Raw genomic sequence first — 288,358 nt, 5'->3', positions numbered from 1 at the left:
TCAAAGAAGTTCACGAATCTGAGGACCAACAAAGACACCTTCCTCTATCTTAGCTTCACTTAACCTTGGAAATTTTCCACAGAGGTACTTGAAAGCTGCTTGTGTTTTCTCAATGGCCTTGACAAAGTTCTTCATCAGACCCAGCTTGATGTGTAAGGGTGGTAACAAAATCTTCCTTGATTCAACAAGTGGTGGATGCTGAACACTTTTCCTCCCAGGCTCCAATGACTGTCGGAGTGGCCAATCTTTCTTGATGTAGTGGGAATCTCTTGCACGACTATCCCATTAGCAGAGAAAACAGCAGTATTTTATGTATCCAGTCTGCAGACCAAGCAAGAGAGCAACAACCTTCAAATCACCACAAAGCTGCCACTGATGTTGCTCATAGTTTATGCACCTCAAAAGTTGTTTCATGTTGTCATAGGTTTCCTTCATATGGACTGCATGACCAACTGGAATTGATGGCAAAACATTGCCATTATGCAGTAAAACAGCTTTAAGACTCGTCTTCGATGAATCAATGAACAGTCTCCACTCATCTGGATCGTGAACGATGTTGAGGGCTGCCATCACACCATCGATGTTGTTGCAGGCTACAAGATCACCTTCCATGAAGAAGAATGGCACAAGATCCTTTTGACGGTCACGGAACATGGAAACCCTAACATCACCTGCCAGCAGATTCCCCTGCTGTAGTCTGGAGCCCAACAGCTCTGCCTTACTCTTGGGTAGTTCCAAATCCCTGACAAGGTCATTCAGTTCACCTTGTGTTATGAGGTGTGGTTCAGAGGAGGAGGATGGGAGAAAATGTGGGTCCTGTGACATTGATGATTCAGGACCAGAAGTTTCATCCTCTTCCTCGTCTGACTCAAGTGAGAATGATTCTGGTGCATCAGGAACCGGCAGTCCTTCTCCGTGGGGTACTGGGCGTATAGCTGATGGAATGTTTGGATAATGCACAGTCCACTTTTTCTTCTTTGACACACCTTTCCCAACTGGAGGCACCATGCAGAAGTAACAATTGCTGGTATGATCTGTTGGCTCTCTCCAAATCATTGGCACTGCAAAAGGCAGAGATTTCCTTTTCCTGTTCAACCACTGGCGAAAATTTGTTGCACAAGTGTTGCAGCATATGTGTGGGGCCCACCTCTTGTCCTGATCTCCAATTTTGCAGCCAAAATAAAGGCGATAGGCTTTCTTAACCATAGTGGTTATACTGCGCTTTTGTGATGCAAAAGTCACTTCATCACAAACATAGCAGAAGTTATCTGCACTGTTCACACAAATACGAGGCATCTCTGCTCACTTTGGCTAAACAGAAATGTGTCCCTTTGCAAAATCAAACACTGACAAATAAGAGAGCACGACACTGTATGATTTCTAGAGCTGATATAGGGCAATTTGTTCAGCAGAGTGATGTAAGCTTCGTTATGATTGCATCATCCATGACTTCTAGGAATAACATGATGCAATTCATATCACGTATGATGCAATACCAACTTCAGATTGCATCATTCATTGTTTTGCCTAAAAAGCTAGTACTGTCCAAACCCAGTTATAGATTTATTCATAGATCCAGTCCAAGATGTATTTTAGTCATTTCTGGTTTAAATTGAGATCCCTTCCCTTTATAACTCACTTATCCTCCGCCATTCCCAAGTCAAGGGTCGTATATACTGACCCAATAGCATATCTTGAAAACTAGAGCCAATCAACAGTTTTAAGCATCATTTTCATTCTCAGTGACCCAGAATTAGTAAAGTTTGACTACATTTATTTCAGAAGCATTTTGGCTGTAGAGCAGTGTAATCTATCATTTAAATCAGCTTCTGTACCAAATGACTGGAGGATAGCTAATGTGATGCCAATATTTATAAAGGGCTCCAGAGGTGACCTTGGCAACTACAGGCCAGTAAGCCTCACATCAGTACCGGGCAGATTGGTTGAAACTATCGTAAAGAACAAAGTTGTCAGACATGTAGATTAACATAATTTGTTGGGAAATAGTCAACATGGTGTTTGTAAAGGGAAATCATGCCTCATCAATCTACTAGAATTCTTTGCCGGGGTCAACAAGCATGTGGACAAGGGAGATCCAGTGGATATAATCTATTTAGATTTTCAGAAAGCCTTTGACAAGGTCACTTATCAAAGTCTCTTAAACAAAAAATGGAGTCATGGGATAAGTGGGAAGGTTCTCTCATGGATTGGTAACTGGTTAAAAGATAGGAAATAAAGGGTAGAAATAAATGCTCAGTTTTCAGAATGGAGAGAGGTAAATAGTGGTGTCCCCCAGGGATCTATACTGGGCCCAGTCCTATTTAACATATTCATAAACGATCTGGGAAAAGGGGTAAACAGTGAGGTGGCAAAATTTGCAGATGACACAAAACTGCTCAAGATAGGTAAGTCCCAGGCAGACTGTGAAGAGCTACAAAAGGATCTCACAAAACTGGGTGACTGGGCAACAAAATGGCAGATAAAATTTAATGTTGATAAATGCAAAGTAATGCACATTGGAAAACTTAATCCTAACTATACATATACAATGATGGGGTCTAAATTAGCTGTTACCACTCAAGAAAGAGATCTTGGAGTCATTGTGGATAATTCTCTGAAATCATCCACTCAATGTGCAGCAGCAGTCAAAAAAGCGAACAGAATGTTGGGAATCATCAAGAAAGGGATAGATAATAAGACAGAAATACTGCGTGCAGGTGTGGTTGCCCCATCTCAAAAAAGGTATACTGGAATTGGAAAAGGTTCAGAAAAGGGCAACAAAAATCATTAGGGGTATAAAACGGCTTCCGTATGAGAAGAGATTAATAAGACTGACTTTTCAGCTTGGAAAAGAGGCGACTAAGGGGGGGATATGATAGAGGTCTATAAAATCATGAGTGGTATAGAGAAAGTAAATAAGGAAGTGTTATTTACTCCTTCTCATAATACAAGAACAAGGGGCCACCAAATGAAATTAATAGGTAGGAGGTATAAAACAAACACAAGAAAGTATTTTTTCAAGCAACGCACTGTCAACCTCTGGAATTCCTTGCCAGAGAGTGTTGTGAAGGCCAATACTATAACAGGGCTCAAAAGGGAGCGGGATAGATTCATGGAAGATAGGTCCATCAATGGCTATTAGTCAGGATGGGCAGGAATGGTGTCCCTAGCCTCTGCTTGCCAGAAGCTGGGATTGGGTGACATGGCATGGATCACTTGATGATAACTTGTCTGTTCATTCCCTTTGGGGCACCTGCCATTGGCCACTGTCAGAGGAAAGGATACTGGGCTTCATAGGCGTGCGCACGGGGTGTGCCTAATACAGGGGTGGCAAATGGCTCCACTCTCCCGGCGCAGCAAGCTGCTGGCCCCTCCCCCATCTTCCCCGGAGTCATGCTCCAGGAATATTCAGGGTCGGGAGCTCTGCTCCATCAATATTTGGAGCTGGATCTCTCCCCCGGCCCTGCCTGGAGCGGCCCCCCCCGCGTGGGTCTCCCCCCCTACCCTGCCGCATCCCTGCCTGGAAGAAAGCAGGGCTGGGGGGGGAGGGGGGAGTGTGTCTCTGGAGGGGGCAGTCAGGGAGCAGGGGGGGTTGGATGGGGCATGGGAGTCCCAGGGTCTGTCAGGGGCCAGGGGGTGGATACGGGTCAGGGCAGTCTCGGACAGGGAGCAAGGAGGGTTCTGGGGGGGTCAGTTAGGGTGGGGGGGGTCTATGGAGGGGGTGGTCAGGGGACAAGGAGCTGGGGAGGGTTGGATGAGTCGGGAGTTCTGGGGGGGGGCTGTCAGGAGGCAGGGTGTGGAGAGGGGTTGGGGCAGGCAGGGAGCAGGGGGGGTTGTATGGGTCGGGAGTTCTGGGGGTCCTGTCAGGGGGGGCAGGGGTGTGGATAAGGGTCAGGGCAGTCAGAGGACAGGTAGGGGGTAGGGTCCTAGGGGGCAATCAGGGAACAAAGAGCAGGGAGGCTTAGATAGGTGGTGGGCTCCTGTGGGGCAATTAGTGGCAAGGGTCCCAGGAGGGAGTAGTCAGGGGACAAGGAGTAGGGGGGATTGGGGGTTCTGAGGGGGGCAGTCAGGGGGCGGGAAGTAGAAGGGAGTGGATGGGGTAGGGGCGGGGCTCCCCTAATGAAATGTGCTGCACACACCTATGCTGGGCTTGATGGACCTCTGGTCTGACCCAGTATGGCCGTTCTTATGTTCTTCAATGAGACATGAAGATTTAATCTAAGTATGGTGGTGCCTCAGAAGGCCCTAAGATCATGCAGCACTGCAGCATGTGTAACGCCCACTGAAAAAGGCGGTATCTTTGCTCAGATACAGACCACAGGGATAGAGGAAAGATTTTGTGATTTATTTTTACATAAGTACAAAAGGTCATCCACATTGAAGTGGTGAGATATTTCTACACTGAAACAGTTCAGCCAGTCTGCACCAACTGAAAAAGTTTACAAGTTTGTTTTTCTGCAGAGAAGTTAGGGCTATTGATATGTTCCCCTACAGATCTAAACACCCCTACTTATAGATTACTCATTGCTTATTTTAAAGTTTGACATTTTCATCTTTTTAATCATTAGTACAAGCAGGCGGAGGCCAGGTCAGGGATTGTCTTTATTTCTGTGCACATTACCAGTGCTAAACTAATAATGATAGTAATTAATATTTATATTGTATCAGTGCCCAGGGACCCTAATCAGGATCAGGGCCCATCATGCTAAATGCTGGCCTGGCTAATTATACTTTTACACTTGACTTGCCAGAGTTTATGCTCCTTTCTAGTTTTTAAAGGATATCTTTTTGTCTCTAACTGCCTTTTTCACCCTGTTGTTGAGCCATGATGGCATTTTTGGTCCTCTTACTGTTTTTATTATTATTATTTAGTTTGAGCCTCTATTATGGTGTGTTTAAATAGTTTTCAAGCAGCTTGCAGGCATTTCACTCTTGTGACTGCTCCTTTTCATTTCCACTTAACTAGCTTCCTAATTTTTGTGCAGTTCCGCTTTTTGAAGTTAAATGTTACTGTGGTGGGTTTCTTTGATATTTCCCCCCTACAAAGATATATTATTAAAGATAAATTTACTTATATTATGATCACTATTACCAAGCAGTTCAGATACACCTCTCCCCCGATATAACACTGTCCTCGGGAGCAAAAAAATCTTACCGCGTTATATCGAACTTGCTTTGATCTACCGGAGTGCGCAGTCCCGCCCTCCTCCCCGGAGCACTGCTTTACTGCGTTATATCCGAATTTGTGTTATATAGGGTCGCGTTATATCGGGGTAAAGGTGTATATTCAGTTCTTGGACCAGATCATTCCCTGGTGGATTCCAGGATTAGCTGCTCCAAGAAGCAGTCATTAATGGTGTCCAGAAATTTTATCTCTTCATCTCTTCCAGAAGAAATCCCCAATTATTATTGACAAATTTATTTGGGCATAAGCATTGTGTTCTGCATGGCTGAGGTTATGGGGCAACTGATGCTGCTTTTCAGCTTGTGCACGTCGACAGAAGCACTCTATGTAGAAGTCCACTCTGTTGTTTCGACCATCAGGAGGAGTCCACGCAGAATCCTTCTTTTTGTAGTGTTGGTAAAAGCTTCCTGTGTGTCAGTGTGCTGTTCAGTGGTGTGTTGGAAATATTCCTTGAGTTGGAGACGTCAAAAGTAGTATTCTAGGTCACTGCAGAACTGTATCATGTTTGTGGGGGCAGTGGTGTAGAAGGAGAGACCCGGAGATAGGACAGACTCTTCTGTTGGGCTAAGAGTATAGCTGGATAGATTAACAATATTGTTAGGTCAGTTAAGGGAACCACACAAATCTGACATCAGGAATCATAACATTCAAAAACCAGTAGGAGAACACTTCAGTCTCTCTGGTCACTCAATAACAGACCTAAAAGTGGCAATTCTTCAACAAAAAAACTTCAAAAACAGACTCCAACGTGAAGCTGCAGAACTGGAATTAATTTGCCAACTGGATCCATCAGATTAGGCCTGAATAAAGACTGGGAGTGGTTGGGTCATTACAAAACCTAAACTTAATTTCCCCAATACTAATTTCTCCCTACTGTTATTCACTCCTTCTTGTCAACTGTCTGTAATGGGCTACTCTCTTACCACTTCAAAAGTTTTTTTCACTCCCTTGGTATCCTGCTGTTAATTGATTTATCTTGTTAGACTGACCTCACACTTGGTAAAGCAACCCCCCATCCTTTCATGTATTTATACCTGCTCCTGTATTTTTCATTTCATGCATCTGATGAAGTGGGTTCTAGCCCATGAAAGCTTATGCCCAAATAAATTTGTTAGTCTTTAAGGTGCCACAAGGACTCCTTGTTGTTTTTGCTGATACAGACTAACACGGCTACCACTCTGAAACCAATTATTATTGGGTTGTCTGTTTTTGTAGCCTCTCTAATCCATCTCAGCATTTCACAGTCACCATCAGCATCCTTGTCAGACGGTTCGTAGTATATTCCTACTACTATGCTCTTATTATTCAAGCATGGACTTTCTATCTATAGAGATTCTATGGTACTGTTTGATTCATTTCAGATTTTTACTTTCTTTGACTCTGTGCTTTCTTTCACGTCTAGTGCCTCTCCCACACCAGCATGACACACTCTGTCATTCCTATATATTTTGTACCCTGATATTGCCATATCCCTTTGATTATCATAATTACATCAAATTTCTGTTATGCCTATTATATCAATATCCTCATTTAATACCAGGAACTCAAATCCACACATCTTTGTATTTAGACATCTTGCATTTGTATACAAGCACTTATAAAATTTGTCAATATTTAGTTGTCTCCCTTCATGTGATGTAATTAAATGGGGCTCTTTTTCATTTGATTGTTGTTCTTCAGTTCCTACCTGTCCTTTATCAACTTTCCCCTTTACTAGGATATAGAGTATGCCCTTTAATAAATCTTCCCCAAAGGGATGTGTCTGTCCACACTGTGTGCTCCTCCACACCTGTTGGCTTTCTCCCAGCCCTTAGTTTAAAAATTCCTCTATGACCTTTTTAATTTTACATACCAACAATCTGATTCCATTTTGGTTTAGGTGGAGCCCTCCTTCCTTTGGGAATGGAGAAGCCTATAAAAGCTTCCTCAATTCCTAATAAAACTAATTCCCTCCTCTGAACACCATCACCTCATCCAGGCATTGAAACCCTACAGTTCTGCCTGTCTAACTGACCCTACACATTGAACGGGAAGCATTTCAGAGAATGCTATCACAGAGGACTTTAATCTCTTACCTAGTGGCCTAAATTTGGCCTCCAGGACCTCTCTCCTACCTTTCCCTATGTCACTGGTACCTACTGTAGTAAGATGAGGCCCTGAAACATAAGTTCTTGTGTCAGAGGCCCAGTCTGAGGCCTGAAGCCTGAACCAAAGTACTTCCAGGCACTGCTAAGCAAAAGCTGGGCTGTGAGCCAGAGGCAGGCCCCGCTCACAGAAGTTGGCGAGAAGAAGGTTGTTAGAAGCAGGTGCTTAACATATAAGTGCTAATAAGAGGAACTTGTGCCAAGATGGCACCTGGACAGTCCGATACAAGGACACTCCATAGACATAACAAGGAACAGGCAGGTGTATCTTGAAGACAGGGTAGAAAGTACAGCATGCTGGATAGGTCTGTTTATCTGAAACAACATGATCAAAGGGGGAGACAGCACCCTAATGAGCCAAGAGGCTGTACCTCAATACGTCAGTAGGGATGAGTAATCTGTCCTGTAACTGTATAAAAGTAGGTCCCGGAGTGCGCATCTTTGTCTGGCCTAGGGGGCAGTGGAAAGTCCCGCCACTGACTGAGCTGGTACATTGCCAGGGGGCACAAATTCGTAGTATGTCTTGTAGAGTCTACGGGAAACTATTACTGTGCTTCGTTTGACAATAAACCTGGTTCGGGTTCCTTCGTACCTTACTAGAGTCTGTGGTCTTTGGGGGTTCTCTTGGGGTCTGCTGTGTCAGCTATCTGCGCAGAGCTGGGGCAGCACACAGAGGGAACACGCACGCAGCCGACTGTTATCATCATCGAACAAGAAGCAGAGCACCACACCGGTAGCTACTGACAACACCTACATGTACCACAACCACTAGTTCCTCCCCAACACTGCACATAAATCTATCTATATGTCTCAAGAGGTCCACAACTTTCACACCTATCAGGCAATTCATTATGCTGTTGTCCCAGTCATCACAAACCCAAATCTATATTTCTAATAATCAATTCCCCCATTACTATTATCTTTCTCTTACTAATAACTGGGGCCTCCTCATCTGGACAGGTATCATTAGTTTAAGAAGATACCATGATATCATCTTGAAGAAGTGTCCCAACTATGGGACCATTTCCCTTCACTCCAGCTTGATGTTCTCTTTCCCTGAGACTTTCATCCTTCTCAACAGCACAGAGGCTACCAGACTGCTCTACTATATCCCAGAAAGTCTCATCCATGTATTTCCCTTCGATTGTCCAGTGCAGTCATTCAAGGCTCAAGAGCCTGTACTCAGTCTCTGTAAGCCATGAGTTGTTTGCACCAAATGCACATCTGATGAGGTGCTTACCCCCAGGGCCGCCCGGGAGGGGGGGCAGGTGGGGCAATTTGCCCCAGGCCCCGGGCCCCACAGGGGCCCCCACGAGAGTTTTTCGGGGCCCCTGGAGCGGGGTCCTTCACTCACTCTGGGGCCCCCAAAAACTCTCGTGGCGCCCGAGCTCCCAGAGCTTCCGCTCCAGGTCTTTGGCAGCAGTTCGGCGGTGGGGGGTCCTTCCGCTCCGGACCCGCCGCCGAAGTGCCCTGAAGACCTGCGGTGAGGGGTCCTTCTGCCCTGGGACCCGCCGCCGAAGACCCCAGTCCCCCTGAATCCTCTGGGCAGCTCTGTTTACCCCCACACCAGGTAGAGCTGATTAAATTAGGTTAATTAACCTGACAGGCTGCACTTGAGGGAAACCCAGGGTTTGAAAGGCCAATTGACAATGGAGCCCAGTTGAGAAGGAACCAGCAGGACTGGTATAAAGTCAGGAAGTTGGCAGCAGAAAAATACTGCTGGGGAAATAGTCTGCAGTTACTCCCTGGGAGAAGGAGGACAGCCAGAAGATAGAGGAACAGGGTCTGGGAGAAAGCAAGCCACAGTTGCTAGACACAGGGTCCTTGGATGTAATCTAGAGTAGAGGGTGTGCCTGAGTTCCCCTACCAGCCACTGGAGGAATGGCCAGATAAGGACAGTGAAGGGAAAACTGCCATTTTGTATGGAGAGACTTTGATACCCTGGGACTGGAAACCACAGAGTTACCTGGTCAGAGGGCCAAGTCACAAAGAGGAAGCTGCAATTCCTGGAGTGAGAGGGGCCGCAGAGTGAAAGAGGACAATTGTGGGAGAGAACACAATGGCAGGCTTTGGACCTGGAAGAGAGCTAATCCCAGAGTAGCTAGTAAACGGTGCCCTAGAAGTGAGTGGATGCCGTTACAGCACATGTAGGCAATCATATGGGCTATATTCAGTGCAATAAACTGGATAGCCTCCACTTTCTGGCTGGACTTCTGTCTGCATTATTTTTACTTTCCAGGGGGTTTTGTGTGTTTCTGTTTTTTGGGGAGCAAGGGGAGTTATTTGCCTAAGTTTAGAAAATGTTTGTTTGGTGTATCTGGCTCTCATGCTCCCTCTCTAAAGTCCCTCAAAATCCCTTCATTGCTAGTTCCTCTGGTGACTTAGGAGCTGTCTTTTTAAACCCCTGTTCTTCCTGAGTTAGCCCTACTCCCTTGCCAAGGGATTAGGAATCAAAGAATGGCAGGCTAAAGCCTCCTTAGGAAGCTACCACCCTTGCCTAGCAGGCTGCTGTGCTCAGCACACAGACCCCCAAACAGACCATGGCAAAAAAGCAAGCATACAGCAACAAATTAACAGACAACCCACACCTTCACCAAGAGAGCTCCCTTGCAGAACTCCCCTTTTTGCTGCTCCTGTTTGCTAGCTCAAAGACAGCGTGAGACAACCAAGGAAGGAGAGAGGAACTGCATTAAAGGGTGAGGCAATGGGCTATGATACATTTATGTTAGCATTCCAGACTTTAAATTCCTCTGGTTTTCCCACAGCTCTGGTCTGACGGTTCTTGTTTAGCAGACTCCTAAGGCCTCAATAGCTTCACATCCTGGGCCTTACCATAGCTGGGAGAGTTCCTCAAACTAAAGAGTAAAATGTTATTCTACTGCATCAACATTCTGTAAAGAGGTGAATTTTGCCTCTGAAACTAATCAATTCAGCCAGTATAATCACCGCGGCATTAAAGTGCCCTGTGTCATAATAGGAGCAGGAAGGCCTTTCAAAAGTCACGCATATAGGGTTTGTTGGGAGTAACCACTTCATTTACTCAGGGCTAAACTCAGCTTTCCATGGGAGCAATGATTTGCAAACTGTACCTTCTTGCAGAGCCTGGTCGGCTGAACCCCATATGGGGGAAATCACATGAGATAGGGCAGATGGCAGTAATGGTTTCCACCAGTGTTCCCTCTAATTTTTTATGTGCATGTGAAGAATGAATTTTGTTATGTGCACCATTATGGAAGTGATGTGGAGTGGGGCTGAGGGGTTTGGAGTGCGGGAGGGGGCTCGCTACCCCCTAACACCGGCTCTGGCTTTTATTTTCAGAAAACCCGTTATTGTGACACAGGTGGGCTGTGGAGTTTTTATGCATGTTGGTGGGGCGGCGCCTCAGAAAGAAAGAGGTTGAGAACCTCTGCCCTAGACCATCCGTGACAGATGTTTTTCTAACCTGTTCTTAAAACCTCCAATGACAGTGATTCCACAACATCCCTGGTGAATCTATTCCAGCACTTAACTATCCTTATAGTTAGAAAGTTTTCCCTAAGGATGCTCCATATCACTGCAATCCTCTTCCCCTAGGCAGACTTTCTACTATGGGTCATCCTTGTTATACTCTGGGTGAGTCTAGCCCTCTAACTCTCTTAACATTTTTAGCAAATGACCCGGTTGCTGCAACTTATTGCAACAGAAACTGTGATATGTCATTTTTACATTTATATTGCACCTTTCTCCCCTGAGGAATATACATACAACCAACACAGAAATGCAGCCGGCTCTAGGGTACAAGTAGCAAAATGGGCAGTTGGCACATTGCACAAAATTGGGATGGAGAACAGAATATTTGAGTTAAGTTGAACATTCCCGCATTCTATCAAAAAGGGCCATGGGTTTTTTAATGTCAATGCATGGACAACAGCCAAATACTCAGTTGTTATAAGGTTTTGTCCAAAACACACATACTAACTTGCAAGCAGCTGAACATATCTTCCTTGCAAGGCTGAAGAGATGAACCAATCCTACTGGTATATGAGCTTTTAGTTACAGCAACTCTAAACATTTCAAACTTGATGCCTGGATAACTAAGCCATCATTCCCATCTATTTTTCCAGCAGTGCCCAGAGGCTTTGCTTCTACAGGCGTGTACCCCAATATACTGCATTACAATTTTGGACCTACATGTATATAAATCCTACGTGAGTTGCAGCACAAAATGCTAGGACACCAGCTGAGATTTCAACTCACTGAGGCACCAGTCATGTTCGAGCAACTCTTGGAAAAGCAAAAATCTGCCTCTGAGTGCATAGGAAAGCAAACAATATGCAAGACAAATATTGTACTAACCTTCACAAGCAATCTGATAGTTATTTTGGATATCTTTCTCTGATATATTCTCTAGGGAAGTCAGTACTGATTATGAAAACATATTTAACTACAACATGCCACAAGAAAATGACAAAATATACCAGTATTTCTAACTTCTAAAATTTGTTTAGGTTTTTAGATATATATTTGATTTTAATTAGTGAAATTATCTATACATGACACCCCATCCCCAAATTCTTCCTATATAACCCATTCCTTGCTACTTGGAAGACCCATGTGTTTGGCAAACTATCATATAAATACAGATTCACATACAACAGATTATTTTTTTCCAAACTCGTTTGTGAAAATACAAATGCAATTACAAACCACAACTGGCACATACTGCAATGTCTGTGATTACAGTTCTGATTAAATACCTGTTCCTATTGCCAGGAATGTTCGTTGAGCTCCACCTTTAATAGAAGCAATGTGAAAGCAATCAGCTGTGACCACACCCAGGGTTTATTGTGGCAGCAGCAGGATACAGCTGTCAGATTCAGGACTTGTGTTTCATGGTGTGTAAATGGCCTCCCACCTGGTTATTCATAATTTTTTTCCCCAATGTTTGATAGCCCCAGCATTAGTGGAATTACATTTGCAGCAATGTAGGGAACAGTGATTTGGCTCTTTGTTTCTTGCTATTGATAGGTATTAAAAGAAAAACAAAGCTATGTGTTGCTTTAAGTATAGCTGATTTTCACTATTATTATTTATTATTACTATTACTGTCTTTCTGCCCTGTTTAAGAAAATGTTCAGAGTACATACTGTACTGACTTGGTCTTGAAAGGCACGGTCTAGTAGGTTCAGCCCAAGACCAAACAGCAGGAACTCCTGGGTTTTGAGTCTAGTTTGGCCACAGAGACCTCCTCTGTGACACGGAGCAAAATCACTTGATTTTAACCTCTCTGTGCATCCAATTCTGTCAGTAAAATGGAGATATCCTTCAAGGGGGCTAAATTAATATGTTTGAAGTACTTTGAAATCCTATGGTAGACAGCCTCATATACATGCAAAGTTCTGCTATTAATTAGTGGTTTCAACGCACAAAGTTAAGCACTAAATATTATTAGTTGCTCTTCAAAATTCAGACAATGTGCACTTTGATTTGCTCTACATATATAGCTTTTAATCTTTCCTCTGAACTATAATACTTTTGCATATGGAGTCCAAATGGCTTTAGCATTGCATTGCAAACTGGTATACAATTTCCTTCCACTATCACACCTAGCTCTCTTTCAGCATTACTGATTGTAAGGATTCTGCCTGCCACTGCAACTCTGGATATATTATTAATTACACTTTCTGTATTAGCCCGTATTTTCCAAAATGAATCACATTTTGTTATATTCTGCATATTTCTTATCTCACTAGTTCCTTTTGCATTATTTTCTGTCCTAATGTTCACAGCTCATCCTCGTAAACTTATTTAATATGCTTTTTTTACTCTGCCTCCCCGTCTACTCTTTGATAAGAGACATTAAAACCAATTTTGCAAATATGCTTTTTAGACATTTTTCTATATTCCTTTCTCCAGGAGAAACTATAACAATTCCAAAGGCATTATAGCCCTACACTCTCCCATGCATTTACATATTAGAAAACTTAGTCTGTTGAAGTCTGGAATCAACAGAGAGAAACCAGGAAATGTATAGTTAAGACTTAATCTTTTGTCCTAACTGTGCTTGGGTTTTGCAATACACATGATATGTCACTATGTTATCACCGTATGTTATCACCAAGGACCAAGCAGTAGCCAGGCACAAGTACTCTCAATTTTCTTGCTTTTGTAGATTTAAGATCTTAGTGATGCAGCAATAGCTTTTTGTTTGAAAATATAAGCTGGTATAAATGGCTCTAGTGAGTAATTTTCCCGTAAGGGTAGCTGCATAAGTCTGACATATTTTCTGACTATTCATATTATTGAAGGTTGTTTACAGCTCTGAGCAAAACAGAGAAAGTACTGCAGCCCTCACGATCAAGCTATCTGAGAAGACAATTGTTTTAAGAGCTACAGAAAAAGAAGTATATCTAAAATCTAAAAGAAGTATATTTCTAGGGTTACCATATCTAACAAATAAAAAAAGAGGACCCTCCACGGGCCCTGGCCCCGCCCATTTCCCCAGCCCCAGCCCCGCCCCAACTCCGCCCCTTCCCCACCCTAACCCCGCCCCCTCCTCCCTCCCACTCCCAGCCATGCGGAAAGGGCTGCCCGAGCGCTACCGGCTTCACGGTTTGCCGGACAGCCCCCAGACCCTGCGCCCCCGGCCGGCGCTTCCCCAGCGCAGCTGGAGCCCGGGAGGGGAAGCGCCCAGCCGGGGGCACAGGGTCTGGGGGCTGCCCTGCAAACCAGTGAAGCCAGTAGCACTAGGGCTTCGGGCAGCCCCCTTGCCTCCGGACCCTGCGCCCCCAGCCAGGCACTTCCCCTCCCGGGTTCCAGCGGCGCAGGGTCCAGAGGCATAGGGGCTGCCCAAAGCCCGTAGCGCTCAGCTCTTAAACAGAGCCGAAGAGTCGGGGAGGAGCAGAGCCGCCGCAGCCGGAGCCCGGGAGGGGAAGTGCCCGGCCGGCGGCTAGGGTCTGGAGGCAAGGGGGCTGCCTGAAGCCCATAGCGCTCGGGCAGCTCGGCTCTTAAACAGAGCCGAAGAGTCAGGGGAGGAGCAGAGCCGCCACGGCAGGGGAAGTGCCTGGCCGGCATTTTCCCGGACATGTTCGGCTTTTTGGCAATTCCCCCTGGACAGGGGTTTGAGTGCCGAAAAGCTGGACATGTCCGGGAAAAAGAGGACGTATGGTAACCCTAATATTTCAGACTAAAACTCAGATCCATACAATGCATTCCAACTTTGCTCCAGAATTCCAATAGTTAATACTGCCACAACAAATAGCTTTTTATCCAAGTCAGGTATCCATGTGCTGCATCCCTAGAGATTTCTCTCTCTTAAAAACAAAAACACAAATCTGGAATTTAACAGCCAGAGATATATTTTTCCCCAAAGTATTATTTTATGGAACTTTCTTGTTGTCCGCAATGGGATACTTGAAAGTGCTTAATCTTATTTTCAAGATATGGAATGTCATTTGCTATTACCAGCCAATTCAATGGTGCAGTAAGAACATAATTCTTAACAGTGCATCTTACTGTTTGTTGCATACTATTAAAATGGTGGTGTCCTTACAAGAACAGCTCCATGATTGAGAGGACGCAGGGAAAACACTGATTTAGCTGACGAGCCCTAAAGCAGCAGCAGTTCAGAGTTCTGTCTCCAAAAGAAACTTGCTGGGAGCCAACTGCTGCTTCTTCTTTCCTTGCTTTCTGTTCCTGACAAGACTGGAATTATTTTGTATTGACATGCCACTTACAATGTGCTGTGAAATGAAGACAAAATGCAAAGGGAGATCACAAGTTTTCTCAATTAACAGGTTTCAACATTTAGAAATTATTTTGAAATGCTTTGAGTTTATGCAGCATGGGGGAGGGTAATATACTGGTTTAGCTCTTCAGTAGCCATAGTTTTTGCCACATCTGCCAATACTTTACCTACAGAGAAATGTCAGAGCTATGAGATTAACTGCTACCATACCTGACATAATTTTCACTGTATCTTTAAAATTAGAGTGCTGTCAATAGGGATAATATTATAGTGATTAAAGCACACGACTGGGAGTCAGGAGACCAGGGTTATATTCTCTGCTTGGCTACTGACTTCTTGTGTAACTTTGGGCAATCACTTAACTGAGCCTCAGTTTACTCATCTGTAAAAAAGAAGTAGTAATAATACTTACCCACCTTTGTGAAGCACTTTGAGATCGTGGGATGAGAAATGCTTAAGTATTATTATTATTTCTCCCATCCTATGTCACATTCATTGTTTTCCTCTCTGTCTCCAAGTGCAATGTAAAATGACTCATAATTTTCCAAACCCCACAAAATTACCTTGATTTGCTCTGATTTTAAATCCAGCTACCCCCTGCTTGCTCACTCCATTCCTCCAATCTTGTTCTCTTCTTTGTCCCTTCTAATCTTCAGCTCTTTCATTTATGCTGCTCCATCTATCTAGAAATCATTTCCTCCCTGACTTTGAATTATTGAGCCATTTCCTCACTTCAGGATCGTATCTACAAACTTTCCTGTTCACTTTAGTCCATGATTGACTGTTCAAACGCATTTCCCTTCCCCCACCCTAACACATGCTCATTTTCTCCTCATTGGAAGTAGAATGCCAGGATGTTTACTTGAATCCGTACTGCATTTCAATTTCAGTTGTTCTCTCTGCATCATTTTCCCTTTTGCTCTCTATGAGATTTCCTGCATCTACTTTGTTGGAGTTTTTCTCTCTTCATTCTGCCTCTTTCTGTAAATCATTTGGTAGCAACTCTGAACAACAACAAAAATAATGTTATCTAAGGATTCAGTTACTTCTGGGTGTATTAATAAAATGTAGCTAAAACACATTTTTTGACAATAATCCCAGCACAATATAAAGCACATTTCAGGAAGAGCACTATATTAAAATAAACGAGGGGATTCTAGAACAAGGGTCCTCGGGTTTTTTTTTCACACAGTGCTGGATTCTGCCACCTCTACTCATGAAGAACAATCTTACTCCCAGAATAAGATCCTCTGTCAGGTGAGGAAGACTAGCAGAGTCTGGCCCTCAAACTGGTCTTCATTTTAACAGATTGTCCTGTGTGGAAACCTTCTCTCCTTTTCATGATAGTGCATGCCATCTCTGTGGTAACTACAGCAATTGCCTCAAAGGGAAATATTATCAGGAAAGTATTTAAGGAATGTTTAGCAGTTAGTGGTTGGAAACAAAGACAAAAGTCAGAACCAGTTCTCCATGGCCCACAGTTTGGAAATGTCTATTCTAGCGTAATGTCTAATCTGTAGGAATAACATCAAGGGTTGCTAGAGCACCTGGACCGGCAGCCTTTTTTAGCCTTTGTATAAATCCAAAGTAAAACAACCATGTAATAATAAGCACACACAACACTTCTGATAGGAGAAGCAGTAGGGTTTAGAACTGAGCATGGGACAAAGCTCAAAGACTTTCAGAGTTCTAATCCCATTTTTACAACTCTGGGTGACCCTGCATAACTAAAATTAAACTTCTCTGTGTCTGGTTTCTCTGGCCTGCATTCAGCAAAACACCTAAACGTGTGCATAACTTTAAGCACATGCTTAAATCCCTTGTTGACTTAAACACTACTGATGCCTCCTTAATATATTGTCATTTAGCTCCAGATTCAGAAAAGCACTTAATCATATACTTAAGAGGTGGAGTAGCAGGGCACTGCAGGGCCCCTTTGGCTCCTGCCCCCGCTGTAAATTAGTAGAGTGCTACAAACATGTCCCATCCAGTCCTCAGTGCACCTCCTACAATGGGAGTTACAAGCAACTTGCATCACCCCTATGCTGTTTCTGGGCCAGGGACTTCTCCGTTGGCCTCTTGCAGGTTTTCTGTAGCTGCTGCATATTGCTGCAGCAGATTATAGAGGCTGAGGTGAGGGCCACAATGAACCTCCCATCTGTCAAAGGGGAATAATAATACTTATCTAACCAGGATAACTCACAGGGAGTCGGAGTGGGTTGAAAATTACAATCAATAATATGTCCAGTGCCTTGAAAACAAAGCACTGTGTAAGTGCTATTCTATGGTCAGTTTAGACATGTATGCAGCCCAGATATATCTAGCACAATATGCTGGAAAATAACAGGAGGAACATAATATATATGATGATGACTCTCTTTCCATTCCAATAGTATCTGAAGAGGACGTTAAACAGTAGCTAAAGTTAGACATTTTAAAATCAGCAGTCCCAGATAATTAGCATTCAAAAGTTTAAAAGGGCTGGCTGAGGAACTTGTTGGATCATTCATGTTGATTTTCAATAAATCTTGGAATACTGGGGAGTTCCAGAAACCTGGAAGAAAGCTAATGTTTTGCCAATATTTAAAAAGGATGACCTGGGTAATTAAAGGCATGTCAGTCTGACAGTGATTTCGAGCAAGATAATGGAGTTGCTGATACAGGACTCGGTTAATAAAGAATTGAAGGAGGTTAATATAAATTAATGCCAATTAACAAGGGTTTATGGAGAATAGATCCTGTCAAACTAACTTAATATCTTCTTTTGATGACATTACAAGTTTGGTTGATAAAAGTAATAGTGTTGACGTAATGTACTTAGACTTCTGTAACTGTTTGACCTGGTATCACACAATATTTTTATTAAAAAACTAGAACAATATAAATTTAACATTGCACACACTGAATGGATTAAAAACTGTCTAACTGATAGGTCTTAACATATAATTGTAAACAGAGATTCATCATTGAGCAAGTGTGTTTCTAGTGGGGTCCCGAAGGAATCAGTTCTTGGCCCTATGCTATGTAACATTTTTATTAATAACTGGGAAGAAAACATAAAATTATCATTCATAAAGTTTGCAGATGACACATAGGTTGTGGAAGTGGTAAATAATGAAGAGGACAGGTTACTGATACACAGTGACTGGATCACTTGGTACCCTGGATGCAAGCAAACTATATGTGTTTTAATATAGCTAACTGCAAATGTACACATCTAAGAACAAAGAATGTAGGCCACAGTTACAGGAAGGTGGACTCTATCCTGGAAAGCAGTGACTCTGAAAAAGATTTAGGGATCCTGGTAGATAATCAGCTGAACACAAGCTTCCAGTGCAATGCTGTGGCCAAAAGGGCTAAAGCAATCCTTGGATGCATAAACAGGGGAATGTCAAGTAGAAGTGGAGAGGTTATTTTACCCTGTATTTGACACTGATGTGACCGCTACTGGAATACTGTGTCCAGTTCTGGTGTCCACAGTCCTAGAAGGATGTTGATAAATTGGAGAGGGTTCAGAGAAGAGCCATGAGAATGATTAAAGGATTAGAAAACTTGTCTTATAGTAAGAGTCTCAAGGAGCTCAGTTTATTTAGCTTAACAAAGAGAAAGTTAAGGAGTGACTTGATCACAGTTTATAAGTACCTACTTATAGTGGGGAACAAATATTTGATAATGGGCAGACAAAGGTATAGCATGATCATATGGGTGGACGTTGAAGCTAGGCAAGTTCAGACTGATAATAAGGCATACATTTTTAACAGCAAGGATAGTTAACCATTGAAACAATTTACCCAGCGTTGTGTTGGATTTTCCATCATTTGCTATTTTGAAATCAAAATTTTTTGTTTTTTAAGATATGCTCTAGGAATTATTTTGGGGAAGTTCTGTGGACTGTGTTATACAGGATGTCAGATGATCACAATAATCCCTTCTGGCGTTGGAATTTATATGTTGCCAAAGAGCTCCATAACTATGAATGCAGTGCGGTTCAGATATTTTACATTTATGTTTCTTGTTAAGATCCAGAGTTCTCTTGGGAAAATTTTCTTTCATCTGCTCTGTTTTTAACTGCACAATTTTTGTAATAATAATATGAACATTTTCAACTTTGCAAAATAGATAATATGTAATATGGTTCGTGCCTTACAAAGACATTTTTTAATATGCTACAGGAGATCCTTTTTGTATCACCTGCTCGAACTATTTTATTGCCCTCCTCTTTAGACAAATCATTTAAGATAAACTTGACTCAAAAATAGTGTTCTGTAATCTGGGTTCATTGCCGTGTAGAATAAAGAAATGCACTATATGGTATTACAATTCTTCCAGATTCCCACTCTACAGATGGTCATTGTGTTTTCCATATGACTCTTACTGTAATACCAGAATCACATGAGTCATTTATAAGAAACTGATATGTCACAACACCTTACAGGCTGCTACATGGAATGCAGGGGACAATAGGCAATCTTTTAGTTGTACTTGTACAGGCACAAAAAATATTTAGTGTGCTTTCCTGTTGAGTTTATAGGAGCATAACATATACACACCTACACAGAGATACAAGGTGGAACAAATATTGAAACACCAACTAACATATGGAAATGTTAGAACTTTTAAATTTAATATGATGATGATGATCCAAAATGTAACAAAAATAAAACGGAGACACCCAAAGAAAACAAACCCCCAAGGTTGCTCTTCACTTTCAAGGCTGGGTGCACTCAAGACACTGTACCTGCTGCTCCCATTGATCTCTGTTTTTTGTTGAATGTAAATTGTTATACAGTTGACAAGTACATTGTTATTAGAGTAACAAAGTACCTGGTTGCTCAGACAGCCCTCCACTCCCTGATTTCCACTGTTTCCTTTCTGTATTGTTCTACTTTTAATATCCCTTTGTGCTGCATTTATTCTCTGTTCTTGTCATTATTTGAAGATCTAAGGAAGCAACATTTTAAAGTAAGTATTTATTAGTAAGTGGGGAAGAAGCATGGATGTGGACTGAGAATAACTCAAAAGAACAATGGAAAAATGCAACATACTTTTGGAATGTTATAAAAGATATAATGTAGGGAACAATGTTTACTGCCTTTAATCTTGTAACTGTCCAACGTCATCAACTAAAAAATTAATACACAATTTTCAACAAAGGATTCACATAAAAATAGTAGACATTCCTGTTGACTGAACTCTCATTTATAGCACACATGGGGAATTAACTTTTTTTGTTTTTAATATTTTATGCCTCCTTTTGCATATATCACTTGATCCTGATACAGAGCTTCAAGTTTTCATTTCTTCTTTAGGCTCTCTGCAATGAAATTCAGACACTAAAGTTTTAGGTGTTGGTAGTTTTGGCCAGAGGCACCTCCAGAAATCTTTCACATGGTACGCATAACTGAGCCACTCTCACTTTAACTTTGTACAGCACCACACAGGTTTGTCCTAGCCACCTCTCCATTATGACAGAAGGGCTGTGGGGCCAAATTGCAGTAAGTGGCATTGTGACCTGGCATGCCAGGCCACACTGCCTCTCAGTTTAGGGGTACTCTCAAACAGGGATCCTGTGAAAAACTGCTCTTTTTGCACCTCCCCTAGAAGCTCCTGCCACAGCCAATGGAATGCAGTGTGCAGGTGCAGGTGATACTCTTTTTGGCAGACAAGAAGATAGAATCTGTAGTATGCTCATCACATTCCAGTCACAGCTCCTTATGTTATTTTGAATCCATCAATTGTAACTTAATCTCAGAAAGACATGAAAGATTGAAAGATTTTTGAAAGACATCAGAAGAATTGATCTGAAGTATATGAAACGTATGGAAGGACTAGGACACCTGAAACCAAATGGTAAGAGTATCTGACATCATTAAAACTGCAAAACTACAATCAAATTATAATTCAAGTCCAAACTGACAATATGATCCCTCTCACAACCTTGACACATCTCCAATGTGCCTTGGTGCAAGAATAACAGTCAGACATCAAAAGATTTTAACTTGTTTTGGAAATATGTTAGCATATGGGTGCCAACATGCAGGTTTGGCCAAGATTTCAATTCTGCAAACAAGGAGGGCACTTTTAGAGTGGAAAGTAATCCCTTACGAGATCAGGCACTGTTCAAGGGTACCATTAAATGGATGGAATATCTTTGTTTCAACTTCATATCACAACTCACTGTTTTTTATGAGGCTGGAATCAGCAATTTTTAACTGATACAAAAACACCACTGACTAATAGAATGCAGATCATGAAAAAGGAATTGGTTGCTTGTTCTGTACATGGGGGATAAGCTGTATGGCTCTTATGTTAATGGGGTTCTGCAGATATAATCTTCAGTCCTAGTGATATCGACTAGATCTTCAGCAACCCCAGAGCTCTGATCTGAGCACAGATTGGTGAGCAGGTAAGATTTAAGCTATCTTTGTGCTCCCCTGAAGTTTGGACCCTAAAGGCTTCTGCCATCATAGCTATGTCGGCCAGTGGTGTGAAGAGGTGTGATTCTTGAGCAGCATAACTGTACTGGTAGAAGTCCCTAATGCAGATACAATTAGACCAGAAAAGCTGTGCTTTTCTCGGTATAGATTTTTTCGCTCATGAGAGGTGGTTTTATTATACTGGTAAAAAGAGCTGCTTGTATAGCTGTGTCCACACTAGGAGAGCGTTGCCGGCATAGTATACCACTATTCCTATACCAAGAAATGCTCCTAATTTAGACGTGGCCTTAGAAATGCTTCAAACCTACTTCTATGATGAGATAACTGGCTCTGTGGATGAGGGGAAAGCAGTGGATGTGTTATTCCTTGACTTTAGCAAAGCTTTTGATACGGTCTCCCACAGTATTCTTGCCGCCAAGTTAAAGAAGTATGGGCTGGATGAATGGACTGTAAGGTGGATAGAAAGCTGGCTAGATCGTCGGGCTCAACAGGTAGTGATCAATGGCTCCATGTCTAGTTGGCAGCCGGTTTCAAGCAGAGTGCCCCAAGGGTCGGTCCTGGGGCCGGTTTTGTTTAATATCTTTATTAATGATCTGGAGGATGGTGTGGACTGCACTCTCAGCAAGTTTGCAGATGACACTAAACTAGGAGGCGTGGTAGATACACTAGAGGGTAGGGATCGGATACAGAGGGACGTAGACAAATTAGAGGATTGGGCCGAAAAAACCTGATGAGGTTCAACAAGGACAAGTGCAGAGTCCTGCACTTAGGACGGAAGAATCCCATGCACTGCTACAGACTAGGGACCGAATGGCTAGGTAGCAGTTCTGCAGAAAAGGACCTAGGGGTCACAGTGGACGAGAAGCTGGATATGAGTCAACAGTGTGCTCTTGTTGCCAAGAAGGCTAACAGCATTTTGGGCTGTATAAGTAGGGGCATTGCCAGCAGATCGAGGAACGTGATCATTCCCCTTTATTCGACATTGGTGAGGCCTCATCTGGAGTACTGTGTCCAGTTTTGGGCCCCACACTACAAGAAGGATGTGGAAAAATTGGAAAGAGTCCAGCGGAGAGCAACAAAAATGATTAGGGGTCTGGAGCACATGACTTATGAGGAGAGGCTGACGGAACTGGGATTGTTTAGTCTCCAGAAGAGAAGAATGAGGGGGGATTTGATAGCAGCCTTCAACTACCTGAAGGGGGGTTCCAAAGAAGATGGAGCTCAGCTGTTCTCAGTGGTGGCAGATGACAGAACAAGGAGCAATGGTCTCAAGTTGCAGTGGGGGAGGTCCAGGTTGGATATCAGGAAAAACGATTTCACTAGGAGGGTGGTGAAACACTGGAATGCGTTACCTAGGGAAGTGGTGGAGTCTCCTTCCTTGGAGGTTTTTAAGGCCCGGCTTGACAAAGTCCTGGCTGGGATGATTTAGTTGGGAATTGGTCCTGCTTTGAGCAGGGGGTTGGACTAGATGACCTCTTGAGGTCCCTTCCAACTCTGATATTCTATGATTCTATGATTCTATGATAATTAAACCTGGCAAGTAGAGGTCCCCAAGTGACTATTTCACAGCTGGGTCTGAGGTGGGTATTTCTATGCTGGTTCTATGCCACAGTGTCACTTGAGGAATCCCTAAAGATTAAACCAACTTCAAGGCTACTTTGTGCCACTGGAGCATACAGCAAATCCCACTTACCTAGCAATTTCAAAATGTTGAACATTACACATAGGGTGACCAAACAGCAACTGTGAAAATTTGGGACGGGGGTGGGGGGTAATAGGCTTCGATATAAGAAAAAGCCTCAAATATCGGGACTGTCCCTATAAAATCGGGACATCTGGTCACCCTAATTACACAAGTTCTTCCTGTTTTTCATCTGTTTGTCAATGAGTCAGCTGGGTACTTAGCACTTCTGAAAATCAGACCACTGATGCAGATGCCTAAAAATGGATTTAATAGCCTAACTTTAGGCACCTATTTTTAAAAAGCCTTGGCTTTTGTTTAAGTCATAGTTATGATGGAGGTAGGGTTGTAAAGAAACATGAACATTTATCAGAAAAACAAAGAGGTTAACATTCCTTTTTGATTATGTGAACTCCCCACATACTATGTCATGAGGAATTTGTGTGGGTACTTGTTTACTAAACTAGAACTCACAGTCATTATAGTGCACTAATGCAGAAAAAAAAATTAACATGCTGTAAGTCAAATGTCACATCAGAACTTAATACACTGGAATTCTTGGAAAGTGTTCCAGAGCTATCAGCTTGAACAGTGGATGTTGCTTTTTTACAGCCAGGAATTTTAATTATTATTAATTTTTGGCAATGCTCATATTATATTAGGCACTTTCCAACAGAAATGAAGGAACAGTCCTTGCACCACAAAGCTCATAACCTAAAAAGAGAGAGAAGGTTGTGGGAAGTAAAAGAATACCGAAGTAAGGTGGTCAGAGTGGTAATTAGCCATGACTTGGTAATACAGTGTAATGTGAGCATGGTGTTAGGGTGCAAAAACTCTTCGCATTTACCCATGACATTTAGTATTATCAGTCAACTGGTTTCTTGTACGTGTCAGGGCAAAAGTAGGTCTTCAGGAGGGGCTGGATTTCAGAAAGGATAGTGGCTTTGTGAATGAGCTCAAGTTGGATGTGGTAATGGGGATGTTTGAGGAACAGATAAGGGCTTAGGAAATGCCAATTCACTCTATTGCATTGTTATTATTTCTGCAGTATCATATGCATGCATAAGTCTATGAAGTTATAAGAAGGCTAGTTCCCCTGAAATGCTTACACTCTAAGATTGAAATTCACTGAGATGCTTGAATAAGCAGAACTGATCTTCTGCTATATGGGGTATAGGAGGCCAGGAGTTGGGAAGCATGGGGACCTTGTGGAGGGGATAGAATTTGATAAGCTGAGTGACGCAGAGATTTGTTGCCCTAACTCAGAATGAAGATTGGTGGGGGCAATATGAAGTTGGGCTAATGGATCTTTGGCTACACAGACCCACTGGTCATAACACCCTAGAATGCCTATAGGCACAATAGACACAGTAACAAACTAGGACAGGAGGAATCTGTTCACTCCCTACAGCCATTGCAGATCATCCAGCACAGTGCCCATGTTTCTCAGTCTGTGTTCTAGAAAGAGGATTTGCTCCTAAATTAGACATAATTCAGAAGAGAAAAAAAAGTAGAAGAGATGTAGCAGAATAAATCATGTGATTTCATTTATATTCCTCATACATCTCCTTAGTTCCAAGTTTCATATACATATAAGATATACTGCATCAGAGGAGGTGGTGTCTGTGTCATAAATTGCACAGGCATGTGATAAACTGCAGAGGTGTGTGATCACACAGCTGGGCTCTGTCTACTATCCAGAACTTCTTTTAACTTCCAACCTTTCTGAACAGCTGCCATTTAAAAAAATTCAACCTGCCAGAAAAATGTATATTTATTGTCCCCCAAAATCCCATCTGCCCAAGATATGCAAGATTGCTAAAGTGGTTTTTTTCTGTGACATGTGTGTCACATGCAGATTACGTGATGGCTTGGGGTGGTGCAAATGTTTAATCAGCACTCGTTAGAATTCAGAAGCAATGCCTTGGCAGGGAACTCTAGCACTCACAGTACCTCTGAGCCAAAATGGAATAGGGAGAGAGAGAGAAAGAAAAAGAGAAGAGATGCTAAGGGAAGAAGCAGAACTTTCTGGTGGTCCTAACTTCTAAGGGTTTATGATTTGGCTTGAGAGAAGGGTGGAGGCATGGTTCCAATGACTCTCCCAGAAGAGTTTTGTTTAGTCTATGCAATCCATTATCTCTTTTCCATAAGCAATAGAAATAACACAATTCCCTTCTCTTCTGGCCCTTTGTCTTTTAATTTTTACTTCTTTCCTCTCTTGGATTAGATCACTAGGCACTTTTCCATCCTTCTAGCACTTCCTAAGACCTCAAATGTTCCTGAATCCATTTCTCCACTGTTCATTATTCTTCCTTAATGCCTCTCTCTTCCTTTTTCTGCCTTTTCAGTTCTTGTTTTTCTTCTTTCCTTTTCTGCCTATAGTTTCTCTCCTCTTCCGTCATCTTGATCTCCTGTCATCTTTGTATTTTCCCCCTGGATCAAACCAAATCCCTTGCTGTCCTCCCCTCTCTCTTCCTTTCCTATTCATACTTTCCCATCTTCCTTTTTGTATAATGCTCTCGCCTTCTTTGATTTGACTTCCCATCCATCTCCAAACAACTTTAAGATCAGAATGCCACTCCAACCCCCTGGCCTCTTCTCCACTAGAAGGACAGTGAGTAGATCTGGGGAATGGGCTAGGCCAGACGTTTAGAAGCAGATAGACTGGTGTTCTGGGAAGGTGAACACACAACTCAACTCAGGAGTATCCAGGCTGATTTGTGCTGGTGGCATCCAGCTCTGCCTCCTGCAAAAATGTGCATGCACTTCTGTGTACAAAACCCTGCTTTAGACAGAACATAACAGCAAGATACTACAGTACTGGACTTTCCAGCATTTACAATGTGCAACACAACATACAGACCTTTCAACCAGGCTTTCCCTGATTTGTTCCCACTTCATTGGGGTGCTACAGGAACTATGGTTCAAGCCATGTAAAGGAACAGTGTTTAATCTGTGCCCACTAAACCAGTTTCTAACAGTTTTGCCAGTCAGTGGAAATAAGACTAAACTATATTTGAAAAACATGCTCTAGCCTAACAGTGTTTAAGTGCAGTCCCCAAACTCAATTTAAAGGCCACTCTTGATATGGCTGACAAGTTCAGTGTTGTCATCAACCACCTCCACATACAGAATTTCTCCAGTAAAATACACCTCTACCCCGATATAATGCGACCCGATATAACATGAATTCGGATATAACGCGGTAAAGCAGCGCTCTGGGGGGACGGGGCTGCGCGCTCCGGCGGATCAAAGCAAGTTTGATATAACGTGGTTTCACCTATAACGCGGTAAGATTTTTTGGCTCCCGAGGACAGCGTTATATTGGGGTAGAGGTGTATATACAAAGAGGCATTTGGGGGAATTACTGTTGTGATGCCAGGTATCACTTCTAAAATGTCTTATTGTTGCAGAGACCAGCTTTATCATATCCTATAGACAGTTGACCAGGTAAGGGTACATCAGCTGATTACATCCAAGCTATGACAACAAGCTAAATTTGAAAGCAGTAAAACTTTATCTGTCTACCAAAGTACTTCCAACCTGTCCTCTGCCTGCCAAAAAATAACCCTTGAATGCAGATTTCATATGACTTGCCCCCCTCAACTATAGATCCTGTCAACTTGCATTATGCGTGGATAACAAAAATATTAAAGACATACCCTCTAGTAAAAAGCTTACACAGCTTTTTTGGCGTGAGCAGAATAAATAGCAGATAACAACAGCGCCAAGAAAGTATCTTAAATCTTGATAAACAATTGGAAGTAGAAAGTATTTTCATTTATCATTTCTTAAGCATATTAGTATTGTAGAACATATCAGTAATGTTCTTTTTATATTCATTTTTTAAAGTCAGCCATCCTGTTGATTTAATGGCAGAAAGTTTTAAAAAGAAAGCAAATGAAAATAAATAAAAGCTAGATAGTCTTGGGGAGCTAATTCTTCCACCACTCAAAGTACATTTATCCTTCTCCCCCCTATTTGAAACTCTGTATGATCCTAAAAGACATGTCTGATTGCTACAGTGAACTTTTAGTCCAACACAATGTAGTAATGAATAATCCAAACACAGATTTTTAAATCTTCATTTGAAAAGTCATTCACATTTTTCAGTGCCAAAAAAATAAAAATAAAATGGATTGCAATATGGAGGGGACTCTTTGAAATGCATATTTTCCATTAATTTTTGCACCAAATCCATACTTTCAGGTGGTGTGAAACCAAAAGCTGATGGATTTATTGTTCTTCTTACAATGTGCTTTGCTGCTGATATTTAAAAACAAACAGATAATGCCAAATAGGCTTGGTAATATTGATTATACTTGGGACATGCCAGTTATGTTTTGGTCTTTTTTTTTTACTGTTGTCAAATTTGTTGGAACAATGTTCAACAGAACAATATCTCAATTTTGTACAATCTTCCTTGATTGAGTAACGGAAATATAATTAAATTATTTCAGCTTTTTCAAGAATGAGACAGGTTTACATTTTGAAAATCTGTGAGAACATAACATGATAATTCAGATCCAAAATTGACAAATTAAAGAAATTAAGCCAAAGAAGGCTCCAAATGTCGCTAACATAGGGAAAAGTGGAGCGGAGGGTAATTCTTCTGTTGAGAGACTCATGGCAAGCATTTTTTAACTCCCTTCATGCTGGAGAGAGAGAATTGGCATTTTAACTGCTATAATAGAGAAGTGACTGCATTGACATACATATTATGGGGCTAAATTATGTGGTATGGTGCCTGAAGGCAGACATAAAAATGTCCCCCAACATGGAGGCGACCTACTTCCATTTATGTCAATAGAGGTTTTGTCACTGACTTCAACGAAAGTAGAATCCAGCCATAAATGAGAACACATATACATTGGAAAAGCAGAGCTAAGTGTGTTTGTGTACTGACCAAAACAGGATCCCTCCTGCAATCTGTTCCTACTAAAGCCAGGAATAATTTCCCCCCAAATATGTGCATAGGAACCATTGCTGGGTCAGGAGGCAACATGTCATAAAGGAGCAGACAATACTCCTGATGATCTGTCTACAGCTCCTGTCGAGAAGGCATATGGAATTGCTAGGAGCACAACATGTTATAAGGATGTGAAGGAGTTTACAGACCCCACATGGAGACTAAGGAAGGGAAGGAGCAATACTGGCCCAAGAGGATCGCACCCATTAGCAGCTGTGGAGAATGCTCCAAACAGAGAAGCTGCTCAAAAGAGGACTCAGAGTCAAGCAGAGAAGTGAAGTGAAGGATAGACTGTTTGAAAGAGACCAATTTGTAGCTTCTGGAGACAAAATGATCCACAGGAGAGGGACTGGTCCATGGATAGGACCCAAGCAGGAGATAGGAACCTGACCTTTTTCCCTCCCACACTCGCTCCTGAGGGAGAATAACTGGACACGAGGAAGAAAACCGGGGAATGCTTATTTGACTGACTGACCTGCTGAGACTGATTGATTGGGAACTCCCAGGGAGTGAGTAGTAGGGGGTGGTGACCATGCCCCAAATCAAAGAAAGCGTGGGGAGGTCAGAAGCGGCCAAAGGGAGAAAGGTCAGGTGCACTTGGAAGAGGTGACTGAGACTCTTTACACTTCTCCGTCTTGGGCCCTGGACCATGACCTGGTGGAGAGGGAGGGCCAGTTCCTCCTACCTTTCCCCCACTTCCAGGGCCTTGGGAGTGGAAGAGGTGTTGTACCATGGTCTGCCCCTGCATGAAACCCAGTAGAATGGGCCAGACTAGGCACAGCACATTTCCATCCCATACTCTTGCAACTGGGCATGGATTTCTTGTCATGTGCTGATGCATATCATCCTCCAAAATTTGGTCCATGATCACTAAGTAGGCAAATTTTAAAAAGCAACCAATGAACAATGCTGTGAATATCACAATGGAAAAAATATGTGCATTAGAAATCTATGAAATAATTTACAGGCATTTCTATTTCTGTCTTGTCATGGGCTCCAAAGATACATAAAACATCTTGAATTTATATTTTAGGTCACTGAAAAGGCACAAACATGACTACTGAGAGTGCCTGAAACTCTGCTAATGGCAACAAAGAGATGTCTAAAAATATCCCTTGGAAATCAAGACAATGGCAAATTTAATAGACACTACAGACTGTTTAAAAAAAAGAAAGAAAAAGAAAAACTTTACTTCTGTTCTATTTAAAAATAGAATAATGCAACATTAAGGTGCAGTATTTGAGAGACAACAAAGACAATCAGGAAAAATGGGAAACTGAGAACAAACCTTCCCAGAAACATTCATCTTTCTTCAAACAATAGACATGAAGGTTGGGATTCTCTTCTGTTAACATACAACTATCGTAAAGGAGCCACTCGCGTAAACAACCATTGTTCCATTGTGAAAATGTATGGAATAAATATCAGGGTTTCTGCTGCTTTGCTTGTTTAGCTCAGTAGATGAATGGTTGCCCAAAGACCTTCATGCCAAATCCTTCGTGAGTTCTCATCAATTATTTGTAAATAAGTATGTATTGTTCATTTAGGGGATGGTCCTGATGCCACTCAAGTCAATGGAAGTGTTGCCATGGACTTCAGTGAGAGCAGAATTAAGCTCAAAAGGAGTTTTGTGATGTGTTGCACTGTTTATATTAGTGTCACAACAATAACTCCCAGACTGAGGATAATTCCATTGATGATAATGAGACTTATCAACGCCAATTCCATTTACAGCTTGGCCTTAATCCGAAATGTCTGCAACAATGAAGTAAGTGACAGTTAAACAAGTAAAGAATCAATTCACTAATCAAGTTTTTATTTCTTTCAAATTTCTATCAGGATAACTTTGTCTGTAATGGGGTTCAAAAATTGTATTAACCAAATCTACCTGTCTCACATCACATACACAAACCCTACAGGAAATTCCTGTTGAAAATGTTCAGTTATTTCCTGCTGGTTTCAGCTAGCTGACTACATTTTGGAACAGAGCAAATGATCTTTTCTACATTGTCTCAGTATTGATACAGTATATCAAACTGGTTATAATAGCCCTGAATTATGTTCTAATATGGTTTCCTCTGGTAAATAAGAAGGTTTGGCTAAATCTTAATTGTCATTAAAATCATGGAGCCAAATTCTGGCCCATCACATAAATGACTATTAAAACGAACCTCCATTCTGATTAGCAGTAGGCTCCATATATTTTGTCTCCAACAAATATTATTTTGCTAGGAACACGAAGTATTTGTGAGTATGTGGGTGAATAGAGCCCCTGGCTGGATGAAGGAAAGTCTACACATACTCATGAGCAGAACTTGGCCCTTATACCCCTGCTGGAATGTCACACCATGACTCCTGTAGAGAGCACTTCTCTACAGGTTTTTGGAGGAACTGGAATAAAGGCAAAACATTTCTGCCCAGAATCCACCTCTACCCGTGGATCACACAACAGCCAGAATTTGGCTCTAAAAGCTATTAAACCTATTAATATTAAATTGTAAACAAATACATCTCCCTCATGGTTATGTACATAGAAAGTAAAAAAGAATGGTTTACAATTGTGCTAAAAGATGTAGAGCAGCAAACAAAGTTATGCATTTTACAGAACTCCTACTTAGCTCTTCAGCATTACACATGTCCTTTCCTTCATATCGTTTCTTGGCAAATCATCCTGTCTAACCAAAGACTGTACTGTGTCTATAACAAAGCACTCTTTGTAGCCCGCATAATAAACTAACTTCTATACTGTATCAAATATTATGGGGTTGTTATTTTTTTGTTTAAATAGCAAATTTTTACACTATTATATAATTATTTCCATAAAATACACTGCAGCATTCATTGCTAGTATTAATGCCTTTATCAAAAGATTTAAGAGAATTACACAAAAGTGGACTCAAATGTAATACATGTATGGGCATAAGACCTTGAGGATGAATAGTGCTATAGCACAAGGTATTTTGGGCCAACTCCTTTTGCACTGCTACAGTAAAAAGGACAGTTACCTGTTCCATAACTGGCGTTCTTCGAGATGTGTTGCTCAGGTGTATTCCACTATAGGTGTGCGTGCTCGCCATGTGCACCAGTGCCGGAAGTTTTTCCCTTAGCAGTATCCGTAGTGGGGGAGCACCGCTGCGACCCCTGGAGTGGCGCCGACATATCGCGCCATAAAGGGGGCTGCGCGCTCCCCCCCACCCTCAGTTCCTTCTTGCCAGACAACTCCGACAGAGGGGAAGGAGGGTGGGATGTGGAATAGACGGGAGCAACACATCTCGAAGAACGCCAGTTATGGAACAGGTAACTGTCCTTTCTTCTTCGAGTGATTGCTCATGTGTATTCCACTATAGATGACTCCAAGCTATCCCTGATGGAGGCGGGTAGGAGTTTCAAGTGTAAAAATTTTTAGGGGTTACCTGGGCGGAGCACCGCCCTACCAAACCCGGCGTCGTCCCTTGTCTGGGAGACGATCGCATAGTGCGATGAGAAAGTGTGGACAGAGGACCACGTAGCAGCCCTACAAATGTCCTGAATAGGGACATGAGCCACATAGGCCGCATACGAGGCCTGGGCTCTCGTCGAATGCGCCTTCACTATAGGAGGCGGGGGGACCCCTGCCAGGTCATAGCAGGTGCGAATGCACGAAGTGATCCAGCGGGAGATCCGCTGGGTGGAAACCGGTCGCCCCTTCATGCACTCGGCAAAAGCAATAAAAAGCTGGGGGGACCTCCTAAATGGCCTGGTTCTGTCTAAGTAAAAGGCCAGTGCTCTGCGCACGTCTAACATGTGCAGGCGGCGTTCCTCATTGGAGGAATGGGGCTTAGGACAGAGGATCGGGAGGAAAATATCCTGATCCATATGGAAAGCCGAGACTACCTTCGGCAAACAGGCAAGGTGAGGGTGGAGCTGAACCTTGTCCTTATGGAAGACCGTATACGGCGATTCAGAGGTCAGGGCCCTGAGCTCGGAGAGCCGGTGGGCTGAGGTAATAGCCACTAAGAACGCCACCTTCCACGACAGGTGGGACCACGAACACGTGGCTAACGGCTCAAAAGGAGGCCCTGAGGCTAACGGCTCAAAAGGAGGCGGGAGAGTACCAGGTTTAGATCCCAGAGCAGGGCTGGGGGTCTGGCGTAAGGGAATGCCCGATCTAAGCCTTTCAGAAACCGGGCCGTCATGTGATGTGAGAACACAGACAGACCCTGCACTGGGGGATGGAAGGCCAAAATGGCTGCCAGGTGCACCCTGATGGAGGAGGGCGCCAGGCCTTGCTTCCAAAGGGACGGGAGGTAATCGAGGACAAGCTGGATAGGGGTGGAAGAGGGAGAGGAACCTCTATCCCTCGCCCACATAGAGAAGCTATATCACTTAGCCAGGTAGGTTCGCTGCGTGGAGGGTTTCCTACTTTCCAGCAGGACTCTTCTCACATCCTCAGAACACCTCCCCTCCTCCTCATTTAACCACGAAGCAGCCACGCTCTCAGACGGAGCGCGGCTAGGTTGGGATGGAGGAAGCGACCTTCCTCCTGGGAGAGGAGGTCCGGGCGTAGTGGCAGCCTGCAAGGAGGGGCTGCCAAGACTTGCAGCAGGGACCCGTACCAATGCTGACGGGCCCAATCCGGGACTACGAGGATCATCCTCGCCCCATCTGACTTCACCTTCTGTAGGACCCTGTCTATTAAGGGGAAGGGCGGGAAAGTGTACAACAGGGGCCCCGACCATGGGAGCAGGAACGCATCTGATATGGCTCCTTCGCCCTCTCCTGCTCTGGAGCAGAATCGAGGGCACTGTCGATTCTGGGCGGTGGCGAACAGGTCTACCTGGGGAGTACCCCACTGTAGGAAGATCCACCTGGCCACCTCCTTGTGCAGGGACCACTCGTGTTGCTGGGAGAATACCCTGCTCAGGCGGTCTGTGAGCGTGTTGCTCTTGCCGGGCAGGTAAAAGGCCCACAGGAGTATACTGTAGGCTATACAAAACTCCCACAGGAGCTGGGCTTCCTGGCATGAGGCCCGGGAACGTGTGTCCCCCTGTTTGTTGATGTAGTACATGGTGGTCATGTTGTCCGTGAGGACTCTGACCATCTTCCCTTGTATGTGCTGGCGAAATGCCATGCACGCCAGGCGTACGGCCCTGAGCTCCCTGACATTTATGTGCAGGGTTAGCTCCTCTGGTGACCACATACCCTGGGTCCTGAAATCCCCCACATGGGCTCCCCAGCCCAGGTCCGAGGTGTCCGACACTAGATCTAGTGAGGGATGGGGCTCTCAGAAGGGGATACCCTGGAGCATGTTGCTCGGGAGGGACCAACATTGGAGGTCTGCCACCACCCTGGGCAACACTGTGACAACCTGGGAGTACTGGGAGGCCAGCCAAAGCTGGAGGGGCCTCATCCGAAGCCTGGCATGTCGCACCACATAGGGGCATGCTGCCATCTGGCCTAGTACTTGAAGGCACACCCGTGCTGTGGTCATCGGCAAGGCCATGACGGAGGCGACGAGAGCCTTGAGTGTCTCGAACCTGTCCCGTGGGAGGGAGGCCGTGGCTACTCGGGAATCTAGCAGCGCCCCTATGAATTCTATGCACTGAACTGGAAGTAACGTGGATTTCTCCTTGTTTACCAGTAGGCCTAGAGCCGCGCAGGTGTCTAGCAGGAAATTCATCTGCTGCTGCACCAGAGTGCGAGACCGGCCCTTGAGCAGCCAGTCGTCGAGGTAGGAGAAAGTCTGCAGCCCTTTCCTCCTGAGGTGGGCCGCTACCACCGCCATACACTTTGTAAATACCCTGGGGGCAGTAGAAAGGCTAAAGAGGAGGACCGTAAATTGGAAGTGGTCCTGACCCACCAGGAAACGAAGGTAGCACCTGTGCCCCTGGAAAATGTGGATGTGAAAGTACGCATCCTGGAGGTCCAGCACCGTAAACCAATCCCCCTGGTCTAGGGATGGAATAATAGAAGTCAGGGACACCATGCGGAATTTGCAACGCACCAGAAACTGGTTGAGGTTCCGCAGGTCGAGGATGGGTCGAAGCCCGCCCTTGGCCTTGGGGATGAGGAAATACCTGGAGTAAAAACCCCTGCCCTGATATTCCCAAGATACCCTTTCCACCGCTCCCAGAGAGAGGAGGCGCTCTACCTCCTGGCAGAGGAGGAGGGCATGCTCCGGGGCCCCGTCAGATGGGGGACAGTTGGGAGGGGTTGAAACAACCTGCAGCCTGTACCCTTGGGAGATGGTACTGAGGACCCATTGGTCCAACGTGATATGGGACCACTGCAGTCGGAAGTCCGATAAATGGTTTAGAAAAGGTAACTTTATTAACTGGGTGGGGGGTACACTGGCAACAGGCCCGGTGACCCCCCTCAATGAGTCAAAAACGCCATTTTCCCTGCCGTTTGGCCTTCGAGGCCCCAGGCCATGGGGCCGCTTGGGATTGGCGTTGTGAACTACGTCTTTGATCCCTCTGCCGCTTAGGTGGTGGTTCATATCTGCCCCTAGCTTGTGGAGCAGAGGATTGAGGCCTGGGTTTGTCCTTAGCAGGCGAGACGTACAGGCGTAGCGTCTGTAGGGTGGTGCGGGAGTCCTTCATCCCGTGCAGACGGGTGTCTGTCTGGTCCGCGAAAAGGGCCTTGCCATCAAACGGCAGGTCCTGCATTATGGACTGGGATTCTGATGACAGCCCCGAAAGTGAGAGCCACAATGCCCATCACCTGGAGACGGCGGTAGCCATCAAACGGCGGCTGTGTCTGCCGCGTCCGAAGCCGCCTGGAGAGCCGCTCTGGCGGCAGTCACACCCTCCTCAACCAACGCCCTGAACTCCTTCACATCCTTGTCAGGAATGAGGGGCTCAAATTTGGGGAGGTATCCCCACAGGTTAATGGAGTAATGGCTCAGAAGCGCCTGATGATTGGCCACTCTGAGCTGGAAACTCGTTGACGAATAAACCTTTTTACCAAAGGGATCAAGTCTATGAGCATCCTTGTCCCGACTCAACCACTAGAGAGTTTGGAGCTGGGTGGGTATAAAGGAACTCGAGACCCCTCGCAGGGACGAAGTACTTCCTCTCGGCCTTCTTGGAAATAGGCCCAAGAGAGGCTGGAGTCTGCCAAAGGCCAGTGGTGATGTTGGGAACTCCCTGATGGAAAGGGAGCGCCACACACCCCGGTACCGAGGAGGTGAGGACATTGAAGAGAGTGTTGGAGGGCTCCTCCATCTCCTTGGCCCGGAGCTCGAGGTTGGCTGCCACCTTTCGAAGCAGCTCTTGATGCGCTTTAAAGTCCTCTTGAGAAGAGGGAGGCGGTACCGCAACTGAATTGCCCTGTGCCGAAGAGGTGGGCGGTGCGGTGCCTTCGGTGGCCGACGGCATCGTGGGATCCATATCGGGGTTCAGTTCCGGAGTCAGTGCTGGGGGTTCGGCACCCACGGCCAGATCCTGGTGCCGGGGAGGCGACGCAGGTCGGCCCTGAGAGGCTCCTGCCACAGAGCGAGGTCCCGACTGCGCAGGTGCCTGAGGCCACGGTGCCCACTGGCACCATTGTCCCTGCCAGGGCATGGCCTGGAGCAGAGGTGGATCGGGTGCCGGCAGGGCAGGTTGGTCCTGTGGTTTGGTGCCGCACTGGGAGAGACGGCTGCGCACCAACGCCGAGGTCCGGGAGGAGTGCACGGTGCCGGAAGAACGGCTGGAGCGGTCCCAATCATGATGGCTCCTGCCCCGAGACTTCGACACAGAGGAGGTCGAGACATATATGTCCAAGGAGCTGTCCCTGGACTCCTTATGGCGCCTGTGGCCACGATCAGGGCCGCCTCTAGGCACCAGCAAAACAAGCTGGTGCTTGGGGCGGCACATTTTTAGGGGCGGCATGGCCGGTGCCAGAATGCCGCCCCTGCCGCCCCTAAAAATGTGCCCCGGCCACCCTAGCTCACCTCCGCTGCTGCTGCCACGGCGCGCGAAACAGTTGATTCGTGTGCCGCTGCTCCTCCTCCCTCCCAGGTTCTCAAACCTGGAAGGGAGGGGGAGATCCCGAGCAGCCGCAGCGCGCGAAACAGCTGATTTGCGCACCACTGCTCCCCCTGCCTCCCAGGCTCTCAAGCCTGGGAGGGAGGGGGAGACTCCGAGTGGCTGCGGCGCGTGCGCCGCTTCTCCCCCTCCCTCCCTAGGCTTGAGAGCCTGGGGGAAGGAGGCAGGGCTGGGGGTTTGGGGAAGGGGTGGAGTTGAGGCGGGGCCGGGGGTGGGGTAAGAAAAAAAACATGGGGAGGGGCAAAATTGTTTTTGCTTGGGGCGGCAAAAATCCTAGAGCCGGCCCTGGCCACGGTGCCTCGGTGCCGGGGACTCTCGGGATATGCTGCGAACATGGCCTCTGTGATTGCGGGCGCTTGAGTAGGAGCGTCGGTGCCGACGGTGTCGCAACCTGTCCCTCTCTGACTCGCTGGAAGAGGAACGGCGCTGTCTCTTGCCGCCTCCTCGATGGCACTCAAGGCTGGAGGAGTGGGATCCGCTCCTGGAAGAGTTCGGACGCGGAGTCAAGGCGCGTCACGGGACTCTGATCAGCACCTCGACCCGGGAAGGTGCCTCGGCCTCTGACACCTCCGGGGAGTGCTGACGGGTGCCCAAGGGCAGCTTCCCACGGGAGCGGAGGCCCGACTGCGGCAGCGCTCCCGGCACTGGAAATGTCAGTATATCACATGCGACCTGAGCTGCCTCTAGCATCGAAGGCATGCGTACCTCAGGTGAGGCTCGCGCGGACGGGACTGGACTACTCTGCTCAGTGCGAGTCAGAGGTCTCTGTCCGGTGGGGATCGCGGGCTGCCCAACTCGGGTCTGGCCTCACCCCTGTTCTTCTCTCGGTGCTGCTGAGAGTTCCCTGGCTTCTTAGCTGGGGAGCGGTGCCGGGTGCCAATTCGGAATGGCACACTGGAGGCACTTCTCCACGTGCCGATGACGCAGAGCCCGGTGCGGTGTCAGCTTGATGCGCTGGTGCCGGGGCCAATGCAGACTCCATTAAAAGCGCTCGGAGTCAGATCTCATGCTCTTTTTTCGTCCGCGGCTTGAAGGAGCGGCAGATCTTGCACTTCTCACTAACATGAGATTCGCCCAGACAGCGAAGACACTTATTGTGTGGATCGCTTCTGGGCATGGAGTTGTGACCGGAGTCGCATGACTTAAAGCCTGGGCCACGGGGCATGTCCCGAGCCAGGCACTCTCAAAAGAAAGTTCAGTAATGGAAGAGATCAGTGAAACTGGGTACCACTAAGCTAGATACGCTGCAGCTACGCTAAGCTGAAGCAAGTTCCGACTCCCTTCACTGGCGGCAAGAAGGAACTGAGGGTGGGGGGGGAGCACGCAGCCCCCTTTATGGCGTGATATGTTGGCGCCACTCCAGGGGTCACAGCGGTGCTCCCCTATTACGGATACTGCTAAGGGAAAAACTTCCGGCACCGGTGCACGTGGCGAGCACGCACACCTATAGTGGAATACACATGAGCAATCACTCGAAGAAGAACAAAGAGATTAGAGAGCTTCCCTTGTAGGACAACTGGGGATTCCTCTTGCGTTGGGAAAGATCCAGATGGTATAAAATGTATATTGTTTGCTCTATGCCACCTATTTCTGGGCGCTCAGCCAAGTGCGTGTGCAGAGGTGAGATGGGGAGCAGCCAGAACATGCTGCATTCCAATGATCTGGAGATTATGTGAGGGCTTCCTATTCCAATTATGGTAAACTAAATTAGCCCTGAGACTGTTGTAACTTGCACTGTAGGGCCAAACCAGCCCCCAAGAGCCCCAAAGAATATGGGGAGGCAAAAGATAGCAGAAAATCACCTATGAACCCTCTTATATTACACTGAGTGGAATTCAAGCGCATCTCAGGATCTACCTTTTAACTTTTATTCTTGCCAATTGTTCTGTTTTTCTCCTGGTTCTTAAAGACACATGCTGTTTAGTTTCACTGAAATAGTGTAATTTTTATGAATCTGACATTCAAATATTGCATATATTTTCACAGGCAAATTTGTTACTACTGCAGCATAATTAGGAGTTGTTAATTGTGTCAGAATATAACTATGACCTATGACTTTATGCAGGCTTGTTTCTCAGCATATAAGAGGGCTCACAAAGACATAAGATACAGCTCACTGGTTTTGAGGATTGTGGTTTAGTTGTTATCCTACTAAATGAATCAGGAACAGGTGCAAAAATAAATGACTGTTTAGAGAACAGTTACTTTCTTTGCACAGTCATTTTTTGCAGCAAAATATTTAGTTAGGCTTTTAGATAAGGTATGCAAGGTTTTTTGTTCTGCCTTTTTTTTAGTATGATTGTGGACTTAACATTTTTCCTAGCAGCCTCTGTTTATTTGTATTTATTTATCTAACTCAGAGGTACAGACAAGAAGTAAATATCTTTCACAAGAATGCCATGAGAGGAGCCTCAAGAACAATTATGGTCCATTTGTATCAAAAATCTTCTGTTAAACAAACCTCCGGGCACTTACTAACATCAGGTCAAAAATCTCCTTTCTAAAAAGTCTGTAGATACACATGTAGGGTCTGATCCTATGATTGTATTTACTATTGTGTGTAATCCCACTGAGGCCAATTCTGTTACTCATGGTAGTAAGCACTACATCTGACAGAAAGTGTTTGGAGGATCTGGTCCTTAGATTGTAACAATGATACTGTGTATCAGATACAATATTTTCAAAGACCCTAGATAAATAAGACATATTTCAAAATGTCCATCTATGACACCTAGCAGTATCTGGGCATATTATTTACAGTTTTACCTTAATGTGAGTCTGTCTGAAATCGAGATATATCTGCTGTATACCATTTATGATTTCTACTTGATATTTTTTTGCTAAATAACCTCAGCCATAGTTTACCCACCTCTGCTTTAGGGACTGATGGAAGAATAAATAGAGTTGGGCAAAATGTTTTGGTTGAAGATTATTTTTACTGGAAAATGCAGATTTAGGTCAAATGAAACATTTCAGGACTGTATGTCTGTTTTGGTGAATTGTTTCTGTCAAAAAAAAAAAATGGAAATGTTGGGCTAGGTTCACAAAATGGAGAAGGAGGTGGTACTCCCAGCCCCTTACACTCTATACATAGAGCACTCACCTGACAGGTTCACATCCCCACTCTGCTTTCAGAACAGGGACGTTAACTTGAGTCTCCCACATTGTAGGTAAGCGCCTGAAGCACCAGGCTATGGGGTCTTCTGGGGTGGGCTTTTCTTAAGCTCTTCTGTTGAAGCTGTTCCACAGCGTATAAATACTTAAATATTCACTGGAGCAGGACAGGAACCTTGGTGCACCCCCCCACACACACCCCGTTCGCCCGCCCTCCAAGGTTAGTCTTCTAACCATCGGGCTATAGAGTCATGCTCATCTTTCTCTGGTCTCAGAATACCCATTAGCTTGGGGCAGTCACCTGCAATGTAGGAGACTCAAGTCTTTGCTCTAGAGCAGGGAAGTTTCCCACATCCAGGCAAGTGCTCTTACCACTGGGCTATTGGTCACAGGGAACCCCAACCCCCTTCTCCTCATCATCACTATTGCCCCTAATTTCACTTACTTTTTTTTAAAAAATGCCCAAAATTGAAAAAAAACACACTTTTGGGTCAAACAAAAATTTCAGGTTGGCCAAAAAAAATTTCTCAATTCATAAAAAAAATTGTCAAAATTTTGGTTTCGGATTGACCCAAAACACATTTTCCCATATTTTTCAGAACTGCCAGCAAAACATCAAACCAGTTATGCCCAAAGCCCTAAGAACAGGCAACACAATGACTCCCCAGGTAAGAACATCCTAGCGCAAGCCTGAAAGACAGTGGGGCAGACTATTAGCTTAAAAGATCCCATATCCTCTCTCCAACAAAGAGGTAACCCTTGTTTTGCCAAGCAGGTACCCCAGAGATTTGAAGGACACTAAACAGTTAAAAATCCTTCTCAGGAGGGGAGGTGTGCGCCAGGGGTTCTTTAGGAAAGGCTGACAAGGAGAGAAACTCTTCAGAGGAGTCTGAAGAAGTTGGATCTACCAGACTATTTTCTCTTCAATACTTTTGTTATATTAAAAAAAACATTTTGCTTTAAGAAGCTGTTGGGTTACTGGACACCATTGTCATTGCTCCTGGAGAAAGAAAACTGCAGATGCTGAAATAAGTCAGACCTGCTGAGTAGGGTTGCCAGGCGGCCGGTTGTCGGAACATCTGGTTGAAAAGGGACCCTGGCGGCTCCAGTCAGCACTGCCGACTGGGCTGTTAAAAGTCTGGTCGACGGTGCTGTGGGGCTAATGGAGGCTAGTCCCTACATGTCCTGTCTCCACACTGCGCCCAGGAAAGCGGCCAGCAGGTCCGGCTAATAGGCGGGGGGGCTATCAGGGCGCTCTGCGCGCTGCCCCCACCCCAAGCACTGGCTCCGCACTCCATTGGCTGGGAACTGTGGGCGAGAACAGCACCCGGAGCCTCCTGCCCTCGGCCCCACCTAGGAGCTGGATCTGCTGGCCGCTTCCAGGGTGCAGCGTGGAGACGGGACAGGCAGGGAGCCTGCCTTAGCTCCGCTGCACTGCTGACTGGGAGCTGGCCTGCTCTGAGAGTGGGAGAATCACATGATTTCATCCTGAGTGAAGTGACTGCTACATGCCTCAGCTGGGATGCACTGGAAGAAACCAGGAGAGGTGAGAGGAACAGTTACCCCGCTCCTGGGGGAAAAGGTAGGCTGATTGGGGAGGCAGCCACAGCTGTTGCCACACCCAATCAGGCGCAGCTGGCCCTGATATAAGGGCTAGGGGAGGCACTGAGTCAGTCTCGCTCTAGTCTAGTCTAGTCCTGGGAGTACAGGTTACATGAAGCAGAGCAGTGCTGGGGTGCTCCAGCCTGGCAACTCCCCAGAGAAAGGGGGCTAGATGATTACTGGCAGTAGCCACTGAGGCCAGGTGGGCATAGGGGGAGGGGGTTCCCCTGGAAGGGGAAACCCAGAGTGTGGGGTACTGTGGTGGGCAGAATCCCAAAGGTAAGGGGCACTGGGGTCTGGGAGGGACATAGGGGAGGCTTGAGGCAGGAGAGACACTGGCCAGCAGGAGGTGCTCTGAAGCTGGAAAGAGCTAATTCCTGGAACAACCAGCAGGAGGTGTCGTGGCAGTGAGTGCTCAACCTGGTAACTGTGACATGGATATTTTCAAGGGTCTCTTAACCAACTAGAGCCTTACTCAGCTGGGGGATTGGGGATGACTTAGATCTACAGTGAGATTTAGAATCAGTGGCAATAAACCCTGAAGCTACAGAAACTGTTACCTCCTCGCCAACAGTTTTTATCTGTGTCTCAATTATGCTTCTGAAGCACAGCAGAATTCCTTCTAGAGCATGAGGACACCCAAGGGTAGCACTCCCTGCTGCTCTTCTCTAGGGGGTGCAGAATATTCCACTCTATGTGCCCAGCTAGCTCTGCTAGTTTGTGGCAGGGAAGGGGAGACCACCACCCTGCTCCTTTTGGAATGTCTTGAGCCCTGGGGGGCACATAGGGGAACAGTCCCTGCACTCTTGGGAGCACAGGGAATATAATTGTGTCCCACTGCTCCATAGGGCACAGAAGGAGCTTCGTTTACTCTCTTCCCACACAATCAGAGTTGGGGTAAGCCTAAAAAAAATTATTTCTAGAAAATGAGTGCAGTAGCACCCTCAGATTTCCTCTACACCTTGGGTCCGATATTCACTTCCTGGCACCTTGCGTCTACATTTAAGTGAGTGCTACCATTCTGATTGGTAGCATTTTATCTCGCCTTTTCCCCCACTTTCCACAGGTGTAAATGACTACACAAGGTGCAAGAGTGTGGAGAATCCAGCCCATTGTATCTTAGCTCATAGGGAATGCTGCAACCATTGGCTCCTATGAGCTTCAGGTTTCTGGATTCTAAGTTATGTTCCAAGTGGGAGAAGCATGGGCTCCTTCACCCCTCCTTTCTCTGTGCATCACTATGATGGTTACATATTTCATTACTTCCAACAAAAGTTAGGAAACAACATCTTGTTCCCAGATAATCTGATCATGTAGTGTATAAAGAAGTTACTATGTGTCATAAACATCCCGCATATCCAAAGAAGCTGAGTTTCTAAGCATCTGTTACAGCTGGAGAAGTGGGCAGCATGATCCAAACTCTGAAGCTTGGCCATGCCAGACATATCAGCTTCGTAGCCAAAAACTTGTTCCCAGAACTGTCTTTCATATATTTTTTGGTGGTTTGTTTCACGTGGTTTTTATTGAGTCAAAAATGGCAAATTTATATTTTAAAAAGCTGAATTTCTTTTCCTTGGAGATGTGTCAAGTCATGTATGACTTGTTCATAATTCCCATCTCAGCCCTGACCTCTCTGGGAACAGTGCTGTTCAACATAATCATAAATGAACTGGAAAGGGAAGTGAACAGTGTGGGGGCAACATTTCAGATAATACAAAATTACCTCAACGGGGAAAAACTTTATCACAAGCATTCAAACATGGACCAACACACTGGATCAAAATTATTATAATTATATTATGGTCATCCCTAGAGGCCTCAATACATCAGGACCCCTTTGTGCCAGGCACTTTACAAACACATGGTAAAAAAACAATCCTGCCTCAAAGAGTTTATAATCCAAGTTGATAAGAGAAATAAAAGATGAGGGAAGATGGAGGCATACAGACATGAAGTCATTTGCCCAAGGTCACCTAGCAGGTCAGTGGCAAAGTAGAACCCAGATTTCCTACTCCCAGTCCAATGCCTTAAATTACTAGACTATACTGCTTTTCCTGAAATTATCTTTTGCTTCTTTAAAGCCCCAGTATGCCTCTACCTCATGCCAAATGTTACAAAGAGAATAGCTTTTAACATTATTTTCATTTTTGAAATTGCCAGGCTTGGAGATATACCGAGTGATCTTTAAATATGGAATGAGTTGCATGCCCTAGCTAGAAAAAGAAACATAAGAAATCTAAGTGAGCTACTCAATGAAATACTCTTCTGGGAAATCTAGAAAAGTTGTGACTAATTTCTTAAAATGGCGTTGTGAATTTTATTCTTAAAGATCATGGAAGTCGCTTATTTAATAGGTTTCAGAGTAGCAGCCGTGTTAGTCTGTATCCGCAAAAAGAACAGGAGTACTTGTGGCACCTTAGAGACTAACAAATTTATTAGAGCATAAGCTTTCGTGGACTACAGCCCACTTCTTTATGCATCCGCAAGTGCCACAAGTACTCCTGTTCTTTTTGCTTATTTAATAGATTCTAATAACTGGGAGGGAAACCACAAATGAAAGAAGTTTGTCGTCACATAAGGCTCTTTCATTTTTAGTTACCCCGCTATGTCTCCAGGCTTTGGGGTGTTTTCTGAGTTCACTTACATCAGCATAATTGCACTGGCTTCAGTAGAGTAACTCCTGAATTGCACTGCTGTGAGAGCAAAGAGAAGCCCTTGGCATACGTCTACACTGCAGCTGGAGGTATGATAGCGTGGGTGGACAGACTCATGCTAGTTAGATGCACAGCAGTTACAGCACTGGGGCAGTTTAGGCTAGCCGTCCAAGCTTAGACCCAGGGGATCAGGCAGGTTTGGACTCTGGTGGCCAGCCTGAGTCACCGCTCATGCAGCAACATCCACATTGTTATTTTTAGGATGCTAACCTGAGCAGAGCTAGCACAAGTCTACCTGCACTGTGACTCACCTCCCAGCTGCAGTGTAGGTCTACCCTTAGTGGTGGTGTGAGAATATGCTAGCCAGGCGAATGTACTCGGTACTATATTTTCATCTGATCATCAGTAAGGCCTCAATTCAGTAAAATACCTAAACACATGCTTAACTATAATCATGCAGATAGTCCTATTGACTATCAATTACATACTTAAAATTTAGCACATACGTTAGTGCTTTGCTGGATCAGGGCCCAAGTTTTCTAAAGAATGTCATACATACAGCTCTATATTAATCAAATTTTCCTCTTCATTGAATAATAGTCAGACACATACTTTCTAAAGAACCCAACCTACCTATTTTGTATAAACAAAAAATAATTAGGAAGGTGAATTGGAAAGGGCATGGAAGAGGCACACATTTGCACCTTAGAAGTGAAGTGCTTTTTATCAGATTTGTTTTCTGTAATCAGCATTTTATCATATTCCTTTTGATATTGGACACATAGATAAGCACAATATGTTGGGGAAGAGTCAACATGGCTTTTGTAAAGGGAAATCATACCTCACCAATCTATCAGAATTCTTTGAGGGGATCGACAAGGGTGATCCAGTGAATACAGTGTACTTGGACTTTCAAAAAGCCTTCAAGGTCCTTCAGCAAAGGCTCTTTGCAAAGTAAGCAGTGATTGGGTAAGAGGGAAGGTCCTCTCATGGATTAATAACTGGTTAAAAGATAGGAAACAAAGGACAGGAATAAAAGGTCAGTGTTCACAGTGGAGATGGGTAAATAGCAGGGTCCTCTAAGGATCTGTACTGGGACCAGTGCTGTTCAACATAATCATAAATGATCTGGAAAGGGGAGTTAACAGTGTGGTGACATTTCAGATAATACAAAATTACCCAAGACAATTAAGTCCAAAGCTGACTGCTAAAAGTTATGAAGGGATCTCACAAACTGGGTAACTGGGCAACAAAATGGCAGATGACATTAAGTGTTGATAAGTGCAAAGTAATCCACATTGGAAAACATAATTCCAATTATACACATAGAAGTGATGGGGTCTAAATTAGCTGTTGCCACTCCAGAAAGACCTTGAAGTCATTGTAGATAGTTCTTTGAAAACACCTGCTCAACGTGCAGCAGCACTCAAAAAACAAACAAAAAAACTAACAATGTTAGAAACTATTAGGGAAGGGATAGATTAAAAAAACAGAAAATATCATAATTCTATTATATAAATCCATGGTACACCCACACCTTGAATACTGTGTGCAGTTCTGGTCAGCCATTCTCAGAAACGATATATTAAATTGGAAAGGCTATAGAGAAGGGAACAAAAACAATTGCGGACATAGAACAGCTTCCATCTCAGGAGAGATCAAAAAGACTGGGACTGTTCAGTTTAGAAAAGAGATGACTAAGGGGCAATATGACAAATATATAAAATCATGAATGGTATGGAAAAAGTGAATAGGGAAGTGTTACTTGTCCTTTCACTTAACAGAAGAACTAAGAGTCACCTAGGCAGCAGTTTTAAAACAAACATAAAGGAAGTACTTCTTTATATAATGCACAGTCAACCTGTGGAACTCATTGCCATAGGATGTTAAAGCCAAAATATATTTGGATTAAAAAAGAATAGATAATACTCACATCTAGTGCACAGTCTGGCATTTTTTCCAGTTTAAATAGCAAAAGCGAGCATGCTTAATAAGTGTGGCAACTGTAACTCTGAAAAAGATTAAATCCATATTAAAATTATCCTGGCCATAGGGTTTGCTTAAGGACATTCCCCTTAATTATATCTTTAATTTATCATAGAGGCACAGGCCTAATTATTTCTTTTCTCCTTTAGGAAAAATTGAGGGAAACATGGTACTGGATTTAAGGCTACTGCTTCATCTTAATAGTTTTTTTTGCTTGTTTGTTTTTTTGGGGAGTAAACTTTACTTTTGTAATATCTAGAGTCTCAGGAAGATAATGGCCTTGTAAGTCATTAATAGCAGCAACCATTGATTACCATATCAGATTTCAAAAGTCAAGTCAGAAGGTGGCCAGTTTAGTTTTGATACACATGCTTTCATCTGTGCTATGATCTGACTAGCTTTGTTAGTATAAGTTACTCAGAGCAGTCTTTGTACCTGAGAGCTCCTTATAAATCCCAGGTTTAACTGAATCCTGAGCTGAGACAATTTGGGTCTCCAATAGTTGGATTATTTTCCCCTGCTAAATGACTTGAGCTGTAATGCATTTTCAAACAATACAATATCATACAATTTTTCTACTGCTTTAAATATACATAAATGGGATATTTTAGTACCATTTACTACTTTGTGTATGCCTGATAAACAGAGATTGGGAGAGTTACTATATGAAAAAGTATGCAATACCCTGCACATAGACATCATACTACAAAAGTGTAACAAGTTATAGTGAAGGTATGCTTTCATTTGCAGAAGTTTAGAATTAAATTACAGTACTAACTCTTTCAATGATTACTACATTATTAAGTGTTTCATTAATATATTACTGTGTATAAAAATCATAATTCACTGTTACTCTGTGGTACTTTATAATGAACTGTCCTGCACATCCCAGCCTGTCTGGGCATTACTATAGCAGTCTTCTATACTGTGCAGAGGAAACTTGTATCCATGTCCTTATAAAGTCCATAGGAATCCTTGCCTCAGCCTGACCCTAGGTGGCTATCCTGTTCCCTGAAAAGTTCATTTAGATGTGCATGCATGTACAGCCAGGGCCGGCTCCAGGCACCAGCTTAACAAGTAGGTGCTTGGGGCGGCCAAGGGAGAGGGGCGGCACCTGTGACAATTGGGGGACGGCAGGTCCCTCACTCCCTCTAGGAGCGAAGGACTTGCCGCTGAACTGCCGCCGCCCATCGCGGCGTTTTTTTTTTTTTCTAATTGCTGCCGATTGTGATCGTGGCTTTTTTTTTTTTTTGCTTGGGGCGGCAGAAATGCTGGAGCCGGCCCTCTGTACAGCATATCCTTTCTTAGATGCACACTTAATGAGCTTAGCAAAAACAAAAACATGCCGCCTCCATCCTACTGCACATGCTCAGAACCTGGTTTTCAAATGCTCACAAAGCAGTCAAATCAAAACCAATTTCTTATGGACTAAGACCATGCACTGCTCCTTGGTGAAGTCTATTTAAATGCCAGATTCAGCCTTCCGCCCAGCAATAAGATTGCTTTTAAAAATGTTTGCTCAAACTTTCTAGAAAAATTCATTTTGGGGCAAAAATGAAAAATGAAAAAAATTTAGCCCAAGAGGGGAGGGGTTTAGGAAGTCAAGAGCAACTGTAAGTAGGTGGTTATAATGCAAAGTATTATGCCACCTAATTATTTTGGCTGGTAACCAGCCTTCTCTTATAACAATTTGTTCATCCGCACCTAAAGTAATGCTATGATGATGTATATCATATTTATTATTTGTTTTTAAATCTGTCATGAATTAGAGATCCCTGTTCAAAAGTTTAAAAAATAGGTCACTACACCACTTTGAATAGACTGGTAAGAAAAACTGATTTACAAATAACTAGATAAATAGCTTGGAGCCTGATTTTAAATGAAACAAGGCAACTTGTGTAACTTGCAGTATGACAAACCCTTTATCATGGAAGTGGACTTTGAGACCCACCCCCCCAAACAAATGATAGTTTGTTTATTGAAAACATAAGAGATAATCTTATAACGATGATAGGATGTCTTTCCTATGTATAATAAAGTATGACAATCATATGTCACAATCTGAAAAATCAACAATGTCTCCAAATCCCCATTTGTGATTACCAGAATAGGTCTTGGTCTAGTCAGGTATTTAAAGTCTGGCTCCTTTACACATAACCTACTAATCATTCTTACTATTAATACTCACACAATAGGACTATAGCCAGTTGATTAGGATATGCTTCTATTACATAATTCTTTAAAGAGAATGAGTATACTATAAGTTAAGTCAGGGGTAGGCAACCTATGGCATGTGTGCCAAAGGCAGCACGCAAGCTGATTTTCAGTGGCACTCACACTGTCCGGGTCCTGGCCTTGTGCCAAAGCTATAAAAGGGGGTGGAACAGAACCAGTGGTTTCCCCAGGAATTGAAATGGGGGGTGTGTGTTCGAATTTACAGGGGGTGTGTATGTCAGAGCTGATGAGGGGCGAGACTGTGAGGGTGAAGGTGGGCTGTATGGCAACATATTAAAAACTGAAAAATGTTTCATGACCATTTTATTAGATTTAAGTCATGTTTTAAAATCATCACACAAATTAAAGTTGGCTACTCAAGCCTTCTATGAAGCACTACATCTACATCCTTCTTGGTTTCTTGTTATAATTTTGCACAACTCTGTTAATGAACTTCTTGAATGCATTGCATTCATCTTTGGTGGCTTCTCGTGTGTCTGGTACTTCCATTCCTTCAATTGATATGCTCATTAGTTCATTCACATGATCAGGCAGAAGGTGACTTCTTTCAGAACACAAAATTCTATTCAATGATGAAAAAGAACCCTCCACTGTAGCTGTTGTGACTGGGAGTAGCAAGAGATGAATTCCTACTACTTTCATCCCAAGAAACAGAACACAAAGATCGGGTCGAGCCACTAGTGATGTTAAAAAAAGAAGTTGAATCTTCATTCATTCGTTGTATGATATTCCATTCTGTGTTCAAATTCTCTATTCTGTCCCGATCACATGGCAGCCCCATTGCTGGTAGTGCCTCACTCCACTCAACTGTTGGTGTTTTATAGGACAAGCATCTGTAAAAGCTATGTAGAGGTTGAGTAGAATCTAGAAGTCACTGTTGTAGATTTTTAAGAATCAAGTCTGTGTACTTCTTCAGTTGTCTTAACAAACACTTCTTGTCTTCTTCACTTAAGGATTCAATATAAATGCCTTCATTAGTCAACTTCTGGACTGAAGTCTTTGCTTCTTCCAGTACTGTTTCAATGGCTAGCTCTCTGATCCAAATGTAGCTTCTATTGCTGAACAAAGATCTACTACTGTTGTAGTAGATGCCTGGATGGCATTGTTTAATGACCCAAGTGGTTTCAACAGTAGACTTACAAGAGAGAGAATGGCAGTAGTCTTCTCTGAACATAGTAGCAAAAGTAATCCACCAGCCTCACTACTTAGATCCATCCCATCTTGGTAGATACTTTCCAAAGCCAGTAATAATGGCTGGAGTAATTTTAAGACAACAGCCAAGGATCGCTCATGAGAAAGCCAGCGGGTTTTCCCAGGTTGGACTAATTTGAACTTCAGTCCCAGTGTATTGTCTATATTTTCCAAGATATTCAGTCTTTTTGGACTTTTGCTGAAAAAAATATAATGAAGACATTAAATTTATAGCTTTTTAAATGTCTTTTGAAGAGTCTGCAGCTTGTACTAGTGCTAGTTGGAGTAGATGGCCTCTGCAGTGTGTATAGGAGAGATTAGGGTTACCCTTTTCTCTGAGCAAAGCTTGTACTCCACTATGTCTTCCAGAGAAGTTTGCAGCTCCATCAAATGCACAAGCAGCCATCTGTTTGGCGTCCAATTGACAAGCATTTAACTCTTCTAAGATGTGCGTTGTCACAGATGCAGCCGATGTGCCTTCTATAACTTGAACATCTAGAAATGCATCTATTGGCCTACCCCTGACGTCAAGATAACTTACACAATGACTTAATACTTGATGCCCATTTGCATCGGTGCATTCATCAGCCATGTATGCAAATATTTTGAATGTGGTGAGAGAGTTCTTCACTTTTTCAACTGTTGAGTCTTTCACTGTTGCACCGCATGCCTCTAGCCAGTCAGTTGAGTTTCTTGCAGAAAGACAGTGAGCATTTGCTGGTCTTGTTCGGAACCAGTGTTCAACTTCAGGATGAACAAGTGACAATGCACTTAACATTGGCCTCTAGTTTGTAGTGTGTGGTATCTCTTGCTTAAATAGAAAGTAGGATGCTACAGCCATGTTTGTTCGCATTAACTGTATTGTGTCTCTAGCATTCTTAACAGCCTCATTAAGTACTTCTAAAATTTGCTTTGAAAGTGGGCATATAAGGCTTTCTGCATGTTGATGCACTCCAGAGGCCTGGTGTTTTGCAGCCTTTTCACGTAGTTTGTCAGCATTGGCTTTGCTGATCGGTTTGAGAAAACAAGCTCCTCCACTTTTACCAATTATAGCATTGGGAAGCTTTCCTTCTTCTTAAGCTTTTTTGCAAGAGGTGCACCAGTAGCCAATCTTTTGTAACTTCAATAAATGGGAATACTTTGACCGACAAACATCGGGAACTGCCTTTAGGTTTTGGAGACACAGTTTCTTCAGTAGGTAGCTGTATTTGTGCTTCAGGCTGGTGGGATGTAGATATATACCTCTACCTCGATATAACGTTGTCCTCGGGAGCCAAAAAATCTTACCACATTATAGGTGAAACCGCATTAGATTGAACTTGCTTTGATCCAGCGGAGTGCACAGCCCCACCCCTCCGGAGCACAGCTTTACCGCGTTATATCCAAATTAATGTTATATCGGGACGCGTTATATCGAGATAGAGGTGTATCACTTGAACCTTCAGATGACTTGTTGATATGTTCTTGGTTCTTGATGTGTTCTTCACAGTGGTTAGTTTTTGAGGCCTTTGAGTGGAAAAATTGTTGTATTGTTTTTTGTCTTTCATTTTCACTTTGATCTGCAACATATAAAAGAGATATGAATTAAGTAAATGTTTTTGTTAGGATAATGCAAATTTAACATAAGGATAATGCAAGTTACACCAAAACACATAACAGGTCTAGATTTCTAAAAAAATATAATTAAAAAAATGTATTTAAATTGACGTTTGAAAAGTAAGCCATCATGGAATAAGAGGGAAGTCCTCTCATGGATCAGTAACTGGTTAAAAGATGGGAAACAAAGGGTAGGAATAAATGACCAGTTTTCAGAATGGAGAGAGATAAATAGTGGTATCCCTGAGGGGTCAGTAATGGAACCATTACTGTTCAACATATTCATAAATGATCTGGGAAAATGGGTACACAGTGAGGTGGCAAAATTTGCAGATGATACAAAACTATTCAAGATCGTTAAATCCCAGGCAGACTGCAAAGAGTTACAAAGGGATCTCACAAAACTGGGTGACTGGGCAACAAAATGGCAGATGAAATTCAATGTTGATAAATGCAAAGTAATGAACATTGGAAAACAATCTCAACTATACATACAAAATGATGGAGTCTGAATTAGCTGTTAACACTCAAGAAAGAGATCTTGGAGTCATTGTGGATAGTTCTCTGAAAACATCCACTCAATGTGCAGCGGCAGTCAAAAAAGCAAAACAGAATGTTGGGAATCATTAAGAAAGGGATAGATAATAAGATAGATCTGGTCACCCCATCCCAAAAAAGATATATTGGAATTGGAAAAGGTACAGAGATGGGCAACTAAAATGATTAGGGTCTGAAACAGGAGGAGAGATTAAAATGACTGGGAATTTTCATCTTAGAAAAGAGACTAAGGGGGGATATGATAGAGGTCTATAAAATCTTGACTGGTGTGAAGAAAGTGAATAAGGAAATGTTATTTAATCTTTCACATAACACAAGAACTAGCAGTCACCCAAAGAAATTAATAGGTAGCAGGTTTAAAAAAAAAAAAAAAAAGGAAGTATTTCTTCACACAACATAAAGTAAACCCTTGGAACTCTTTGCCAGGGGATGCTGTGACGACCAAAATTATAATAGGATTAAAAAAAGAACTAGGTAAATTCCTGGAGAATAGGTCCATCAGTGGCTATTAGCCAGGATGGTGAGGGATGCAACACCATGCTCTGAGTATACCTAGCCTGTTTGCCAGAAGCTGGGAATGGGTGACAGGGGATGGATCACTTGATGATTACCTGTTCTGTTCATTTCCTCTGAAGCACCTGGCCTTGAACACTGTCGGAAGACAGGATACTGGGCTATACGGACCATTGGTCTTACCCAGTATGACCATGCTTATGTAAAAATTAATTATAATAATAAAAATGTTTAGTACAGAAACTCCCCAACATAATGACCTCTCAAGATAGCAACAATGTGAGATAACAACCTTGGCAAATAATGCATTTTAAAAATCTTGGCCTACTAGGAAACGTATTTATAAGTTTCCATTCCCAGTCACAAATCTAGCATTCTGGAACAAAGTCACTAAAATATAGTCCAACAAACAAATGTTTATTTAACGTGTCCCTCACTTTTCCCTCCACCGCACCCCACTCACCGGTGTTGTCCTTGGTCAGTGGAGACTCAGAGTTCAGAGGTACTTTCACGTGAGTACACCTCCCAGGTGGGGGGCAAGAAGGCACCTTGCTCATTCCTCCAGCTGCTCACTGTTCGCTCTGGCCACTGCTGTTTGTTGTGCCACCGTTCACTCCACCACTTTGTTGCCAATGGCCCTGCGCAGTCACCTTCTGCTGCCACTGTGACCTCTGCAAGTTGGTCTCTTGAGGTTCCACCAGCTCTCAGTGATTTCAGCTGAGCTCTCAGTGGGGGAACCTTGCTGCTAGGGCAGTCTGGGCCGTCTCTTCCACAGAAACACTGTCCCCACAGCAGGACTAAGCACTTAGACCTGATTATCAGTGATTTCAGCTGCAGTGGTCACTTAACAGAACAAAAGAGTATCTATGGAGCCTATCAGCTCTGTCTTTAAACACAAGAGAGAGGGACAGGTCCCCACCCTCTCTCTTGATGCCCTCAATTAGCACAGGCTAAGTACAGTTCTACTGCCCTTTACTCACACAATAAGAACAACAACATTTCATTCCCTCCCTTTAAGTGATTTTTAACCCAACCCCAGCCAAAATCTATCACTTGGGCAACACAGCTCTGTTTGCTGGATACCTAGGTAGATTAGGTGTGAATGTAAATACAATCTGGTTCTGAAGCCTTTTCCCCCAGTCCCCAGCTCATCATTAGCTGTCAGGGGGAGCTCATTTAGACTTTGCTTACAAATCATCATTTGAAATTATTAGGTTGGCCAACATCACCAAAATGAATGCACTGATATTGTCATAAAAAACAGCTGTATAAGAAAGCTAGTCTATGTTCATACTTTTCAAATCTATTATACTTTTTCAGATACATGTATTTTCATACACTGTATATGCTTTTAAAGTGTGTATTAATGTTTCAATTTCAATTCAAATTTCCAAACAGTCACTAAATTGGCATGTAACTAGTTCACAAAACTGGGGGGGCGGTGTTGGGGAAATTCAGGGCGCGTGTAGGGAAATCCCTGAACAGAACAAAGGTGACTGCCAGTCATGAGAACACCCCTGCTTTCCACCTAAGATTTCTGCTGGAACTAACAAGGATTATACCGGGGAAAGGATTGGTCCCAGATGAAGGAGTCTAGTCTGTGAAAGAAGCTTATTGGAACATAGCTGAGTGGAGATTTTACCTGTAAACAGTTTCTTAATGTACTAAGCTTAGACTTGCGTGTTTTTGCTTTATTTTGCTTAGTGAGTGACTGACTTTGTTCTGTCTGTTATTACTTGAAACCACTTAAATCCTACTTTTTATTCTTAATAAAATCACTTTTGTTTATTATTGAACCCAGAGTAAGTGATTAATTCCTGGGGGAGCAAACAGCTATGCCTATCTCTCTATCAGTGATAGAGGGCAAACAATTTATGAGTTTACCCTGTATAAGCTTTATACAGAGTAAAATGGATTTATTTGGGGTTTGGATCCCATTGGGAACTGGGTGTCTGGGTGCTGGAGATAGGTGACCTGCTGAGCAGTTTTTGGTTAAAGTTTGCAGATTTGGGGGTGTGGACCAGACCTGGGTCTGTGTTGCAGCAGGCTACCATGTCTGGCTCAACAAGGCAGGGTTCTGGAGTCCCAAGCTGGCAGGGAAAACTGGCTCAGACGTAACTTCAGCACATCAGGTGACAGTCCCAAGGGGGTCTCTGTGACCAAACCCATCACAACCTCTATGACAACCCAGTTCCTGTTTCTCTGCCCCTCCCTCCTAGAACTCAGCCACAGGGCTCCCCTTGCACAGATATATGCACCCTCTCCCCCTCAGAGCCTAAACACCTTCCCCCTCTCTCTCCCAGAGCCCAGCCCAGGGATCTAGAGGGAGAAACAGCCTGATGCTCACTCCCAGGCTTGCATGGAGTTTCCTGCGTGCCACTGTCTCCTTCCCTCAGGGTGTGCTGGGACCTGCAGCTGCCAGAAGCCCTCTAGCTCCCTGCCCCGTCCCACCCCCCCAGCAGTGTCTTCTATGAGTGAACTGGGCTCTGCCAGGTCCAACAGCCCCTAGTGGTGGCCAGCAGCCCTGCAGCCCACTTCTGTTAGGGAAAGGAAATTCTGTGCCCACATTAATTTTGAAAAATTCTGCATTGGTGCAGAATTCCCTCGGGAATAACAATCCTCCATAGGTAATAGCTCATGAATTTGGTTAAGCTCTTGGGCTGGATCATGTCCCTTGATCCATATAGAAAGCAGTCCTTTGTGTGTAGAACAGTCCCTTATGCATGAAAAGGTGACTCAGCTGTATCCACAACTCTGTAGTCCAGGGCCTGTGCTGGTGGGGCAGAGATTGGGTGGGAGTAGTAGACAGGCTAAGGACCATTATTTCCCTTCTAGCGCTATGGAACTTGCCTGGAAAGATAATACAGTTTCAGTCTGTTCTACCTATTCCATATAGGCCCCAGTCCCTGCTCACATGTTCAGACTTTATAAAAACAGGGATCAGGGACAGAATGAAAGGCTTCCATGAAAATTGCCAGAGAAGCAGAATTTGCTTCGCTAAGGATAATTCTCTTACGTGGTGGATGCTCATCTGATCACATGTGAATTAAGTCTGGATGCTAATGTGATCTTAATAGGAGATTTCTTCAATTTCTAATGACTCCATTGATGGTAAATGCACTTAAGCAACCTTAACGATAAGTTAACTTTTTAAAATATGGGAATACAGATGTGGAGACAGGATATCTCCCACACACAGACTGCCATCTCACTCCTACGGCATCAGTGTAAGGCCAATGTCAGTGAGATCAGAATGGGATCCGTCACTGCTGTATACAGAAGGCATGAGTCACCATTTCTGTCAAGCTCACATGACAGTGAATTAGTACACTAATCACTTGAGCTCCCATAAAGATAATACTTTGTCAGCATTGGGTCCGAAACAGTCAAATGACTTGTCATTTGCTGAGGGGAGGACAATAGAAACAGAAGCTGAGGAGACACTGGACCTCTGTCATCTGAAGTGAATGAACGCAGTGGAATGCTAGCAGAAAACAGGAATTTCTAATGGACCCAGGAGAGGGAAAATAGCAAACAAAAAATAAATAACTTTGATAACTGGCTTACACAGTGACTACAACTGACAATACTAATTCAACACTAGTGTTTTTAAACCAACTTGTTAAATTGTGTCTATGCAGAACTCTGGAATACAAACTCTGAAAAATACTTCCTTTGAACATGATGCAGGAAGCACTAATTCGTCTTTTATTGAATTTGGAGGGTAACACTGAGGAGCTCTGAAACTGCAACAGTAACAGGCCTCATTTTCTCTAATTTTTTATTTGTAAAAGATTTTGTGCTCACATTGTGCATTTGGAACTTTGTTCTGTTTCCAAATATTGGTACTGTGCAACTTCATTTTAAATCTATTATCTACTGCTAATGAAAAAATAATCATAGAAAATTCCCAATGAATGTTAGTTTAAACAAATGTTTACCAAGGCAGGATCACTGCCTGCTTTTATCTAAATAACCACATTCTTCACTTACCCTTATCCATAATATAACATACACTGAAAATGGCATTAACTTTTTACATGTTGTTACCCTATTCTATCATGGAAACATTTCTATATTGTTGAAGTGCTTGAGAGCAGTGAGCCCCTCTATAAACTCTTTAATGGGGAATGGATATGCCATAAAGGATTTCTCATGGTGGTTGGTAGAAATAGAGCAAGAAGACTCCAAAGAGGTACTGCATAAAGGCAAAGCAGAATGACACTAAGTTTACATACTTCTTCTGAAGCTGCTGATCAGTGAAACTGCCAATCCCAGCTTTTGCTCATATAAACATAGGAAGACAGTTCCTATAACAAACTTGCCCCAATGTGCCCTGCAGGGATTCATGTTGCAATTCTTTATTGATCCATGTTAGGCATTACTTTGCCAGTTTGTAACCCTGCAGTAGGGTAAGTCTGTATAAAGAAGCGCTTAGCAAGAGCTACAATAGCTCATCTTTCCACATGCTGTATATACCAAATACATGGGGAACATTTTGCAGATATGCAATTGACAAAATAGCTAAATCTGACTTTATTTATTTATTTTACAATTAATATATAGACAATGGGCCAGATTTGGGGCCCTGCTTCATTGTGCAGCTCCTGAGGCTGTGTGCTGTCAGTTACACCACAGGACTGGCCCAGCATTTAGTAGGCTGAAGATCAGGAGGGCATAAAGCAGAGGTGGCCAAAATACGAGCCGCAGAACAGTCCTGGCCTGGGAGGCCAGCCCCCAAGCTCCTGGCCTGCTGTTCCCCTTCCCCTGCAGACTCAGCTCGCTCTCTCTGCTGCCGGCTCAATGTTCTGGGTGGCGGGGCTGTGAGCTCCTAGGACAGCACAGCTGCAGAGCCCAGCCTGACCCAGTCTCTGTGCTGTGCGGTGGTGGTGGCATGGCCCGGCTCCAGCCGGGCAACACAGCTGTAGCACCGCCAGCCACTGGTGTTCCAGGCAGCGTAGTAAGGGGGTATGGAGTAGGGGGGGTTGGATAGAGGGCAGGGGAGTTCGGGGTGGTGGTCAGGGGGCAGGGATGTGGATGGAGTCATGGTGGTCGGGGGGAACAGGGGGTTGAATGGGGGCAGGGGTCTCGGGGGTGCAGTCAGCAAGGAGGGGGTTTGGATGGACAGGGAGAAGGAGTGGTTGGATGAGGCAGGGGTCCCGGAGGGGTTGGATGGGGCAGTCAGGGGACAGGGAGAAGGAGTGGTTGGATGAGGCAGGGGTCCCGGAGGGGTTGGATGGGGTGGTGGGAATCCCGGGGCGGTCATGGGACAGGGAGTGGGGGTGTGTGGATGGGGAATAGTAAGGAATAGAATGTGAGTCACGTGGTAAGAGGATGTGAGATAGCTTAAGGCACCCAGGACAAATATACTTGTTCAATGTCACAGTATACTGAGGAGAAGCACATTTGTCCTTAGGATCCTAAGGATACAATTTTAACAGAAGATACAACAGTCTATAATGCAAGTCTATTCTTTTATGCATTTAAATTACTTGGAAAACGAAAGTACTCACACACAGACCCATGCACACAGATACACACACACACACACACGTTTGTATTTGAAAATAAAACCAGAGCCACCCTCACAGCTGTCTGATTGGTCCTTTGGTTTTGGGCTCAGAGGATGGAAGAGAATTCTGAGAGCCAGTTAAGCCTCTGAACCATTAAACTACAGTAAAGTAAAATTGTTTTATGCCGAGCTGGAATCAGACTGAAAAGTATGTATTTTCTATTCATACATATGAAATATATCATGACAGTTATTTCATTAGGGTCATGCAAGTTCAGCAGCTACAGAGGATGGAAACAAAGGCATCCAGTGTACCACTACATCAGTTCTTGGAAATCTCAGATCATGTGTGCATGCTTAAGAAAATCTTCTAAAGTAGATTTTGCAATAATCAACTCATCGCTGGCATGCTGGTCTAAAGGCATAAGCCAGCACTGGAGAGGGGTTAGAAATAAGGTTAGATGGAATACACTTTCACGTCTGGGTGTTCTTGTCAAATCATTATCAGATCTTCCTAGAGACAGTTTGCAACAACAACATGTATGTTGTTATTTTATTTTGTTACATAATGTGAATACATTTTAATGGTTGACAGCAGTGACCACACTGAACAGTACTGTTCAAAATTTCTAGTGCCATTTACAAGAGCCCTTTTAAAGTTTAATCGTGTAAAAACAAGGACAAAATTTTTGTCCATATAATCAGAATTTAATTTGCCTAGATTTGAACGCAGAGTGGTCCATGCAGTCTCCTTAAAATTGCACGTAAAACTTTCTCCTGTCATTTAAAAGGAGGGGCTCTTCCCTGCTGCATGGTGCTCAGTACAATAATACAGATAAACAACAGGCATGTCTGTTTGTGGAAATATCTGAATAATGGAAACAGGGGTTGGGGCTGACAGCTAAAAGCAATAGGCTGGATTGTAGCTTTACAATCTACCCTGAGCATGCTGCACTGCCCCAGGAGAAGAGCACTGAATGAATTGTGATTCAGAGGCTACCAGTTCCTCTTCTGCAGCCCCAGATTTCTGGTGGATGAGGAATAAATTATTTCTCTCCTTTTCATGGAAACAGTTTGTTCCCCTTCCTTCTGTTACAAGCCAGTTACTTTAGCCTGTGAGCAGGGGAGGGAGGGATAGACCTAAGGCTTCTCCTATTCCCTGTCCTTCTCCACTATCCTGACCACTTATTTGCTCACAGAGGCAATCAGTTCCTGTTCCCCTGGCCCTGTGGCCAGCTAGAATCACAATATAAGCAGAGGTATAAGGGTGTGGGGAGAGCCTTGCTCCCAGTGCAGAGGAGTAAGAGTTGTGACAATCATCCCCACAGTAAACAACCCTGAACCTCCGCTGATCCTGGGATCCCTCCGTCAGCCTAGTTTGTAACAGTATTCATTAAATAATATTGCTTGCAATGTAGCTCAGAGTTACCTTTGTTTCATTATCGCTCTACTGATATGGTAACATTTTTCAAGCTAAAAAACAATGGTGCCCTGTGCAGTTCAAATAAATCTTGGACGTTGCTCCCTGTTCTAAGGGGATACTCTCCTGGTGGCAGCTGTGAACAACTATTGCTCCCCGTATCGTTCCCCCCAGCCAATTGGAATATGTGGCAAGAAGTTTAAAAATGTGCACTGTGATTCAGCCTCCGTGGACTGAAAGCTCCATTTATCCCCAAAGATAGGTCACCATCCTACCCCATAAAAAATCAGTGACAGAGGGATCCGGCCTAGCAGATCTCCAGTTGTGTGTGTGGTGGGGGGGAGGTTCTGATACAATTAGACTGCGTAAGCAGAGATTGGAAAGTCATTCTGTCACTTTGAAACTATAAGAACCCTTTCCTTTTTGCATCAGGATCTGTGCAAAAGAATTACTGTAGTCCAGGATTATAGGAATTTTTGCAGGTTGCACAACCTTGTAAGAGGGAGAGGAATGGATCTAGCACAGGGAATTGTGTGGTATGTGGGAGGCAGAGAGCTAATTTACATGGGCTCTACTCCCCCTGAATATACTTGCAACTCCCTATCATAGAGCTAGAGATGGAGGGTGTCCTGGTGCAGCAGGCCAGCCTTTTCCCTGAAAAAGTTGGCCTTTTATGGAGCCAACATCCAGAAAGCAGCCCAGAAAACCACAGGAATATTTTTGCTGCCACAGTCTCACACTTACTGTACATACAAAAATATACATCAAAACTGTTTCAAGACTCTGCTACTTACTTGCTTGGAATACCTTTAACCACAGTAGAAACATCTATGTCTGACAAAGTAATGTGAACCATTAAGTACCTGAAAACATTGGAGTTGATATTTGCTACCCAATCATGGTCAATTCACAATGTATGCAGGCAATTGATGTAAAATGTCTTTGTACATTATTATATTAGGCTAAGATTTCTGAGAAGGAAAAAATACTTATTTGCTAGGTCCACTATCTCCCTTTATAAATTAGTAAATACTGAGAATAATTTAGCTGCTATTTCTACTTAGATAAAAAGTAAAATACCTTTCCCACCCAAGTTCAAACCAAAATACTTGAATCTTTGCCAAATTGTTTGGCATATTGCTAGACAATACTAAAGCTCTGCACTGTTTTCCAGCACTGGTCTGCCACTCCTTTGTACTTTTCTCTTTCCAAATATTTGCTCAGGACTTTTTATTACAGTATTTTTTATCTCTTTCTGCAGACAAATAACTCAAGCTATATTTAACTGCACAACTTTTTTCCTGAGTAAATGGTACTGTTATTGTTTGCAGTTGAACCTATTAATAATGCAAACAACGCTAGTCAGTACATATAAAGATCCCCCCGGCCCAAAAGATTTTAAATTTTCATAAATCAAACAAAACAAAAAGATTTTTGCAGTCAAAACTGCAGGAAAAGCACCTCATCTGTGAGCTCTCTCAGACCTGGTAGCGTTAGGCTGGATAGGTTTGGGAGGCTGTCATGGAGAAAAGCCTGTTGTTGCAAGAAATGATGATTTAATATGCAGGTCTATTCCCTTTGACTCAATACTGAACCAATGCCACAGCATGGGGTATTAAAAGTGCAGCTGTCCTTTATACAAGACATAAAAACTAGGTCCTGGCAACCTGTAGTCATTAAAAAACTCAAGGCGTGTGTGTGTGTGAGATTAAGAATGTCAGCTTTGATGCCCTTGCCAAATTTTAAACATGGATAGCTGCCTTCTACCTTTCCTTGCAGTTACAAGTGGCTCAAGCATTCCTAACTGCTGTATGCAGTTGTTGCACACTGTTAAATTACCATGTTCCAGCCCAGAGGTAGCCTCATTTCAGTGATGGCTGAAGTGTTTTTTTTTATTATTATTTAACTTGTATAATTCATTAGTTAGCATGATCAGATTTTTGAATTGTGAAACTAGGACATCTGTCACTGTGGGGAAGTGGTGGGGAAATCGTGTAGTGTGTTTTTGACAGCTGTGGGAGTGTGGTCACAGGAAAGGTGACTACTTGTTTTCCCTAATCTTTAGCTTTCCACCCACCCACCCTATGTCCTTCCAAATTCTCTTTCCTAGCATGCTCCATCTTCTTCTCTAGCTACCAATACTCCCTCCCTACTTGTTCCTCAGCCCCTACCTTCAGTGCCATTGGCACTCAACTACAGAGGTTGGATCCTGCCAGAGATGACCTGTATCTGCTGATAGTGGGTAGGGGCACAATTTAAAGGTTCGGTTGCCTCTGGAACAATTTGAGTCATGTCTCCCCTCCCCGCCCAGGTAGTCCCCCCTTATCCTCAGTCGCTCTTCCCAGAAAGCGGCGACCCCTCCCTGCAGCTCCCAGGTTGCCGGCTCCAGCAACTGCCACGTTGGGAGGGGCCTGGCCTCACTATGTAACCAATTGGGGCTGGCAAACCCTGTCAGAAATCTGAGGGGGGGAGCGACGGATGGGACGGACATGACCCTGCGTGCTCCTCCCCCCCCCCCGCCCCACACACGCAATGCCTCTACCTGCTGCTCTACCAACTCCCAGCTGTGCCTTTGCTAGGTCTTCTCTCTGCAGGTCACATCTTCACTGAATTTGTCATGCCACCATACAATGGATTATGCAGTGTCCTGTCTAACACTGTATATAGCTTAGCATAGTAGCTGGACCAATTGATAATGTAGCAGCTGGCAGAAAGAAAGATGCTGGGTTTGGTTCTAACACAAGCAAAGCTGTGCCCAGCAGAAGCAGAGAGCAAGTAAGGAGACAATGAAGAAAAGAACAGGGAGAAGGTAACCAAATAGACACCTGGTCACTCCTAGCAAAATAAGAACAGCACCCTGATTTCACTAGAACTAGGCAGGTTGGTGAGGACAGTTCTTCATCACTGGGACATTTTACCACCAACACTATTTAAGGCTGTAATTTTCATTGGAGTTTATGGGAGCTGAGACCCAAATCCCATTGCAATTCAATAGTATTTGGACACTCAACTCCCTTAGGCTCCATTGAAGTTTCTGGTTTAATTCTATAAAACACTCTTTGGCTACACAAATGCAAGAGCAGATCATAAGGGTGTTTGTACTACACACACACACTTTTACTTTGGATCACTCACTCTCATTTCTGTTTAGGGTGATGCAGAGATATTGCTATTTTTGCTCATCCACACAATATGTTATGTGATTATGCAAACCAGCTCACTCTAACCCAGGAAATAGTTGTTCCCTCAATTGAAAGCGACACCTCAGCTTAATAAGAAAAATAATATAGGCTACCAATATGCTTTGTGAAGGGGCCCAAAAATCCAGCTGATGGTTTACAAGTCACAGCCCTAAAGGGTTAGCTAAAGAGGCTGCACAATGTCACAACGCCCCTCCACACAGAAACACACTAAAAAAGGTCAGTGTGCAGAGTGATGTTGAGGGCCATAGCAAGGCCCTCCACACCAGTAAAGTCATGCATAGGAAGTGTGAGGGAATGGGACCATAGGCAGAGTGGCTGGAAACTCTATATATGCTGCAGAAAAAACATCTTCTTTTTGGAAGGCCACAGTGGGGCAGCACATGGGATATCCATGCAAATCTGTGTTTAATCGTATCCAGTGGCCCCAATACCCAAACGAGGGCACTGCAGGCACTATTCTAACCCAAAGGGATAGTCAGAGCCACTCAGCCTGGCCCCAGCATGAGGATGAATTTCATCTCCTAAATCTGCTACACTCTATTTGGATACCACCTGTATACTTGAGCTCCATGGGGATGGAATGAATTTTCATCCTTATTCCTTAAGTGGAATGTTTGTTATAAGGTAGGTTAAACCTTGTTATAAGTTGAGTTAAAGCCTCGTTGAAAATTATGTGTGAATGTGCCCTTCATTTAAGATTGTTCTAAGAGAACAGTTAAGGGGTCACACCTAAAGCAAGGCATAATGGAGTCTGTTCAGAAAGGCTTCCACTGAGTATTGTTCTGACCTGTGTTTGTGTGTGCGCGCATGTAAAAGGCTGGGCGTGGGAGGGCCAACAAGAAACTGAGAAAGATTCAGGGATAAGAGAAGCAAAGCCAAACAGCATCCTGTAAGCAAGCAGAGTGTGACCCTGGAGAAGCCTAGAGGAAGGTTCTGGGTCTGATGCTGGAAAAAGAGGCTTGTGGTTGTAAGCTGAGAAACTAGTCCTTTTGGTTTCGGTCCCTCCTGCATTCAGAGAATCAGGATTTTGTACATTCCTTGTAAATAAGCAAGATTGCATTAAAGAAACTACCAGACTCCATCATCAATTTCTACTCCCAGTTGGAACTTCCCCAGAGCCCCGAACTTTGACTAGCCACTCAGGTCAAAAAGGGACAACTCATTAATCCAGCACCAAATATATTTCAGGCAGTAATTTTCCAGCATCAGTGTTTCTCGCAAAGCCTTTGAGAGTGAAAACTCCACTGCACTTTCATTTTCTTTCCTCTGCGTTTTTTTCTGGGACAGCTCTCTCCACCTCTAGCCCTAAGCAATAACAAGATAGATGATAAGCTGCAGTTCATTAACTTTCTAACTTTCTCCCACTTTGAGGGTGCATATTGAAATCATTTGTTGGCCTTCTCCTACCCTTCTCAAAAACCATGGGTAAAACAAAACCAGCTTCCCCATAGCCCCTTCCATAGAAATTATTTAAGAAGTAGTTTTTGTTATTGCATTCTATTATTTATATAGTCCATGTGCCTGTGCTGTCATTAATGCTCTTACTTACATTTATCTTGTGAGAGGTTATCTTATCTTCAGTGCTGTGGTATTCTTGTTTCTTATTGAGAAGACTTGAATTAAGGACTAGAAACATCTGGAATAAACAGGAACTACACGGCAATCAAAACTGCAAAATCCTTTTGGCACTAAGGAAAATTCACTTAGTACACAGAGAAATTCCCTTGTAACAATGGATTCTTTACAATATTTCCCCAGTGGCCATATATCTCATCTGATCACTTACCCAGAATCATGCATGTCTCAGGAAAACACAACACACAGGAAGCTGTTCTATTTGCATATCTTGCAATGCATTAATTCACTTGGAGGATTGCAATACCTAACTTTTTCACTTGTGACCTTTGCAGGCAAATCTGAGACTACTCTGTAGGTTCTCCTCACCCTGAAATACTCCTGGCTGTAGACACAGGTACAACACATGCCATAATCATGTTTGAATGTAAAAATAAAAAAGCAGTTGATAAAAAGTGCTTCAAAGTGACTCAGTAAAGAATTCCCCCCCCCTCACAAAACGCCTGCTAACCACCATGATAACACAGAATATTTGTATAGCATGGTGAGATGGAGAAGGAATGATATTCCGTCATTCACATGGAGGAGTTTAACATGCACATCTGAGTCAAGCAGACTCAAAAAATAGCAACCAAAGATAAGGCTACCCTTTGAGGGCTTATCAACAGCTCTGTTTGGATTTTTCCACATGCAAGAATGTAACTAGTCAGTGTCCCGGTGAGTAGAAATTCACTCAGTTACTGGATGCTTACTATAGCAACCAAATATACATAGATCCCAATCCTAGAAGATCCTCAGCTGGTGCAAATTAGTGCATCTCCTTTGACTTCAAAGGACCAATGCCAATTTATGTCATTTGAGGATCTGGTCCTTTGTGTGCAGAACTCCTATGGCTTCATTGAGAGTGTGAAGGGCTTACAGAATCAGATCCATAGGTGGTGCATTTTGTACTATTAAATGGTCTGTCAGTGTTCCCAGCAAAATGTTAATTTTAGCAGTTATTTATAAGTCAACCATTAAAATTTGTTTCAGGCTGAAACTTCTAATGCAGGGTCACAAATCACCTTGGGCTGAAATTTGTTTTCATATAACACGGGGGAAAACTGTTTCAGTTTTAAGAATATGTTATAATCAGCTTAATATGCCAATTCACGTTTCACACTTTTACCTAACAGATTCATTTTTTAAACACAATTCTGTCTAAACTATTTGATAAGCTTCTACAAATTTGAACAAAAAAGTTTGTTTAGAAAAATATGTGAGTGAACACGTGCAAAATGACTTTACACTGAAAATTTCATAAAGATTTTTTGCCGGTGGTGACTAGCTACATGCTTATCACCCACAGTGACCCAAAAGACCATAATCATTCCATTGGATTACTGAACCATGAAGCCAAGCGTCTCTAAATAGAACTTGATATGTTAGACTGTGAATTTAGCCACAAATAGCTAAATTTAAATAATGTTAAAGATCTGGCTTAAACACACAGAAGCAGAAAAAATACTTAGGACTTACATGAGCATCTGATGGAGACTGGCCTCTGTCAATCCAAATTTTGGTTCTGAAAAATGAAGGCCAAAATTTGTGGAACTGGCTTCTTAAGTACCGTTTTATTTAATATGGATGGGGTACCTACCTTGGTGTCCAAGGTTTAAAATTTTGGCTGTGGCTTTTTAGAAAAAAACTGGGAACCCAGAGAAATCTTTCCATATGTTTAATTCCAATGGAAACAGTTAAAAATAAACAGAAATCCCCAGCATGTTTGCAACACTAATATTGCATCATTGTGATAGTGCATGAGAACCTGAAAGCTAAACAGTAAATTCACTATACAGCAAAAGGTGAAACTGACATTGTCTAAGTGAAATGGAAAATGAAAACAAAAATAGAACTAGTGAAAAGTAAACTTCATTTTAAAGATTTTCTTTTTAATAATCTAGGGTATTATTTTAACACACATAAAGAATTTCTTTTAAAATCATGATTCTTAATCTCTTTCTTTAACACTGGATGTTATGACTTTTGGGGGGGATTTAGGCCAAGTCACCCTGGTGGTTAGTAATACTTTACAATTTCCTGGCTTTTGTAAGTTTTAAGTTAAGCCCTTAAAATAAAAGTTTAGGAATTCCATGCATGCTAACTAAACTCTCCCAGCTTTGGAGAGATGATCCTTCTTTTTCAGCAATCTATTAACCATTTTTCCACTCTGCCTCTACATGTAGCTGTCCTAACCTAACACATTTGAAATGAGTTGAAATGGATTTTCCCATTTTCTCCCCAAATCTCTCTGTTTATAACTTTAGCAGATATGGAAGGTTTTTGTGGATAAATAAGATATACAGCCAGATTCTGATCTCATTTACAGTGGTCTATGGCACCAATTCAGCAAAACACTTAAGCACATGCTTAATTTTAAGAATGTGAATAGTTCTATTGAAGCATTAAGCCCGAGTCCTGCAATCAGATCATCATGGGTGAACCCTTGCACTTATGCAGTCAGAGCCCTGAATTTTTTTTTAATTTGAAGCTTTTATACACATTGGATTTATATTGCTAAATATAAGACAGAACAATTCTTTTCTGACAGGCTTTACTGAATCAGTGGAGACAGTGAATATTGTTAATTTTCTACAGTAGCACCTCACTAAAGCAGCAAATACGTTTACATTCCTATTTTTTTCAGATCCTTATTTCTTCAGAAGAAAATTGTACTTTATCACTTTTAATTTGGGGTGGCTAAAGCAGTTCTCTGGCAATTGAGGGCTATGTTCCACTGAAATGTAAAAACTGCCAAGGTAAGCTTCAATTTGGTTCATTTTACCTATTTTGTTCCAGATGTCTGATAGAAAAATAGTGCTTTTCTCAGATTATGGTATGTCATTTTAATGCATACTCGGAGGTTATTTTGAGAGACCTATGTGACGTGCCCTTTTGAAATTAATTCAAGAAGATCATATCATGTAACACTTTACTGTTCATTTGCAAACTTGAGCTTTAAAGCTTAACACTGCACCTGAAATTCTAACCAAATAAATATTGGAATTATGCAGCAGAATAGTAAAATGTGCCTTGCCACACACCTAAAAATGTTCATGTCCATTTTTAACCCTTCTGCACTAATCACAGCTTTTGTTTGTCATAGCTGTAAAACCTATGGCAGGAACAATCAAGTTGATATGGGAGCTTAAGTTGATTAGATGTTCAAAGTCTTCTTTGCAGCAAAGAGCACACCATTAGAGTTGGCTGATTACTGAGACTGATAAATTATGGCTGTGAGCCAGATGGCTGCTTATGTTGTTGCTTCCTTTCTAAACAACTGATATAGGTAAAGAAGTTGGAGTTCCTTCTGGAATCAGCAAAAAATACACACAGAAAGGAGCAGAGATATGTAAAAAAAACCTACAAGAGTATGAATGAAAAGACTGTTAATATTTAAAAAGCTTAGCCTGTATTTTTTTCATATCTCTGGATATGGGGGAGCAGGGACTGAAAATGTACATACACCATAAATCTAAACCTAATCCTAACTTTCTCTGACCAGTGGATGCAGCCAGAAACACATGTAAAGGGATGGAAGAATTTACTAGTTGTTTCCTTCTCCAGAGAGATAACTACTGTTTCTCTGTTTGCATGCATCACTTCTCATCCAACTATTCAGCTGATTCCTATTGTCACAGTCAATACAGCGATCACCTGGGAACTGTGGTCATGATGCAATGTCAGCATTCTAAAGCTAGTCCCTAGTTTGCTGAGCCAGCACGGCCCAGCTGTCCTTTATCACTGCAATGTCTGTTTGCCTACAGCTCAGATAGCTGTGCATCCAGATGTGTCACAATACCTCACAAAGCAAATATTACATTTTACCAAGTCAGAACTCTGGACAGGCATTGTCCTTTCAAGACCATTTCATATTTTATTTAACAAAATGGGGTTTTAGAAATTGTTGACCTTCCAGGCCTTAAAAGTAACTTTATGGAGAGCAGCATGTTTTTGCTACTTATCTATAAAAGAAGCAGTATGGATCTGTGGGTTATCAGAATGGCAGTGATAGTCCAAACCTGTGGTATGTGGACCACTAGTTGTTGGAAGAGTTCGTGCTGGTAGTCTGTGGAAAGCTAGATGGTTACACTGGTCTACAATTTTTGAGATGTCGTCTGCTTCAGAGATAAAATGTGCTATTTATTATGTATTTTGAGGTGCTGAATTCAAATATATGACAATTAAAACAACTGATTGGCTACTGTTTAAGATATTTAAGTTTTTACATTTTATGTCTATGTATATTGTGTAGATAGAGTTTTAATCATAAATTGTAAACCTAGGTCTTTTCATGTGTTTATGGTCGCTTTACATGATATTTCACCTGTCCTGTTTATGTAACACTTTAAAAATCAGCAAAAGGGTTATATAAATAAAATTTATTATGAAACAAAAGGCAAAAAAATAGAGTGATGTAAGCTTAGTTATGATTGCATCATCCATGACTTCTAGGAATAACATGATGCAATTCATATCATGTATGACGCAATACCAGCTTCAGATTGCACCATTCATTGTTTTGCCTAAAAAGCAAGTACTGTCCAAACCCAGTCATAGATTTATTCATAGATCCAGTCAAAGATGTAGTTTAGTCATTTCTGGTTTAAATTGAGATCCCTTCCCTTTATAACTCACTTATCCTCTACCATTCCCAAGTCAAGGGTCGTATATACTGACCCAATAGCATATCTTGAAAACTAGAGCCAATCAACAATTTTAAGCATCATTTTCGTTCTCAGTGACCCAGAATTAGTAAAGTTTGACTACATTTATTTCAGAAGCATTTTGGCTGTAGAGCAGTGTTATATGGTGCTAGCTCCTCCTTGTTTCTAGCTGCCAAATTGCATTAAAAGAAGCTAGAAATAAATGTAACACTTTCCTAATACAGGTTTCAGAGTGGCAGCTGTGTTAGTCTGTATCAGCAAAAAGAACAGGAGTACTTGTGGCACCTTAGAACCTAACGAATTTATTTGGGCATAAGCTTTAGCCCATGAAAGCTTATGCCCAAATACATTTGTTAGTCTCTAAGGTGCCACAAGTACTCCTCGTTCTTTTTCCTAAGGTAACATTTCCATATAAACAATTATTTTAGCCACAGATAGTATTTGATTGCCAATAGGAGGGGTTGTGGTACACATGAATGGGAATGGACTACAACTATGAATAGGACGGGACATAAGGTGGTCTGACAATGTTTCTCAACCTTTTTGATATAAGAGACCAGCTTGCTGCCTTCCTAGACTGGTGTCCGAGAGAGATCTTAGGGATCTGCAAAGATCCACAGATGGATCATTGAGAAATACCAGTCTATGAGATAATCTAATTAAGATGCAGTCCACATCAGTGGGATAATAATAAGTAAACCTGGAAGTATAATGTAGGCAGAGGTGTAATGAATAAACAGAAACAAATGGCAAGCCTACCTAATTTTATACTTCACACAAATGTTAGGTGAGAGATGTCTTTGAAGAAAGGAGAGAGTTGATTTGTCTATGACAAACATTGTGCATCAGAGAGAGATAAGTATCAAAACAGAAGCTACTGCAAACTCAATTCAGTCTTCTGGGTGTCTTTCCTTACCATCTTCAGAACACTATTATCTTAGGCACTAAATGGAGTGCTAGTCCTGCGGAACTGCCCTATATATTCCTACAATATCTGTCATATTTTGTGTTGTTGTTTTTGTTGTTTCTTGATCCTTTTAAGCCACAGCATGTCAGTAAATTTGATTCTGGGTTATAATTATTTCAAAAAGAATAAGCTTAGGGGACTTAGTTAACATTAACTTAGGGTGACTAGATGTCCTGATTTATAGGGACTGTCCCGATTTTTGAGTCTTTTTCTTATATAGGCTCCTATTAGCCCTTACTCTCTGTCCCAATTTTTCACATTTGCTGTCTGGTCACCCTACAATAACTTCATGGTGTCTGAATCTGTCACTGAATCTAGTTGAGTTGCATACTTCCTTACAGTCTGAGTCAATATCCCTCTGAATTTTTTTTAGAAAAATAACAGCTATTATATCAGTTATAATCCCCAAAATGGAAATGTGCTGTAGCAAGGGAAGCAATTACATCCCCACCTACTGTACATTCAAGCAGTAATTCTGCCATCTGGAGGATTTTTTAAAATGTTCTCCAAACTCAAACACAACACTGTCTGCTCAAGAATGTATTTAAAAGACGGTCATACTGCAATGTCTGGGCTACAGATTATCATTTTGAGAGGCTACTTCTCTATATTTATGCCACGTTTTCATATTCTTGAAAAGTTTGATGTTCTCTTGTAGCAAACTCCCATTTATCATCCTTTACAAATTGCAATACAATCTAACAGCTGTGTATGTTGATCATCTTAAGCTTTCTTTGGTGTTATCATATAGGAGAATTATGTTCAAGAATTATACTTCAGCTGAATTCATATTTCATTAACTGTTTTCTGTCTGTCATTTTCTATGTTCTGAATTTTATTCTAATTAGAGTGAAGATCAATTAGCACATCAAGCTCCCTCTCTTCCTCTTCTGATCACCAGAAAAATCTCAAGAACCCCAATTGTTGTTTCCTTCTTAAGCACCCTATGTTATCATGCCCCTTAAAGTGGCTATCAACCTTTAGGATTTAGGACAGGATGAGGCAAGGTTGTAACAAGGCTCCGGAGGGCCTTGGTACAAGAAGAGGTTAGGAGCCCCTTTCCTGATTTCATCCCCAAAACTTCCCACTTAGTGCACCAGTAACTCGCACCCAGTCCCTCCCCACTAGGAGCGTCAACATTGTATTTCAAAAATAAGGGACTATTTTCTTAGCACTCCTACCCCACCCCATCCTTCTCTTGATATTATCATTATTATTGTTATTAATAATAATAAGCAGTACTCACGTACATTCGCCTGGGGTATTTCTTGCTGCTTTTTGTAGCACTCAGCAACTCTCAATCTCAGTGTACAGAGATGGAAAAATGAAAGGATATCCCTTGTAATAAGGGACAGTTGGCAACCCTACTCCCCACCATCCTTGGTACCTTTCTGGCCACTCACTGACACTTCCCCCTGCCCCTACCGGTTGAGCGCTGCACTTGTGATCCCAGATGCTCAGTAGCTGTGCTCGTTAACATTGCCTGTCCCACACTCACGCAACGCAAGCCAAACGTGAGTGAGTGGCGTTGTGACCTGGCCAATGGGGTTGGAGCACCACTCAGGTTTGGCCCAGCCACCCCTTTGTCATGAAGAATGGGCAGTGGGCCAAATCTGAGTAGCCCTGCGACCCTGTGCACCAAATTGCAACACTACTCACTCAAATCTGGTCCCACTGCCCCTATGTCCAACAGAGGGGCAGCCAGGTGAAATACTGGAGCATTGCTCCATCTGGTTGGAACCCCATAACCTTGTGGGTGCTAGCATGACTGCACCACTTGCACCATTGAAGCTACGTCAGTGGGATGAGATTCACTTTAGAGGTTGTCAACACTAACCCTAAATTGTCTGGAAAAGGTAGCTACTGAAGCCCTTTCTCTATGGATATTTTTCTTAGCCCCCCAAATATGAGAGAGCTACATTTGAAGTGTTCCTAGTGCTTGTTTGTTTTTTCTAACTACTGCTTGGTTCAAAGAAGCAGTCTTTTCTAGTGGATAGAACAATGGTCTGGGGGTCAGGAAACCTGGATTCTATTCCTAGTTCTGCCCTGATTAGGCATATGACCTTGGACAAGTGACTTTACCCCTCTATGTCCATTTACCCTCTCACATTTTGTCTTTCTATTAATAATGTAGGGGGCAGGGACTATCTCTTAGGCCAGATTTACACTAAAACTTTTGCCAGTATAGTAATGGCAGTAGGGGCATGATTTTCTGTGTCATTTCTATTCTGGCAAAAGCCCCACTGGAGATGCAGTATAAAAGTACTTTTGCCAGTACAGCTTATTTTGCTCATTGAACTGATATAAGTTATACCAGCAAAAGCACTTTTCTGGCAGTATAAGCTATGTCTATAATAGAAGGGTTTACTGGTATTGCTATACTGGCTATACCAGCACACCTTTTCAAGTGTAGATGTGTCGACTGTACTTATTACTTAAGTACAGTTCCTAACATAATGGCTTCCCAGCAGGGATGAAAGTAACTTAAAGGACTTACCGGTATGCTGGATCCTGAGTAGGGGGCGGGGCTTCAACTGGAAGAGGTGTAGCCTCAACCGGAAGAGGCGGGGCATTTAGAGCCCTGGGCCTTTTAAATTGAGATTTAAAGGGCCCAGGGCTCCAGCTGCAGTAGTGGTGGCGGGGAGCCCTGGACCCTTTAACTCACTGCTGGAGCTACCAGCTGTGGAGGTGGCTGGGAGGCCCAGGGCTCGGGGGCCATTTAAAGGGCCCGGAGCTCTGGCCGCTGCTACTGCAGCGGAGCCCCAGGCCCTTTAAATCACCACCTGAGCTCTGCTGCCGGAGCCCCGTGGTAGCAGCGGTGGCCAAGGGTTCCAGCGGTGATTTAAAGGGCCAGGGGCTCCTGGCCACCGCTACCGCAGCAGAGCCCCAGGGCCTTTAAATTGCTGAAGGAGCCCTGGGGGCTCCCAGCTGCTGCTGCTACCACCCCAGGGCTCCAGCAGCAGGGCTTGGGCAGCGATTAAAAGGGCCCAGGGCTCCGACCGCCGCTGCCGCTACCGCCCCAGGCCCTTTAAATCGCCACCCGAGCCCCGCTGCTGGAGCCAGCGGAGATTTAAAGGGCCCGGGGCTCCAGCCGCTGCCGGGAGCCCCAGGCCCTTTAAATCACTGCCTGGGGAAGCCAGTCCTGTATGGCATACTGGCTCTTGCTGGCTTATACCGGCTTACTTTCACCTCTGCTTCCCAGTTCAGTTGAGGCCTCCAGCTGTTACTAATACAAATAAATACTGTTATGATGGGAGTTGCTAGATGACATTGTTACAGACAGCCTTACATATTCTTTTTTTACCACATGAACAGTGAACAGTCTTTGAAGAAATGCTGTATTGTTAGTTTGTGATGCAAATTCTGTAAGGGGGGAGCTGTTGCAAATAGCAAGAGAGTTTGCACTTGACTTACTCTCTCTAACTATAATATATTATTGGTATAGAGTTGCTTCCTATGAACAGGACATTGATGTATGGGCTGAGATCCCTACAATGCCTACACATTTGTGACACACCGTTCAAGGACTGGTCTATATAGTGTAATTAAACAAGTTACACTAAGAAAATGCCCAGATTCCACATCACTGATTTCTCCCCCAAAGGGAAACCGATCTGCAAGACCACAAATTCTGATACTACTCAGCAGATGGGCAGCAATACTAATAGAATGATGACTTGTCTTCACTATCCTTCCTCAGTTGAAAAATGGGATGATTAAACACCATTGTAATGGATACACAATATATAGATAGATCATAGATAAGATAGTATCCTGCTTTGAGAGAAGACGGCAGAGAATCTTCATGCCAGTTAATGTAGTGTGTCATCTGATTGATCTGTATATTTGCTGTTCAGTAATTTGCATTGAAGTAAATTGAAGTACAATGTCTAAAATCATTCTCAGAAATAAGTGCAGAATGCCCAAGGCACTTACGCTTTGTATCAAAAGACCAGCATGCTGGAAGAAAGGCATATAAACTCAGGATTATTGAGTTATATATATATAAACTGTAGGATTATTACACAAGACTTGTCATTTTTATGTGACACAGATATGTCACACACTTATACAAGTTCTAGAGATCTTCTCTTTTGTACTAGTGTCATCTTGTGAGCCGTTTGGGAGAACCAAAGGACTGCAAAATGAAATTTAGCTTGTTGATCAAGATGACACTAACACAAGAAGACAGGCTACTGAGAGTATATATAAATGTATCATAAAGACCTGATTTTTTTATTTTAAAAAATTAACAAAACACTAAGGACTTTAAAACTGAGCAGGTTTTGGTGCTGCTTAACCCACAACACAAAGCAATATCTCTTTTTAAAAGAGAGCTGAATTTTTCAATTTATATTGCACCCAACGAACAATTTGTTTAGTATAAATTCATTAGTACTTACAATTTTACAAACACACAATCATATGTTAAAATATTGTGCTTGTGTATAGTAAGAGAGAAAGCAAGATAAATAACTTTGAATAAAGGGTTCCAGGCAACCCTAACTTAGCTTAGCAGTTATAACCAGAATATAAATATTCTTGGGAAGCATATGTATTGCACAGCCAATGGAAAACCAGTAGTATTAATTTTCACTCCAGTAGGAAAGTTTGAATTTATACTAAGTATGCGTACAGTATTTTGTAATTCTATCTGCATTTATAAAGCACTTATCACCACAATATTCAAGCTAATTCCATATATAATGTCACACATTTTTAATACATTAGGATGCCTCAACATTGGAAAAATGGTACAGGTAATTCACAATTGGTGCAGCTCCATCAGTGACATAAATGGAAGAAATATAGTATTAGATAGAACACTTGAGCACTATCTTTGATCTAAGCAGAGCAAAAAAGCAGTGATGAAAATGCCAGAGTCCTGTGTACACTACAGCTTCCACTGCTTCTACCACCAGTGGAACTACACCAGTGGTGAATTAAAGGTTCCATTTTTGCCAAGGTACACAAAATCACCATGAGTTATAGGTAGGAAAAACGTAAAAATGTTTTAAAGTATAGAACACTTGTGAACACTGGCCAAAAGGGGACCTGTAATTCAGCTTCTAATTATTGTAGATTAACATAGCCTCATTTTTTAATTACATCCCATCAAAGTACACTGTTCACAGTATTTACAAAGAATATTCACCAAACATCTCTTTCATGTGAACAGTGTGAAAACATCCACCAAAAATGACTACTCACTTAAATGGGGGCAGGAAGGGCATTATTACAAGGGAGTAAATAATGCACAAAACCTGATACATGAGTTAAAGACTTAGGCTGACTTGCTTCCAAGATACTATATGTGCTCTCACCATACTGTACCCTTCACAAACAATGTCTGTGAAATCCCAGGTGTATTTGGAAGGTCTCTCTTAATAAATACAGATTTGTGTAATTCACCATCAATGACTAACAGCAGTATGATTTGGATTGCATAATCACATTTAGCTCTTCTAGCACTTTTCTATAGTATTTCTCAAAACATGTCAGAGGGAGGTAAGCATCATTATCCCCTCTTTGCAGATGAGGAAACTAAGGTACAATAGGCTAAGTGGTTTCCCAAGGTCACTCAGTCTGTGGCCAAGGCAGCTAGAGCTCTGTCCACTAGGCCACCCTGCCTCCTAAGAGTTAAGGGCCTGATCATACAAATGTGCTGAGCATCCTCAATGCAAGTCAAGGGTAGTCAGCACCTCTCAAAGGCATTCAGAACCTTGCAGATCAGACTGTTAAATTGCAATGACATGTTTTTGCTTTCCAGAGACCAAGGGTAACATTTTCTAAAGCACCTAATTCCCATTTTCAAAAGTGACTGAGGGACTTCAGAGGATATAAGCCACTTTTGAAAAAGGGACTTAGGGTTTTAAATAATTACGTGCTTTTGAAAATGTTATGTTATATAATTATTAATCCACCTGGAGGTGGCAGGGAGGGATTAGAGAGGAAAGAAGATAGAGGCATATAATTTTTTTGGTAAATTTCTATATAGTTCCTTAATCATCTCTTACTGAAAAAAGCTGGAAAGGTAAGGATTAGTGAATCAGCAGAAAAGAACTGACTTAGTCTACACTGTAAAAAGTATATAGAGTAAGACATTATTCTATTACAGGAAAAACTCACCAGACAGATTCTGAATACACCATGATAAACTGTCTAAGGAGTTGTGGAATTTTAGTGGATAAAAGGTCTAACTATTGTCAAAATTATTGTTGGGCTGAATCCTCCTGTTACACCTATGCAGCTCCATGGAAGCAAATAGGATTTCATAGTTTTAAATGAAAGAAGTTGACTCATTCTATTTCTATGTCTATGAGGTTGATTTTAGTACCAGTGAAGCAAATTCTTTTCTCAGTTACTCCTGTGAAACCCCACAGTCCTCCAAAGAGAATTAAGGTTAATGATAGTAAATGTATATGCAGCCACTTGCAGTCAGAACCAGTCTATAAATTGGCCGTTTTTATGTAACACTGCTAATCCTGGGAGGAGATTTTAGATGTTTGCTTTATGACTAATTGGATAAGCCCTTTCCACAAGGAAGACACCGGGCCAGATTCTGGCAGCATATAGGGGCTGTAAATGAGAACTAAATGAGCCACAAATATTTCTCCATAGGGAGAAATAACGCAGTGCAGGACCAGCAAACATAGCCCTATGCTACCCACGCTTGCGGCCTCTGGCAAATGCCTGGAGCAGGACTGGGGTGGGAGTGGAGTGGCCACAGTGCTTTCCACTGTCTTTATTCTGGGCTGTAGAGCAGCCCACAGGTAGTAGGAGAGGCAGCAGTAAGAGCAGGAAGAATCAAAACCAGCCCCCAATGCTGGCAAAATCCAGGCGTAACAAAGGGGACTTAAAGCTACTTCCACACTGCCATCTATCCCACCTGGGCTGTGGCTTCTATGCTATGCTTACTGAGAGCATAGCACCCAATCTGTCCCAATATGGATAGTTTGGATCAAAATCTTAACAAATAAAGACACTGGACATGCTTGAGACTTGGGAACAATTGTTTCCTGGGGAAAACACTTCATATTATTCTGTAGAGTACAATGTTTATTCTCACTGTCCCCAAAGTTTTATGCAACTTTACCCTCCATGTCCTCCCTCTCTGCTTATTAAATCTGCAGCACTTCTCCAAATCCATGGTCCAAAATGTACAACCTATAAGCAAACATCTTGAGAGATGAGGACTTCCTTAAATATAATGTTCTAAAGATAAAACTGTTCTTTGAAGAGGAAAAAAATTCCATGGATCTCTCCCTTGAGACGAGATGAGCTGCTTTTAAAATGATCACACAAGGTTATGTGTTATCCTTCTCTACTTACTAGAGAAATGTAGACACCCTTCTCTGTCAATTAGAGCATAAAATATAACATTTGAAAAGAAGCTGTCCAACTGGGAATTCTCTCCCTATTACAGAGAAGCAGACTAAACTAAAGACAGAGTGCTCCTGCTTCACATCAGACAGGAAGAGAAATTGTTGATGAGATTTAAAAGTAGGGTTCATCAGCAGGGTAACACACTTGCCAATATTTTTACATATGGGTCACCACAAAAGAATGATGGCTTGTGTGTGTGTGTGTGTGTGTATAGAAATTAGAAAGCATATTGAGTATGTCTACACTGCAGCTGGGAGGGTGCTTCTCACCCTAGGTAGACAGACACATAGCTAGCTCTGCTTAAACTAGCACACTAAAAATAGCAGTGTGGCCATGGCAGCATGGGTGGCAGCTCACACCAGCCACGTGAGTACAATTACACCAGACCCTGTGGATATGTAGTTGGGTGGCTAGCCCAAGCTGCCGCTCATGCTGACGTGGCTATAATGCTATTTTTTGCATGCTAGCTTGAGCAGAGCTAGCCCGTGTCTGTCCACCTGTGCTAGGAAGCACTGCCCCCCAGCTACAGTGTAAACATATCTATTGATTACGTCCAAGAGTGGTGTAATTTTGTAATTTAACAACAGTTTACCTTCCCAATAACAGAAATCAGAAGTGGCCATTGGCTTGTTTTTATTATGAAGCTTGTACTTGTGTATCTAAATCGATTTAAAATCACTTTAGTTACACCAGTGCACATCTTAATGTAGATGCATTTAAACTGGTTTCAGCTGCACTTCTACCGTGTTAGCTTAATTTGATAAATTGCTGGATTAAATTAAACGGCTATGACTGTGATTTAAACTGGTTCAAGTGTGTCTATATTAGAGGTCTGCACTAATGTAACTAAATTGATTTAGTGCACCAGTGCAAGGCTCCCCCCACCCCCAACTTCCCCCTCAAAAACAAACAAGCACCAATCAAGTACAAACAAGGCTTCAGAGGTTTCTGAATGTATTGTATCACTTCTGGTTTTGACAATATCTATATGTTCTTCAAATTTATTACATCATCCTAGCAAAAGACATCCCCTTTTCACTCCCTGGAGATCATTACCATACTGCATACTGATGTGAAAATTCTGGCCAAGATTTGGCCATTTATATTGAGTAGAGTAATCAATAAAGCTATCCACTCAGATCAAAATAGCTGTATCCCCTAAGTTTAACCACTCACATAGGCTTTTTGCCATCTATGAAGTAGTCAGCTACACAGAATGTTCTTCAATTATTGCTGTGCTAGTTGCTGAGTTAGGAGTTTGACTCATTCTAGTGTGGGTAGATATTAGAACCCTGAAGAAAGTAGATTTCTATTCCAGTTTTAACACCTGGGTTCATTTGTTCTTATACTACCCCTGGCTTGGGGAAAGCAAATCTTATCCGTTAAAATGGGGAGAAACACAAGTCAACATATTAAAATGCTGCAGAAGGAAGGAGAAGAGAAGTTTATTTGCATATTAGCAAGTGGGGGAAGGAGAAGCCCCTTACTTCTAGCCTGTCTAAAGCTGCTCCCAGGTGGGAATGTTAAGGCACTGGTTATGATTAATCATAGATAGTGATTTGAACTTTCAGGCTCCTTCCCTAGACACCAGGGCACACAGCAACTCCTCCCCTGTTTTAGAGAAGCTCTGTTTATAAGTACAGCATACTGCAAATCCAGTGTATTCTATGTTCATCCTGTTTCAGCTGATATTGCTAGATATTAGGCATAAGCTTATTCACTTGAAGGAGGTGAATAGATTACCCTTTACTAAGAAGGAAGTATGGTTTAGTTGAGTATACACATATCTGGGAGGCACAATCTCTTGAGTTTCAACCCTACATCTGCCACTGATGCACCAGCTGGTTTTGTGCAAATCACTTAATCTCACTGGGACAAATTCAACCCTAGTGTAGCTCCACTAACTTCAGTGGGGTTGTGCCTGCTTATGTCAGGGCTGAATTTAGATGTATGTACCTTTCTACCTCTCTAGGGTGGCGTGAGGATTAGATAGGCCCCAATAATCATCTCCACTACTATGAGTGAAGGGGAGCTTAGATGAGTGAATCTCATTTTGGAAGCATACATGTGGATGTATGTGCTATCTCCCTGGCATTATTCCCCATCCTTCCACCTCAAAACACAAGGAGGCTTATTTGCCACAGCTATTATATGCTGTTTGGTTCTTTACAGGATTTGGAGGGTGTAATGGGTTGGAGCAAAGATTTATGCAGCGTTGTCCTTTGCTGACCTTGCACATTTTTGCCATGGAAGGGGACAATTTGACTTAGTGTTTTGAGCAGTGTTCGGTAAAGTGCTATAAACGCTTTTATTAGTATCTTTCTTACTGTCATATATAAAGTAGAAAGAGCCCCATTTTTTGTGTCTTAAGAAAATCTAGCTGTGTTAGGACAGTCTATATTAAGAACATTTATTAACTACATTAACTGCTACAAACCGCTAATGCATATGAGCTGCACTAGCATGAAATAGGTTTATGCTGGTGCTGCCTCCTTTGGTAAATTACCAGATTAAGCAACACTAGTGCAAGCTCCACTTTGCATCACTGAAGAGTGTCTCGATAGGGGGTTTATGTTATAATTACACTATCAGTGTACATATCTCTTTAATATAGGCAAGCCTCAGCTCATGGCCCAAACTTTACTGCACTCTGATCTTATGTAATCATTAAGACTTGTGATTAGTGAATGCAAGGTGGGTGTGAACCTCTGCCATTCTGATTTGGTAATGTTTTAAAGCTGGTTTGCTCAGGTCTGATTGACTACATAGAGGGTAAGGCCCTATTTTTAAAAATATATTTGTGTAATTGTTTTACAGCACAGACCAGCTACAAGGTTTACAGATAATCTCTAGGGTAACATATAATATTATACTTGAAGTGGTGCTAGCCTTCTTGGGATGCCAAGGAAATCTTCCATTAAATAGCAATCTCTAGAGCTGTCAACATACTAATTAAATACCCTGATAGTAAGACTAATCTTTCAAAGAAATTAGATAATTTACCATTGGCCAAAATCCAACAGACCTGATAGAATAGCCCTAATGGAAGAGGCTGTTGACAGGACAATGCAAAGGCTATAAACATTTATGATATATGACAGCTCGTTATAGATTTTGTTTTAACAAGAAAGGACAACTGGACCCAGAAGACTGATGTTGCATTTGTTTTATACTTAGTTTAAACAAAGTGGTATTGTGATTGATAGAATGTCAAATTTAGGGACAAATACTCTCCATCACAAGCAAACAGCCCCATTTAAGTCGATGGGATTGTTCACATAAGTAAAATGAGCAGAATTTGCCCCCACCCCCCTATGAAAAAAGTGGATTATGGATTTTAAATAGTGAAACAAAATAATGATTTCTTCTGTAGTGGTTGTACATAAACAAAACCGTTACAAATGTAGAGTGGGAATTTCAGAAGTGGTCAGTGTTGGCCTAACTACTCACAATGAAATCAATGGTGTAAAGATTTGGGAATCTGTACAGTGTATGAATCCGGTGTGAGATTATGAACTCTATGTACGTATCTTTACCAAGCTGCAAACTATTTTGAATGGGCAGCACTTTGTAATTCCAATGCAACATAAAGGTAGATGCACAAAAGAGAAGGCAAAGATGGATGGCAAAGGGCTAACAAAAGAGGGTTGTTGACTTAAGTGCTCAACCACTGAAATGTAATTGCTCTAGACAGAAGGCTGGCTCCTGCCCAGAGGAACCGGCTTTGCATGGGAGAGGTCACCTAGCAAGTAAATCACTTGGTAGGACTCTGGGGTCACTTGTTGAGGCTGACTAAGGAGTCACCTGACAAAGGGATTGTAATATTACTGAAGGGCAGAAGCTGCTCTATTTGGTCTGTCTTCAGCTATTTTTCACCATCTTAAAATGGAGGGAAGCTGCTGCAGGTACTGGATGAGGCAAGGAGAGTGGAACCCTTGCCTTGCTCAACACAGCTAATTCCCCCCAAAGACTTCCAAGGGAAGAAGAAGATAGAGCGAAGGGAAATGCATGTAGGCTTTATTATTTTTGTACAGTTAAATAAAGCGCAACAACATTGTAGAACTCTGTGCAAAGTGTCTGTGTGTATTATATTCTCGACCTACGATATGCCCCCTGAGTTAAATTAGAACCCAGAATGCTTATGCCCTTGGTAGGATTTTGGGAGAGGGTGTTTTTAAGCAGCAAAGGGAGTCTAAAAATCAGCATTGGTTCCCGGGGCTAGGCAGCTGGGCTGCACTGTCACAGCTCTCAGGAAGGGATGTTAGATAGAGGGTCTGCACTGTGCATGCCTAGCTAGGGACTCCATCCATGCCTGGGCTCTGTTCAGATTCCAGAGGCTTGAAGCATCTGGGGATCCAGAGGTGAATTCCCCTCACAGCAGTCAAGTGGCCCCTGGCAGGGAGAGCCCAACCAGATCTGTGGCTCCCTGCCAGGTATGGCTATGTCTTCACTGTAAAAAAGGGTGTTTTTACGTCAGGTTAGCTATTTCAATGTAAAACCTTGGTGACGACAAGGCAAAAGTAGTTTTTAACTGAACAGTTTTTTAAAGAAAAAAAATGTATGTATTTGTGGTAAGGAAAGTCTAAACTAATCCAGGGGATGACAAGAACCTAAATAATGAAGTGGTGAAGGATCAGTGCTCTTCTGCAGTGCCGTAAGTTTCTATAATATGCATGAGGAGGGATAAAAAAAAATCAGTCAGGCAGCAACTATGTAGCAAAAAGCTACTGTTCTTTATTTTCATTCATTAGGCATCAGCGACAGGTTCTGCTGCACTAACAATCACATTCTCTCACAGTAAATGCAGTAACAAATTGGGGTGGAAGGCAGCGGAGTTTTCCATCTGGACCTGCCCACCTTTCTGTCTTTCAATCTTTGTTACCCACTTTTTCACTTACTTGAGATCAGTTACGAAGACTCCTAGGCCTCTGTAACCTTGAATTCTGTTTATATGAAAGGAAGAAAAGTCGCACTATACCTTTTTGCTTTTAATTTGCTGACAATTCACTTTTTACTATTCAGCATAATACCACATTGTAGCTCACAGCACACAACAAGCAACAAATACTCAATGTCCTCACAATCACAGCAAGGTCTGGCAGACAGCAGTATGAATCCACCAACAACAGTGCTATCTGAAAGCAAGAAATCTGCATGTCATCAGCTTCTGATACAGAAATGGCAGCTGATGAAATGGGGCACACTGAGGTTTTATTCCTCAGCAACTACACTCAACTCACTGTGAACTTGCTTACCAGGTTCTGCTTCCACAAGAGGCTTATGGTGGAAGTAGAGGGGAGGATAGATGAAGGAGGCATCCACCCAGCCTTCCTCACCTATTCGTAAGTCCTGCATCCCCTCTGGCCTTCCTAGCTGGATCTTCACCCTGCAGGCTTGCTTATCCCAAGCCTTCTACCTAGAAACTAAGGCAAGTCTATCTGTATACAGCAACTCATATAGCCCTCGTATGCCTTGGAGTCTTTTTCATCATGACCACAGGGTGCTCATTATATCTCCCAGCAGGCTTGGTCTGAGTCACATGTACCTCATGGCTGTCACATGATCCTTGTACTCATTTCCTCTACCTGAGGAGGTGGGCAAAACCTGGCAAAGGGGAGGCTGGGCCCCAAACCACTTAACAAGGCAGCTCACACTGACATGTCTAATAAACTTCTGTCCTATGCAATACCACTGATACAGTTGTTACCAAGATCAAGTTCAATGAGAAGGCCAGAGGAAAGTGGGCAGATAAAGTGTTGGGCAATGAGGCTGCAGCCTCCACTCTGTTGGCAACTGGAGCAGTCACTGAGGGTTCATGGCAATTTTGTTCTAGAAACCCCACCAAATTTTAAAAGAGGGACAGATCTGAAAGAGACACCTCATGCTATCATGATCAGTGAAAGGACTAAAGCTAGCTAGTGAACTAAAATCTGCCACAGACTACTGACAGAGCAGCACCCCAGGAGGGAGAAAGACATGAACTCTCTGCCACCAAACAAAGACTTTAAAAACTGCTGTCCTGTTAGGTATAGTTGGAAGACTGAGCATAGTGAAATGAAGGTGAAAAACATGAGGGGCAGGGGGAAATGAAGCTAGTTAACTACAGCATCCATAAAACTTATATTCATGAATGAAAAACTAAGACATTAAACCCCTGAACCTAACCGGATCACAGAAGGAATATTTTTATATGGACGTTTCCTCCTTGATCACTTTCTCCACTGTATTAAGTACCAGGCACACACAGCCTCTTTTCCATATCTTGCTCATTAAAGCAATATATTTAATTAGATTAGTTAATGTTCACAGCATGTTTTAAAGATGTAACATGCCATGTAAGTACATTGGGTATATGTAGTATACTCAGTGTCTCCACACAGAGGAGACCCTTGCCATATGGACCCTATGCAGCACTGTAATAACAATGAATACTTACAATCTGCAGATCTCAATGCACTTTAGAAAGGAAGTAATTATCATCCCCATTTTACAGATGGGGAAGCTGAGGCATATCAAAATGAAGTGATTTGCTTAAGATCACCTAATGCAGTGTTTCTCAAACTGGGGCCACCGCTTGTGTAGGGAAAACCCCTTGCGGGCTGGGCCAGTTTGTTTACCTGCCCGTCTGCAGGTGCGGCTGATCGCGGCTCCCACTGGCCGCAGTTCGCTGTTCCAGGCCAATGGGAGCAGCTGGAAGTGGCGGCCAGTATTTCCCTTGGCCCATGCTGCTTCCAGCAGCCCCCATTGGCCTGGATCGGCAAACTGCGGCCAGTGGGAGCAGCGATCAGCTGGACCTGCAGATGGGGCAGGTAAACAAAGCGGCCCGGCCCGCCGGGGCTTTCCCTACACAAGCGGCAGCCCCAGTTTGAGAAACACTGCCCAATAGGCTAATGGCAGAGTCAGGAATAGAACCAAGGTCCTCTGAATTTCAGCCCAGTTTTTCTGTCTACTAGATCATGCTGACCAGGTGCTTGTTCTCCACTCTAGAAACCTTAGAAAGTGCTTCACAGGCAGTGACCAGAATTTTAAGCGTTGATAGGCAGAAAAAAAAGTGACCCAAGAAAAAAAAAAAAAAAAAAAAAAAAAAAGGGCCACCCTCCCCCCCCCCCCACCCCCACCCCCTGCGCATCTTTATGAAAACCCAAAGAAAATAAATAGCCTTTTCTCATCCTTTTCTACATTAGAAATTTGATCCTTGTGTATCCAGGAAGGCCTTTGGGTATGAGGAAACTACTGAAATCAAAATAATTAAGAGACTGAAAGCTGAGTAACTGAGAAGGGTTTTTAGTCAGTTTAAAATTCGTGGTTTCATTTGTTAGGGTTGTTTTTTTTGTTAACTATCAAACTCCAATTTTTGTTTAACATTTTAGAGAAATTATGTTTATGTTAAATCTTTAACACCCACCCCTTCAATTAAGGCACAAGTGCTCATAATAGACATTCCTAGGCATTAAAGTGGTTCTCTCATAAAACCAAATATTCCAGTAATATCTATGTTAAAAACCACCAAGAAAATACTTTTTGAACAAACCTTTATACATGATGAAAAAACAAAAGGGCACACACCTGATTTTTAAACAACCATGGAAAGTCACCTTTACAGCACCATTTATCCTAAGCAAGAAATACCATGATTCATAGACTCCTGGCATTCTCATTACATTAGGGTTACTGATCTTACTCTTTGTTAAATAGTGGGAGGAGTAGGGCTGGGCAATTACTGGATTAGTAATGTTGTCATTAGAGAGACAAAGTGGGTGAGGTAATATCTTTTATTGGAAAAACTTGTCAGTGAGAGAGACAAGCTTTTGAGCCACACAGAGCTCTTCTTCATATCAAAAGCTTGTCTCGCTCACCGACAGAAGTTGGTCCAATAAAAAAAATATTACCTCACCAGCTTGCCTCTCTAATTTCCTGGGACCAACATGACTACAACTACACTGCATACAATAATGTTGTCATTGTAATTCTCCCAAGCATTTTCACCTCATAACACCACATTTCTAAAAGCTCTACTAGTAAAGCCATTGTCACCACCATCTCTGAATGAACGATGATAGGAAAGGTAAATAAACCCATCCAGCAAAACTAGACTTTTGCTTTCCTTTTGTTATTCCCATTCAGAACTGGTGGATTCCAAACTTACAAGTGATAATGTTACAAATGTATGATCAACTCTTACATATAGAAACTAAAGGATTCTACAACTGATATAGGCAATAATCTAAATTCTTGCAATTTGTCTTTCAGAAATGATTTAAAGGGACACTTAGTTTTAAATTCCAATTAACAGTGTCCCTTTAATGTCTGTAATATGTAATAAATTACATGTACAGAAATGTGTAGTCAAATGGTTATAACAATGTGATTTTTCTTTTCTTTGTATTTTTTAAATGAAATATTCTGAAAGCAGCATAGATTTTGGATAAGTATCGGAAGTGATGTACTTCCAAAAATAATGCAATTTAAACTCTACAGCTCAGTTTCAATTCATTTTTTTATTTTACATACTGTGAAATGTGCCCTGACAATGGACAAAATTGTCAGTATTAATACTCTGTAAGAATACAAATAATTTGGATTACTGTATTTTTGTATTACTGTATTCTCTCTCAAATGGATATAATTTCTTAAAGTAGTTTTAAGAGAGACTGGATTAGTAATGTTGTCATTAGGGAGACAAAGTGGGTGGGGTAATATCTTTTATTGGATCAACTTCTTTTGGTGAAAGAGACAAGCTTTCGAGCTCAAAATAAAAGATATTACCTCACTCACTTAGTCTCATCTCCTGGAACCAATATGACTACAACAACACTGCAAACAATTATAGTAGTTTTGTTTATCTTTGGGCTGGGTTGAGTTACAAAGACATAGCAAAACTGTGAGAAACATCTCTTTTTTCATAGAAAATTGCACACAATTTTCCTGTTTTTGCAGAACAGGATTTTTCATGCATGCAAATGGGCCACTTCCAAATATTGTGGATGCAGTTAGTGAGTGTCATGTTACACCTCATATTTGTCATAGAAATATGGCATAACTAAGATATACTTAATGCAAGATGGCTCATGTAAGATACCATTGGAAAATTTAGGATTTACTGAATGTGATTATCCAATTTGTATGCATGTATCATTTCTGTATCTAAAGTTAGGAATATTGACTATGAAACATATTACAACTGTATGTGTGCTGGGGGGAATGCCCACCAGACAGTAGGCAATCATCCTGAATGACCCATTTAAAAAGGACAATAGAACTCTGAAGATACTTTTCTCCCACTTTCATGATGTGCTTCCTTGGATGCTCATTGACACTACAAGGTCAGGTGATAATGTCACCTGATGAAAAATACCCCCTTGGACACTGCTGGTACTTTTCCACTGTAGGAGGATGGGGATCAAACAAAGGATTCCTGCCTTAGGTAAATAATTTTTAAGGCTGGAGAGGGGATTGATCTGGACTCTCCTCCATTGCCTACCCAAGAAGGACTGCTGAAAGAACCTGAAGGGACAAAGGAACTAACCTGAAGGGAAAGGCAAGGGTGAGTCCAGACTGAGACAGGGGTACAGTCTGTAAGAAGAAATAACTGGAACTCTAAGCTACTTGAAACTCTTCAACTTACCTAAAATAACATTTAGGGTGAGAAGTCACTTCTTGAAACCAGTTTCTTTAAGATCTTAAGCTTAGTATGCATGTTTTGTTTTATTTGCTCAGTAATCTGCTTTATTCTGTTTGCTATCCCTTACAATCACTTAAAAACTGCCTTTTGTAGTTAATAAATTTGTTGTGTTTATTATTAAACCCAGTTTGTGCAATTTCTAACTGTGGGGGGGGGGCAAGAAGGTTGTGTATATTTCTCTTCACATTTAGGGAGAGGGTAACTTTTTATGAGCTTGCGCTGTGCAGATCTTTCTATACAGCACAAGACAGTATTATTTTGTGTTTATTCCCCAAAGGGGGTGTGCATGTGAGTGCTGGGTGAATCCTCTCAGAGTTGACTTCAGTCTGTGTCTGCAGCTGGGCGTGGTCCTACCCCTACCTGTGTGTGCTGGAAAAGGCTGGAGAGCTTAATTCAGCAGAACAGGGAGAGGGAATCCAGGCTGGTGGAGCAGGAGGGGCTCAGTGAAACCCCAGTACATCAGGTGGCATCCCAGAATGGGGGTCTAACTCAAAGTGAGGACATTTGAAATATTGGCTCATTGTATGAATGGTCCTTCCATTAAACTGTATAACCTACACACTGAGGTGCATCCAAGCCATGCATTACCCATCTCAAAATGTGGGGGACAAATGTGACTCTACACTAACTGTTGGGATAGTTGGATGTTGATCTGGTCACCATCTTTGGTTAGAGAAGCTAGTAGGCTACTCTGATTTATGAATGGCTGTTCATCATGAGACTAAGGGGTTGTACCAGTATCCAGGGATATTATGATATTGCCCACAGACCCCAATCAGGATTGGGTATCCATTGTTCTGGGTGGTGTACAAACACAGAAAAGAAACAATCTATGTCCTTGAGGGCATGCTCTACAGGTGCTGTTTAGTTCTAGTTGCTAACACCACAGAAAATTTGGCAATCTTTGCTGAGATTATTATGCTAAATTCATAAAACTATTTATGTTTGCAGTGTTGTTGCAGCCCTGTTGGTCCCAACTTCTCTTCTTCAGTAGCTTGAAAGCTTGCCTGTCTCATCGACAGAAGTTGGTCCAATAAAAGATATTACCTCACCCACCTTGTCTCTCTAATAAAACTATGTCCCTTCAGCAATTCACTTTTTAATCCATCCTTCAGCTCTACTTATAAGAGTATATTTTTAAAAGACTGCATCTGAATGACTATATAACAATGCTACATTTAATATTTAAGAAATCCAATTTTGCAACATCAAAGTATCTTGCTTTGATCTGTCCTAAGCTTTCCACTCCCAAGGCATCTAAGAGGTTAATCACTGCAAAGATTAATTAGTTAACAATTGTACAGCACTTTGAAGTGCTAAATATTATTAATATAGGTATTTGCTTAGTCCCCAATGGTGCACTGCAGGTCATATCACTCCTCAGCATCTTATGCATGGTGTTTTGGGCAGCTGTTCAAAGGTGACCTGCAATCTTTCTAGCAAAATTAAATGGTTTGGGGATCAGTCCCTGGTGATGACCCATTTGTGGGAGTTGTTTCAGAGGGTTTGTCTACACTTAAAATGATAGAGTGGCACAGCTGTGCCTCTGTAGCACTTTATTGTGGACACTCCCATAGGATTCTCCAGTTGGCATAGATAACCCACCTCCCCGAGAGGCGGCAGCTAGGACGACAGAAGAATTCTTCCTTTGTCCTAATGCTGTCTACATAAGTGTGAGTTTTAGGGGATGGAACATTTTCTTAGGTAGTGTGCAGGCACCTGCATAGCTGGGCCATTGCCCATGTAGCAAGGATTGCCATGGACCTTGTGGCCAGTGGATCTGTGTAGTGTTTTGACCCACTGGACACTCTTCCCATAATCCCAAAGAGTCCAACTACTGAGGTAGTGTGCAGGCACCTACATAGCTGGGCCATGGCCCAGGGCAATCCTTGCTATGTGGGCTTTGTGGCCAGTGGATCTGTGTAGTCTTTTGACCCATTGTGCATTCTGTGACGTTGTGCAGTCTATATGGTTTTATAAAAACATAAGTGAATATAATGTAACTGGGATAGCTTTAGAAAAATATGGTAAAAAGTGAATATAATGTAACTGATATGCTTCATGCAAAAGGTCTCTTGTAAGGTATCATTACAAAGCTTATAATCTACTGAGTGTGATCATCCGATTTGTATAAATGTACCACTCTTGTATCTAAAACTAGAAATATAAAATATAACTGAGGGCCTATTGTAATTATGTAAAGTGTGGGCCATTAATGATGGTTTGGAATCTTGAGGACTCCCATTGTCTGCAGATGGCTGTCTTTACCTGCGAGTCTTCCTGTATGTGTGTGTGCTGGCAAGTGAGTAATGAAGTCTTGCAGTGACATGTGATCATGTCACCTGAACTGGAATCCATCTTTAACCTGGTGCTTTTCCAGTGAGGGGGGGTGGAAACCCAGAGGAACAAAGGGTTCCTGCCTTATGCAAAAGATATATAAAGGGGTGGAAGAGAACAAAGGAGGGAGAGGAGCCATCATGAAGAATCCCCTAGCTATCACCTGAGCTGCAACAAGAGCTGTACCAGGGGAAAGAATTGTGCCCAGGCCTGGAAGGTGTCCAGTCTGAGAAAAAACTTACTGAAGCATCTCTGAGGGTGAGATTATCTGTATTCAGTTTGATTAGGCATAGATTTGCGCATTTTATTTTATTTTGCTTGGTGACTTACTTTGTTCTGTCTGTTACTACTTTGAACCACTTAAATCCTACTGTCTGTATTTAATAAAATCACTTTCTATTTAGTAATTTACTCAGAGTATGTATTAATATCTCTCTCTATCAGTGTTATAGAGGGCGAACAATTTATGAGTTTGCCCTGCATAACCTTTATGCAGGGTAAAACGGATTTATCTGGGTTTAGACCCCATTGGGAGTTGGGCATCTGAGTGCTAAAGACAAGCACACTTCTGGGAGCTGTTTTCAGGTAAACTTGCAGCTTTGGGGCAAGTTATTCAGACCCTGGGTCTGTGTTGGAGCAGATGGGAGAGTCTGGCTCAAGACAGGGTGCTGGAGTCTGAGCTGGTAGGGAAAACAGGAGCAGGGGTAGTCTTTGCACATCGGGTGGCAGCTCCCAAGGGGGTTTCTGTGATCCAACCCATCACACACTCTACCCACAACCCCATGAGGAGACCTACTACTGAGGTCAGACCCATGATATGGAGGGAGTTGCAGAGAGTCACCCTGCACAGCCTAGAGCCACCCTGGAGAGTAACCATAGTGGTTCTGCTATCTTTTGGTACTTCATATACAGTAAATTCCATCTAGGATACCGAAGAATAAGTCTTTGGCCTGAGTCCAGATAGTTTAGCTAAATTATTGGGCCCTAAACATATTATTTGTCCCCATTTTCCATATTTTATTCCTTGCAGGTTCCATCAAAAATATATGTAGCTTAGCAAAACAGTCTATGTAACCAATATGTACGATATTTTTTGTATAAACAAAAAACCTGTGAGTACATGGGGCCATAAAACAGCCTATAATACAGACACCAATGATCTAATTTTGATCCAATTTACACTGGTGTAAATCAGAAATAACACCTTTGACTTGTATGCAGTTAGACCAATATAACAGTGGCATGAGTGAGATCAGAATTAATTCCCCAATTTAAAATCATGAAAAGTAATTAAACAGCTATCAGTAATGTTAATCCTAATGACAGAGAAAGGTAGTTAGCTGTTCTTTAACGCAGGAATGAAAATTGCTTCAAAATATTTTATAAGCATTTTGTTGTTCTTACTCCGTTCCTAACAAAAATAACCCCATTAAAATATATCTAGTAATATCCACATCACTATGGTGAAAAGATCTGGTTCTTGATAACAATTAAAAGTCAGATTTTAAATCTGGAACTCCTTCTTACAAATGTTTAAACTTTTGTCTTTAGAAAGAACTACTCTTTTATTCAACAGGGCAAAAATGGAAGACTGCCAATCTGTTATCCAAGATAATGAAGCAATTTCTCAACATGGGGTAGATCACATGAAAGCACATGAAATACAGAGGGATTAAAATGTAAGGAATGTCAGAAGTTTTTACCTTCCATAACTATCATAAGTTACATAGTACTTTTGTTTCAAATAACTTGTTTTGCCTTTCAGGACTTTGAGAATACATAATAAATTAAGGACCTTCTTACATTCCCTATATATTATTGTCTGCCCAAGGATTGCAGGTTCAAATCCTAAATGGATTGGAAAAAGAAAAAAAGATACCTCACTGTTACATGACTTCAGCTGTTGACATCACTTAGCAAGGAGGTTAGTTGTTGACATTGTAAGCTGAAGAGCTCTTTACCTAGTCTTTGTTTCTTTGTGCTACAAATGGATTAAAGTTAATAAAGCTTTAAGTTTCTGTCTTTCTACATCCACAGCTCTTATGAAATAACATAACTAATGTTTGTTAATTTGTCTCTTAGCCCCTGATCCTGCTACTACATCCGTATGGGCAGACCCTTACCCCTGATGGAACTCCACTGATTTCAACTGGGGCTTTATGTGAACACAGGGGTCAGCCCAGGAAGTTGTAGAATTGGGACCCTATAAAGCTAAATAAGAAGGAAAAAAATTTTAAAGTTGTGTGTGTATGTGTGTGCGCTTTTATTTTATCTATGCAAAAGGAGATTTTATAAATAGCTGCTATTATTTCAATATCTCCTTTCAGTGAATGAAGTTAGAGCTACTCTCTTGGAACCAGTTCCTGGGAGATGTGTTCAGCACCTCAGAGTTGAAGCTTAAAACCTTGCAGGATCAGTCCCTTAACTATAAAACATTTTAAGCCTTAATTTACTCATGTTAGTAACTAAATACAGTAGTTGGAACTTTTTTACATTATATATCCCTTTAAAAAACTTTCCATATGCTTTAGGGAGGATAACTTTCTACTCATCTATTCATTTTAGAGTGTAACTATTTGCATGATAATTAAAGGCAGTCACTGTCCCTACAGCTTGCCAGCTTGTAGGGAGAACTACTAGTATAAAATTACTATGTGCAGTTTACAAATTACATTGTACAACCAATCTTCAATTTAAGTGTTACTGTACATCTTTCCAAAGAAGAGGCTTAGAAAATTTAGTTAAGACCTCACATACCTGAATTTTGCACAGCATATTTTTAGTTCATTTTTACGGCAAATAAAAATATTTTTGAACTAAAATATATGTATTTTTAACTGTGCTTACTTTGTAATCAACCCCAATATGAAAAGCTATGCTCTAAGTATAACAATAGAGCTAGCAATTCTCTTTTAAGTCATCATGCCATGGGCTCTGAACAAAGTTAATTCAAGGCTTTTGTCAGGAACACAGACTTCAATCTTTCCCAATAATGCTATCCCATATTTATTTATTTAAAATCTTCATGTACTATAAGTGATTTTCTTATCTGTAGATCTGCAATGTGACATACTGTACTGCAGGTTAGTTAACTTAAGGGTATCAGCCAGATTTGCTAACTTCAAAATTGTACCAGAAATATTATGTATTTGAAAAGACAATCACTGATATATTAAACCAATAAAATCACTCACTGATGTTCAATTCCTTGGCAAGAACTGCCTACTGGTCCAGAAAAAAAAAAGTCTGTTAAATAATTCTGCCCTTCTAAATACTTCTAGTGGATATCTTCTGTTATTTTGCCAGTATTCATTCATGCTTTTTGCATGACACCACAGTCATCCTCATGCCCTGGATCTACAGTTAGTCATAATTTGGATTGTTTCCAGGTCAAAGTTCATATGAACACAGAAGAAATACTTCCAGAAAATACGGTGTCCCTGTGGAAGTGTATCAGCAATTGGGCTTTCTAGCTGATGGGATTGCAGATCAATCCTGAGTAGGCAAAGCACTATAACTATGCTGTAGGGAACAGTCTTCCACTGACAAAGAGATGGACTAGATAATCTAATAGGTCTTTTCCATCACTAAAATCTATAATTCCATGAACTTCCTGCCAGTTGACAATATTACAAGGTTTGACAGGCATTTATCTTCAGAAGAGGGACAAAGATCACTAAGAGTCAGCATCAACTAAAAAGTTCACAAGAGGCAACAGTAGTGGCAGTGGGCAAAACAACCAGAAAACCCTTTCACATTCAGAAAAGCACTCACTACTTGCCACTTTTGTACATGATAAACCAACAGTGATCAAAGCACTAAGTGGAGGAGAAAGGGCATGAGATCCATGTAAAGTCAGTTCTCTACATCAACCTGACTGTAGTAAGGGCAGAGAGGTGCAATGTGGAAATAAGAAAAACATTAAGAGCCAAAAAAAAAGCATAAAATTGTATTGTTCATAATCAAATGTATGCAAAAGAGAAAATTAAAACCCAAACCTAACTTCTTACAATGAAGCAGGAGCTAGGAAAAAAAAAAAAAAAAAAAAAATCAGCTACTGCATTCATCAGGTTTCACCACTAAAGGAGCAATCCAATGCTCACTGAATTCAGACTCTAGAAAAACGTTACATACCTGTTCGGTAACTGTTGTTTTCAAAACACATGTCCGTTCCACTTTAGGTGCACGTGCACCAGAGCCAAAGATCTTTTTCTCATAGTGGTACCTGTCAGGGTGGTGTATGCACCCTCGTGCTGCCAGCCAAGGATGTACAGGAGGTGGACCTGCCCCAACTCCCCTCAGTTCCTTCACACTGGAAGCCATATTGGCTGTTACTCCTATGTAGAGGCAGGAGACACTGGGTCATGGATAGACGTGCAATTCATTTTGCAGAACAGTTATTGAATAGGTATGTAACCGTTTTTTCTTCTTTGAGTGCTCGCACCTGTCATTTCCACTTTAGGTGACTCACAAGCACTTCCAAAGGGAGGACAGTATCTGACTACCTACAGAAAGGCTGCAGCACTATTCTCCCAAATTGAGCATTGTGTCTTGAGGCCTGGGAGAGAGCTAATGAGCTGCAAACGTATGAACAGATAATCAAGTCAGTCCTGTAAATGTCATTTAGTACCTTTGCCAGATCTGACGAAGAGCTCTGTGTAGCTCAAAAACTTGCCTCTCTCACTAACAGAAGTCAGTCCAATAAAAAAATTACCTCACCCACCTTGTCGTCTCTCTAATAGCCTGCGACCAAAATGGCTACAAAAATATTGCACACAACCGATAGGAATGTGAACCAAGAAAGCAGCCAGTGCTTCCTGTGCTCCCACGGTAGGCAAAAACTTTGAGGTAGTAGAATGTTAGCAATATCACAGCATAAAAAAGTTACAGGAGATCCAGGAAGAGATTGTATGCGAAGTGACAAGTTGTCCTTTCATCCTGTGAGCAAAAGAGACAAGTAATTGTGGAGATGCCCTAAACTGTTTAGTTCTGTCCAGGTAAAGGGCCCTGTGACCATCTAAAGTCTAAAGCTCTTCTTCAGTGACAGTGAGGTTTCAGAAAATAGGTTGGTAAAGATATAGTCTGTTTCATAGGAAAGTCTGATACCACTTTAGTGAGAAATTTAGGGTATGGATGCAAATGAACATTGTCTTCGTAAAATAAGGCAGGTCAGTGACTAAAATCTAAAGGTTAGCTACCCTCCTGGCCTGAGAAATGGCCAGCAGGAAAGTTACCTTCACTGAGATATGAGAAAGGGAGGATGTAGCTATATGTTCAAATGGATGCCCCATTAAAACTGAAAGAACTAAAATCAGATCACAGGATGGTGTTGGGTCCCTAATGGGAGGAAACCTTTCAAGAACCTAACAGTCATAGGTTTAGAAAACACATCTTCCCTCCACAGTTATCTGGAAGGCAGAGATAGCTGCCAAGTTAACTCTCAGGGAACAGATAGAAAGCCTTTTTCCTTCAGGTGAAGCAGGAAATCCAGAATAACCTGGATAGGAGCTTGTGAAGGAGAGACCTCTTTTTGCTGGGACCACACAGAGAACTTCGTTTTTCTTAAGGCAAGTATGTAAGTATATCTGGTGGAGGGTTTTCTGCTATTTAGCCGGACATTTTACATTCCAGTGGAAGAGACAGCTTCTTGGTGAGTTAATTACTGAGCATCCAAGCAGTCAGGTGCAGACTGAGCAGATTGGGATGCAGAACCCTGCTGTGGTCCTGGGAAACTGTCTGGGACCTGAGGGAGATCTCAAATAGAAAGCCTTAACAGGTCTGAGAGCCAATGCTGATCGGATGAGGCTGGTGTCACATGGTTTGGGGTGCAATTCAGTAAGAGGTTATTTCATCACTTGCCCTGCAATCCTAGGTGCTTTACAATTTGCTTTACTGCTGTGGCTGTGGTTTCACTAATCTTCCTTATTCCCTCCCAGCCAGGGCTGACTTTTCCCCACTGTCAGGACCTTCCATTCAAGTATAAGATATGTTTTCCCTTGTCTTCTGAGGTCAAAGATCTTTGCCTAAGCAGGTTTCTCACCTGTATTCACCTATCTCCAGAGACTTCAACTCCCTTTGGTTGAAGGGCCCACATTTTTCAGCTTGCAAAAGCATTGTTCACTAGAGAGGGATGCCAAATTCCTGGCAGCATTGAACTCATTATGACTGCTCTGAGGAGGCTGCTATAAGTTAGACAGGTGCCTGAGTTATACAGAGGCTGTAGCAACTGTTAACTGCATGGACTGAAGGGAGGAGCACAGGTTGCAGGAGGGAAGAGTTTGGAGAAGGCACTAGGAAGTCAGTATGTAGGCCCATGATGGGAACGCTAGATGCAGTTGCAACATCTCTATGAACAGTTGCTAATAAAAAGCCAGTGTAGTTTTACAAGCATGGAATCCTCTCATGTTGTTACTCAGCACATAGTACATGAAAGAAGCCTCCAGATTAGCCTAGGACTGGGAGGATGCGTAGGTGGCTTGAAGCCACCTGCCTCCACCCCCAACCCTTGGCTATGAATTCTGTGCTTCAGCTCTAAAAAGACCAGCACAGATTCTCACTCCAGGAAAAATAGGAGATGCCATCACTAGTGGTGGAAAAAATTTGCTCTTGCTAGTGCCTCCAAAATGCTTCACTTCTACATGCAAGAACTCTGACATTTCTGTAAGAAGTGGTTTAGTTGTGATAAATCATTTTAAAAGTGGTTTCTCCACCTTGGTTGCAGATTAATCTCCTATGAGCTACTGCAGTTTTGGAATAAATTCTTCTGCACACTAGTGGGGGTTCAGCAGCTATGGTTAATGTTGACTGTTATTGATTTTTAAACACAGTAACAGCATTTTATTGGTGGAAAAGCAATTCCATTAATTCTTGGTTTTCTAAGCAAGAAGGTGCAACACAAACAGAATGAGACTTTGTGGTATTAATTAGTGAGGGCACCTCAGATGTCACTCCTATCCACATTACAACATCTTAATGAATTTGTTGCATGCTATTGGCATGGCTTGGCTCTAGATATGGTCTATGCATTACACATGGTTAAAATTTCATTAATAACTTCCACCCCTTGCAAACAGCATTAGTCAAGGGAGTTTGCTAGTTGACTGTGCAGCTTACGTTCTCTATACAAAATCTATCTGGGTCCATGAACCAAGATGATTAAATCAGAGTTTGGTGAAATCAGTAATATTTCCACAAGAATTAGATACTATGGAGGTAAGGATGATACTGCAGAAGTTGCAGACTAATGCCCAGAGAATTATGAGCAGGCTACTCAGTGAGTTTGTTTGGTTCAGGAATTGCTATTATTTCCTACTTAGAGGTTTCTGATTTTCTTTCACCTAGAACCAGCTAACTGCATATTCAACATTCTCTGAAAAATGTAGAATGGGAGACATTAGGAGACACTTCTGTTTCATTTTCCATGCTTATATACAGATACCATAGCTGTGCTCATGACTCATACTATAAAACACACTGGTGTGGGAAGCATTCCAGCACAGTGTGAACTTCAGTCATTCTTCCAGGGATGAACTAAAACCAAACAGTGAAGTACTTGCAACATGAGTAATCTGACATTTAAAGAAGATTTACTCATACAAACAATGTACTTCCTTTCTGTCAGCAGGTTTTATGGTTTCTTTTAAGAAAGTACTAATGAAGGAATTACAGGTTTAACAAGAGAACATGACAGATGCCAAGATGCTTAAGCAATGCCAGTTGGAGTGAGAAAAAAGCTAACAAGGAAAGGCTTAAAAGTGATTATAACAAAGCTTTTCAGGAAATATTTAAATATTCTGGTATGCTGGGTTATGTCTCAACGGAACGGTAATGAGTCAGAGCCTTTCACCTTAAGGTCAGTGGAAAATAGCTTTGAACAGTAGTGACTACAAGTAGTTTCCACCAGGTGGCTGCTCTGTGAGATACGAGTTGCTGGTTTCAGTACAATCCATAGTGCAGTGGTTCTCAGATTTTTGTACTGTGTCCCCTTTCACATACCAACCCTCTGAGTGCAACCTCCCTTATAAATGAAAAACACTTTAAAATGTATTATCACCATTATACATGCTGGAGGCAAAGCAGGGTTTGGGGTGGCGGCTGGCAGCTCGCGACCCCCCATGTAATAACCTTGCGACCCCCCTGAGGGGTCCATATGCTCAGTTTGAGAACCGGTGCCATAGTGCCTATGTTCCCACACCACAAAAGCCATCATTGCAAGAACCTTGTTGGCAGCCTCAACAACAAAATTAAAGAATGAATGGATCTTCTTTCGAATGGTGTTTGAAAAGTAACAGGCTGGGATTATAATTGAATTTTAAGATTCAAAAGCCATTCTAATGTTTCTAGGGCAGCTAGATGGATCCCCCTTGTCCCACAACTGTAAGCGTGAATGGGGCAGTTGCCCATGATGTGGTTGTATGGTTTGTACTTCCCCACAGTCACAATTTGGTGATTCTTTGATTTTCCATTTGTGGAGGTGTGATGGGGTTGGGTCCGTCGTCTGCTCCCCTGTTGGTGTCCAGACCTGCGTTGTTCCCCGCTCGGCAGCATCCTCTTCAGGACACCGCCCTCCGGCAGTGCCCACTGCTCTGGTCTCTCCCCCTTCCAGGGGTCTGGTGTTATCAGCAGGCCTCCGTCTGCACCTGTTCTAGTGGCTGGCTGCAGCCTCAAAGTCTAGCCCCTTTGTCACAGGGGCCAGCCACAGCCTGTATCAGGCCACGCTCCTCCTCAGCCAGGTGTAGTACAAGGAGGAACAGGGGAACCAGGCCCACCTGCTACTCTGGGTCCTGACCCAGGGACCCTCTAGCAGCAGCCTCCTTGCCCTCCTTCTCTCCCCTTGTCAGACTTTGTCCCAGGGCCACTTCCCCTTCAGCCCTTTGCACCTGCTTGGCCCTTTGTAGCAAGGCCTTCAGCCTGGGGTTTTCCTTGGCTGGAGATCCCCAGCTCCTTCCCCAGTACTGCTTTGTCCAAGGTGCTACCTTTCAGCCCAGGAGCCAATCCTCCTCCCTTGGCAGTCAGGGAGAGACTGCCTTTCCTCCTGCTAGGCAGCCTTTATATAGGGCCTAACCCAGCCCTGATAGGAGCCAATCAGGGCAGAGGCAGCCAAACAGGCCTCTGTTGATTGGCTGCCAGCCTGGGCAGCCTCAAAGGCCTGTTCCAGCCTTTTTCTCAGGGGGTGGGGCACTGCCCCACCACAGGAGGAAATAACCTTCTGTGTATTGTCTGAATGCAATTGGTGCAGTCCATTGCCTACCAGGAAGACAGAACCCTGGGACTTTTCATTCATGATCCAATCAAGACTTTGTTTGGGATGACAGCCTTCACACGGTCTCCCCTGTTAAGTGCAAAAGCACTACAAATGTCATCAACTCGGTGACTGAATGACCTTATAGGACTTCCTCATCAAAAAAGCAATGACAATAACAGCCCACGTCAAGGTCAAACCTTCCTTCCAGTAGGCCCATTGTAGCTCAACATCGAGGGCCTATCCAATGCAAATTGCAATTACATCACAATGATCCTGTGGGCTCAAAACATTGATGTCCTTGCACTACAAGAAACACTTGGAGAGTGAAGGCCACTGATCAAAGATCAACAGATATGTCCTTGTATCTGCAAGCCATCATCGCAAATATGGACTTGCAATGTATGCAAAACATGAACTTAAATACTCCATCCAGGTCATGCTTATCACAAACCTTTACTCAAGGGGTTGGCAACCTATGGCACGTGTAGCAAACATGGCACACAAGCTGATTTTAAGTGGCACGCAGCTCCCTGCCACGGTCCCAGCCCCCAGCCCCACTCAGCCCCCCTGCCCACCACTCTCCCCTGAAGGGGCAGGAGGCAGAAGCTTGGTTCTGTGGCAGCCAAGCTTTCCCCCTCCCCCACTTCTTCCCCCAGTGTGGTGCTTTCCGGCCCCTCCTCCTCTGTCCCTGGCCAATCAGCTGATAGCCCTAGCGAGCGGGAGGGGGAAGAGCAGCAGCAGCGTGCACACAGCTCCGTTGAGGACGCAGAGAGAGGTAGGGACAGAGCCTGGGGAAGGGGGTGGGACAGAGCCTGGGGAAGGGGGTGGGACAGAGCCTATCCCCTCCAGCCCCCTGCCTTGAGCTGCTCAGGGCAGAGGGCTAGGAGCACCCCCACAAGCTGAGCACCCCAGCCTTCTGCCCTGCACCCCCCACAGCCCCATTCCTCTGCCCTGAACCCCCACACCCCAACACACACCCAGCCTTCTGCCCTGCACCCCCCACCCCTCTGAACCCCACACCCCAACACACACAGCCTTCTGCTTTGCACCCCCCCACACACACCCAGCCCTCTGCCCTAAACCCCCCCACCCCAACACACACCCAACCTTCTGCCCTGCACCACCACCCCCAGCCCCCAGGCCTCTGCCCTGATCTCTGAACCTCCCCGCCCCCCCCCCCCCCCCACACACACCCCAGCCTTCTGCCCTGAACCCCCTCCCCCAGTCCTCTGCCCTGACCCCTGAAACACCCCCACCCCCCAGGTCTGGGGTCCCGGCCGCAGGCCCTGATCAGCCCTCTGCCGGCCTAGGTGAACAGACCCAGGCTGGCAGTGGGCTGAGCAGGCTGGTGGCGTAAGATCAGCATTTTAATTTAATTTTAAATAATGCTTCTTAAACATTTTGAAAACCTTGTTTACTTTACATACAATAGTTTAGTTATACAATATAGACTTATAGAAAGAGACCTTCTAAAAATTTTAAGATGTATTACCGGCATGCAAAACCTTAAATTTGAGTGAATAAATTAAGACTCGGCACACCACTTCTGAAAGGATGCCGACCCCTGCTTTACTCAATCACCATCAAGATGGGTGATTTGAGAGTCTGAAACATGTACCAGCCATCATCAATAAAATGGCCATGTTCAGTGTTAGCAACACCAACCCATTCTACTACAAATGTCAGTGATTTCAATAGCCACCATATTGTGAAGCCATAACAAGAACTACCGTGGCAGAGAACAGCTGACATCCTGGGCTTTCACTGAAGATCAGCACCTCTTTTATGATGCCAAAGACCATGGAACATTCAGGTCAGCCCTATGGATGAAGTGCTACCCTCCTGACCTTTGTTTTGTCTCATGCGATATTAGCAGCCATCCAATACCATCTACAAGGTAAGTTCTCAATGACTTTTCTAACAGCCAACACCATTCAATTGTTATTTGTTTGGCTTACAAGGTCCATTCATTCAATCCCTCCTGAAATCATGCTGGAATTTACAGTCTGCTGACTGGTCCTGCTATGTGGCAATCGTAGAGGGATCAATAAACTAGAGCCCACCATATCCAGTTTATTACCACCATTTTGTAGGCCTACTAATATTAGCCACCAAATCGAGTAATACAATGGGCTTCAGAAAAGCATTCACTCTTTGCTAGACAGAAGAGAGTGAGGCATTCTTCTGTCAATATCAAGCCAACAAAAGCCCCCAGACCATAAGGGCATTGATGAAGTCTTTGAACTCAGCAAGAAAAAGGTGGTGCAAAACCATGATGGCTCTTGACTTCACAGGGTCAAGCTGCAAAGATTGGAAGCTCCTCCATCTTTTAGACACTGCATCTTCAGCAGCTTACAAACCAGCTCAAGTGAGTGCAGATGCCATCGCTGTACAGTTAATTGCCAATTTCCATGTGCGGATGGATAAAAACAAAAGGCAGCAAGTCCACAAACAATTTTACTGTGCACTAAATCAGTACTAGTTGTCTCCACCTCTTTCTACCCACTACACAGTAGATGAAGAGGACAAGGGTTTGTCCAACACTAAGTGGCAGGAATTGCTAGAATATATCCAGAATTTCTGAAGAACTTTGGTCCAAAGGCAAAAGGTGGCTGGCAGACTTCTTCAGCAACATCCACTCTTCTGGCATAAAATTAAAACAGTGGAAGGTAGCTAAGATCATAACCATTTTGAAGCCTAGAAAAGCTACTAGCCCATCTCCCTCCTGAGCTGTTGCTATAAACTGTTGGAACAGTTCTGACTTCAAAAGTTACAGCTGATACTGGAGCAACTGGTTACCAAAGAGCAGGCTGGATTTAGAACCAGTCAACTGCTGTGACCATGTGTTGGCCTTAACCAGCTATACAGAATCCAGGTATCAGCAAATTTAAAAATAGCAGCAGCATTCATTGATCTTTCTTCAAGAAACAACACTGTATGGTGTGAAGATCTCCTGCTGAAGTTATCATTAGCTTTCCCATGCCAATCAATCATCATTGAGATGCTGAGTAACAGAAGATTCATCATACACCTTGGTGAATCTGCTAGCAAGTTGTGGATACTGAACAACAGCCTTCCAGAGGGATCTGTTTTAGTGCCTGCACTGTTCAATCTTATACCAGTGGCATTCTGGGTCACATCATCCCATAAATACATTTGTGCAGATGACACTGCACTAGCACCACAAACGTCCTCTGAAGGCCACAGAAATGGTCATATACAATGACCTCTGGACATTTGAGACATGTTTTAAAGCCTGGCAACTAAAATCCAGTACTTCTAAAACGTTGATCTCTGCCTTCCACTTGAACAACCATGAGGCCAAAGTACCACTGAAAGTGGACTTTTGTGGTCTGCCTTTATCGCACGACCACAATTCATGGTACTTTGGAGTTAGCCTTGACTGGATGCTGAGCTATTGCCAACACCTTGAAAACACCAAAAAAAAAAAATAAAAACAAAGGTCAACATCATTCAGAAACTCACTGGCACATCTTGCGATTGTGATGCACACACACTTCGAATGTCAATACAAGCCCTCATTTTCTCAACAGCAGAGTATTGCATTCAGTTTGGTGCAACAGCTCCCACACCAACCACACTGACACTGAAATCAGTTCCCTGCTCAGGCCTGTTAGCAGTTATTTCAAATCAATACCAATACCATGGCTCCCAGTTTTAGTGGGAATCGTATCAGTCAACATCAGGCAAGATGCTGCTATGGATGGGAGTACAATAAGATCCTGGCCAGCCTGCCCCTACTGATACACCAAGATCTCAGTGAATGGATAATGAAGAAAGAACAACTGCAAAAAGTAAGCACACTGAGGGATTGGCTACATGGGGAAATTTACTGGCATATCTCAATGATGACACTATAATTATATCACTATAACTCTCTGCATGGACACTTTTATTTGAGAATAAGAGTGCCTTTTTTCTATTTTAGCTTAAATTGCTTTCAAAGCAGGTAGTCATGCAGGTAAATTTCCCCATGTGGCCAAGCCCTGACAAGCGGATATGCATGGCTGTATCTATCCTGGGGATAAATAAAGGACTTTGGTCAATGGGGCTGTTAAAACAGCACTTTTCACAAGCACTAAATGCATTCTACAAATTAAACAACAACAATTATGTAAGTTGCATTGAACGAATTGCTGGTTTGAACTACTTATTCAGACAGCTCTGAAAATGAGCTGGGAGTAGCTTGGAGTAGCTCCAACATTTGCTATACTGCTATATTTTTCATTAGGAAACTTGATTTAAGACTATTCTAGCTCTGTAAATTCTGCAGTCTTAAATGTGTGGTGTATCGTTCATTTGCCTAAATCAGACTAGAGATTCCATAATTCTGCAAATAAACCTTTCTAGTTATGGAAAGAGGACATCTACTAGTGTGGTATGAGGACATCAAATGGGTGTATGGAGAAATGTGGTTTTTTTGGTCTTTTCTCAGACTGAGCACACAATACATTCACCTCCTAAAGTTTCCATAGGATCTTCCATCCCTTGCTTTCTCAGAGAGCAGCACAAAGTGAAACAGAATTTTTCCATATTATACTTAAGATTTTCTTATCTGCTCTCTCTTAGGCTATGTCTGCCCTACAGCTTAGGTCAGCATAATTTATGTCACTCAGGGGTGAGAATAAACCACCTCCTGAGCTACTTAAGTTCACCAGCATAAGCGCCAGTGTGGACAGAGCTTCTCCCACTAACATAGCTACTGCCTCTTGTTGAGGTGGCTTTATTGTGCCAACAGGAGAGCTCTCTCCTGTTGATATAGAGCGTCTTCACCAGATGCGCTACAGCAGCGCTGCTGTAGCGCTGTATTGTGTAGACAAGTCCTTATCCTCCCAGTTGTGGACACTGACACATCTGCTGCTAGACTTGTTGCCAAAACTTAGGTGAAATCAAGTCCAACCGACATTATAGACATGAAACATGTTTTGTTTATCTTTTGAAAAAACACTCCCCTTTAACTTAGGATGACCAGATGTCCCTTTTTTAAAGGGACAGTCCCATTTTTGGGGACTTTTTCTTATATAGGTGCCTATTACCCCCCACCCCTGTCCCATTTTTTTCCACAGTTGCTATCTGGTAACCCTACTTTAATCCAACCTCTTTGAACTAGGATTGGGCCATCTTTAAAGTTGTTCTCCGTCTGGCTCAGAGGCATGGAGAATATATTTGGATTCAAGCTGAAACTGCTTTAAACCCCCAGTAAAACCCATGAGGCAGCAGTCTCAGTTAGGAAATCTCCATGATGATCCTCTTGCAATGATTCTACCCCGTTTCTCCCCCACCCCCAGCCAGTTTTCCTGAAGGAGGCAAAGGGTGGGGTTTGTCCTCCACAAAAAGGCTCTGGGATGTAGCCACACACCTTGTGTATCTCAGGGGATCTGTGGAGGGCCCTGCTCTCTGGCAGTGCAATTTCATTGGAAAGCCCCCATGGGAATCTGATGGAACTGCTTCCAGTGGATATGGATAGGACAACAGTGATGCCCAAAAATTAGCTCTCTCTCGTCTTTCCACCTTATGTGCCAGATCTTAGTCATAGCCCTCCTTGCTCACAGAAGCATGGGAACTATCCAGCTCTATGATTCTCTGGCTTATAACAAGTAAATATTCCTATAAACATCATCAATGGTAGGTATTTACAGATTTTAAAAAAGCCACTAGCAACCTCAGAGGATTCCCTTCAAATGCTCAGATATCAGAAAGAATAATCCCGTTTATAGTATTAAAGGATTTAATGGAAAGCTATTAAAAGTGAAGCAAGATAGCTACTACTGATGAGGTCTGAATAGTGCTTGGCAATGAAAAGAGAAAGATAGCAAAGAAATATGAAAAGAAAGCTACTGACAAAATTGAAAGAGTCTCCATTCAGTTTGTGGTTTTTCATTTTCCCACAATTTTCAATTATTTGTGTGTCCTCTGATTGTGACTTTTTACTGAAAAACTTTCAGAGCTTCAGCTATTAAATTACTAGAGTTTCCAGTAAAAACTAAAATGCTGAGATACTGATTTAGCATTTACTTATTTAAAAGTCAGAGGAAAGCATTACAAATTTATACAGACTTAAATTAACAGCTTCCCTCATCAGTTTTCTCCTATCCCACTTTGCAAACTTTGATATTTTTCAATATGTGTCTAAAGGAGCATGATCATGACATGACAAAGTCCTGTTCACTTATTTCCTGATGGACTTGCATCAGGAATGGTGCCAGCACAGTTCCAGAAATGTGTAATAGATATCAGATGCACAATTTCAGAAAGGATGTCTGACAAAGCTCTGAGGATATTGTTCGTGCCCCACCATTGTAGTGCCCTAGTCCCGAGTCTTTAAACATTATAGCCTGGTTTGCAGTCTGGCTCCTTTCTGACACCTCTCCTGCAACATAGAGGGACTGGAAAGCAGCTGAAGTCCCCCAGCCAGAAATTCTATTCACATGGGAGGCTTCCCTGGGCAGCATAGGTCTGCTGTAATGCCTGTATGCCACCCTGTCTTGCAGGCACAGTGTAGAAATGTGTTGTGGGCCAGAGAAGTTGTGCCTGAGCACACTGTGCTCTAAGTATTCTGGTCTGCTGGACAGTCCCTTGGGGTATCTAACCTACAGCTGGGAGCAAGCCCTCCAGTAATGCTAAAAATAGCTGTGTGGATGTTGTGGCATTGGGCTCAGACATACCCTACCCGGATTTCAAGTTTGGGTGGCTAACCCGCTGCAACCTCCACATTCCTATTTTAATGCACTAGTGTGACACAAGTCACAAGTCCTTCCATCTGAGATGGGAGGCTCACTCCCAGCTGCAGTATAGACATATCCTTGAGGACTATTACAGCACAGGCTTAAGTTAGAGCAGCCATTGGATTGGTGGCCTCTCTTGTTTCTTATGACATATAAAGAAGGCCCCAACATTTTTTGTCTCTTCTTCTCTCATTCCCCTGAAAAAGGAGGGTGATGGGAAGGTTCTACTTTTTATTATTAATTATTATTTATTATTATTATTAACACTAGAAAAATCAAGTCTTGTCTACCCTGAAAGACTCAAGAAATTTGTCAATAACTTGGTTATAGAACTAAAATACCACCTACACTAGAGACTAATGGTGTTCAGATCAAATCCCCTTTCTTAATTGTAATTGTAGTATAGATGGGTTCTTAGGGTGTGGGCTGCATTTTGGTCATCCTGTGTAGAGCAAAAACATCGTTCTGAATGGTTCAATAGCCAAATGGTGGCTATTGATATATTTAATGTCTTGGAGATAGAAGAGTTGGATTCGTGTTCTGTGTTTAAAAGGTCTCTCCTGCTTAGCTCTTCCTAGAACAACAAAAGGTACACCTCAACAGTTCAAGAGTGTACCAAGTACTATGAACCTCAGATGACTGAAAGTCAGATTTAAACTATTCTACCCTACTGAAAATCCAATTTTGTATCTGAACTCCATGACAGTATACCTTTAAACTTCATATTTATGGCTATAGTAATTTCATATGAGAGGTTTTAACTTTGTGTATTATATAACATTCCCATTACACACTTCTGCTTTTTAGGGTCTTTGTACCTTTGATGTAAAAACGTGCCCTGGGGTGACACTTATCATTCAGTGATTCAGCTTTGGGGAAAGTAAAATTAGTTTTCATCTGTTTTTCAAATACGAGCCAAAAAAAGAAAAGAAAATAGTTTCCTGGTTTTAGATGTTTTTGTACTTTTCTAATTTAAAGCCAGTATTTTTAATAATAAAAATTTCAGGCTCCTGAATACACATTTGCAAACCTGCTAATGACTCTAATCAAGTCTTTAGCACAGGACCTAACAAGCTTTTAATGATTGTGACACTTACAGTTCCACTGGGATTGCAATGGCCCAATTACAAATATTTGTTTCCTTTTTAAAGAAAACGGAACTATAAACTAATTCAAAAAATCTACATGTTAGCATAGCTGACAAACTGACAAGAAGAAAAGAAATTTGGAGTTTTAAGATCAGACATCCCAAGCGTATATTGTTATTTCTAAATAAAAAGCTCTGAGAATAAACCTGGCATTTTTACTTCTCATGAACTGTAATAAAGATACTTCAGGCAAAATGGTGAAAACCTAAAATCTTCAAGTAAATATATTATCTGTAATGCTGTTGCACAGCTTTAAAGGATTGCATCATTTGACCTGCAGAATATTATGGACACTGATGCATCAGAAGAAAAGAAACCCAGCTTGATTCTCGGTTACCAGGTTGAGTTTGTAAGGTTGGAATCTATAGAAGACACCTGCTAACTTGTAAAAGGTGCAATTGATCCCTGTGCATAGGGTAAGCACCAGGACTATGGACCATTCATCCATTTAAACCCTATTTTGAATTCCATGGGTTGTACCTATGTTTGTACAGTGCCTACCGCAATGGGGCTACTAGACATTGCCACAATACAAATAAATAAATAATAATTAATAATAAATAACAGGCCATCTGAACAGAGTTGAATTTCCCCCAGACAGAGGTGAATTTTACCCATACTAAGCAAATGTGCTATGTAATCCTTGAACCACAAAAGAACCTAGAAAATGTTAAAGGGAATTTATATTGATTGTAAAGACTGCACTTCCAAGACGTATTTTCTTCTGGTGAGTAAGTACAATAATTCCCTACAGTTTAGATAACAGCTGCTAAATAATCATCAATGTACCTATCAACATCGTGGCTCAACATAAAATTGATTCTATAATGTTTTAACAAGCTGGTTATGAGAACTGTGATTGTTTCATTGATCTTTATGCATGAGCTTAAAATGAAGAGATGTTAAAAGAGGAAAATAAAGTTTCATCAGAAAAATAAAGAACATCTTTTAACGCCTGTCAACAGAGAATGCCAAGTACTTTTTGGAGATGGGCATGGTGAAGACTTTTTTGAATGAGTCAATAAAGTAATGGAGGAAGGAGAACCAGTTGACATAATTTATTTAATTTCCCAAAAGCCCTTCGACAAGGTCTCTCACAAGAGGTTACTAAAGAAGCTAAGTAATCAAGGAATGAAAGGCAAAGTATTATCTGGGTTGAAAAAACTAGCTAGGAGACAGAAAACAAATTACAGGATTAAATGATCAATTTTCATTTTAGTAAAAGATTAGCTGTTGGGTGCCTCAAGCTTCTGTAGTAGCCCCATATTAATATATTTATTAATAACCTTCAAAGAGGGGCAAGTCATGAGGTAGCAAAATTTGCAGATGACAAAGTTATTTAGGTTAATCAGGATCAAAAGGGACTGAGGAACTTCAGAGAAACCTAAACAAGCCAGGTGAAAGAGCAACATGATGACAAATGAAATTCAATGTCTACATATACAAAATAATACACCCTGGAAGAAAAAAATTAAACTATTCTGACACCTTAGAGAGTTCTGAAGTAACTGTATCAACACAATTGAGGGAACTGGACATCACTGTAGACAGCTCAATGAAAACCTCTGCTCAATGCACAGCTGTGGTCAAAAAAGCTAACCAGATGTTAGGATGCATAAGGAATGGGACAGAGAATAACACCAAAAACATAATACCTTTTGTGACAAAGTTCCTCTATCTTGGTGGGTCCTGCACTTATTGGCAGATTTTCTTGCCTCAGAGATTCACCATGTGGGTTGGGGAACAGCCCAGAGACCTTCCCCTCTGGAAGAACCCATAGTCCAGGTCAATTGGGAGGTTTGGGGGGAACCCAGGCCTGCCCTCTACTCCAGGTTCCAACCCAGGGCCCTGTGGACTGCAGCTGTCTATAGTGCCTCCTGTAACAGCTGCATGATAGCTACAACTCCCTGGGCTACTTCCCCATGGCCTCCTCCAAACACCTTCCTTATTCTCACCACAGGACCTTCCTCCTGGTGTCTGATACCACTTGTGCTCCTCAGTCCTCCAGCAGCACACCTTACACCTCTTGCTCCCAGTTCCTCATACCACAAACTGAAGTGAGCTCCTTTTAAAACCCAGGTGCCCTGATTAGCCTGCCTTAATTGATTCTAGCACCTTCTTCTTAATTGGCTCCAGGTGTCCTAATTAGCCTGCCTGCCTTAACTGGTTCTAGCAGGTTCCTGATTACTCTAGTGCAGCCCCTTTCTCTGGTCACTCAGGGAACAGAAAACTACTCATCCAGTGACCAGTATATTTGCCCTCTACCAGACTCCTGTACCCCACTGGTCTGGGTCTGTCACACTTTACAAAAATCAATGGTGCAGCCTCACCATATATTTAGTTTATTTTCTCTCAGGAGTAGCGCAGTCATTTGACAATGATCACCTAAGTAGATATTGCATCCCCTATGAACAGCTCCTCCAGTAGTTTGTTTGTGTACTATTTATGGTGCGCTGTTGTGCAAATATGCTATGCACTGCAGGATAGCAGTGCCAACTTGCCTGCTACCATGCCCTTGCTCCACACATTGTGCATTCCTACTTCTGGAAAACTAAAAGGGGACATGCTGGAGATTCATGGGCAAAGCCAAATATGATAGTTGCATGAGGAGTAAGATCTTTTGGCCAATAGTAACGGCCTCCATGCAGTTACTACTGATGGTGGTATACAGTTGCAGAAGTACATCTGTTGTGCTAACATGCCCAGTGCTAATATGTAAAGTACACGTGCCTACATATAATTTTGGAAAAATCTAAATTTCTAATATGTAATTACATGACACACATATGACCATTTGGAGTTTTCACATACCAGTCAAATATATAAAAAAATAATACTGTGTATTCAGCATATGGAGAAATGGAGCTGAGCCAGCATAAGACAGAAGGAGAGGGATGGAGGCATTGAACATAGTGTGGGACGGTGACAGTTGGCAATGAGAAAAATCAGGTAGGGAACTAACCGGCACAAGGTTAGGAAGCTGGGAGAAGGTGTAGCAGAATGAGGGAGAGGGGAAGCAGCTGGGCCTCACTAATGGAAACCTCCAGTGCTTTTTTCAAATCATACAGTCTATTATAAAAAAGGGGTTTAAAAATAACCATTTACAGTATAAAACAATAAATCCTATTCATTCCATGGAGGCTGCTCCTGTTTCTGTGAGCAGATAAAGAATCTTTCTCTCTTGCACATGTACACATTAGTTTATAAGGAAAAAGCATTCTGCATTGAGAGATTTTTAGTACGATTCAACATTAAAAATATCTTTTGTGGGTTTTGTATAGTTAGTTTTAAGTTAACTTGTTTTGTACAGGCAGATGAAGTGTGTAGAGTTGTAGGTGATGACGGATAATATATATCGTATATATCACCAATTCCCTTATTTTATCATATTCCTTCTTACATACTCTATTTAGCTGCTTTCCCAATATTTATTGTTTTGTAAATTCAGTAAAATGGTTTAACCATACTCACTCTTTGTAGTGATTTTCTGTTGTTAAAGGACTAGTTCTATCATATCTGTACATTATATTGTTTAAATTAAAAGTCACACTAAGAAAAATGGTGAAATAAGCATAGTGTGAATAAGTCATAGAAGCCAGAGGCATGGCTCATTAACCAATTGGTTATTGTATAATTGAAGATTGAGCCAATTTAGCTGAACAAAAAATAATCAATTGTTTCGAACATGCAAAAAATCACATACATCGTGTATTTAGAGTTTGTGCCTTCCTAGCTCACATAAGAAGGATAGTCCAGGACAGAGCATTCCAGGCTTCTCAACCTGAAATGACTGCTAGAGCAGTAACTTGGAGAACAATTTTCAGGTTCTATTTTTTCTGCAGTCAATATTTTATGGTTTTAATTTATATGAAATTGTGTTTGTGTATATTTTATGTGAGGGTAAGATCTGTATATAATGGTAATGGGGTGGATCCATAGGTATGCTGAGTTCATTTCGAGCTTTATAAGCAGTGCAAAGTTAACTCATACCAACTGAAGAATACCAAGGCAATGCTGCCCATCATAAGTGTGTGTGTGTGTATATGTGTGTTGTGGGCAAGAAGTAGTATATATCATATCTGAGGCAGGGGGAGGTGCTAGGTCTAGGGACCCTAATGTAGCACAATAAATAAAATCCAGGAAGCATTAAAGTAACCATTTCAACTGGACCTCAGCCAGACAGACTCCTTTCCAGTCCACCATTCTGGGAAGTATATCCTCAGCCCTCTCCAAAACTCCTATCAAACAAACATATTTTGCAGCTCTCTACGGTGTTCAGACATAATGTCTTTCTCTTTTGTAGAGAAGCTGTAGTGTTTGGGGGTAAGAGGAAGGTGATGTATGCTGAAATATAGGCAGACATAATCTCAGAACTTTGACATACAGCGGACTTGTACCTTTTCTAATGTAATCTTGATCTGTTTTGTGTATAATGCACATGCAGGAACAAACCCTCAAACAAAGTGTCAAATAATGACCAAACAGACAAACTCATCTGATTTTAGTTTCTGATTTCTTGTTCTTCTGCCTTCTTCATTGGCCATAAAAATTAAAAATCTGGTGACCTGAGTTATGTTTGTGGATGTGGGGGTAAGGAAGGAGGAGCTTTCATTTTCCCTGAAAAATCACCATTGTACAAAAATAAGATGGGAAGTTTCAGTCCCAAAATATTTTGAGACAGTTATAAATGGCTGAAAAAAAGGGCTTAAAATGGAAAACCTTTTTCAACCTTAACTATACCATTCACCATGCATTCATAATCAAATATATTTATGCCACATATTTGGTCATAAGTTATCACAAATGCTTCTATGTCAAAAGTCATGATGTAAATTTCAAATATTTATATATATTGGCTTTATAATGTGCTTGTGGAGGTCTCTAAATTATGCCCAAACCAAGGACATTGTTTCTATAACTAAATGGAAAAAATCAGGAAGTTAAAAAACAAAAGGTAAATAGCATCTTAAAATGAGGATGTTTTGGTCCTCAAACCAAGAGTCACATCTTATTAATAATATGGTTATTCCACATTAATGGCAACAAAAGATTGGCAGCATCCTACACATTTACATATTTCACGCACAAACATACACTTTCAAATATGATAAGAAGGTAAATGGGATCTAAAAATGACAATGTTTTGGTCCTCAAACCAAGAGACCCGGTCAACTGATTTAAAATAAAGATTAGGAGGATTAATCCTGCAGTTCTTCATAAAACAGTTTTACAAAGACATAATCTCTATGACTGCCTAGGAAGGAGTACTCCGGAAAGGGATCTGGGGGTCATAGTGGACCACAAGCTAAATATGAGTCAACAGTGTAACACTGTTGCAAAAAAAGCAAACATCATCCTGGGATGTATTAGCAGGAGTGTTGTAAGCAAGACACAAGAAGTAATTCTTCTGCTCTACTGTGCGCTGATTAGGCCTCAACTGGAGTATTGGGTCCAGTTCTGGGTGCCACATTACAGGAAGACAAATTGGAGAGAGTCCAGAGAAGACCGACAAAAATGATTAAAGGTCTAGAAAACATGACCTATGAGGGAAGATTGAAAAAATTGGTTTGTTTAGTCTGGAAAAGAGAAGACTGAGGGGGGACATGATAACAGTTTTCAAGTATGTAAAAGGTTGTTACAAGGAGAAGGGAGAAAAATTGTTTTTCGGTAACTTCTGAGGATAGGACAAGAAGCAATGGCTGCTGGCCTGGATGGACGGAACCCGGGCTGGCAGAGGGCTGAGCAGGGCCGGTGGCTGGGACCCCGGCTGGCAAGGGGCTGGCGGCCGGAACCCCAGACCGGCAGCAGACTGAGCGGCTCATCCTGCTGCTGGTCTGGGGTTCCGTAATCCAGGCCGGTAGTGGGCTGAATGGCGCTGGCGGCTGGGACCCCGACTGGCAGCAGCATACCTCTAAAAATCAACCCGCGTGCCGTCTTTGGCATGCATGCCGCAGGTTGCCGACCCCGGGTCTAGATAATACTTAGTCCTGCCATGAGTGCAGGGGACTGGACTAGAAGACTTCTCAAGGTCCCTTCCAGTCCTCTGATTCTATAATTATGACATCTTTGACATTTGACAAGTGTTTTACAACATTTCCAATATTTTGTTAAAAGTTATATAAAATAATGTATTATATGTTCAAGCATATTTTAATTAGTTTATGAGAAAAGAAAAAAGGTTTTAGTTAGTATTTCATTCTTTGAGTATCAAGGTAATTTTTTAAAAAACAATGTGAAATCATTAATTCTTCTAAGTTAATTAAAGGGCAGTGTTCCAAGGAATCAGGTTCTAAGACCCCTGTCTGGACATGCAGAGCTTTTCTCTGCTAATTCACCTTGATATCAAGTGCTTAAAATTTTGCACAGATTCAGAGTTATTTCTGTTGACTCATCCTGGCGTCTAGGGCTAGACTAGATGATTCCTCTTAGCTACAAACAGAGTGAAATCTTCATCCTGCTCCAGCCCCTTTACAGTATGTAAAAGGGCCAGAGTGGCATAACTGGACTGTGATGGAGTTTACAGACCCCACACAGACATTAACAGGGAATGAAGGAGCAGCACTGGGCCAAGAGGATCTCACCCTCAGCAGCTGCGGAGCATGCTCAAAATGGAAGATCTGCTCAAAAGGGAACAGTGATAGTCAAGCTGAGGGGAAAGTAAAGAGACTGTCTGAAGAGAGGAAGCCAGTTTTCAGCTTTTGGGGATAGAGTGATCCCTGGAGAAGGGTATGGACTATAGGTAAGACCCCAATTAGTAGGATGGGGGCCTGACCCTTTTCTCTTCCCCACTCCCAGCTGAGGGAGGGAACTGAACATTAGGAAGAGGGCCAGGGAATACCAACTGAGTCTCTGAGACTGATTGGGAACTCCCCACTAGAGGAAATAAGGGCTGCGACCAAGCCCCAAGCTAAAGAGAGAATGGGACTGGGGAGGTAGGAAGTAACCCAGGTGAGGCTGGTCAGGTGTGCCAGGAAGAGGCCTATCTCCCTTGGGCCCTGGGCCAGGACCTAGTGAAGAGGAAGGGCCCATATCCCCTTTCTACAGAATTTGGCTCTTCTTTGCAGAATGAGAAAAAAATACTCCCTAAAAAATAACAACATAGACAAAGTTAGGTGCTCTTCTTTATTATTGCATAGGTACAGTCTTCCCCTGATGTACTGTAGACCACCTTTTTGTTCCTGGTGCCTTCTCCTTTCACCCTGTTTATCATATTCATGCTTGTGTTCGGTGTATTCTTATGGTTATCTCCATGGTCTCTCCCATGTCTTTCTGTTTTATTGTTTTACATGGTTATTTCTGAAAAGTAAATAAAATTATTACAAAAAATCCCTTAAAATAGGGATTACACTTGTGTGTCAATGATCCTCTTAGTCTCTGCCATCTCACACTTGAGCAAATTGTATAGTAAACTTTTCAGCAATACTACATAATTCCTGAGCTCCCAGACACTGCATCAAGTTATAAAACTTAAAATCCACAAAGCATACTCCAGATCTGTTTCAGGCCTCCAGCATTTTTCAGTCACCTTGTCTTTGCGTAAAAGATCTTAACAACACATACATATAATCTTCTACAGTCACATTGCATCCGAAGAAGTGGGCTGTAGTCCACGAAAGCTTATGCTCTAATAAATTTGTTAGTCTCTAAGGTGCCACAAGTACTCCTGTTCTTCTTTTTGCAGATACAGTCTAACACGGCTGTTACTCTGAATACAGTCACATTGACTTTCCTGTGGCTTTTGTGACTTCCCTGTGTTGCTGAATCTTCTTTATAAGTGGACACACCAAGGCACCCTGAGTAGAGCGAAGTCTCCTGAATTCTTGTACTCTTTCCTGTTTTTCCTCTTAACCAGCAGGAAAATCACAGCCAGTTTCTAATCTTAAAACATTCTCTCAGCTCACTAGACATTTGGATTGTACATTTTTCAACACATCGGGTACATTTTGGGAGCAATCCCCATGTGCTACTGTATTCCTTCTCTGTGTGTGCCTTGATGCCTATTCAACGGGATTGAAAGTCAGGCCTAGAGGCCTTTTTCTGCCGATTGCATAGGCACTTACACTAATAATGTCTGATGACCTTTAACTTGCTATGGTGGCTATAAAACCACTAAGACCTCTTTAATTTTTAATGTGTGTCTCAGTGGATCATTTATTAAATGTCATGTCATTTTTATTTTGCTTTAGTATTTATATTAAGGTAGTTCCCTGGAGCACCAAGATCAGGGAGCATAAAAGCAACCAATTAGTGTACCTCCTCCTTGACATCTTCTAGTGCTGAGAGGGTCGTTCTGTCTCCTTTCTTATCCAATTCTTGGTTCTCCACTGGGACTGCCAGCAATTGTGGCAATGGTGGGCTTTATGAATGTGAACTTTGGTCAACAAGGAACTGGACTGAGACCACACCTTTTCTTTTTACATAGATCCAACAGCCGCGAGTAATGACTTTCAGTTGCTATAAATCTGAGGGTAGTTGTGTTTTCACTTATTCTGTAGCAACCCCATTGACTTCCTTGCACCAATGTAACTGAGAACGGAGTTTTCCCTCTGCTCTAGATTCACAGCAATGACCTTGAGGTAAAAAGCTCTCTGTCTTAGTATCAATCCCATGAGCCATCTGCAAGGGGAGGAGGGCAGATATTTTCTCAGAGGTGTTTTTTTGTTTTGTTTTAAACACACCTATTAAACTCAGATCCCTTGCCTCCTAGTTTCAGAGTAACAGCCGTGTTAGTCTGTATCCGCAAAAAAAAAAAAGTACTCCTGTTCTTCTTTTTGCCTCCTAGTGTAGTTACTCTCTTCTGGTATAGTTGCCAAGGTCTGAAGCGCTCCCTGAGTGATATTTCTCACAGGTGAAAGTGAGCTTTAGGCAGGCAGACTAGAGCATGCCTTCTCTCCCAGTTTGTTGCATCTCTATTTCCCTACCCCCTATTCCTATCCCATTAGTGGGACGCTGAACAGCCACCTCCCCTTTCACCTCTTCTGCTACTTCTTTCTTGTCAGCAGGGGAATGCTGAGTAGCCAAAGGAAAGGCCATCTGGGTGACTGCAATCCCAGCACCACATCAATTGCTGGCAATGAGAAGTAATTGCAGGGCAAACCCAGCTCAATGTATGCAGCTTCACTAGACGTGTGATATTTCAAAGGGGCTGCAGAAAAGTAAAGGGGCTGGGAGGAGGGCAAATTGAGTGCTATTCCCAATGTACTGCTCTGGATAAAATGATGGGAACTTGCATCTGAAGAAGTGAGGTTCTTACCCACGAAAGCTTATGCTCCCAGTACTTCTGTTAGTCTCAAAGGTGCCACAGGACCCTCTGTTGCCATTCACATGAGCTGGCATGTCAGGGTCCTTGCCCTTTTGGGTGTGCTTGAGCCCCTCTTGCTACCACCATGTGTGTGCCAGGATTTGGGGGGCCTCTGCCCATCTACAGGCATTGGCACCCGCTCCCTGCCCCCCTCATGTGAGCTAGGTTCTGTGCCCTTTTGTGAGGGTCTGAGGCCCCCTCTCATCCCCTCATGTGAGCAAGGATCTGGTAGGGGAGCAAAGAACAGGCATACTTCATACATATCAGACGCTCTAAAGCATTTGGGAAGAGGGTGGGAACACTCATTGTGATGAATGGAGCAATTCACATGTCTCAGAGCTATTGTCTTAGGTTTTATTCTTTGCCATGATGGTTCCCATTCATCTGAGAACATCACTCTGAAATGAATGGGCCCCTTGATACCTTTCAGAGACTCCTATGCTGGAGATAGAGCAAAAGACCCAGAGATCTGGGTACATACACAGGTGGGAAGAATGTGGGGCTGACAGGTACCTCTGCCCTATCCTTCCCACTCCCCATAACCCTTAAGCTTCCCTCACTTGAGCCCCCAACCTCTCCCCTCCCCTACCACCATCCCCACTTATTCCCTCCCCTAATGCTCCTCCCCTCACTGCAACCCCAAACCCCTCTCCCCCTATTTTCCCGTTCCTTCATCCCCAATAGCCCTTCCTTCCCAGGAAGCATTCACATGTCTAATTTTCTCTCCAAGGACTTTGATTACATTTGCGCAGAATAAAATTGCCACCCATTACTCACAAATTGTCACAACCACCAGCCACTCAGTTCAAACCCCTTTTTGTCTTAGGTGGAGGCTTGTGATTAATTTATCCTTAGTTATATTAATTGAAGGGTGAGTTCAGAGTTATCAGTCTCTACAAGATCAGTAATTTATCCAGTCAGATTTTAGAGCACTAACAAGAGTCAAGCTTTAAAGCATATAAAATGGCGAGAATGGAAACCCTATAGTCCTTTTTCTGCATTAGCTCATGTGTGCTGTAAATAATGTACATTTTCTTAAATACCATTCTTAATTTGGGTCCCACAAAGATTTAGTGGTTGCCATGTACTACCATGGGTAAAACTTGACAAATTGAGAACATTTTAATCCTCATCACATCAATAGCTTGATCTCTAGTTCTGAGCAAAAAAACACTAGAAACTTTTTGGAAAATGGCTGTGTTTTCTGGGCTTATATCTCCACAACCCCTCATTTCAAATGACCCCACATTTGGGTCACTAACCCTACCCTGCATCCTCCTGAGGCACACCGTATTTCAAAAGAATCTGACTAAGTATGTCGATTTTAGAGGCTTTAGAAAGGTTGACCTTTAAACAGAAGTCATGACATAAGCTTAACAATTGTGGTGTTGCAGCACCACCATAATATGAACAACAGAAGTTGCTGAGGGAAAACAACATCCAGAAGACAGCCTATTTAACTGTTACTGTAAAAGTCACTGTACCTACTGAATGAAGGAAAATATTAACAGACTGTGGTACTACGCCCCCATATTCTTCATAGAGATATTGTTATGATAAGATTATGGCATAACTACAGTGTATTTTATGCAAGATAAGTCATGTGAGATATCATTGGAAAGGTTATGATTTACTGAATATGATTATCCAATTTGTATGCATGTTTCATTTTTGTATCTGAAGTTAGGAATATTGTCTATGCATCTATTACAAACGTGTTTACACCTTGGGAACACCCCAAGACAGAATGCAATCAATCTAGATGGCTGGTTGAGAAGGGCCATTAGGGAAAACAATATGTCTTTGAAGATGCTAATCTCCCACCAGGAAGCCTTTCTGGGGACACTGCAAACAGCCTCTGTGAAATGGCTGCAGAGACATGTGACCAAATCATCTGGTACTGGACTCCATGATAATACTAGTATTTTTCCACTGACCAGGGGTGGGAATCAAACTGGGAAACAAACAATTCCCACCATATGCAAAATCTATTTAAGGCAAGGGAGTGACATCATAGGGGTTTATTCTTCATTGACTCGGCACCCAAGAAAGAGGACTGCTGGAAACACCTGAGAACAAAAAAGACTGGTCTAGAGGAGAAGGGGTGAGCTGAGGCTAGAGGGTGTCTGGCCTGTGAAAGGAACGTCTGGAGTTTTGAGCTGCAAGTAAATGCAGCTGGCCTTCAAGAATCTCTCCAATCTGCCTAAAACAACATTTAGGGTGAGAATTTGCTACTTATAACCAGTTACTTTAGTATATTAAGCTTAGATTGTGTGTTTGTTTTATTTGCTGGGTAATCTGCTTTGATCTATTTGCTATCCCTTATAATCACTTAAAATCTATCATTTGTAGTTAATAAACTTGTTTTTGTTTTGTCTAAAACCAGTGTGTGTGGAAATCATAACTTGGGGCCGAAATCCACACTGAGGGAGGGGGCAAATTTTATGAGCTTACGCTGTACATTCTCTGTGCAGTGCAAGGCAGTATAATTTTGGGTTTACACTCCAGAGTGGGGTGTGCACTTGAGTACTGGGCAGTTCCTTAGCTGAGCCTTCCCATGCAGAGCTGATCTCAGCATCTGTGTGTAAAGCTGCAGCTGGGTGTGTCTCTACCTGTGCTGGTAAAGTGCAGTCTGAAGCTTGTGGGAAGGCTTGGCAGGCTGCACAGCAATACAGTTTAAAAGGGAACCCAGTATTTGTGAAATGACAACTGTCATAGCAGCTGCCAGTGTAACACTGAAAATGAGAACAGTAGAGTGGATGATGCAGATGTGAATGAAAGTTGCCAGATGCTGCTGGCAATATCTGACTAGCTGCACATGGTGGAACAGCGGTGGAGGGTTTATGAAATGAGCATCATGTGATAGGATGGTATTGTGATGTGAATCTGGGATGATCAACAGTGGCTTTAGAACTTTTGGATGGAAAAGGCCGCATTCCTGGAGTTGTGTGCTCAGCTTGCCCCAAGCATCTAGTTCAGAGACCCCAAAATGAGAGCTGTTGTGACAGTGGAGAAATGGGTGATGATCGCGCTCCGAAAGCTTGCAACACCAGACTGGGTAGGTTGGCAATCAATTCAGTGCTGGAAAATCCATGGTGAGGCACTAGTCATCCCAGTATGCAAGGCCATCACACATGTCTTACTACACAAGCTTGTGACTACAGGTAATGTGCAAGAATAATAGATGTGTTCAGTTAAATAGGCTTCCTTAACTGAGGTAGGGCAATAGACAGGACATATCCTGATTCTGGCCCCCCACACCTGGCTTCTGAGTACATAATCAGAAAGGACACTTTCCCAAGGTTATGCAAGCATTGATGGATCACTGGGGACATTTACTGACAAAAGTAGTGGGTGATTTGGGAAGGTGCATGATGCTCACATATTTAGGAATACAGTACTTTTTGAAAGGTTGCAAGTAGGAGCATTTTTTCCTGGACCAATGGATTCACATTGGTGAGACTGCAAAGCCAATTATGATTCTAGCCAACCCTTTGTTTCCGTGGCTCATGAAGCTGTAGAATGGGCTCCTGGACAGCAGTGAGGAAAGATTTAACCAGCTCCTAAGCGGGTGCAGGATAACCATGGAGCATGCATTTGACAGATTAAAGGGACAGTGGACACATCTTATAACTAGGTTGGATCTCAGTAATTTGCTGGGCCAAAGACAAAATGTTAATATCAGGGTGGAGGAGAGAAGTGGAAAGATTTTCTGCTGTTTTTGAGCAGCCTGAAACAAGGGCAATTACACTGGTCTACAATTTTTGAGATGTCGTCTGCTTCAGAGATAAAATGTGCTATTTATTATGTATTTTGATGTGCTGAATTCAAATATGACAATTAAAACAACTGATTGGCTACTGTTTCTAAGATATTTAAGTTTTTACATTTTATGTCTATGTATATTGTGTAGATAGTAGAGTTTTAATCATAAATTGTAAACATAGGTCTTTTCATGTGTTTATGGTTGCTTTACATGATAATATTTCACTTGTCCTGTTTATGTAACACTTTAAAAATCAGCAAAAGGGTTATATAAATAAAATTTATTATGAAACAAAAGCAAAAAACTATTCTGTACATAGTTTAGTCCTATTCAGTGTCTACTCGGCGCTTCTTGGCTTGTCTCTTGTATTCATTAAATGGAGCATCTCTTGTCACTGTCCAGCAATAGTCTGCAAGCATTGATGGGCTCCATTTGCCCTGATAGCATTTCTCCATTATTGCAACGTCCCGGTGAAATCGCTCGCCGTGCTTGTCACTCACTGCTTCGCAGTTCGGTGGAAAAAAATCTAGATGAGAGTGCAAAAAATGTATCTTTAATGACATGTTGCAACCAAGGCTTTTGTATGCCTTGAGGAGGTTTTCCACCAACAACCTGTAGTTGTCTGCCTTGTTGTTTCTGAGAAAATTTATTGCCACTAACTGGAAGGCTTTCCATGCCGTCTTTTCCTTGCCACGCAGTGCATGGTCAAATGCATCATCTCGAAGAAGTTCACGAATCTGAGGACCAACAAAGACACCTTCCTTTATCTTAGCTTCACTTAACCTTGGAAATTTTCCACGGAGGTACTTGAAAGCTGCTTGTGTTTTGTCAATGGCCTTGACAAAGTTCTTCATCAGACCCAGCTTGATGTGTAAGGGTGGTAACAAAATCTTCCTTGATTCAACAAGTGGTGGATGCTGAACACTTTTCCTCCCAGGCTCCAATGACTGTCAGGACCGGAAGTTTCATCCTCTCCCTCTTCCTCATCTGACTCAAGTGAGAATGATTCTGGTGCATCAGGAACCGGCAGTCCTTCTCCGTGGGGTACTGGGCGTATAGCTGATGGAATGTTTGGATAATGCACAGTCCACTTTTTCTTCTTTGACACACCTTTCCCAACTGGAGGCACCATGCAGAAGTAACAATTGCTGGTATGATCTGTTGGCTCTCTCCAAATCATTTGCACTGCAAAAGGCATAGATTTCCTTTTCCTGTTCAACCACTGGCGAAGATTTGTTGCACAAGTGTTGCAGCATATGTGTGGGGCCCACCTCTTGTCCTGATCTCCAGTTTTGCAGCCAAAATATAGGTGATAGGCTTTCTTAACCATAGTGGTTATACTGCGCTTTTGTGATGCAAAAGTCACTTCACCACAAACATAGCAGAAATTATCTGCACTGTTCACACAAGGAATAACATGATGCAATTCATATCATGTATGAAGCAATACCAGCTTCAGATTGCATCATTCATTGTTTTGCCTAAAAAACAAGTACTGTCCAAACCCAGTCATAGATTTATTCATAGATCCAGTCAAAGATGTATTTTAGTCATTTCTGGTTTAAATTGAGATCCCTTCCCTTTATAACTCACTTATCCTCCGTCATTCCCAAGTCAAGGGTCGTATATTCTGACCCAATAGCATATCTTGAAAACTAGAGCCAATCAACAATTTTAAGCATCATTTTCGTTCTCATTGACCCAGAATTAGTAAAGTTTGACTACATTTATTTCAGAAGCATTTTGGCTGTAGAGCAGTGTTACCAGAGGCCATCAAGGCATGGTATGGCTGAGGGAAACCTTAAGTATACACACTAACAGTTTGCCATAGTCAGACAGCAAGCTGGCCAGGTTATGAATTATGAATTTATTAATCTGATGAGGTGTTATTGATTTGGGGGTTTACATTTCCGTATTGTAAGACAAAAAATCAATCATGGTTTTCACAAAATAGAACTTTATTGTGCAGTAATATGTAATACACTGCTTAAAAAAAAGAGTGCCAGGTACTGGCTGCTCTGGGCTGCATCATAGGTCAATGTATATGTACTCATAGCAGTTCTTATTGTCCTGAGTTGAGTGAAAGGGATATGCTTGCAGGGCATGCTGGCACCTTTAAGGGGTGTGTGTGCCCTTGAAACAGGAATTGCCCATGCAGTGTAATGGCTGATGGGGTACAGGCCTTTGGACATTCTGCTCCATACTGCTTTGCAGCATCTGAATTTGTTGCCTGAGGAGTTGCATGCAGGGCCGGTGCAACCTATTAGGTGACCTAGGCAGTCGTCTAGGGTGCTAGCATTTGGGGGGCGGCATTTTCTTTGGCGGCGACCGTGGTGGCTAGATCTTCGACTGCCCGGTCATCATCGGCATTTAGGCGGAGGGAGCTGGGGCAGAGGGGCGCGGGGAGGGCCACCTGCACCAAGTAGGGGGGGGGGGGCAGCACGCAGGGGAACTCCCCGCCCCAGCTCCTCTGCTCCGCCTCCTCCCCTGAGCACGCCGCCCCGCTCTGCTTCTCTCCCTCCCAGGCTTGAGGCGCCAAACAGCTGATTGGCGCCGCAAGCCTGGGAGGTGGGAGAAGTGGAGCAGCAACGGCGTGCTTGGGGAGGAGGCGGAGCAGAGGTGAGCTGGGGTGGGGAGCTGCCACACAGCTCCGGGCGAGGGGGGGAGCTGCCACGGGGGGCGCCTCAGGGCGGAGGGGGGGTGGGGAGCTGCTGTGGGGGGGTGCCTCAGGGCAGGGGGTGGGTGGGGAGCTGTCACAGGGCTCGGGGAGGGGGCGGAGCAGAGGTGAGCTGGGGTGGGGACCTGCCACAGGGCTCAGGGAGGGGGGAGGGCGCAAGGTGCAAGTTTCGCCTAGGGCGCGAAACATCCTTGCAACGGCCCTGGTTGTATGATGTCTTGGTGCATTTCTAAATTCTCCTTCTGCCTTTCTCCAGCATGTGTTTTCCTCCCACCCACCCACTTTCTCTGGTCACACAGGCTCTGGACTCAGAACTCTTGAGCAGTTCCAAAAACCATGGTCCTCCCTTGTCTTTCCCCTACCTCTTCTCATTGTGGCCAGTCTTTCAGCAGGTGTGAAGGAAGTGGCCCTCAAGGATACCCCAGATGAGGTCACTGATACATAACCAGATAAACATTGCAAGATTTTAAGGTGTTAGCAGACATCAAAAGATTAAAACAACAAGGAGTCCGGTGGCACCATAAAGACTAACTTTAAGGTGCCACCGGACTCCTTGTTGTTTCTGTGGATACAGACTAACACGGCTACCCCTTGATACTTGACACCAAATCAAAAGATTAGTGTCACAAATCCCTGTACAGATCCACATAAAAATATATATAGGGTCACACTTAATATTGCTTGCTTCAGGGCTGTCGAACACCACACACCATGTTAAGTATATTGGGGTACTTTTCAAATCCTCTGGCCATGAGGTGATGGGGGTCCCAGGATGTATATGAATAGTATACTAAAGAATGCTAACCTTATCAGAGGCAGTGGTGATCCTGGCAGATTTATTGTGCATGAAGGTGCCAAAGGCCTAGAGAAGGCTGCTGCTCAAGACAGCTCACGGTCACCTCTGCCCATATACTGTTTTTTGGACTAGAAAACCGGCATCTGGTCAATTTATAGTGGTATTTCTGCAAAATCATGTAGGTCGAATGCCCTGGATTTCTTGTAAGCATTCTTTTGTATTTTTGATGTATTTAATTTGAATGATCAGGTACTGGTTTAGGTGTATTTTACTTCCAGTTTTGAATGCAATCAAATATATTGGCATTATATTATTTTACTAGAACTTGTTTTCTGCCTAAAAACATTTTTACTTTGAATGCATCAAAAGCTGCTCATAGACTCATAGACTTTAAGGTCAGAAGGGACCATTATGATCATCTGGTCTGACCCCCTGCATGCTGCAGGCCATAAAACCGTCCCTACCCCTTCCCTGGACTCTGCTGTTGAAGTCCCCAATCCTGTTTTTAGTGACTTCAATCGGCAGAGACCCTCCTGCTAGAGATCCCTGCCCCATGCTGCGGAGGAAGGCGAAAAACCTCCAGAGGCTCAGCCAATCTGCCCTGGAGGAAAATTCCTTCCCGACCCTAAATGTGGCGATCAGTAAGACCCCGAGCATATAGGCAAGAGTCTCCAGCCCGACCCCATTAGCCATTATACTATTTACCCACCATTGCTTGGCTTTCCTTGACTACTATGTTTTACCATTAAACCATTCCCTCCATAAACTTATCTAACTTTATCTTAAAACCAGACAGGTCCGTCGCCCTCACCGTTTCCCTCGGTAGGCCGTTCCAATATTTCACCCCTCTGACGGTCAGAAACCTTCGTCTAATTTCAAGTCTGAACTTCCCCACGGCCAGTTTGTATCCATTCGTTCTGGTATCCACGTTAGTACTAAGCTGGAATAATTCTTCTCCCTCCCTTGTATTAATCCCTCTAATATATTTAAAGATAGCAATCATATCCCCTCTCAGCCTTCGCTTTGTCAGACTAAACAACCCAAGCTCCTCTAGTCTCCTTTCGTACGACAGCTTTTCCATTCCTCTGATCATCCTAGTGGCCCTTCTCTGCACCCGTTCCAGTTTGAGTTCATCTTTTTTAAACATGGGAGACCAGAACTGCACACAGTACTCCAGTACTGCAAAAGTATGTATTTGAGTATGCCTTTTGGTTGCTTAAAATATATTTTGTTGTATTTTGATAATTACTGCAAGCACGTTCTTAAAATAAACTTTTCTACTTTAAACAGAATTCCCTTTTTCTGTGGCCAGGCATAGTTGGCATGATTTTAAGAAGGTGAAGTGTGGAAAGTATCAGAGTCTCTGAAGAATTTTTTTAAAAAAGCTGTGCATTAATTGGGGCATTAAATTATACCTACCTGAGTCTCCTTCCCCTTCCTCAGTGGGCTCTCTCTTTCGGTTTGGCTGGGTATTAAAGACCTCCTGGAGATGGGCTCTGCATCCTCCATGTCCCACTCCTCAACGAACTCTTATTCACGTGCAGTTCTGGGATGCCTTCCTCCACATGCCACGGATGGTGATGGGGTCCCCACTCTCAGTATGGCAGTGAGCGCCACATAGTGGTGAACAGAAGTAGCAACCCTGGGAGACAGTGCCAGATGTTTTGTTGACCTCCTTTGGCTTCTGGCAGGACTGTTGCAGTTCCTTCCATTTTGCCTGACATTGGAACTTGTCCCTGTTGCACCCAGTTTCTGCATCTCCTCTACAATATCTAAATAAACAACTTTATTCCTGCAGGAATTCCACAACTGTGCTTGCACTTCTCCTTCCCCTCACTGGCTGAGGAAATCCAGGACTTCTTTCCTAGACCAGGTTGCACCATGAGGTTTAGCTGGACTTTTAGCTGTAGCTCTACATGGAGCCATATCTGTGGGCTCATAAAGATGGGCTCATATAGTTGGGCCAGCAGGTAAAAAAGCATCTCCAAATGTTGCTGGAGATTTTAAGAGGTGGGTGGACTTCCATTCACTGTGACCACTGGGCAGTATAGTTCAAAAATTCAATCAGAGCAATCAATGTTGTGGGTGTAGTGGCATTACAGGATTGTTGCTGGAGGACTGTTTGTACTGATATAGGTAAAACATTATCCACACAAGCACGACAGCATTGGAAGAGTGCCAGCAGAATACTTATGTTGCTTGGGGAGGTGGTTTAATTTGACTAGCAGAAGTTCAGGATATTGTTGGCAGGACTCAAAACAGTATGGACATATGTCAGGCTGCGCTGATTGAAGGCAAGTTTTATCAATAAAACTTTGTGGCACAGACCAGGCCTATATATGTGCCTGGGTAGTTGGATTGTATCAGCCAACCTTCAATATACCTGATGAGGTTTAAAGAGGTACTGTGTAGTTAATTAGGACCTCATCCTATCTTATCTCCCCCTACTTATGGGACAGTGGAGAAAGTCTTCAGCAGTGTGTTGAAATAAATATAATCCAGCCCCATGAGAGCAGAAAGGAAGAATCCCATTTTGAGGGTATTTGATAGTCATTTAGCTAGAGTATCATATCTCCATCAGAGTAACTAGTACCATTCATCTTATGGAATATTTTGATTAATATTTCCTTTTTATACTTTAAGGAACTAGCCTCAAAGGTCTTTTTCATGAGGACTAATATTGCATTTCAAGATCTAGCCATTTTGCTTTCCATGTTTTCTCTCGTGTTCTTTGATTAAATACCTCTTTGGGCTTATCAAATATAAATTGTATCAGACTTCACCATTTGTAGAAATTCTGTCAGCATGGTTTCCAAAAAAACCTATGTATGTTTCTTTGATTTTTGGAAGAAGGTTAAAAATCTCCAAAAAGGACTCTCTGCTGAGCTGCCAGCCTGATATAGGGGTTGCTGGGTCAGAATATCAGTAAATAGAGATCGTATAATGCCACAACTTGGGGAAGACTGATTGTCCACTAAAAAGCCCAGAAAACACTTAGCAAAGGAAATAGCAGGTAAATCTTTTCACATAATTTATTACACTAATTTCTTTCACTTTTTTTTTTTTTTTTTTTTTAAATGGAGATATCCCATCTCCTAGAATTGGAAGGGACCTTGAAAGGTCATCGAGTCCAGCCCCCTGCCTTCACTAGCAGGACCAAGTACTGATTTTTCCCCAGATCCCTAAGTGGCCCCCTCAAGGATTGAACTCTCAACCCTGGGTTTTTAGCAGGCCAATGATCAAACCCCTGAGCTATCCCTCCCCCCACTTGGGTGGATGGGAATAATTTAAGACCCAACTCCATTTTTCTATCCACCAACTCCAAATTCCCCATGCTGCACAACCTACCCTTGCCTAAGAAGGGCTCAATGCATTTTTTCCAAAGTTCATTAACACTGCTGAGTGTTGACCAGGGGACCATGTGAAATGCTGCAGTTTGACACACATTCATCTTCTCTAGAGAGTCAAAAAATGTTCAGATTTCTTGACTGAAAAATAATTTATTTTCCTGCAAAAATGTCTTTTTTTTAAAAAACAAAACAAAACAGCTCTATTTTCCTTTTCTTCTCTTTTGCTTTGGGGCTGAATGCACTACCATTTTACAGATGCTTCTTTCTTTTTTACTCACACATAATTAACAGATTTCTGTGGATTGGCTTATATTAACTCACTGAGTAAGACACATTTCGGGACAGAAACATCTAGCCAGTGTTCACAAGTAGACAACTCACATGCGTTTCTATACTAAAAAGTAGTATTAAAAGAACCTTTTAATTAATCTCTCATGAGTTCTGATTTCCAAGAACTAAAGGAGTGGTTCCAGTATGGCCAAAACAGTTCTCAGAAGTGAATGCCAAATAGAATATTAAGACAGACATACTACTAGAATTTTCACTGGATAATTTTCACTGACACTTATTTGCTATTTTTAAACACAAGGCTGTGAGCCTATACCAGGAATTGCCCCTGCCATTGTTTCCTCATATATAAAACAGTCCATCTTTTTTAACACAATGGTGGAAGAAAAGAAAGTAATCTACCTGTAAAAGAAAAATATAACCATTCTGCACGGCAAATTAAAACTATGGCCTCTGGCATGAGATATACATAGGTTTGGGTTTGGCTCAAAAAATAAAATACATTTACACACATTTAATTATAAACTCCTATAGGCATTTACTATATGTTTGTACAGCAGGTAGCATGAAGGTCCCAACCTGGTTTATGCTTCTAAGCAGTATCGCAATACAAATAAAAAGTGTAGGGAAAAATCTGCTTCCAAGAGCAGAAGAAACTGAAATTGTGGCATTGCATTTCTTTATACATTGGGCAAGAAACCTTATTTTTCAAAGTAAAAATACTAGATTAGTAAGACTAACAGAAACTGAAGAATAACAGATAAAGCACTAGTTTTCAAGATGCTTATATTTAAGTGAAGGAGAAGTGTGTCCATTTTTTTACAAGCTGATCTGTGAGTGGCTATAAACAGACCCTTGTTCTGGAATTAAAATATTTGAGGCTAGACCCTCAGCTGCATGAGGCAGGGAAGCAATGGTGGCTCTCCATCTTCTGTTTCTCTTGATCATGGGGCTAGCCAAGGGATGACCCAATCCCCACTATACATCAGAGTAGCCACAGCCCTGTGGTCCCAGTTTTATGCCACCAGAAGAATCCCCTGTGTCTTTAAGATTCCCCTTTATCTTAAGGTCAGCTTTAAGTCCCCTTTACGTTGTTGAACTGGTGCAAAGGAGTCTTGACCAGAACCAGGAATCTGATCCTTTGATTCAAATAGTTCAAGTTATAATGAAAGAGAGGCACATTTTTCTCTAGCTTATGGCGCTGGCTAATTATCTTTCTGTTCTGCTACTTTATAAAGACTGATAATCTCAGACTGAAAAAAAGAGGGCTTCCACAAACTGTTCTCACTGAGGCTATGCTTAAACCCCATGCACCCACATATGCATGTGCTCCCACAGCAAAGGGATGAATGTCTGGGGAGTCCATTCATTTATTTTTTCATTCAATCATATCATCACCTAGCAAATTTATATTAAGGGCACATCTCTGGAAATGTTAATACTTAGTTCTTCAAAATATAGGGTAAAATCCATGTACAATGCCTACAAACCTATTAAATCCCACTTAAACTCCCAAGGATAAGGTTAAAATGGAACTTAAGTGCTCAGGCTTTGTGCTGGTTGTTAGCACACAGGTAAATTCTACTCATAGTGACTGTACCCAGTGTTCAATTTGTGTAATCTGAAGTGAGGGTGAAGACTCTGTGGAGGAACAGGTTAGAACCTCCTCCTAAACAAAACAAAACACACACACAAATATTTGGTGCAATCTGGTGTACGCCAAAGGAAAAAAAATGCTCTTCAAAGTATTTTAATTAGCCCCAGGATTAAGTAATTGCTATCAGAGTAATTTAGCAGTGACCAGAAGCAGAGTGCATGACTTAAAAGACAGGGAAATCACCCCAATCCTGCATTCAAATGGTGATGAAATTTTAACAACAGGCTCTTATTAACACCCTTGTAACAAAGCTATTCCAATAGTACATTGTAAAATAGTGATAAATTTTAAAAAAGCCCTAAATGAAAAATTTCTATTTCTAAATATAAAGTGTAAGGTCCTCAAAGAAAGATCCATGTCTTCTTGTGTATTTGTACAGCACTTAGCTTGTGGTCTCAGTTTAAGAGAGAGTGAATGTGTGTAGATGAGGATGTAAATATTGTAAGTGAAGGAATACTGTAAGCTAGAAGGCTATACGATCACATGAAAGGAATCTGATATTATATAATATAAAGAGAGCATACATGATGGCCTAGATCTTTTTTGACATTTTTCTTCATGAGTAAGGAGAGACCTGACAACTCACCCACAGATATGCAAACAGCATGATGGCACTGAAGTAATCAGCCAGATACTATTTGAAATATTTCCATTCACTCCAACAGAGTCCCTGCAGCTCCAATTTCAAATATGGTTGTTGCTTATGAGAACAGCGAGAATAGTTTCTAATGTGTACAATTGTATCTACTCAAAAGTACATTTCGAAATCAAATGAAATGGAAATCCTATAGGTGGTGTAATCATTATTAAGGAGTTAGTGTCTGCTGTAGATTTAAAATGGCATTCTAAACCTATTCAGGGACTTAACCTTAATGTTTATTTTAAACAAGGAACCGCCACATTTAATTTGTTCCTCTTTACTTAACATTACAGAACATAGGCATTTCTGAGAAATATATTTGAAGGGTTTCCACTAATACAACTGTGATGATATTCTGATTATAATAATGGGAAGAAAGTCAGTCACAATTTGAAACTTAGCAAATTAAATTAGTTCTTCACTTGTGGTTCACGTCCTCAGATTAAACTTCAGTTTCACACAGTGAGCATGGAGTCTGAGACCTAACAGTCTGCCTCGATATCTAAATATCACTTTTTAATCAAAAGGCAACATGGGAGAAGTGAAAAACATTGAAAATATTCTCCTCTTTCCCATCAGTGCTGAAAGAGAGATACCTTGGAACAGAGGTCAGTAATATTTTGCCCTTTCAGTCAAACTGGCAGAAAGAACTGATGTGCCAGACAAAGCATATTTTATATTTCAAAGTTGCCCCAGCAATATCAGTATAAGAGAATTAAGTGATTTCCACCCCCGCCCGAAATTTAATGCTACTAATTGTATGTGTTAAATAATAGCAATAATAAATATTGTCTTTGAAACAGTTTTTCCATTCAATGGACTAGTCAAATATGAAAAAAAGCTCTAAAATATTTTTATTTCACTTAATGTAAAATGTGCTAATAGTTGGTAAGAATTATAGTTAGATGGGAGAGATTCATCTTAGTTATCTTAGATAATCAGAGTACATTAAAACTGCTTTATCATAAGGGACTGATGCAGAATAAATCTGGATATCAGTAGATGAAAACATTATCCTACTGAATTATTTCACTTGCAGCAAATGTCTTGCTGTACTGTACTATAATTTTGTGAAGCATGTATGAGCTACTACAGAGGGTCTAATTCTCAGAAACAGCTGCATAATGACTACACTGCCATGAACAATAACAAATTAAGGGCATCTACAGTAGTCCATCTGGGGTAGTGAGTATTCCCTTCCACTTATACAAAGGCAAGACTAAAATAATTGCAGGAATGTCATTCCTCTTATGCCTTAGTCCTGGGAAAAGACTGAAAAGGATTTAATTTATATTCTAATTCATGCATTCTGAATGATTTCCCAGATATTTACATGAGTGAATTATTTTTTCCTGATGTAGTTATAATCTTAAAGTACCTAAAAAACTGAACTATTCTAGTTAAAAATTAAACCAAACTAAATAAATTGTATCACCCCACAAGCCATTTTATCCAAAGCTTTAACAGAAGGAAAAGTATTGGCTACAGAAAAATATAATAAAGATTGCAATAAATTCATGTTTTTCAATAAAGTCCAGAAAACCATACAGCATATTATGCAGTGAGCTAGCTAACAGCACAGTCTGCTGCTTGTATTATTTTATTTCTTCACTGCTGATTTTATTTACAACTGTAATAACAGCAATGATTTGGGGATAATAACATTTTCAAACAAGGGAGTGATTTTTCAGTGATTTATCCTAAATTTAAAAAACTGAACAGAGATTAGAATAGTGACATAAGGCTCTCATCATATGCTTCTATGGAAGTTAATAAGAAGCAAGACCTAAAAACCCTCAAAGCATCACTACACATAATAAAGAGAGTGAAATTCATAATATAGGCAGCAACAAAGCATAAGACATCCATCCACCCCCACACACAGCATTCTGGGTTAATCTTCTGGTTTTGACCACAGTAGTATAGTCAGCATAGGCAGCAGCAAGAGGAATTCACAGCTCTTCCATTTTCTCTATGTGAGATCTTACAGTAAAAGTAGGCTTGGCAGAATTAGATTTTTTTAAATAATGTTGACAAATAATATTAATGTTTATTTAAGCATTTTGTCAATGTTATCACTTTAAATTTACACAGTTGTGGGACATTATGGGGGGGTCAGACAATAGGGAGAGTCAGACAGTTATTTAATGACAGCAGATGTTGAGATTTAAAAAAGTTAAAGCTTTATAACTGTTAAAACACAAATTGCCAATATTACATCAAAATATACAAATTAAATATCCTTAAATCAAAGGAAGTTCTCAAGCAGCATTTTTCTTACTTTGCCTATCTGTAAATGTTTATTATTATTTTTTATAAATTTGTGTAGGTATGGTGAAATAGGCATTTACCTACGAACATTTACTAATAAAAATCTAATTCTTCCAAGCCTAACTAAAAAAGAGAAAAGGGGAACTGTACTTTGTCCATAAGCTGAAATTTCACTGATTACATTTTTAAAAAAAGACAAAACCCCCAATCTCCCTTCCCAATCCTCCCCCCCCCCCAACATCCTCTGTTGATTTCCTGTTCCTAAAGTGGATTGTCCACAACGTAGCAAATGCGTTCAAAACCACAATGTTTACTAGAGAACTAAAATGTAAAATAATGAAAACTGTATGTGATCTTCATGTTCAATTGTGATGCTGTCTAAACATTCTCTGTTGTCATGACATCACCTCATTCACCTGATGTAAGATTACAAATATTTCTTACGGTAACATTTATCAATTATACAATTATTTAAAATACAACACAATTCAGAGTGCATTTGCAATGAATTACAAAGAGCAAATGACGTTATTTATGTGTACTACCTATTAATAATAATACTCATTATTGAAAATGCAAGAATCAATTAAGCAGTCCTAGTGTATTTAGATCTCTACTCAGAGCACTTAAGCACAATCTTAACTTTAAGCAAATTGATTTAAGCATGTGTTTAAAGTTAAGCACATGCTTAAATGATTTGCTGAATTGGGATCTTGAGGCTTAAATAATCAAAACCTTTCATTTTCTTCTTAGCCTCTTAAAATACTTATAACACAACCCCTAACCAGGTGATGTATCATGGCTCCCACGTTCTATTAATTCAATAGTAATCAACTACATACAAGATTTTCAATATGGCTAATGCCAATAGTATAATTAAAATATACTGCCTATTACCAATAATCTTATTTCTGTAATTGCATGAATCATAAAACAACCAGAGCATAAACATACCAACAGATCACAATCTCCTAATTAAATCAGACTCATGATGAGTAACAGATGGTGCTGAAAATAAATCACTTACATTTATATCATTCACAAAAAAGCACATTAGTGTGTCAGTATTCAAATGACAATAAAAATTCTTTAGCTCTCCAGTACTAATGACTTAAGAACCATACAATACAGTGCAGAATCCAGAATCACTTATATCAGTAGCAGAATTCCTATTGACTTCAGTAGATTCAGGACTCTGTCCGCAATGGCCCCAAATCTCAGGGCCTTGAGGACCTCGAACTTCAATAGGTTCTAGAGACCTCTCCAGGTTTAGGCAATTGTTTGTGAAACAAATATCCAAAAGGTATCCTCTTCAATATGACTTTTCACTATAAACAGGTAATTGTATTAGCAGGATTTTTCAAAGGTGCCTGACTTTCATTAGTTGAACACCCAACTCCCTTATGCCCGGTTGGAAATTTAAGCCATTTTTCCCGTTATGTAACAGATATGTTGGTATATCTGAATCAGAACATAACTGCTGAATACAATCAATGCAAATGCTATTACTTGGCTTATGTTAATTGATTATTAACTTACCATAATTTTTAAAATGCAAAAATATGGCAAAAGGAAACAATGTAAAGTTTTAATACAGTATATTTATATTCTTTTTATACAGCTTTGTGATGGAGCATACCAGACCCTCTGAGGCCCCCTGCTGGAGGGTTTGTGGCCCTGACACACTCTGCCCCAGAAAAGGGCAGTGGAGAGAGTCCTCCAAGATCCCTAGAGTGGCTGAGTGGGACACAGCCAATCAGGGCCCAGCAGGTCACTATAAGAAGAGCTGCAGGGCCAGAGTAAGATCAGTTTCTTGCTGGAGCTGGAGGAGTGTGGATGGTGTGTGGCTGGCTGAGGGAGCTGCAGGGCAGGGTAGCACTGTGCTGCGCTGCCAGAAGCCAAGGAGAGTGAGCAGGAGCCTAAGCTGGTTGCTGGGACTCCATCAAGACAAGCCCCTTAGGAAGGGTGAAGAGAGCATGGGGAAGTAGCCCAGGGAATTAGAGTAGTATGATGCTACTTAGCTAAAGGGACACAGCGGACAGATGCTATCTACAGGGTCCCTGGGCTGGGACCTGGAGTAGTGGGTGGACCTGGGTCCCCCTCCCACTCCCATTGCCACTGGGGGAAGTGGCCTGGACATTGAGGTACCCCAGAGGGAGAGCTGAACTGCCGTGGCCCAGCTGGAGAGCTGTGGCCAGAAAGGCCCTAAGAGGGTAAAGATACTATCTCTGGGGAGGGAGTCCTGGGGCACTGCTCTATCCTGGAGAAGGGACAACTTGAGGGAGATGTTACAGATGGCAATGAGAAAAAACCCTTTTGGACTTGAACCCCAGAAAACCTTTTGATTTTCTCTGACAGTGTGTGACTTGGCCAGAAGGCCGAGAGAGAGAGTGTGCAGGCACACACACTCAGCCAAGGGAGGGGTATTTGTGAGAGTTGAGTGTGCCCTGTTACACTAAGCGGGGATTTGGGATTGACCCTTGAAACAAGGCGAGAATGGAGGCATTGGTAAGTCTGCTTGCCCAGCATCAGCACAGCTTTATTGAAACCCACAGGGCACTAGTTGAAGCACAGCATGAAGTGCAGCGGGCTGCTCAACAACAGCAGGCTGCACTCCTGGAGGTGCTTCAGCTCAAGCAACACCAGGAGCAGCAATTCCAGGAGGCATTGTTGCAGCGACTAACTAGCTCAGGCTCCTCAAACCAGTTGAACTCTGGGTCTGGGATACCACTGGCCAAACTGGGGCCACATCATGATCCAGAGGCCTACTTAGTCACCTTTGAGCAGGTAGACACAACTGCTACTTGGGATAAAGACACCTGGGCCACACACCTGGCCCCGGTCCTGTCCGGGGAAGCTCAGGTGGCTTACTGGGCTCTAGAAGACGAAGTGGTGAGTTACTCGACCACCTGGGTTCCCAGAAACCTACTGGTGAAGGTTCTGCTCAGAGCTTTTTGCCTCAGGGGCTTGCCCCTGGGCCATAGCCCTATGCCTTGAAACTGGGCCACCCGATGGCTATGCCCTGCGGTCCGCACGACTGTGGAACTCATAGATGCGATAGTCTTGCAGCAGTACCGAGACACATTGCCAATGTAAATTCAAACTTGGACTTGGTGGCATAAGCCCTGACTTACTTGCTCACTACCTAATCTGACAAAAATACCCCGCCAAGGTCTGACAACTGGCAGGCCCAGGGTTCAGAGGACCCTAGCCATTGCCAAAGAGGGCACCCAAACCGACTCAGGAGGAAAGTCCCTCTGGATTCAGGCGCGGAGCACTGCTCATCATTAGAGCTCCGTATCTGTCATGATGAGGCCTCCATGACTTCTGCAGGGGCCAGGGTGGCTGACCCCACAGCCGCCTAAGCAGCTGGTTCCAGGGCCAGCTGCTCAGGTGGCCACCAGGACAGCCACACCAGCTGCTGCTGGAGTGGCCCGGGGACAACCATAGCAGCTGCTGCTCCGGCGGCCCCCAGCAGCAGTCCCTGGCCAGAGCAGCTGTGGTCCATGGCCCTGGGCAGCTGGTGCCACTAGCCCCAAGCAGTCCCCCCAAGCAGGGTCCCCTGACTCTCCAGCGCCCTCCCACCCCTAGATTTAATCACAGGTATTTTTTGAGTAAAAGGCATGGACAAGTCACAGGCCATGAATTATTGTTTATTGCCAATGACCTGTCCATGACTTAATTACTAAAAATACCGGCTACTAAATCATAGCCTTAGTCTTGATGGATGCCTGCCCTCCCATCCTAGAGCTGCACCCCAGAAGCCCCAAAGAGATAGTCAGCCAGACCCTATTAGAGTCCTGTTGGTATGCTTTTGCTGTGGGAGGCCAGGACACTTCAGCTGGTCCTGTCCCATCATGGAATGTGATTTTCTTTGACTGTGGGGTCACAGAAACATGTAGCAGCTCTGAGCCCAGGCTCAACCAGCAGTATAAGGCCTATGTGACCCAAGTCACTGGCAGAGGGTATACCAAGCCCAGCTGGTAGACTCAGGGTACTCCCAAACCCTGGTTTGAGAGTCCCCGCTCAGCCTTAGCAACCTCCTATATGACTGTCCCTTCAAGGTGACATATGTGCATGGGAATGTCCACTCCTACCCCACAGCTTGGGTACAACTGAAGGTGGGTGAGCATAAAGCAAAAATTCACGTTGACATGACAGAACACCTTCCCTGGAAGGTTATAATTGGGAGAAACTGGCAACAGTTCCCCCTGCTTGCTCCTCCCCCAATCAGGTCCTCCTACTCCAGATGAAACAATACCCCAACAGCTAGATACAATATTTCTAGTACTAAAATCTGACCTTTTGGAGGAATCTGCCCAAATCCAGAGGATTAGTAAATTTCGAAGGCAACACTGAGAAGGGAGGGCCTGGTTACAGACCCATTTGGCCAGGGAGACTGAACTAGGGGAACCATCTCAGCAGATGGATGACTCCCAATCAGAAGTGGGAGAAGTTCCTTCAGATCTGGGGACCCTCTCCTGGAGGTTCATCCTCCTGACATAGACTTAGCCCATTTAATCCAGATCTATGATCACATACGTGGGCCCACATTGAGTGAGTCATATGCCTGGACAGCAGTGATAGATGGAAAGGCTACCCAGGAGGCCCAAGCTGCCCAATTTCCCCATTTTGAACTAAAGAATGATATGCTCTATCAAGTTGACCTTGATCCAAAGACTTCAACAGAATTATCAAGGGTTTCCCCTAATTTACTGTGAAGAGGAAAGGTTTCAATTAATTTTCCTTCCCTATGCACATCTGACACTTGAAATTCTTGCCCTTTTCAGAATGAAACCAGCCTGCAGTTTTGAGAGTGGAGTGGAAAGGTCTGAAAAAAATTATTTTGCCTTCACAATTCTGTTGTTTTGCACATCTGTAACATTTCTAAGATGCAGGTAGATGCCCAGCTAGAGACATGCAGCACAGGATTTGTACTCTGAGATGTGCCATTGAAGCTGTACATTGCAAGGGTGTCTATCATCCAGAGAAGCACAATATCTTCTAGAGAAGATCTGGAGGGTGGGGGCTAACCTGGATAGGCTGAGGGCAGCAGTGCTGGGAAGGGATACAAAAAAGGAAAGGGATATGAGAAGCTGCAGATGGATTCTGTCCTTTACAGGAGTTGCTTTCTTTAGCCCTATATCCGAGGTCTACAAAACTCTTGCCCTGTTTCATTATCCTGTTTGCTGCCTCTGCCAGACTGAGATGAGGCATGACTAGCTATCACAATCCACTTGCTGCTCACATACAGACACCATAGATATCACTAGAAAGAAAACACAGGGCCCAGGCTTCCAGAAACCACAGACTTCTTCCACCCAGTTCAAAGAGGAGAATTTCTGTTATCTGGAATTAATAGTACTCAGATTTTCACCATTTGTGGACCAGCTACGGATGGCAACATAGACACAAACACTAATTTCTGGGGCAGCCATTCAGTTTGACAAAGCTTTCCTCAACCATCTGGGTTTTATGGTAATCTCATACAACAACAAGCTGCCAACCTGTCGTGACTATGGCCTACACACATAAAGACCTCATATTAGTCACCAATACGCCACCTACCTGTAGAACCATGGCTAGAACTCAGGACCATTAGCACCCCAAAGACAGGCCTTTGTCAGCGAAGCTAAAGCAAAATCTTGACAGCTCCTGTTCCTTTCAGATCACCCTCTACAGAGATACAGGGCTCCCCGATCAAGAAACAGGAGCAAAGTTACTATTTAGCCACTAGTGCAGCTTCATGACTGCATTAGCCTCCACTTCGCTTGTTCCCTGAACTCCCCTCTGAGGGACAGGGGAGAAATCTATGATTATACATATATATCAGCCTACCCCAATCCCACCACCATTCCTTTATGCAGTAGCTAGGAAAATGTCCCTATGCAGCTGGATGCACATTCCTGGCATGGGATCCCAGTAAACTCTCCCCTGTACCTCAGAACCAGTGCAGTTCTACTGTGGGCACAGCTCTTCATGCCTGTAGAAGAGGGGGCTTTATCCCTTCAAAGCATTTAACAATCATTAGATGAGACTGATTAAACAATCATATAGGATCTTCTTGGGAATTGTAAGAGTATTCTCAGGGATGGGGAGCAGAACATTTTCAAAAAGGCTTTTTGGATTTCTATGAAGTTATTTCCTATCAGAAATACTACTTATTTCACTTTGAAACTTTTTTCACCATCAGCATTACTGATGTGTGTCCTTCTTCCTTGTATGATGATGCAAGCATCTAACAAACTCAGTAATTAATGTAAATGACCTCTTAGACGGTATCAGCATATATAACAGTTACTTTTGTTATATAGCTTTTCATCTTTGTTCTGCATAATCTGGATATATTATAAGCACAACAGTTATGAAGAATGAGTTTTGAACAGTCTTCCTCTTCCCCCATATAAAAGCATTTTTCTTTTCTAGTCCATCTTTTCTCTTCAAGCTTAGACTCTGTGACAGTCTCTCAGACTGCTGCTAAAAAGAGAGCTATCTATATAACTGGAGAGGGAAATCAAGTGCTTTTAGAGGAGAAAAAGAATATTTGCATTTTAAACTATACTTTTCACAGCTAATGTCAACATGTCACTAGAGTAGGGTTAGAAGGCTTATACATTAGCAGCATCACTCAGACATTTTTCTCTGTACTTTATTTTTCTATTACATTTAAAGACCATGAGAATCTCAAATCCCTGTGCAAAATTTTAATATGTAAGTAAGATTCTTAGTCCACAGCAGCAAGGAAATACAGAGTAAAATTCTGAGCTCATCTTTGTGCGTATTTCTAGTGGTATCATTCTCTAACAGGACCTCACAATACCTAGTAATCTTTCATACTAGGTCACAATTATTAATATGTAGACATAATGAGATAATTTGAGTTTTGTAAATGTGCATTCTGTTTACTTTTACACTATGCTTTCTTTATTTCTGTTTAAAATATTCCTATAAAACACAAGTAAATAACTCATATGCACACATACTTATGCAGCTGTGAAACCTATATTATTAGCCTATTAATTTGCATTAACTCATAATTCATTTCAGGAGCAACTGAAATTTAATGTAGTATTAAAATAGATGCATTTTATTTTAGTATTACTTAAAAAATGTATGTACATAGAGGCATTTACGTATAATGAGCTTGATCTAGAAGAAAAGCTGTACATCTTCATGGACCATATTAGCCTCAGGAGGCTATGGGCAGTGGCAGCTCACTGGGAAGACCTGCCCTGAAGGGAGGCTAAGAAAGCAAGTGTGGAAAAAGTGAAGCTCTGCAGTAAGATGCTGTAGAGTTGCTTGTGGCAGGATAGCCAATGTATAGTAAATGAGTTCCCCTTTCCAAAGTTTTTTTGGTAGGATGACAGAGCATACAAGAGAGTGTGTAATAAACTTCTTCCTACGTGTCCCTCGGGGCGGAGGCCAACTTAAATAAAAATCTTCAAAAAGGAGGACATAAATTGAGACCTGTAAATTAAAAACTACTGTGTAGATAAATATTTAACTAATTTTGCTACTAAATATCCTGCATTAAGAATTTAGCCAGTTATGGACTCAAGGACCATGTAAGAGTAAAGTCCAAGATTCCCTTTCACCTCCAGTTCCACTATTCCAGCAAGTGACCAAGAATTTAAATTAATTGATTTAGTTTAATTGAAATCGCAGGATATCCTGAAAGTTACAAATCCAGGATCTATTACACCACAAAGTGTGGCAAGAGTAAGTGAGCTCCAAAGTCAAGGACCTCTCAAAAGGAAACACTTTGCCATCAGCAAGTCATTACCAGGTAGCTGTTAACTCAACTATTATGGCTAGTCACAACAGCAGCATCACAAACAGAAAAAGAGTTCTAGCCTGAACAAAACCATTTAGGGCTTTATAGATCAAACCCAACTTTGTAACTGCAGTAGCTTAACGTGGAGGTAGCACGAGTCTAGTGTCACAAGATCAGTGTTTGCCATTCTTTTCAGATGAGAAACTAATCTTCTGCTAGCTGAAGTTGGAAGAAAACATATTGACACTTATCTGCAAGTCCAGGAGCACTAATGAGTCCAGAAGACCCCCTTCCCCGAAAGTGCAGAATTTGTTATGCTATCTGGAAATCAGGCTGACCAGAGATCATAACATCTCCAAAGCAAAATGCAAGAGCCATCTCTTTTCAAAAGGCTTCCCTAAAATACATACATTTATGAGCTACACTTCACTGAAGAGCATTCAGAAATACTCCAATACTTTATCAATATACATGCATGAAAAAAAACAAAAAGCTCACTCATTTCCGATATCCCTTTCAACATCACATACTCAAGTCTATTAAAACCACAAAGATATTAAATTTGCTGAAGCTATATTTCCACAAACAGAAGATCTAATACTCCAGACAAGAACCAAATAGTATAACAGTACCACTTGATTAAAATAGAAGTTATCTGCTCTCTTTCTATATTAGATGTTATACACACATGTACACATTTTAAAAATATTTTTTTCTCTAGAACTACATAGTATTCATACACTATGGACACTATTAAGTAACTTCTGTTGAAATCATATGCTTTTCTTATGAGTACAACTTCCGAACTCTAAATATAAAAATGCAATCCTAAAACAGCTTGCATTTCTGCCTGTTTGGAAATATGATAATAATCATGTAGATGTATGTGTGCCAACATTACTTTGCCTCCACTTCCACACATGTCTAATCTTTTGGGAAAGAATGATAAAATTTGACATTTTAATTTGTAATACTTATGATTTATCAAAAAAATCAAATGTAATTGTTGATCACTAATTATACGAGCAATATCCATGCTGCTAAAACCCTCCAGCACAGGGTTTGGCTTGTACCATCCCTAAGTTTTAATATAATAACCTGTTGAATTTTGACAAATATGTCAAATCTATTAAACCAAAAAAGAACAAACCTTAACCATCCTCCTCGTTGATAGCATGGGTTCTCAGAAACTTCAGCTAGGATAAATGCAATGGATATATATACTTACATTGAACTCACAGAAATCAATGCTATCAAGACTTTTGCTTCTATGTATTCTCCCTTTTATTCTTCTTAAAGAAGGTTTTCCTTGACTCACACTACACGTAGCACCATTCGGATTTTCAGATGATGGAGTTACCCTGCCAAATAAAAACAATTATGTATAAGATTTTCAGAAATCTTAAACACTTGTATAAATGAAGACATGTAAATCTAAACAAGTGATGAGTCTTACTAGAAAACCAAGTTTTCACCCATTAAGCACCACACACATTGTCAATCCTAAACAATAATTAAAGCTTGTAGATGCTAACATAATGGGTGCTATAGAAATACTTATAATAAATAGAATAATACCTTTTATTAAACACTGTCAGAAGAATGAAATGGATCTTAATAGAATTTCTTTTTCTGACAATTTCGAGGAAAATTCAGCCCTCTGCTACAGGATCATGGCTCCCAGTGACTTTGACAGATTACCACCCATAAGTGGGCATGCCATTGGCTTTCTAACGTTTTCCATTTTGTGAATTTTAATGACTCTGCCACTACTAATGGAATTTGAAATTAATGGGATCTATTAGATTATAAAGATAATAGATTAGGGAAATACACTTGAGCTACACTTACAAAGTCAATTAACATGCAGGTAATCTAAACTGAATCTGCAACTGCAGTACAGTACTATGAATAAGTAATTCACATTTCAGTTACCTGTTGGGAGCTGTTAATGACTTTAAACTAATCTGCTTAACAGTTAACCAAATGTGTTAAATCCAGTGTGAGGTCAAATTTTGAAATGTGAGGTAAGCCACTAGTCAGCCTGACAAAGTTTTGGAAAAGGAAGTTAAAAGACATAATCAGAAATGGACCAAAAAGGAAAAGAGCACTTTAATAACTAGGATAATCAGCAACAAGGTGAGTTAGGTAATATCTTTTATTGAACCAACCTCTGTTGGTGAAAGAGAGAACCTTTTGAGGTACACAGAGCTCTTCAGTCTACAACATTAAAAACACTTAACATGAACATTCATATGTCTAAAAATGTTTTTCCAATTATAGTTATAAATGGCACCTAAGATTAATATAGCTGAAAAATTTTTCAGAGTTACTTTTTGCATTTGACAGCAATTTGGGTAGCCAGTTTGTTGTTTTCCCTGTACAGTCAGTTATTAAGATCGCTGTTCAGAAAAGCACTTAAGTGTTTTCTTAACTTTTAGTTTATTTGTTTGGCGTTAGTGTATTTATCATGTGCTTAAGTGCTCTGCTCATGAGTGGAATTGGGGGGAAAAGGTGGGAGTTCTTTTTCAAGCTCCGCACATGCGAATCATGAAAATGAGATGCTGCTCACAGTAGATTGTGCTGGTGTTCAAAATAAGATTGGCTCCATTGGACTCCTTGAGCTTGGCTCCCCCTCAGTGGGGGGAAAAATATGCCCATGGGCTCTGCTTGGCTCCTGGTGCTGATCATCTTCTTGATTAGGGGGTAAAAAATCCAAACTCCTGCTTAGGACAGAGAGGCATTTGTTTTGTGGGGAGGGAGAGGAAATAATTGCAAACAAAGAAACTGATACGTGAACAGAGAGCCTTTAAATTTTTATATACGTTACATCATTAAAAAAAACAGTTGTAAATATTGCTGCGTTATGTGTAGTTGTTTGGTACATAGAATTTATTACATAAGGTGTATTGTTATTGCCCTTGAAAATTTAATTTTTATTTTATTTTTTTTAGTATTGTTAGTTGGAAGAGACTGCAGAGCCAAGCTGCAGGTACGTGTGTTTTAGATGAGTTTAGACGTTTCTTCCTCAGGCTAAAATAGTGGTAATTTGTTATTGTAAGAGTAGCTAATAAATGTTCATGTTCACCTTGAGAGAAGTCAATTTAATGCTGAATACTTTTGTCTTAATTCCCTCTTTCCTTATATCATGCTAAAATATTTTAAGTGGGTGATGTGCACTAATTTGAGATCTAGCTTATATTTTAAAAGCACCTATGCTAGGCTCCTTTGCTATACATTTAAATTACTATAAATACTCAATTTTTTTAGTCCACTGGCTGCAGTACTGCCTCATACTGAGCATTTCCTCTGTATTTTTAAAAAGCATTCAACCTCAATAAAAGAGCGCATATAAAAATAACAAATTGATTCAATCAAGGTCTTTTTTTTTTTAATCAAGTGTTTAAAAAGTATGTGTTGGCAGGGGCTTTCTGGGACATTTGAAAGCCCCTTGTTAAAATTCTGTTGACTGAAAGGGAGGAGCATAATTTGCTGACTTTGATGGAGTCCATTGCCCACTACATAATGCTAAAGAATCCATGACAGAGATTCCTTAACTCTGGAGTTTACAAAAATGAATCTGAAAAGTCAGTTTTTACCTCTGGAGATCTCAGATTGTGCCAAGTATAATTAAAAAGAATCTCTAGGAGAGGATACCCCTAATCCTTTATAAAACCTCTCATTTCACCCCTTCCCTCTACAGAAAACAAAATAATATTCAATCAAGTAATTAAAAAGCCACTCTCCAGCAGTGGAAAGGGGGAAGCTTTGCATGGTGCGCAGCAGTAGGAAGGGAAGGCAGACTAAGCCATTAATTTCTGCAGAATTTAAGTTATCACTTTTAAAATATGTCTTTGCATTTATGGTTGAGAAGATGACCTTGTAAGTGTGAAACAAATGTAAATCAGTCCGGTGTTGTCTTACTGAATCTACAGCAGACAGTTCCATTGCCTTTGCTACGGCTCATAACATTACTAAGCAGAAACAATAACAGAGTGAATTGTCCATTTCACTGCTGCTATTCAGAATTCTGTGTGCGGCAGTGAAAATCTCAAGAATCAAGTCAGTTCAATATTGTTGCAATAGCAGAGGCATCCACTAGCATTAGTCACAAGGAAGGAGGACTCAAAAAATGGAGGCTGTAAAGTTGGAGGAGAGAAGCAGATATTCAAAAAAACATGAGTCTGGCCTCCCAAAATCATGAGATTTTTTTTAAAAAATCTCATGTACTTTTTATTTACCTTCTGACTTTTGAGTCTTGCTTACGTTTTCAAGCTTTCCTTTGCATTCATGAGGGCTAGAAATGTACTTTAAAAAAAAAAAAGGGAAAACAGACTCTCATTCAATCTTATGATTCCAGCAACTGGCACTTTGACAGTTGCAAAAAGTCACAAGAGTCGCAATAAAATCATGAAACCTAGCAACCCTGAATACCTTTTTCCTTCTTCCACCTTGTCACAGACAGGAGGCTCTGGCGAAGGAGAAGAAACAGAAAATTCCCAGCAGATAAGGGGATTGAGGTTCCACTTTTCCCCATATATCTACTAATCATAGATTTAAACAGAAGATGGATTACTAAAATGGGGGTTTTGGAGGGCCAGTCAGCCTAGTGGTTGAAGCACTTGGCTTTCAGCCCTCTTCTTGGTTGAGGAGCCTTAGTCTTCAAGGTAGGGGAGGGGAAGGAAAACCCAGGCCCTCCCTCTCCAACAGCTCCCAACCCAGGACCCGGCGGTGTGCATCAACCCCTGAACAAGGGGAGCCCTCCCAGTAGGGAGTCTAAAACCACTGCCCTGGACTATTTCCTCTTTTCAGTTTGGGGAATGGCCCTTCTAGTCCAGTTCACTGGGGGGCTTGCCTTCCATAGTGCCCTGTCATGGATCTTGGGTGGTATCCTGGCACAGTCCCAGGCTCCTTTGGGCAGGGCAGCCAGCGGCGGCTCCAGGCACCAGCATTCCAAGCGCGTGCCTGGGGCAGCAAGCCGTGGGGGGCGGCCTGCCAGTCTCTGCAAGGGCGGCAGTCAGGCAGCCTTCGGCAGCTTGCCTGCAGAAGGTCTGCCGGTCCCGCAGATTCGGCGGCAATTTGGTGGCGGGTACGCTGAAGCCACGGGACCAGCGGACCTCCCGCAGGCATGCCGCCGAATCCGCGGGACCGGGGACCTCCCACAGGCAAGCCACCAAAGGCGGCCTGCCTGCCATGCTTGGGGCGGCAAAAAAGCAAGAGCCGCCCCTGAGGGCAGCTGCAAGTTGGTGAAGCCAAACCCTGCAATGCCTCTGGGCTCCACTCAGGTGCCAGAGGCTCCTATGTCTCTTTCACAGTCTCCCTTGGGAAACAGTACGCACTCCCAGGTGGCTGCCTTGGCTAGCAGGCTAGTGACCCTTCCTCTCAGTTAAGGTGGCAGCTAGCTCTTGTCTCTCCACCAGTCAGCCCCAAACTAAGCCAGGTTCTCTTCTTTTCTCCCCCCCTCCAGACCTGGCATTGGTTGCAAGTATAACAGGGCGGGACTAGCTGGGCCCAAAGGCTCTCTTTAACCCATGCTGTGGTGGGCAGTTTCTCTGCTTCATCACAAGTCTCTAGGAGGGTCAGGAGACAGCACGCTGGTAGGATTCCCAACAACCTGCCTCTTTCCAACAGCTGAGGGTGACAGTAGAAGTGAGGGTGATAGGACATTCCATTTTGACCTAACTTGTGGATGCCTCACTATGACTTTCATCTTTCATGTTTATCTTCGTAGATTAAGTGGCAAGTAAATTTTGCAATCCCTATACACAGGGCCGGCTCTGGCTTTTTGGCCGCCCCAAGAAAAACAAAACAAAACAAAACAAAACAAAAAACCTGTGGCGTGGCCGGAGCATGGGTGCAGGGGGACCGGCTGTGGGGGAGGGAGTGGGCGAAAGAGAGAGAGAAGGGGACGGCCAGGGCTACAGCGGGGGCGCTGCCACGTGGCCCCTCCCGCTGCGCCGCCTCCTGCCACGAGGGCTCCGCTCCAATTGGCAGGGAGGGAAGGAAAAGGACTGCCCTGCAGGGCGATCTGGTTCTCTGCGCCACCGCCCCCTACAGGGCGACCAGAGCGGAACAACAACAACAACAAAAAAGCGGGCGTGCCGCCCTAGGATTGGGCAGAATGCCGCCTCGAACAAACTGCCACCCCAAGCACCAGCTTGCTCAGCTATATTGTGGCATCAGAGGTGTCCAGAGGAAGGAGGTGAGACTGTTATCTTAAATAACAATTCTTTAATACAATCAGAGCCTCACAAAGCAGCATCCCTAGAACTGGCTATAGGCAGCACCACACCAAGAACACTTTCTTTTTTACTTTCTATTCTTCCTGCCTTTCTCAAAACACATCCAAATGCAACCCCACTAGTAAGAGGGGGGAAACCCATTTATAATCTAAACATTTACAATACAAGTTGATGGGTGGTGTTGCCTCCCCCTTTAGTTATGAAAAAGCACTTTTGTTTAAAACTAGAAAAACAAATACATTATTCAGTCCCTGTCTTTAAACACATTTATCTCTGGCATACGGGATTTATCATGAGCGAAAGGGGGGAAATTTGTGTTAAATTTTTGTTTTTGTTAAAAAATTTGTAGTACATTACTGTAATACTGCTCGTTTAAGGGCTCTTGTATTAGGGCCTGAGGAAGAGATTTTCAAAGCAGTCTAGTGGATTTAGACATATTAGAAATAGTCAAGATTTTCAAAAGTGACTAGTGATTTTGGGTGCCCAATTTGAAACATCTTGAACAGTTCTGATTTTCAGAGAGAGTGTGTGTTTGGTATTTCCTGAAAACCAGGTCCTTTTAATGAGGCTCAGTTTGAGCAATTGAAAAATCAAAAATCAAAATCAGCTTTGAAAAATCAAACTAGTAACTTTTGAAAAACTATATTGTGTAAATTCTGACTAATCTGAAAATCTCAATTTGAGCCTGCAAACCTTACTTAGCGTCCATAATCCTTACTCACAAAAACAGTCTATTTGACTTCGACATTGACTAGTCCCTGATCAGATATTGTATCTTTGTAAATTTCATTCCCATTGATCAGAAAATGTATCTTTGTAAATCTACCTAAATTATATTTCTATAAACTAAATAAAGTCAAGTATGCAATATATTTTAGGGATCTTGTTCCATTCACTTATTGGCAAATCTGCAAACCTATCAAGATAACAAACTTCACTGACTCACAAATAATCCATCTGTCAAAAGACAATTTAAGATATAACATCACTAGGCAGAATGTATGTTCAAAAATTATATAAACTATTTATAATGCATGGTATCATAGCTTTCAGAAAAGGCCACAAACTTTAGCAGTTTTTCTACATGCTGCCAGAACAATAACAACTTAGATATAGGTTTGATTTGTTGACAACACACAGTAAAAGAATAAACACAGTTATTAAATATTATACATGGAAATATCTACATATGCACTAAAATGTGCATTGCTGTTTAATTTCTTGCTTGTGCTACAAAGAGTTAAAAACATTCAGTGTCACAGATAAATTTTGGCTAAAACAAACTGGACTAATTTCAAAATGTGTTCTATTCATGTCAGTTACATTTAATAGTATTTCAAAATTTAACACAATTTCCAAGGCAGCTCTTTTACCTTCTTCCTATTTAACTAGTGTTACAGACTTTTAATGGCCTACTCAAGTTTACTTTCAGTGGGAATGTTATGCAATGTGTGTGACTGGAGTAATTACAGAATTTCAATACAATATTTAGGTACAAATTTAATCTTCTAAATACAACTTAAATGTTATTTCTCTTATTGCTGACTACTGTTGTTGCAAACTTCATCACACATTTGCCATAACCCCATGTGAATCCTTCAATAAAGACTAATAACATTTATTAGAGCCAGGCATTGTGCAGGCAGCTGCTGCTGTGCAAACTTCCTCACATGTTTGCCATAACACCACATGCATCCTTCAATAAAGGCTTGATCTTTCCCTGCAAGGTGTTGAATAACTTAAATGTTATTTCTCTTATTGGTGGTTACAGTTCATTCAGAAAAGTATGGAATAAGGATATTTACATTTTCACATTTTGTGTATATTCCTACTGATGCTCCTGTGAAATATTTAAAGCAATATTTAAAGTCACTACAGTTAGTGTTCAGTTGAAGGTCACACAGTAACTGAATATTTTCACAATAAGCAATACCAGAACAGAAAAAAAAAATTCAGAATTTTAAGCTTATAGGACTTGTATCTGTTTTCTGACTATAGTATGAGTACTTGAAAGTTAAGTAGCTGGACATTGGACGCCAAGCTTCCCCACTGCTAAAAAAAAAGTGATGATGTTAGTAGGACTCAGTGTACCTAGTGATATCAACAAAAGACAGGTAGGGCTAACATTCATTCCTACTGATCACCCTGAGAAGACTTGAAAGTCATTCCATATTGCAGTAGTATTTGTTTTTAAGTGATTAGTGATTGGGCCAATTTGATTTTCATGGGAAAAAAAAAAGACTAATAACATTTATTAAAGCCAGGCATTGTACAGACAGCTGCTGCTGTGCAAACTTTCTCACATGCTTGCTATGACACCACATGCCTCCTTCAATAAAGGCTTGATCTTGCTCTTCAAGATATTGAACATTCTAATGCAGCAAAACTTTAAACATGTGGATAGCTCCCCATTGACTTCAATTAGACTATTGTGCTTGAAGTTAAGTAGGTGCTTAAGTGCTATGCTGGATTGGGACTAGAATGTTCACCACTGTGCATGTTCAAGCCCTAAAGGAATCATTAAGTCCCAGTTATTCATATGTCTTGTTAATAATAGCCCCAAATAGGGCGTAGGGGGAAATGACCTAGTGGAAGCTGTGTATCTGTAATTTCTTCAATCTGATACATTACATATTTTTCTTTAAACTATGGGTCACCTCAGACAACCACAAAACATGTACAAGAGTCTCATATTTACACTACCCACATTTGTCTTAATAATTGCCATAATAATCTCGATACAATTGACAGAATCTTATATCTTGTTTTCTGAGCTTTCTTGCAGAGTTCATTCCTGCACCATTGAAGTCAACAGAAGTTCTAACACTGATTTAAGTGGGAGTAGGATCAAGACCAAACAAAGAAGATGGAAGATTCTTTTAGAACTCTCGCAGACTGTGATTTATTTTTCTCATTAAAATCTTCTCCTGATTTCACATATATTCCTTACAGAAATTGTCTCTCCATTGAAAGGCTTTAAAGTCTAGACATTAAAATCTTACTCCCTGTTCGGTAGGAAATTACATGTGTATTAATTACATGACATCATCTATTTTACAACACATTTAGCTTGCAGGAATTGGGATTTCAGTAAATATTGACTTTGGCCTACTGTTTTAAGATTCCTACACATCAATAGTTTATTTTTCTTAAGTAATTTAGCAGGTGTGTTAATTCATGATACACCTTTAAAAAAGTAACCCAACTATCAGCTGATGTTGACAGTAAAAATCCGGGGTTGTCTTACCAAGGTTAAAGAGACTGACATAATTTTCTGTGTGTGATTACCACATCTCAAATTCTTAGTTCTGTTCTTTAACAGCTGGTATAGCCAAGGTTCAATGTCAAAATAAAGGATTCACAATTCTCCAAACCTACAATCCTATTTCAAATTTGAAAGCAGTAGTTCTACCAGAAAGTCTTAAAAGTGCACATCTGCAACCATAATTTTAAATGTAATTTAGCAAATAATAGTTTATTTTATAGAAAGTGAATTTCATGCTCATAAAATGTACCAGCTGACAACTTGGGAAGTGAAGACCTTTATTCACAAAACAGGTGAAACACAGGCAGTAGCACTGCAAGCTTCCCACACTACCTCAGCTCTGACCTGGACAGAGGGACCTCTCTTCGGAAAGAGTTTAGTCCCTTTTTAGCTGCTCTGCTAATTACTGCCAAGTGTGATGGTAGTTTTGCCACCTGGGAATAAGACTGGGAACATCCGACTCACTTAATATAGCCTATTAAATAGATATCAGATGGAAACAACTGTCTGTCAATGGTAACATAGATTGGGTTTGAACTGGCATCCTAGAGATGAAAGTTTCTATAGCCGATTACCCATCCCATGAGATATCCAGCATCCATCTTTCTTGTTTTGATCTTGTAGCTGCACTTTTTGTGTTTCACGGAACAGGACTTACAATTTTTTTTTTGGGGGGGGGGGAAGTGGGAGGAAATTAGAGTGGCAGATGCTCTATAAAGAAATAAACAATTGCTGCTACCTTTTTCATTTTCATTCAGTAGGATTCAGGTGGATTATCTCCACAAACAAAAGATAAATATTTTAAATCTTTTTTATAAAATGATTTATTTTGCTTGCACTTACAGTATGTACTAACATATAAAACACTTCTGAATCTGCCTGGGCAAAAAAGAATACTGAAATTCTCATTTTTATAAACATGAAGAATATGCTACCATTTGATCATATTAAAAGTATGAACGAATCTGATTTATACATTTTATTTCTGTACATCAGGTTAGAGACTATTGATGATATATGGTAATAGAATGTACCTTTTGCTTTGCATTTTTGTAATATATTGCATTGATTTACATAAAAAATAATATATTTATTTCACAAAAACTAAGCTTTATATAATGTATGATTTGAAAAAAAACTAAACTTAAATCACAATAAAATCTTAATTACAAAATACCCCTTAAGCATACCTTTAAATGTAGTGGAAATTATTATTTCATCCACAGAGACATACCCACAAAGACAATCTCATATGGACCCTACTCAGGCTCCTAATGCAAAGTTGAAACCCGTAGTATTATGTCACCCACAGATAGGGAGATAACAATTTGAAACACTAATCTAAGGATGTAAAATATAAGGATTTAAGTAACTGGCACAAATTCTTGTATAGAAAAAAGCAACATGTTTTGCCTGATCTTTTCACCTAGTCCATCAACAGCCTAACTCAAATGACATTGGATACATAGCATATTTTTCTTTCAACAAAAAATGTTTGTTCCTCATTTAGGACCCACTATATTGTCTTACTTGTCCCTTGGAAAGCAGGGAAATTTCACCATAAAACTAGGAAATATAAGGCTGATCTAATTCTCACTGAAGTAAATGGAAGTATACATTGCTGTATACAGTATGCAATATCAGCAAAGTGAAAAGGAATGACATTGCTAGGAGACGAGTATAGGTAGTAGCACTTTATGCTTCTGACATAATCAATCCCAAACCACTGTATACAGTACAAAAGTGGGTTTTCTTAGGAAAATCAAAGATAACCACATGAAAGAATATTTTTCCAAGGAAAATGTTTGATTTTGTGTGTTACAGTTAACAAGAATATGTTTCTGCCAAATTTGGTTACTAAAATAATGTTATTTTCTATAAACATTATAGTAAAGTTCACTATTCATGCTAGAAAGATTATTAGATATACTTCACATAAACCTAAGTGACTTTTTAAAATACCAGAATGTTAAATTAGTTTTCTAAATTTTACATTTTCTGCAATGAAATAAAAAGATAAACTATGAAACAAATATAGCAAAATATATTTTGGAAAACAGTTGTTAAAGGAAGCTTAAATCAAGTAAAATGTTAATCTAATGAAGTTGGCCTATCACAATTTTATTCTACTTCCCTGTTTATGTATTTCCTTGACATTGCCTGCTCTGGATGATCATGTGAGAAAAAGGACAAAATAAAATAATGCCAAGATCCGTAGAAGATATAAAATATGTGCTGTCACAGGATGCTGTTTGTGAAAACAGTTCATTTTGAAGCTACCTCATTGTTAAACAGCATGTCTTAGCACTTCTTTCTCAGACATTTTACACTCTTTCACTGTGACCCATGGCCATAGTGATAGGAAACCATAAGAACACTACTGCTCAAGTCTCATTCTCAATCTTATGAAGATATTTTTTCTTAAGGTGCAAATGCAATTCAAGATCCAGGATGTTTTCCCCAGAAAATTTGGCTTTGCGGTCAGGTAGATTTTCTCCTTAATATAATTTGTTCTGATAATGACATGCATCCTACTGCTTCAATCAAGCTATCAGTGGTCCCTTACAAGACAAAAGAGTGACTGGATATTGCAATGCCATATGCTTCCTGGTGTCCTACTCACCCACATTGCAGTTTTACAGTATTATATATTTTTCTTAACGTATTGTCAGTTCATCTAGAAAATCAGTTCACCAATCAGTAAGCACATTGGAGATGTGTCAAAGAAAAAATAAATATATTTTGAAATTAAAAGTATATTATATTTAGATATTTCACCTCCCTTTTTGAGATTCACACCTGTCAAGAAAATAGTGGGTTGGCATTTCAAAGTCAGGCTTTATTCATACTACAGCTAAAAGAAACAACTATAAAACAATCAAAGGAAATATACTATCAGACTGCCATGCAGTGTTGTTGTAGCCTATAATAGACCTTCCTTGTAACTACCTCTGCACCTTTCTGAAGGAGCTGCCATTATCTTGTTTTGACAAATGTTTGTTGTTTCTTTCTGAAAACATTTATTATACTGAGAATTACACTTCTGAACCATGGAGAGGCTTACAGTTGGGTGCTTCCTAAAATCAAGACGTTTCCATAAAAGAAAACTGTAGCATGTAAATGGACAGTTCCTTCAACATAATGATTTGTCTTTGATTTTTTAAAAAAACTATTGGTAAATAATTCGTCATGACCTTTCCATTGTGGTGTTTTCTATTAAACAAATGGGCCCCCTTTTTAAATTATTTCCTGATTTGTTTTTAAATAGGACCACAATTTCTGCAACAAAACAACAATAAATGCCTGGCAGTGGTAGGTCCGACATGAGTTCATTCGCCTTGCACAGGATGCACTGTTTATTCATCCCAGCCCAGACCCCAACCCCAGTAACAAAGCAATGTGTGTGACAAGGTGCAAGGTTCAGCCGGCTCCCCCATCATCCTGCATGCAGCGCCCGGCAGCAACCTGGCTGTCTCCTGCCCATTTTGTGCCTACTCACCACAGCTTCCTCTTTAAGGGCATCAGACTGCCCCTGTTGGAGGCGGTCACCCCTATGGCCATCTGCAAGACAGTCAGGTATTTCTGATACTTCATTTTGCCGTCGCCCCCCCTGTCCCTGCCTCGTCCCCGCCGCCGCCACCGACAGAGTCTCTCCAGCCGCTGCATGCAATCATCAATTTTTTATTTCCAGGCATCTGCCGTCCCTGCGTCGCGCTTCTTCCCCTCCTCCTCCTCCTCCTGCTGCGCTCCCTCTGTCTCTGCCCCCCCAGCTCACGCTCTCCTCCTCCTCCTGCCGCGCTCTCTCTATCTCTGTCCCAGCTGACGCTCTCCTCCTCCGCCGCCTCCTGCCGCGCTCCCTCTATCTCTGCCTCCCCCCACAGCTCACACTCGTCTCCTCCTTTTGCTGCCGCGCCTCTCCTCTCTGCCCTCCAGCTCTCGCGCTTCTCCTCCCCCGCCTCCTGCCGCGCTCCCTTTCTTCCTGCCCTCTACCCTGGGATCAAGCCCTTCCTTGCTCACTTAGCCCACTCACCTGGGGTATCTCGCTTTGCCACCTCCCTCACCAGGTACCCTGAGCATTCCCGTCCCGGGGACACTCTGACCCCCACCCATTGGGCACCTGGGGCCTCTCTCTGACCCCCCCATCCCTCTGGGCACCTGGGGGCCTCTCTCTGACCCCCATCCCTTGGGCACCTGGGGCCTCTCTCTGACCCCCCCATCCCTCTGGGCACCTGGGGGCCTCTCTCTGACCCCACCCCATCCCTTGGGCACCTGAGGGGCCTTTCTCTGAGCCCCCATCCCTCTGGGCACTTCTCTCTGACCCCCCCCCCATCCCTCTGGGCACCTGGGGGCCTCTCTCTGACCCCCCCAATCCATCTAGGCACCTGGGGGCTTTCTCTGACGCCCCCCATCCCTCTGGGCATCTCGTGACCTCTCTCTGACCCCTCCCCCCATCTCTCTGGGCATCTGGGGGCCTCTCTCTCAGCTCCACTCTCCACCCCTCAGAGGGTTCCTGTGGGGGACTCTCTTTCCCGCCCACCATCACTGGGTCCCTGGACTCTCTCTCCCAGCCCGTCTCCGGTAGCTGGGGTCAGCCCCTCCCTCCTTCCAGAGCAGCGTTATGCCGTATCCCGCGGACAGTTCAGTTACCCAGTGCCGCTTTGCCGCTGCCATGCTCCGAGCCCGGCGCTGCCCTCTCCCCTCTGGGTCGCTGTCCTCACCGCCCTAATCTCATTAGCGCCTAGAATAGCCCCATGTTATTTTAATCCCCACCCCCACCCGCTGCCACCATCACTTGTGATTTAGCTGTAATCAGGCTGTGGAGCCAAACACCGCATCAAACGCAAACTGGCTGCTGCTTAGAAGCGATGCCCACTGTGCCCAGGCATAAGGGCTGGGGAGCGTCCCAGCAGTAGTACCTTAAATCAAAACCTCCTTCTGAACAGAGAGAGCGAGAGAGAGCGCGAAATGGCTAGATACTGGGTTACTGAGGATCCCGTGCCCCACATTCACCTCTGCACCACAGAGGTCCGAATTCCTATGCAAAGGTTAATGAATCAACAGCAGAAAGAAGGTAAACATCATTCCTGATTCTCTCACATCCAGAGAAATGATGGATTTGAAAGACAGATGGCCATTAAATCAAACCTATAAATGTGATATATTCATTCCTAGATGTCCATTCTCTGGGCACCTTAACAAAAATAACTAACAACAATCACGACAGGTTTCAGAGTAGCAGCCCTGTTAGTCTGTATCCCCAAAAAGAACAAGAGTGCTTGTGACACCTTAGAGACTAACAAATTTATTTGAGCATAAGCTTTCTTGGGCTAAAACCCACTTCATCAGATGCATAGAATGGAACACACAGAAAGAAGATATTCTGTGTGTTCCATTATATGCATCTGGTGAAGTGGGTTTTAGCCCACGAAAGCTTATGTTCAAATAAATTTGTTAGTCTCTAAGGTAACAACAATCATGTGTTGCATCTTATACACAACACATACTAAAAATAATTTCTTAAACCCGTTTTGTGCCTTTCACCCCAAAGTTCACTAATATTTACATATCGCACTCCATAGGTGACTATAAAACAAAGCTCCTGACCTAAAGGGTTTTCATTCTAAAGACATACAGTATATAAAGTGATAAACAGTGTATCACCATACAAAGCTTTCTATGTACTTACAGAACCACTGAGGTGCAAACATCTTTGGGGTGGAGGTAGGCATTTAACTGACAGCCTGATCAACAGCAGTGTGAAATTTTTTGGCTGCAGATACCAGAGCAAAACATGTCCAAGGATCTTAAATGTCCACATAAAATAGAGAAGATCTAAAACAATATTATAAGCCCTCCAACAGCAAAAAGGAGACAAAGTAATTTGGGCCTTGGCACAAAAGATGCCACAGATATGCTCGGGTGTGAATACTGGGATATAGCATTCCAGGCTCACAGGGCCTCAATAGAGAAAGCTCTACTACCAGTGCTCTCAAGATGAGAGATATGAGAGATAGTCCAAAATCATAATCCTACCCATCTCAATTGCCAGAATAGGTCAGTGGACTGGTCCTATATTATTTAAGGGTGTGTACATTTTGTAGAGTGCAGGTGTCATCAACCCACATTAATGATGAAGTAATAAATCTGTACCAAGATATTACAGATGTATGAATTGTATGAGCTGTAGTATTTACAGTGGTGTTTTAAATAAACAGGGCTGGCTCCAGGCACCAGCGTAGCAAGCTGGTGCTTGGGGTGGCACATGGAAGGGGGCGGCATGTCTGGCTCTTTGGCGGCAATTTGGTGGTGGGTCCCTCACTCCCTCTGGGCGGGAAGGACCTGCTGCCGAATTGCCGCCGAAGAAGCGGCGGTGGTAGAGTGGCGACCGAAGTGCCGCAGATTGTGATCGCGGCTTTTTTTTTTTTCTTTGGCTGCTTGAGGCGACAAAAACCCTGGAGCCGGCCCTGTAAATAAGTGTTGTCAGCCTCATTAAGAGAGAAAAAAAATACCTTAAAATATTTTCACTTGCAAGACTCAAATATCAGAAATTTCCTTTTTTTTTTTTTTGCCTCAAAAATCAAAATAAACTATATTCTACCAAGGCCTATTCCATACATCAGGAGATAAGAAATGCCAGCATTACACTCACAAGTATAACAGATGTTAATTAAAATCATATAATAATAATCATATTGCTATGGTCACAATAGTGACTGAGACATTATGGTTTTGTTCTCCGAGCCAGGAAATCTGGGATTAGTGGAAACATCCTGGGATTCCACAATATCATAAATAGGAAGGTTTGAAAATTCAAGCACTGGCTCAGTGTCTCTAACATTGGCCTGCTCCTCTATAGCTCTCAAGACACAGTTCATGGGTTCTTGTTCTCCTTCTAATAGATCCAACATTTACAAAATTGGGAATTACTTAATTTTAAAAAACAACCAATAAATTAGACTCTGGTCAGGAGAAAGAGTAGGGGTGGGAAATACAACTTTCTACTTAACTGTCATTCATGTACTTTCTAAGTTTTGCCTTTGAGACTAATGCTGCTAATGTACTGCCCACTGTGTACGTGCATGACTGCCATCTAAAGTACAGAACATCAGACCTGCTCAAGTAGGTACCATAAACCTTAAAGGAAACAGGAAATGTGGTTAAGATCAGAAAAGTGACTGAAAAATGCAACTTTCTTGTTCAATTGACCTGCTCCATGTGCACATGCGGAGTGGTCTCTGTTTACTTTCATGACTTAAAATTACTCTTTATTGTTTTTACTCACTTTTGCTCCAGAGCCCACACAAGGCTATGAGAGAGCAGAAGCTGAATTTTATTCTGACCTATCATCAACAGAATTTTTTAGCTAAATTACAATTACCATCCCTGTTTTGCCCTTACTTACAGTTGTGCAACTCCATTAAGACAATCATTTATACCTGTGCAATGCTGGTTAAGCCAGTCCTTATTATTGATGAAGCTACACAAAGAATTTTGGCTTCATTTTCAAATTCCAGGTTGACTATACAGCTCTAGCAGCTAGAAAAATATACATATACATATATATATATAATGTATAAACTATTTATATCTTGATATGAAATTATAGCTAGGATAAACATGGAGCCCTACAATGACATTTTTAGTCACATTTGAGACTATAAATTCACTTTATGAGCCTGTGCAGGAGGATAGACATGGATCTGTGGATCTATTTCTAGTGTTTGTGTTTACACACATTACAATATCCTCCTCAATTATGCCTTCATCTTTATTTTTTATATGTTCAGATAGAATAAAAAGATCAATCTAGTTAGAAGGTAAATAATTTTAGGCAGGGTCTATGTCTTCATATTTATTTGTACAAGACCTAGCAACATGGGCCTACAAATGCATAACAGCACCCTTACTATTATGATATAAATGCATAATAATAAATATAAAAATAAGCTGGGCTTTTTCATTCTAAGTCAAAAACATGTTTCTCTCCTGCCCTAACCCTTGAAGACTCCCAAATCAGAAATTGCAGGGATGTGATATACACAAGCCTGATTCTTCCTAAAGCAGTAGTTCTTAAAAAAATAACGAGCATGTGGAACACTGACCTGAACCTACTGTAGCTCTCTCTGAAGAGGACTAGCTAATAGAAAAAATCTGCCCTTATGCAAATCTACTGAAAATCATAATTTAGTCTGAAGTGGAAAATATTTTCCAAATTCTGTCTACACTGCAGCTTCCACCACTGGAACTGTGCTGATGGTCCCAATTTTCCCAGTCCAGGCAAGGCCACAGAATTTATAACTTAAACAAAGGAATGGGCACAGCACACACAGTACAGAATAAACTCTGAGTAGCACACATTCATCAGTGGGACATGGAGTATCATCCACAACCCTCTGGCCAACAGGTCCCATATCCTTAGTATATACTTTTTTTTCCTCATAAGGCTTTTATGTCAAGCATTAGCAAAGAGTTTTCAGAATACACATTGGGGATATTCTACACTACTGCAGCATTTCATATGACATGAACAATTCATATTATACACTTCAGTAGGTAAAGTGACATTTTAGCATTCCAGAGTCTAACATGATACAGCATTGTCATTAAAACTGTCATTAAATAACTGTGCTCCACCATTAGTTGAATTTCCTAGTGAGTCTTCCTTCTTAACAAAAAGTTCCCCTTCTCATAATACTTCCTTTTTCAAAATGGGTTATTCCATTACATTTCAACATTTACTCAAATATAATCATAGTATTAATGTAGCTCTCCCAGGCAGGGAAGTCTGTGAAACAGGCTGTTTTGTCATTTGGATCTGTGACCCAGGTATGTCTACACTGCAGTGTAAGCCCAGGGTTAGTGGGACTTGAATCAGCTGAGCAATGTTAGGGAACCCTAGGCCTGAGCATCTACATTGTATTTTAACCTCATGTTAAGATTTTTCTAACCTGTGCTCAAACCTAGGCCTCTGGTGTCCACACTGCAGTGCAGAGACTCAAGTCAAAGTAATCATATACTAGAGTCCCTAGCGTCTCCCATACCGAAATGTGGCCGCTTTAGCCCTAGGACCACGGTACACTGTGGGTAATCCTTAATGCCCACCTTGCATGTTACAGGAAGTTTGAAGCAGCTTGCTTTGCAAAAGGCTTGATCAGTTTGCTCTCCATTAAAACCCAGTAGGCTCTTTGATAGTGTCCTTGCAGATCAGTGATCAGAAGAAACAGGTTAATGCTGAACTGAGCTGCTGCCATTTGCCAAGGGTTGAGGGGGTCTTCCATTTCAATAGAGTGGATTGCACATTGTTGGGATAGAGAGGACTAAGAAAGTTGTCCCATGGAATTGTGGGATACTTGTAGCGGACTCCCGGGACCCAAGTAGAGTAGGACTGCTTCTACACTGCAAAGCAATAGGGCTGAGACCCTGGGTCCTGGCTTAACTTGAGCTCGGATCTTCCAGTCCTGCAGGGTCCTGAGCCCTTTGGGTCCAAGCCCTGGCTTAATAAGCGCAATTGCAGTCTAGATGTAAGGGGGGTTAGACTGGACCCCAGGCTAAAGCACAGGCTTACATTGCAGTGTAGACTTACCCCTAGAGGCTTCCAGAGAAGATAAAGGAGACTGAAGGCTAGTCTACAATAGAAAAGGTTTGCCAGTATAGCTATACTGTCAAACACTCTTAGTGGAGACACAGTTTATGATAAAAGAGCTCTTTTGCCAGTATGGCTTATACCAGTTCCCTGAATGAAATAAGTTATACTGACAAAAGGACATTTTTGCTGGTATAACTGCATCTACAGGAGGGTTTTTGCTGACATAGGTATGTTGATTAGGAGTTTTGATTTTGTTTGACACTCCTGACTGACATAGCTATGCCAGCAAAATTTTAAGTGTACACCAACCCTAAGACCATAAGTGTCAAAATAAAGTAAGAGTGCTCTATAGCATCTAAAGAAACATCTGGTGGGGGTGACTCCTGATGTTATCATCTCCCCATCCAAAAGCAAGGACAATTTTATGTGTGTGCATAACAGAGACAAAGAAAAACTTAAACAAACAGCACATAATTAGCCTGTAGAACCCACTGTCACAATACATTAGGACAAAAACCTCAGGCTCAATTGGGTTTTCAGTGCACAGATCTGTGTTGGGGGAAGTGCAAAACTTTATCCCTAAGGGGATATTCTGGATGTTCCCTGGTATGCAAAGTGGACATACCTATTGATACATCACTATATACATATATTTCCCCCTGCATACTAACCCCAAGGATTGGTGGAGCTAAAGCCCTGCCTCCTCCCTGCCCTTTACGGTCATAATGTGGCCCTGGAAGAACCTGGAGGGAGGAGCCCTGCATTGTAATTGTACCAGACCCTTGCATGGACTGTTAGGAGGAAGAGGGATGGGGTAAAAAGGCTTCTTGTGCCCTCCCCAGCACAGCTCACCTATGTAAGGGCTGGGCAAAATCTGGTTTTCAATAATAGTAAAAGATTGGACACTTATTAATAAAAATAGCATGTAGCTAAAATAAAAAATTGTATATGCTAAGTGTCCTGATGCTTCAAGGCATGAACTGATTACTTCAGTAGTGTCAGAATGGAATTTCCTAACCCATATTATTGCACAATTGACCATTCACTTTAGGGCAGGTTTTTACCTCTGAAGTATCATTGTGACAGGGCAGCCCAGTTGGTGGCAGCTTCTACATGGCTATGGTGAAGGAAATGCCCCAGTTGCTGTAAACTGTACAGAAATTATATGTAGTTTTCTAAAATAACTTAATCCTTTAGTTTAAATTCTTAAATTCTGAGGCTTTACTCAGTTAAAGTCTACATAAAGGAAATGAGCTTTTTCTGTGTTGCCGCCGAAGAAGTAGAACCATCCATCTATTGGTTTCCAGACTTGCTCTCTATGGAAATTCGTGCCATGTTTTTGATTGTGGGCTGTCAAGAAGGAGGGGCTTGCTAGAATTTATCCATTGAGATCCTCATTAGTAACTTCCAAGCAGCAATTTTTGTGGTGGTGGCCTACTGTTTGGAAGAAAGTTTTAACACTATCTGTGATGGGGTATGCAAACCCCACACTGAGCAACAAGGGGTTAAGGAGCTGTTCTGGGCTCAGCCAGCCCAGCCCTTCCACACTTGCAAGAGATTCACAGTCTGGAGGAGGAGTTAAAAGGAATCAGAACAGCTCACGTGGGGGAGACCAGGGAAGAGAGGAGCCTTGCAACTTGTAGTGTCAGAGAGGGAATGCTGAGGGAAGGCAGGATCTCTCCCTACATTAACAACTGCCCAAAGGTCTATTCCTGAGGGAACGGAGGACCTGCTTCAGATATACTCTGAGAGGGAGGCATTCCCTGCTCTTGCTCATGGACTCATACTCATGGACAAATTCCCCTTGTTTTGTGTATGGACTACCCAGCCAGGGAGACAGTTGGAACTGACATGGCTGAGTGCTAAGCCACAGGAGGAGGAAGCTGCTGCCCAGAGAGAGAGGGAGCTACCACACCATGCACAGCCACAAGGAGGTGCCAAGTGGTGAGATGATCCCCTGCATATATCCTCATGACAGATGGTGAACTTTGGACAATAGTGGGGTGGTAGGAATTGGCTCAGGAAAGGCAGCCTAAGGCATCCCTGGCTGGAGCCCAGTGGAGTGAGAGGGCTCAGGCTCCCTACCAAAGCTCCGCCCTGCAGTTTGAAAGGGTTAAGCCCTCACCACTAGGCAATACTCTCCATGAGTGTAGGCCATCACACCATCCTTGCCAGATCCTATGTGGAGTACATTCATGCTACTACAATAAAATATAGGCTGTTGCTGAAGTTAAGATATGGAATGAGATGGACCTACACTACAGCAGTTCCTATGCTCCTAGGTTTCCCTAATTTTTTTTTTGGTGGGCAGGGGGAATTTTACATTAAAAAAGAAAAAGCACCTTAAGTCAAAATTATTCACATATTATATTATGCCTGACAAACATGACTCTATCGTAGGATTAAATAAGCTTAATGTAGAAAAAAATAAGCATATGCATGAGTTCTATTAGCGCTCTCTGATACAGTTTAATCATGTAGAAAACTGCTGGAGGGAAGAAATCACCAAGAATACAATTTCAATGTGAGAAGCTACAAAAAAGAACTGTAAGTAATATAACTTCACATAAAAGAGCTTAAGAAACACACTATCATCAGGAACTCATCACAACTGCAATACACAAAGATCCAATTACAGTAAATAAATTCCTTAGTTGCATATTGTCAAAACTGCCACAATACATGACACTGAGGTAAAGTCTGGGTGAACGTTACTACCACAGGCACTGACTTTCCAAAGTGCCGGGGGGTGCTTGACCCCCGGCTCTGCCCCAGGCCCCACCAACACCCGCCTCTTCCCGCCCCTACTCCACCCGCTTCTTCCTGCCCCTGCTCCACCTCTGCCCCTCCTCTTCCTGCCCAGTTCTGCCCTCTCCCCTGAGCACGCAGCATCCTCGATCCTTCCCCCTCCCTCCCAGCCTCCTGCATGCTATGAAACAGCTGATTGCAGTGGGTGGGTGGCGCTGATGTGCGGGGCCCGCCGGTGGGTAGGAGGCACTGGGAGTGTGGGGGGGAGCTGATTGGGGGCTGCCGGTGGGTGCTCAGCACCCACCATTTTTTCCCCGGGGTTGCTCCAGCCCTGGATTTGGAGTTGGTGTCTATGCTTACTAGCTTGTTTTGATACAGGTGGCGTGCCTGAGGAGGAAGCCTCTGAGCACATAACATTTAAAAGCAGAAAGCAGGATCATGAACACAAGGGGTTGTTATGGGCCTCTGAAGAGAGAGAGAAACAGGTTATGAGGACAGAATATAGAATATTGTGGGGCAAGACCAGAAGAAAGATCTGTGAACACAAAAAGGACTCTAATGAAAGAAGTCATCAGGGGATCTTTTGAAGTTTGCTCATCAATAACTGAGACACTTATTTCAGATGATGTTCAGTGATGAAAAATAACATATACTGGTCATTATACAAGTTTAATCTTAGTTGGGAAACTTGTTGAACAGCCTGTTAACTAGCAGAATGTACTAGTAGATATGGCAAATGCTATAGCATCACTGTAGATTGTTTGAAATAAGAAACAATTGATGAGGCAGCTGCCCCCTTTCCTAGAATGGGACACATGTAAGACAGAGTGTCCTGGGGGACTGCTCTTCAATATTTCCTATTACATTTTATACTTACTTTGGTGTAATTTGTGCATATTCGTGGTACACATCAAGATAATTAGGTAAAAATCAGAGGGTACAGTATTAGTGCTTAAGGCCCTGATCCTGCCAACACTTAAGCACATGCACTGTGACTATTTCTATTGGAGTCAGTTGGACCACTCAAACAAGTAACATTACACATGTGCTTAACTGTTGGCAGATTCAGGGCCTTATTTAGCTCCATTAATGTCTTTGATTGAATCCTAATGAAAGTGCTTCCACATCCATGATCCTGCAGAGCCTGGAGGCTAGCTGGATGTTACATGAATGTATTGAAATGCTTCAGAATTCTAGTTGTAGGCTGTTTGATATGTATGTCTAATTCTGTATTTGCACACTCATTACAAACATGCAAAATCTTTTTCATCTTGTGGAGGAGGGTGGCCAGAAAGGAAGCAGCTCTCATTACAATATGTGTGACTATTACACTGTACTCTTTTTAATCAGATTAATACTACAATGAATATTAATGTAATAGGATTTACTATAATTAGGAGCAAGAGCACAATAAACTAATATAACAAAAAGAAGACAAAAGTGTTACAGGGACTCTCATTAAAAGACTGTCTACTATGTTAAAGATGCTTTGTATATGATAATTTCCCTCTTTATAACCACACTTTTTCCTAATAATAAAAATACACAGGTCTTGTCTTATAAGACTGGAAGACATTTACTTTTCAAAGGGGCACTATCTGAGAGTTTAGCCACCGTATGTAGGTTTTATATTTGTTTGTTTAAAATCTTACAAAACCTAATGGTAAATGGAATTTGGTTTAAACTTCAGTGAAAATAGTTACACCTCAACAGAGTTAACAGTTCAGCATTGTGCTAGTATATTAGAATCAGAAAGTGAAACTGACAGCAAACAAACTAGAAAGAAAAGTGAAACAGACTATTCTTGTTTCATTGTCCACAATGAGTCTCTTCTTCTTCTTCTAGCTTTACTCCCATCTATATGGAGCTGGCTCTGTGAGTCCTTCTTCTCCATTCCAGTCTGTCTTGAAGCAGTCCTTTTGTATGATGTCCATCCATCTAGTTTTGGGTCTTCCAACCTTCTCTTACCCACCACTTCTAAGTTTAACACTCTGTTCCCTATATTGTCTTCTGATCTTCTTTTGACATGCCCAAACCATCTAAGCCTGATTTCCATCAGCTTTTCTGTAATTAGTATGTTCCAAACATGGTCCAGTCTTGTAACTCCAAGCATCCATTTTAACATTTTCATTTATACTGTGTTCAAGATCTGCTCCTGTTTCTTCCCAGTGTCCAACATTTGGAACCATGATGAGTGAAATACAAAAGTATAAAAGGTGAAAAGCAAAACTGTTACAACTTTCAGTTTTTAATGATACAGGTGAGGGAATTAGCTTTTTAATGTATGTTTTTAAACCTGATAGTGTCTCTAATAATATTATTACATAAGGTGTGTTTCTGCAGTTCCAACATAGGAAAAATTCCAGGAGTTTTGCCTGTGTATAGACTACAGGACTGATTCCCAAGTGATTACACTGTGATTACCCACCTCTCTGTTCTAACATACTCCTACCTAGTCACAATAAAATATAAAGGGCTTGAGTTATGCCCATATTTGGGGGTGGAAAGTCTTCCTAGAGCGAGCTGCAGTGGTCATAGTACAAGAAGTGATGGTGGTGACTAAGGCCCAAGTCCTTCAGAGAGCTCTGTAGGGGCATATTTGGGACTCCACCTGGCATAAGGATCTATAAGAACAGGGTAAGCTGCAGGATCAAGTCCTAACTTGTCGTTCTTTCCTCAGAGTCAGTGCTGAACCAATGCCCTAGCATAGTGATGGGAAGTTTTATGCTCTTGTAGGTGTAGGGCTAGATTCCACTATCAGTGCGCTCATTGGAGTTATTCCAGATTTAAACCACTGTAACTGAAAGCAGAATCTGGGTCTTTTCTTTTGGCTGAGGCAAAAAAAAAATAAATTAAAAATGAAACCCTGACCACACTTTGTAAGTGGAGGGCCATTGATTCCCCTCCAACCTAGAGAAATGCCAACTTTGGGAATAATTACATTCTGGCTTCCTAAATGTCACCTGGATAAAGTATTTTTACTTCTTCTCCTAAAAAAGAATATTATTGTTTTGTAGTATTACAGATGAGAATGGCTGCCACATTCCACTCCAGGAGTAGCTGCATTTCTATGATGGGAGAAGAGATCTCTACATATACTGTACATCACTTCAGTATCCTTCTGTTGAAAGACACTGTAATCCTTCTGAACAAAAATAAGTGTAAGTTTTTAACTATTGTTTTTATTATGTTGGTATGACAACATATAGGTTTCAGGACAAAAATATCGCCTCTTCTGTGGTAGGCAGTATTTACAAACTCCACAATTTATGTAATGCAGACTGCATTTATGTTTGCTGTGATACAGATAGCTAGAATAAAGAGAGATTTTTCATTATGCAGTGGTATAGTTACACATCAAGGCTGTTGAAAGGTGCTAAGGGTGACATCACATTCTAATATATGTGTAAAGCAAGCAGATGGGTATGGTGGCATTGTTTATCACAGTCCAGACAGGATGGATTCCTTGTAGACCAATACAGCTGCTAACATTTTAGGAAGGCACAAACTCAGAAAGTATGGCATGGTAATGTCACATCTGGACTTTTGTACGTGTTCTTGGATTGCAGGGAGTGCTCACTGCTCAACCCCTGGCTCTGCCACAGGTCCTGCTCCCACTCCACCCCTTCCCACCCCCTCCACTGAGCCTGCTGTGCCCTCGCTCCTCCCCACCCCCAGATCCTCTTGCATGCCATGAAACAGCTGATCGGGAGGTGCGAGGAGGGAGGGGGAGCCGCTGATCAGCAGGGCTGCCAGTGGGTGGGAGGCACTGGGAGCCAGGGGGGGTGTGCTGATGAGGGGCTGCTGATGTATTACTGTGGCTCTTTGGAAATGTACATTGGTAAATTCTGGCTCCTTCTCAGGCTCAGGTTGGCCACCCCTGATCTAGCACATGAACATGGGCCATTGTCAAAAAGCTAGATTTTATTACTTTAAATTGTTCAAATCAGTCTGAAGACATTACTAAGTTATGGTCTAAACCTTTACTCATGGAAATAGCATGAGCCAGAATTATTCACATTATTAAGCGTTTGCAAGTCCAGGTCTTTCAGAAGAAAAGAAAAAGCAGAGGCAGCAAAAATGCTTTCCAGGTTCTGCCTAAGTAGCATTAAAATAAGATAAAAAATTCCTATCTCACATATGCAAAACCATTAAACAGCAAAGCTGAGATCCTAACCAAATTAAAGCCAATGTTTTCAAAAGTGGGCAGTGATTGTGGGTTCCTCAATTTTTGGGTGCTTGATTTGAGACCATTTAGGGCAGAGGTGGGCAAACTACGACCCACAGGCCACATCTGGACCACGGGCCCCTCCTGCCCAGCCCCTGAGCTCCTGGCCCGGGAGGCTAGCCCCCAGCCCCTCCCCACTCTTCCCTCTTCCCCGCAGCCTCAGCTCACTGCGCCACCGGTGCAATGCTCTGGGTGGCGGGGCTGCGAGCTCCTGGGGCAGCACAGCTGCAGAGCCTGGCCTGACCCAGTGCTCTGGGCTGCACGGTGGTGTGGCTGGCTCCAGCCGGGCGGCATGGCTGTAGCACCGTCAGCCACTGGTGCTCCAGGCAGCGTGGTTAGGGGGCAGGGAGCAGGGGGGATTGGATAGAGGGCAGGATAGTTCGGGGTGGTGGTCAGGGGGCGGGGGTGTGGATAGGGGTCGGGGCAATCAGAGGGTGGGGAACAGGGGGGGTTGAATGGGGGCAGGGATCCCGGGGGGACAGTCAGGAAGGAGAGGGGGGGTTGGATGGGGTGGCAGGGGGCAGTCAGGGGCAGGGGTTCTGGGGGCTGTCAGGGGATAGGGAGAAGGGGTGGTTGGATGGGGCAGGGATCTAGGGGGGGGCTGTCAGGGGGCGAGAAGTGAGGGGGGGGTCAGATAGGGGGCAGAGCCAGGCCACGCCTGGCTATTTGGGGAGGCATAGCCTCCCCTAACCGGCCCTCCATACTATTTCCAAAACCCAATATGGCCCTAAGGCCAAAAAGTTTGCCCGCCCCTGATTTAGGGTATCTCAAGCTAGGTAGTGAATATCACCAGCAGCTTTTGAACATTTTCACCCATGTGAATAGAAAGCTTTTTTTCAAAGTTTAAAAAAAATCTCCAAATTAAACAAATCCACAAGGTTTGTTCTACTTTCTTTTAAGTCCATGGAGACGACATTCTTGAGACATTGTATTTCTCTTTGGTTTCCTAAAAGAATACCTGATAGAAAACAAAGAACAGTAGGTGTATTTTATGGAGCATTGACTGGATATTTTTGATTTTGCTGAGCATACAGGGGATATTCAAAATCTGTTTTTCTGCAAGCAGTTGTCAAGAGGCCTTTCATCCTCTTCTAATACGTTTCATCCTCGTGTAACATGTTTAAAAATCCCGGCCAAAGCAAACAACCAGTTGAGGATTTTTGTAGCAAACAAGCAATTCTCTGTCCTCTACTTCACACATAACACAATCAATTCTGTTTTTTCTCATCACATAATGCTGTTTTTGCTGCTTTTGGCATAGATACTCTGGCTCTGAATTTTCTGCAAATGGACCAAATTAAAAAAAAATGCCCTTGGCATAAAAATAAAACTGTCTCCATGGCACAGTACCAATATGAAAAAAAGCCCTAAACTAATAAATAAACTATATGAGGAAAACCAGAGAAAAGTCACTGGTGAGCTGAGCAGCCAGCTATTCCTGTCTCCACTCACCAGCACAACCTTTGGCCTGGTCTATACTACGAGTTTAGGTCGAAGTTAGCAGCGTTAAATCAAATTAACACTGCACCCGTCCACACAACGAAGCCATTTACTTCGACAAAAAGGGCTCCTAAAATCGATTTCTGTACGCCTCCCCGACGAGGGGAGTTGCGGCAAAATCAACATTGTCATTTCGAATTAGGGTTAGTGTGGCCGCAATTCAACGGTATTGGCCTCTGGGAGCTATCCCACAGTGCACCATTGTGATCACTCTGGACAGCAATCCGAACTCGGATGCACTGGCGAGGTAGACAGGAAAAGCCCCGCGAACTTTTGAATTTAATTTCCTGTTTGCCCAGCAGGAGAGCACTGGTGACCACGCAGAGCTCATCAGCACAGGTAACCATGCAGTCCGAGAATCGAAAAAGAACACCAGCCTGGACCGTATGGGAGGTACTGGATCGGATCTGATCGCTATATGGGGAGAGGATTCAGGGCTAGCAGAACTACATTCCAAAAGATGAAATGCCAAAACATTTGAAAAAAATCTCCAAGGGCATGATGGAGAGAGGCCACAATAGGGACTCATTACAGTTCCGCGTGAAAGTTAAGGAGCTCAGACAAGCCTACCAGAAAACCAAAGAAGCAAACGGAAGGTCCGGGTCAAAGCCGCAGACATGCCGCTTCTATGATGAGCTGCATGCAATTCTAGGGGGAGCCGCCACCACTACCCCACCTCTGACCGTGGATTCCAAGGAGGGGGTAATCTCAGCCATACCTGAGGATTCTGTGGACGGGGAAGATGAGGAGGAGGAGGAGGAGGACGAGCTTGCGGAGAGCACACAGCACTCCATTCTCCCCAACAGCCAGGATCTTTTTCTCAGCCTGACTGAAGTACCCTCCCAACCCTCCCAAGGCATTATCCCAGACAATGAGACCATGGAAGGGACCTCTGGTGAGTGTACCTTTGTAAATATAATACATGGTTTAAAAGCAAGCGTTTTTTAATGATTAATTTGCCCTTAGGACTTGGGATGCATTCGCGGCCAGTACAGCTACTGGAAAAGTCTCTTACCGTGTCTGGGGATGGAGCGGAAATCCTCCAGGGACATCTCCATGAAGCTGTCCTGGAGGTACTCCAAAAACCTTTGCAGAAGGTTTCTGGGCAGTGCAGCCTTATTCCTTCCTCCATGGTAGGACACTTGACCACGTCATGCTAGTAGCAAGTAATCTGGTATCATTGCATGACAAAGCCTGGCAGCGTATGGTCTCAGTGTTCAAGCAACATCCGTTCTTTATCTCGCTATGTTATCCTCAGGAGAGTGATATCGTTCATGGTAACCTGGTTGAAATATGGGAATTTAATGAAGGGGACAGAGGTGGCCGTTCCTACTGGGCTGTTTGCCTGTGGCTGAAAAGAAATCCTTCCCTGCAGTTAACCAACCAGGGGGGGCATTGGCGCTGAGCTTTTCGTGTTTGGCTAGCAGGGATCTTCCCTGATACCAGCCATGCGGTGGGGGGAGGGGTAAAGCAATCATCACACAGAATTGGATGGGGAGGCGGTTAGTTTGCTTTCTGCAGGAATCTTCCCTGATACCAGCAACGCGGTGGGGGGAGGGGTAAAGCGATCACCCCAGAGAATTGGATGGGTGGTGGTGGGGTTTAGTTTGGTTTCTGCTGCTGCACGTTAACAGGAAAACCGCAGCACTCAATGGGCTTTGCTTGGTATGGGAAAGGAGGGCGCTGCTTTTATGAAGGTTGCAGAAGCCGAAAGACAATGGCTTACCATGGCCGCATGCAAGCCGAATTCTGTTGCCCGGCCCTGCGTCTGTGATCTCTAACACCAAAGTCGCAGGCACTCAATATAAGATGCAAAATGCGACCTTGTACCGAAATCATGTGTGCTATGTAATGTGAACAGTGTTGTTCACCGTGAAAGAGTATAAGCACTGTTCTGTAAAATGTATCTTTTTAAATACTTCTCTCCCTTTTTCCCCTTCTCCCGCAGCTGCAAATTTTTCAAGCCTCCCTCCTCTGTCCCGAAGGCTATCTCAGATAAGGGGGCGAAAAAAACGCACATGAGACAACATGTTTTCTGAAATCATGCAATTGACCCACGATGAAAGAGCTCATCTGAATGAGTGGAAGGACATGGTATCAAAGTATAGGAAAGATGCCAGTGAACATGAGGCCATGAGGGACACTTGAGATGAGAGGTGGCAGGCTGCAATGCTGGGGCTGCTGCGTGATCAAACGGACATGCTCCGGCGTCTGGAATGGCAGCAGGATCACAGAGTGCCGCTGCAGCACCTGTATAATCACCCTCCCCTCTCACCATGTTCCATAGCCTCCTCACTCAGACGCCCAAGAACTCGGGGGCGGGGGAGAGGCTCCGTGCACCTTACCACTCTACCCCAGTGGACAGCCCAAGCAAAAGGCTGTCATTATTTTGAACTTTTGAAGTGGCCTTTTCCTTCCCTCCTATCCTCCTCCCAAACCCCACCCAGGCTACCTTGTCAGTTTTCTCCCTATGTTTATAATAAATTAATAAAGAATACATGATTGTGATCAGCGGCACTCCAGCAGCAGCTCTACAGCGCCGCTTTCTTCTTCAGCGGTAATTCGGTGGCAGGTGCTTCCCTCCGAGAGGGACCTGCTTCCGAATTGCTGCAGAACAGCCCGATGTGCTGCCCCTTCCCCTTGGCCACCCCAAGCACCTGCTTGCTGGGCTGGTGCCTGGAGCTGGCCCTGAGAAGTGGTTTAGAAGTGGCTGGTGGGTTTCTGATATAGTATCTGCGTTGATAGTATGAAGTTGTAGCAGGGAATAGCTCCTGACCCTCACAGATCATCCACAGATCATGCATGGATCCCTGTGCAGGCAGAACCACTTGCCACATCCATTGGAATAAACCAAAACCATGAACAGGTGTAAGTAGACACTATAAACTATAAATATTACAGATCTGCTCCAGGAAGCTGTGCTTGGCGTTGTGATAGGTACACTAATCCACAGGCCCTTCAACAATTTTCAGGGAGTGGTGTGGGGATTATATGGGCCTAAAGAAAAATGTTAGTGTGGATGTAGATGTAGATAGTGTGGATGTAGATGTGGATGTAGATAATGCTCCAGTGTAAATAAGGCTCCAGTGATCTGTCCAAAGAGGTATTTCTAAACAGGTTTTATAAATATCATGTTAAGTTGCATATCAACATCAAGCGATACATTACATCTATCCTGCATATTTATGCAATGTGATCACTATAATATCTAGGCATTGAAGAGAATAATGTCCCAAATAAAAATGGTCTCAGTTTTCATCACCTTCATAGGAACTAGTCTCTTGTACTTGCATTTATTCCCCCCCCACATATGTTCTCCTCCTTTGTCCTATTGATATTAATGAGTTCTTTGTGTACATTAAGGGAAGTTATTTATTATTACTACAGAAGCACCTAGGAGCCCCTGTCAGTAGTAGGCACTGTACAAAGATTTAACAAAATGACAGTCCCTGCATGAAAGAATAATCTAAGCATACCCTATATATCTTCTAAAGTGTTGAACATCTTCAACTCCCATTGACTTCAGAGGGAGTTCAGGGTGCTGAGGTTCTCCCAGAATTGGGCCTTCAATTGAGTCATCCAGATTTTCTGCTCACTGATAGGCAGGAAGCCCTCAGAGGTAATCATACAGCACAACAGCAGAATTTGTGGAGTATAAAGTCAGGGTAGTGGTGAAATGAAAATGTTGTGATGCTTGTTCTGGCTCCCAAGAACTTTATCCTTTATAAAGGATTAAGCCCCATGTAGAGGTAGAAGTTACTAAAAAGCGCCATTGGTTGTGTTCATAGCCATTTCTCCACATCTCTTCCTCCTGCTCTTCACAGATACCTGACATCTCATTACAAATGTGTTGCACTTGAAGCACAGACTCACTTGAGTGAGTTACATTATATTCCAAATGCATCTAGCCCAGTGGTTCTCAAAGCCAGTCCGCCGCTTGTTCAGGGAAAGCCCCTGGAGGGCTGGGCCGGTTTGTTTACCTGCCGGGTCCACGGGTTCGGCCGATCACAGCTCCCACTGGCCGTGGTTCGCCGCTCCAGTCCAATGGAGGCTGTGGGAAGGTCGGCCAGCAACAGAAACCAACTGAATATTCAATTAAAAGAAATATAAACACAAAGTTTGAAAGCAATGGTGTTACACCAGTATAAAACGGGAGAAACAGTGGTGATTCATGCAAACCACCTTGCTGGTGTAACTCCAATGGGGCCACCTCAGGGATTAATCTGGCCCTTCCTTTTTAGACTAGTATTTAAAAGACACGATGTAGTTAAAAGCCTTATACATAACATAATTTAACCATTAAAATAAAAGCAAGACAATATTAAGATATAGCTTCCATGGACTCTTTACCTTAGACCTATTGCAATCCATTTAGTTTTCCATAACACTGGACCATGTTACATACCCTGCCTTGCATTTTACAAATACCTTGTAATACTGTGGTACAAACACTATATAATACATGTATATCTGTTTGCAGATCTAACCTGCATTGATAACAAATATATTTCTGATAGTATGTAACATCACTTTAAAATTCCTTTTCCATTCCTTTTTTCTTGTAATCCACAGTAATATATTTATCACCTTTTGGTTTGAGCTCCATCTCTCTGAATCTCATTAGCACCTTGTCAGGACTGAGATCCCCACTTTGAACTTTAGGGTACAAATGTAGGGGCCTGCATAAAAACTTCTAAGCTTAATTACCAGCTTAGCTCTGGTTCGGCTGCCACCATTTTTAATGGATTCCCTCCCTGGGAAACCTTGAAAAACCTTTACCAAATCCCTGGTGAAAACAAATCCAACCCCTTGGATTTAAAACAAGGGGAAATTAACCATTCCCCTCCTTCCTCCCACCAACTCCTGGTGAATCAAGATCCAAAACCCCTTTGGATCTAAAACAAGGAAAAAATTAATCAGGTTCTTAAAAAGAAGGTTTTTAATTAAAGAAAAAGGTAAAAATCATCTCTGTAAAATCAGTATGGAAATCAACCTTACAGGGTAATCAAACTTAAAGAGCTCAGAGGACTCCCCTCTAGTCTCAGGTTCAAAGTACAGCAAACAAAGAGAAACACTCTAGTAAAAGGTACATTTACAAGTTGAGAAAACAAAGGAAAACTAACACGCCTTGCCTGGCTATTTACTTACAAGTTTGAAATAGGAGAGACTTGCTTAGAAAGATGTGGAGAACCTGGATTGATGTCTGGTCCCTCTCAGTCCCCGAGAACGAACACACTCCCAAACAAAGAACACAAAACAAAAGCCTTCCCCCCCCAAGATTTGAAAGTATCTTGTCCCCTTATTGGTCCTTTAGGTCAGATGCCAGCCAGGTTACCTGAGCTTCTTAACCCTTTACAGGGAAAAGGATTTTGGAGTTTCTGGCCAGGAGGGATTTATAGGACAGCTATTACCCTTCCCTTTATAGTTATGACACACCTTTTATTATAGTAATCAACTATTTGCCTTTTGATCCCAATTGGACTTCTCTGGAGAAAAATAACTTTATTTTCTGCTTTGTATTCCTATTGTTTTGTTTTTGTTAGGAGATATTGAAGCAAAGACTCTTATTAGCAGCACATTTTTTTGGCTACTATCAAACAGAAGGAAGACAATAGGAAAAGAGCCCATGTGAAAGCATTGAAGATTTTCGCACAAGCAATCACACTGGGTCAATACTGAGAGATCGTGTTTTTGAGAGCTTTTGATGCCTCTTCCCTTCAGCATCATTAAGTTTAATTCATACATTTTCAGCCACAAGGAAGTGCTCTAAAAAGGCAATGTAAACTGGCCTTCTATTACATACACAGACTGACAATGCCATATCCCCTTAGCTAAGAAACCAAGTCCCAAACTTACTCTCAAATTGTCTCTCACAATACTACACCACTAAGCTCTGGAATGGCCTACAACACCATAAAGATTACTCTCTTTCCCTTATTCCATATTCTGACTGTGTTTTTCTAGGTCCTGTAGTATAAACTGTTCCCTTCTTGCACTTCTCTTTCCCCAGAGAAAGAAGGATAAGTACCACCAACCCTCTACACATGTCAATAGATCTTAATAGCATGAACAGCAAATAGTGTTGAACTCAATGGGAACCACTTGAGTGAATAAGAACTGCTCGTGTGAATAAGGTTAGAGTTGTAGGGTTTTTTTTTCCTCATTTGTATTCCATGAGGAGATTTAATTGCTCTCTTGGCTTTAATTAATTAATATAAAAACATTACTAAAGTTAAAAGGAAATTTCACATACAGCATGTGAAAACAACATTAAAGGGTCTGGGTTATCCAGAAAACCAGGAAACTGGTAAACTCTATATTTAAGGTACCCTATTGTGCCTAGCTACTGTATACTGTCTACAGTTCTTAGTGATTGACTCTGATAAGTATGGCCCATTTTGCTTAGGTAGAGTAGAGGGAGCAAATGGCCAAAAATCACATAAGGGTACACTTCAAAAGGCTGCAAGGTGGAGAAAGGCATCTATATATTATAATTCCCCAGCATTATGTATCCACTACCTCTGTATGATCCAGATAGAAAAATTCTTATGCTGGAAAGAGGGGGCTTGGAAGATTTTGGGAACAGCCACTCTTTAACAGTTGTATCCTTTGGAAAGAAGCCTGCCAACTTCTAAAAACAGCAGCATAGCTGTAACTCACTGTAACGGGGTTGGGACTTACCACCGTGGCGCCGCCTACTGGTTGTTCTGAGAATTAGCTCAGTCCAGTGGAGCGCCCCCTCCTAGTGGTGTCCCGACCGTCGTCTCGCCCTCGATTGGCGTGTCTGAGCCCACGTCACTCACCAACTCGTGGCGTCCTCTTCAGGACCACTGCCCTCCGGCAGTGCCCCTCTGTCTTTCCTCACCCCCTTCCGGGGGGGAGGGGAGGGTGGTCAATCACCAGTCTCCTTGTCCAGCCACCGTAGTCAACCACACACCCAAAGTCTAATCCCTCCTGTCAGGGATCTGGCGTGGTCTGTACTGGCCGCTCCCTATGGCCAATGGCTAGATGTACTGCAAGGGGACGGGGGGGACCCAGGCCCACCCTCTACTCTGGGTCCCGACCCAGGGACCCGACCCAGGGACCCTCTGGCAGCAGCCTCGCTGTCCTCCTACTCTCCCCTCATCTGTCCACTTCCCTGGGCCGCTTCCCCTACGGCCCCTTGCACCCGCTAGGCCCTTCCACTCAGGGCCTGCAGCCTGGCAGGCCTCAGGCTAGAGCTCCCCTCTGCTCCCTGAGCCTGGCCAGCACTGTGCTGTCCGCAGTGCTAGTCTCCCAGTTTGGAGATAGACCTTCCCCTCTCAAAGGCCTGGAACAGACTGACTGCCCGCTCCCTGAGCAGCCTTTTATAGGGCTGAGCCTGGCCTTGATTGGCTGTCTCCAACCTGGGCCCTGATTGGCTCCCAGTAAGCCCTTCTCTCATTGGCTGTGTGTCTGCGCAGGCCCACTGGCCTGCCGCAGCCCATAATCTCAGGGAGTGGGGTAGCCGCCCCACTACACTCACACTATGCACACTGTGGTTCTGCAGATGGCTAGTAGGAGCATTGCTTCTAATTTTGGGGTTTGGCAGAAGACAAGAAGCAAAGGATCTACCATGTTTATCCAGAGATCATTAGGGTTCCTTATGTCTCCAGACTATGTATGGAATTAAAGTCATGAGCCCCTACTTCTTCCATACTCTGACAGTTCAATCTTACCAAAGGGAGCATGCAGCAGTTATTTGCAGCGACAAAAGCTATAGAGATTTTTATGTAAGTGTTCTCCTTACATGGGTTTTATGCAGAAGTGAAACATATGGTCCTGCATGAGCATTAATACATAGGTACAGCTGGTCTTTGAAGATTTTAAGTGATCCAGATAAAAAGAATGAGCAAACTCCGCCCAGGGGAGTCTGTGGCTGTTTAGAGATTGTTCCCTACTGTAAGTGTTGCTTTTATAGGGAGGTGTCTGAGAAGATCTTAGAATAGAGTCAGGATTTCGGAGGGGAGGAAAGCAGACATACAAGAAAATGAGACAAAAATAAAACACTAAACCTGGCCAGCAACAGAGAACTTAATCTGGCAGCAATGGAAAGTAAGCAAACTGATTTATTCATCTATTGTTTTTAGTTAATGCAACAGCCTAACATTTCTCTATGACAGCAATCTCTCTGTGCCAGGTTTTTATTATACTGTAGCACTGGCACGCCTAAAGCTCCAACCATACATAAAGTTCAGATTGATTTTTGAAAAGGGTATTATTTGCCAGCTATAACAGGTAGTCTCATAATCTATGGCCTTGATGGAGCAGTGTCAGTTTATACCAGATGAGGACCTGGCCCATAGTTTGGTTATGGGGATGAGTGAATTTAAAAGCAAGTCTCTTTCAAATGAGAAAGAAATCTCAAGAACTACCTTTGTATGAGAACTGGGAGTGCTCAGTCCATATTTACATTTTATACAGCTCCAGGCATACTAACATGCTTCTCTATTACCCACTCCAAAGTCCCAGGGAAGAACGCCAATATTATTAGATGTATAGAATTTCCAACGTGAGATGCTCATCAAGGAAATGTGATTGTCCAAAGGTGGAAAATAACCATTCTTTAGAGAGTATAACATTCAGGACAAGGAAGAACACAATGGAAATGGAGGGCCTAAAGAACCTGGACAAGCAGAAACAGTATAAGGAGATTGTATATGTTGAACCTATGCTTCAGTTGTTTCATGACCACAAGAGATAAATGAATGGAGCAGGAGAAAGTCAAAAAAATAGAGATGACAGATAAGATGGAACAGAAGTGCGGAAGCAGGAAATGAATCAGACTGCGGCCCTGTGAAGAGGAGATGTTTTAAGTGCCATTGAGATCAGTAGCAAATCCAAAGCTTACAGTTATTACAAATGAGAAAGCTGAACCGCAGAATCAGAAGCCAGAGGCAAACAACTATGATTAATGAAGCAAGGAAGTCTTATTTAGCAGGACTATTCAAGATAAAGATGCCATTAAAGGAATAACGCAGGAACCCAGCTACAATCCCAGCAACAATGAAAATAAAATCACAAATTCATACTATAAGAACACAAACACAACCATAATTTCCTCTCAGAATGATTGGGGGAGGGGAAGCAAGGAAGGGAAAGGAATTCTTTATTTAGAATACAACCAGGGTAAAAATCTTGCTCTAGGACTGCCCCTAGATAATATGTCTCTGATTGGAAAGATTAGAGCTACCATGACATAAGAAATCCTGGGCTAATTTGGAAGCACAACAGCTGAAGAAAGGCTGCTCAACAGAAGTTGGGATTAGGGCAAGAGGTTAAATTACTTCAGATTCTCTGTATCTCTGCTGATCTTAGTGCCAGATGCCAAAGTCTGGACAATATAACCATCTTCCCAACGCACCAAAATCTTCTCTAGGCAGAGGGCTTGAGAGGGTAAGAACATAGATCCTATAGCTATACATGTGTCATAAATGTGTGAACAGAATACGTTTCCTTGATATTTTTTGAATAAAGTAATCAGAGGAAACAAGTAATATAGAATATGGGAAATATAAAGGGATAGTGCACGTCATTTTTGAGGTGGGGGAAACTACATTAGGCAAAAGTCAAAATTTCAAATTGTGGTAATTTTTGTAAAGGTAACTCAAAATATGCTTGACAAATTTTCTTCAACATTTGCAGAAACAGTTTCCTTAGTCTGAAGAATAAATCTGGCAAATTTCTGGTCAAACCAATTTTCCAAATCAAAAGAACAGAAGGGCTCAGGTAGATCTATATAAGGGAGCTGGTTGCAATCTTACCTCCGTAATACCTGCGTGTAAGTTGTCAAACATATCTGATATATGATTGATGTGTATAAACATGCTATGTTTCATTTTGTTCTTCAATTTAGCTGAAAGGCACTTTCTACTGCATTCGTTTATTTTCTTGTAAATGTAATATAATTTTTAAATAAAGTTTTAAAAATCAGCTTCTTTAATATCATGTGGGAAAGGTTAGCTGACCATAGACATCACACAGAGAAATACTAACTACATAACACATTAATAACAACTGGATGACTTGGAACTAGGAGGCTTGACATGACAGTGCAGGGCAAATTTCAGTCAGCTTACAAAATGAGACGACTATTCCTAGAGGAATGAAACTATGCCTCCAGACTGGATTTGCAGAACCCTGGGCTCCCATGTGAAGCTGTCTGGTAACTTAGTCATGACAAAGATGCCACGAGATCAGAGAGCCCAGCAGAGAAATTGTTCTGCTAGGAAGGATTTCAGCTTGAGAAATCTTGATAGCTTGAGGAGGTCTGATGAATCACAAAACTGTGCTTGCAGATACAAAGTTTAAAAGAAGCTCTATGAAATAGTCTTTCTTTGTGAAAACTTTTATTTCTTTAAGCAATGCACCTGTATTCTGTCATCGTTCACTTTTAGATTAATTTCATTTTACAAAGCTTCCTGGTTTAGATTTTTGTGCAGATGCTTCATTTTGTAGGTAGAAAGGCTTTCTAATTTTAGTGTCATATTTTAAAATACTCTCTCTCTCTCTCTTTTACACACACACACACACACACACACACACACACACACACACACACACTCATTGCTCAGTACATGCCTAGGGTCATACTTTTGAGAGGCAGACTCTCCAGTTTCAATAGGGCTGTAGGATTTATGGCAGAGCGTACATCCAGAAGACCGTGAAAGTGTCCCTTCATAATCCCTTCCCTACTTAGGTTGTAGTCCCTAGGGAACTGTACTGGACAAAGAATTATATGCAGATCAGTGAGGAGGCATGAAGGGGAAAATTGGCAATTCAGAGAAATGATTTTAGGAATGTGTATATACATTTTTTAAGGCTTATGAAACAAACAAGTTAAGTGTAGTGTAATTTGTTCCACTCTAGACTCTATTCAGCACTGCTTTTCCTAGGTTATCTCTTACTCAGAAAAAAATCAAGATTGGGCCAAGTTCTCTGCTCACTGACTCTAGACCCAACTCCACCCAAGTCAAAGGGCAACAAAGAGCGACTTCTGCATGGATAAGAAGTGCTTGAATAGTGTCCAGGTTGTAATTAGTTTCCCAAGAGAATGAGGATGAAACCATCAGAGCTAAACGGATTTGAAATCTGAAATCCTCACATCTTTGACAGAGGATCAGAAAGTCAGTAAAATAAAATAACAAATCTTCTTTTATACCAGGTTGTTAGATTTTGCTCTTGAAAAAAACTTGTTAGAAAATGTAATTTATTATGCATCAGACTAACTCATATTGAACATCCTGTATGAGAGCCCATTCCTGCAAACACTAACTCATGTTGAGATCTGTCCTTATTTATGCAATTAGATCCATTTGGCCTGATTGTCCCTTACCCTAAAGCCTATTGATACTGCTCGGGTGATGTTAGGGGCCATTAAAGGCAGCAGATCTATCAGGGGCCTTTAAGATAATTTTTGCAGCATAAAAGGCTTCCCTGACTGACACAGAGATGCTGCAGTGAGTCAGAAATGAGTAAAGGGGTATAGCAATGGCCAGCAGGTGTATAAGTTAGAGGAACTCTGAGGCTACTCAAGCTTATGCCAGAGCTGGGCTAGCTCCTGGGCACTCCAAGAATATGGGGAGCACAAAGGTGTTTAAAGCCACCTTCCTTCTCGCACATCCCTCCATAGATGCACCAAGTCAGGATAACTGAGAACTGGAGTCACTGACTTTAGTGGGACTTTCACATGAATAAGGATTGGCAGAATGAGGACCTAACTGTTTTAGGGCCAGATCCTGTTTCCATTAAATTCAATGGATAAACTCAATTAACTTCACTAAGAATAGGATGAGGCTCTTAATGAGATGATGGTTAAAAGAGAGAAACCTGTTAAAAGAATAATTTTCCTTTTTCCACAGAAGCTGAGGGTTTAACAGTTCTTAGCTTTATTGGTCAGTATTTCTTTTTTTGTCATCTGCCAGGCCACTTAGACAGTGGTTCTCAACCAGGGGTAAGCAGAGGTCTCCCAGGTGGTACATCAACTCATCTAGATATTTGCCTAGTTTTACAATAGGCTACATAAAAAGCACTAGTGAAATCAGTACGAACTAAAATTTCATACAGACAAAATGAGAAAGTAAGCAATTTGTCAGTAATAGTGTGCTGTGACACTTTTGTATTTTTATGTCTGATTTTGTAAGCAAGTAGTTTTTAAGTGAGGTGAAACTTGGGGTATGCAAGACAAATCAGACTCTGAATGATGTACAGTAGTCAAGAAAGGTTGAGAATCACTGACTTAAAAGATGCAGTGACTTTAAAATCTTCCTTACTTTCTTATTTGTTGTCTACTCCTCAATTTTATTCCAACCTTTTAGTTCAATTAGTTTATAGTTATCCAAACAGAAAAAATGATTAGTTGGTGTATGACATGTTACCTCTGCATTGTATGAACATATTGTAATTTCCACAGCACTGAGTCAGCATTCTGATGATTTAGCATTTATATTCCCGACAGCTGTTTATTCCTTTCAATGTACTTTCAGAGATAAATGTCCAGAAGGGATTTACTGCCCCAGATCTATCAGAAAACATATTTAAGATATTCTGTGGCATTTAAATCATAATACAATCTATTATTCAGTAATCTTAGGACAAATAGCATTTAATTTAGAACATTAAATAACTTATCTTAGACCTTGTTAAATATTTTAAAATATAAACTGATTAAGAAACCAAAATAAAGTTAAAATTTCCCCCCAGAATCTTGATTTGGTGGTTTCAGGATATATCTTTAAGATTATTAAACAAAATACTAAAACTGCTGGTACTGTATTCTATCTTCTCATTACTTCTTATCTCTGGAACTCAGACAGAAAGACAGCAAAAATTAGAAGAGGAGAACTAGTAAATGGAGCATATATGGGGCCCAAATGATTCCTGAAGTAACTGTAGCACTGCTAAATTTGGCTTGCAGACTTACCACTAGGTTATTATCTGAAACAGGATGAGGGATTTCTCTCGCTCTTTCTCATTTTTGCAAGAAATGGCTGGGCTGGCTTTGGTGGAGAGGATTCATGGATGAGAATCCCAGGTAGAGATAGGTACCTCCCTCCCAGCCTGTCAGTTAAGCCCCTAAATCCTTTTGTGAATAAATGATGTAGAAGCCCTGCCCCTTTCCTCTGCATTACACTCCTGGCTATTTTAGGAGACTCTGCTCAGCTTGCTGCCTTCTGAGAATCCCTTTCTTAAGTGCCTAACTCTCCCCATACAATGCCTGGGGACCCCGGGATCCCTAACTCAGGGCTGTGAATTCCGCTATGTAGCAGAGCACCTAGGAATTAAGTGTTGCAATACTGAGACCCCTTTGTGAATTTAGCCCTATGCTCTTTAATAAAGTCTTCTAGCACTCAACCAAGGAATAGCATTGTCAGGTGGGTGCTGATTCCACAAACCCTTACTATTGTCAGTAAACTATTCATGTAAGCAAGGTCTTCTGATGTGGGTAAGGGTGTGAAGGATGGAGCCTTAGCCCTGAGATTCCTCTCCAATTCCATTAATAAAAGAGAAATGCATTACAAGAGTGTTCTTCTGATAGCTTATTGCATTTGCTTTATGAGTAGTCCCAATCAGGGTTTCCCTGAAAAGCCCTATGGGAAGGTGGCCTTGCCAAACTTTCTTTTTTCTCTAAACCCTTGTCATACAATACCATGCTAACGTCATCAACACTCTTGACTCAAACTGGAATGAATCATGAATTGTTGAGAAATTGTCACTGGGAAGAGAAAAAGAACTTTTCCATAGTGAATATTTTTTCTTGCTGGGGCTAACACCATAACTGTGATGGGGGCTTTACTGGTAGAAAATAAGATAAAATACTTATTATTTTTTTATTTGTATTACTGTAGTGCCTACAAGCCCTAGTCATGTACCAGGACTCCACTGTGCGAGGCGCTGTACAAACACAGTACAAAAGGACTGTCCTTCTGAGAGTACCATAGGGCAGGTCTACATTAGAAGCGCTACATCAGCACGCCACTGTAGAACATCTGGTGAAGACTCTCTATGAAGAGTACTCTTCTGTCGGCATAATTACGCCACCTCTCCCGCCGACTCAGCACCAGTGTGGACGGTGCTTAGGTTGCTGTAACTCGCGTTGCTCGGAGGGGGGGGGTGTTTTTGCACACCTTTGAGCAACGCAAGTTAGATCGACTTCAGTGGTAGTGTAGACCTGCCTTTAGAATCTGCTGTGAAGCCGTTTAGGAGAAACTACAATTCTAAATCATAACCCTTAGATGTGAAGTTAAAATCTTGATCCATATTCACCATCTGATCACAGGCTCTGGGGTAAGATTATATTGCAATAAAACTTGAACCTTGATGTTAAACATATTTTATACGGCTATGATGTATGGCAAACAAAGGAAAATGTATGAGTAGAAGACATTAACCCTTGGGGTCTATTTATGAAAATGTATTTAGAACATTTCTGCACAATTTTTGCATTCCTCGTGCAGAATAATGTCTAGCTTGCTTAAATGTTAAATGAATCTTAAGCGTTGATAGTTGTTACCATTTACTTGATGTCTTCTTCCTTTTAAAATCCTTATGTTACCCTCTGTCTGCTTTTAATAATTTTCTCTTGACCCCGTAAAACGTAAAAAAATGTAATAGTGTAAACTGATGGCTCTCAGTATCTCTTCAACATTCCATGTAGGTTTAAAGTGTAGAGAAGAGCGTGCATGAGGATCAATATATGAAACCTGTTTAAAAGATTATCTGGCATTCTAAGTTTAATACCTTACTTAATCTATTTGTGGATTTGAAGCTAATACAATTTCTTGTTTATAGATAAATCCAATAAAAGACAATAATACTCTGACCTCAAATAATGTTGCATGTGTGCATAAAGATAAGGCTGAAAACTTAAATGGATGTGTATCAGTATGGGAAAGTTTAATATAAGGGCCAGATCCTGGTGTAAAAGTGTAGTTTCAGGGACTTCAATCAAGCTGCACCAGTTTTAACCAGCTGAGGATCTGGCCCTACCTGCCTACACACTGAGAAATCATCCACTTGCCCAATAAAGGTCTATATTCATGTTCATTGCTAGAGTTTTTACAGATTTGCATTGAGATTCATTTGACTATAAGTTATGTGTTTGTACAGCACCAAGTACAATGTGGTCCAGGTCCATGATTAGGGCTCCTGGGTGCTACAGCAATTCACATTTGCATTTAAGTCAAAACTGTCTCTTAATTATGTTCTTTTATTTTTACAGTATATTAGAGCTGATCACTTTTCACTTTCTGTATAGTAAATGCAACACTTTTAGGAGTATAGTGGGGCTGGTGCCCCACTCCTGCAGAACAAGGGTAAAAGCAGACCTGGAGAGGACTGTGGCTCAGAAAGGCTAGGCTGATTGGGGAAGCAGCCATAGCTGTGGCCAGCTCAATTAGGGCCCAGCTGGCCCTGATAAAAGGGCTGTGAGCCAGGAGCTCAAAAAGAGTCTCTCTCTGGCTCTAGAGAGAGAAGGACCAGGCTGCCTGGGAGCTGAGAAGGGTATCTGAGGTGGAGCAGTGCTGGGGAAGGGCAGAGGGAGCTAGGGAGCTCCAGCCTGGCAAAACCCTAGGCTGCAGGCCTTGAAAAGGGCCTATAAAAAGGTACTGGGGCTGCAGAGGGGCAGCCCCCCTTGCCGAAGATGAGTGGTTTACAGACTGCTGTCTGCCCCAGGGAGCGGGGGCTAGATAGTGACTGGCAATAGCCACTGAGGCAAGGTGGGGATAGAGGGTTGAGGGTTCCCCTGGGTGGGGAGACCCAGATTGTGGGGCACTGCTGGGGGGCAGCACCCCAAGATAAAGGGGCACTAGGGTCTGGGAGGGACACGGGGGCCAGCGACAAGCGAAACACAGGCCTGAAGAGGGCGCTCCAGGCTGGAAGAGCTAATTCCCTGGACGACCAGCAGGAGGTGCCACGGCCAGCGAGTCGTCGCCCTGTCACAAGGAGATGAGAATTTATATAGTTGGGACCAGTGTCAGGTTATTAAAGATATATTTTTGCATTCTTCTCTTGGGCAAAACACTTTATTTCTTCTATGTTACCTGTAGCTCTTTAGTAACTGGCTGAAAATATGCTTTAATTAATACTAATAAAACAATAGGACACATCATGTTATTTGCTATCAGTCTGGCTACATATTATTTATTATTATTGTCAACATACCCCAGGATATTTAGAATATCAGCAACCTCTGCAGTTATCTCCAGAGTGATGTCATTCAGGGCTGGAACTTTAGGACTAACAGTACTTTGAAATTGTTACATTTTCCTTCTTGACATAGACATTAAATAAAAGAGGAAAAATATTGACCATATACAAGTTGATTCTGCATTCCTTGTACACTCAAAACTCCCACTGACTTGAGTAGAAATGCAGAATCAGGCTAGTAATCTAGGAACTGTACCAAGCTGACATGTAGTACACATTGTTTCTAGCTAATAATATCATACTACTTTAAGATTCTGAATGTAAATCATGCACATTTGTATTGATTAACTATTTTGGAATCTTCATAATATTATTATGTAAAACAAAAACATATATATGCAAATGAAAAATTGAGATGTCAGCACCATTACAAGATTTACCCTGATTTTAGACTATCACAGCAATTAGATTAAGCTGTATCAAATTAAACTATTTTGCTTTGTGCCTTACTAACAAAAAGACTGCACTAAAAAGAAATGAAGACATTAAAAAACGTGATTAAACCTTGTTTATATGGACAATCAAAAATTTAACTGCCGAACTAAAAATATATATGCAATTAAAAGGAAATATAATGTAACTAAAGTATGGGTTAAAAATAAATAAATTGTCACAAGCAGTTACAAAATCCAAGAATATTTATATCAGTGACAAAATGGAAGAATGAGCAACAGCATGAGGGATGATCGCACCTCTAAATAAATGTAGCTCAGACATCACGCCAGATTCATCTGTAATGGAGTTTTTTTTTTTAAAAAAAAGGCAAATAAAATAGAAACAGGCAATTTATTTGCATGTGAGCAGAATGAGAAGGCAGAGCAAAGAACGTTTATGCAGATAATGCTGATGAAGACTAAAAACTATATCTCATGGGATTTCAGTTCCCTTAAAGTGAAATCTCTGACACCACTAGGGAAAGATGCAAGTCTTGATATGTTTATTGGCTGTTCTCCTTTCACCCTTCATTTTGCTTTTTACACTTCTTTCTAATGCTGACTACAATCATGGCACAACATGCAACATGTTCCAGGTGGCAAACTAAGAGGAGCAGCTTCCTGTCAAAAACAAGCCAATGCTGCTTGACAAATTTACCTTGACCTGATCACTGTGGTGCCACTAGCCACAAGCTACCTGGTAACAGTTGTTAGGTAGGTCAAGACTAGCTTTTGTTGTTGCTGCAGTTAATAAAAATGTCAGATGATAAAAGAGCATTACTGTGCAGTCACTTAGCTCATCAGAAACTAATCCTGATGCATTTCAAAGAACATTTGGAAACTGACATAATCTATGTAAGTAAAACATTACCCATATGCTTTCTACCAGCTACATTAACTACTGATTAAGCAGAAATGTACACTTTTTATACTAAAAATACATACAAAAATAAGGATGGCAATCTTACAGTGTTTGTACCGGCAACTGAATTAGTCATGCAGAGCAGCGGATGTTTGGAGGAAGCCAGTCAAGGTTTCATCTGAGTAACCTTTGGCAGGAAATGGCTGTTCCTGCCTTCCTTGAGCCTTAATTATATTGGCCTAGCTCATCTCTTCCTGCAGAATAACCTACAGGAGGGGGCTGCAGAGCAGGAAAACTCTATGAGGATTCTTTTACAGAGCTTCCTTCCAACTCATCTCATCAGGATGGCAAGGTTTGACTCCTGTGGAGAAAGCCATCTGTCCCCAAACTGTGGGTCCCCAAGAATCCGTACAAATTCTGCAGGGGTCCAAGGCCATCAATGCAGAGGCCTTGTTCCTCCAGACTGGCTTTGGCCCCCCCAGAAGTGCAGCTCCAATGCAGCTTCTCTATAAGGGACTATCCTGGCTGTGGCTTCCCCCAGGAACCTGGGGAATGCAGAATAGTTAATAATACAATCTGGGGTGCTTTCTTCTTTTCTGGCTAATGTCCACAGGGCCAGAAGGCGGGTGATTTACATCACTACTCAGCCAACCTCTTTCCCCAGACAATGCAGAGAGCATCTTGGGGGCAGAAGGGAATAGTGCCAAATAGGCTACTGAGGCCTACTTTCAAAATGAAGGGGCAGATTTGGAGGGTCCCCTCCGTGAAGACTTAAGGGACACAATACATGAAATGTTGGTATCTCTGGGGCTGAAGAGAAACCATTCATTCCATCAAAACATGATCCTCACTATCTTTGAACTGTAGTTTTCCTGGATACTACATATGAGAATGACTATATCAAATGTAAAGGCAATCTAAATCACCTGCAGTAAATTACAATTCCTTTTGAAAAGTGGCTCATCTGGCTCTGTGTTGTGATATTTCTTGTTCCTGGATACAGGTATTTGGGCAGACCCTGGTATATTTCAGATTCCTCTCCCTACAGATTTGCTTAAATACTAAAAAGTTAAATCACATCAGAACTGAGGGGATATTGTGTCTGGTACAACTGAGGTTTATCTTGACTAGGATTTAAAAGCATGTTGTTGGAAAGTGTTCGTTAACACATACTAATATACACATTCTAAAAGTCAAGTATAGACAGTGTAAGCGTCACATCAACACATGCTAGCTGGTTGAGCTGAAGCCTAGGGGTGGCTTTTTAGAATATATTGCTTAAAATGTGCTAACTCATTCTGATGACTCACCTTTGAATTCTAGTCAAGACAAATCCAAAATGAATAAACCTTCTATCTGGAAACTGTAAGAACCTGAGGATGAAAAGTCTTTAGTATGTTCAACAGTTAAAAACTACAGTTCTGGGGATACTGAAATATAGATGCCAATATGGTGCTACATAGGATACCCAAATCTTCTAAAAGTCTTAATGTACTAACTCAATTCAAACTCCTGAAAGTCATTGTTGAATTCCAAACTAAATGTCCCCAAGTCTGAGTTGCTCAGTTTGGATGGAATGTCCTGTAAAATATCTCAAATGAACTTTCACATTAAAATCTTACTCTTAGTGCGACACTACACCCTATATTCTTCATAGAGATATTGTTATGATATGAATATGGCATAACTAAGATGTGTTTTATGCAAGATGGGTCATGTGAGGTATCATTGGAAAGGTTTTACTGAATGATTTACTGAATATGGTCCTATTTGTATCATTTATCATTTCTGTGTCTGACGTTAGGAATATTGACTATGTAACAATTACAAGTGGGATTACACCTGGGGAACGCCCACCAGATAGACTGCAATCAGCCTGGATGGCCCATTAAGGAGAACAATCGGACTTTGAAGATGCTAATCTCCCATCTTCCTGGGATGCTGCAAACAACCTTTGACGCCTGGCTGCTTTGACACTGCAGGGCCATGTGATCATGTCACCTGGTACTGGACTCCACCTTGGACTACTAGTATTTTTCCACTAATAGGGGATGGGGATCAAACTGGGAAACAAAGGATTCCTGCCATATGTAAATCCTATTTAAGGCAGGGAAGTGACTTAATCAGGGTTCATTCTTCACTGAATTTCCACCCAGGATGACTGCTGGAAACATCTAAGAAACAAGGAGAAAGCAGGGAGAAAGACAGAGCCCAGGCTGGAAAAGGTGTCTGGCCAGTGAAAGAAATGCCTAAAACAACATTTAGGGTGAGAAATTACTACTTGTAACCAGTCTCTTTAATGTATTAAGCTTAGTTTGCATGTTCGTTTTATTTGTTCAGTAATCTCCTTTGATCTGTTTGCTATCCCTCATAAGCACTTAAAATCTATCTTTTTGTAGCTAATAAACTTGTTTTTGTTTTCTCTAAACCTAGTTTGTGGAATCCATAACTGGGGCGGGGGGGAGGGGGGAGGCAGGGAGAGCTGTCCATATCTACCTCCACATTGAGGGAGGGAGTGAATTTAATTGAGCTTATGCTGTACAGTTTTCTGTGCAGCACAAGACAATACAATTTTGAGTTTACACTCCAGAGGAGGTGTGCATTTGAATGCTGGGCAATTCCCTAACTGAGTCTTCCCATGCAGAGCTGATTTCAGTGTCTGTGACTTTCTGCAGCTGGGTGTGTCCCTACCTGTTTGTGTGCTGGAGGAGGCTTGAGAGCCTGGCTCAGCAGGACAGTGTAAGGGAGCCCAGGTTGGTGGAACAAGTGGGCTCAGTGCTACCTCAGTGCATCAGGTGGCAACCCAGAGGATGGGGGGTAACCCATCACACTTAGTATCCCTCCATTGTTACAGATGCCACTAGTCTGGAATTTGTCTGTTGCAGGACAAGTTTGTAAGCAAAACTAACTGACCTGCAGATAATGCAAATAGGGAGAAATAGAAATATTGGGTAAAAAATTAGAACAGAAAAAGGGACTAGACCCAATTGTGTTATTGCCCTGACAAAGGAATTAGGCACAGCCTCATTCATCTCAATGCTGGGAAAATGTTATTGACACTCAACCTAAATTTTCCTTTATTTAATTTTATTCCATTGTACTCCATGGTTGAAGTCTGGCTCTCTTAACACATGGTTATAATATGATTTGGTCTGGTCTATATAGGAAAAAGCAAATCTTGTTGTAACATAGTTAGAATATAGCTGTATTATATTTGGGTTATTAGACAAGGCCTAACTCTGTCTAAATAATTATCCCTGCTGCCTACGTTTGGACATAATGGGCTTGGTTTACCACTGCCCTGCACTTAGCGTAGTCATTTATACATGTTAAAAGTGGGTGTAAAAGTGGGTGTAAAATGCTACTAAATCAGAATGGTCACAATTTACACCCAGTTTTCACTGGTGTAAATGACTGCACAAGGTGCAGAGCATCAGAGAATTGGGCCCAATTTCCCCATGTATTGAATTATCACACCTGCTACAAATTCAGGCCCTGATCCTGAACAAAGCTCCATTTTGGTGGACATTTGCTCATACATAGAGGTCATTGGTGCTCTGAGTCAAAGACTGTTTAGTTTACCTCACTCAATGAAGTACACTCTCTAATAGCATTGTAATGGTGTGATTAGGAACACATAGAATTGACAAGGCTCATGAATACTTACTAATAAAAGTTACATGAGTGTATCAAAATGAGTAAACACTTCTATGTTTTCTGAAAATCTGTATCAATGGTACATTTTGTTCTGTGTTTGTAGAATGCCTAGCACAATGAGGTCCTGGTCCACGATTCAGTGCTAGAGTAATACAAACAATAAGTAATAATAATAATTTCAAATAACTTGCTCAAATCTTTTAACAACTATATTATAGTACCATCTAGTGGGCAAACCAAACCAGATAAAGACTTTCTTTTAAGACTGTAGTACACTGAGCAAATACATTTAATGTTAGCTGCCAATTATTAGGATAAAGGATAAATTAAAACTCTAAATATAACAAAGATATTTATTCCCCTCTACCACATCTCCAGCCTGCTCTAAGACACATCTTTTTGAATTTTGAAATTTTGATTACATTTCAAATTTTTATGAAGAAACAGGAATTTTTAAAAATTATTTGCATTTTCCAAACCACATCTGTTTTTTGATCAGTTCTACCATTTAGCTAAAAGAGTACTAATCCCATAGAAAGACAAATAATGCCACCGAAGCACAGAGTTTAACTGGATGTAGGGAAAAGCTGGCTGTTCTTACAAAGAGACTGAAATACAGTGACAAAAGCTTGCAGGCTGTGGATTAAATAAACCTAAATAGAAGAGGTCAGTGTGTCCAACTTTTTTCTGTCAAGCTACTCCTCCTGTAGCCAGTCACTCACTAATTGTCAGGAAATGGACTCCCCATTGCTCATTATTGTATAAATAAGAGTAAACTTTATTTGAGAGCATTATTCACACACCAGTCTGTCTTATGTGGCAACATGGCTCCTGTAAGACTCCCTTGATGTCCACTGGTCTCAAACTCACCTCAGTGGTAGGGTGGCCACTGAGGCATCCCCAGAATACCAAACATTCTGGTCCTTCCAGAATAGCATGGGCCCACTCCTCTTGGCATGACCTCGCACACACGGTTTATGCGAGATCACATCAGAGGGAACGGAGCAGCATGCACTACATAATGGCATCCTCCATGATGACACCGGACAAAACCACATACGGTACCAGAAAAGGACAAACTTTTCCAAAACCAGAACTGTCTGGCTTAAAACCGGAACTGTCTGGCCTCCCTACTTGCTGGCAGCATTGCCAACCCTCCAGGATTGTCCTGGAGTCTCCAGGAATTAAATATTAATCTTTAATTAATGATAATGTCTTGTCATGAAACCTGCAAGAATACCTCCAACCAAAATTGGCAACCCTAATTGCTGGAGAGAGGAACAAAGAGAGTTCACATCATGTGAAAGAGAAAGGGAGTAAGATACTGCTAAAAGGGTCAGCACCATTTTACTCACTGAGGGTCTGGTTCAGCACTTAAGCACTTCAGTGGGACTTAAGCATGTGCTCACGTGCTTTGTTGTATCAAGAACAAGATTCCTAGGGGATTGAGAGATACTGTGTCATGGATCTACCCACATCACTGGGTATTTCGGAATCCTCAAAATATAAAGGATTGGGCCTCAGATCATTAGACCAACCAGAATATGACATCATTTGTAAATTATTAAATACTTTGGTGGGAAAAGGATTCACTTAGCATGAAACAAATTTGAATGTTGAGACATAATCAAGGCACTATAATTGAAATTCCATTTTTAAAGTAAGTTTAAGAGATTCCAAAGCACAGGGCCACTGTGGGTAAAGCATTTACTGATTCCTTAGCTATTAACAAAATGGAAAGCCATATTTCTCTTACATATATCCATTTTGAGTGCATATATAAGGACTATTGGACAAAATCACAGTCCCTTTGAAGTCCTAAGAAGTTTTACCATTGACTTCATTGGACCCAGAATTTGACCCACTGATTGGAGTTGAAGATTTATTCTGGGAAATTATTGCCTTCTGGTTCAAAAAATTACTTTCTATGAGATATAAATAATACTTGAAACTGCAAGTGCCACCTCATTAATTCCATTATTTTATCAATGGCATAGAAAGTGATAAAATATCGAGTTACAAAACCTGTTGTTTTAACACTTTCAAAGTCATCATAGCCTGCATTTATATTCTGTAAATGAACATTTCCCCATTGTCTGTTTAAAAAAACCCTTTACTTTGTTTAATTAGAATATATTGAATATTTCCAGATTGCCTTACAGATCTTATCTGTTGTTTATAAAATAGTAAAACAGGTTTCCATTTGTAATGTTAATATCAGCTTCTGTACTTCAAGAACAGTAAGACTCATCTGTTTGGCACAGGGACCCTCTAGATCTTAGTGCCTTATCACATAATTAGGTTTTAGCTCTCAACAACATTGGGATTAAAATATCAATTTTAATACTCAGACTGTAAATTACTCACTGTATCCTCCTACCACTTTGCTGAAAGAATGCATAATGCATACCAAATTGCTATTCAAATTCTACTTCCTGAATTAACAAAACAGTACTTCAAAGGCATCAGTGAACCATTTATGGCCTGATTCTGCACTCCCTTATACCAGACTCACTCTACTGAAATCAATAAAGTTACACCAGCATAAAACTAATGTAGCACAATGAAGATTCAGACCTGCTGCCTTTTTAGTTGCACATTACATCTTGGCTCATGTCATAGTAACACAAAGTTGGATTTGGTCTTTTACCCCTTACTTCAGAGGTAAAAAATGGCCTGAAGAAAGAAAGAAATTTTTGGCGTTGGGTCCCAGGTCTGCACTCTTTGTGCATACAAAACTTATGCATGCAAAAAGTCATCTTGAAGAAATGTCAATTAGACATCAACACTACCATTTGCGAATCCTTTCTGATTATCTGGTCCCTAATGGCACCTGTAATTTGTCTATATGAAAAGACAATGAGCCAGATCCTTGATATGGTCTTGCCTTAGTTGAGCAGCAGAAGATTCCATTCGAATAGGTCAATCGCCGACTGGAATAGTGTTGACATACAGGAGAAGATGTGCTGGAAGCATAGATGTGGAGAGAGCATGACTAGAGTGGAGTGGCACTTCAGAGATCCCAAGCCAGCATAATGGCCCAAAGGGTGCAGATGCTGCCAACACAAGATTGAGCAGCTCTGAGACTGCTCTAAATTGCACTGAGGGTTGAATTGGCCTCAGCAGCTCTGGGGTGAGAGATGCAAAGGTGGTATAAGAGCATCTTTGCCTGCTCCTTACAATATGTCCTGCCCCAATTTTAGTGGGGCTGATACCACCATACCTAATTTTTGTACACTTTTTATTCAATCAGCACCAACTCTGCATGTGCACCTTTCAAAAACCAATTCTAGAAAAAGAAAGACAGTAGAGAGTGTAAACAGCTTCGAATAAAACTGCATATTTTTTATTTTACCTCATTTAACAATAATTAATAAACCAAACTGTGACCCTCTTGTGCATGGGAATAAGCAGCAAATTAGCCTATTTCTACATAGCGGGTTTCTCACTATCTTGAAAAACCCTGAGGATGCTCAGACCTGCACAGAGTAGGGCACAGAAAGGGTTTGCAACTATTCTGAGGGAGAGTAATCTGAATGATCGAGTACAGCTGTCTTTGCTTTCACACACTTCTGTCCCTGACAGTATGGCTTTCACATGGCAGATTTGTATACCATATCTGAGTTATTTTCACACTGAAAAAATGTTGGTTTTCAAATGCTGAAAAATAAATAATTTATTTCTAAACTGTAAAATATTATTCTAATAGTTTTCAGAAAGGTCATGGTCACTCACTGAACTGCAGCTCTTCTGCATTCAAAAATCTTAAACTCTGTTGTAAAGCAGTTTTCAAATAGCAGCTTGATACAGACAAAAACACACACATACACACACATACACACACACACACACACCAGTTACATGGAAATAAAAGGTTGTATGCAAAATCTATTATGTTCAATGTGTGAGAATAACCAGCCTATGTCATAACATCTGTAAAAACAGCATCTAATTTTCACAGTTTGGATATTATTTCCACTGCTAATTTCTCTGACACTGTGGCACAGTCTTCTCTTGATCCAGGAGGGACTGACACATATACATTCTATTCATGCTAATGAGAGACATATGCCTTAGTTCTTCATCCCTCAAGTAGTGGGAGTAAACACTATTGGCTATCAGGAGGGAAAGTCAGAAACTCTGAGGGAAATAATTAAACATTTTCTCATATGTGAGCTGTGTGAATTTCACAGGCTAAGGTAAAATGTGCAATGATGCTTCAGGAATAACAAAGCAAGCTAACAAACTAAAGCTGCAAAAGCACTGTTAATTTGATCACATACTCTGGTGCCTGTGACCCCTGGCACAACCCCGCATCCCCATCCACTGGAGATTACTTTTCCTATTGGCGACAATAATCTGAGAACTAGATGTGTGGAGCTGTGTGGGCACATCTGGAGATAACACTTTCTGACCATAAACTGACCCAGATTTGCAGAAGCCATGCAGAGTGGCATCTCCACAGATTAGGAGAGTAACCACAAGTGTGACAGACAGAGATGGGGTAAAGATGAAGAGTCTCACAGGGCTCAATCTTCTCACCTCCTCGGTCCAACATCTTTGTGAGGGCACTCCGGGAGATGGCTGACTGCACAGTGAAGTTCAAATTGCTGGCCACAATACACCAGTCTCTAAATTATTATTTTAAGGGCCGCATCTTAATTTTTGACCCTCCATAGGTCTGAAATGCTTGAACTCCCTATCGCATGGGTGGAGACTGTGAGAGCTGGGGCAGAGCATTTTTGGTAGTGAGTTCTCACCTCTAGAACCTCCTGCTCTGATTTAGTGTAAGCCCATACAAATATTTCCTTTCTTTTTACCCAAGTCTCTTAACTGTCTAAACTATGCAATCTTGAACTCTTAACCAACAGGACAGATCCCTCTCCATCCTCTGTCTTAAAGCTTCACACAGCATGGGATCATGATGGTTTTACTCTTCTCATTCAGGAAGATAATGATAACCCAATTTAAACTATTTAAAGTGCACCTAGAGACCACAGTGATGAACACGTTATGTGTGTAATAAAAAGCTGTACAGTCTAACGTCACATAATGTCTATTCCTTATTACTTTAGAGCCCAATGGAATTTTGCCCTCTACTTCAATGGGAGCAGGATCTGGCCTTTAGTGTACATGTGCCTTATCTGATATTTTTTTAAATAATACTTGTAAATGTTATTAGGGGCCTTTCCATTTTTCTCTTTGTATTTGCCTTTTCTTTTGCTATAGTACTGCTTAGTTTTCCTAATTGTCTCCATGTAACCCATACTTACTGTACTGTTATATTTATGGGTAATATTGTTTGTCTCTGATTGGTTGCCTGGTTGGTAAGGGAGACTGTTGCCTTGGTTTTTAACATTGTGTGAATTAATGCAGGCCTGCGTGGGTGGCACGTTTGGCCTGCTTTCAGCTATAATGTTTTCTTCAAAAGTAGGGCTGTCATTTTCATAAATTGTTACAAGTCCTTGGAATCTATTTCCCCCCACACTCTATGTTGAATGTGTGTGGATATGTCCAGTTTCATTTCTGACAACTGATGTGGGTGTGACGCTTATCGAAATTATAGCGAAGGCTGGTTGCCAATGATGTTCTTCCCTTGGGTGTAGGGATAGGAGTGTCAGTACACGATAATAAGTGTGAAGATTTTTGTTCACATTTTTGAAGCACGTTATTAGTATAGTTGTAACAGAAATAGAAACAATATTGCGTCTGGGTGCTTTTTATTTTAGTCTGTATGTTGCAGGTATTGAGCCAAACTGTGAGCTGGCTGTTTAGATGCTAATTTGTGTCCCTGCCCTCTTTCTGACCAGACCCTTAACAGAGGTGACCATGATCTATTGTGGCTGTGGAGCACCTCTGGCCACAGCAATCAGCAGTCTCTGCACTTTGGGAGGACGAGTGATGGTACACTGCATGGGCGTGCTTGGAAAAGTAGAGCTCCCAGTGCATTTTCCCCTTGTAGCATACACACAGCTAGCTAGAATGTAGTCAATAATATGGAATATAATTTCTTATCAGATGGAATGAATATGAATTACAACATTATGGTGGGGTTTCTTTGATTGTTGAGGAGTCTGTAGTTATTACAAGTTGCATGTTTTATGCAGGGCTTTATTTTTTATTATTTTTGGTGCTATTAAGGATTTCCATTGTGGATTGGCTTGAGGAGACCCTCAATATTTATCTACTGCTTCTTTAATGTAGTTCTTTAGAGGCAGATACTTTTTAATTAGTTAGTTTGTATAAGTGACCAATACAGTAGAACCAATCTAGCTATAGTCAGGTTGGACTCATTCACATTCTGAATAATTACACACTCTCAGAGGGTTTTTGAACCCTTACAACTAGAGATAGCCCTGAGCCATGAAGTTCTGATCTAGATTTCATCAGCAGGAGATTTGGATCAGATATTCTAATTTGGCCCCATATTTACTCATGTAACATGCAGCTTATTGTAATGAGGGTCATGGGATTTCATTTTTGTATGATCTGTTTCTGTCTGTAACATACTTCTATGGCCCTCGTTATCATAGTAACTGATCATCTTACAGTTATTAATGTATTTATTTTCACAACACTGCTGTGAGGTAGGAAAACGTTATCCTCATCTAACAAATGGAGAGCTGAGGTACAGAGAAACTGAACAGATGTCTATGCTGCAATTAAAAACCTGTGGCTGGTCCATGCCAACTGACTTGGGCTAAAGGGATCGGGCTAAGGGGCTGTTTAATTACGGTGTAGACATTTGGGCTTGGGCTGGAGCCCAGGCTCTAGGACCCCATGAGGTGGGAGTGTCCCAGAGCTTGGGCTGTAGCCCAAGCCTGAATGTCTACACTTCAATTAAACAGCCCCTTAGCCCAAGCCCCGCAAGCCTGAGTCAGCTGGCACAGGCCAGCCACGGATTATAAATTGCAGTGTAGACATACCCTAAGTGGCTTACTCAAGGTCACACAGGTAGTCCATGGCACAGCAAAGAAATAAACCCAGGTCTCTAGAATCCCAGATCACAGCCTTACCCACCATACCATCCTTCCTACCTTTTTTGCATGAAAATGTAATAAATAGTAAATTAAAAAAGGAATATGAATTCATACGTGGTGGTATGTTCTTTCTATGTCATGTGGTCTTTACCACTTGGAACGTCAAAGGAGCAAAGTTAGCTGCCTCACTCCCACTGAAATTCACCAAAAGTTGGGTACCTAACTCCCTTTGGCTCCTTTCAAATCCCAGCCTATATAGCTTTCCTACATGACACTGACAGGATTCTTGTAAATACTAAACTGGTGCAGCTGGATATCAAAATTGACCCTACACAGCTCTGAGGACTGATAACTTGTAGAAGACTTGAAAAAAAAATTTAAACTACATCAGCTTTGTTGTAGTTTATTTTTATTCTTTTCCTCAGTGAAGAACCAGATATCTATAAAGTTAGTTAATAATATGAGAAGGACATGAGTAGTGGGTATCCTCTAAATCAGGGGTTCCCAAACTGGGGGTCGTGACCCCTCAGGGGATCACAAGGTGGTTACAGGGGGTCATGAGCTGTCAGCTCCTTTGGCAGACAGCCCCAAGCCCCATCAAATTAAATTAACCCCCTCATTTTTAATTTATATGGGGGGTCACATTCGGAGGCTTGATGTGTGAAAGGAGTTTGAAAACCACTGCTCTAAATCACTACTTTAGTCATGACTATCACATGGTTACAGGAGGAGACGTGTGACGTGAATTTCCCACCCTTCCTGTCTTCAAATGATTGCAAATTAAGTTATCTGCTTCTGTCATGCGAAGTACCAAATGAGGAAGACCTGAGACCTTCACCAGGATCAAAAGACAAGTTCATTCAACAGGGCATTGATAGCAACATATGTCAGAAATACATGTGAAACCAAATGCAACTAGAAACTTCCTATTAGGATCTCTGAATTATTTAACACACATGGAAACTGACTAACAGCACCTATTGTGATTAATTTTTTTAAACAAATAATATTGGTAACTTTCACCTGTACCTGTTGAATGATTGATTCAGTTTTTCCTCAGCAGAAGGGTTTCCTTCCTGGTTAATGGTCTCATAGGTTTCATGAAGATCCATCTCTGATACAGCCCTCAGTTTTGTTTTTTCAGATGATAAGTCTGGGAACCCTCTCCGCATCTGGTCTGAATAACAATAAAGACATTTTTCTAATTGCCGACATATAGCTCAAAGTCTCCTGTTGCTTGGTAGGACACTATGATTCTACAAGTGAGTAGTATCTATTTTGCAGTAAACATTAATTACTATATTTATGAGCATCTGTTATGAGAGAACTGGACTTGACATAACTTGGATTTGACATAACCACAGCCATTTTGTGTACTCAGCCACCATAAGCTGGAAGCGAGGACATCGTGTAGTCAGGAATAATTTGGTCTTTGCTTATGCAGACAAAAACAGCTGCACAGCTGACGTGTTTTCAATAAGAATAGGTAAAGGACAGATTCATGAGAATGCAAGGAAGCATGAATAGCTGATCTTGAATCTGGGTGTCTGTGAGTTTCTTGTCTGTGAGTTTCTTGCTGGGAGTTGCTTTGCTGATAAGTAGCAAGTTGCTTTGCTGATAAGTTTTTTTGCTGTTACTAGGGAAATTGTCAGCCCATTGGGGTTACAATGAGTTATGGGCTTTGTTTTGAGCAACCTATAAAAGAAATTAGTTAGAGTGTGCACTTTGGAAAAGTTTCGGAAAGAATTTCAATGAGCTAGGAGACTGACATAAAAATCCCCAGTGGCTAGGAGGACCACTGGAACCAGGGCTGGCTCCAGGCACCAGCGAAGGAAGCAGGTGCTTGGGGCGGCCAATACTCCGTCCGCTATTGGGGCAGCACGTCCAGGTCTTCGGCAGGAATTCGGCTGCGGGTCCCTCAGTCCCCCTCTTCCTCTTTGAGCTGCTGCCGAAGAGTAAGAGAGGGAGTGAAGGACCTGCTGCCAAAGTGCCGCCGAAGAATGGAGCGGCGTGACTGAGCTGCCGCTGATCGCCTTTTTTTTTTTTGCCGCTTGAGGCGGCAAAAAACCTGGAGCCGGCCCTGACCGGAACCTTGCTGCCCACTTGATACCATCTTAGACATTGGGGAATTGTATCTGGGGTGCTCTAGACTATTGTTATTTTAGATGTGTGCTTTAGATTCAATCAAAACAAGGATTTTTTGGGTGAAAGCACTCATGTGTGTACCAGTCATTTATCAGACAGAGGAGCTATGTCCCCCATTGATTTATTTCCTGACACCACCTCATCTAATCTGGTTTTGAAATAAGGGGCAACTGAAAGAAATGCATTTAGGCCCTGATTCTGCAATACATTACACACAAGTCAACTGCTCCATATTAGTTCAGCAGTTCAACATGTGCAACAGCAGGATCAAGGCCTTAATTATTTGTTTACAAAACATTCAAATAATAGGTTAATCCTATTGATTCTTTACATTAGTTTAAGAATAAAAAGACTAAAAATAATAACTATGATGAGTTGCTAGAAGTAATTAACAAAGAAATATAACTTGACATGTAACTTAAGGTTACCTGCTGTTTGGTAGAACAGTAATCATGACGCTGAAAGAGCCTTATCTTTCCTGACCTAAGTTTTTCCAATTGACTTCAGTGGGTTTTGGATCAAGCTCTCAATTTAGAGTCTCTCTTTTGCAGTAAACTTAACTGCTGTAACATTTAACTTCAAATCTAACGATCCAAAGCTTAAGAATAGATTTTATAGAAATGATTTGGGGCTAGCTGGTCAGAAGTCCACTGTCATAGTAAAAAGATCTGGAGAACTGGGAAACACTCTGCTACAAACTCTACTCTGGCCCAAGTTCTGAAGAGTCACAAAAAAGTAAAATTGTCTCCCTATAAATATTTCCATTTGCCTTGAAAAGGCACATGGCAGAATTAATATGTTACAGGAATTTGGGAACAAATCCTACAATATTTACTCCATCTGAACTCCTCTTCAGCCAATGAAAGACTGATTTCTCACTGTACTCACTGTTCTCACCAGAGTAGGGACCCAATCGCGCTCCCACTGAAGCAATGGAGTTTTGCTACTGACTTTAATGAGAGTTCCATGGTATGGAGGGACTGGAAAATCAGGTCACTCATAACTTCAGGACTAACTATGGCTTTAACACCTCTTAAATTATTCAGGATGTAATCTTCCGTGAGATAATGAGGCCGAGGAGTTCAAAGTTGTGTTAAATCAATTGTGAGTGAACAATAGTATACCATCCACTGGTCACAGTTCACTGGCACAGCTTACTGTCTTTATGTTGAACTGAGTTAGTCTAGAGATTGAGGGACCTCTTACCTGGAAACCTGCTCTAATTTCAGTACCAGTCACCTGTTTCTCTCTACTGGGGCAGCGGGACAACAGGTGGCTGTGGAAAAAGTTGAAATACCTTTGAGGAAAATGATATTCCAATCCTTGGACTCCTGTTCTTACTGGTGAGGCATTTAATGTTTTGTAAACAGTAATGTCTGAGAGTGGTTTTAGTTCTTATTACTCACAGTGTCTTGCTACTCCCAAAATACTCTTGGGCAATTATATACAGAATAGACTTTTCATTTCACAATTTCCTTTCCATTCAATCTTGCAGATGCTGCCTCCTGCCTAAACTTCTTTATAAAATTTTAGTGTGTGTCGGCCAGATCTCTAACTGGTGTAAATCAGTATAGTTTTGTCAAAGTCAATGGAGGCTTGGAGCTATGCCGATTTCCACCAGCAGAGGATCTGGTCCTAAACATGCAGTGAAAATACTGCACTGTCTCCAAATATATGCATTGTACATGGTGCCATTTAGCAAAGCTCTCAGGCCCAAGTGATGTCTCACCTCATAGGCTTCCATAGGGTGGCCACTGACACATCTTCAGACTACCAGACATTCTGGTACTTTTGGAACGGCATGGGCCTGCCCTTGCTTGCATATCCGCACCCCACATGGTGTGTGGGAGGTCACACTGGCAGGAGGGGCAGGGCAGGGCAGGGCGCTCTGCAAAATGGTGTCCTCCATGATGATACCGGACAAAACCACAACTGGTGCTGACCAGGGACAAACATTTCCAACACCAGGGTGTTCTGGTTTGAAACTGAACGAATGGCCTGCCCAGGTGTTGAAGGCCCTAAACACAGTGGAACTGCCAGTGTGGGAAGCAGGGCCGGCTCTAGGTCTTTTGCTGCCCCAAGCAAAAAAATTTTTGGCTGCCCCCTCACCTCACCCCTGGGCTCTCCCCCCAACCCTGCCAGCACCCCCTGCCACCCTAGCCCTGGGCTCTCCGCCCACCCCACCTGCTCCTCCTGCCACCCCAGCGCTGGGCTCCCCCCCCACCAGTGCTGATTCCGCCCGCTCCCCCCTCGCCTCCAGCCAGTCCGGCACTGACAGGGTCGGGGTAAGCAGCGGGGCTCCCGCCTCCAGGACCAGCCGGGACCCGGGAGGGCAGAGCCAGGGGACCGTCCTGGCAGGGGGCTGAGGAGCCGGGGCAGGGTAGCCCCAGAGGAAGTGGAGACCCGGAGAACGGGATGCGGGCCCCACATGGCAGCGCCCCGCCCTCTATGGCCCCGTGGCTGCTTCTGGCCGCCCTGCCATAGTCCCTGGGCGGCTCGGGCCGCTTTGCCCAGCCCCGACTGTGGCGCTGGGCTGGGCGGCGGCCGCCCTGTGGCATCTGCAGGCGGCTCTGTGTGCCCCTAAGGGCGGCCCCCAGCCCGAGTGTCCCCCGCTAGGAGCCTGCCCGGCCCAGCCACAAGGTGCGGGCGCTGCTCTCCCGCAGCGCGAACTGCAGTGGCCCCAGGGTGATGTGCTGCTGCTGCCAGGGCCTGCTCTAGGCTTTTGCCGCCTGAAGCAAAAAAAGCAAAAAAAAAAAAAAAAAGGATGGCCAGAATGCCACCCTTGAAAATGTGCCGCCCCGAGCATGTGCTTGGTTTGCTGGTGCCTAGAGCCAGCCCTGGTGGGAAGCCTCAGAGAAACCATGCAGTGGGATGCCTCGCTACCTGTGCTTTTCTGCTTCCTGGTGTTTCTTTCCACAACAGCAAAGAGAGGACTTGGGAGGACAGTGTGTCTGACTAGGAGATCAGCAGTGGAGTGCCCAGTGAATCCTTCATTTCTTGGCTTCCAAAGCCTAAACCCTCCACAGCTGCTATTATAAGCCAGGGACCAGCAGCCATGGCTACTAGCAGACATGTGGCAGCTGCATAGCAACTCAGGACCAAGCCCCTGGCTTGCAGAGGAGGATTCCTTCCCCCTGCACCACTCTGCCCATTCACTCTGTTTTTATGTGGGGATAGAGGAAAGAATTTGGTACTAAGAAAATAGTACACTACATCCTTTCTCGTCTCATCTCTAGTCACAGCAACTCTTGGGTCCCCATAGTGTGTCCTATTCTATTGAATTCCTGTTCAATGCATTAACTCACTCATTTTAAAACAATCAAAATCTGTACATGCAAATACATAATTGTGTATCTTTGATAATTTAATCTAAACCTTCAGAGTGCGTATGTGAATTTGAACTTGCAATGCCTGTGTGTGTTAAACTGAATCTGCAGTGTGTGTGTATTAATTTGAGACTGCAGTGTGTGTGTGTATCATTTGAACATACAGCATGTGCTTTTCTTACCCTGCCATCAGGAGATCATTATCTCCAATAACAGATTCTAAAACAGTCACTTTGAATAGCTGATGCATGCTGGTGGGGGAGGGGCATGGGGAAGTGGAACCACAGTGGCTGAGGACAGGTAGCCTGGGGCCTTCTGCCCACACAGCACAGAGGCAGGCAGAATGGATAAGGGAAAGGGGTGGGGGCAGTTTCAGCAGCATCCTTGATTGTTGTTTGGGAATATGCAGCCTCTGCTCTCTCTTCTTTATTCCCTGCACCTACTAGGATATATCAGCAGGCAGGCAGGGCCCCCCAATTCTACTGGTCACAACCCCTGGCAGCACTACCAGCCCCCCAGCCTAGTAGCCAATGGAGCACTGAAGGCCACATTGTGGCTGGCTGCTGTGTGGGTGCTTCAAAGGCTATGGAAGGAAAGGTTCCTATGTTCTCTCTGAAGCCTGTGTAAGTGGAGCCAAAATTTGACCCCAAATGCATATCCTGAAAATGTAGCTTTGTAGCACGTGTATAATTCAATATATCTGGATTTGTATGTGTTTTAAATAGATGGTGCAGTTCTGTGTAAAGAGTTCTTTTTATGATGGCTTATAATGAACAATTCCTTAAATGGACACTGTGCATAAAATACAATTTGTATGTGTCAAAATCCACGAGGATATTTGAGAACCTCCTTTTATGCTTTTATTTTCTTGTAACTGCATAAAGCTGCCCTTTAAATCAATAATAACAAAGTACAATAAATGGACATCTATTCATAAGTAAATAATGGTAAACGGACTGTTACCCTATTGCATAATTGGATTTGTAACTGTCAATTTTAAAGGTAATTAAATTTTCAAGTGTGGACATAAGGCAATAGTTATTTCAAAGGCAAAATGGCTTCAGAATTGCTATGGTGCCTAGATTTATTGCTGTTTCTAATTAGATAGTTTAAATACTGAGGGTCTTTAAAACTTTGTAGTTGATTTATTAGGAAAAGATCTTCATGCTTCAATGAAATTCTAAAATTACATGCTGTATATAATCTTTGAGCACAATCCTAGAGTCATTACTCAGTGAACTTGCATTAACGTCAAAGCTTCAGATAATTGGAATATTAAAGACTTTTAAAAAATTTAGGGCATTAGGACATATTTTGTAACAATTCAAAAAAATTTTCCATATTATATTTACTCACATCTAATAAACAACTTAGATTAATTTAGATATTTGTAGGGCCCAATGCTCAGAGAAAATTCCCATTGATTTAAATAGTTATGTGGATATTTAGGAATACTACATTTTTCATCTAGAACATATTTTTTAAATAAGTGTAGTACATAAGGTAGTACAATATACCTTGTGAGAAGAATTGTGATTTAATAAGCGCATATAATTAAGCTTACAATGTATCACTTGAATAGAATAACTTGTTTTATTTGTGCACCTAGATATTTCCTTGAATTTCCCTTTTATAACAACGAGCCATGAAGAGAACAAATGTTTAGTACAAAAAAGAAAGTAAATACTAATTACACTAAACAACTATTAGTGTCCGAGGATTTTGAGCCATTACCAATATACACTTGAGCATTTCAAAGCAAACAATGACCTTACCTTTATAGTCAAGGAGAAAGCATGTGAGCAAGTGGGGACAGACCTCCTCCAAAATGGAACAGAAAGCAGAAAAAGCACTTGGGCCTTTTAAAGTGAGTTTATCTAAAAAATATTCAGCTTTCTTCTTATAGCTCTCCTGGGACCAAATATCTTTGTATTCCTCCAAGGAAAAGACTCCCTCATAAACCAAGTATGACAGCACTTTGTTCACATCCAGCTCTTCCAGTATCTTCTCTCTGTGATTGTTTAGGATTTCAGAAAGCCATTTATTCCTGTTCCCATTTTCTTTTTTGGTAGGTTTTTCACAGTTATAAAAACAAGATTTGGCTGTTTTTCCAAACATTTTGGCTTTTAAATACAAAATATAAAATTCTACTTCTGTGCGGGTTGTGCAGTCTTCAGTATGCAATGTACACATAATGTGAACAGATAGAATTCAAATACATATTGCTGTCTGTAGTTATTGTAATTCTACTGGAATAAAGAAGGCCTACATCTAAATTATAAAGAAAACTAGCTCAGTGCTTGCAGCCCCTTAAGAGGATTACTTTACACTAATTAGCCCTTTGTAACCGTTAACATTTTCTGAACCATAATGAGGCGACTGAGAATAGCTTAGCTACTGTTACTTTTTAATTCCATAACTGATTTTCAGAGATACCCCTTTGTAATAAATGACTTATTCAAGAAGACAACTGATCAAACTGAAATAATCTGCCCAAATTACTGTAGAACACAAGATAAGAATGTGTCTTCTGTGGATTTCAATTGTGTATTCCTAGGGGACCATGACACAAATTCCAGTATAATTGATCCACTATCACTCTTTTAGGAAGCATTCTATTTACAACATTAGATTTACATATTTAAAAATGAATAGGAAAGAAAATAATTACAAACACATAGTTTCTATACATATCATTGTAAAAAGCTATATATTAACCAGGAAATAAAGGAGAAAATGCATATACAAAGACCTTTCTCTGTGAAGATTAGCATTTGTAGCTGTTAAGATTTCTTTGTGTTTACATTTATTAAATTATGTTTGATTAATATAAAACCCCATCATAGTTTCCACTTGATGAAGCGGAATTAAGAAAAGAGATTATTGCAATCCCACTGTAGGTGTTCTGCCACTGGTAATCATTCACTGAGGATTGCACACTTATATAACCTCCTCACGCAAGGACTGCAAATCTCTTCACTTTACTGGAATTTCTCATTTTTACAGGGCATTTTTTTGTCTTTTTTTCATATTCTCTTATTGCCAGCCTGGATTCCCTCCTCCCACCATACATTTGGACGAACTCAGTCTCTTCCCTGGTGCTGATATTCTCGTGCATATGGTTCCATCACTGCCCAGCTACTGCTCCTGCATCCATAGCCCTCACTTGTGTGGCCTTCTCTGGGACCGATACTAGGGCCTTTACCTATTGTACTGCAAAGGTGAATGTACTCAAAGATATTTTAGCAAGCCTCTAGAAAGTCAAGTTTGATAACAATATGTTTGGTCCTCACCATCTTCAGGAGCAAGTACTGTCTCTTCCTGTCAGGCCTCTTATACCTCTGAACTTCCACCCATTTACGAACCCGAATCGCAGTGAATACAACAATGCCCGCTAAACAAATGATTTGCCAGATTTAATGGAAATGTTCTGAAGCACTGCCACCTTGTGATTATTTGTGGCTATAACAAGACTGCTTCCCATTCCTGGGAGCATCAGATGTTCCCACACCTTATCAGCAGTCAGTCAGACAAGAACCTTTAATTTTTTAAAGCTACATATTAATTTCCCCCTTTTAAAATTTTATGATTTATTGTATATGGGAATGGGAGTCTTCCTATCTCTCCCACATAGAGTCGGCTTGACTGACCCTGGGTTCTGCTAGGTTTTCCTTCGCTGCTGCCTGGAGCAGGGCCGGCTCCAAGCACCGGCGAAGGAAGCCGGTGCCTGGGGTGGCCAATAGAAAGGGGCAGCAGTCCGTACGTTGTTGGGGCGGCACATCCAGGTCTTCGGCGGCAATTCGGCGGCGGATCCTTCACTTCCTCTCTTCCTCTTTGGCGGCAGCTCAATGAGGGTTTTTTTTGTTTTTTTTTCCCCCTTCACCGCTTGAGGCAGCAAAAAAGCTGGAGCCGACCCTGGATGCAAGGCACCTGTAATATCCATTAGGAGCTAGGAAGAATGGCCCCAGAAAGTGGATGGTCAGCCAGGGATGGCTATGACATAGGCAATTCAGCACATTCTCCAAGCAACCTCCACTGGTAAGGGCTTCTATAGAACCATGGCCCTGCTTGAACCCCAGAAGAAGGGTGTAGCTCAAACACCACCTCCCATTCCCTCTAAGTGAATCCTCTTGGAGTGCACATGTCCCTATTGGTTGGAGTGGGCTAAATCAAACCTACTCTTTTTTTCCAAGTTCTCCATCTCTTTTTACTATTGTTATTATTATTATTACTGTTATTAATAATAATCTTAATAATAATCATAAATATATGGCAGCAGCATCTAGTAGCCCTGATAAAGTTTTGGGTCCCATTGTGTTAGGCACTATACAGTTCATGGTCCAATCATCCTTCAATCTAAGATATAATTGTCCATTTTATATCCCCCTAATAAGTTTCCACTGTGAATAAAGTTCCAGAAAGGGCCCCAGAAGTCACTACAATATATGATGTCTGTTTTTCTTAATGGCTCGCCAACCCAGGGGTATTAAGGGCTTTAGCTGATGCCTACTGAAGTCAATGTAAAGGCTCTCATTGATTTCAGTGGATGCTGGATCAAGCCCAAAGCTAGAATTTTTGGGTTCACAGCTCAATGTCCTGATTAGGGTGACCATACGTCCCATTTTGGCTGGGACAGTCCCTTTTTAAGCCCTGTCCCAGCTGTCCCAACTTTTTTGGCAAAAGTGGGCATTTGTCCCACTTTGTTCTTGCTGATTTGATCAGTTGGCAAGAGCAAATGGGACAAATGCCCACTTTTGTCAAAAATGTGGGGTATGGTGCAGAGGAACATGTGGGGGCGGGGAGAGAGAGTGGAGATGCTAGCCCTGTGCAGGGTGGAAGAGGCAGTGTTCCAGCATGCAGAGTAGGTGGAGGGTGGCACTCAGGCCAACAGCTGTGGGTGTCCTGTTTTCCCTTTGGGAAATATGTTCACCCTAGTCCTGATCATAGAATATCAGGGCTGGAAAGGACCTCAGGAGATCATCTAGTCCACCCCCTTGCTCAAGCAGGACCAAACCCCAAACAGATTTTTGTCCCAGATCCCTAAATGGCCTCCTCAAACATGAACTCACAACCCTGCAGTTAGTAGGCCAATGCTCAAACCACTGAGCTATCCCTTTCACTTCAATGTCTTGTGTCAGACACAGGTGGTTAAGCCTATACAGATTTCCCAGCTTAACTTCAAAACTTATTCTTCATTAATGTTATTAAACTGAAAACACTAATTGACCTCTTTCAGAGTAACAGCCGTGTTAGTCTGTATCCGCAAAAAGAAGAACAGGAGTACTTGTGGCACCTTAGAGACTAACAAATTTATTAGAGCATAAGCTTTCGTGGACTACAGCCCACTTCGCTTATGCTCTAATAAATTTGTTAGTCTCTAAGGTGCCACAAGTACTCCTGTTCTTCTAATTGACCTCTGATATCCTTAATTGTGTAACATATAGCATAGTGGTAACCATTTATTGTGTATAACTGCAGTACACAACTCAAAGAACTGAGAATTTTTGTCAAAGTAATATGATGCATTTCTTAAAGGGAAGGTGCAAAATATTTACGTCTTCATCACAGATGAAGTGCTAAATCCTGCCCACCTTACTAGCGTGAGTTGTCTAGCTGAAGTAAATAATAAACAATGAAGTCAATGGGACAACTCTCTTCAATAAAGGAAGCAGGATTTGGCTCAAAGTATAAACCAAGAAAGTCTACACTGGTCTTAGATTGTTAGAAGGCTCTGGGGTACTAATGGTTGGAGGGAAACAGTGCTTGGCAATAGAACTGCAGAGGAAGGCTAGAGCTATATTAACTGGTTAATGTACAGAGCAAGCTGTACTATGCATGCAGAACACACAGTCACCTAAGTCAATGGAACAGGAGAGACAAGAAGTTTTGTGGCTGTTTAGTATATGAGTGACAATGATCTGTGAGTGGTGAACACTTCATAATTTGTCTAGGGAAGCAAAATCTTTTGAGCTAGCCAGGGTCGGCTCCAGGCACCAGCTTAACAAGCAGGTGCATGGGGCGGCCAAGGGAGAGGGGTGGCACCTGGGGCAATTCAGGGGTGGCAGGTCCCTCACTCCCTCTAGGAGCGAAGGACCTGCCGCTGAACTGCCGCCGCCGATCGTGGCTTTTATTTATTTATTTTTTTGCTTGAGGCGGCAGAAATGCTGGAGCCGGCCCTCGAGCTAGCACTGTCTGCATAATGCAATGGAAGAGGACATATCTCCACAGCTAAAAGGAGATGCCCTGTTAATCTTAAATATAACATTTTTATAAGACTATAAAAGTCAGAAAGACTAATGAGTGATATTATAGGAGATGTACCATAGCCAAGCAAAGGTGCATTTACCCATTACTTATTGCACATGCAAGTATAGAGCATAAACAGACACAGGGTCTGATTCACCTCATCCTTGCCCATGGTGTAGTTATTTCCACATGTACAAAGTAGCTGTGCAATATGGAATGCTTCCATTCTGATCTGGTAACCCCCAGGATTCTTAACTAGAGAGTCCCCAACATGGGAAGACTCTAGCCACAGAAACTTCTCCTAGACAATAGCTCTCCTGACTTTCTGTGGTCATAGAGATGTCACTGGCTGACACTGGACTGAGTGATGTAGGGGGTCAATGTAGTCATAGCTTTGTGGCTGTGGGCATGTTGGAAACTGCAGCTTAGGCAGGGATAAGGAGGGGAAAGCTCTGAAGAAGATGGAGTGGGGCATGCGGAGGTCAAAGGAGGTGAGAGCAATGGGAACCAGAGAAAACAGAGGAGCCAGAAAGGTGATCGGAAAATCTGAAGGGGGAGGATGTAAGAAGGAGAAGGTGTGGGGGACACTCAAGGGAGAACCAGATCAGGGGAAATAGGAGAGTTGGGACAAGAGAATAAGGGAGAAACTTGAGTGGGAAGGTGATGGGTTTGACATGGAGAATGTTAAATGCTACAGAGGCAAGGAAGTGAGGAATTTGATGGCAAGATATTTATGTAAATGAAGCAATGCATATTCACTGAATACATAAAATGGGGCATAACATCTCTAGCTTTCCATACTCACAGCCTTCTTGGGTAAGCAAAGTTTAGCATGCTGCCTAGACATACAGGGTAAATTTACACTGCAATAAAAGACATGCAGCACAGCTGTGGCTAGCTCAGGTCAACTGACTTGGACTCACAGGGCTCAGGCTACATGGCTAAAAATTGCAGTGTAGATATTTGGGCTCAGGTTCTGAAACCCTGTGAGGGAAGAGGGTCTGAGAGCCTGGTCTCCAGCCCGAGCCCAAACATCTACATGGCAATTTTTCGCACTGCAGCCCAAGCCCCACAAGCCTGAGCCAGCTGATCCAGGTTCTGAGAATAGGTGTGGTGATACAGTGTAGATGTACCCACAGAGCTCTTCAGCTGACTCACCTTGGTGACATCACTGTCAGAAAAAGTGTAGATGGATAAAACATAGACCTCACATGGCTCAACAACAGTACACTAGGAGATCTAGATTTTGCTGACAACATAGCTTGTCTAAGTGACATCTCAACCAACATGCAAGTAAAGATTGAAAGACTATCCCAGCATCACAAAAAAGATGTGATCAATAATTAGTTATGAGAGACAAATCTGATGAGGACCCCTGCTAACTCCCAACTCAAACATTATTTTAGAGGGTACAGGCATACAAGAGAGACAATTTAGGTACCCGGTAAATTGCAGTAATGCGCAAAGCAATGGGGATGTTCAGAAAGAAATAATGTCACGAACTGACAAGATGGCAATTGTATTTACCAGCTTAAACTAGATTTGGTCATCTATAATCAACAAATTATGAATCTTCTACTCAAATGTTGTTTCCATCTTGACATATGGATGTGAAAGCTGGAAATCCTAAAGGTAGACTGATGCCTAAATCCCTTTGAAGGCAAAATAGTATATGTTATATGGAATGAATTTATAAGTAATGCTGAAGTTCATCAGAGAGTTCAACCACTCCTTAGCTCTAAGATTATCCAGAAAAGAAAATGGTAATATTAGGGACATATGTTAAGAATGAAGCCAGAGCATCTGCCATGGCACAGAGGGGCTGACCAGAAGAATCCTTCCATCAAACACCATTTAGAGAGAGAAATCTTATGGGACTTCACAACATAGAGGCCACATGAAGAGCAGCCAAGGACAGATGAATGATGGAGCCTTGTTTGTGCCCTAAGTGAGGTCTGACGTTGCAGGAAGGATTCAGATTGTTATGTAAGTTAACAGTAAAGGAAATCTCAAGAAAGGGGTTAGTTTGGATGCTAATCAGTGTGTCCTTTGCCTTTTGCTTCCCTCCCCACAAACATAAACTACTCTTGTCAGTTAAGATCATGCCACTATACACAGTGACAGACTTAGCATTTTGAGTCAGTGAGATGATTCTTTGGGGAACCTTTACCCATAACTGAGTCGTTTTATATAGAAGTGGGGCACGGGATCTTCATTCCATCACCAGTCCAACCTCCCATAACTGCCAGGAAAAAGCTTTTCAAGGAACAATTTGCCAGATAAGCTGAAATGTGAGGGATGCCAGTTCCTCAGCCACAAGAGTTTCTTGTGTGCATTCTGGCAGCTTTAAATATTAGCTAATTAATAATTCCACCATAGGTCGGTATTACTGACAATTTTAGAGAGGGAGACCTTGAAGCACATAGGTAATATGTCAGTGATTAACTATGACAGGTAATAGGATAATTTATTCAAGTAACAACAAAAAATAATATGTAAAGTAAATCTAGCACAGATGCTACCAGAATGTAGCTTGGCTGTATTCTCTTTCTCGATCTCTGCAACTATGGTGTATGTCTGTCACTGTGTATTAATACGAAACGTGGCACTGCATAATACCCTCCAGGTGGTATGACAACTTTCCACTTCCAATTGAAGCTTAATCCTTTCTAGCACAAAAAGGACATGGCAATTTTCTACTTACCGTTGTTAAAACTAACACTCAACGTTCCTGTAACTAAATAATAATAATTTATCTCATTTCTAATCCTTTGTTTACTTTACACATTTGACAAGACTCTGTGGTGGCCTTGCTACCATCAGCAACAGTCTTGGTGACACCACCCCCACAGCCACATTTTGTGCTGAGTTCCCTTAACCCCAAAAATGAGTGATTGATGGCTGTGATGCAGACTATGTGGTCTTCAGTGAAAGCCACTCCATGCACTTTCAGCCCCAGTCTTTAGCATTTTCGAGTTTTTTTTCTGCAAGGAAAAGAAAGGGAATTCCCTCCCCCCCGCCCCTGCTCTACAAGGGGCTGTCCATAAATCACATAACACATTTTCTGGTGATTTTCAAGACCTACCCATCCCCTTGTAGCACTGAAACAAAAAGCAAAATTAAGAAATTAAGCCCCCTCCCCCTCTTAATGGTTAATAATTTATGGTCAACCCCAACCATGGAAAGCCTGAGATTCAGCCGAGGTCTCTAAAGGCAGGGTTTGCGGGAGGCAGGATTGTGCGGGGCGCGGTGGCAGTGTCCCCCAGTGCACCTGGCAGAGACGAGCCCCAGGAGCTGCTGCAGTCCCAGCCCAGCCCCTCTGGCAGGGCCCGGGGAGGAGGGAGCTGATCGGCGGGAGCTGCCGAAGCTCCCAGCCCGGGTCCGGGGGAAGATGGCGGCCGCCGCAGAAGCCATCGCCTTGCGCCTGGCCCGGCAGGAGGAGGAGATCCGCTGGTTAACGGCCGAGATCGGCCGCCTGAAGGAGCCGGAGCCGGAGCGCGGCCCGGGAAGCAGCAGCCCGGAGCTGCACAGGCTGAGGGCGGAGAACGAGAAGCTGCGCTACCGGCTCCTGCACCTTCGGCGCAGCCTGACAGCTGAGCTGGGCCGCGGGGAGCAGCGGCGGCCGGGCCCCGCAGGAGCCGGCAAGGTAGCGCGGGGAGGGAGAGGCAGACCCCGAGCCTGCCCCGTGCTTAGCCCTGGGTGCCGGGCAGGGGCCTGCCTGGCATGTGGAGCGTGGATCCGATGGGGCTGGCGGCCGTGCGGCGGGGCAGCCCGTGGGGCTGGGCTGGGCTGGGCTGGGCGGCTGTGGGGCACGTGGCCTTGCGGTTGTCCATCTGTCGTGGGCGGCCTGTGGGGCAGGGCGGTCTGGCAGCTGTGTGGGGCTCAGTGACATGAACACCAGCAACTATCACGCAGTCTCCCAAGACTCTTTAAAATTTCCCTTGTTTTAATTTGGGTCACTTTAAGGTCCCCCTAAGAGATCAACTTTTTCTTTTGACAAGTGCTGAAATGCTGGCGTGGCCATTATGTGGAGGTGGAGAGTAGCTCCCTGAACCTGCACTGAACATGGGTTGGTGCCAGGAACTTCTTCCTTTTTTGTTTTTTTTAAATGAACTAATATTTGCTTAGTGTGTGTGGTTTGTTCTGTGCTTTGAAAACGTGAGGTGCTATACAGGTACTAAGTATCATTGTTCAGCAAACTGGTGTAGTGCCTTGCTGGATTAGGGCAAACTGTCTGCTTCTCAATCCAGGTAGAATTGGGGTTATTTGGTAGGTTGGAGGAACATACTAGAAGAAGTGGCAGATGTTGATACAAGCTGCATCCATAAGGAGTGTTTACCTGCCTTTTGTTCAGGTTCACAATTTGTATGTCCTATTAGCTGCCCTGCATGATCCTACATCCTCAGGTAGCAGTAGTTGCCAATTATTGGTGATACTGAAATCAGTGACTTCTTTAGGATAAGGACCTTGTCATAGTGATTCACATTTCTGTGATTTTGAGACTAAGTTATTGCAAACATGTTCTTCATGCACTTATCCTTTATGATCACTCCAACTTCAGCAGGGACAGACTGTAGCAATCCATTTGTGTTGTTGCAGAGAGCAGATTACACAGGAGCTCAAATAGCTGTACTAGCTCTCAGTGAATTTCCAGATGGAATTGAAATATAGAGCCTTAAATAGGTTACAACCTAGTTACCTCATTGATATCCTTCTGTCTTTATGATTAAGTGATCATATTAAGTGTCGAGAGGCCTCTGCTGACATCAGAGCTTTGCTGTCCAAACATGTAGTAATAGACTATGCTCATTCCCAAAGGGTTTACAGTCTAAAACAGACTAGAGGGTGGTAGGGAAACTAGATGCAGGGAGGTGAAATGACTAGCTCAAGGTCACACAGCAAGTCAGTAGCAGAACTGGAAATAAAACCCTTGTCCTGAGTGTAAGTCCATTACCTTATATTCTGGACCACAGTACCTCTCTATAGTCAGCTTGTTTTCAGTGTGGTCTGAGTTTGGAACTGGTTTATTTTGTTCTCTCACCAAAGCCTGATTTTGTTGCTCTTCAGACTTTTTTGTTCTCCACTCTTTTTCCGGGGAGGATTTTGTTGATATGTTGTAGCAGTGAGAAAATTCCAGAGGATTTGGAAAGATTCTCTCTCTTGGACACTGGGCATGTTATTTTCCTGGGCCAGTGGACATACAACCAGAACATTGTATAGACAGGCACAGTTTTTATTTATTTGTTACAAAATGTCTTTCAATTTCTTCTGATAGGCTACACCCCATGACTTCTTTAGCCCATCATCAGACTATGTCCCTTTTCTGAATATTCTTTCATTGCTGTATATCTATCTAAATCACGTGCCTGCTATGTATTGTCCTAGTAAACATAGTGGTATAACTTTTTTTTTTTTTTTTTTAAAGAATACCTCCAATGCAGGCCTGACTCCCCAAAATAAGAAGAAAAAGGAGAAGAAAAAAGAAAATGAAGTTGTGAATGGGCTTAGGAATGAGGTAAGCAGATATTTTATAGTGCATAAAAGAAGAGTCTTTGCTAGGTTCAGAGCTGGTCCTCCCCTTTGTCACACCTTGTGCCTCATCAGTAAGGGTACGAGTCTGTCACAGATTCCATGACTTCTGCAGCGGCTAGTGCTGGCTCAGGGGAGAGAGAATTCTAGCAACTGGCTAAGACTTGCACACATTCTTAATTTTACACACTCACTAGTCCAGCGGAGGGCAAACTACGGCCCGCGGGTCGGATCCCACCCATCAGGATTGCCAGCCCTGTGGCGCAGCGAGGCTAAGGCAGGCTCCCTGCCTGCCCTGGCCCTGCGCCACTCCTGGAAACGGCTGGCACCACGTCCCTGTGGCTCCTGGGGGTGGGGGAGGCAGAAGGCTCCGTGCACTGCCCTCGTCTGCAGGCACCGCCTCCCCCCCACCCCCGCAGCTCACATTGGCTGGGAACAGGGAACTGCAGCCAATGGGAGCTTCGGGGGTGGTACCCACAGGCAAGGGTAGCGCACATCAGAGCTGCCTGCCCCACCCCCTGGAGCCACTGCTGGACATGCTGGCCATTTCCGGGAGCGGCACGGGGCCAGGGCAGGCAAGGAGCCTGCCTTTTGCCTCTCTGTGTACCACTGCCACCCCAGAGCCGCTTGAGGTAAGTGGTCCGGGCTGCACCCTGATCCCCTCCTGCACCCCGCACTCCCAACCTCCTGTCCTGAGCCCCTTCCTGCACACCACACCCCCTCCCGCACCCCATGCTCCCTCCCGCACCCAAGCCCCAGCCTTGCATACAATTTCCCCACCCAGATGTGGCCCTCAGGCCAAAAAGTTTGCCCACCGCTGCACTAGTCCCATTGAATTCAGTAGTATTGCTTGCAGTGTATAAAGTTAAGCATGTGCAAAGCTGTTATTTTCAAGATAAGGATTGAAGTGCATATTCTTGTCAATATTAACCAAGAGTCAGAAAGGTTTCATCAGCTATAAGTGTGGCAAGGGGATTTCGGCAGCTGTGAGCGATACTGTGGGGGAGTGGTATTTGGTGAGCAAAAATACAGGGGAATGCTTAGTGGGTGTGCTGACAGAGACCCCCCCACCCCTCCAGGATAGCCTTGATGAGGGTTGGATTTTAGAATATTTCAATATTAATCTGTGTAACAAACTTGAAAATGGCCATGATAGTTATTACAACCTGACACTTTGGGGGTTGGAAGTGTTTATGAATGTACTTATGTATTTATTTATATTTCAGAAGCACCTGGAGACACCAACAAAGATCAGATGTTGTATAAACATATAGTAAATTAACCTCCCATTTGTGTTCTCTTTTAAAAATAGTTTTGTGACTGCTGTGTGTGATTCTTACAGCTGCAGTGTGAGCCAAGCTTCATAGACGACAGGCTGAAGCATTATGAAACACTGAAAAAAGAGCATGATGCCTTGCTTGCTTACAGAGCAGCCAACCAGAGCAAGCCTATAAAAGTGATTCTGACTGATGGTAAAGTCATAGAAGGGGAATCTTGGAAAACGACACCATATCAGTTGGCTGCAAGAATTAGGTAAACTGCAGGTGTAAATGTGTTTTAATAAATGGTGGTTTTGTTTATTCCTCCCCCCCCCGGAGCTAGTTGATGATATAGGTCGGGGTAGGCAACCTATGGCACGAGTGCCGAAGGCAGCATGCGAGCTGATTTTCAGTGGCACTCACACTGTGGTCCTGGCCACAGGTCTGGGGGGCTCTGCATTTTAATTTAATTTTAAATGAAGTTTCTTAAACATTTTAAAAACCTTATTTACTTTACATACAACAATAGTTTAGTTATATATTATAGACTTAGAGAAAGAGACCTTCTAAAAACATTAAAATGTATTACTGGTACGCGAAACCTTAAATTAGAGTGAATAAATGAAGACTCGGCACACCACTTCTGAAAGGTTGCCGACCCCTGATATAGGTTCACTGAGTGGATGATTGACTTTTTTTAATATTTGCTTTGCCTTGCTTTCATTGTGGAAGCATTGATCCAGGTCTTGGACTTAATGCGGAAATCACTGGGTGTGGTTCTTTGGCCTTTGTTTTACAGGCGGTCAGACAAGATGATAATAATGGTTTCTTCTAGCTTTAAAATCCAATGGAACTGTCAGCAATTAACTCTGACTTGAAATTCAATCCTAATTAATGATAGAATATGGGATTATTATTCAGTAAGCAGAGTTCTCATCCTCCCTTAACCTCCAAATCCTTCCTTCAGGAGAGAGTAAGTCGTCATATGGTTTACAGTCTGTAACTCAAAAGTGAACCGGATTTGAAAATGTTTTAAAAGTCTATAGAGGCCAAAGGGCCAGATTTTGAAGGTTATTCAGGTGCCTAAAAATGTAGACAAGTGCCTAGTAGGATTTTCAGGAACAGCTGGGCACCTAAATGCCTTTTAAAAATCTGGCCCAAAATGCCTTTGATACGCATGTTACTTTTCTTTGTTAGTCGAGGACTGGCTGATGATGCAGTAATAGCCACAGTGAATGGTGAATTATGGGATCTGGATCGTCCATTGGAGGGAGATTGTTCACTGGAGCTGCTTACATTTGATAATGAGGAAGCTCAGGCAGTAAGTAAACGGTCTCTTGGTTTTACTTGATTAAAGAAACTAATATCTTGAAAAGAAATCTCCCTTTTATTATCTTGATTTTCTTTTTTAATAAAAATCCTGAACGTTAGTAGTCCTCGGTATAGTTCAATATATTGTATACAACAAAATTATTGTTAAATGATTAGTCAAGTGACAAATAATTGTGGCTTAACCAGGTATATTTCATATATATTATATATCTGTTATTTCAAAAGGGAATGTATGGATAAACACAAATTTTTTGGACTCCTTTCTTTCCCCCTCTTTTAGCTAATAGAAGTTGACTGAAAACAAAACAAAAACTACCTAGATTTGTATGTTAAGTTAAAAGCAGTTTGGTACTTTAAAAATGCTTCTAATATATGTTGTGGATGAAGCATCTAAGGGTTTGACCCTGGGAGAATAGTGGTAGTTAAGGTTGCTCAACATATCAAAAGATCAGGTCCTAAATGTGTTAACATGTGGGGCATCTTAGGCTTTATACAGAAATCTCATCCTGATACAGAATTCGATCTCTGAATAAAATATGTCTGCTAGAGCCTGCAACACTTCGGTAACTTCAGGCATGTGTGTATCTCACTCAGTGGAACTGTGTGTGCATAAAGTTATGTGCCTAAGGGTACATCTACACTACAGCGGGGAGTCGATTTAAGATACGCAAATTCAGCTACGTGAATAGCGTAGCTGAATTCGACGTATTGCAGCCGACTTACCCCGTTGTGAGGACGGCGGCAAAATCGACTTCTGCCGCTTTTTGTCGGCGGCGCTTACTACCACCTCCGCTGGTGGAGTTAGAGCGCCGATTCGGGGATCGATTGTCGCGTCCCGACGGGACGCGATAAATCGATCCCCGAGAGGTCGATTTCTACCCGCCGATTCAGGCGGGTAGTATAGACCAGACCTAAGTTATTGTGGGGCCCCAATTCTGCAAAGATTTAGGAATGTGCTTAACTTTATGCACTGTGAATAGTCTCATTGATTACCATATAGGACTAATCACAGTGCATAAAGGTAAGTCCGTGAATAAGTCTTTGTAGGATTGAAGCCTAAATTCAAAGCAGTTCAAAAGCTAAAAACTTGTCATTGTGTAAGTGTCTCTATCACATGTCCTCAGATAATGTGCATAATGGCATTTATAATAGTACGACTGCTGTGTATGTGATCATTATTTGGGTATAAATTAAAGTTTAGCTGGCCAGAAATCAGCCTATTTATAAACGAACAAAACACAAGATTGTTGTGGCCAGGGCCAGCTCCAGCATTTTTGCTGCTCCAAGCAGTGGGGGGGGGGGGGGGGGTGAGCCGCGATTGGCGGCACTTTGGCTCTACCATCACCACTTCAGTCTTCGGCGGCAATTCTGCGGCAGGTCCTTCCCCCCGAGAGGGATTGAGGGACCCTCCGCCGAATTGCTCCCGAAGAGCCGGACAAGCTGCCTCTTTCCGTTGGCCGCCCCAAGCACCTGCTTGCTGCGCTGGTGCCTTGAGCCGGCACTGGTTGTGGCTAAATCACATCAGAGGTCTAATGACTAAGCAAATTAGAATAAAACAGGGCCACAGTGGTACAACTACTATCACGTTGTTGAACCGGCATTTATCAGATACAATTATTTGAATCTACATTAATCATCTAACACAGTAGAAATAAAGACAGAAACAGCATTTCTTGCCTAGAATTTAAATATCATGGCTTCATCTCAACACTTTTCTTCGATAGAAATGCCTTGCTTTTTTAAAAATTATGTACCACCAAGAAGTCATTGTCCTGTGACCTGCTTTTCTGACTTATTATTCATTTATAGGTTTACTGGCATTCAAGTGCTCACATCCTTGGAGAGGCCATGGAAAGTTATTATGGAGGTTGTTTGTGCTATGGGCCACCTATTGAGAATGGATTTTATTATGATATGTACATTGAAGAGAGGTAAAATATCACAGATGTCTATAAACATTTTGGCTTTGACTTCAGTTCTTAAGGTTTAGTTATGCTGAATTAGGTTTTTACCTGCATATTAAAAAGAAAGTAAAGTGGATCCTTTTTATTTAAAACTGACAGGTTAGTCTTCTCTTCATGGCAATTTTTGGAAGAAATAGTTATTTTCTGAAGTTTATTCCTATCAGACTCCTCCTCAAGATTTAGTTACTGAATGTTTTGTGGAAGAAAGTAGAACTTTGGGATAAAATTGTCTAAGGTGCCTAAGTCACTTAGGCACTTAAGGTTTCAGAGTGGTAGCCATGTTAGTCTATATCAGCAAAAAGTGCCACAAGTACTCCTCGTTCTTTAGGCGCATAAGTCCCATTTTCAAAAGTGATAGGCCCTTGAGGGCCTAAGTCTTCAATGACTTTCAATTAAACTTTATCTCTTATGTCATGTTTGAAAATGGGACTTCTGCTCCCAAGTTACTTAGGTGTTTACCCTTTGTCTAATCATTGTTTGCAGTTATATAGTTCCGTCTGCTTTCTGTCTCTTCGCTGTGTATATATAGCCAGGCAAAACTGAGAACCTGAAATCGGCTAATAGGATGTCTCTTCAGCTGACTTGGGCCACATGTAGCTTTTCAGTGCTGGCCCATGTGTTGTTAAAAGTCAATAGTAAAACATTTTTTTTGCTTGTGCCTTTCTACTCCTTATATGTAAAGTTGGCCTAAATGTTTTTTCTCTTTGTTTTGTTTAACCTTGGAAATGTCATGAATCTCAAGTTGTCTCCCCTATTCTTTCCTGAAGTGTCTGGTTTCTCAATCCTCATCTGAAAGGGGGATAGTGTTGAATCTTTTGCACAGAAAAAACTCTTTTTCCATGTATTTGACAGGAGTTTGAGTTAAGCGTGATTATTATTATTATTATTATTTTTTAAGCCTGAATAAACGTCAGGTGCTTAGGTCTCTTGGGCTGAGAAATTGTAGTGTAGACATTTGGGCTCTGGGACTTCTAACAATAATAAAGTTAAGCACGTGCCTAAGTGTTTGCAGGACGGGGGCCTGAATGCATAGTTGTATTAAACTAAAGGAACCATTGTAGTGATTAAATCAAAGGAGTCCACTCTCCTTACAAAAAAGGAAGTAAATGATTATGGTTTCCCTATGGCATTTGAGGGTAATAAATTGTCCTAGTAAACTTTTTTGTTATTAAAAGTATAGTAACTTTTCTCTAATTTTTTGTTTAGAGGTGTATCTAGTACAGAATTCCCTACATTGGAGAACATGTGTAAAAATATCATAAAAGAGAAGCAGCCTTTTGAAAGACTAGAAGTCAGTAAGGAGATACTACTAGATATGTTTAAGGTAATACTTTGGAGCTACTATAAGACTTGGAGAAATGAGCATGTAAAAATGATTTTTAAAATAGATTTTAATTCATTTGGATAATATTATGATTTACTACTTTTTTCTTTGTCCATCTGTACAATGGGTATTAATTACCAGTCTCTTGGTAGTACACCTCTACCCCGATATAACGCGGTCCTCAGGAGCCAAAAAATCTCACCGTGTTATAGGTGAGACCGTGTTATATCGGGGTAGGGAGAGGAACCGCTCTCTGCCCCAGCTCACCTCCGCTCTGCCTCTGCCTCCTCTCTGAGCGCGCCATCACCGCTCCGCTTCTCCCTCCCTTCCAGGCTTGTCACGCCAATCAACTGTTTGGGCCGGCAAGCCTGGAAGGCAGGGGGAGAAGCAGAGCAGCGGCGGCGCACTCAGGGGAGGAGGCGGAGATGAGCTGGAGTGGGGAACAGTTCCTCTGCACCCCCCCATTACTTGCTGTGACCCTCCCCGGAGCACCCCCAGCTCACCTCCGTTCTGCCTCCTCCCACGAGCATGCTGCAGCTCAGCTTCTCCACCCTCCCTCCCAGGCTTGCCGCGCCAATCAGCTGTTTGGCGTGGCAAGCCTGGGAGGGAGGAGAAGCGGAGCTGAGCGGCGTGCTCGTGGGAGGAGGAGGAGGAGGTGTAGTGGAGGTGAGCTGGGGCGGGGAGTGGTTCCTCTGCGCCTCACCCCTTTACTTGCTGCAGTCCCCCTGCCCCAGCTCACCTCCGCTCTGCCTCCTCCACCCACGAGCACGCCGTTCAGCTCCGCTTCTCCTCCCTCCCAGGCTTGCCGCGCCAAACAGCTGATTGGCGCAGCAAGTCTGGGAGGGAGGAGAAGCAGAGCTGCGGCGCGCTGGTGGAAGGAGGCGGAGCGGAGGTGAGCTGGGGTTGGGGGGGGCCCAGGGAGGGCTACAGCAAGTAATGGGTGGGCGCAGAGGAACCGCTTGTGGTAACACGAATTCAGATATAACGAGGTAAAGCAGCCCAGTCCCCTGGAGCACTGCTTTACTGTGTTCTATCCAAATTCGCGTTATATCGGACCGCATTATATCGGGGTAGAGGTGTATTATGTGTTTTTAATATTTTGTAAAAGCACGTTGAAGTACTTGATGGAAAGATGCTATAATCAGCATACACCCAGACAGATTAGCTATATCTGTCTGATTGTCCTGTCTTCCCTGTATGTTTTATAACACTGTGTCTTCTTTTGGAAGGAATGTCAGGCTTTCTCGGCTATGTGTGATTGTCACTCTTCAGTACAGGGGTTCTCAAACTGGGGGTCACGAGGTTATTACATGGGTGGTTGCAAGCTGTCAGCCACCACTCCAAACCTCGCTTTGCCTCCAGCATTTATAATGGTGTGAAATATATTAAAGTGTTTTTAATTTATAAGGGGGGGTCACACTCAGAGGTTTGCTATGTGAAAGGGGTCACCAGTACAAAAGTTTGAGAACCACTGCTTTAGTAGTTTTAGTGCCTTCTAATGACACAAATATGAGTGCTACCATTATACCAGAATGTCATTGTAGTTGTTGATGTTAATGAAGTTCTAGTTCCAGATATCTGTTTTTTCTCCCCCATATAGTATAATAAGTTTAAATGTCGTATCCTGAATGAGAAAGTTAACACGCCGACTACCACAGTGTACAGGTAAAAATATACAAGAATACATATATTATTTCATTGCTTAAAAAACTCTACACTGTAATTTTATAATTGGACAGTAGGAATTTGGGCAGACTTCATCGAAATTGAAGGAAGAAATTATTTTCTCTAAATTTATTAAACTAACATCCCAGACTTTGTGAAGGTTCCCTCTTTTTAACTAGGGCTCTGATCCTACAGATACCTGTGCACATATTTAACTTTAAGCACATGAATAGTCCCACTGAAGTCAATGCTTAAAGTTAAGCACATATGCAGTATTGAGGCCTAGATTTACAATTGGTGTTTGTGCATAATTGCATCTTGTCTTCAGGGGGATGACACATGCTTCTCAAAATTACCTCCTGTCTTCATTGGTAGACAAGGGGAGCATGCCCACCCTTGTAGTAATTGCCTCCCATCGAGGGAGAAGAATAAAACAAATAGTCACAAGTGGAATTTGAACCCACTAGCAGTAACATTAACTGCTAGCATGGTGTTGGATGTGAATCCTGTCCAGCTGGGGTTGTGGAAGGCAAAGTTGGCTGGAAAATGGCAAAACCTTTTTTTGTCCATTTTGTTTAGATGAAAACTTCCTGATCAGCTTTTGTGGGAGAGTGTATAGGCCACAGGATGTCCTAGATCAGTGGCGCTCAACCTTTCCAGACTACTGTACCCCTTTCAGGAGTCTGATTGGTCTTGTGTACCCCCAAGTTTCACCTCACTTAAAAACTACTTGCTTACAAAATCAGACATAAAAAATACAAATTTCACAGCATACTGTTACTGAGAAATTGCTTACTTTCTCATTTTTACCATATAATTGTAAAAATAAATCAATTGGAATATAAATATTGTACTATACACTAAAATGTAAGTACAAGTGATTGTATGAAATTTTAGTTTGTGCTGACTTCACTACTGCTTTTTAGGTAGCCTGTTGTAAAACGAGGCAAATATCTAGATGAGCTGATGTACCCCCTGGAAGATCTCTGCGTGCCCCCAGGGGTGTGTGTACCCCTGGTTTAGAACCACTGTCCTAGATGGTATCATTAGGTAGTTGAGGGTAGGTGCTGAGTATTGCCCAAGAGTCAGCTCTCATTACTTGCTGCGGCCCTCCCCGGGCCCCCAGCTCACCTCCACTCCACCTTCTCCCACCAACGCGCCGCAGCTCCGCTTCTCCTCCCTCCCAGGCTTGCTGCGCCAATCAGCTGTTTGGCGTGGCAAGCCTGGGAGGGAGGAGAAGTGGAGCTGAGCGGCGTGCCCGTGGGTGGAGGAGGCAGAGGCGGAGCACTTTACAGTACTGGGTCCTAGTATATTTCTGAGACTTGAGAAATTCATGCTGCACAATTGCATGTAAAACACACCTCATAAATTTCTGACCACTTATGTATAATTATTGTATTAGTAGATGTGTGCTAGTCACCATAACTTTTCTTGTACATTATTACTGACTATATTTTAAACGGTTGTAAAATGTGAGGAATAAAATGGTTTATGTCAGAATTATTTTGTTGTAGGTGTGGTCCATTGATTGATCTCTGCAGGGGCCCACATGTGAGACACACTGGAAAAATTAAAGCTTTAAAGATTTTTAAGGTAAGAGTAAAAATTTATAAGCTTTCAAAGTAACTAGAGCAGGGGCAAAATTGAATTATACTGATGTATGTATTAGAGGGTTTTTGTCCCCCTCCCCCCCCCCCCCGAAATGCCGTAGACTGGGGTCTACTATGTCCTTTTTTTTTCCTTGATTGTCACACCATCAAAGCCATCCTTAATGTCCCCCCCCTATGCTCACCCCCAAATAAAATTACTGATTACCCTCCTTCTGTCCTCCCTGCCCCCCAAAAATTAACTGACTCTTGTCTGTCCTGATTGCACTCAACTCTGTAGTGGTGTAAATGAACAGGATCAACTCATTTTTATAGATTATTAGTGTAGCCATTTGTTTGCAAAGTAAGAAAACATCCATGTTTATTGGTACAGAAAACAATGTTTTGCTCTCTTTTCTTTATTTTTAGATCCCATTAACTTGGCCAACTGCTGGCCAGCTGAGCCGATAAAACTGACACATGTGCATCTCAAGGCCACCCCGGTCTGCTACCACATGTTGTCCCCACACCCTCTGTCAAGCCCCCAGTGAGCACACTGAGCTTGTCTCCTTTGCACACCACAAGATCCCTGTAGAGTGGGTTACCACAGGACCTATAGTTATATTTTTTCCAAACCTGGAATGCTTGCCCTGGGTGGCTTGAAGGGGACTATAAATAATGTGTAACCTGTAGGAAAAGATCAGTGACAAGCATCTGTTTATATCTGTTTATGTTTTCAAGGCTATCTTTTCAAGGAGACAGTCTAGAAATTTATTTTTGTAAATGAAAACTGAGAATCCTTCGTGTTTCCAGGCCCCTCAAAGCATGGGGCTTACATAACTGCTAATGCTGGCTTAGCTTTCTGTACCTGAAAGTACTGCTTCTTTAAAGTGACCGTCTGCACAAAAGAACCAGAATTAACTTGTGCAGATGCTTCTGGTAATTAGGTAATATAAGTTACTGACAACTATTAATTGGTTAATTTGGTTGGACGGTCAGAGTCCTTGATCTCCTTTGAACATTCAGCATCGTTTTGGTCAGTTAACTTTGTGCTTGAGATCTGTGTACTGTTGTATTTAAATATTCAGATTAAGTGTTCAATCCTCAAAACAGTATCCGTATTTGACTGTAAAAACGAGTTGGTATTATGTTTTCTTCTGTTTTCTACTGTCTTACTGCATCATGTTGTGAAGTTACAGCATGTTGCTTTACATTCATCTGTAATGTAATGACATGATACAAGTTAAAATAACGTGGCCAAGTACAACAAATACATGATTAGAACAATTATTTATTTTTATGCATGCTGTGTTACTATCCCAACAAAAAAGCAGTGCATACATTTAACTGCAAGTATCTTTGTCTTTTAAACCAATATTGGATGACTTGACAATTCTTTTCCCAAGAAGCAATGAGATATGGTAATTGGATTGCATTATCATTTATTCTTCCCCTGCAGCTGTTTGTATGATACCGTTTTTAAAAAACGTTCTATATATTTTTTTTAACATCAGAATTCTTCTACATATTGGGAGGGAAAGGCTGACATGGAAACATTGCAGAGAATCTATGGAATATCCTTCCCTGATAACAAAATGATGAAGGAATGGGAAAAATTCCAAGAGGAAGCCAGAAATCGGGATCATAGGAAAATTGGAAAGGTAGGTACTGTTGATATTTTTATTACTCTTAAAGGGCATTGTCCTGGTGATGATCCAAAATATATTTCTTCCTCCCCAAAAGACCCTCTGAAAACCTGAGTACTATTAGCCACCCCCAAATGATGGCTAAAATTAATTGGGTGACCCATTAACAAAACTAAGAGACTGACTTTGCCATTGCAGATATTATGCATTCTTCATCATAAAGACATAGGAATTAGAGATGACTAGTCAGGCCACTTAGTCTATCCCTCTGTTCCATATTGTTGGGTTGTCTAATGGTGATTTTCTTCCACTAATTCCTTTATAACTAATCCATGGTCTAATGGGTCTTGTTGTTTTTTGTTTCCTGATATTCATCTTAAATCTTCCTTTGCTTAATTTAATCCTGTTACTCCTATTTATTCTCCCTTGGACCACCCTAAATAATTGTTCTTTCTCCTTAGTGTTCAAACCCTCCTCTGTCCCCTCCCCACATACCCACCTATGGTTGCCTTCTAGCTAGGCTATACATACATAATTATTTTAATTTCAGAAATCATTCCTTCTCTTGCCATATCATCCCTCCAGTTTTCTGTTGCCTGCTTTCTTTCTGAATCAGCATGGGATTAAAACTGACAAGAGTCCTGTTCTCTGAATCTCCCAGATGACAGATAAATCTCCTAATATCTAAAATATAAATCAGAAAATAAAGTGTGAAGCAACTATTAGATGACTTAGATGCACATATGTGCTACGAATAATTGAACTCATTAATATATTAAACTGAAACTTGTTTACTGAGAAGTATACATGCACTGAGTCTCCATAAGTCCTATATATGCCTATATATACCTTGCCCAAGCTCACTCGCGCACGCTCGCTTGCTCGCTCTCTCTCTCTCTCTTTTTCGTTTGTACTCAACCTTGCCTAAATTCTAGCCTGTAAACTCCAGGCGCGGACCTGACTAGCTATGTTAGGAACCCTAATACACCAGTGAGAATTGTACAGATAATAAACATGATCTGTGTTTGATCACATTTCATATTAGGATTCCATTTATAAAGGTTTTAAGGGGTTAAAAGATCAGTAGAGGTCGTAGTATGTTCCAGGCATGAGTCCTATGTATGTTACAGATGGTTATAAGCACATCAGTAGAAGTTGTTATAACTATATGAGCCACATATTGACTCTATAACAATAAAGTAACCATGCATTACAACATCTTGGTCACTTATTAACCCTTTATAAACTGAATCTTAATATGAAGTATGATTTTTTTGTTCAATATGTATTTACATTTGTTTCTTTCCCAGTTAAAAATGGATGAACTGGTGTAACATGAATCATAGGATACTAAGAGAGGTTCTTCAAAGAAAAACGTACAGTACTAGATCCCCACTCTTTTATGCCCACATTCTTAGCACAGGCTTTTGACAAAGTTTCTACTTGCTCAAAACCCTGAGCCATTAAACCATCTCACCAGTGAGTGGTGTGTGCCTGCCAAACGACTTTTTTCCTGCACTAGTGGGTAGGAGTGTTGAACCTACTGCTGAGACTGTTTTAAGGGCTCAGAATTTTGAGGAAATGTGAGATTAGTCAGTTACACGTTTGGAGATGGGTCTCTAGTCACATGCCTTCTGAAAATCAGAATTACTGGTAAATTATTTTCTCAACATTTTAAATCTTGTTCTCTTCTGAAGTTCTTATTGATACATTCTAAAAATATCATTCACTGTCTCTAACAAGGAGTCTTAACACTCTCAATTTAAAAATAGTGATTTGAACTGGAAAAAACATTCATGGATACAATTTAAGTGGGCTTACTGAATTCTACATTTATTTGTACAGGAGCAAGAACTTTTCTTCTTCCATGATCTGAGTCCAGGAAGCTGTTTTTTCCTCCCCAAAGGTGCCTTTCTTTATAATACACTCATGGATTTTATACGAGTAAGTGGGCATGTCTTAAAATTTCTAATCAACATAATTAAACATCTTTCCTTTCTATTGAAGATGTGTTGCTTTTTTCAGACTGGCCTTAGCTCAAATGACACATTTTTGGGGTCCCTTCCAGCCCTACATTTCTATAATTCTTATTGATCCCACTATTGCATTAAGGCACTCTCACACAAAAAAATGTGTGCTCTGTGTATATAGTTGTGTACAGATACACTGAAACTATAGTGAGGTTGTATAGGGTAACTGCAGGAAGAATTTGACCTTAATTTTTTTTTCTAATTATTAAATCACAATACATTTATAACTTGATCTCAGTCATCTAACCCTTACACATGTGATCCCATTGACTTCAATAAAGATCTATTGTAAGTAAGGATTGCAGGATCAGGCTTTTACTATAAAACACACTCTCTGTAACTTGCTTTTTTTTTTTTTTTTTTTTTGCTGCATCACCTTTTGGATTTATTTTCTAGGAGGAATATCACAGGCGTAATTTTACTGAAGTAGTATCACCTAACATCTACAACAGTAAACTCTGGGAAGCGTCAGGTCACTGGCAGCACTACAGTGAAAACATGTTCTCATTTGATGTTGAGAAGGAAACATTTGCCCTTAAACCCATGAACTGTCCAGGACATTGGTTTGTATTATCTTTCCTATTTTCCTACTTGTGAAGTAATGTTTTGAGGTTCAGGGAAATTAATATAGTAATGCACTGAAGTTAATATATAGTAAAACCTATACAGTAGACAACCCTTATAGGGGAATCAGCTGTCCTCAGCGCCTGTCCCAAGGTATCTTTAGAGAGCTTGAGTACAGTTCTGCTCCTGTTTATTAAATACATGTTTGGGGGGGTGGGGAGAGATATAATTTGCAACTCTTGGGTTTTTTTACAGTTTGTTTAAAATTTACATTGGATATGGATGATCTCATGGCTAGCCTCACCTCAGTCCCTGGAAAAATCATGGAGCAGGTCCTCAAGGAATCCATTATGAAACATTTAGAGGAGAGGAAAGTGATCAGGAACAGTCAGCATGGATTCACGAAGGGGAAGTCGTGCCTGACTAACCTAATTGCCTTCTATGATGAGATAACTGGCTCTGTGGATGAGGGGAAAGCAGTGGATGTGTTATTCCTTGACTTTAGCAAAGCTTTTGATACGGTCTCCCACAGTATTCTTGCCGCCAAGTTAAAGAAGTATGGGCTGGATGAATGGACTGTAAGGTGGATAGAAAGCTGGCTAGATCGTCGGGCTCAACGGGTAGTGATCAATGGCTCCATGTCTAGTTGGCAGCCGGTTTCAAGCGGAGTGCGCCAAGGGTCAGTCCTGGGGCCGGTTTTGTTTAATATCTTTATTAATGATCTGGAGGATGGTGTGGACTGCACTCTCAGCAAGTTTACAGATGACACTAAACTAGGAGGCGTGGTAGATACACTAGAGGGTAGGGATCGGATACAGAGGGACCTAGACAAATTAGAGGATTGGGCCGAAAAAAACCTGATGAGGTTCAACAAGGACAAGTGCAGAGTCCTGCACTTAGGACGGAAGAATCCCATGCACTGCTACAGACTAGGGACCGAATGGCTAGGTAGCAGTTCTGCAGAATGGGACCTAGGGGTCACAGTGGACGAGAAGCTGGATATGAGTCAACAGTGTGCTCTTGTTGCCAAGAAGGCTAACGGCATTTTGAGCTGTATAAGTAGGGGCATTGCCAGCAGATCGAGGAACGTGATCGTTCCGCTTTATTTGACATTGGTGAGGCCTCATCTGGAATATTGTGTCCAGTTTTGGGCCCCACACTACAAGAAGGATGTGGAAAAATTGGAAAGAGTCCAGCGGAGGGCAACAAAAATGATTAGGGGTCTGGAGCACATGACTTATGAGGAGAGGCTGAGGGAACTGGGATTGTTTAGTCTGCAGAAGAGAAGAATGAGGGGGGGATTTGATAGCAGCCTTCAACTACCTGAAGTGGGGTTCCAAAGAGGATGGAGCTCGGCTGTTCTCAGTGGTGGCAGATGACAGAACAAGGAGCAATGGTCTCAAGTTGCAATAGGGGAGGTCCAGGTTGGATATCAGGAAAAACTATTTCACTAGGAGGGTGGTGAAACACTGGAATGCGTTACCTAGGGAAGTGGTGGAGTCTCCTTCCTTGGAGGTTTTTAAGGCCCGGCTTGACCAAGCCCTGGCTGGGATGATTTAGCTGGGAATTGGTCCTGCTTTGAGCAGGGGGTTGGACTAGATGACCTCTTGAGGTCCCTTCCAACTCTGATATTCTATGATTCTAGAGAGTAGGACAGGGTGCTGGAAACTACTGAGTTTAACTTCGGCTCCAACAGAGACTTGGCTCTGTGGTCTTCAAGTCACTTTTTTCTGTGGCTCATTTTCACTACCTGTATAATGGTTGCTATACTTGCCTACCTTTCAGGGGTGTGGAGAGAATTAATTGGTAGATTCTTGAAAAGTGTTACGTAACTGATAACATATTTATCTTGGTTTTTTTTTTGACAGGCCTAAGCTGATTTAGTTCAAAATGAATCTTTTATCTTGGGCCTTGTGGAAGAATATTAGCATGTAAAAGAAGCCAAAGACTATTGGGTATAAGTTTTCCTGCCTAAATATACTTTGTCTCTTCTAGCTTGATGTTCGCTCATCGCCCACGCTCATGGAGGGAAATGCCTATTAGACTTGCAGACTTTGGGGTTCTTCATAGAAATGAACTGTCGGGGACTTTGAGTGGTTTGACTCGAGTCAGGCGTTTCCAACAGGATGATGCGCACATCTTTTGCACAATGGAACAGGTGAAGAACTTTTCAGCCTTTATATTCTATTGGCATGTTATGGTGTAGCTTAAGTGCAACATTTGTTGCTTTTATTTCATCCCTATTGCTAGGTTGCTTCCTTCTAATTCATTTGGGATTCAGTATGTCTTAGATTTCTATATAATTGCTTAAGTCAGTACCCTATCCTGCTTAGTGTCTTCATCAGAAATTGCCAACAGCATAATGCCCTGATGTTTTATTAAGTTTTCCTTTTTAGAGCATAAATGTTGTTTATTTGCAAAGGAGAACAATAAGTATTTGAGATGTTACTGACTGTGGGTTATTGAGTAGGCCTACTTGGAGTTGTATATCTACAGGAAAAAATCCTATACAGGATCTTACTTTTACATATCTTGACACAAGGATATTGAAGCAATAATGACAGAGTCCCAAGAGATCAAATAACAAGGAAAAAAGTGATATATCATGAAAAGTGGTATACCAATTAAAAAAGTGGTATATCATGGCGATGTTCTCCACTTAACTATGCTGAGTAGTATTTTATTCCATGAGTGATCCCAAAGATGTCAGTGGGGAGTAAATTAATACACTGTGTGGGAGGGAGTGTGTGGTAGAACCTGTCCTCAAAATCCCAGGCCTACAAAACATGCTTCTGATTCAGAAAAAATAAAGCAAGCCTGATTAGTGATAAAACAATAGTAATGATCAACCAGTTCTCCATGGCAGCATTTTGGTGTTCTGTTTGTCAGTTGATTTGTGTTGTTTAAATTTCAGATTGAGGAAGAAATGAAAGGCTGTCTGAACTTTTTGAAGACAGTTTATGCAGTGTTTGGTTTTACCTTTCAATTGCATCTTTCTACAAGACCTGAAAACTTCCTAGGAGAAGTAGAGATCTGGGACCACGCAGAAAAGGTAACACAGGAAGGTACTTAATACTTCCATTCACAGAAATTTAATGCATTTTAAGATGGCTAAATGTAAATGTCTCCATCTCAGAACAAAGAATGTAGGCCATACTTACAGGATATGGGACTCTTTCCTAGGAAGCAGTGACTCTGAAAAAGATTTGGAGGTCATGGTGGATAATCAGCTGAACATGGTTTCCCAAAAGAGTTAATGTCATCCTAGGATGCATAAACAGAGGAATCTCGAGTAGGAGTAGAGAGGTTGTTTTGCCTCTATCTTTAGCACTGGTGTGACTACTGCTGGGATACCGTGTCCTGTGTGGTGCCCACAATTTAAGGAAGAAAATGAAAAATTGGAGAGCGTTCAGAGAACAGCCATAAAAAACATTTAAAGGATTAGAGAACATACTTTAGAGCAGTGGTCGGCAACCTGCGGCCTGTGGGCCGAAGGTTGCCCACCACTGATTTAGAGACTCAAGGAGCTCAATTTATTTAGTTTGAAGAGGAGTTTAAGGAATGACCTTGTTACAGTCTTCAAGTATCTACACGGGGAAAATGTTAAATAACGTGTTCTTCAGTCTAGCAGAGAAAGGTATAACACGATCCAATGGCTGGAAGTTGAAGCTAGATAAATTCAGGCTGGAAATAAGGCATAATATTTTTTAAAGTGAGTAATTAACCATTGGAAGAATTTATGAAGGGTCATGGTGGATTTTCCACTGCCAATTTTGAAATCAAGATTGGATGGTTTTTCTAAAATATATGCTCTAAGAATTATTTCAGGGGAAGTTCTATGGCTTGTATTATACAGGAGGTCAGACTAGATGATCACAATGGTCCTGCCTGGCCCTGCAATCTATGAAACATGCAACTGTCTAACGTCCAGTCTTGCAAACCTTCAGTCATGCTGAAGTGAGTGAGATTACTTACACAAATAGGAGGGATTGGTTTGGTTTGGTTTGGTTTTTTTTGGTAGGACTGGGCTCTAAAATCTGTACTTGATAGATATCCATGCTGAGAGATGTGAAACACTGACACAATAAATCTCCTGATTCATATAGTTTCTTAGAAAGTCAGTTCAAGCTATGGGTATGTATAACAGAAATTTCTTTTTGTTAATCTCCACTCACTCTATAGATACAAAAGCCAGGATTTAAAGTAATTACCATATATACTCGTTCATAAACCAGATTTTTTTAGTAAAAAAGGGAAGCACCAGAGACGGGGATCAGTTTATGAACGGGTATAGAGAGGGAGAGGTGGGACACAGCCCGTCCCCCCAACAGAGGGAGCAAGGAGAGGCAGCACAGCCAGCAGAGACAGAAGGGAAGAGGCGGGGCCAGAGTCTCTCCACTTCTGGCCACATTGCTCTCCGCCCCAGCCTCCAAAGCAGGTGCAGCTCCGGGGCTGGCAGGCTGCAGCTGTGCCGCTCAGCCCCACCCCCGGAGCAGGCTGTGGCCGCACTGCCCAGCCTGCTGGAGCACCTCCAGCCAGATCAGAGACATCTTCCCCTGGCCCTCCCCATATAAGATGGGAAGGGATGGGATGGGGAGAGTGTGGGGGTCCCAGGCTAGGGGTGGGGTCACATGTGGGGTGGTCACAGGGGTTACTCCCCTGACTCCCAGCTTCTCCCTTCCCCCCCCCCCAAGTTGCTGTCCTGGCCCATCAGGGTAAGCAGCTGGCCTGCTGGAACACTGTTTACTTAGGTTTACCTCTGTGCCTGCGGACACTCGAGGTAAACAAACCATCTCGGCCCACTAGCGGCTTATCCTGATGGCCTGGGAGCCAAAGTTTGCTGCCCCCTGAATTATAGGGTCGGCTTATAAACGGGTTATAAAAGATTTCCATTTTTACTTATCCATCTGGGGGGGGGGTGTTAGCTTATAAACGAGCCGGCTTATGATCGAGTATATATGGTATGTTTTTTTAGCTGTATTAGTTCAAAACTCTTTATATTGCTAAGATATTTGAGTCAGTCCTACCCATTTTCTTACTTTGTATGACTTAATCTTTGAAGTACAGTTCTTTCCCTCGCTTTCCCCTTCATGGGCAGCTTTGGTAGGACTGTGTTAAAGAAATACAATTTAAAAAAAAAACATAATTTTTAAACTTCATCTTTATGATTTTTATAATTAGCAGTTACAAAACAGTTTGAATGACTTTGGAGAGCCATGGAAGTTGAATCCAGGAGATGGAGCATTTTATGGTCCTAAGGTTAGTAAATCAGTGCAGTTCTGCAATGAAGCTCTAATGCAGCTTTGTGGGTGCATAATAGAATAACAAAAAAAACAGTATATAGTAACTAAGGCATTTCCTTTGCAGATTGATATTAAAATCAAAGATGCTATTGGCAGGTACCATCAGTGTGCTACCATCCAACTTGACTTCCAGCTACCAATCAGATTTAACCTTACTTATGTTGGGTAAGTGCTTGAATTCTTAATCTGTCAACTATATGACAGATAATTTTTTTACTTTCACAGTTTGTAGCTCCCATTAAAAATGAGTTAACCAAAAGACCTACCACTAAATGCCTAGGTGCACTAGTGGGACTAGAGATCCCCAGCAGTGGAAAGAAGTACTTGGACTGGGCCCTGAGCTGAGAATTTCCCCCATAATTTAGTAGTGTGTTCAACTGCTCAGTTTCATTGTAAATGTAAATGAGCGGAAAAAATTGATAACTTGTCTGTCTGCTCTTCCTGAAGAGAACTGAGTGCATCTGACCTTAGGTAGCCTTTGAGGAAACTTATTTGGGACAGACACACTAATCAATCACTATAGTCTGATGCCTCCATTGAACACATTAAGTTTAAGTTTACACATTAAACTATCAGCACCTTGCAGAATTGCATTCTTGACACAGTAACAATTTTAAAGTGAAGATCAGATCAGCTGGGTTATCCTTGATGGAGGAGCATAAATCATACATGAACAATTCTTTTGGAAAAGGGAAATACCATTTTTGGTTTCCAACTTGAGAGAAGAACACTTTCTTGTTGAATAAACAAATTTGTGACAGGCATGTTGTCCTTGGACAAGTACTTCCATTAGTTTTCTGTTTTTTTTTCTGGTTTGCCACATTTGATTGTAATTTCTCTCCCCTGACTTTTTTTTAATAAAAAAAGCAGGATCTTTGTTTTGGATTTGATCTGCTCTTGCTACTTATTTGTCATCTGAAGTCCCAATTGTTTATTTTTCACAGCATGATAATCATCACAGAAACCAAAGGATTGAAGTTTCAGATGGGAAATAAGCAGTAGGAATAGGGGAGATCCTAAGGAAGATTATATGTTAATGTAAATGTCAGTAAAAATGAGTGGAAAGAAGTATATCAGAGATGAAGATATATAGATGTGGACCTGAGTCATAGAGTTGGAATCTGAATCCAAGTTCACAGTGGTTTACAAAACCAGGGTTTTCTTTTGTGTCCATTTCTCATTATTTGTAGGCAGGATTATTTCAAACTGCTTTGACCATCAATTATTTCATGAATGTCAGTATGTCACAGTAAATTTGGAGTGAAAGCTGTTGGATTTCATGCAATTAATAACTTGCTAACATTTAATATTTTATTTATATAAAAAGCAAAATAGAAGATGGAAAAATGACAGTAAGCTTAAATGTGCGCTGATTAAGGTAAATGTCTTAATCTTCTTTCTTTCTGTTTTTCTTTCTTTGCAGTAAGGATAGTGATGATAAGAAAAGACCAGTGATCATTCATAGAGCTATTTTGGGCTCAGTGGAGAGAATGATAGCTATTCTAGCAGAAAATTATGGAGGAAAATGGTATGTGACACGTGTACAGTACTAAGAAACAATTAGGAACATAGCTAGAAAATACAGAAACTTCCTAATAGCCAACACATCATAATGCAAAATAATTCACCAAGACTCTTAGCAAAAGTAGCACAGGCAAAACAACCAAAAGATGGAATGTCTCATTGAGGCCTGAGTGCCATAAAATCATTAATATAATGGTTCATATTTAAAATATTAAGACTACTGTATACAGTATACAAACTCAAACGACATAATTGTAGACTAAGATAAAAGATTAGAAATTCAGTTTTACAAGATTATAATAAAAGTAGTACAGTAAGACCATAGTCTTAATATGGCAGTTGAAACATTTGCAGAATACATTTTATTCACCCTTCATTATTTAGCTTGCAGATTCATTTTTTATACTTATATGACTGTTGTACATATACAGATCCATAAATTAGAGAGTCTTAACATATATAAATAGTGAAAGCTGCTCCCTTATTCATGATTAATATCTGAAAGATAACTTCTTCATGAATTGGTGATAAAGAAGTACCATTGAATGGAGGGGGGCAGAAAGGGAACAGATCTCACTCATGAACATACAGTCCACCTATTATTTTAAAAGTATAAAATAAAGGGAAATGGCTCATGTGTGAAAAAATAAAATGCAGTCTAGTTATGAAACCAAAAGTGTAACTTGGAAAGGAACAAGAGATCAAAGTTGTGTATATATCTTCATGCCCTGTGGGTTTGTATCCCGAGCTCATTCAAGGGATTCCAGACTTTTATCTAAGCTAGTTGGGTACTGAAGTCACAAGCAGAAGTGCAAAACCCAAGGGTGGTGGTGTCACTAGAATATTTCCTTCAGAGAATGATACCTGCAAGTGATTTCCCTTTACACCGTAATATGAATTTACTCCAAAGCAACCTGACAATGTTGATTATTATACGGTAACGTTTTCTCTTTTTTAACAACATTAACACGAAAGTAAATTTAAACTTAAACTAGTAATCCCTTTCCATATTTTTTTCTATTGTTCTAAGGAACAGCGGTGCATATAATATTCTGTAGTGTCCAAAGATCATCCACTGTTTGTTTGGAGACGATTAGCCACAATAGAGGTGGATTGAATTCATGACATTATTTTAGTTTTAACAGTAAATTTCAGGACTTCTGTTTATTTAACCCAGATCCAAAATTATTCATTAATATATTCTGTTCTAGGTCAGGGTTCTCAACCTTTTTCTTTCTGAGGCCCCACCAACATGCTATAAAAACACTGTGCCACAACAACTGTTTTTCTGCATATGTAAGCCAGGGCTGGCCTTAAGGGGTATCAATCAGGGCAATTGCTCAGGCTTTGGCTTCAGCCCCAGGTAGTGGGGACTGGGACCCTGGGCTCAGTCGCATGCGGTGGGGCTTTGGCTTTCCGCACTGGGCCCCAGCGAGTCTAACTCTGGCCCTGCTTGGCAGACCTCCTGAAACCTTCTCGCAGCCTCCCAGGGGCCTCAGGAAGTGCTGTTCTAGGTGAATTGGGCAGGATAAAGATCATGCCTTAGCCTAGATGTCTAATTAAATTTTAAAATTAAATATTTTTGAAAATTATTCAGCTATTCTTAGGGCATATAAACACTAGCATGAATGGAAGGTGTGTGTTTTGTGTATGTATATATACAACATATTTTTTTATATAATTTTTATTTTTGTTACATTTGCTAGGCCTTTCTGGCTCTCTCCTCGCCAGGTCATGGTTGTCCCTGTGGGGCCTACCTGTGAAAAATATGCTCAGCAGGTAAGGATAGACTTCCTTTAAAAAATAGAAATAAATTTTATTTTATCAGCTATTGGATAACCTATAATTCCATCCTAGAACAAACATGTAACCCTTAGGAAATATAGACATGCTTGGCAGAGATGAAAGCATTATTGTCATAGTCTTTATTGCTTTCTAAAATTGTCATGAATCTAAAGGGATGTAATTCCTAAAAAAATAACATTCTTTGGGGCTTTATTGCTGCTTAGGCTTCAGGAATTCTCTAATTTAAAAAAAAATAACATAGCCCTAGAGTAGCCATCTTGTATATTGTAATCCGTGTTTTATTATAAAGTTGTCTGTTAAGTTAACAGAATAAATTTGCCCCAATCCTGGCAAGTACATAAGATTTGTATAATTTTCTCAAGTGAATATCTCTGATTTCAATGGAACTCTTCGTAAGAGCATATTTATGCATACTTAAATGCTTTGCAGAATCAGCGTCATGATCTCTGTTGGAAAAAAAAAATATATATATATATATATTGTAATATTAATGAAACTTTAACTTTCTTTTAGGTTTGCCATGAATTTTTTGAAGCAGGATTTATGGCTGATGTTGATCTAGATCACAGCTGCACATTAAACAAGAAAATAAGAAATGCACAGCTTGCACAGTATAATTTTATTTTAGGTAATTGTGTATTTAGGTTTCTGATCATTGTAAAAGTGTTTTCTTTTTTAAATTTTGGTTATAAACTTCAAATGCTGGCATAGAGTTTGATTTTATTTTAAATTTCATAATGTAAGCAGGAGATTAAACAGATTTTAGCAAATTAGTTAAAGCAGAGTTTCTTTTCACATATTGTTTTTTAAAAAAGAGTAAAGGAATAGATATGAGTTTAAAATAGTTTTATGTTTAAATGGCAGGGCATACCTTCTTGAATGTGTGGAAAGGACTAAGATATGGGGCTGGAGTGGTGACCAGCATTGGTCCCAGTGAATTTTTCTCTAGTAGTTATTTACTCTTCAAAAGTTACAAGCTTGCTGCAGATCCATTAATGTCTTTCTGCAATATTCCTCTTGCAGTGGTTGGAGAAAAGGAAAAAGCAAATAATGCTGTCAATGTGCGAACAAGAGACAATAAGGTTCATGGAGAGATTTTGATGACATCTGCCATTGAAAAACTAAAGAAACTGAAGAAATCACATGCTTTATATGCAGAGGAAGAATTCTGAAATTGCTGCTAACTGGGATCCATGTTAACTCTAAATGAAGCTCGTTATTTTTCCTCTTCTCTCTAATACTGTTGAGCTTATTTGCAAGGTCTTTGAATTAATGCACAAAAATGTAGCTGATGTGGGTGCTTTTGGGATAGTGTGAAGGACAGATGCAAACCTTGGACGCCTCAAACAATCACATGAATCCATAGCAACTGGAAAATTCCATTTAGAAAAAAAACCCTACACCTATGCTACAAAATGTATTGTTTCTGCTATATAAATAAAGCTGGGGCTCTATTAAAGTGATCAAGAGAGAAACACTGGAAAGTGTACTTGCTGCTACTGCTAAAAAACTTAATCAGATAGTCAAAAGTAGCTATGTAATTTACTTGTCTGGCATCAGAAACTTGGCAGCTTGTAGATGAAATTAAAATGCTCCTCATATATTTGTTTTGACATCAGTTTGTCTCAAATATTTTTTTGTTTGGGCTTGTCTAGTTCCTACTGGACTAATGTCTACAGGCCACACACGTGTTGGTACTATTGTTGTAAGTCTCTGCAGCAAAGACAGGCACTGAATGGGCATTAAGATTGAATAACCACTTATTTCAAAGGTGACCACCTAGAGATTGGTTGAAATATACTGCCTAAGCAATGTAGGTTGTTGTCTGTAGGGTTCTTGTTCTTTGAATACGTGGAAAACCTCCATTTACAGTGCTGTAAACTTGGCTCCTTTCACAAGTACTAAATTCACTTTTAAAAGACTTAATTTAAAAAAAAAAAAAAACCAACCCCTCCATAGAATGCATTGTGGTGTTTCTGCTTTGTTTGGGCAGAAAAATATGTTGAAAAATCTGTTACATGGAAATTTCCTTAATTATTTTATCTTTACAACACAGTTTATTGGAAACATCAGCCTAGGTGTATGTTGAATCTAAATTTGTACTTTTAATTGCTCCATTTTGTAATTAAATTAAAAAGTTTACTGTTCCTGGCAATTGAATAAATCTTCAATACGACAATCTGTTTTGAGATGTTTATTCTCTGTACAAGTCTAATGATCTTATTTCATTTTCTTTTATACAGTTGTTTCAGTAATGTGGCTTGTCTAATTTTTGTTCGCTAAATTGCACTAAACCAATTGTCTGAAGCAATCTAAATTAGGTACACTGACTTACATAATTAGTTACCTGACATCTTAAAAAATTAAGCAGAAAGTAGGATTTAATGTATAAGTATTTTACTTAAACAGAAAATTCAAAGTTGTTAACCTTCTGTCTGACATTTGTGCACCTTTGAGTCTACTCTTTGGGCCCAGTCCTGGGAGTCCTTGAACATGCAAAATTGCCTATACTAGTCTGGCCCTTGAAGGACATAATTTCATCTGTATAGAAAGAGTCAGTGCCTTAGGCCTGGTCTACACTACGAGTTTAGGTCGACTTTAGCAGGGTTAAATCGAATTAAGCCTGGACACGTCCACACGACGAAGCCCTTTCTTTCGACTTAAAGGGCCCTTTAAACCGGTTTCTTTACTCCACCGCCGACGAGGGGATTAGCGCTAAAATCGGCCTTGGCGGGTCGGATTTGGGGTAGTGTGGACGGAATTCGACGTTATTGGCCTCCGGGAGCTATCCCACAGTGCTTCATTGTGACCGCTCTGGACAGCACTCTCAACTCAGATGCACTGACCAGGTAGACAGGAAAAGCCCCGCGAACTTTTGAATTTCATTTCCTGTTTGCCCAGCGTGGAGAGCACAGGTGACCACACAGAGTTCATCAGCACAGGTAACCATGATGGTGTCCCAGGATCGTAAAAGAGCTCCAGCATGGACAGAACGGGAAATACAGGATCTGCTCGCCATATGGGGAGACGAATCAGTGCTAGCTGAACTCCGTAGCAGTAACCGAAATGGCAAAATATTAGAAAAGGTCTCAAAGGCCATGAAGAACAGAGGCCATAACAGGGACACACAGCAGTGCCGCGTGAAAATTACGAAGCTAAGGCAAGCCTACCACAAAGCCAGAGAGGCAAACGGAAGGTCTGGGGCAGAGCCGCAAACATGCCGCTTCTACGCAGAGCTGCATGCCATTCTGGGAGTGCAGCCACCACTACCCCAACCGTGTGCTTTGACTCCGTCAATGGAGAAACATGCAACAGGGAAGCGGATTCAGGGTATGCGGAAGATGATGATGATGATGAAGACAATGAAGATAGCTCACAGCAAGGAAGCGGAGAAACCGGTTTCCCCAACAGCCAGGATATGTTTATCACCCTGGACCTGGAACCAGTAACCTCCGACCTCACCCAAGGCGTGCTCCCAGACCCTGAGGGCACACAAGGGACCTCTGGTGAGTGTACCTTTGTAAATATTACACATGGTTTAAAAGCAAGCGTGTTTAATGATTAATTTGCCCTGGCAATTGCAGCCAGTACAGCTACTGGAAAAGTCTGTTAACGTGTATGGGGATGGAGCGGAAATCCTCCAGGGACATCTCCAGAAAGCTCTCCTTCATGTACTCCCAAAGCCTTTGCAAAAGGTTTCTGGGGAGGGCTGCCTTATCCCGTCCGCCATGGTAGGACACTTTACCACGCCAGGCCAGTAGCACGTAGTCTGGAATCATTGCATAACAAAGCATGGCAGCGTATGGTCCTGGTGTTTGCTGGCATGCAGACAACATCCATTCCTTATCTCTCTTTGTTATCCTCAGGAGAGTGATATCATTCACGATCACCTGGTTGAAATGGGGTGATTTTATTAAGCGGACATTCAGAGGTGCCCGTTCCTGCTCGGCTGAACAGAAATGTTCCCCGCTGTTAGCCACGCGGTGGGGGGGAGGAGTGAAGGGATCATCCCAGAGAATTCTGGGGGGGGGGAAGGTGGGGGTAGTTGGGTTTGTGCTGCATGTTAACCCGGAAACCCCAGCCCTTCCTTTTACATTGCAAACCCATTTTAAATGGCCAACCCAACGGGTCCTTGGTATGGGAAATGAGGGCACTACTGTTTGAAACCATTCCCACATGTTATGAGGGTTAAAAAGCCAAAAGACTGTGGCTTACCATGGCTGCCTGCAAGCCGAATTCTGTTGCCTGGCACCGCGTGAGTGATCTCTCACACCAAACCGGCAGGCCCTCAATATAAGAGGAAAAATGCGACCTTGTAATGAAAGCACATGTGCTGTGTAATGTGAACAGCAAAATTTAACGTGAAAGAGTGTACCCATTGTTCTCTAAAATGTCTTTTTTAACCACCTCTCCCTTCTCCTCCACTAGCTGCAAATGTTTCTCCTTCGCAGAGGCTAGCAAAGATTGGAAGGAGAAAACGGCGGACTCAGGATGATACGTTCACGGAGCTCCAGATATCCTCCCACGCTGAAAGAGCACAGCAGAATGCGTGGAGGCAGTCAATGTCAGACTACAGAAAAGCACAATATGAACGAGAGGAGAGGTGGCGGGCTGAATGGCGGGATGAACAGAGCAAGTGGCGGGCTGAAGATGATAGGTGGCGTCAGCTTGCAGACAGAAGGCAAGAGTCGATGCTCCGGCTGCTGGAGCATCAAACTGATATGCTCCAGCGTATGGTTGAGCTGCAGGAAAGGCAGCAGGAGCAGAGACCGCCGCTACAGCCCCTGTGTAACCAACAGCCCTCCTCCCCAAGTCCCATTGCCTCCTCACCCAGATGCCAAAGAACACAGTGGGGAGGTCTCCGGCTACCCAGTCACTCCACCCCAGATGATTTCCCGAGCATCAGAAGGCTGGCCTTCAATAAGAGTTAAAGTTTTAAACTGCAGTGTGTCCTTTTCCTTCCCTCCTCCCCCACCCCTCTCGGGCTACCTTGACAATTATCCCACTAGTTGTGTGATGAATTAATAAAGAATGCATGAATGTGAAGTAACAATGACTTTATTGCCTCTGCAAGCGGTGCTGGGAGGGCAGGGTGGGGTGGTTGGTTTACAGGGAAGTAGAGTGAACCGGGTGGGGTGGGGGGGCGGAGGGTTCATCAAGGAGAAACAAACAGAAGTTTCACACCGTAGCCTGGCCAGTCACAAAACTCGTTTTCAAAGCTTCTCTGATGCGCACCGCACCCTGCTGTGCTCTTCTAACCGCCCTGGTGTCTGGTTGCACGTAATCAGCTGCCAGGCGATTTGCCTCAACCTCCCACCCCGCCATAAATGTCTCCCCCTTACTCTCACAGATATTGTGGAGCGCACAGCAAGCAGCAATCACAATGGGGATATTCTTTTCGCTGAGGTCTGAGCGAGTCAGTAAGCTGCGCCAGCGCGCTTTTAAACGTCCAAATGCACATTCCACCACCATTCGGCACTTGCTCAGCCTGTAGTTGAACAGGTCCTGACTACTGTCCTGGCTGCCTGCGTACGGCTTCGTGAGCCATGGCATTAAAGGGTAGGCTGGGTCCCCAAGGATCACGATAGGCATTTCAATATCCCCAACGGTTATTTTCTGGTCCGGGAAGAAAGTCCCTTCCTCCAGCTTTCGAAACAGACCAGAGTGCCTGAAGACACGAGCATCATGTACCTTTCCCTGCCATCCCACGTTGATGTTGGTGAAACGTCCCTTGTGATCCACCAGGGCTTGCAGCAATATACTACTTTATATATTTGCTTAGTAATATTTTTATAACATCCATTTGAACACAGCAAATTCCACAGGTTTTAAACTATGCTTCATACTAGACTAATGTCAGTATTACATACTTTTTTGATTAAATTAACAAAAAAAAAGAAGTGTCATTTACTGCATCATACTGAAATTAAATTGTAAATGTTTCAGGACACAAATCATGTCTTCCTGTTTGTAATGTAAAACATTTTTGAATGCTGTAAAATTAATTACATATTTTTGTGATCTTGTACTCTATTAGGGCTGCTTCTTCTCCAGCTGTAGCACAACACCCCGTCATACATCTGTGCTACTCTAAGGGTATGTCTACAGTACGAAATTAGGTCGAATTTATAGAAGCCGGTTTTATAGATATCGGTTTTATACAGTCGATTGTGTGTGTCCCCACATAAAATGCTCTAAGTGCATGAAGCCGGCGGACCGCATCCACAGTACCGAGGCTAGCGTCAACTTCCGGAGCGTTGCACTGTGGGTAGCTATCCCACAGTTCCCGCAGTCTCCGCCGCCCATTGGAATTCTGGGTTGAGATCCCAATGCTTGATGATGCAAAACAGTGTCGCGGGGGGTTCTGGGTACATGCCGTCAGGCCCCTCCCCCTCCATCAGAGCAACGGCAGACAATCGATTCGCGCCTTTTTACCTGGGTTACCTGTGCAGACAACATACCACGCCAAGCATGGAGCCCGCTCAGCTCAGCTCACCGTCACCATATGTCATGGTGTGGGTGGGTGCCGGCAGACGTGGTACTGCATTGCTACACAGCAGCAGCTAATTGCCTTTTGGCAGTAGACGGTGCAGTATGACTGGTAGCCTTCATCGGCTATCTGGGTGCTGGCAGACGTGAGGCTGCATTGCTACACAGCAACAACCCCTTGCCTTTTGGCAGTAGATGGTGTATTAAGATTGATATCGGTCATTGTCGTATTCCAGTTCAATCAGAGGCACCTGGACAGACATGCTTTGTCTCCTGGAGACTCAGTCCTGCCAGCAGTCCGATTGAACCATCTTGACGATGATGGCTAGCAGTCGTAGTATAGTATCTTCTGTCAAGCACCCAGAAGATGCCAAGGGCTATCAGTCATGCTGGACCGTCTGCTGCCAGCTTAAGATGTAAAAAATAGATGTATTCATTTGCTTCCCCGTCCCTCCGTGAAATCAACAACCCGCTAAACCCAGGGTTTTGAGTTCAATCTGTGGGGGGGCCATTCAGTGTGACAGTTGTTTGTGTTTCTCCCTGATGCACAGCCACCTTTGTTGATTTTAATTCCCTGTACCTGTACGCCATGTTGTCACTCGCCCCTCCCTCCCTCCTTCAGTTTTGCGCCTTTTTTCAGACCAGACGCCATAGCACTGGGATCATGGAGCCCGCTCAGATCACCGTGGCAATTATGAGCACTATGAACACCACGTGCATTGTCCTGGAGTATATGCAGAGCCAGGACATGCCAAAGCGAAACCCGGACCAGCCGAGGAGGCGATTGCAGCGCGGCGAAGAGAGTGATGAGGAAATTGACCTCTCACAAGGCACAGGCCCCAGCAATGTGGAAATCATGGTGTTACTGGGGCAGGTTCATGCCGTGGAACGCCGATTCTGGGCCTGGGAAACAAGCACAGACTGGTGGGACCGCATCGTGCTGCAGGTGTGGGATGATTCCCAGTGGCTGCGAAACTTTCGCATGCGTAAGGGCACTTTCATGGAACTTTGTGACTTGCTTTCCCCTGCCCTGAAGCGCCAGAATACCAGAATGAGAGCAGCCCTCACAGTTGAGGAGCAAGTGGCGATAGCCCTGTGGAAGCTTGCAACGCCAGGCAGCTACCGGTCAGTCGGGAATCAATTTGGAGTGGGCAAATCTACTGTGGGGGCTGCTGTGATGCAAGTTGCCAGGGCAATCAAAGACCTGGTGATATCAAGGGTAGTGACTCTGGGAAACGTGCAGGCAATAGTGGATGGTATTGCTGAAATGGGATTCCCAAACTGTGGTGGGGCCATAGACGGAACCCATATCCCTATCTTGGCACCGGAGCACCAAGCCACCGAGTACATAAACCGCAAGGGCTACTTTTCAATGCTGCTGCAAGCCCTGGTGGATCACAAGGGACGTTTCACCAACATCAACGTGGGATGGCCAGGAAAGGTACATGATGCTCGCTTCTTCAGGCACTCTGGTCTGTTTCGAAAGCTGGAGGAAGGGACTTTCTTCCCGGACCAGAAAGTAACCGTTGGGGATGTTGAAATGCCTATCGTGATCCTTGGGGACCCAGCCTATCCCTTAATGCCATGGCTCATGAAGCCGTACACAGGCAGCCTGGACAGGAGTCAGGACCTGTTCAACTATAGGCTGAGCAAGTGCCGAATGGTGGTGGAATGTGCATTTGGACGTTTAAAAGCGCGCTGGCGCAGCTTACTAACTCGCTCAGACCTCAGCGAAAAGAAGATCCCCATTGTTATTGCTGCTTGCTGTGCGCTCCACAATATCTGTGAGAGTAAGGGGGAGACATTTATGGCGGGGTGGGAGGTTGAGGCAACTCGCCTGGCCGCTGATTACGCGCAGCCAGACACCAAGGCGGTTAGAGGAGCACAGCAGGGCGCGGTGCGCATCAGAGAAGCTTTGAAAACGAGTTTTGTGACTGGCCAGGCTACGGTGTGAAACTTCTGTTTGTTTCTCCTTGATGAACCCTCCGCCCCCTGCCACCCGGTTCACTCTACTTCCCTGTAAACCAACCACCCCCACCCTCCCCTCCCCACTTCGAGCACCGCTTGCAGAGGCAATAAAGTCATTGTTTTTTCACATTCATGCATTCTTTATTAATTCCTCACACAAGTAGGGGCATAATTGCCAAGGTAGCCTGGGATGGGTGGGGGAGGAGGGATGGAAAAGGACACACTACATTTTAAAACTTTAACTCTTATTGAAGGCCAGCCTTCTGATGCTTAGGCAATTGTCTGGGGTGGAGTGACTGGGTGGCCGGAGGCCCCCCCACCGTGTTCTTGGGCGTCTGGGTGAGGAGGCTATGGAACTTGGGGAGGAGGGCTGTTGGTTACACAGGGGCTGTAGCAGTAGTCTCTGCTCCTGCTGCCTTTCCTGCAGCTCAACCATACGCTGGAGCATATCAGTTTGATGCTCAAGGCCCGGTCTACACTACGACGTTAATTCGGATTTATCAGCTTTAATTCGAATTTACCCTGCAACCGTCCACACAACGACGCTATTTATTTCGATGTAAAGGGCCCTTTAAATCGATTTCTGTACTCCACCCCGACGAGCGGAGTAGCGCCAAAATCGATTTTAACATTTCGAATTAGGGATAGTGTGGCCGCAATTCGATGGTATTGGCCTCCGGGAGCTATCCCACAGTGCATCATTGTGACCGCTCTGGACAGCAATCTAAACTCGGATGCACTGGCCAGGTAGACAGGAAAAGTCCCGCGAACATTTGAATTTCATTTCCTGTTTGCCCAGCGTGGAGAGCACAGGTGACCACAGATAGCTCATCAGCACAGGTAACCATGCAGGCTGATAATCGAAAAAGAGCACCAGCATGGACCGTGAGGGAGGTACTGGATCTGATCGCTGTATGGGGAGAGGATTCAGTGCTTGCAGAACTTCGTTCTAAAAGACGAAATGCAAAAACTTTTGAAAAAATCTCCAAGGGCATGATGGAGAGAGGCCACAATAGGGACTCTGAGCAGTGCCGCGTGAAAGTCAAGGAGCTCAGACAAGCCTATCAAAAAACAAAGGAGGCAAACGGTCGCTCCGGGTCAGAGCCGCGGACATGCCGCTTCTACGCCGAGCTGCATGCAATTCTAGGGGGGGCTGCCACCACTACCCCACCTGTGATCGTGGATTCTGGGTCGGGGATAGTCTCATCAGCGACGCCTGAGGATTCTGCCGATGGGGGAGAGGAGGAGGAGGAGCTTGCAGAGAGCACACAGCACTCCGTTCTCCCCAACAGCCAGGATCTTTTTCTCACCGTGACTGAAGTACCCTCCCAAGCCTCCCAAGCCAGTACCCAAGACTCTGACCCCATGGAAGGGACCTCAGGTGAGTTTACCTTTTAAAATATAAAACTTGTTTTAAAAGCAAACGGTTTTTAATGATTACTTTGCCCTGAGGACTTGGGATGCATTCGCGGTCAGTTCAGCTACTGGAAAAGTCTGTTAACGTGTCTGGGGATGGAGCGGAAATCCTCCAGGGACATCTCCATGAAGCTCTCCTGGAGGTACTCCAAAAGCCTTGCCACAAGGTTTCTGGGCAGTGCATCCTTATTCCCTCCTCCATGGTAGGACACTTGACCACGCCATGCTTGCAGCAAATAATCTGGTATCATTGCCTGACAAAGCCTGGCAGCGTATGGTCCCGGTGTTTGCTGGCATTCAAGCAACATCCGTTCTTTATCTTGTTGTGTAATCCTCAGGAGAGTGATATCACTCCTGGTAACCTGGTTGAAATACGGGAACTTAATTAAGGGGACAGAGGTGGCCGTTCCTACTGGGCTGTTTGCCTGTGGCGGAAAATAAATCCTTCCCTGCAGTTAGCCAAGCGCAGATGGGAAATTGGCCCTGAGTTTTTTGCGTTTGGCTAGCAGGGATCTTCCCTGTTACCAGCCACGCGGTGTGGGGAGGGGTACCGTGATCATCCCAGAGAATTCATGGCGGGAGGGGGGCGGCAGCGGGGGGGTGTGGTGGTTAGTTTGGTGCCTGCAGGGATCTTCCCTGATACCAGCCACGCGGTGGGGGGGAGGGGTACAGCGATCATCCCAGAGAATTCATGGCGAGAGGGGGGGGTGGTTAGTTTGTTTTCTGCTGCTGCTGAATGTTAACAGAAAAACCGCAGCACTCTACAGGCTATGCTTGGTATGTGGGAAAGGAGGGCGCAGAAGCTGTGAGACAATGGCTTACCATGGCTGCATGCAAGCCGAATTCTGTTGCCCAGACCTGTGATCTCTAGCAGCAAAGCCACAGGCACTCAGCATTAAGAGGCAAAATGCGACCTTGCACAGAAATCTCATGTGCTATGTAATGTGAATAGTGTTGGTCACCGTGAAAGAGTATAAGCATTGTTCTGCAAAATGTAGCTTTTTAAACAATTCTCTCTTTTTTCCCCTCCCTACAGCAGCTGCAAATTCCTCAAGCCTCCCTCCTCCATCCCGAAGGTTATCACAGATAAGGCATCGTAAGAAGAGAACCTGAGACGAGATGTTTTCTGAAATTATGGAATCCAGCCGCAGTGACAGAGCTCATCTGAATGAGTGGAAGGAAACAGTTTCAAAGTATAGGAAAGAAGCCAGTGAACGTGAGGACAGGAGGGAGCAACGTGAGGACATGAGGGACCAACGTGAGGACAGGAGGGACCAACGTGAGGACAGGAGAGACGCTCGAGATGAGAGGTGGTGGCAGGAAGACCAGAGGAGGCAGGATGCAACGCTGGGGCTGCTGCGTGAGCAAACAGACATGCTCCGGCGTCTGGTGGAGCTTCAGGAACGGCTGCTGGAAAACAGACTGCCGCTTCAGCCCCTGTTCCACCCTCCCCCCTCCCCATGTTCCGTATCCTCCTCACCCAGACGTGTAAGAACGCGGGGGGGGGGAGGCTCCGTACACCTTCCCATTCCACCCCAGTAGACAGCCCAAGCAAAAGGCTGTCATTTTTTTAACCTTTTCTTTGTGGCTTTTTCCTTCCCAGCAATCCTCCTCCCAAATACCACCCGGGTTCCCTCCCTCTTTTTCTAATCTATTAATAAAGAATAAATGATTTTTAAATGATAGTGACTTTATTTGGTTTGAAAGAAAGCTGGGGGAAGGGGGAGGGTGGGTTCCTTACAGAAAATCAGTCAATAAAGGGGGCGGGTTTTCATGAAGGAGAAACAAACAGATATTTCACACTGTAGCCTGACCAGTCATGAAACTGGTTTTTAAAGCTTCTCTGATGCACAGCGCTTCCTGGTGTGCTCTTCTAATCGCCCTGGTGTCTGGCTGTGCGTAATCAGCAGCCAGGCGATTTGCCTCAGCCTCCCACCCCGCCATAAAGGTCTCCCCCTTACCTTCACAGAGATTGTGGAGCACACAGCAAGCAGAAATAACAATGGGGAGATTTCTTTGGCTGAGGTCAGAGCGAGTCAATAATGATCGCCAGCGACCTTTTAAACGGCCAAATGCACATTCTACCACCATTCTGCACTTGCTTAGCCTGTAGTTAAACAGCTCCTGACTCCTGTCCAGGCTGCCTGTGTACGGCTTCATGAGCCATGGCATTAAGGGGTAAGCTGGGTCCCCAAGAATAACTATTGGCATTTCAACATCCCCAACGGTTATTTTCTGGTCCGGAAAGTAAGTCCCTTGCTGCAGCCCTTTAAACAGAGTAGTGTTCCTGAAGACGCGAGCGTCATGAACCCTTCCCGCCCAGCCCGCGTTGATGTTGGTGAAACGTCCCTTGTGATCCACAAGTGCTTGCAGCACCATTGAAAAGTAGCCCTTGCGGTTTATGTACTTGGTGGCTTGGTGCTCCGGTGCCAAGATAGGGATATGGGTTCCGTCTATCGCCCCACCACAGTTAGGGAATCCCATTGCAGCAAAACCATCCACTATGGCCTGCACATTTCCCAGAGTCACTAACTTTCGTAGCAGCACCTGAGTGATTGCTTTGGCTACTTGCATCACAGCAGCCCCCACAGTAGATTTGCCCACTCCAAATTGATTCCCGACTGACCGGTAGCTGTCTGGCGTTGCAAGCTTCCACAGGGCTATCGCCACGCGCTTCTCAACTGTGAGGGCTGCTCTCATCTTGGTATTCTGGCGTTTCAGGGCAGGGGACAGCAAGTCACAAAGTTCCATGAAAGTGCCCTTACGCATGCGAAAGTTCCGCAGCCACTGGGAATCGTCCCAGACCTGCAACACTATGCGGTCCCATCAGTCTGTGCTTGTTTCCCTTGCCCAGAATCGGCGTTCCATGGATAGAATCTGCCCCATTAACAACATGATCTCCAAAGCACCGAGGCCCGTGGTTTCACAGAATTCTGTATCCGTGTCCGTGTCCATGTCCATGTCAATGTCCTCATCATGCTTGTCGCTGCGCTGCCGCCGCCGCTGCCTCCTCGCCTCGTTTTTCTGGTCCTGGCTGAGCATAAACTCCATGAGAACGCGCGAGGTGTTTACAATGTTCATGACTGCTGTCTTGAGCTCAGCGGGCTCCATGCTTGCCGTGGTATGGAGTCTGCAGTGTTCACCCACCCAGGAAAAAAGGCGCGAAAATGGTTGTCTGCCGTCCGTTGCTTTCATGCAGGGAGGGAGGGAGGGAGGAGGGAGGGAGGAGGTGAGGGTGTACCCAGAACCACCTGCGACGATGTTTTTTGTCCCATCAGGCACTGGGATCTTAACCCACAATCCCAATGGGCGCGGGAGACTGCGGGAACTATGGGATAGCTATGGGATAGCTACCCACAGTGCAACGGTGCAGAAATCGACGCTAGCCCCGGTACTTGGACGCACACCACCGAATTAATGTGCTTAGTGTGGCCACATACATTTCGACTTTATATAACCTGTTTTTCAAATCCGAATTATATAAATTCGGATTAATCCCGTAGTGTAGACATACCCCCAGCAGACGGAGCATTGACTCTTGCCTTCTGTCTGCAAGCTGACGCCACCTATCATCTTCAGCCCGCCACTTGCTCTTTTCATCCCGCCATTCAGCCCGCCACCTCTCCTCTCGTTCATATTGTCCTTTTCTCATGTCTGACATTGACTGCCTCCACGCATTCTGCTGTGCTCTATCAGCGTGGGAGGACATCTGGAGCTCCGTGAACATATCGTCCCGCATCCTCCGTTTTCTCTTTCTAATGTTCACTAGCCTCTGCGAAGGAGAAACATTTGCAGCTGGTGGAGGACAAGGGAGAGGTAGTTAAAAAAGACACATTTTAGAGAACAATGGGTACACTCTTTCGTTACAAGGTCGCATTTTTCCTCTGCCTGCCGGTTTGGTATGAGAGATCACTCACGCAGTGCCAGGCAACAGATTTCGGCTTGCAGCCAGCCATGGTAATCCACAGTCTTTTGGCTTTTTTAACCTTCTTAACATGTGGGAATGGTTTCAAACAGCAGTGCATTTCCCATATGAAGGATGAATTGGGTTGGCCATTTAAAATGGGTTTTCAATGTAAAAGGAGGGGCTGCGGTTTCCGGGTTAACATGCAGCAGAAACCCAAGTAAACCACCCCCACACACACACACACGAGTCTCTGGGATGATCACTTCACCCCTCCCCCCACCACGTGGTTAACAGCGGGGAACATTTCTGTTCAGAAGAGCAGGAACGGGCACCTCTGAATGTGCCCTTAATAAAATCACCCCATTTCAACCAGGTGAATGATATTACCCCATTTCAACCAGGTGAATGATATCACTCTCCTGAGGATAACAAAGAGAGATAAGGAATGGATGTTGTCTGCATGCCAGCAATCACCGGGACCATACGCTGCCATGCTTTGTTATGCAATGATTCCAGACTACGTGCTACTGGCCTGGCGTGATAAAGTGTCCTACCATGGCGGACGGGATAAGGCAGCCCTCCCCAGAAACCTTTTGCAAAGGCTTTGGGAGTACATGAAGGAGAGCTTTCTGGAGATGTCCCTGGAGGATTTCCGCTCCATCCCCATACACGTTAACAGACGTTTCCAGTAGCTGTACTGGCCGCGTTTGCCAGGGCAAATTAATCATTAATCATTAAACATGCTTGCTTTTAAACCATGTGTAATATTTACAAAGGTACACTCTCCAGAGGTCTCCTGCGTGCCCTCAGGGTCTTGGGTGAGTTCGGGGGTTACTGGTTCCAGGTCCAGGGTGACAAACATATCCTGGCTGTTGGGGAAACCAGTTTCTCCGCTTCCTTGCTTCTGTGAGCTACCTACAGTACCTCCATCCTCATCTTCCTCGTTCCCCGAACCCTCTTCCCTGTGTGTTTCTCCATTGACGGAGTCATAGCACACGGTTGGGGTAGTGGTGGCTGCACCCCCTAGAATGGCATGCAGCTCCGCGTAGAAGCGGCAAGTTTGTGGCTCTGCCCCGGACCTTCCATTTGCTTCTCTGGCTTTGTGGTAGGCTTGCCGTAGCTCCTTAATTTTCATGCGGCATTGCTGTGTGTCCCTGTTATGGCCTCAGTCCTTCATGGCCTTGGAGACCTTTTCTAATACTTTGCCATTTCTTTTACTGCTACGGAGTTCAGCTAGCACTGATTCATCTCCCCATATGGCGAGCAGATCCCGTACCTCCCGTTCGGTCCATGCTGCAGCTCTTTTGCGATCCTGGGACTCCATCACGGTTACCTGTGCTGATGAGCTCTGCGTGGTCACCTGTGCTCTCCACGCTGAGCAAACAGGAAATGAAATTCAAACGTTCGCGGGTCTTTTCCTGTCTACCTGGTCAGTGCATCTGAGTTGAGAGTGCTGTCCAGAGCAGTCACAATGAAGCACTGTGGGATAGCTCCCGGAGGCCAATAACGTTGAATTCCGTCCACACTACCCCAATTCCGACCCGCAAATGCCGATTTTATCGCTAATCCCCTCGTCGGAGGTGGAGTAAAGAAACCGGTTTAAAGGGCCCTTTAAGTCGAAAGAAAGGGCTTCGTCGTGTGAACGTGTCCAGGCTTAATTCGATTTAACGCTGCTAAAGTCGACCTAAACCCATAGTGTAGACCAGGCCTCAGGCCTTGGCTACACTCTGGACTTCCCAGCGCTGCCGCGGCAGCGCTGTGAAGCGCAAGTGTAGTCGCACCACCAGCGCTGCGAGAGCTCTCCCGCAGCGCTGTATGTACTCCACCTCTCCGAGGGGAATAGCTTGCAGCGCTGTGAGCAAGCGTGCAGCACTGCAGGCTCTGATTACACTGGTGCTTTACAGTGCTGTACTCACTGCGCTCGGGGAGGGGGGGCGTTTTCACACCCCTGAGCGCAGCAAGTTGCAGTGCTGTACAGCGCCAGTGTAGCCAAGGCCTCAGTGATTTAAGCATAAATTGGATTGACAGTGAAACTTACAAGGGTAATTGGCTGAACAGCTATGGCTCTTAACAAGCATCTTAATTTTCAATTAGCCTGTTATTGGGGTAACCGGTTTTATGAATGAATGTTGTTTCATTCATAAAACTTTACTTATGAAGTTACATTAATAAAGTGAACAATTAAAAGCAATTTCATTTATCAGTTTTACACTATCAGATGAAGCGCAGTGGTAGGGCTTTCAGACAGGGTGCTGAGGCATGGGGCAGGGTGACAGGGCTATCAAACGGGTCGCTGAGGGAGGGGCGGGGCGGCAGGGCTATCAGACAGGGGCACTGAGGGAGGCGTGGGGTGGCAGGGCTCTCAGAGGGGGGCGCTGAGGGAGGGGCACAGGGCTCTCAGACGGGGGCACTGAGGGAGGGGCAGGGTGGCAGGGCTCTCAGACGGGGGCGCTGAGGGAGGGGCGCAGGGCTGTCAGAAGGGGGCGCTGAGGGAGGAGCGGGGCAGGGCCGCAGGGCTCTCAGACTGGGCGCTGAGCCAGGGGCGGGGTGGCAGGGTTGTCAGACGGGGCCCTGAGGGAGGGGAGGCGCCGGGCGGCAAGGCTGTCAGACAGAGGCGCTGGGGGAGGGGCCGGGCCGCAGGGCTGTCAGACGCAGGCGCTGAGGGAGGGGCGGCTGATAAGTCATAGGAGAACGGGCGGGCCGGGTCTATGCGCTCTGCGCCTGCCGGGAAGGGGACGGCGAGGCCCCGGATGGAGCCAAGATGGTGGCACTGGCGGTGTCTGGGCTGTCGGCCTTGAAGCGGCTCTATAGCGTCGCGCTCTTTGTTTCGCAGCTCTACGTGCTCTCGGGCCGCGGTGAGTGCGGTCGCCTCCCGCCCTTCTCGGGGCTCGTCTGCCACCCGCCGCCTAAGGGCCTGGCAAGGCGGCTCCCCGCTACCCTCCGTGCACACTCCCGCCGGCTTTGCCCTCCCCGGTCGTAGTCTGGTAGAAGAGGCCATTGTGTCCGCGCCGGCGTCCCGTGCGCCCATCCCACTGCCCTGGTGTCCTCATGCAGCTGTCCGAGCTCGGGCTGACGGTGCCCGTAGGACTTGGCCCAGCCTGAGCCCAGGGCCCTCCCTGCTCTGTGATAACATGACCCCGGCCTATGGACCCGCTTGCCATAAACCAGGGTTCCTTTTTCTCCATGCTGCTGCGCTGTGTGCCGGTGGTCTGGCTGCCTCTGTTGGGGAGGTGGCTGCATTGTGGGGGTGTAATTAATTAGCAATATAAACAACAAATGTCAAAGTGATATAAAGAAATAATTTTGTACAGTGTATAATTCATCTGTGGAACTCATTGCCACAGGAATCTTGCTGTGGCCAAGAGTTAAGGACTCAAGAAAGAATTAGACTTTTATGGGACTAATGAGAATTTTCAACAAACGTTGGGTAGATTACAATGACTTTTAGATAATGCTGTTTAGACGGATTCCTTGTCTTGAAAAGTGTTAACATGTTGTTTATAAGGTATTTTGGGTTTCTCAACACAGGCCACATGTTTATTTTCCCATCCTGGTGTGCACCACATAACCTGTGTGATCATGCATTATGGGTATAATTTGTGTTTTTTCAAATAGTTATGAACGTGATTAGTCCCACCAAGTCAATCGAACTACTTATATGAGCAGAGTAGAATATTTAGTAAGTGTTTGCAGAATTGGGGCAATAGTCTCCAGCGAATTCTGTGGTGCAGTTTTCCTACTAAAATGGCGAGTGTGTTACTTGATGTTGAATTATTTTTATTCTGTAATAGACAGTATACGGTAATATTTGCATTCCAAATAGTGTAGCTTCCTACTAAGTCACAAGAATTTAAGAGCGAAACTGATTAAAATGGATTTTTATTGTCTTAAATGGAGTAAAGTGCAAAATCCTAATGAACAAAGTAGAGGAATCTGTGGAGCTTTTTAAATATTAATTTTATCCCAGAGATGACCCTTGATGTCAAGAATGCAGCGTGATGTTTTATATTAGAGTGCTGGGATTAAACAGTGTTTGAAGACCAGTTAAATTCTAGGATTATTATATCCTCTTAACAGTAACGGAAGTGCATTGAATCTGTTAATTTTTCTTATAGCAGGTTCCTTGATGACAACAGAGCACTCGAAACAACAGTTTGTCTCTACAAAAGGTGTAACATCTCCAAGTACAAATACTCCATATACTAGAGCAACAGGTACCAGTGTCTGTTCTTCTACAAAAGCTCCTAAGAAAACAATAGATTTATAGATTCCAAGGCCCAAAAGGACACTTGTGATAATCAGAGGGGTAGCCATGTTAGTCTGAATCTGTAAAAAGCAACAGAGGGTCCTGTGGCACCTTTAAGACTAACAGAGGTATTGGGAGCATAAGCTTTCGTGGGTAAGAACCTCACTTCTTCAGATGCAACCCTAACCCTTGCATCTGAAGAAGTGAGGTTCTTACCCACGAAAGCTCATGCTCCCAATACTTCTGTTAGTCTTAAAGGTGCCACAGGAACTTCTGTTACTTGTGATAATGTAGTCTGACCTCCTATATCACACAGGCCATAGAATTTCCCAAAATAATGCATGCAGCATATCTTTTAGAAAAACAGTCTTGAATTTTGATTCAAAATAGTTAGTGTTAGAGAATCCACCACAACCCTTGGTAAACTGTTCCAATGATATCCATACAAGCCTTTTCCCTAATAGTCCTGAGTTTAATAGTAAAATTCTTGAATGAGGTATTAGAAAACTAACTGTACAGAGTATTTAATCATTAAAAGATACACTGCCCCCTGTGGATATGTCTACATTGCAGTTAGATATCCACAGCTGGCCAGCACCAGCTGACTTGGGCTTGTGCGGCTCGGGCTAAAGAGCTTTTTAATTGTGGTGTAGAAGCTGGGACTCAGGGTCCAGCCCAAACTCTGGGACCCTCCACCTCGTGGGGTCCTAGAAGCCCCAAACCAGCGTCTACACCACTGTTAAACAGCCCCTTAGCCTGATCGCCCCGAGCCTGAGTCAGGCAGCACAGGCCAGACATGAGTTTTGATCACAATGTAGACATACCCTGAGGCACCATGAATTATTTTCCAAAAGCCTATAACTGCTAGTTAGGGTTGTGTAAATGAAAAACCCATCCATGCAAACCCCACATGATAATTTAAGGAAACCTACATTCACAGACTTGACACCTGCATGTCACATTAGCCATATTTCTATCCAAATGCAGATTAGCACAAAGCATGAGTAAAAATTAATCCAGTAAATAAGAGATGAGTCATTCATATGTTTACAAGTAAAAAAGTAAATTAAGAATCTGAAAACATTAAGCTATAAAATTGCTTAAATATGTATAGACATAGTGTATCCTCCTGATAAGCAAAGAGAAGTTTGTGTAGTGTAAAGGCTATATTAAGGCCGTGGCTACACTCGAAACTTCGAAGTGCTGCCACGGGAGCGCTCCCGTGGCAGCGCTTTGAAGTGCAAGTGTGGTCGCACGCCAGCGCTGGGAGAGAGCTCTCCCAGCGCTGCAGGTACTCCACCTCCCCGAGGGGATTACACTGGCACTTTACAGCGCTGTAACTTGCAGCGCTCAGGGGGGTGTTTTTTCACACCCCTGAGCGAGAAAGTTGCAGCGCTGTAAAGCACCAGTGTAGCCATAGCCTAAGATGCAAATCAGCATGTTTTAATGGTTAGCTACCAATGAGAATAAACCTTCATTTAGGAAAACCGCTAAAGGACGCATGCAAAACAAGATTAACATTGATTTAAATCTTGATTAAAATCAGGTATTTTAATTGCTTCATTGTGCTTCCATAAGAATCCGCCTCCACCTCTCACACAATTCAAATGTAGGTAATTCATTGTTATGCAAAACTTCAACTCTACTCTCCACAGTATTTACATACTTACCCAGTGCACATTTGTGAATAGTAAGTGTGTGATGACTTAGGAGTTTTGTGGAGAAAGTATTAGGTTAGAATTAAGTTTTCTGGATGTGAGTTGGAAATGGGTTCCTTGGGGATGGGCGGAATAGGTCAGTGAGTGGCTAATGTGATGTGTGGATGTTGGCATTTGTGAAATAAATAAAAGATACATGACTCCTTGAATGCTACATGCAGTTCTGGTTGCCCCATCTCAAAAAAGATATTACAATTGCAGTTGGAAGAGGTGCAGAGAAGGGCAACAAAAATGATTAAGGGTATGGAACAGCTTCAATATAAAAAGATTTTTAAAAAACTGTGGCTTCTAAGCTGAACAAAGAGGTGACTGAGTGGGATATGACAAAGGTCTATAAAATTATGAATGGTGTGGAGAAAGTGAATAGGGAAGTGTTATTTACCCCTTCACATAACACAAGAACCAGGGACCGCCCAATGAAATTAATAGGCATTCATGTTTAAAACAAATATAAGAGTATTTCACACAATCTACAGTCATCCTGTGGCATTCATTGCCATGGTATGTTGTGAAGGCCAAAAGTATAGCTAGATTCAAAAAACAATTAGGTAAGTTCATGGAGAATAGGTCCGTGAATGGCTATTTCTCATGCACTATGTTTATCTAAACCTCTGACTGCCAGAACCTGGCCTTGGATGACTGGATGGATCACTTGATGATTGCCCTGTTCTGTTGATTCCCTCTGAAGCATCTGGCACTGGCTGCTGTTGGAAGACAGGAAACTGGGTTAGATGGACCATTGGTCTGACTCAGCATGGCCATTCTTATATTTACACATTCTTAAGATCCCCTTAACTCAAATAACTTTTGTTAGCACCTAAAGACCCCAACTGAAATCAGCCCCATTGCACAAACGTAGTAAGACAGTTCTGCCTCAGAAGGCTTACATTCTAAACAGACAAGAACAGATAAAGGGTGGGAGATAAGACACATGCAGATATGGTTAGAGTGACTTGGCCAGGGTCACACAGCAGGTCCATAGCAGAGCCAGGTAGAGAACCAAGGTCTCTTACTGATCATTTTTCTGCTTTTATGGGTTTGCATGGGTAGTGCCCTTGGGGAGGCTTGGGTGAAGAATAAACTTGGTGGACGGGAGAGCATAGTGGGAGGTCCCAGCCAGTGAACTATAAATTTAATGTAAAATATGCTACTGTTAATAACTGGCATTTATGACTCTAGTATAAGAAGCAGAAGTCGTGTTAAAAAGTTGTCATTTTGTAGCTTGAGTGTTTATGGAAGAGAGTAAAAGTGTCCAAACTGACTAGTAATTTAACAGTAATAAAAACAGTTGTTCAGAGTTCAGTGCCTTTACTGTTATGATGTCAGATAACCAGGCTCAATCAGTTTATTAATCAAGATAGATAAGCACGATACAGAAAGTTTAATATACTACCAATATGGGGAACAGTATTACAGTGTTTACATCTTTCGTCTGTTCAAAAATATTAGCTCAATTCTGCTTCTGTTTATATTCTTCTTGTGGAATCTTCAATCTGTTGTAAACAAATTCTAGAGCATTACCAAAGACTGTACACCCTTCCTCTATTTAGTACTGTATATATTTTATAGAGGACAAAGACCTCTTTACCAGCCATACCTAGCACACTGCTCATTATTGGAGAGACTCAACAGAATATCCATCTTATTCTGACAGATGATACACATGCGCAGGAAAGAGAGGTTACAGCAGTTTAATGCCAAGTAAATTTCCACAAGAAATCTATTATCAATAAAAAGCATTCTGAGAGTACATTTTATAGTTATACAACTTATGATATTGGCTAATAGAACTCTGTAAATATGTTTGAGATCCTATTAATGTTTAAACACTTTGAGGTCTTTGGATAGATATATTGATTCAATTTTCATCATGGCAAAAAGTTAAGGTAGCAGTACAGAACCTTGTGTCACTCCACTAAGGCTAGTGGTGGTTAATCTCAAAAAGGGCTGAGATGTCAGAACTTTACAGACAGCACAAAATTATTTAGGTAGGTCAAAACCAGAGAAGATTATGAAGAATATTAAATGAAGCTAAGTGAATGAAGAACACACTGGATGATGAAATTGTTTTGTGAACACTGGAGGGAAAATTTTAAACTACTCAGACACCTTCTAATTACTTGTTCTAAATTATCTCTGTTAACTGGAGATGGGGGAGAAAGACCTGGATGTCATTTTGGACAGCTCACTGCTCATCAGCAGTCATAAAAGCAAACAGTGTTGTTATCCATCCTGTTCCTTAAGCATTCTAATATGGAAAATACTATCCCCATTATATAAATCAGTAATGTAACCTGTAATACTGTATTCAGTTCTGGTTACCCCATCTCAAAAAGGGTAAGTAGAAACTACAGGGACATGTATTTCTCATGATATAAGCCCTTTGCTATTTAATATTTTTATTAATGTGAAATAAAACAAAGTCACTACTGATAAAGTTTTCAAATGACCGATTGGGTGAGTGGTAAATAATGAAGAGGACAGGTCACTGATATAGAGCAATCTGGATCACTTGGTAAGCTGTCAAATGTAAAATTGTTCGTGTAGGAACCAAAAATGTAGGCCATACTTATGTGATGGAGGACTTTATCCTGGGAAGTAGTGACTCTGAAAAGGACTTGAGGGTCCAGGTGAATAATCAGCTGAGTGTAAGCTCCCAGGGCAATGCTGTGGCCAAAATTGTCTTTTATGATCCTTGGAGGCATAAACAGGAATCTCAAGTAGTAGGGAGTAGGGTTAGTGCTATCTCTGTATTGAGATTAATATGACCGCTACTGGAATAGTGTGTCCTGTTCTGGTGTCTACAATTTAAGAGGGTTGTTGATAAATTGGAGAGGGTTCAGAGAAGAGCCACGAGAACAATTAAAGGAGTGGAAAACTTGCCATACAGCTCAAATAGTTCAATCTATTTAGCTTAACAAAGAAGGTTAAGGGATGACTTGATTAGAGTCTGTAAGTGCTATGTGGGGGACAAATATTTGCTAATGGGCTCTTCAGTCTAGCAGACAAAGTTATAACAAGATCTAATGGCTAGAAGTTGAAACTAGACACATTCAGACTTTAAATAAGGTGCATATTTTTTTAACAATGAGGGCAATTAATAATTGAAACAACTTACCAAGGCTTCTCTATCACTGGCAATTTTTAAATCAAGATTGCATGTTTTTCTAAAAGAGATGCTGTAGTTGAAACAGGAATTAATTCAAGAACGTTCTATGGGCTGTGTTATGCAGACTAGAGGATCACGGTGATCCCTTCTGGTCTTAGGCACTATTCATCTAAAACAAAAGGACATTCAGTTAAATTGAATGGTGGCAAATTCATAACTTTATGGAAAGTGGAATATTTTTGTGTAGTGCATAATTAGACAGGATTTTATTGTACAAGATATTACCGAGGCTTAAAGCATAGCCTGATTGGAAGAAAAAAAAAAAAGAGAGAGAGAGAGAAAAGGATTCCATGTTTATATGGATAATAAGCATCCAAAGTTAGAACTGTAAAATATTTAAATGGCTTTGGAAGGAATATAAACCTTCAAGCTTCAGGTTATAAACTGACCTTTGATCTTCTTAGGGTATGAAGAAATTTTCCCTGGGACAGATTTTCCCATACATTTTACTGGAGGGCAGGGGTCAGATTTGGCTCTGTGGTACCCATACCTCTGAGCTGGGAGGTATGGGTAGGGAGAGTGTTGGGATGTGTCGGTGCTTTTCCCACTGCTGAAAACACCCACCAATTAATTTTGGTGCTCCCCACAACATAGACCACTTCATTCTATGGGGGGAGGGATAGCTCAGTGGTTTGAGCATTGGCCTGCTAAACCCAGGGTTGTGAGTTCAATCCTTGAGGGGGCCACTTGGGGATCTGGGGCAAAATCAGTACTTGGTCCTGCTAGTGAAGGCAGGGGGCTGGACTCGATGACCTTTCAAGGTCCCTTCCAGTTCTAGGAGATGGGATATCTCCATTAATTTAAAAAAAATTCTGCCCTTCCCCCAACTGATTTAGACTCTCATACTTCACACAGAACTGATGCAGACCGTGGTGGGAGGGGGAAGACTGGCGTCAGGATCTTGATCCATTTCCCAGGTTTGGAGGTGACAAATATGAGGGGGAAGAATCTTCACTCCCTGCAGGAGGTCACAGGAGCTGATGCTCTCCAATCTGTGCTTGTGTGCTCCAGCCCTGTGCTTTCAGGAGGGAGTAGTGGCTGATAGACCGGGTGTCTCAGAAGGTGGAGCTGATGGCATGTTGGGACAAGGTAGCAATGGACTTATAAATGCTGTTATATGGTGTATGGCCAATGCTGGCTGCTGCTGACCTCTGCTGCAGGGTTCTTCCTTTGGAAGCAGCTGATACTGGTTACTGTTAGAGGCGGAATGCCTTAATAGATGAGATACTGGTTTATGTTCGCTGTAAGTGGAGAGTACTTTATTATGAAATTATTTAAAGTAACATACAGTAGACGTGTATGCCTTTACTGTAGTGTAGGTAATGCTGAAGCTCTTATTCTTAACAAATCCTTTCACCCTTCAGAGACTACGGAGATTCCATCTTATGTGAGTAAGTGTCCCAGCAATGGGCTGTGCAGCAAATTGCCTCCAGACTGCATGACATGTAAAACAAACTTCTCCTGCGTATATGGGAAGCCAGCCACTTTTGATTGCAAGATTAAGCCACAAATTCATTGTGTTGTAAGTAATTAACCTATTTCTTTGTAGTTGGAATTTGTCACTTGTTAAAGGTACAGTATAGTTTAAATTATGTCCTAAAACTCATAAATATGTTACAAAACAAATTTCTAGGCATAAATACAGTTACGAGCAAGTATAATTATTTCTTTAACACTTCTCTAGTATCTATTACCCAACTATCTAAGTGCTGAATATAATGTATAGGTAGCAAATAAAACAGCTTGTCAATCTTGTTGTTCTGTCTTTGCACAGCAGTGAAATCTGTGAGAAGTATTTATTTATATCCTGTGAAACATTCTTGATACAATGTTTAAGATTATTTACATTGATAATACTCTTCTTATATAGGATCAGAGAAACAATGAAGTGGAGAACTTCACAATCAACATGACTTGCCAGTTTTGCTGGCAGCTTGAACCTACTGATTATGTGTGTACCAATTCTACAAGTTGCATGACAGTCTCTTGTCCAAGACAACGATATAATGCCACTTGTACAGTGCGTGATCATATTCATTGTCTAGGTAAGTTGGTCTACGAATGAATGGTTTAGAGAGGATTCTTTTGTGAAGAACTCTTGAACATACTTTGTTTGTTCAGTTTAGTGGATAAATGTGCATATAACTTATTTCAATGTCTAGTTTTTTGTTGAGATACTGTGCATTGTTTAGTTTCATTTTCTAGTCTGACACTTAATATTTTAAACTTATGATATGCTTAGAACCATGGTCTCAACAGTACAACAGAAGTCTTACATTAGGGTTATTGGGAGTGTTTTCTCTCCTGTGTTCACTTTCTTCAATGGAATTATTTGATGCAGCATCAACAGAATTTGCATTGAGGTGTTATTTATGGCATACATTAAAAACATCCTGTCAATTAACATTTGAAATCACAAGAAATTTAATATAGGATCTAAATCAATAGACTTGGCTCTTGATTTTCCTTAATTAGGTTTCCACCAAAGCAACACCAATCTAGGAAAGTATAGGAAATGGAGATAGTGTTCAGGCATTCATATTGTGGTCTCCTCAGAAAAGACAGGTTGAGTTACTGATGCTATTTAAATGCAGAACAGATATTTGTTGTGAAGAGTAATCTGGCATATTTGCACCTCAGATTTCAGTTCCTGAGTCAATCTTTGGCCTTTGTTCATGGCATTAGGATTTGAATGTATTTAATTTCTCTTCTCAGGTAATCGTGTCTTTCCTAAGATGCTTTACTGCAACTGGACTGGAGGCTATAAATGGTCTACAGCCTTGGCACTAAGGTACATTCGAAGTATTGCAGAACTTCAAGTTCAAATTGTATATGAATGCCTTTCGTTAAATGGAAAAAGAATGAGGAGTACTTGTGGCACCTTAGAGACTAACAAATTTATTTGAGCGTAAGTTTTCGTGGGCTAAAACCCACTTCATCGGATGCATGCAGTGGAAAATACAGTAGGCAGATATATATATGCACAGAGAACATGAAAAAATGGGTGTTGCCATACCAACTGTAACGAGAGTAATTAATTAAGGTGAGCTATTAGCAGGAGAAAAAGAACTTTTGTAGTGATAATCAGGATGGCCCATTTCCAACAGTTGACAAGAAGGTGTGAGTAACAGTAGGGGGAAAAAATTAGCATGGGGAAACAGTTTTTACTTTGTATAATGACCCATCCACTCCCAGTTTCTCATTGGAATCGGTTTTTGAAGTTTTTTTTGTTGGCGTATTCCGACTTTGAGATCTGTAACTGAGTGACCAAGGAGGTTGAAGTGTTCTCCGACTGGTTTTTGAATGTTATAATTCTTGATGTCTGATTTGTGTCTGTCTATTCTTTTGCATAGAGATTGTCTGGTTTGGCCAATGTACATGGCAGAAGGGCATTGCTGGCACATGATGGCATATATCATATTGGTAGATGTGCAGGTGAACGAGCCTCTGATTGTGTGGCTGGTGTGATTAGATCCTATGATGGTATACGAGAAACTGCAGAATTGGAGTTAATTTGCAAACTAGACACCATTAAATTAGGCTTGAATAAATACTGGGAGTGGATGGGTCATTATACAAAGTAAAAACTGTTTCCCCATGCTGTTTCCCCCCCTACTGTTACTCACACCTTCTTGTCAACTGTTGGAAATGGGCCATCCTGATTATCACTACAAAATTTTTTTTTTCTCCTGCTGATAATAGCTCACCTTAATTAATTACTCTCGTTACAGTTGGTATGGCAACACCCATTTTTTCATGTTCTCTCTCTATATGTGTGTGTGTGTGTGTGTATATAAAAAAATCTTCCTACTGTATTTTCCACTGCATGCATCCGATGAAGTGGGCTGTAGACCACGAAAGCTTATGCTCAAATAAAGTTGTTAGTCTCTAAAATGCCACAAGTACTCCTCATTCTTTTTGCTGATACAGACTAACATGGCTACCACTCTGAAACCTGTTAACTTAAATGGGTTTCTCTTTTCAATGGTATATTTCCTAACCTTAAACTAAACTGAGTTCAAAACATTTAATATTTTCTGAGACTTTTAACCAAAAGTAAGCTTATGATTTACTATAAAATGGCTAGTGTTGGCTTTTTTCCATACTACTGGGGTCAAATTTAGGTATGTGTGTGTTGGGTGGAGGGAGGTGGTATTCTTTGAAGCCTTAGCCATAGAATGAGCTCCACTTAAGGGAATAACCAAGATGAGAGACTGTTTGTACGGATATTCAAAATTACAAACTATCTGTTCTGACCATTCGTGCCATACTGTGTTTGGCCATCTCTTTAGGCTTGATGCCCTGGCTGGACTTTATTAGATTCTTTGACTGGAGGAAAGAAAACAATGGTGGTATTTCCCAAACAGCATCCGCTCATGGTGCCAAAATGAACCTTTGCTCATTGTAGATCATGGGCAGTCAATTTTTTTTGTCAAAGTCCAAATTTCTTGGTCAAGCTATAGTCAAGGTCCAGACTCCAGAGAAACATTTTTCATGTCCTAATAACAATAATGATGATCATAAGTAAATAAGATTTTTGCGGTCTATTCAAAAGCATCTGGCGATCTGGATTTGGCCCATGGTTCACTTTGGCCTCTACAAGCCAAAATCTATGAATACCGCACTTCCTTTTCTCACACAGTTTAATGAGCAATGAAACAGCTAACAATGTTGAGATGTAAATTATCATAGGGCAACTGAGATGTATGGGGCAGTTAACTCTTTTAGAGTTGTTCCAGACTTGGGTAGATGTTATTACACTAGCTATAGCTGGCTCATGACAGGTATCAACTCTTTTTTAAAAAGAGAACTGAGATCTTGGAACACAAAATGACCACTTGGGAGAGGTGCCACTATGCTATACTGTTAAACCAGGCTGCAACTTTTGATTCTTCACACACTAAGCACCAAAGCATTGTACTCACTGTGGTGGTTTGGATGTTACCACAGGACTTCAATATATTTGTACAAATTGACTGTGAAACAAGAACTATTTCCTTTTTGTTTGTTTTTGTTAAGTTTCATTCAAAATTCCCATAAAAGGTGAATTATATAAGGGCTGCTATGAGAGCCTGTACTACCTGATTTATCATAAGTTATGTGAACAAAAAAAGTAATAGACGTTTTGTTAGACATGCTTTCTTTTGGAGCTAGAACCATTCCCTTCTCTGCCTGCAGCTGGAGAAACTAAGCTTTACCCGAACACCGCAGGAGCAGAGTCTCCTCCTTTCTCTAGCGTTTTCCAGCCCCTGCCAGTTCAGGAAACTTGGAGCCCAAAGTCAGAGCAGCTCACTGGCCAACTTTCTTATGAAAAGCAGCTTAAAATAACATAAATTATTTCATATCTTGTATCTGCAGAGTTTCACAAAAGACTTGGAGAAATATTTTAAATTAAAAACTAGTGCTTTTTAATACATATTTCTATCAATATTTTTACCACTATTGCTTGTAAAGTCCTCCAGCCACTTTGCATAAGATATTCCTAGTTTCCTGACTGTATATGATAAGATATAAAATTATTATCAGTGTGCTGTAAATATTTAAAGGTGAGTTGACATCCAAATTCAGGATTCTCCACAACTATTTTAATGAATTATGTTGTATTCCTAGCATCACCCTTGGTGGATTTGGAGCAGATCGCTTCTACTTGGGCCAGTGGAGGGAAGGTCTGGGCAAACTCTTCAGCTTTGGTGGATTGGGAATATGGACACTAATAGATGTGCTACTAATAGGAGTTGGATACGTGGGGCCTGCAGATGGATCTCTCTACATTTAAGTACACACAAAACATGCTTCAGCAAAGGATCAAATTTGGGAAAGGGCCTAAAACAAGAATGTAGAAATTGGTCCTTAAAGGTAGAACTAGGAACACGTTCCCTGTGTGCACATATTTTAATGTACAGTATCTGTACTTAGCCTGCCTTGAACTAAGGTAAAATAAATGAGTGGATCACTGAACAGTGTTTATTTGTAATTAATTTCCTTTGGCTTGCAAGTACTGTATTTTTTCTATGGAAAAAAAGGTTTAAGTTGCACAGCTAAACAAGTTGACTACTGTTCCTGAAGAAAATATAAACTAATTAAAATATTAAATTAAGAATTGCTTACCTCATATTTGTATGTTATCTGAATTTAGCTATCTAACTAGCATCCCTAAATATGCTAGCAAGAATTTTTTTCATGTTTATGGCAAGATAAAGTGCTTGTGTAAACCTAAACCTACTTGGGCAATATGTAGATTGCCAAATATTGTAATCTTAATTACATGTAGTTGCTCTTCTGCTTTTCACTTTGGGATATCACAAACTTAATTTTTCTGCTGTAATTGTAAATTTGTGGCTTTTTAGAATTAGTATGCAATAACACTAAAAATGTAATATCTTAAATCACTTGACAAGTACACTGCAGGACTCTTTCCAGGGTTATAGTGTTTCTGCTTGGCCTTGACCTCAGAGAGCATTTGTATATGGCAAAATTTTTGTGCTCTCAAAATTACAGGGTCTTAAAATAAATCCAAAGAGGAGGTCTGGTAATGAACTTATCAGCTGAAGATTTGGTAACCGTATTTTCTGATTGAAATGTTGTCTGATGTTTACTTGTACTAACCTTCAGTGACATTATGGAAACATTCTAGAAGTATGTAACATTTGTTTTCCGATTATTTTTTTTATTTAAATGAGGCAATTCATATTTTCAACTTTTTTTTTTCTTAAGTCCTACCTCTCACCTACATGTCCTCTTTCCAAGGTCCTCTATAGCAATCCAGTCTTAAATTGTGGGGCAAGACTCCTTGGCTTCTGCAGCACTAAACTGCACTACACTGAAAACTGTCAGTTGGATAAACTTACATTGAATTAAATATGATGAAAATTAATGGAGGTAGTGTTGTGTCTTATATTCAGTTTATTTCTTGCTGCCCTTCTTTCAATCTATACATGTGTCTGGAAGGGGGAGAGGAGGAAAATAGTAATGCTCTTGGCAGCTCTACCTGTAAAATAAACTTCACCTATGTAAGCTGCTCTTTTACAGTTGATTGTGCAGATACTATGAGCTCCACTACCATTGGCTTCCCCTTGCTAGCACTCGAATATGTCCTAGGCTCCATTGGGCTTCTTCAGCATGGTTCCTCTTAATTAAGGGGAAAGAAGTGGTGATACCTTTCAAATGTCACCATCTTTTTTAGCACTAGTCTGTGAGATGTCACTCACAGTAAACAGCAGATCTGTGTTCCTCTCAGTTCTTACAGGAGCAATGAAATTAGTTTAAATGGCAACTTTAATGCAGGTATCTATTGACAGTTAATATTTTCCTGAGATGAATGGGCAGGTCAAACCTGTCAGAGCCATTGTTCCAGAGTTTCCATGGAATTACTGATATTGCTGAGTGGGGTACACATGGTTTTACATTTTTGAGGCATTATGTGACTAAACCATCACTAACGTTTATGGAAGCTGAAATTGTGGCAAACAAGCTACCAGTTTCAAAGAAGTGCTGTTCTATCCCAATACTCCAAACCAGCTCAAATGGGGGGAGGGATAGCTCAATGGTTTGAGCATGGGCCTGCTAAACCTAGGGTTGAGAGTTCAATCCTTGAGGGGGCCACTTAGGGATCTGGGGCAAAATCAATACTTGGTCCTGCTAGTGAAGGCAGGGGGCTGGACTCAATGACCTTTCAAGGTCCTGTGCAGTTTGAGGAGATGGGATATCTCCATTTTAAAAAAAAAAAAAAAAAAAAAAAAAAAAAAAAAGCCTATAAGCAAAGCATTATGAAGCATTACCTCTTGGTTCAGTGCTTTGGTGTTGAGGTCTTCTGTCCCTATCCAGTTCTCCCTTTGGGTGTTGATTGGTTAAATGTGGTTGCTTTTTGTTTCATGTCCTAATACTTATCAAGCACAGACATTTATCCTCAAGAAAATAACCCCGCAATATATTTGCTTCTCCTTCTCTTGCTGTGCTAGCTCTAGTCAGTCTTAGTCCTCATGGAGCAGTAGGGTGTTGTGTAGCAGAGAGCTGTCAGGGATGTAAACAATCATGCCCACCAGCCTGTACCTCCCTCAGGGGAGGAGCTCAGTTAATTTCAGTGCCTGGTATATTGGCTACAACGCAAATCGACATAGTGGCAAAGGCCTAGCCAACCCCAGCCCAGGTGCAGGAGACGCAGGGAGAAACCTGCTGCTGTCGCCCGTCTGGAGGAGGGGGCTGGACACTTGTGGAAAGCAAGTGAGGGCTGGTATGCGCGCGCTGCCCCAGGGGCCCGACGCGGGCGGGGGAAGAGCGGTGGCGTCCTTCCCACTGCCCGGCAGACACACTATGGCGTCTGGCGCGGACCAAGAGCGGCAGCTGCGCTTTTACAGGGAGCTTCCTAAAGTGGTGAGAGCTGCGTCAGGTCCCTAGCGCCGGGCGTTCCTCCCCTTTCTCCACGTTCCCAGTGGCCGGGCTGGTTATTCTCGGCAGCTGTTTGAGTCACTCCAGCGCTGGGGAATGCGCTGTGCTGTGTGCAGTGCAGCCCAGCAGCCCAGATGTCTGTTCTTCATTATGCATCTTTTATGCCCCTCCCCACTTGCCCGGCAGGGAATAGGGTTTGACAGCATTCATTGCTACGCCGGGCTGGGTCTGCAATTCACCTTTCTTCTGCGGGGTGGGGAGGTGGGCAGTGAGAGTTCATCCGCAGAGTGGCTAGGGCAGTAGCCCTGCTCATGTAAACTCTACTCATTTGTAAAGCACCTACGTTTGAGGAGACGCAGGCACCCCAGAAAATCAGCCAGCACCTTTTGGCTCTTGTGCTGGGAGCTCTGTAGAGAGATTGCAATCGAGAAGACATACAGATTAAGGGCTGCAGCCTTTTTTGGCGTCCATAATTTTTTTTCCTCTGAACCCAGGCTGTCACATTGCACTGAACACTTTTCTTTAAAGATGGGGCTAGTTGTACTGTCTTTAAGGGGGGGAGGGGAAAAGACTCACTCACATTGACAATTCAGTTCTTCTACAATGTCAATGTTTTCCATCTTTATTCAGACTATATATAATCTGCTTCATTCTGTCAACTCTTGTGCCTGTAGGAGTAAGTCTGCCCTCCTTGCCTGTGGTTGCAACAGAATTGGGGTGGGACAAGAGGAGCTCAGCCCCCACAATGGTGCTATATCTTCTGTGCACCAGCATCCTCTGGGGGGTCTCTGTCGACCATGCTCACTGCATGTTTTACACAAGTGAACTATTGCAGCTCTGATGTGGAGCCGTTTCTGCTGCCACTTTCACAGGGTGAGCAGTTCCCATCCTTCTCCCTGTAGGACCCTCTGCATCAGTGGTTCTCAACCAGGGGTGTGTGTCCCTGTGGGTGTGCAGAGGTCTTCCAGAGGGTGGTACATTTACTCATCTAGATATTTGCCTAGTTTTACAACAGCCTACATAAAAAGCACTAGCAAAGTCAGTACAAACTAAAATGTCATACAGAAAATATCTTGTTTATATTGCTTTATATACTATGCATTGAAATGTAAGAACAATATTTATTTTCCAATTGATTTATAATTGTATGGTAAAATGAGAAAGTAAGCATTTTTAGTAATAGTGTGCTGTGACACTTTTTACAGGAACCACCTGTAATTGCAGCCTACAGATCGAATGAATTGTACAGCTACTAAAAGCATAATTGCAATTTGAGGATGAGGACAAAATTGATCAGCTGTAGGTCTTTATTGGCAGTGTATTTGAACAAAAGGAATTTCTGCCCATCTCTCAAGGAAAAGGTTCAAGCAAATAGTTCCTGGGTTCCTAACAAGCTGTAATACAACTCATGTTTATTTGTCCAAAAGTACTCAATTGATTTCAAACACCAATAAAATGTTTACAGTTTTTGTATAGCCTGACTCCGTACAATTCTTTTTCAAGGTCTGTAGATTTATTTTGCAAGCAAATCAATTCAACATATTTCTTTTTTTTTTTGCTTTTATTTTTTTTCCTGAGGCCACCTCTATAAGTCTGCTTCTGATAACAGTTTTTGCTGCATTCTAAAGGGTGTGGTCTGGCACATTCCTGCTATCATTGTTTGCTGTACGTTCCTGGAACTCTTATCAGCTCAACAATTCTGGAGTTGTGTACAACAAATTTCACGTCTACCATTTGAGTGTTTATTCATTAAAATTGGTACTGGTACATGATCAAAACAGATATTATTGACACTGTCTTTCTCTACATTTTGATGCTTCCATTGCAAAAAGATGTTTCGAAGGCATCCTTGCAAAATGCTTGTCTTTTTGTGGGTGGCAGACTCTCATAATGAATTCTGCAAGGCATTTCATTGCATAGTATGTGGAACAACCATGCCTTTTATTAGAATTAGAGTTTCTGGACTTGATTTCCAGAAGTGGTAAGTACCAGAGTGCCCATTAATTGGACTTGTGGCTGCTCAGCACTTCTAACAATCACCCCTTCTGTGTTTTATTGTACATTTAATATTATGATATTGTTTTAAAGTGTTTTATAGCAGTAGTAAAAATGTCATCATATTTATCAATCAAGCATTTTGTGAAAACATTTTGCCAATTTTTGCTCTAATAAAAGCAGGTGCCAAAAGGGGAGGGGCAGCAGAGTGAAGATGTGTGGGACAAGCTAGGTATTTTGCAGACACATTTTGAAGTAAGATGGAGCGACACAAGAAGACTATTCCAAATGACGGGCAGCAAGATTGTGAGAAGGGACAGAGATGAGGGCGATGCTTAATGAAGTGGGGAGCTGAGGACGGGGCTTTGGAGCTGTGCGTCGGCTCCGCTCCAGCCCCAGGCAAAATCCTGCAACTCCGCTGCTCTGGAGCTGCTCCGCGCTCCAGCTCTGGGCTCCGCTCCAAAGCCCTGGCTGAGTAAAGGATGACTGGGTTTAAGAGAGGCTGGAACAAGTCGTGAGTTCTAAATGCAAGGAGTACAGTTCAATTGCTAGTTTTGTTTTCTGTTTATAGAGGGAAGTGAGAGCTCACTATGCTTTTATGTGCTGTTAAGAGTATGAGAAAAGAGAGAATATGTCTGGGTAGAAAAAATGCTGCTTTTTTGGTCTAATTAAAAAGAAACTATGAACCAATTTTGGCCCAGATTAGACCTGTTATAAAATTGAGTAAGGAATAGTGCTCATGTTCTAAATTATTTTTAAAATCTTAAAAAGTCAGATTTGTTTTCCCTCCACCCCCCAAGGTGTTCCACTACAGTAATTAACTGAGACTTTAACACTCTTCACAGTGGCACCTACATTCTTGCTGATACCACTGCTAATGCTCGCAATGAGAAGTAAATAAGACTATCTCATTTGGGGCACCGGGATATAGAAACCCAAGTAAAAAAAGTCATTATTTGCCAAATGCAGAGACAGGATTGGTAGGGAAATGTTTTATTTTCAATCTCCTAATAAAATAGCAATACAATATAAAAGAAAAAAAAAAAAACCCTGAAATCTAATTGAAATTAAATATACCCTCCACTCCTCTTGATTTGTTTATAACTTAGGAGCTCCACGCCCACTTGAATGGCTCCATCAGTTCTGTTACTATGAAGAAACTTCTGGCTCAGAAACAATATCTTCAAATCCATAATGGAATGACAGTGATTGACAAGGGGAAGAAAAGGACTTTAGAAGAGTGAGTATCTATAAGTTACAACCTTAATTCCCGCCCCCCCCCCCGTCCTTTATGAATACATTGAAACAAGTAGAATCTGTAAGCTTGCACTGTGTGAGTGTGGAAAACATAGTTAAAATTGAAGGTTGCATTATGTAATTTAATCAAATTTTCACATAAAATCATTAAGAAAATTATTACTTTTTAAAAATGTCCTTAGGGGAAGATAGTTTTTCATTTCTTAAATCTGTGAAGTCACTTCTTACTTGTGTGCAAATGGAACATGTATCCCTTGTTATCTTCCTTATTAATTTGTTTTCCTTTTAATCAGATGATTGAAAATATTTACATAGAGCATGGGCTCTTTAGAGAAAATCCAGTCATGCAAGATTTCCTATTGGACATGAATATAGCCAGTAACTTAATACACCAGAAAACAAAGATTCTTAGTAATGCTTTACACTATACATGCTCTACATTTAATCACTACTGAATTAATAGTTTTTAAAGCCTGAAAGGACAATTATGATAATTCAGTCTGTGCTGCAGCAAAGCCAGTAAATACATGTTATTCAGGCATGGGTTTGCAATTGGGAGTGCTCATCGCACTAGCACAATTTTATATGCTTAGCCTTTTAACTTTTTTGTTATAGATGTTTTCAGATGTTTAATATCATTCATCGGATTACCAATAGGACCGAAGATATATTAATGGTAAGTTGTACAGGGCTTTGTTTTAAAAAATCAGAGCATTTTTCTTTCAAAAACAACTCCTTGCAAAGGTAGCAAGAAAAGTTATTGCACTTGTATCTGTGCCCAATGTGTAAAAGCCAAATTGAGCTGAGTGTAAATTATTGAGCTCAGAGATTCAGTAATACGTTAGTCAATGGCATGTAAAAAATATTTCTGTAAAAAGTGAGAATTTAGAAATGCCAGATTCTACCTAACTGACATTTTCGTTTTTTTCCCTTTTAGAGCAGTGAGCTACCAATATTGGAAGTTAGTCTGTGCTCTCAGATGACTGAACTGATGATCACTTATGAATGTGATATCCATTCATATTTACCTATGCTTTAACAGAGTTTCCTAATACACCTCTACCTCAATATAACACTGTCCTCGGGAGCCAAAAAATCTTACTGCATTATAGGTGAAACCACGTTATATCCAACTTGCTTTGATCTGCCGGCGCGCGCCCCCCCGGAGCACTGCTTTACCGTGTTATATCCAAATTCATGTTGTATCGGGTCACGTTATATTGGGGTAGAGGTGTACTTCTTTGTCTCAATGTATATGAAGAGTTCCTTACTAGAGCTGTACTATGTTCACTTCTGGGTCCAGCACAGAGAGGGAGATCTGCTGGTGGGAAAGCGTATCTCGGGGTGCGGAGTGGTGCAAAGGGTTGTGAACCTTCCCTCTCCAGAAGGGGTTTCAGGCAGCCAGTACAACCCTCCAAGTGGTCAGGATTGCCAAGGAAGAGGTCATTGCCATCGGTAGGGCAGCGGAGGGATGTACTGTTTCAGCACATTACCACTGAAATCCCCATTGGCCAGAGCAGCTTTGATACCCTAATAAAACTGGGCAGAGACGTAAACACCATGGGATTTAGACAATAACTCCTATTAATGTTATGTAACTATATTTCCATGTTTTACACTGAAAGCTTACATGTCTTTATCTTTAAGGGTCATCCAGTGTAACAAATTATAAATCTTTAATTTCAAAATATTGTATATGCTGTTTTTAACCAGGTAACTAAAGATGTTATTAAAGAATTTGCTGCCGATGGTGTCAAGTATCTGGAGTTAAGGAGCACACCTAGAGAGGAAAATGGCACTGGTACAAAGTGTTCTGTCTTTTAATTAGTATTCCGGATTATATTATAGAACCTCTCACATTATAAAATTAATATTAACAATATGTTTTGGAAAGTACCAAATGAATTATGACTGACATGTAAATAACTGCCGGAGTCACTTTTGAAATTCAGTTGTTTCAGTAAATGTGACAGATTTAGAAACAAATCAGTGAATGTCCCACTGTCAAATCTTTCATATAGTGACAAATTCCTCTTGTAATTTCATTGAAGCCAGTGGAATTGCTCCAGGAATGATTTTTTCCTAACCCATATTTTTATATAAAAATATAAATAAAAAAATACACACACATGTATGTTCAGTGTTATAAATATAATTATTTGCAGTGAACTGAATAATGAAAGTGATAATGTGGATAAAATTTTCCTTTTAGTAAGATTTGGGGGAGGGAATTACACATTGAGCTAAATTCTTTCCTGTCATAGCTTCACTATTCAGCGATAAATTTAGGCTATTCAGTTTAGTCTTATTTCTTATGCTGACAAGATAGCTCGAATAGAATAATAAAACCACCTCTGCGAACAGCAGAAGCTATGTTAGCAGGAGAAGCTCTCCCGCTGACATAGCGCTGTGCACACAAGTGCTTATGTCAGGGTAACTTACATCCTTAGGGGGATATTTTATTTGTATCCCGGAGCGACATAAATTATGGCAACATAGGCTGTCATGGAGACATAGCCTTATTATAGTTTTGTTTCTTGTAATAGCTGCTACATTTTCTTTTTTATTCTCTTAATCTTTTTATTGTTTTTAAACAAATATTTCAGTGGTGCATCAGGAAACCCTTTAGATTCTTGTGTAAAGTTATTTTTCTTTTCTCCACAAACTCAGAGCAAACAAAATCCAAAGGGAGGCTTCAAAGTAAAATTACATTTGTTGGTAAAACCAGTCCTATACAAAATGTAAAATCACAGAATAAAATCAAGATGCAAAATTAAACTACCATCCCAAAGTGCAAATAAAATATAAGATTAAAGAGTAAAATGGGCGGGAAAGTTAAAATGAAAAATATTTTCATGGTCAGTCTGGGATTTTATCAAACGTAACTTTTTATAATCAGTCCACTTATATCTACTCAGATCAGGTATGCATATGCTTGTGTGTGTGTGTTTTATAGGCATGACCAAAAGGACATACGTGGAAGCTGTACTTGAAGGAATAAAACAGTGTAAAGAGGAGGATTTGGATATAGATGTCAGGTAAAATAACATGTGAAAAACTTCTGATTTGGGATTTTGTTATGAACCTGGTGTTTGGCCAAGGTTTACAGATCATGAATGCTGGGGAGAAATTTGTGTAGAAACCAGATTATTTTTTACTTAAAACCTAGCAATTTAGATATTGAAACGTGTATGTTATTATCCCTTTTACTGAATAGGGAGCAAAACTGCCTGAGATTTCTAAAGTCTCCATTCTCTGCAATGTTCTATAGCAAAAGTAGTGCCCTCAGGAAATACCAGACTAAGGAACTGTCTGTCACAAAAGTTGTGTTACTTTAACCATACAGGTATAGTTAAAGCAGTACTGCCCTCCCTGCTCCCATCCAGTACTGATGTAGTTATACCAGTATAGCTTATTCTGATATAGGGAGGGGAATAGGGAACCATTCTACTTGCATAACTGTATCCAGATGAAGGGTTGTACTGCTTTAACTAGTTTGGTTAAAAAAATCAACCCCCTACCAAATTAGTTATACTGGTACAATGATTGTGTGTAGATCAGGCCTTAGAAAGACACTACAGTTTCTATTAGTAATTTAACAGATAATATAAACTTGAATTTTAAACCAGCTATCAAAAGTGAACCTAATAATCACCAATATAGATATAGTATCTGTCTTCCCATCTGTTACGGAATTGTAGTGATTTTCTTTGAAATAATACAGTTATCACAATGAGAGTACTGCAGCCATTGACTGTTTGTTTGGCTAATTACTGAACATTGAACTGTTGTTTTACTAACATGCTTACTTTGATCCTCTAGGAAAGCTGCTTTTACCGTGAAATGGCCTGTCAGACTTTTATCGTGCACAAACCTTGGGCAGTTTTGTTCCTCTTTAAAACAAACAAACAACACCCACAACAAAAAAATCAACAAACCACAAAACTACTAACCATAAACAAATAAAAACTACAAATATATTGGACAATTTTTAAAAAGTTTAAATTATTTTAAAATGACCAACCCACCCCAGTGAAGTTGATGTAGGGGAAAAAAAGCACACACTGCACAGACAGCACCTGTGTAGCTGTATGTAGGAGCACTGGTTACCATGTACAATTTTCTTCTGAGTTTCACTTGTTTTTGAGAATTGAAAAATCAAAGAGAAAGTCAAAAGATGTGAACCAATAACAAAATGAGTTTATTAAAACCTCTCATAATTGTTTGTAAGTCAGAAACTTGATAACTAAATGGTGTGAAACCCAAATAAGATAAACAGCCACTAGTTAGGGATCCAGCTTTCCTCTGTGGGAGCTATAAAATTATTTTTTGCAAGAAACTAATAATACAGGTTAAAAATTTGCTCTGAAAAGTTGTCCTTAGTTCTTGACCTCTTTCATGGGCCTTCTGTAAACTATATAAGATATAGGGCTACCTTTTCAAAGAGGCTTGTAATGGAGCACCTGCAGAAATCCACATTGTGCAGCCTGAATGGGTAATTGCATCCCCCACAGGGTCACTTATGTGTGAAACACAGTTAACTTTTTGCACTCCAAAATTTAAATATGTTTTTCTGTTTGCTAAATGTTGCCTTTTAAAATTTGGACCATATAAGTTTTTTGTGGCAAAATAGATTACACCTTTTACTAGTAGAGGTATAATAATAACAAACTAGGTATAAATGTGAATTAAGATACATGTATCATTTGTATACATTACATCATAAGAATATATTGCTATGTCACAGTTGTCAGCTATTGTACAGCCAGTTAGGAGGTTCCTTAGTATCTTATGGATTGGCCTTAATATCTTCTGCCTGTGCCTGAGATGTAGGGTGTTGCAGAGGTCAAATTCTAAGCTGTTTGTGGAAGGGAGGGGCTGAATTCTCTGAGCTGGCAGGTCTTGCTGGCTAATCCAGAAAACAGCATTGGTAGTAGCTTCAGAGAAAGAGTTGATATATGAAAGTCAGAACTTTGGTGGGCAGGGGCTAGTAGCCAGATCGAGACATGATGCCAGTATAGGCAGTGGCTGGAAGGATGGTGCCTATCCAGAGGACAGGAGAACTCTTTGCTGTGTCTTATGTGAGATGATGTATGTTTTTTAAGAAGTATTTAGAGGTCCTTCTCTGGAGATGTAGCTTACCAGATCTTTCCTTTCCCAGGACCTGGAAAAAGTTGTTTTGGTTTTATGAAAAAGGAAAAACCAAACCATACTAATAAAATTATTAAAAGAAATTGAAAGAAAATCAGTTTATCCCAAGTGAGGGTTGAGTTCCAGCTCCTTATGTTCAGCTATATAAGCCCAATCCTTTGTTTCAGTATTACATTTTTGCCTCTAGAGTGGAGCCAGTATGGCTGGAAGGGAGATGCCATGAATGTAATGCTGGAATTAGAGTGGGTATGCATGTGCCTGCCACGGCTCCGCTCATCCCGGCGGCCAGAGCGCCGGGGGAGGGCGGCGAGCCTGCTGCGGCTCTGCTCTCCCCGGCAGCCGGAGTGCTGCGGGGAGGACGGCGAGCCCAGTCGCGGCCCTGCTCTCCGGCCGGAGCGCCGCGCCGCCCCCCTCCAGGTGCCGCCCCACGCACATGCTTGGTGGGCTGGTGCCTGGAGCCGGCCCTGCCTGTTACTTGCCATCAGAGCTTTACAGTAACGGTTGTGACAAAAGAAGCAATTTCTATTTAATTTATGAGTGCAGTGTTGCTTTTGCTGGTAATAGATTGTTTCTTTGTCAATCACCTGTTTGGTGATTTAATGTAAGATGTACATCTCTATTCTAGGTTTTTAATAGCAATAGATAGAAGAGGTGGACCTATCGTGGCAAAGCAAACTGTTAAACTGGCTGAAGAGTTCCTCCTTTCCACAGATGGGATTGTGGTAGGGCTTGACCTCAGTGGTGATCCCACCGTAAGTTACTTTCCTTTGAAGATGGATACTTTTATCGTTGTAATGATTATAGTATCAAATTTTATTTTTACTCTTAGTGCTTTGGATAATTTTCCTTTGGGGGCATTAACTGTTCATGGCAAGGGTTAGGAACGACTATTTTCCCACATCTAAAACATTATATAAATGGGTATAGATGCGTTTTGGAGTGCTTTTGCCTTCATCTGAAGTATGAGATATTGGCCAACACTGAAGGCAGAATATGTTGTTGCTATTATTATTATTATATAATTTCTTTTAAATAGTGCCAACAATGTTGTATAAGGTTTTTTTCAAACATAAAAGAAGGCACACGATCTAAAGACAGAAGAACAGGTAGTAGTAGTCAAAGTAGTACTTGGAATGATGGCTCTTGCCTGGCAAATCCTATCTTCCTATTTTTAGTCATTTTACTTGACTTTGGAATGTATGAAGGAGTTGAGGGGATTGTACAGAAAGTTGTTTTGGTTCTTAACAACTGCCCTTTAGGTAAAGGACACCATCAACTAAAATAAACACGCTGATGTGTTGTTACTAGTAACATTTGCTGAACTGAAAAGAATTAGGGAAATACATTTCTCTTTATTATCTCACTATTTACTTGTACATTTATTAGCACTTAGTTTGTAGTCATTTTCACTGTTTCCATTATATAGTTAGACAGTAAACTTGCTGGCTGTTGGTTAAATGTCTTGCTCATATTCATGATGTGAAGATAACATCTCTTGTCTCTAACAAAAAATTGAAAATGTACAAAATGATACACAACTATCAAAAAAGGGAACTTAAAAGCAACTTCTGAGCCCAGGAAAGCATCCACTACTACATTGCTCTGATTGTATCAGATTGATTGAGGTTGAGGCATATTGAGTTAATACTGAGAATAGACACAAAATGAGAACTAAAGCTGGTTTACAAGGCCCCACAGTTTGGTATATTGGGGTGTGAATTGCAGTAGGTGTCTTTTAGTTTGCACTGTCAGCACTGGTGGGTTACAGTGCAACATGCCAGTGTGCATTGCAGTTCACATCCCATAGTCTGAACTGCAGGGTCATGTAGACATAAAATACAAGCACCTAATATGCTGCTGTTATAAAGAAAAGAAAAGAGGTTGAAGAATATAGTTCTTAAATTGAAGTGAAAAATATTGTTTCACTATAGTTGATTATATGTGATAGCAAAATAAAAATTATTAAAATTAACTGCTTTTGAATGAATTATATTAATATTCTGAAACTTCATCATGATTGTATAATTGGAAAGGTTTTAATAAAAAATACCTCCTGATTAATCATGCATTTTTGTTTGGATTTTTCTTCAAGGCAGGACATGGCAAAGATTTTTTTGAACCACTTTTCGAAGCGAAAAAGGCAGGTCTGAAACTGGCATTGCATCTTTCAGAGGTAAATTCTTAATGTTTGTGCTAACCTTTTTCTGCAGCCGCCTTTAAATAAAAACCTACTGTAACTAAAAGTAACATCTGTGGATTTTCAGTTTTTTTAGGCTGAAGTAATGCTAGTTTGTGGCATTTTGAAGAGATGGGGTTAGAAAAGAGAAATTTAAAGTAAACACACATATATATGTATTTTGAAGGGAAAAAACCCTAAAAGAACCGAAAACCAACCACCTACCCAACTTAATCAAGAAACTTTGACTAAATCTCTCCTACCTTTCTAGGGATGTTACAGTCCACCAGAGAACCATGCAGGCCCCACTCCTGTGATTTCTGATGTCACAAGAAATGTTTCAATGGTGCTATTGTCAGTTTTGAATTTTGTATTAATTTTGGATAGATCAATACAGTAAATGATATAATACAATAAATGTTGAGAACCACAGAAGGAATACCAGTAACATAACATACTCTGCCTTAAAATCTGCAAGGTCATGATTTATTAAATTATGGAAACAAATAGGACCTCAGTATCATAGGGAAAACCCTGATTCAAGAGCATGACTAAGCCTTGCTCATTAAGGATTATTGGAGGAACTGTTGGCTGTAATTTATTGTATTATATATTTCAGAAGTATAAGTATTAATTTGAAGTTTACACATACATTGACTGATCCATTACCCCCCCACCTGAATTATATCTGGAATATCATATAGTAGATCTTATGTACCTGTTTTACGCACATGAATAGTTCTGTTGACTTCTTTAGCTCTGTTTGTGTATGTGAGATGAGGAGAATTTGGAGTATGATCTCTAACATTGAAGATCCACCTAGAGTTTGATTTAGCAGGCCTGATGAATAATGAAAACCTTCTAATTTCTGAAAGAAATAGTGCCTTTAGGAAATGAAGGCTGATATTATTAATGAGTTTTTTGCATGGAACTCTTGTGCAGTGCTTTGAAAATGTACTTCCAAGTTCCTCACCTTCTTCTTTCTGCCTCTGTCTTATTGTGTAACTTCTCTGTTCTGCAGTCAGTTTATCCATTTGTACATTGGAGATAATTGTAATCTTCCTAGTTGAGGCTTATTTCATTAAGGTTTGTAAAGCTAATTGAGGTCCTCCAATCAAAAGTATTTCAGAAGTGCAAATAACTAATGTGATCTGTCCTTTTATCCGCTTTCCAATGAGTGCACTTCCATCTTCCAGTTCCTGCATCTCTTCCTTCTCCAAAGCATAATAACTAACACTAATTAACACACATACTTATTTCTCATTTTCTTTATTGATAAAATATACAAATACAAAAAATCTAGAACCCAGATCTGATCTGGGGCTGATGTATAACTTTGATTATTCAGCTGCATTTTGGTGCCATTACAGACTCTGTGCGTGGGGGTGTATTCTGTTTTAGATCCCAAATAAAGAAGAGGAGACCAAAATTCTCCTTGGTTTGCCTCCAGACAGAATTGGACATGGTACATTTCTCAACTCTACAACGGGTTCAGAGGATCTTGTGCAGCTTGTTAGACAGAATCACATACCTATAGGTAAGCAAGAAGATAAGAAAATTGCTTGGTAGCCCTCAGGCTTTGATACATTGTATCTTGCAAATGATTCAGTAAGTCTGAATAGATTTATATCTCCCAGAAATAAATATGGAAAGATATTTGTGATGTGGAAATAAATGGATACTGTGAGAAAATAACTGATACATATGGTGTTCTACTGATGCTTCTGTTTTTCATTTAAAACAAAATTGGTCATAGAGTATTTTTAAACGTTTTTACTGAGTGCCATTAATTAAATATCTACATATTTTATATGCATATATTTCAATATACACACACATTCTTTCATACACCATTCTCAATATTCGTGCTTCTTAGCAGTTTAATGCCAGTCCTTGGTGTATAATCAACGAATAGTGGGAAAAGGAAAACAGGAAACAGAGATCTGGAACATTAAAATAGTACAAAATTGCCATGTGTTTACACCTGTTGCCACCTAGTTAATATCAATAAACTACAGCTTAGTAATTTGTGTAGTGAAATATCTTTTAAAGCTATGTAAAAGGATTTAGTGGCATTTGTGTAGACTTCAAAGTTTTATATCTGCTTCAAATACATAGGGACATAAGAATTGTGATACTGGAGCATTGATCTGTCCAATCTGATATCATGCCTCTGGCAGTGGCCAATAATGGATGCCTCAGATGAAGGTAGAAAACCAAAACATAACATACTTGACCAGTTGAGCAGTGCATGTGGTGTCTGTATGTATGCACCAGTTCTTCAAATACCCTGAATTGGGCACACAACTAGTGAACTGTGCACCTAACCACCCATTTGACTGTATAAATCCAGGTATTTTCATGTGCGCACACATGAACATTTTTTTCCTGTGTTTGAATATGTTCTTAGCTGGCATATACAATATATTGTAAGCGTCGTGAATCACCACAAATTTAAAAAAAATAAATAGAACAGGTAACACTGAACTATTCAGCTATGGATTGAAATGTGTACATTAATCTATCCAAAGATCATATTTTTGGTTCTGTACATATCCTTGTTTTTTTCTTTTAATTCATAGTTTTTCCTTTTATCACTTAGAACTTTGCATGACGTCAAACTTCAAAAGTCAGACTGTACCTTCCTGTGACAAACACCATTTTGGATACTGGTACAACATGGGCCACCCCACTGTACTTTGTGTAAGCCATTTTGATTGTACAGAATACATTTAGATGCTGACCATACAGAACATGGAAACTGAGTCACTGGAGCCAAGTTAGAGAAACATACCTGTTACTATCTATTCAAGAGCCAACTGGACAAGGAATTTCTCTGACCTCACTTATAAGAAATCCGATACCTAGTTTAGGGAGAAATATATAGTAAAAATCTAGGAAAATTCTTGTTATTCAACTTCTAATTTTTATTGAAGCAAATCCCAGTAGATTAAAAGTCTGATTTACATGAAATTTGGGGTCTATATAGGTTTTTGGTATGAACCAGGGAACATTGCATTTGAACATCTTAGCTCCTATATTTGTATTTTAAATTGTAATTCCTTGTAATTATTATTTCCTTGTAATATGAAATATGTTTCTGTTGCATTCAGAGGAAAATATGGGACCCCTCCTGTAGGTAATTAGTCCTGATCCTGTGAGATGCCAAGCACCTCAGCTCCCATTGCCAGCATCTATAAAAACATCCATGTTAGAAAACATCACAGTGGCCAAGTTAAGTAAGGTAAATTTAGGGACCTCTCTTCCTCGCATGGTTCATAAATCCACCCGAGAGCCCTGGATTAGGGAGCAGGGACCAACTTAGTCCTTAAATGATCCTAACTTGAACATTTCAACTGGCAACACTTATCTAATTGTTATTTATCATTTGTATTATGGTAGCAGCCAAGGACCATAATCAAAGTCAGGGCCCCATTGCACTAGGCACTGTTGTACAGGATGACACAGACCCTGTTCTGAAGATAAATACTCTAATATAAGACAAGGTGCAGCTAGTAAGTGGGGGGTGGGGAAGGGCGGGGGCGGAACAGGGAAGGGGAAAGGATAACAGTTGTATGGTCACACATTTACATAAGTTACACCTGTGAATAACTTGATGGTTCTGAATCATCAGACTTGTTTTGAAATAAGTGCCAGCAATCCCCACAGAAGTGAGGTTCTTACCCACGAAAGCTTATGCTCCCAGTACTTCTGTTAGTCTCAAAGGTGCCACAGGACCCTCTGTTGCTTTTTACAGATTCAGACTAACACGGCTACCCCTCTGACACTTCTCTGTAGGCATCATGGTAGAAGTGTGTCTTGAGGAGGAGCGGTAGGAGCAGCTTTATGGATTAGTTTGGAGAGGGTGCTCCATGTGTAGTAGGAGACATAGAATAAATCACAAAGACTCTGGCTGTTTTTATAGACATCATATATTTTTATAAATGAACTGTTCTTTCACTTAGACTTCTTTGTTCAGCGTATGATATTTTTGGATGAGATATATTGATATTAATTTACAACCAGTTTCACCTTACTGTATTTCACAGATTACTGCAGCTATTCTATCAGTTAGTACTTAATTAAAGATAGAATAAGTACTAACTGCAGTAAACTGAAATACAGTAGGGTGAAACTGATTGTAAATTAATTTCCTATTTTGCAAAGCTAGACACACTGAATGATTGTTCTTTTTTTTTTTTACCCTCCCTCGCAGACTGACGATAAAGGTGTCTTTGCAACGGATCTGTCTCAGGAGTACCAGATGGTTGCTAAAACATTTAATCTGAAGCCGTCACAGATGTGGGACCTCTCCTATGAATCAATCAACTATATCTTTGCTTCAGACAGTGTAAAATTGAAGCTAAAGGAACAATGGAATAAACTGAAACCAAGTCTGCTAAGTAATTAAACTATAGTTATAAATAGATGAAAACAGAATATACTAGCTCAGTTAATAAGGATGATCCGCCTGAGATTCTTTCTTTGGCTTTTTAAATTTTGATACAACCATAGGGCCCAGTCCTGCAGCCTCTGCTTATATGAATTAAGGGCTACAGGAACAGACCCTTATTTAACCAGGATGAGAGAGAAGTTCCTTTCCACACTTTGTCTGGAAACAGTCTGTCAGTGAGTAAAATTCCAGATTTTTCATGTACTAAATACCGTATTCACTGTAGGGAAACTAGTTTTTTTTAATTACCGTATATACTCGTTCATAAGCATCAGAGAAGGGGGTCAGTTTATGAACGGGTATATAGAGGGAGAAGTGGGACACAGTCCCTCCCCCAACAGAGGGAGCCAGGAGAGGCAGCACAGCCAGCAGAGCCAGAAGGGAAGAGGCGGGGCCAGAGTCTCTCTGCTTCTGGCCACGCTGTTCTCCCCCCAGCCTCCAAAGCAGCTGCAGCTCTGGGGCTGGCAGGTTCCGGCGGCGCCGCCGCCCGGCCCCGCCGCCCGGCCCCGCCTGCTGGAGCACACTGCAGCTGTGCCGCCTGGCCCTGCCCGCTGAAGCAGGCATGTGGCCATGCTGCCTGGCCCGGCCTGCTGAAGCAAGCTGCGGCCGTGCCGCCCAGCCCAGCCTGCCGGAGCAGCTCCGGCCAGGCCAGAGACATTCTCACCTGGCCCTCCCCAGATAAGATGGGAAGGGATGGGATGGGGTGAGTGTGGGGGTCCCAGGCTAGGGGTGGGGTCATGTGGGGGGTGATCACAGGGGTTACTCCCCTGACACCCAGCTTCTCAACCCCCACACCCCCAAAATTTCCCCACCAGTTGCTGTCCAGGCCCGTCACGGTAATCTGCTGGTGGGCTGGGACGTTTTGTTTACTTAGGTTTACCTCCGTACCTGCGGACACTTGAGGTAAACAAACCGTCTGAGCCTGCCAGTGGCTTATCCTGATGGCCTGGGAGCCAAAGTTTGCCGACCCTGGAATTATAGGGTCAGTTTATGAATGGGTCATAAAAAATTTCCATTTTTACTTATCCATGTTGGGGGGTTGGCTTATAAACAAACTGGCTTATGATCGAGTATATACGGTACTTTTTGCTCAAATGTGTTAAAATATTACAAATATTGGAACCATCATAGCAAAATAACGTTGAGTAGGAAAAGACCGTAATACACGCATAGCAACAATGTACTAAGCAGTATGTATATGCTTTTCTATATCAATCTTAAGAAGGCTGATGAGCAGAAAGATATGGACAATTTCAGGGAGAAAAAATACTTGTCAATAAGATCTTCACACTCAGTTAAGAGACATATTAGAACTGTTTCTGCTGATATAGATGTCTGACCAAAGCTTTCTGTGGGTAGTTTTAATGAATATGCTGAGACAATCAAACTGAACTACACTATCAACACACTCAGAAGTAACTGTGTTACGGTGTCTCCGTGTTACACTGGCAAGCAGAAAAAAATTCTAAAACCAAAATCAACAACTGTGACATTTATGGGGTTTTGTTTTTAAAATGCTTTATTACAATTTAAAGTTTATTTCTTTCCATTTGTTTTTTTTTTTTTAAACAAAAAATAGCTTTTTTGATGCGGTGTGTTTCTAAAACCACTACTTTTGTTTTTGCTCAGGGTTTGTAGATTGGAGGCATGTAAATTCTGCAGCAAATTATGTAATGTATCATTTATAAGGGATGCTTTCCTTCTACTAAGTGATACCACGTCTGTTTTGACACCACAGGGAGCTCTTTAGTTTGGGAAATGAGATGTGGTTTTTGTCAGTGGTATTAATTTATGCATTGATAGATCTGTCACTCTTTGCAGAAGAATCACTGACGACGCAATCTTGCCATATGTGGCCCCTCTATCCCTTAAGAGACTGTGTTTTTTGAGTAGTTTAAGTAATTGTACTAGGAATTGGGATTTAACTTCATAGATTAGGAAAGAGATTCCACCGTGTAGAACTGGTCCTATTACTTCAGGAAATCCCTTTGCTGTCTGAGTTTCAGGAGACCAGACTATTAATGGACTATAACAGACTGCATTTTTTGCAGTGCTAATGAAAGTAGACGGTACTGAATGTTTTGAAGATATAAAGGCAATCTATTTGAATGAGTCACTGGCTATGCTGTTTCAAGTTTTTGTTGGCTCATGAGAACTGTCATGGGTAATGATTTTTTTGTATCTTATAACAAGGATACTAATATGAGTTATGTGTTGCCGCTGTCAACAGTCATTGTCACTTCTACAATGCCTGATCCTCCCAGGTACTCAGATGATTGGGCCCTTAAAAATCTTGCAACAGTCATGGGGATGGCTCATACAGTGCCTCCAAATATTGGTGATAGGCTCAAACTCCACAAGCCTAGTGATAGGATCCCAGTCCTTGGTCTCTAGATGTCAGGGCAACTTGCTGTTGTGGCTGAGCCAATTGGAAAAAGGTTTATGATGATAAAAACTGGAGATAGAGTTAGAACGTTTATGTGACAGGATGAGCTTTCTCAGCTATGTCATTTAGAATGAAGCCTCTGGCTTTCACTAAATGATGAGTGACCCAGTAGAGGGATAGTTCTTTTCTGCTGAGAATACACCTCTCATGTGCTAAGAAGTCAGTTCAGACAATCAATTATGTGACCTCCTAGCAGCAGTTGGACATAGGAAACAACCACAGCTTTGCGATGTCTGCTCTGTATACTATAGGAGGAGCTGTCCTGGCTGAGCTCTCCAATTCTTTTCTGTTTCCCAGCAGGAGGAGATCACTCTCTGACTTCTGAACTAGGGATTTAGTTGTTTGTTGTGATCCACTTTCAGGTAGCTGCTGCTTATATGTATGTGGGGAAGAGCAAGACCTATCTGCATTCTGCTCCCACATCCCCCAGTCCTGAGGCCAAGAAAGAGCGCTGTAGGGTGAGGAGCTGTGGTTCATGTGTTTTTAGTAAATATTCCCCTGGCACCCTATCAGCCATCCATGATTGGGATCAGTTGTGCCCCAGCCATAAAGTACAAGTAATCTGTGTAAATTGCTGTGTGGGGGTTCTGTGCCCACTGGCAAGCCAGCCAGAATAGGACTTTAGAGTAGAACCTCAGAGTTACGAACTGACCAATCAACCACACATCTGATTTGGAACCAGAAATACACAATCAGGCAGTAGCAGAGACCAACATCTCTCCCCCCCCCCCCCCCGCCCCTCCAAAAGAAAAGCAAGCACAGTACTGTGTTAAATGTAAACTACAAAAAAAAAAAAAAAAAAGGAAAGCAGCATTTTTCTTCTGAATAGTAAAGTTTCAAAGCTATATGAAGTCCATGTTCAGTTGTAAACTTTTGAAAGACCCACCATAATGTTTTGATCAGAGTTATGAACATTTCAGAGTAATGAACAACCTCCATTCCTAAGGTTTCATAACTCTGAGATTCTACTGTATATTAAAACTGCTGTTGGGAGATGGGGTGCTCTGGAGAAAAGAGCAAAGGGTCAGAAGCTGCGAAGTCCTGAGGATAAACCTCATCTCTGCTGTTGATTGGCTGTATGGCCTTAGGCGAGTAACTTCATTTCACTGCCCCAGATTCCAGGCTGTAAAATGGAGATAAATGCTATCTGTCTCATGGAGGTTGTTAGGATCTGTTTGTTTGTTTGTTCAGCATTCTGAACATGTAAAGTGGTATGTAAACGTTAAGTTTTGTGCTTATCAATGCACACTTGTGTCCATGCAAAACGCAGTGAGGGTCAGAAGCTAGCTTTCCATTTTCTATGTAGCAAATTCTTTCCAACCCTTTTGAAGTGGGTAGGATTCCAGGGGACTTCCCAAGCAGTATTCGATTTATTTTTCTTTCCACCTCCCATTCCTCTTTGTGCAGAGTGGCTTACTAGTCTATGGCAAACTTTGTATAATCTCTCCTTTAGCTGGATCCCTCTAACTGGCTTTTAAAAGACAAGTTAGCTTTGTTTTCAAGTTAAAAAAAATCATTAGTCCAATTGTTTGTTTTGCTTTTTCCGCTGAAAATAAATAAAGTAGACTTGAATAAACATCTGTATGCCTTATGTTTTAAAGCAAAACCGAGGTAATCATGCATGAATTGTCATGTTGGTTTTAGTTAGTGTTTAAGGCCCTGATCCTACAACTTGTTCAACATGGGTTGATGCTTGCATCCCCATGGATCACCATGTAGATGCAGGGGTCTGACCGTGCGAAACGAGTTGCAGGATCAGGGCCTTGGTGTGTTACAGTTATACACAGACTCCTGTAATAATGAATAGTTCCTGCCATGAGGATGTGTGAATATTTGTGATTGTGTACCTCATCCATATCTAGATCCAAACCATTTATACTACACTTGGGAACATGGGCTCTACAAGTACATGAAATTCATATCCAGTGTAGGTTGACATTAAATATGGATGATGGACTTTCCGCATGCATCTGTTTTGTATTGAAAAAAACCACACCATTAAAGTAGTAAGGAAAGAGATGGATTTCACTACAGTCTGACTCTGACGATCTTTATTGCTATTCATTCATGGCTCTGTCCTCTTCCCACTGAAGTCAGTAACAAAACTCTCATTGATTTTAATGGTGAAAAGCGCTGTGGTGATATCCTGGGACCCTGCATGCTCAAAGAGAATCTTCTTGGAAGCACATGCCTTGTTTTGAAAATGGGTTAATAAAATCTCCTTGCTTATCATGAATGCTACTGCAATATTATGATCTTGTCTAAAGGCACTCATTTTTAATACTCTAAATAGTTTAAGTGCATTAGGTTCTTTTTCAGGGAAAGCATCATATTTTTTGCCATATCATCTTCCATCCTCCCTTGTACTTGGCCATTTCCGGTATTACAAATAGTACTGGTATTCACTGTTATTATTTATACATAATAAATGTGTAATGGTTGTATTGCAACTTTTAAAATGTAAAAGATGTGCATATTCTTAGTGCTCTAGGGGTAGAGGCTGAATCCTGAGATCCTTGATTTCAACGGGAGTGTTGCTGGAATGAGTACATTTTAAGCAAGAACCTCAGGATTTGGTGCCCCCGTTTAGAAATACTCAGATTCCCTGGATCTACATTTTAAAAATAATCCTTTTATCTTAGTCTCAACATACATACCAATCAATCTTTAAAAAAAGTTAAGGATTTAAGCCTGGGTCTAATAAAATTTGAACTCCCAATTGCTGTGCCACTATAGCTGCTCTAGTATCTTGCTCCACTTGGCAGTATGGAAGTCTTGTTCCTCCACTAGATATTTACGTGGAATGACAGGAAGTTCCATGCATACGTGTGTGATGTAAGGAGAGGGCTTGAATGTCTATACAGACTGTGATACCAGTAGCAGGGCTTTTTTTTATGGCCATCCACTGCACATGCAAGATGCTGTGCTAGCAGGAGATATAGCTGTTTCACCCATTCTGTCATGCATATGAACTGTCATGTCTTTAAGAGCATGATGAATAAATAGGTGCAGTTTGACTAGTATCCTGATTGTTCAGTCATCCAAAGTGATTACACTGTAACAAGCAGCATTTGGACCTCAGTTCTGAATACAGCTAGGCGAATACAGCTAAGTGGAATAACACAAGGAATCCAACTGAACCAGTGAAGAACCCTTTCATGGATATGCAGGATATGCAAGTAAGTGATATCATTAAAGTGGAGTATTCTGTATACAGTTTGGGCAGCACTTTAGGATGAAAGGAGCTATATAAAATGTAAGATACTTTGGCTCACATTAAAAATTATAACAATTCCCCAACAGGCATGGAAGGGAGACTGCAGATGTAGGACAGTTGTGTCACACCAGTCTAATTACTCTCCGCTTTTAAAAGGTACTGTAAGAAGTAAAAATCAACACTCCTCATTGACTGAATGTTTTTCATGGCAGATGAAGGAAAGAAGCTACAGTAGACAAAACCTAGCAAGGCACCCTGGATTTGTACTGGCTGGTTAGTGAAACAGGAGGGACACAGTAGCTGCGATTATCTGTTTTGGGCTTCATTTTCTTCTGTCCTTTCCTCTAACTAGCCCAGAGACTGAATCGGTCGCACACTGCAAAAGACATAAAGCAGATACAGCTCATGTGAAGTAGGAAGATGGTGTCAAGTCAATTTTTACAAATTTACTCAATGGAAAATTTTCCCAAAAACTTAAGTTTAATCACCCTTTTCCAGTCCTCACTGTGATTTGCCTATAGCAGTGTCAGTTCTGAGTGCTCACATAATACTGGTATGTTAACCAATGTGTTCTGGTAGTATTTGTTTTGGGTTACATTGGCCTTCTATTATGGCAAGAATATCAGCAAACTCTTGGATGACAGGAGAGGCCCCGGAAGACTGGAGAAAGGCTAACGTAATGCCCATCTTTAAAAAGGAGGAACTGGGAAACTATAGCTCAGTCAGTCTGACCTGAATACCTGGGAAGCAACTAGAGCAATGTATAAAACATTCTGTTTGTGAATACACCTCTACCTCGATATAACACGACCCAATAGAACACTAATTCGGCTATAACACAGTAAAGTAGCGCGCGGGGCGGGGCTGTGCGCTCTGGCGGATCAAAGTAAGTTCAATATAACGTGGTTTCACCTATAACGCAGTAAGATTTTTTGGGTCCCGAGGACAGCGTTATATCGGGGTAGAGGTGTACCTGGAGGATGAAGGGGTAATCACTAGCAGCCAACATGGATTTACTAAAAACAAATTATGCTAAACCAGCTTGATTTTCTTCTTTGACAAGGTAAATGGTTTGGTGGATAGGAAGAATACGTGTTTGATGTATCAAAATTACTGTGTGATTCTATAATAATCAGACTTGATTAAGTTAATTAGATTTCTAGTACCTGGGTTAGAACTTTTTTTTTTTTTTTTTTTTTTTTTTTTTAAACTTGAGTCTTAAAAGGTTTGAGTCCCTTTGCCCTGGCCAACCAAGCTCTGTGTTTATAACCCAAGTAAGCCCAAAAAGAATCTAAATTGTGTTTGTGTGGTTATTAAACTTATTTCTTATACTACCATAGATGGGCTATAGTTAAGGTTGGAAGGATTAGAGTTTTACTGGTAAATGTTGGTAAACGTTGGTTTCATCATACACTCACAAACCAACGTAAAATATTTCCATCAATGATGATAAAAATTTAGATATGCAAAATAAGAAAAATGCTGCTTGAGAACTTATTAGAGTTTGATTTAAAGATATTTACTTTGTGTATAGTTTTATTTATAATATAAACAAACCCCAAATTATTAGCCAGCATGCTTAGGTTTTCTACAGACAAATAAGCAAGCATGTTTACTTAATCAATACAGTAGAACCTCAGAGTTATGAACACCAGAGTTATAAACTGATCAGTCAACCACACATCTCATTTGGAACTGGAAGTACATAATCCAGACAGAGCTGAGACAACTCCCCACCCCCCCAAAATACAGTATATTACTGTGTTAAACATAAACTACTAAAAAAATTGAGGGAAAACAGCATTTTTCTTCTGCATAATAAAGTTTCAAAGCTGTGTTAAGTCAATGTTCAGTTGTAAACTTTTGAAAGAACAACCATAACATTTTGTTCAGAGTTATGAACATTTCAGAGTTATGAAAAACCTCCATTCCTGAGGTGTTCATAACTCTGAGATTCTACTGTATGAATTTACTGTTTGACCTTTTAACAAACCAGGCAAGAATTAATATAAAAGAGGCACATTTAGTTTAAATTCATAGAGGAATGATGGATTAGTTTGCCCATTTGTAAAATAACCATTTTTTGGTATATTTTAAATTATCATGTATTTAATTGGTTCTTCGTAATAATACCTAGACTACTGCATGAATAAAAGAGTGTGTATGTATGTGCATGCACCCCCCCCAAAGTATATGTAAATATAATATACTATATATATTTATGTTATTCATACAGGCATTATCACTAAGAACTAATGAAACAGTACATTAAATGAGCTCAATGGAAGTAGAGAAATTTTTTTTCAGAAAGTGACTTAAAATTTGTACTTTACTAGCTTACCTCTTTATTCAAAACTACCTTTAATACTAATACTATTATGTGATACATGGCTCATGCTAAAAGTTACTCTTGCTATCACGATACAAGCTTTTTTTCCTTTTCAATTTAAGAATTTTCAGAGCAGGGAGCTTGACTTTAATGTTTGTAAAGCACTGAGCACACTTTCAGTTAACTACAAATAAAATTAAACAGCTCGAAAAAAATTAGTTTGAGTTATCAACCAAGTTAACAAAACCATTAGTTAGGTACATGTTTTAAAAACTTATTTCCATCACAGTAACTTTCACCTTTCTCCCTATTTTTTTCATAGCTTTAAAGATTCATTTGAAATTTGTTTTGATGGTTGGTAAAATCAGACTTGTGACTTATCACTTTTGAAAATGCTACTCATAGCCTTTTAGAACCATTTCCTGCTTGACTTACTAATACTAATGTCCTTTGCAAGCAAGATTTGACCCATACTGGAAGACAAAACAAAGTGAAATGTTCCTCACCAAAGGGCTTGCCAGCAGTCCTCCAGGGTTTGATGGAGTCTATGACTTTGATGTAGCTGAGTTGTTTTCTGTCCATTACAGGACCACAACCTGCAGAAGGGAAATGCAATTTCTTAGCACATTTTTTTGTAGTAATTACTAAGTACCCAGTCCTGCAAGCTTTTCTCGTGATTAGTACTAGTGACTGTAATGGGACTCCTCCTATGTATAAGGGTTACAGAATTGGACCCAAATATTTATTTCCTACTAATTTTATATAAATGTTGATGTAAGCAATGTGAAAGAGGAGAAAATGTTCCTACAGAGGGAAATGATGCATATTGTCTTTCATCTGGTTTTCCAGTGTTGGAAAACAGATGAGATAGCATACATAGTAGAATTTGGTTTCAGTAATTTAAAATTTGGTCTTCTGCTGAGATTTTGTACAGTAAGCCAGGGTTTAATCAAAAGTTGATTATTTTTTACCTGAAGTGGAAACGAGGTTAGATTTCATGACTTGGGCTTGGATG

General features: G+C 42.1%; 4 protein-coding genes and 1 long non-coding RNA gene across 7 annotated transcripts; 3 read left to right on the top strand and 2 right to left on the bottom strand.

Annotated features, from left to right (window-relative positions):
• Positions 1-112,652: 112,652 nt before the first annotated feature.
• On the bottom strand, positions 112,653-201,361 carry LOC128844460 (uncharacterized). Its single transcript, XM_054042214.1, has 4 exons — positions 201,019-201,361; positions 194,802-194,949; positions 139,275-139,407; positions 112,653-112,822 (listed from the first exon to the last, which is right to left on the bottom strand). Exons 1-4 carry the CDS (start codon positions 201,359-201,361, stop codon positions 112,817-112,819), a joined length of 630 nt encoding a protein of 209 aa, XP_053898189.1. The 3' UTR covers positions 112,653-112,816.
• Positions 201,362-208,686: 7,325 nt separating this feature from the next.
• Positions 208,687-235,200, top strand: TARS3 (threonyl-tRNA synthetase 3). The gene is made up of 19 exons (XM_054042496.1): positions 208,687-209,135; positions 210,915-211,004; positions 212,361-212,551; positions 213,475-213,598; positions 215,419-215,540; positions 216,780-216,897; positions 218,498-218,562; positions 220,077-220,155; positions 221,663-221,809; positions 223,640-223,738; positions 224,221-224,387; positions 226,384-226,546; positions 227,303-227,440; positions 229,570-229,647; positions 229,756-229,856; positions 231,115-231,219; positions 232,922-232,994; positions 233,535-233,649; positions 234,045-235,200. The coding sequence occupies exons 1-19, from the start codon at positions 208,881-208,883 to the stop codon at positions 234,191-234,193; spliced, it is 2,379 nt and encodes a 792-aa protein (XP_053898471.1). The 5' UTR covers positions 208,687-208,880; the 3' UTR covers positions 234,194-235,200.
• Positions 235,201-249,499: 14,299 nt separating this feature from the next.
• TM2D3 (TM2 domain containing 3) lies at positions 249,500-262,808 on the top strand. Of its 3 annotated transcripts, none has more exons than XM_054041874.1 (6): positions 249,500-249,656; positions 250,920-251,015; positions 257,299-257,456; positions 257,805-257,979; positions 258,650-258,725; positions 261,545-262,808. In XM_054041874.1, exons 1-6 carry the CDS (start codon positions 249,563-249,565, stop codon positions 261,708-261,710), a joined length of 765 nt encoding a protein of 254 aa, XP_053897849.1. In that variant the 5' UTR covers positions 249,500-249,562; the 3' UTR covers positions 261,711-262,808. The 3 variants fall into 3 exon arrangements, with proteins under 3 accessions (XP_053897849.1, XP_053897851.1, XP_053897848.1); XM_054041876.1 differs by having other exon boundaries at positions 250,917-251,015; positions 257,299-257,321; XM_054041873.1 differs by having other exon boundaries at positions 250,917-251,015.
• A 1,422-nt stretch (positions 262,809-264,230) lies between these two features.
• On the top strand, positions 264,231-283,377 carry ADAL (adenosine deaminase like). Its single transcript, XM_054042403.1, has 10 exons — positions 264,231-264,304; positions 267,424-267,554; positions 268,187-268,247; positions 269,285-269,372; positions 270,528-270,609; positions 273,348-273,474; positions 274,815-274,895; positions 276,300-276,435; positions 277,501-277,601; positions 279,115-283,377. The coding sequence occupies exons 1-10, from the start codon at positions 264,245-264,247 to the stop codon at positions 279,307-279,309; spliced, it is 1,062 nt and encodes a 353-aa protein (XP_053898378.1). The 5' UTR covers positions 264,231-264,244; the 3' UTR covers positions 279,310-283,377.
• Positions 283,378-283,826: 449 nt separating this feature from the next.
• On the bottom strand, positions 283,827-287,930 carry LOC128844568 (uncharacterized). Its single transcript, XR_008446499.1, has 2 exons — positions 287,850-287,930; positions 283,827-285,390 (listed from the first exon to the last, which is right to left on the bottom strand). It is a non-coding gene; the product is annotated as an uncharacterized LOC128844568 (long non-coding RNA).
• Positions 287,931-288,358: the final 428 nt, after the last annotated feature.

The sequence above is a fragment of the Malaclemys terrapin genome, chromosome 10 (assembly GCF_027887155.1).
Source record: "Malaclemys terrapin pileata isolate rMalTer1 chromosome 10, rMalTer1.hap1, whole genome shotgun sequence".
NCBI lineage: Eukaryota > Metazoa > Chordata > Testudines > Emydidae > Malaclemys > Malaclemys terrapin.
This window is presented reverse-complemented; position numbering and strand designations above follow the sequence as displayed.

What these genes read in the sequence shown, in the direction of transcription:
- LOC128844460 (XM_054042214.1), bottom strand. Translation starts at nt 201,361, where the DNA reads ATGTTTGGAAAAACAGCCAAATCTTGTTTTTATAACTGTGAAAAACCT. An exon ending in CTTTCTCCTTGACTATAAAG is followed by an intron (nt 194,950 to 201,018) that starts GTAAGGTCATTG and finishes ATTGTTATTCAG; the next exon opens with ACCAGATGCGGAGAGGGTTC. An exon ending in CTGAATCAATCATTCAACAG is followed by an intron (nt 139,408 to 194,801) that starts GTACAGGTGAAA and finishes TTTATTTGGCAG; the next exon opens with GGTAACTCCATCATCTGAAA.
- TARS3 (XM_054042496.1), top strand. Translation starts at nt 208,881, where the DNA reads ATGGCGGCCGCCGCAGAAGCCATCGCCTTGCGCCTGGCCCGGCAGGAG. An exon ending in TGAATGGGCTTAGGAATGAG is followed by an intron (nt 211,005 to 212,360) that starts GTAAGCAGATAT and finishes TGATTCTTACAG; the next exon opens with CTGCAGTGTGAGCCAAGCTT. An exon ending in GATATGTACATTGAAGAGAG is followed by an intron (nt 215,541 to 216,779) that starts GTAAAATATCAC and finishes TTTTTTGTTTAG; the next exon opens with AGGTGTATCTAGTACAGAAT.
- TM2D3 (XM_054041873.1), top strand. Translation starts at nt 249,563, where the DNA reads ATGGTGGCACTGGCGGTGTCTGGGCTGTCGGCCTTGAAGCGGCTCTAT. An exon ending in AGCCACAAATTCATTGTGTT is followed by an intron (nt 257,457 to 257,804) that starts GTAAGTAATTAA and finishes CTTCTTATATAG; the next exon opens with GATCAGAGAAACAATGAAGT. An exon ending in TCTACAGCCTTGGCACTAAG is followed by an intron (nt 258,726 to 261,544) that starts GTACATTCGAAG and finishes TTGTATTCCTAG; the next exon opens with CATCACCCTTGGTGGATTTG.
- ADAL (XM_054042403.1), top strand. Translation starts at nt 264,245, where the DNA reads ATGGCGTCTGGCGCGGACCAAGAGCGGCAGCTGCGCTTTTACAGGGAG. An exon ending in ACAGGGAGCTTCCTAAAGTG is followed by an intron (nt 264,305 to 267,423) that starts GTGAGAGCTGCG and finishes TTTATAACTTAG; the next exon opens with GAGCTCCACGCCCACTTGAA. An exon ending in ACCTCAGTGGTGATCCCACC is followed by an intron (nt 273,475 to 274,814) that starts GTAAGTTACTTT and finishes TTTTTCTTCAAG; the next exon opens with GCAGGACATGGCAAAGATTT.